Consider the following 288,358-nt stretch of genomic DNA (forward strand, 5'->3'; position numbering starts at 1 on the left):
TGTCTAAATCTAGTTCTTATTTTTTGTTCATCATTAGTATAGTTCTAAGAACTCTTCATCTGCATCAATGTGAATTTACAGTTCTATAATTAAAGATATGTTTCTAGACTTATGGAATTCTAAATTGTTCACAGTCCATTGCATATAAATGAATTGCAAAAATTCTTTTTCTCAGGTGTAGGGACACAATTTTATTTGTTGTGTTTGTTTATTGTAGTTTCCATTTATTAGCTGTCATTTGGCTGTTTTAGGTTCTGTCTATGGATTATTTTATTTCATTTTCATGACAACCCTATTAAAATACACATTTTTTTGGATTAGAAAGCTTAAAATACTGAGGTTATCCTAGGATTTTAATAAGAGTTCAGACTGTTGGAATCTTGAACTTGTCTTCATGTCTTTTATGTTTTATTGTCTCCCTGTATAAGGTGTTTTGATTAATGCAGAAATGGAAAAGCCATGCACTCTAGAACCATTTACATTAAACCCATGACTCTTAGAGTGAGCAGAATGAGAGAAGAATAAAAATTTCAACTCTCATCACTTCTTTTAAAGAGAATTGTCAAGTGTACTCATTTAAGCCCCCATGGTTGACCATTACAATTTGTTATTTATTTTCTTCCTTCTCCCCAAAATTAATCTTCTATATAAGTAACTTCTTCTATTTATGCTATTTCTATTGCTGAAAAAATGTATTAAATGACTTTCTGTCGTTCTTGTCAAAGGAACTGCTAGAAGTCTGTGCTGAAGGGGTTGGGGTATGAGGGTGGGAGGGTAAAAATATTCCTGGCAGTAAAAGAAATATGTTTGCTTTGCAATAAGTTATTTTTTATTCTATTTTGATATCACTTTGTTCTATAACCCACTCTTATCTTTTTCCTGCCAAGAACATATCGATGCCAAATTATTATTATAAACTGAACCACATCCTCATTTAACTTCTTTGAAAAAAAATCATGCTAATATATGCAAAATGAAAGGCTTAAATATATTCGCATCACAAATTTTTTAGAATTCTAACATTCATGAGTAAGGGATATTAATGTCATTGGACAAAATAATTAGGGTATAAATTTATTATAGCCAGTATTACAGTCCATAATTCCAAAAGTATACTGGCTTTGCCATAATGATGTAATAATTAATTTAAGTAGAGTTAGCAAGTGCTATGCACTGACCAAAACTAAATGTTTACAAAGAAAACCTGCATTTCTCTCTTGTTCCTAATTTGTAGATTTACAGTAATTCTCTGGATTAGCTAAAATCATACTTACATATGCAAAAGTTTCCTTGGTTCTAATTATTGTAATAAACTGTATTATACATTTCTGGATAATATATTCACAATCATTCATAGAAGCAATTTACACAGACAAAGAACAATAATTAAGGAAACAAATAAATATCACTTGTAGAAGGAACATATATATTTGAATCTGTAGGGTTATATAGTGTAAAATTTGTACAGTGAAAATTATATATGTGGGTGTGTTTGGTTATGTGTATTTTATTAAATATAATGTTAAAATTATTGCCAAAAAACCCTCTCAAACTGGTTAGCATTTGAAAGATATGAGATAAAGCAATGGAAATATTACTGAAATACTGTACATTAAAACAAATGACATCTCCAGAGTAAAAACCTGTAATGCCTCTGCTGGTTGGCCTTGCTGCAACCTCTGTCTTTCTTTCTGCATGCAGATGAAGCCCCAACTGGTCTGAAACCATAGTCTCTATCCCTGCTCTGCAGAGATCTGTGGGTCCTCAGGAGCTTTAGAAGGGGCCACTTGGGAAAGAGACATTTCAAGGAAGTGAGATTCCGAGTTTTCTATTTTTGTATTTAAGCTATTGTGGAACTGCAGTCAACTCGAACAAAGGATTAGCAGACTATGCTTTTTAAAAGTGATCTTGCTCCTAGGGAAAAATTGTTCAGAAAGCTAAAGTTGAGGTTTTAATGTCATAGTAAATTAATTGGTATATATTAATTATTATGTACCTACAGGTGTCAGATGATAAATACAACTACACTATTTTATAAATATGAAATAATTTCATAAAATTAATAAAATCCAGGATTTGACCTGAGAGTTAAATTCAGTTTCTTTAATATTATTATATGTCATTATAAATATAAATGGCTTTTTATTAAAAAATTATAATTTCTTGGGGCATCTGGGTGGCTAAATCAGTTAAGTGTCTGCCTTCGGCTCAGGTCATGATCCCGGGGACATGGGATCCAGCCCCACATCTGGCTCCCTGCTCTGTGGGGAGTCTGCTTCTCTCTCTCCCTCTCCTGCTCTCAATCTCTCTCTGTCTTCTATTTATGCTATTTCTATTGCTGAAAAAATATATTAAACTTGTGCTCTCTCTCTGTGTCTCACTTTTAGAATCTGACTCTTCTGGATTCCAACTCAGAGTTTTCCCTCTCTGTCAAATATGTGCTCTCTCTCTCTCTGTCAAATGAATAAATAAAATCTTTTAAAAAAATTCTAATTTCTTTTCCATAGGAATGAGCAAAACACTAGAGCTGTGTAGAGCAAAAGAACCTTCTTTTCATTCTCTTGAGATTTTCTTCTTTTTATGTATGTTATCTTAACTAATCTTTGTTTAGGTCAATAAGTACTATATGTCCAATTCATTTCTCCTTTTCCTAGGTACATAATTAGATTATATTTTTCAGCCCCCCCCCCTTGCAGGTAAGTGTGGCTGATCTTATTACTAAGTTCTAGTTAAGTAAAAGCAAGTAAAAGGCGTGCATACTCTTTATAGTCTTTTTTCATAAAATTTTTTTCATATGGTTCTTTTTTTGCCTCTGTAATTCTGTTTTCTATAGTTGACCTACAATCTGATTCTTATTACTCTGATTTTATTAGGTTAATGCATTTAAAAATGATGAATTTGCAAGTTGGATGGTAAAGATGGTGAAGACACAGATGATCCTTGGATCACCATTTGGAGAACTGCCCACCAATCAGGAACATCCATTTTTAAATTCAATGTCTAAATGGGCATATAACCACTGAGATTTGGGGGTCTATCTCATAGGTAGCTAGTGTGTTTTAACCCTTAAGTTAGTAATAAGTTCATTGCATCTAAATGACAAGAAAATAAGGAACACATCCAACTGGTGATTGAGTGCAAACTGATAGTAGATGCTGAACAGATGGAGACCCATATTATACAGCAGTAAAAGTCACATTCTTATCGAGCTTGTGGTTTGGGGGCAAGTGGGTGAAGAGAATTAACATGCATATTGGCATTTATTTGTTGCAATAGGGAAGATATGAAAAAAAAAAAAGAGACGTCTGGGATGTCACTGACTAGTTTGAAAAGGAAAGTGAAAAGAATAGAGAATTCAGAAACAATCTTATGGGTACAGTCAACTATTTCCACACCTCAAAAGTAAGAGATAAAAAAACAGTGACTCTTGGGGCACCTGGGTGGCGCAATTGGTTAAGCATCCAACTCAGTTTTGGCTCAGGTCGAGAGCTCAGGGTCATGAGATGGAGCCTTGTGTGGGTCTCCGTGCTCAACACAGAGTCTACTTGAGATTCTCTCTCCCTTTCCCTCTGCTCCTTCTGCTCGTGCTCTCTCTCTCTCTCAAATAAATAAATAAATCTTAAAAACAAAGAAGCAAATAAACGGTGATTCTTAGGAACAAAAAAAAGGTTTCCTTAAAATTTCTCAGGAAAAATATTCGCTAGTCATGCTCCAAGTGTAAAATTTAGAAGATACCCTTCCCACCTTGATCTTATGGTTTCAGATGACCACAAGAAATCCTCACTTTAGTTCATAGAGAATGTGTAGATGAGGAATAATAATATATTTCATGTGTGAGGATATCAATACCAAAATACAGATTCACTCATATTTTATTATTTTTGAATCAGAATGCATCTAATAATCATTACAAGTTATATGACAATGGCGGTTGATGTCTGCACATGCACATACAAAGTTGAAGGATGGGTTCTGTGGCTTGAATCTCCAGGAGGACTCTTAAGACATACTATGTCACCAACACTTTTGATGGAATGAAGTCTAATACTGTATGAAAAAACAGAGATGGAAAACTCTGAGTTGGAATCCAGAAGAGTCAGATTCTAAAAGTGAGTATTAGGAATAATTTATCTTATTTATTTCATGCATATATTCCCTTTCATTATGCTCTTTCAAGAAATATTTTAAAAATTATAAGTGATAAGAAAGTATTGTCAAGCATTTTTCCCTTAGTGGTACATAAAATAATGGTGTCTTAAAAACAGATGGCATTTTAGATTCCGCAGAATGTGATAAATATTAGAAAGAACTTTGGGTACATTTATTGGCACATGGAATGAAATAGAAAAAAACAGATCAGAAATACACTAAATTTTTAAGGAATAATATTCCCATCAAAACAATTAACCCAACAATGAATATTTTACTCTTTGAGGCTTAAAACATCTCTTGTTCTTTCCAAATTTGCCAAAGCATAAAATAGGATGTAAAAGGTACATTAGCCTAATATAATTCGTCTCTGCAACACTAAACTCAGATGTAAACAAGATTACTGGCCAAAGAGGAATTGCTCAGGGGAATCAGAATATAAGGGACCAGAAAGCATTTTCCAAAGAGAACTAATTAGGGTGAATCACAGGACTTTTTCCCATTTGCAGGGTTGAGAATTCTTTTCACATTGACTTATCAGAATTTCACTGCTTTTAAAGTCAGAGATTACTATATGCCTCCCTCTCTTTCATTTCTTGAACCTAGTTATCATGTTCTTGAATTAACTTTGTGTATTTGTTGAGAGAAGAGAAAATTTGACTTTTGAATTCATAGAACAATAGCCCATTAATATAACATCTTACTAGAGAGAACTGTCCAACACCTAGAGTAAGGGACTTCCAATTTGATAGAATTTGTGGTTATCTGTGATGGAGAAATGTTGAATTGTTCTTTGCATGGAAGGAAGGTTGACATAGATGATTGTAAAGTGGGAGATGTGACAGAGGTTTCTTTGTGTTCATGAAATATCTGCTTGGTCAAAAAAAAAAAAAAATATCTGCTTGGTCATACAGCTACCCTTGACTTTCAGCTCCTTTACAGTTTTTTGTGGCCATGTGACTGAGTTTTCAACAGTAGGATATGTGCAGACAGGTATATGCCAACTCCAGGTATCGATCATAAGAATTTCCATGAAACATTCCCCATGTTCCTTCTTCTACATGATGAATGCAGAAAAGCATGACAAATTTGGAAGCTATAGAGATTGGCAGAAACATAAGACCACTGGAGTCAAGTTCCTTAAATCATAGGTGAGAGGAAAGTTACACATCAATCAGAAACTCTCATTTTCTGTAAATGAGAAATAGATCTTAATATGTGAAGCCAATAACATTTGAGATTTATCTCTTCAAGAAATATTTAACCTTAGGTAATATAACCTTCTTTATAATACTCCAGAATATCTATACTTTTGAAGCAGAGACAATATTCCTGATGGTGAACAAACGAACATCCCTTTTGTCGATGATCAGACAACAAACAATCTAATTAGGAAATGTACAAAAAATTTGAACAGATGCTTCATTAAAAAGACATATGAATGGCAAATAAACATGAAAAGATGCTCAATATTACTAACCATTAGTAAATTCAAACTAAAACCATGATGTAATATCATTACATGCATGTTAGAATGACAAAAATTAAAAATATATATATATATATTGTAGCATGAAACACTGGTAAGGACGTAGAAAAACTATGTATCTCCTACATTGCTGGTCAAAATGTAAAATAGTACAACCATTCAGAAAATCAGTCTCATACTTTCTTAAAATAATTAACTTACACTTCCCCAGCAATTGCAGTCCTGAACATTAATCTTAGAGAAATGAAAACTTACGTTCACACAAAACTTCTACACAAATGCTCATAGCATCTTTATTTTCTACTTTTTAATTTTAATTCCAGTGTAACTAACATACAGTGTTATATTCATTTCAGCTGTATAATAAAGTGATTTAACAATTCCATATATTATTATATGATCAGTGCTCATCATGGTTAAGTGTACTCTTAATCTCCTTCACCTATTTCACCCATCCCACCACCTACATTTTCTCTGGTAGCCATCAGTTTCTTCTCTATAATGAAGTGTCTGTTTTTCAGTTTGTCTCTCTTTTTTTTCTTTTGTTCATTTTTTTTTTCTTAAATTCCACATATGAGTGAAATCATATGGTATTTATCTTTTTCTGTCTTGAGATGGTGTAGGCTTGTAGGCCCCTTGCAGGCCAGGGTCATTTGAGGACTGCAGTGAGGTTAAGGTCGGCCAGGCAGGCCTAGGCCAGGAGGAGAAAATGTTCTTTTCCCCTTATCTCATGTTGCAAGTCCTAAATGCCTGGATCAGCAGGAAGTGGCTCTTGCCTAGCTTAAAGTGTATCTCTCTAAACAGAAGTGTTCTTTCTAAAGACAAAGAACATGTTGTCTCCAAAGGAAGGATGGCTAAGAGAATTCTTTATTCTGCAAGCATAAACAGGATGTATTTTGTTCTTATTGCATTTCGTGTATCTTTCTTCACGGATGTTGGGTTGATACTTTAAGTACACATTGTTATGTTTATCTGATCACTGCGGGTATATAGCTATGTGAGAAATAAACGGCAGTATGCAGTTGCAAGTGCTGCCTTTGCTCTGCATCCCCTGTGTCCTGGTGATTTTGTAGACCCTTACCCAGGGACCCCAACGCACTAGACGTTGACAATTGGCGGCCAAACAGGGACCCTGAAGGACGTACAGGAAGGGTGAGTAACTTAATTAAGTGCAGGGTGATGGGACAAGAAACTTCTACTCCTTATGTTCGAATGCTGAAGCATTCACTTGCTGTCTATGGTATCACTGTCGCTTCTAATGATATTGAGCTGTGTTTGAAGGTGGTTCGAGAATGGAATCCTTGGTTTCCAGAGGAGGGAACTTTAGATTTGGATAATTGGCGGCGAGTTCGACATAATGTCGAGAAGGCAATGAGACAGGGAGAAAAAATTCCCGTGCGGTTTTGGTCTATTTGGTCGATTATTTTTACAGTGCTTAAAGCGATGGAGGACGACTTCCTTAAGGAAGACTTCCATAAGGAGATGGCTCCTTCAATACAAGACCTCCCTTTAGATACGGATGAGAAAAGGGCGGTAGAGAAAGATACCTTTAAGCTTACACCATCCCGTGAGCCTAGCGAGTGTGGTAATGAAGAACCAAAACCGAAAGTAAAATCGGATCCCGAGGTGGAGCGTGTGTGGAAGGTTTTTCAGCAGGTTATGGCTATGACGGAAGAGTCTAAGAAACCCTCTAGGAAGCCCTCTGCTCCGCCTTTGCCGTCTGTACCAGCTCTTTCTTCTAAAAATCCTTTCCTTTCTGCTGCTTTAGCTGAGCTTGATGCGCTAGAGGATAGCGATGATGAGGCTGGCGCAGCTAATTCTGTCTTTGCTTTTCCTGTTATCAGGCCTCCCCGGTCCAGGGAATGGCACAAGCACCATATTATGAAGGAATAGGTATAGAAGATATTGGTCGCTTGAAAAAGGCAGTGTCTTTATATGGACCTCAAACACATTATGTTAAGGAGCTGGTTAATAGTCTAGCTCGACATTATAACAATTTTTCTCCTGAGGACTGGAGGGTCCTCTGTTGGGCTCTTTTAAAGGAGCCTGAGTATCTGCAGTGGCAGATGTGGTTTTCTGAACTTTGTATGTATGTACATGTGGTAATAGATACATATTCCCAATTCATTTGGGCCACAGCACAAAGTGGCGAAACTGCACAACACGTTATCTCCCATCTTCTAGAAACCTTTGCTGTGATGGGTTTACCCTCTATTATTAAAACAGATAATGGACCTGCATATAGCAGTAAAAAATTTCAAACTTTCTGTAAACAATATGGTATAATGCACAAAACAGGCATTGAGTATAATCCTCAAGGGCAAGCTATTGTAGAACGTGCACATAATACCTTAAAGTTACAAATTAAAAAATTAAAAAGGAGGAAAAAGGATCATATCTTAGCATTCACTCAATCAAATGCACGTTCCATTTTGCAACAAGCTCTGTTCACATTAAATTTCTTGAATCTTCCGCAGGGAGATATCCTCTCCCGTGCAGAGAAACAGTTCATAGAGGGAGAGGTCGCTCCCCCTCCATTAAATGAACATATATGGTTTAGGCCAACCGCAGATGCAGAATGGCAACCGGGGCTATTGCTTTGCAGAGGGAAGGGTTATGCTTATGTCTCCACAGAGGATGGACGGACCTGTTCCTGGCTCCCTACGCGATGGATCCGGTCGAGGGCCAATTCGAACGGCACCGTATCCCACCAGACGACGGATGGGGAATCCAGACCAAGATGAACTTCCGTTACAGGCCATGGCACATCTGAATTTGGGAGGACGACGTCGCCATCGGCAGATATTTGCTACTGCTTTGCCGACTTGGGGGCAAATTAAAAAGCTTAGTGGGGAAGGGCAAAAAGTCCTGCAGCGAACAGGGAAGGCTTGTACGCCTGAAAATTTATTTTTGGCTATGTGTGCCTTGCTTACTGTATCAGATGCCGCTGCGTTGGCCAATTTACTTCTTAAGCAACTTAAGGGACTAGATCCAAAAGGTATTATTCAGAGTTTGGGGCATACTGCTGGAGGAATGGGATTTGTACTACTGGTTGTTATCTTATGCTTTATGCTGTTGCATTTTTGCTATCTAAAACCCTCCCAGAATTCTATGGCCATCCTTTGGAGGGCACTTTTATTAAAACAAAAGAAAAAAGAAGGAATTGAGATGGTGTAGGCTTGTAGGCCCCTTGCAGGCCAGGGTCATTTGAGGACTGCAGTGAGGTTAAGGTCGGCCAGGCACGCCTGGGCCAGGAGGAGAAAATGTTCTCTTCCCCTTACCTCATGTTGCAAGGCCTAAATGCCTGGATCAGCAGGAAGTGGCTCTTGCCTCGCTTAAAGTGTATCTTTCTAAACAGAAGTGTTCTTTCTAAAGACAAAGAACATGTTGTCTCCAAAGGAAGGATGGCTAAGAGAATTCTTTATTCTGCAAGCATAAACAGGATGTATTTTGTTCTTATTGCATTTCGTGTATCTTTCTTCACGGATGTTGGGTTGATACTTTAAGTACACATTGTTATGTTTATCTGATCACTGCGGGTATATAGCTATGTGAGAAATAAACGGCAGTATGCAGTTGCAAGTGCTGCCTTTGCTCTGCATCCCCTGTGTCCTGGTGATTTCGTAGACCCTTACCCAGGGACCCCAACGCACTAGACGTTGACACTGTCTGACATTTCACTTAGCATTATACCTTAGATCCATTCAGTTCTTCCAAATAAGAAGATTTCATTCCTTTTTATGGGTGAATAGTAGTCCATTCTATGTATATAGATGACATCTTCTTTATCCATTCGTCTACTGATGGACCCTTGGGTTACTTCCATAACTTGGCTATCGTAAAAATGCTACAATAGACATAAGGGTGCATGTATCCCTTTGAATTAGTATTTTTGTACTCTTTGGGTAAATAACCAGTAGTGCAATTACTGGATCATAGGGTTGTTCTTTTTTTAAATTTTTTGAGGAACGTCCATACTGTTTTCTACAATGGCTGCACCAGTTTGCATTCCCACCAACAGTGCAAGAGGGTTCTTATTTTTCCACATCCTCACCAACAACACCTGCTGTTTCTTGTATTTTTGATTTTAGTCATTCTGACAGGTGTGAGGTGATATCTCATTATGGTTTTGATTTGCATTTTCCTGATGATAAGTGATACTGAGTATCTTTTCGTGGGTCTGTTGGCCATTGGTATGTCTTTTTTGAAGAAATGTCTTTCTTGTCTTCTGACCATTTCTTAATTGGATTATTTATCTTTTTGGTGTTGAGCTGCATAAGTTTTTAATATATTTTGGATACTAGTCATTTATCATATATGTCCTTTGCAAATATCTTCTCCTATTTAGTAGGTTATCTTTTAGTTTTGTTGGTTGTTTCCTTTGCTGTGCAGAAACTTTTTATTTTGATGTAGTCCCAATAGTTTATTTTTGCTTTTCTTTCCCTTGCCTTAGGAGACATAGGTAGAAAAATCTTGTTATGGCCAATATTAGAGAAATTACTGCCTTTGTGTTTAGAGAGAACATACCTTAACATAATAAAGACCTTATATGAAAAACCTTCAGCTAGCATCATAGTCAATGGTGAAAATTGAGACCGTTTCCTCTAAGGTTAAGAACAAGACAAGGATGTTCATTCTCACCATTTTTATTAAATAGTACTGCAAGTCCTAGCCACAGGAATCAGATAAGAGAAAGGAATAAAAAACATCTAAATTGGTAGGGAAGAAGTAAAACTTTCAAAACTTACAAAATCAATGTACAGAAGTTCATTACATTTATATGCATTAATAATGAAGCAGCAGAAAGAGAAATTAAGGAAAACAATCCTATTTGTAATTTCACCAAAAATAATAAAATACCTAGGGATAAACTTAACCAAAGAGGTGAAAGACCTATACTCTGAAAACTATAAAACGTTGATGAAAGAAATTGAAGATGATACAAAGAAATGGAAAAACATTCCCTGCTCATGGATTGGAGGAACAAATATTATTAAAATGTCTATACTACCCAAAGCAATCTACACATTTAATGCAATCCCCATCAAAATACCCACCAACATTTTTCACAGAGCTAGAACAAACAATCCTAAAATTTGTATGGAACTACAAAAGACCTCGGAATAGCCAAAGCAAACTTGAAAAAGAAAAGCCAAGCCAAAGCAATCACAATTCCAGACTTTGAGTCATATTACAAAGCTGTAGTAATCAAAACAGTATGGTACTGGCACAAAAACAGACACATAGACCAATAGAATAGAATAGAAAGTCCATAAATAAACCCACAATTACATGGTCAATTAATCCTCAACAAAGGAGGCAGTAATATGCAATGGGAAAATGTCTCTTCAACAAATGGTGTTGGAAAACTGGACCCCTTTCTTACACCATACATAAAAATAAATTCAACATAACAGCTTTATTTGTAATAGCCCAAACTGAAAAGAACTAAATGTTCAACAGCAAATGAATTAAACATTTTCTGGTACATCATACCATTGAATATTACTTACCAATAAAAAGGAACATTTATGCACACAACTTGAGTAGACTTCAAGGGCATTATTCTTAGAAAAAAATACATTATCAAATAATTATGTACTGTATGATTCCATTATAACAATCTCAAAAGCACACAATTACAGAGATGGAGAACAGATCAGTAGTTAGTAGTTGTCAGAGTTTAAAAGATAGTGAAGAGGGTGTAGTTAGTAAGAGATAGCATGGAAGAACTTCACTGTGGTAAATTCTTTGTCTCGAATGTTGAGATAATTATAAAATCTATACATGTGATAAAAAGTCACAAAATTATACATAAAGTACACCATGCACACACACAAAAGTGAGTGCATGCAAAACCTAGTGAAATTTGACTAGGTCCTGTAGCCTAGTAAATTTTATTGTACCAATTACAATTTCCTGATTTTGATATGGACTATAGTTTTGCAAAATATCACCATTGGGAGAAGCCAGATGAGGGATAGGATCCTTCCATAAGAAAGGATAAGACCTTTTGATTTTATCTTTACAAATTATTATGTATCTTTAGTTCAAAATCTAAGTTAAAAATTTTATCAGCCTATATGTGTTACATGATTCCTTTTTAATTATAGATTATAGTCTGTTGCTTCATTTTGAGGTCCTTAAGCTCACTTCCTTTAAAATCAACTTGACATTATTCTGTTCTTTGCATTTGGTGTCCTGAATTGCCTTACTATTGTTTGAATTTTTGCCTTTTTTGGTTTTCTTTCTAAATGCTACTGTTCTAATGTAGATTTTTTAAAATCATTTACACATTTTCTCTCTCTCTCTGCTTATCTAACTCTACCATTCTGTTTTGTTGTTGCTTTCACTCACACTTGAGTGTCCCAGAGGAGAACCAACTTATTTGCAACCTAACTCTCCTTCTCAGATTGTAATACTGCAGCAGGGTCAAAGTGCTCTTTAGGACATTTTCTGCTTCTTTTCCACTGAAGTAGATACCTAAGATATAAAATCACAATCCTGGACAGGGATCAGAGAAATCTATGGCTTCTTATAAGAAGAGAATACAATCTCAAATCCAGTTTTATTGAAGTGTGCCTGGACCTGTGCCCTGTTAAATTCAGGTTATCTGTAGACCCCAGTGTTCTCTAGGATATCCACTTGTGGAGCAGGCTCATGACTTCAGCCTCTGTTTACCATTGTGATTATATTCCATTTCAAGGCCCAAAAGATCTTTATCTTTTCCCTGAAGGCAACTATTACTTTTTTTATAGTTATCTTTTCAGAGGAGAAATATTTAAAATGCAAATTTACATTACCATCTTGACTGCAATGGGTTTTGCTTTTCTGCTTGTATGCTTGAATAATTCTTTCTGTATCTTTGAAATTTTACATATTAAACGCTCAGTAATGATCCATCTCAGCCTTGCTGTTTCATTTTTCATGGACTGTGGTTTGCTTTCATTTTGCAGATTTTCTACTTTCATTCCAAGGAAATGGTCTGTGTTGTATCTTCAAATGGTTTTCTTTTTCATTTGTTATGTTTTGTACTTGACAAACACTGGTCATCTTCTGTTAGTTAGTCTATGTATCCACCATCTATAATAATCATCTTTGTGACTGTTTAATAGCTTTATAAGGCTTTCCCCCCCTGTATTTACTGATAATCTCAACCAATTTCTCTGTTTTAGCAGTGCAGTTCTAATTGAATATAAACCCTGAAATCTGAGGTGCTAACACACCATTTTTTATTCATGTGAGGCTGGTTTGGGCTCTACTTGACCTGATGATGTCAGAACCTAGGATATGTGCTTCTATTATTTAACACCACACTGTCTGCATATGGCTTCCAAAATCATCACTGCGTGGGCATCCATATCACTTCTAGTCACAATAGACTGGCAAAAACTAATCACATGGTCTCTACCCACCTTCCAGGATGGCTGAGAAATGAAAGAGTAGAATACAGAATAATTGGGGAATGTGTCATTCATTTGGAACAGAGAAGACTAAGATGAGTCTAAGCCACTTTGTTTTTGGTGAAATGGCAAGTGTTCTCCCAAAAATGTGTGCTATGCTAACTTAAAGGAACTTGCATTGGGTAAGTTGTGGCAATTTAATGAATTAAAATAAATTAGGTTTTAATGAGTCAATGTTAAACAATGGAGTCTGACAGAAGAGCCTGGTAACCATTATGACAGCAAAAATAAAAAGGTAATAAAATCTGCTGGAAACATAGTTCTTATGCATGCATAAATATCTACTATCTATGAAGATACTATATACTTATAAAAATTATTAATGGGATAACAATCTTGTAATTTTTTTGATATCTATGTTAAAAAAACAAATGTTTTGTCAAAATAGGGAAAGAGCAAGATTAACAAAGTTCCACCTGTCTATCTAGGAATTACAACGTAAAGTGTTACTGATCATAAGAGGATAGGTAAAAGCATAAAAGTGTGTTTTTATTGGTAAATAAAGAAATTTAGGAAAATATATGTGAAAGTCAGGAAAGTGTCCATTAGTATTGACAATTAATTAGTTTGGGGGAGGGGAATGTAACTAGCCTAGTTATGTTTTAAATCTGTTACATCTATACAATAGAAGATGAGAAAATAAAAATATATTTAGGAAACACAGTGCAACAAGGAAGAGATTAAATAGGGCTGAGCATGATAATTAGTTGAATAAAAAAATCTTAAGTTTATAATGTTGAATTTCACAGAAAGATAACAAGGATACTACTCTGATTTCAAAATAAAGTGATGCCACTACACACCTATTAGAATGGCCCAAATCCAGAACACTGAAAACAGCAAATGCTGGTGAGGATGTAGAGCAACAGGACTCTCATTCATTGCTGGTGGGAATGCAGAGTGGTACAGTCCCTTTGGAAGACAGATTGGAAGTTTCTTATAATACTAATCATATCCATGTAATATAATCCAGTAATCATGCTTTTTGGTATTTACCCAAAGAAGTTGAAAACTTATGTTCACATAAAAACTTGCACATGAATGTTTATAGCAGCTCTATTCATAATTGCCAAAACTTGGAAGGAGCCATGATGTCCTTCAGTAGGTAAGTAGATAAAAACAAAAACAAAAACAAAAACAAAAAACTGTGGCACATCTAGACAATGGAATGTTATTCAACACAAAAGAAGAGCTATCAAACCATGAAAAGAGATGGAGGAAGCTTAAATGCATATTCCTAAGCAAAAGAAGCCAATCTGAAAAGGCTATATCCTATTATGATTCCAACTATATGACATCCTGGAAAAGGCAAAACTATGGAGAAAGTAAAAAGATCAATGGTGTCCACTATCACCACTGCTATTCAACATAGTACCAGAAGTCCTAGCCTCAGCAATCAGAAAACAAAAAGAAATAAAAGGCATCCAAATCAGCAAAGAAGAAGTCAAACTCTCACTCTTTGCAGATGACATGATACTCTATGTGGAAAACCCAAAAAACTCCACCCCAAAACTGCTAGAACTCATACAGGAATTCAGCAACATGGCAACATATAAAATCAATGCACAGAAATCAGTTGCATTTCTATACACCAACAACAAGACAGAAGAAAGAGAAATTATGGAGCCGATCCCATTTACAATTGCACCCAAAATCACAAGATAGCTAGGAATAAATCTAAGCCAAGAGGCAAAGAATCTGTATGCATAAAACTATGGAATACTCATGAAAGAAATTAAGGAAGACACAAAGAAATGGAAAGATGTTCCTTGCTCATGGATTGAAGGAACAAATATTGTTAAAATGTTTATGCTACCTAGAGCCATCTACAAATTCAATGCAATTCCTATCAAAATACTACCCACTTTTTTCACAGAAATGGAACAAATAATCCTAAAATTTGTATGGAAACAGAAAAGACCCCGAATAGCCAGAGGAATGTTGAAAAAGAAAAGCAAAGTGAGTGGCATCACAATTGTAGACTTCAAGCTCTATTGCAAAGCTGTCATCATCAAGACAGTATGGTACTGGCACAAAAACAGACACATAGATCAATGGAACAGAATAGAGAGCCCAGAAATGGACCCTCAACTCTATGGTTAACTAATCTTCGACAAAGCAGAAAAGAATATCCAATGGAAAAAAGACAGTTTCTTCAACAAATGGTGTTGGGAAAACTGGACAGCGACATGCAGAAGAATGAAACTGGACCACATTCTTACACCATACACAAAAATAGACTAAAAATGGTTGAAAGACCTAAATGGGAGACAGGAATCCATCAAAATCCTTGAGGAGACCACAGGCAGCAACCTCTTCGACCTCAGCTGCAACAATTTCTTCCTAGACACATCACCAAAGGCAAGGGAAGCACGGGCAAAAATGAACTCTTTGGGACTTCATCAAGATAAAAAGCTTTTGCACAGCAAAGGAAACAGTCAACAAAACCAAAGGACAATCGACAGAATGGGAGAAGATATTTGCAAATGACATATCAGATAAAGGGCTGGTATCCAAAATCTATAAAGAACTTATCAAACTCAACACCCAAGGAACAAATAATCCAATCAAGAAATGGGCAGAAGTCATGAACAGACATTTTTGCAAAGAAGACATCCAAATGGCCAAAAGACACATGAAAAAGTGCTCAACATTTTATGGCATCAGGGAAATACAAATCAAAACCACAATGAGATACCACCTCACACCAGTCAGAATGGCTAAAACTAACAAGTCAGGAAATGACAGATGTTGGCAAAGATGTAGAGAAAGGGGAATCCTCCTACACTGTGGGTGAGAATGCAAGCTGGTTCAGCCACGCTGGAAACCAGTATGGAGGTTCCTTAAAAAGTTGAAAATAGAGCTACCCTATGACCCAGCAATTGCATTACTGGGTATTTACCCCAAAGATACAAAGGTAGTAATCTGAAGGGGTACCTGCACCCCAATGTTTATAGCAGCAATGTCCACAATAGCCAAAATATAGAAAGAGCCCAGATGTCCATTGACAGATGAATGGATAAAGAAGATGTGGTGTGTGTATATATATATATGTATATATATATATATATATAATGGAATATTATGCAGCCATCAAAAGGAATGAAATCTTGCCATTTGCAATGACGTGGATGGAACTGGAGGGTATTATGCTAAGCAAAACAAGTCAATCAGAGAAAGACAATTATCTTATGATCTCACTGATACGAGGAATTTGAGAAACAAGGCAGAGGATCATAGGGGAAGAGAGGAAAAAAAGAAACAAGATGAAACCAGAGAGGGAGACAAACCATAAGGAATTCTTAATCTCAGGAAACAAACTGAGGGTTGCTGGAGTGGAGGGGGTGGAAGGGAAGGGGTGGCTGGGTGATGGACATTGGGGAGGGTATATACTATGGTGAGCACTGTGAATTGTGTAAGACTGATAAATCACAGACCTGATCCCCTAAAACAAATAATAACATTATATGTTAATAATAAAAACAAATAAATAAAAATTTAAAAAAAGATCAGTGGTTGTTAGGGAGATGAGGGTTGGGGAAGAGATGAATAGGGAGAGCACTGAGGATTTTTAGAGCAGTGCAAATATTCTTTGTGATACATGTGATTATAAACTTGTCAAAACCCAAAGAATGTAGAACACCAAGAGTGAGCCCTAATGTAAACTATGTACTCTGGGTGATGATGTGTCAATGTAGCTTCATCGATTGTACTAAATGTACCACTTTGGTGGGGGATGTTGACAATGGGAAAGGTTATGCTTATGCGGGACCAGAAGGTATATGAGATATCTCTGTACCTTCTATTCAGTTTTGCTGTGAACATAACTAAAACTGCTGTAAAAAAAAAAAAAAAAAAATCTGTGAAAGAGAGAGAGGGAAAGAAAGAGAGAAAGAAAAAAAAGAAGGGAAGAAAGAAAGAAAGAAAGAAAGAAAGAAAGAAAGAAAGAAAGAAAGAAAGAAAGAAAGGGAGGGAGGAAGGAAAAAAGAAGGGAGGAAGGGACGAAAGGAGGAAGGAAGACTATGTGACATAGTTGAGATCATGTGGAATGAAAATACTGCCTCAAAGTGTCGAGAGTCAGCTACCGTATCTGCCTCAGAGGAGCCAATATGGGAATCTTAGAAAACACAATCGTTTAGACTTGGATGTCCCAGCATCTCTCTGTACTAACTTCCAGGCCCCAAGCTGTTGTTCTTTTTGCAGCACCCACATCCACTAGGTCAATTTGCATTTAGACTGACTTTCTATATTTGTTTTTTTCTTTGGCTAGGTTCCAGATGTGTGAACCTTCAGTCTCATTATATCTCTCTGGTTTCTCTTCTGCTATTAACTAAAAATAATTTTGTTCTTCACAAGAATTGTGTCCATCTATTGGCTCTCAGCTATTGCTACTTTGGGTCTCAGCTATTGCTACTTTGGGTCTCAGTCTACTCTTTGGCCTGAACTTGACCTTTGCAGGAGTTGACCTATTGGGGGTAAAATAAAGAATTACCCCCCCCAAAATAAAACTACTGTTGGAAAATTCATCTTGAACAAAATTTAATTAAAAATTAAATTAAATCTCATTAAATTTAAGTTATATTTAATAAAAATAATAAAATTTATGAAAATTAAATTATTTTTGAAAATACTAGTTTGTGTTTATTGATTTTTTAGTTAAATACATGCTATTCTTGTGACTAGACTCATACGGGGTCTATCATCTGGAACTGTAGTCCATGATCTTAACCATTTTCCTCTGCTTCTTCTTTAAATATGCTATACTTTACATATGCTATATATTTATTCTATGTATTCATTATGACCAAATATGAAGAAAAAATGCTTAGGCTCACAAAAAAACTAAGACTAATTATTTTTTTTAATTTTTATTTATTTATTTTTTATTTGAGAGAGAGAGAGAACAAGCAGGGGGAGAAGCAGACTCCCTGCCTAGCAGGGAGCCCAACGCGGGGCTCGATCCCAGGACCCTGAGATCATGACCTGAGCTGAAGGGAGATGCTTAACTGACTGAGCCACCTAGGCTCCCCTAAGACTAATTATTTTGAGTTGCACCAATAAAAATATAGTACCAGGAAGAAAAACTATAATCTAAGAGCATGCTGGTTAAATTCTTCCTGGAATCTTGTCTTTATTTCTAGCCCTCATATATTTATAAGAAATGTGTTAAAAGGTGGGTAACCAGGATTGAGAGGACTTATTTGTCTTTACTGATTCCTCTGCCTGGGATATTTTTTACTCACAGGTAACCCCATGCCTGCTTCTTCCCACCCTTCACTTCTCATCTTAGATGTTCTATCCTGAGCTAAAACACTTCCTAATCTCAAGCAGCCCTCTCCCTGCTCTGGCCCCATTATTCTCTATACAGATTACTGGTTATATGTACCAAAGAACTTAGTGACATTTTCAGTCACAATATTTATCTATATTTTGTACCGAAATAGCTTAAAAGGTAACTTCATTAATTAGAAAGAAGAATGCATTTAACCACAAAATTTCTGAGACTTAGGACACATAGAACCATGGGCAAGGTACCTCATTTCTGAATCTCAAGCTACCACTTGAGAGGTTTGGGACCTTCAGCAAGTCATTTGACATCTGAACCTCAATTTCACATCTATAAAATGGTAATGACACCATTCACATCTCACAAGTTTGTGATTGCTAAAGAGATAGCATTTTAGAAATGCATTATTAATATATCAATATAATTATCACAATATTATTAGGTTTTCAGTCTGAAAAAGTGTTTACACAAGTAATTAGTGGAATAATAAAGAAGACTGGAGAGCTAACCTAGATCTCTATTGAGATCTGGTCCTCACAGATGTAGAATTCTTTAATTTATGCACAAGTTATACACTAATATGCTATGTCTCCAGGTAGATAGATGTTATTTTATCAGGTTATACAAAATGATTAAAAATGACCAGTGCAGCCCATTGTATCTGGAGTGCTTTGCCTATTCTAAATTCAGGATGCTTTGGTGACAGTTCACTGTCCATCTAGGTTTGTGCTGTAAAGGAAGAAAGACACCAGTCCACGCCTCTAACTCAAGAAATATATTCTGTAAGGCCTGAGCTAAAGAAACTCCCACACTAATCTGCCATAACTATTTTGAATCTCCCTATGTGCTTCTTCTGGGAATAATAATTTTAATTACTGTGTTTTCCTAAACAAAAAGCACTGTTCTTACTTTCCAAAATATCTGTAGATAAAAATACATAGAAAGATTGTTTTACATTTCTTACTTAAAAATTAAGGGCTAACACCATATTAAGTTCTAATAATTTCTTAGAATTGTGGTGGCTGTATTAGCTTGTACCTTTTCACGGAAAAATCGTTCTTGAACATTATCTATTTTTACACAGAGAAATGTCATCTAACCTCATTTTGGTTCTAACTACATATGCCTGTAAACATCACGATGCATCATTTCTGCTTTCCAGAAGCTTTCAATATTTTAGAGTGGCAAGAATTATTTCTTTATAATCTAAATACAAAAGCTTAAATGTGGATGAAATTTTCACCCATAAGCTAGAACACAGTCGTTGTGTATAGAGGTGTAAATATGGAAAATAAAGGCGAATGTAGTGCAACGTTTTTTCTTTGGTGTATTATCAAACTGTTAAATAAACATGAAGTTCCAAGGTACCCAGAATAGAATAGAATAGAATAGAATACATGTTTGACTTTTCTGATGGTTGGATGTATCATAAGTTCTCAGTGAAACATTTGGTAAAGACTTGAAATGGATTTTAAACCTATTAAAGAAGCTAAATACAAGCTAAGTATTATAAAAAGCCTTTTTGCAATTTCCTGCAAGTTTACATATTTTTAAAAAGTTGAGTTCCATATTTTTAAGTGTATCACACTTCTATATACAAAAAAATAAGCTAATTGAATATATATAATACATAGACACACATACACACACATATACATCTATATGTGTGCGTATATGTAAAACAACATAATGGAGTAAGAGAAGAAAAGTAGAGTGTGCTCCTAGCTAATCAATATATACACATTGTGCCTTTAATAAGAGGGTTTATGTATAAATCCTTGCCCTTTGAAGGTCTCAGAACACACATTATAAAACATAAATTATCACAAATAGGTAATGTGTGAAAAATGCAGCTTTTACCCAAAGAACCCACACTCTGAGAAATGTATGTTCTCAATTTTTTCATCTCCTGTTTTACACAGATGGAGACTAAGCCCCAGAATCATTCCGAAACATAATTTCATGTTTTTTATATAATCACTACTTTGGAGAATTCAACTTTGGACAGTAAAATTTTCACTTGTAATGTTTATCGACTGTCAAATGTTCTTAAAAAATATTCCAAATGCAAACTGATTTCCTTAGAAATCAGTCTTAACCTTTCAAAATTAAATCCCTAGTGTAACATATATATAGAATATATAATATGTGTATATAAAAATGTATATTTATTTATATAATACATATAATAATATATCTATATTACATTACCTAATAATATAATGTATATATATTACATTAATATACTGTGCGTATATACATAAAATGTGTAATATATATAAGATATTATATATATAAATGTAACTAAAATTTTATCTCTGAACTCCTAATTATAGCTCATTCTTCTACTACCTATTCCTTTAAAAGAGGACTTGGTTTCAAGTTTCCCAAATGCTTTTTTCCTAATAGCAACACTAATCAACATGTTCAATATTTTTCAATCACAACCAAAATATTAATGTTATAGCTACCTTTACTAATAGGACTCGTAATCTTGCAAGATCCTCACTTGATTTACAGAAGATACTTCAACTTTCATTAAATCTTCCTTTTAATGATCTTGAATCCTACCTTTTTTGTAAGAATATCAGAATTCCTAAATAAAGCTAGGTAGAGATGTCTGAAGAGGTCAAGCCATTATTTCATCAGTTAGAGGAAGAGAATTTTTTTTTCTTTGTTTGAATGTACTGCCTTTTGCGGCAGTGATTAATTTGCTCTTTTGGATTCTTTGGCCAGAATGTCAATGTCTGGTGTAGTTTTATTCATGGTAAAGTCTTCAGTTTTTATTTATATTGAAAACAGATAAGAAAGTATGCAAATTTTTAAAATTTACATTTCATGAAAGATTCCTAAATCTTTTATTTTCTTCTTTTTTTTTTTTAATTTCCCCATCAGCTAGTTTATCCATCAGGATCCATAAGCCAGAATACCATTGCTATATTTATTGGAAAGGATATATTTAATTATGTGCCAGGTAGAGGGTTCTAGATCAATTAAAACATAAAACAAGACTTTCACATTTGGTGATATATTCTCTACAGGACTAATAATCATGAACAAATTTTTCATGGAAAATATATATCTTTCACTGAAAGATTCTTTCGTTCAAAGTTACTTCTTTAGATAGAATATGCCTATCAAAATAACGAGCTTATAATACAACTCCCCATTTTAGTAAGTTATAACATAGGTAACAGTTAACAAATAAGTATTTCATTTTTCCAGTGCGTGTGTGTTAGAAAGGGGTTTTGAGACTCTGTCTCATCCTATCCACCTACTTGCTCCTCGAACTTGACAGATTATCTTGAGTTCCACCACAGACCACAATTAAAAAAAAACAATTATTAGTAAAGGTAAATATCTTTTCCCATAGAAAACTAAGTGCCATTTTAATTATATTATTTTTTAAAGATTTTATTTATTTGACAGAGAGAGAGCAAGCATGAGGGGGGAGGGGCAAAGGGAGAGGGAGAAGCCAACTCCCCACTGAGCAGGGAGCCCCATGCAGGGCTCATTCTAGGACCCGAAGATCATGACCTGCCCTAAAGGCAGATACTTAACCTACTGAGCCACCCAGGCACTCCTAACTATATTTTTAAAACAAAACTTAAAAAGCAACTGCCTAGCTGCTAGTAGTGTGTCTGAACTCTTTTACTCTGATTTTTCCAAAACACGTATTTTCTAAAATACTATAGGATTTATTTATTTATAAGAGTTTTATTTATTGTTTGTTTACCTCTCTATAATGTAAGATTTATGAAGAATTTTGTGAATGAATGAATGAATGAATGAGCTGGTTTCTCACTTAGTCCCTGGATCACCTTGTAATTTCAAATATGATTTCCTTTACAATTTCACTTCATTTTAAACAAGTAAATCAAAGTAACCTGGTAACATGTGAATGAACTTCTTGGTGGAAATTTAGAATGAGCAGAAAAATTCTAAATTTAAGTTAACCAAGGAAAAATTTATAAGGAAAGAACTATATTGGGATGAATTATTCAAAAAATTTTAAGTAATGACAGAATATTTATTAAGGAATTAAAATACATATAATAATTTTTATTACAAATTAAAATACAGATACTAACTTAGCGTTTTAGGAACCTTTTGGAATTAATTTTCACAAATTCCTAGAATTCTATACAATACTCTTTATAGATCATTTGGCAATGTACAGCGAGTGCCTACTCTGTACTCTTAACCCTCTATGTACAGTAATTTTCCAAAAGTGTCATAGTAATATTACTATTAGAAAATCATCATTGACTAAACATGAAATATTCCAAACAGAATGTTTTTATACATTTGTTTCAGAAAAGCCAAATTTCATAATTTTGAAAAGTTATGGAAGGCAACAATTTTTCTAGGTGGGTTTCTATAATCTGATTAAACTCCTATCCCAACACATAATTTCATAGGTATGTTTTTCTTATTTAATTCTGTTCCTTACCCTGACTGGACCAAAGGTAGAATTAAAGCCTAGTATCAAAGCCCATCATGGAATCAAACATTCTGCTCTACTCTGAGGCAGTATCTCCCCACTTTAAGGAAGATGAGATGGTATATATTAGAAGTAGGGATGTTCCTCTCTTCCCTGTTAGGTCTTACTAACTGACAATGTGTCTGTGTTTGTGTACCATATTAGAGTTATAAAGCAGTTTATCTAGTCCAATTTGCCCTCACTTTATGTTTGAGGAAAACAGTATCTAAATGATTAAGTGATTTACTGAAACTATAGCTAATTAGTAAAACAACATCAGAAACCGTTCTTGTTGACTCATGGCTCAGTGAGGCTTCATTATAAAATCCTAGATTCTCGGGCACCTGGGTGGCTCAGTCGGTGAAGCATCTGCCTTTGGCTCCAGTCGTGATCCTGGAGTCCCAGGATCAAGCCCTGTGTTGGGCTCCCTGCTCAGCAGGGAGTTTGCTTCTCCCTCTCCCTCTGCCCCTCCACCCGCTTGTGTGCTGTCTCTCTCTTTCTCTCTCAAATAAATAAATAAAATCTTTAAAAAAAATCTTAGATTCTAAAGATTCTCTAAAATTGCATAAAATTAAGCTCTTCTCTGTTGCTATATGCATTTAGTTTACACACCTATTCTTTTTTCTTTTCCTTACCTAAGATAATTTTATGTGTTTCATCATCAGAATCTCTTATGACATTTGGAATTTATTATGAACTTAATAAAACCTAGTGAATAGTATCGAATATTCAGAAGAATAGTTTCCCCACAAATTAAATAGTGCTTCTAATACTACATTAATCAATAAAATTATTTATAAATAAAAGAACCTCACTCTCATGAGAATATGTGAAATAGTCACACATACATTAAGGAATATTATATTAAATTTCTCAAATGATGTGATTTTGTCATATAAGTCCTTAATTAAGAACTTGAAATGGTAAAGATGAATATGTTGATTGTTAACAGAAAAATGTTCACGAATGATGTTCACCTCAGATTTATTATCTTAGGTGGTACTAGAAATGATCATAATTCAAAATACTTAATGATCTTTAGAGCAAAGGCACCAACCAGGGTGGGCAGACACTTGGTACCATACTGCTAATAGGCTGAAGAGTTGAAGTTGTCTGGTAGAATTTTCAATCTAAAACAGCATGTGAAGTGGACTAAGGTAGCGAGGTCCAAAGTGCAAAGGTGACTTGAATTTGCTACAGTGGACTTCAAGAAGTTGTCTCTGGGCGAAAGGAGAGAGTAAGGAATAGATAGGATCTTTGGGAGGCATTACATTGGTAGAATGGTTTCATGCTCTAGCATAATGGGTATGGAGAAGAGGAAGTTGAAAAGATGCTCTTTGGTGGGAGGTGGGCTCTCATGCTTGGAGGAAGCAAGCAGGGTCAAAAGAGAGACTGAAAAGGGGGAAAGAATATGAGATTGTTTTGTGATTATGACAATCCAGGGTCAGATCTAAGATATATGGGGATTCATAAAACCAGAGATGTGCCTCTGATTTACCACATGTATTTCAGATTCAAAATGATTATTAATCATCAAAACAAACAAACAAAATCCCTCAAAAGTCACAAGGTAGTAATAGCATTCGTAGATTAATACAATGCAATATAATATTGCTTGTGAATTAAACTAATTAAAATAATATATGGCAAAGTAAGTTATTTAGTTTTAAATTAAAGTAATAATGTTTAATTTATAAAAGCAGAATTCCAAGATCTTGATGTTTTAAAAAAAGTAATCTGAGAAACCCTTCTATAAACATACAAATCAAATTTCTGAAACATTTATGTGGGGACATGGATATTACATTTATCAATTCCATTCAGTTCCTTGAGTCTTTAGAACAACCATCAGGGTGACATCCATTTGCGAAGATAAAGTGGAGATTGTTAAGGTAAAAAAAATTCTTTGCAGGTCTAAATTCAAACACATGTTAAAATGTAATTAGTTAAAAATATTGCTGGATACATTAGATAATACTTTATATGTTATACCTATATACAGTTTTATAAAACAAATGATTCATAGGTATTCATCTATAACTATTTGAAATCTTTCTATGAAAACATTTTGTATTTGACATTTCCACTCAGATGTCATTACAGAGAACTACTGTAATCATATTAAAGATATAATAAAAAATATTTAAGATCAGTTAATATTATTGCCACAACTTTCTGGGAAATAAAAGTAAAATCACACATTTAGCAAAATTTGATAGAGTAAACATAGTCTACATATTCACATAAAGTACTTCTATATTAAAAATTCAAGGTTACTGCTAGAACAAATATTTACATCATTTTTTTTTCTCCAGTAACCTTATTTGAATTGTGCATTGGCTCTTTTTTTTATTTTCCCCTTTCTTCCCTGTCTCATGAATGATGTTATTTTGAAATAAAGACACTGTGTTTAAAATAGAAGTTAATTAAAAATGAAAACAAGAAATACACATTTTAATAAAACCTCTTATATCACACTTCTGAATGTATGTAGGTGTTAATAATTTCCGCTTCTTTTCCAGTTTGACTTCTCTTCAACTAGGAATAACTAGGTGATTAGGAAGCAATTTCAGGTAGAGAAAACAATTAATTGCCTTCTGTAGTGCTTTTATATTTTAAAAACAAGAACCACTAATTATCTTGCTAAAGGGAAAAATTGATTATGCCTTTACTTATAAAATATTGAGTCTCTCATCATTTACAAAATAATTAAGTTGCACATAGGCTCTGCTAAAAGTTTTTTCTTTGTATATATAATTATTGTAAGCACCCATGTTTTTCTTAAGCTTTTAAGAAAACAATTCTTCCTCAAAACTGTTCAAATAACTTTATTTTTAATTGCCAAGTAAGACTTGTTTACATATCCTCTTCATTCTTAAGGTTTTGTTTGTTTTGTAATGGCAGAGGATTTTTTAAAATAATGAAAATTAATGAAGAAAAGTAAAAATCTGTAAATGATAATCCAGGTATGGTGGCATGTTGACAGATGAATACATTTTTAAATTCTATTTAATGGAAGAGAACAGTAGTACCCATGATTTATTAGAACTTGTAAAGAAAAGTCACTTGTATTTGGCTTTAGATTGCAGTATGATTTCTATCCACTTCTGCCTTTCCACTTGTTTTCCTATGTTAAATGGGAGAAGGGTTTCAATTTCCTGATCGTATACAACCTGGTCGCTGTGTGGACGAGGCCAGAGGAGTGGTGGGGGGGCAGAGTGTAGTCAGCCTGGGTTTCATAATAATCAAAATGAATGGCTAATGTAACGGAGAAATAAATAAATAGAAATGGTTTCATTTGAACTAAAACCAAATATGAAAATCTTGATTTACCAGAAAGTCATTTAGAAAGTAATATTTTCTTTTTCTTATTACATATAGTTTTATCACTGTAGTTTTATAATATCTCTCCCCTTCCATTATGTCAGATGAATTTGTATTAAAAAAACAAATGTAGATATTTTAAACACCCAAAATGTGCTCTCCTCTACTAACATAATTAGAATTGTTTTATTTATTTTATTTTTTTTTATAATTCGGGGCTTGAACTCACAACCCTGAGATTAGACCTGAGCTGAGATCAAGAATTGGACACTTAATCAACTGAGCCACCCTATTTTATTTTTCATATATAAATGTTATTAGTCAAACTTTGTAAGCATACTGGTATAATAAAACCAAAAATATCCACAATAATGTTGGATGAAGGGTTTTAATAAAGCTTGTTTAATTTATGCTTATTAAAGTTTAAAAATCACTGTAATGAAATGAAACAACAACAAAACCAATTTTGTCATTTGCAGAGGAAAACTGTGAAACTTTTGGTGTAATTATTTTCAGTGATGTGTGTATGTGTTGTGGTATTTTATTTCTTTTTATTTGCTCTTAATCAGTGTGGTGGACAGAATTGTAAGATTTCCCCAAAGATTACCACCCTGTGGTGTACACTGACTATATAATCCCTAGAACTTGTGAATATTATGGGCTAATAACACCAAGTGATTAAGTTATGTCATATGGCACAGTGACTTTAAGAAAGAGAAATTATCCTGGGTGAACATGACCTGTCATGTGACCCTTCAAAAGGAACTCTTCCTGAAGAAAAGACTTAAAGCACCAGAGAGATTCTACATTTAGGAGATACTCTGTTGTTAGCTTTGAAGAGGGAGGGGCCGCAAGACAAGGAATGTAGGCAGTCTCTAGGAGCAGGTAACAGCTTCCTGGTGCTGGCCCACAAGTGAATGGATATTTCAATGCTATAACTGCAAGAAACTGAACTTGGCCAACAAGGTGAATGAGCTTGCAAGAGAATGAATATCCAAAAAAAAAAAAAAAAAAAATGAAGCCCAACCTCACTTGATTTCAGCCTTGTAAGACCTCAGCAGGGTCTTATAACCCAACTGTGCTCTGCCCCAGACTTCTGACTTACAGAGCTGTAAGCTAATAAATCCATGCTGTTTAAGCACTAAGTTTGTTGGAATTTGTTACACAGTGATAGAAAACTAATGTGATTAGGAATTTCATGCCCACCTTAGATTTTATTATTTTATTACATGGAAGAAAGGAAGAAAATCATAAAGACAAAAGCATAAATTAATGAAATAAAAAACATACACACAAGAGAGAGAACCATCAAAGACAACAGATTCGTAAAATTGCTAAATTCACAAATTGATGGGAATGACGACTGCATAGTGTTGCATCTTGAAATTTGGGGCTTTCCAAATTGCTGACCAATTTGCTTTTGCCAACTCCCTAACAAATATTTCTTATAGCTCAGTCCTCAACCTATCTTTGCCCATGTGTGGGTTCATTATTATTTGTTGTTTTAATTTTCAATTTTCAATTACTAAGGAGTTAAGACTTATTCCAAATTTATAAATTGACTTTGTTGAAATGCATATTCATAATGTTGGATAATTTTATACAGAGATACATTGTTGTTTTTGCTAGAGATATTTAAATAGTAGGAGGGTCAGCCCTTTGTCTGACATACCTAGTTAATCTGACATTTCAATTTTCTTCTTAGGATTATATATGACTTATATATATTTTTTTCAATATTTTGAAATTCAAAATTCAAAATTTTCAATATTCTTCTTAGGATTATATATGACTTACAGATTTTTTTACTTACAATATTTATTTAAGATTTATTCAATTTCGTATTTACAGAAAATAATATTTCGAACAAAAATTTTTCAAAAAAGAAATTTTCAAAAATTTCAAAAAATGTGCATTTCAGATGTTGTGTTAGGCAATAAACTTGAGATTTCTAGATGCAATATTACGTAATGATCAGTCTCATAAGGTATTTAGCAATTTTAATAATATTTTCAGAGAAAGTCCTCTTGGCTTTAATTATCTTCCCTATGTTTGTTTCTATTTTATCAATTTCTCTTTTTATCTCTATTTTTTCCCTCCATTTTTTTGGAGATTATTTTGCTGATACTTTCCTAATTTTCTAAAAAGATACTTCATTCCTACATTTTCTAAAAAAAATACTTCACTCCTAAGTACTTTATTTCCAATATATGTAAGTATAGCTCTTAATTTACTTACAATTTCTGATTTAGTTGGTTCTTATATATTAAATTATAATATTGGTGTTACATTCAATTAAAATATTTTCTAATTCGGGGCGCCTGGGTGGCTCAGTCGGTTAAGCGACTGCCTTCGGCTCAGGTCATGATCCTGGAGTCCCTGGATAGAGTCCCACATCGGGCTCCCTGCTTGGCAGGGAGTCTGCTTCTCCCTCTGGCCCTCCTCCCTCTCATGTGCTCTCTCTCTCTCATTCTCTCTGTCTCAAATAAATAAAAAAAATCTTTAAAAAAAAATATTTTCTAATTCTATTGCAATTTACTTTTTCACTTGTGGGGTAGCTAGTTTCTTCACTCCCAGCATACAGGAAATTTCTAATTAACTTTATGTGCTTTTTTTTTTTTTAAGATTTATTTATTTGAGGGGCAGAGGGAAGAGGGCAAGAGAGAATCTCCAGCAGACTTCCCACTGAGCAAGGAGCCTGATGCAGGGCTCAATCCCATGACCCTGAGATGATGACCTGAGCTGAAATCAAGAGTCAGACACTTAACTGACTGAGCTACCCAAATGCTCCTACCTTTATGTGCTTAATATCAACTTAATAGCATCCTGATAAGAATTTATTCTGTATAATTTTATTTTTGAGATTTAGACTGCTTCTACAGTTTAGTACATTGCACATTTGTATAAATGTGTCATGCACACTTTAAAAAGATTCATGTTTTTCACTTTCTAGTTATAGAGTTTTAAAAAGTTGTCGCCTTTTTGCATATGCTAAATATCAAGTAGCTCTAGGGCTCCAGGTCAGCATGTCCAAAAGGCTGTTGGATACAAATATCTGTAGCTTAAGCAGTTATCCTCTAGATAGGAACTTATTCAAGAGAATAATATGCTTGGGAATAAAATTAGATGTTCTATATAAGAACTGCCTGTCACCATATTGAAGAAATAGGCATTCAAAATAGAGTCCATAGATGGGCTAATTAGATATTAGGGATGGCACTTGTGATGAGTACTGGGTGTTATATGTAGTAATGAATCACTGAATTCTACTCCTGGAACCAATATTACACTATATGTTAACAACTAGAATTTAAATAAAAACATGAAACAACAACAAAAAAATGCAACCCCTCCCAAAAAAGCCTCTGTATGTGTGTGTGTGTGTGTGTGTAACCTCCAGCTTTGGTTTTCTTTCTCAGGATTGCTTTGGCTACTCGGGGGTCTTTTATGGTTCCATATAAATTTTAGGATTGTTTGTTCTAGCTCTGTGAAAAATGCTGGTGGTAGTTTGATAAGGATTGCATTAGATGTGTAGATTGCTTTGGGTAGGATAGACATTTTAACAATGTTTGTTCTTCCAACCCATGAGCATGGAATGTTTTCCCAATTTTTTGTGTCCTTTTTAATATCTTTCATAAATGTTCCATGGTTTTCAGAGTACAGATCATTTGCCTTTTTAGTTAGGTTTATTCTTAGGTAGCTTATGGTTTTTGGTACAATTGTAAATGGGATTGATTCCTTGATTTCTTTTTCTGTTGCTTCATTATTGATATATAGAATCATTTTATTTTTGATACAATTTATTATCTATATTACTGAACTTTCCTATTAGTTATATTTTGTGTTGAATTCCAATAAGTATTTTTTTTTCTCTAACTATATAGCACCGCATTTGAAAAATACTATTTCATGGTCTAAACTTTTTTATATCACAATATCATAAGATCTATAACAAATATTTTGATTGTATGGCTGGATGTAGAATGAAGACTCCAGCATTTTTATTTTTTCCTAAGTACAAGTCTGCTGTTTGGAGCTGAATCTTCTTTACCTGGAATTAATTTTAAGTTTTATCATATGCTTATCTAGCATTTTAAAAAGATAATCATGTTGCTAAAACCCCTGGTAGAGGGCACCTGGGTGGCTCAGTTGGTTAAGCGTCTGCCTTCGGCTCTGGTCATGATCGGGGGTCCTGCTTCTCCCTCTCCCTCTGCCTCTTTCTCTCTCTCTGTCTCTCATGAATAAATAAATAAAATCTTAAAAAAAAAAAAAAGCCTGATAAATGTCACTAATCTGTTTTCTAGGACTAACTTTTTCAATTATTGAAATTAGATTAGTGAGCTTCTTGTATAAAATTTTAAACACTGCCATTCAGCTGAGTTAGTCCGAAGTAAAGAACTGTTATTTTGATCTTGTGCCTGTAATGTAATGCCTTACGTCAGAAATGGACATCTTGTATTTTAAAGCCTCATAGAGAATTCATGTCACCATTTTTAGGTGACTTAAATGTGATTGTGCTTTTTATTTTTTAAAGATTTTATTTATTTTTTTGACAGAGAGAGACATAGCGAGAGCAGGAACACAAGCAGGGGGAGTGGGAGAGGGAGAAGCAGGCTCCCCGCAGAGCAGGGAGCCCGATGCGGGCCTCGATCCCAGGACTCCGGGATCATGACCTGAGCCGAAGGCAGACGCTTAACGACTGAGCCACCCAGGCGCCCTGATTGTGGCTTTTTAAAAGAAAGGGTACATAAAGTAAGAATAAGAACTATGAAAACTCTTACATATCTACTTACAAGCTACACTAAAGAAATCTTTTGCAATGGATACTTTGCTATTAGGTTAAAATTATAAGATCATGAACACTTTTAGAATTTTACTTTATAAAAATATATTCACTTGTATTTTAATCAAGTATTACTTAAATGATTAGAGCAGAACATATTTGCTGAATAAATTCATATTTTTATAAGCATTAACCATTTTATATTGGAGCAATTTTAGATGACATTCTAAGTGCCTTTGTGAAAATAAAAGGAACAGATTTGTGTAGTCATTTTAAACTATTATTATATTTTAGAGTTGGCCTGTCATGAAGCTTTTAAAATGGCTCTAATTAATGTTTTCTCTTATTCTTTTAAATTTCTATTGTAACTTAAACAGTTATGTCGTACAAGTTCCTCTGAGCTTCTTTATAGAAAAATAGCTTGGTAGGCACTTGTTCAAGTAAGCAGTCATTTTAAACAGTGGCTTTTCAACAGGTTTTTTTTTTTTTTTGGAAATTACTTTTAAAACTTTGGGAACATGGAATACCAATAGTGTGGATAAGGTTACAAGACCCAGTATATTGGAAAGGCTGTCAGATTCTTTGCAAAGTTCCAAACTACAAAAATAATTTATTGGCTGACATGCCTTTACAAGCAGAATGTCTTTTTTTATATTTTTTATTGTGAAAAACAAAGGTAAAACAAAATTTACTTAACAGAAACTCTGATTTTCTCAGCATATATAAAAGCCTATAAGTTTTGTTGCTTGTGAATATCTACAAATGAATTCTCTCCCTTAAAATCATGTATGTAATTGAAAAAGAAGAAGCAAATAAACATTTAGTCAAATCCTAATTATATTTTTCTCTTTATAATTAAGCTATTTAGGATGCTCCAGCTGATGTTTTAATTAAGTGATAAATATCATTTATAAATAATTTTTATATCCATCCATATTTACTGAAACATCTGGTATCTTATTTTCTGGCCATACTAAAATTCAGTAATACTGTTGGAATTCAACTCCAAAAAAATATTGTACCATTTTATAACTACCTTTAAAATGAAATGTCATAGTAGATCCCATGCCAAACAATTCACTTAATCCCACAGCATATTATTTTCTAAAAAAAGAAAAGAAAGAAAGAAAGAAAGAAAGAAAGAAAGAAAGAAAGAAAGAAAAAGAAAAAGAAAGAAAAAAAAAACCTGCCCTGGTGTGCCTGGTGGGTCAGTCAGTTAAGCATCTGACTCTTGATTTCCGCACAGGTCTTGGTCTTCAGGGTCATGAGTTGAAGCCCTACATTGGGCTCCACAATGGGCATGGAGCCTACTTTACAAAAACAAAAACAAAAAAACCCCACCCTAATAATACATATTTACTTTATAGTATGAGTGGTAAATTAAGTAATGTTTGTAAAGTATAGTAATTTACAAATTTTAGGATGTCAGTAGATAGAACTGAATTCCCTCCACCACAGGAGGAGTGGCTTTCTGTGAATTACTGAAGAAAAGTATATTCTCTGCATGAGTAGGTAAAATGACAGAAATCATGATGACTTCAATGAAGGCTTCAAATAGCTTATTAGCTTATTTGATGAAAAAGAAGGATGAATTTGTATTTATAAAATATATATATATGAACATTTAAAAGGTAATTGAAGTCTTCACTTCCAGTTTCTGGTCATGTAAGGATCTTGGAAGTCATTGTTCCCACCTAACAACAAATAAAAAGCTGATCAAACTGAAAAATCAACAACTGTTCTTGGATCCATCAAAGAAATGAAGTCACAGGACAAAGTGCTGCCTTTAAAATTGTAGAGACAGACAGATAGACACATAGAAACAGACTCTTAACTATAGAGTACAAACTGCTAGCTACCAGAGGGGAGGTGGTTGAGAGGGGGGATGGGGAAAATAGGTAATGGGGATTAAGGAGAGCACTTGTGATGAGCACCAAGTGATATAAAGGAAATGTGGAATCACTAATTCTACTCCTGAAACTAAATATTACACTGATGTTAACTAATTGGAATTTAAATGAAAACTTAAACCCCTTAATTCCACAGAGACCCAAGAACAGACATCTCCCTGGGAACCAGTGCTGTGGTAGGAAAATTTGAAATGTAATTGATAAATTGCTGGAGGCTCAGCATGGACCAGTCTGAGAGTTAAAAACAAACAAACAAACCAAAACCAAAACAAAAACAAAAAGACTCTGGGGGAAAGAAACCATTATGGAGGACCCTAACACTTTTATTTTTTACCTCTAAGAGCTTGACCAAATTTTCACAGCAATATCAGAGAAAAATCTGGTAGGGGAGGGGAAAAGTAACTATTTTGAAATACTGTAGAACATTCTCTTCTTCTTAACAAAAGCTATTCCCGAGAGAAACTATGTTACTAGAGCCTAAACTGGTAGGTAATTTTTTAGAGCCTAAATGACAGATGTTTTTCATCATTAAGTATATTAGCTGTATGCTTTTTTGTGGTTGTGGTGGGTTTTGTTTTTCTTTTTGTTTTTTGTGGATATTGTCTATTTTGTTGAGAAAGTTCCTTTCTATTCTAAATTTGCTGACGGTTTTTTGTTTTTTGTTTTTACCATAATGGGTGGTGGATTTTGTCAAGTGCTTTTTCTACTTTATTGATATGGTGATATGATTTTTGCTTTTACCCTGTTGATGGAATTGGTTACCTGAATTCATTCTTAAATGTTGGACTGACCTGGAATAAATCCCACCTGGTCTTAGTGTGTAATTCACAGAGCCTGGGCCTCTAAACTCTGAGCTTCACTACTGTTTCACAGGTCTTTCTCCCCCTCTCCCTCACATAATGTACTGTATGCTGGGCCTCCCGTTCACCTCTGTTACTCTTGGATGTGGCAGTCTTCTTCCATATGTTAGTTAGTACTGAGGAACTTGAGCCTTCAGAGTGATAAATCTACATGATAGAGATAATCCCAGGGAGTACATGCTAGGGATTGGTGAGAAGGTTTGGAGTAGTGTTTAGATTTGTCTGAAGTATCAGATTGAAATACTGTAAAAGTATCAGAAGTCTTCAAGAGTCAATAAAAAGTCTTTGTGATTTAAATTTTTAAACTATAAATAGACTATATGTAGTCTCAGATATTTTTATTTTCCATGGGTTTCTTGTTATTCAATTGAGAATATAATAACGTGGAAGTTTTCTTAAGATTACGTGTTAAGTTTATAACTTTTTGACAATCTCCAAAGGAATATATTTTCTCCCCCCGCCCTTTCTCCCCTTTTCCTTCTCTACTCCTTGGGAAAGAACAGTAGCAAAGTGTACTTGGGTCACAAATTAGTGGAGTCCTAAGTGTCACAAAAATTGCTTACATTGTTTCTCACACATCACTTGAGTAAAGACTTTGTATATTGAATTTATATTAAATTTTTCCCCAGGAATAAATATAGACAAAATTTTTGTTTTAAAAAGTATTCTCAGAACTACTGTGGGAAATATAGGGAAAGAAGAAAGGGTTAGTTCAGTTTAGGAAAACACAAGGACAAGATTATATCTTCCATGCAGCATCTGTTAAGTAGGCAATTCAGTACTCCTGAATGTGCTGGCTGGCTGGTGGTCAAACACTATGCATTGTACAATATATTGGATCAACTATGACATCATACATTTTCACTTAAATTTATTAAATGTATGATATCTGTTGCTCACACTGATTCTCTTTGTTAAAAAAAAAACAGTGAAGTAGAGTCAAAAAATAGATATTTGGGAGATCTGAAGCACAAGCATAAAAATTTGGGGATTTGCAGAGAACGTTAGGAGTATTTTACTTTCCTAGGTCAAGGAACTGGGAGACTTAATTATTTTATGGATAGGAAATCCCTGATATGCAGGGGTTGTGTGAATCCATTGCACTGTAAAATCAATGTTCTATTTAGTTTCTTTCTCAATCTCTTATACTTTAGAAATGTGAAAATTAGTCTTGTAGAATGGGTTATTTCTAAAACTAAAAAACTGAAAATCAGAGCATTAAAAAAAAAAAAAAAGAAAAGAAAGAAAGAAAGAACATATAGGCATTATGAGTTCTCCAGAGAAAATGAACCAAAAAAAGCTTTTTAATAGGAACGGGCTTACATGATTATGGAGGCCAAGAAATCCCATTATCTTCTCATCTCAAGCTGGAGACCCAGGAAAGGCAGTGCTGTAATTCAGTCTGAGTCCAAAGTACTGAAAACCGTGGGGCGCCTGGGTGGCTCAGGTGGTTAAGCATCTGCCTTCGGCTTGGGTCATGATCCCAAGGTCCTGGGATCAAGCCCTGCATCGGGTTTCTTGCTCAGCAAGGAGCCTGCTTCTCTCTCTCCCTCTGCCTGCCGCTCTGCCTATTTGTGCTCTCTCTCTCTCTCTCTGTGTCAAATAAATAAATCTTAAAAACAAACAAACAAACAAACAAACAAACAAACAAACTAAAAAACAAAGTACTGAGAACCAGAGAAGGGAATGTCCAAAGATCTAGCAACCAGTAGTGCCAATATCTGAGGGCTCAAGATAGCTGTTCCAGCTCAGGCAGAGAGCAAATTCATTCTTCCTCCCCTTTTGGTTCTATTCAGGTCCTCAATGAACTGGATGATGCCCAGCTGCATTGGTGAAGGCAATCTTTACTGTGTCTACTGATTCAAATGCTGATCTCTTCCAGAAACATTTTCACAAACACATCCCGAAATAAAGTTTACAGCTATCTGGGCACACCTTAGCCTAGCTTGATATGTAAAAGTAACCATCGCAGGCACGTTTAAGAAAAGGCTGCTTTAGGAAATCCACTATAAATAGCCTTTCAGTTTACCCCTGTACATCACTGTGGGATTTAGAAAACAACACAGAGTACTCAGTTAAATTTGAATTTCAGGTAATATACAAAGAATTTTTAGCATAAATATGTCTTGTGCATTATTTGAGACATACTTTTACCAAAAATGTCTTGTTGTTTGGCTGAAATTCAAATTTAACTGGATGTCCTGTATTTTATCTGGCAATCCTACCTTCTCTGATAGGTTTTTTTTTTTTTTTTTTAAGATTTTATTTATTTGACAGAGAGAGACACAGCGAGAGAGGGAACACAAGCAGGGGGAGTGGGAGAGGGAGAAGCAGGTTTCCCGCTGAGCAGGGAGCCCTATGCGGGGCTCGATCCCAGGACCCTGGGATCAGGACCTGAGCTGAAGGCAGATGCTTAACAACTGAGCCACCCAGGCGCCCCTCTCTGATAGTTTTTATATGTATTATTGCTAGCACATTTCATCTATTCTCCCCCTCATCCGTCTATTGGAAAAAGTGTTCTTTCTGTTTTTCAATAACAATTCAAGATCTGGAAAGGAAATAGAGCTTGGAGAGAAATCACTGACAAAAGCATTATTTAGTAGGGCTTTTAAAGGAAGCAGCTATTAGAGAGAAAAATGTCTCTCCTGTACTTAAGAATTTACTTAAAAACACCCCAATTCTTCTGATTTTCCAAGATTCAACTCGTATTGCTGTAAAACAACTTGAGTTTTTGTTTTTTAGTGTAAATAAATGAGAAATTAAAAAAAACAAGTATGTCTGCAAAATGTAATCATTGAGTGTTTAATTTTTAACAATATCATTTGGAAAAATAAAATGAAAAACCTTCATTATTCCTCTGTTAGCAGTGTTGTTTCTAAAAGTATATATTATCCACCAGAAAATATTGAGTTGCTTGATTTAGGGATTAAATTTGACTTTGGAGCTATCGCAAAGATTATATAATCATATTAAAGTCATTTAAATTGTTAGTTGGTTTTCATAAGTGTTATAATGTTGCTAGTTATTCATCTCTTCCTTAGGTTCTAACCAGTTAAGAATGTCTCTGCTGGAGACACAGGTATTAAGTTTATAAATCACCTATGTGCTTTTATCCCCAGTGAAATGTCTCTGCTAAACAGAATCAGAAGATGTTGTACAGGCCTAAGGTCAAATGAAGTTTTCATTTTCCTCTCTGTTGAACTGAAGGCAGCTGTGCTCACAGTTGACTTAGCACCCTGCAGCAGCTGAGAAGTTAGCCTCTCCATGGACTCTGGAGGGCAGTTCTGAATAATCCGAGAAAGGCGAGCAGTTTTAAATTCCCTCTAAGGGTGAGGGTGCTAGCAGAATTCCATTTTGGATGAATAATCAGAGGCCATGTTGACACATACAGATGCTTTGTCTTTTTAGGAGCTCAACAAATATAATTTCTCTGCAAGGTGTGACACCCATTCTAATCTTCTGAATCTTGGGCTGTGTGATGCCTAAACCAATAGCCTGAGGACATAGCTGTTGAAATGAGGTTGCAAAGAAACAGCTAAATCCTTTTCATAATGTGTTGAAATTACTGGAAGAATTCTAATTACACTGGTGCGTGGAGTCAATGGAAGCTTAAGGGGCTGGAATAGTTTAGGACAAGGACTTCTTGCCCAGTTCTTTGTTCTTTCCCTGTAACTGACCACTCTGATGGGATCAAGCTGTGGACAAATAGTTCTATTTTGTATTTTCTGTGCTTGGTTCACTAATTGTTATAATAAGGCTGAGGTCAGAGGTTTAATTAAAACATCAGCTGGGGGCGCCTGGGTGGCTCAGTCGTTACGCGTCTGCCTTCAGCTCAGGTCACGATCCCAGGGTCCTGGGATCGAGCCCCGCATAGGGCTCCCTGCTCAGCGGGAAGCCTGCTTCTCCCTCTCCCACTCCCCCTGCTTGTGTTCCCTCTCTCGCTGTGTCTCTCTCTGTCAGATAAATAAATAAAATCTTAAAAAAAAAAAAAATCAGCTGAAATCTAATGCTAGGTAATCATTTGTAGATATAAATTTGAGGGAACATTTTAGTTGCATCTCTTTCACTTCCTTCCTTTCTTTTTTTTCACACTTCCTTTTTCAGTGCTAGTGCAGCTTTCCTATCTTCTAGTTGTGGGATGATAAATCCTATATTTCTTGGCTTCCTCATATTTTGATTAATTATCAGACTCATCAGTTGTAAGTCAGTTGTATTTTCACATGTTGCTACATTTGAAAGTACGCTGGGTCTTACAGTCAGGAGTATTGATTGTATTGATTTTAATAGGAAGTGTTATTTTTTTTCTTGTTGGTCATAAATTAATGTGGCATAATGCAATTGATAGCCTCCTAGAAATAAAGAAAAATGGTAGTTTATATGAGGCAGCCTTCATTAGCCATTAATATGTTTTTTGCTGGTCTTATGGGCATCCTCGTTCTTACAAAGTCTTCTCTAATTTTGTGAATCCCTCAATTCTAATCATAACTTCTGATGCATTTTGTGTGTTTATATAGATTTCTCTATTTTTACCTGCATATTAATGTGTATTTGGAGATAAAAGTGTTGAGTAGTTTTAATTGTTCTTCTAATTTTACCCAGTTAAATAAAGTGATGTTTAGTCCATGTCCCTTCCCATTTATTAACATATCTTGGAAAAAAAAAATCCGAGGATTCTACTGATCATCTCTACTTCTGAGGAGTCAGAGAAAGAGCCTGGAAATGTGTTTAGGTGGAATGTATTTTTGAGCAAAGACATGTTAAAATAGTTGTTCGTACATTTCTTGCCACCTTTAATTATTTCTCACACTCTGAAAATAAGTGAATTAGTTGTTCTAAACTTTTAAAGATTGTCTAAGTGTTGGTATACATGATAGGAAACTATTGAGATAAATTCAGATATTTTGTCAAAATTTCACTCTGCCTTTGGAAATCTTCCTAGAACATAGCAACCAAATTAAAAGAAGTTCTAACAAAAATGTTATTATTGACGTGTAAATAAAACTAACACTTTTAAACAAATTTCACAAATCTATAGGAACCAAAATAATTTCTTCTAAGATCCAAAGGAAGATTCCAGATTCTTTTCCATAAAGGCTTGCTTTTAGGGTATTTATAGAATGCATGTTTACACACTAGATATATAGTTGAGGAGATTGTTGTTGTTATTTTTCATTAATTGGCTCTACAACACTTGACTTTTCTTGATTGTGTATAAATTATTACTGTCAAAAATTAAAGTAAATTAAATTTGAAAATCAATTATGACATGGCTAACCAAAAAGTACATTTTGTGCTGCTTATTTGATCTGAAGGTAAACTAAGTATAGGAAGAGAGTGAATGAAAGCAGAGACTTTATGGAAACTATCTCACTTTTCTTTCCTAAAGATGAAATTTTGGAACTCATCAGATGTATTGAGTGCAATTGTGAGAATATCATAGAAATTGGATGACAGAAATAATGGGTGAAATAAACTGTTCTTTCAAATTCATGAACTGAGGCATTAAACCTTTTTATTTACTAAAACTTGAAAATAATTATGAATTTTGCTGTTTTGTACAAGATGTTATCTCCAAGTTCACATCCTACAGTTTATGTATGAATAGACAAAAATTTATCTATATAATCATAGGTAAAATGGAATTAATATACCATCAATGACTATGGCCTTGGAAGATGATGCATTATCTAAGTCCTTATCATTGGTAACTAATGCAAAATCTAAGAAAAGATATATATATATCAAAAGATGTGAAACATATTTTCTAATTAGAATATATTTTAACTGTTTTTCCCCAAGGTGAATACTGTCTTCAGAGGAAAAAAAGAGTGTTTTTAGCAGAATTGGAATAATTTAAATTACATCTAAAAAGTAGTTAGCCATGATGGGGGGCAGGGGAAAGCCCTGCATGCTAGCTATTAGCATCTCAGTATGTCGCCCATTATGCTAACATGTACACCATTCAGCAACCTAAATAAAGGAGAAAATTGCTTTCTATAAATTGGACACCATAGACACACACTGAGCGTGTAATTAATACAAAGATGGAAGAATGTATTCATTAGGCATTTTGGTATTATAATAATACGGGTTATTCTTGATCATAGCGATATTAATGGAAAACTAAGTTTACTGTAACTTTTTATACAAAAATGAAATACTAGCATTTAGAATTAATGAGGACACCACCGTTTTGAAATTGTTATGTATTTAAAAATATAAACTATAAAATATAAACATAATATAAAATATAAAAATATAAATAACTTTTAAAGGATTCCTTTACCCTATCAAATCACTACTGAACTCAAGACAATTACAACAATATAGTCTTTTTCATAAATGTAAGTCATCCTTCTTCATTTTTATATTTCATTCTTACAGGTTTTTTTGTGGCCATGTTAACTTGACATAGCTACTTTGCCCTCATCTAGCTGCTATCTTCAAAAGGTGTCAACATATTTGCTTCAATAACAGAATAGAAAAATCACATATCATTGTGTCCACCTGTCTGTGGATGGACATGGTATGGATATACACTCATCTCTCTCCCAGTTATCCATATTAAAACCTGGTATTGTTTGTGGCAGACATTACTACTCTTTATCTATTTTTCATGGCAGACAAAGGATATGTTTGTGCTCACATTCCATTGGTCAAAGTAAATTACCTGGCCAGACCTCACTTTAAAGCAGGTGCTCTTGGGGCACCTGGGTGGCTCAGTAGGTTATGCATCTGCTTTCGGCTCAGGTCATGATTCCAGGATCCTGGGATCGAGCCCCATATCCAGGTCCCTGTTCAGCAGAGAATCTGCTTCTCCCTCTCCCCCCACCACTCATTTTCTCTCTCTCTTTCTCTCTCTTTCTCTTTCACTCACTCTCGGGTCATTGACATATCATTCCTTCCATCCCTGCCTTAAAAAGTCAGTGTTTGATTTCCCATGTCCCCTAATTTTAGCCCAGTGCATTTACATAAAATCTTAAAATAGTTGTGTTATTACTCCTCCCCTTCCCCCCACACAGTGGCATTTGATTGACATTGCATTGAATCAACACTAGTTTGGAGAAAACTGACAACTATACACAACCTGTACCTCCAATCCCACCCAGTACCTGCCATATTCTTCCATCTCTTTAGGTATTTTACAATATATCTCAATAATGATTTATACACTTCTGTATAGAATTCTTGTACATATTTTAGTTAACTTATTTCTCTGTATGTATTTTTGTAGCTATGGAACTCTTTTTAAAATAGCATCTTCTACATTTCTGTTGCTAATATATAGAAGGAGGATGATTATTGTTGATTGACCTTGTATTGAACAATCTTGTTAATGTACTTGTTAATTCTAACTGTATGACTGCAGACTAGATTTCCTTGACATATAATCATGAGTTCTTCAAATAGTTACTTTTAAATCTCTTTACATAATTATTCCTTGCTTTCTCTTGGCTTGAAAAGAACGGGAAATGGTACTTCTATAATACAGGACTACATCTTAAACAAGAGATAGTACAAGTGGTGAGAAGAGCTTTGGTCTGGAACTTATGATTCAGCTATAGCTCAGGGCAGCTGGATAATATTGGGAAAGTCATTTTAGCTTTATAATTCTTACTTTCTCGATCCCCAAAATGGTGTTAGTTAAGGAGATTTCTTAGTCTTTCTTAATTATAACCTTCTATTATTTTAATCTATGACTTATTCTCATAGGATTTTAAATTTTACTTCTATAAAAAGGTCTCAATAATAAAATAAATCTAACTTGGAAAGGGCTGTACATTCTGAAGTCATTAGGGAAAAAAAAAGCTAAAAAGAGCACATTAACCTAAATCATCCTGAAAGATTTATTTCCAGGCTTGTCAAACCTACCCACATAGGTCATGCAAAATATTTTCATATTGAAATGTTTCAACGGATAATATTTTTTTTTGCTATTGGTAACATTAATCTCCCTTATGAACATTTTTTACACATGTATATATAATAATGTTTTGAATCCATGGAGACAGGCTTTGGAGTCAAGTGCCATTTCCTTGAAATATTGAAACCTAAATGGACAGCACTTACTGAAAATAAGACTGACATCACCACCCTCTTCCACACACCGTATGTCACCGAATAGCCTCCACTCTCTGCCAAGATGTAATTCAAATCAGTGACCTAGAAATAAAAGACTGCATATCCCATTACCAATCAATCCCCTGAGCCATTCAGTCTCCACTCAGTAATATTTTAATAAATCATTTCCGTTTATATTGATGAGCTGTTAATGCAAATTCTAAGTAAAAGGACAGTTGACTTTTATTAGCAAAGACATGAATGTATAATATGTTACACCAAAAATGCCATACTTTCTGCTTGGTATGATACAATATAACTCATTCACCAGAGGAGAAGATGAAATACTAGTAATTTTACAGAACTTCATGAATTCGTGTTTTTACTTCTCATTTAATACTTTATTTTGTTCCTAAACAACTGGTTATGGCAGATAAAATGTATAAAATTTGGGTTTTATTTTACTTTATGTTATTTCATTTATAATTAATTACCAAGAGGTAGTTCTAATGATAGAAAGAGTTTAACAACTTCTCATTACTATTTTAAATGTCAGTTGATTGAACTTTGTTTGGTTGAAGTTCACACCTCTGGTTGTTTAGTTCTATACACATGCATCGATTCTATCTGCTCCTGTCCCTTTACTGCTTTCCTTATACTGATGGTATCATTTATATTATTAGAACAATAGTAACACTAATCAACAACCAGTGTTTTAGAGGGTTTGAGATTATAAATTGTTGTCACATCATTATCTCTTTAAGTCTCTTCTAAACCCTCTAACTCATATATATAGTGACTCAGTCACTCACTATTTTATTCACTGCAGTAAATACTGGGAATACAAAATCTAAGACAAAAAGCCCAATGCCCAGTGAGTAAGTGAGCAAGGCTTATTCCTTTCTGAAAGTTATATTATTGTTCTCATTTCATTAATTCTATTGAGTCAAAAACTAATCATCCTCTTTACATGTGAAGAAAAGAAAATACAAGTTCCAGAAATCTGCTCTACCTGAGTTAAACTTCATGATACTTAAGGGGAAGATGAAGAGACTATGGTAAATACGACCCAGCAATTGCACTACTGGGTATTTACCCCAAAGATACAAATGTAGTGATCTGAAGGGGTACATGCACCCCGATGTTTATATCAGCAATGTCCACAATAGTCAAACTATGGAAAGAGCCAAGATCTCCATCGACAGATGAATGGATAAAGAAGATGTGGTATATATATATATATATATATAAAATGGAATATTAGGCAGCTATCAAAAGGAATGAAATTTTGCCATTTGCAACGACATGGATGGAACTGGAGGGTATTATGCTGAGTGAAATAAGTCAATCAGAGAAAGACATGTATCATATGATCTCACTGTTACGAGGAATTCTTAATCTCAGGAAACAAACTGAGGGTTGCTGGAGTGGTGGGGTGTGGGAGGGATGGAGTGGCTGGGTGATAGACATTGGGGAGGGTATGGGCTATGGTGAGCACTGTGAATTGTGTAAGACTGTTGAATCACATACCTGTACCTCTGAAACAAATAATAGATCATATGTTAAAAAAAAAAAGAAGGAGATAGTAGGAAGGGAAAAATGAAGGGGGGAAATCGGAGGGGGAGATGAACCATGAGAGACTATGGACTCTGAGAAACAAACTGAGGGTTCTAGAGGGGAGGGGGGAGGGGGGATGGGTTAGCCTGGTGATGGGTATTAAAGAGGGCACGTATTGAATGGAGCACTGGGTATTACACGCAAACAATGAATCATGGAACACTACATCAAAAACTAATGATGTAATGTATGGTGATTAACATAACATAAGAAAAAAAAAGAGACTATGGTAAGTTTTCTTGAATTGGATCCCATGTAATTTAGAGTTTAGTGCAATATTATGGGGTTCTAATCAAAAAGTTTTCTTGATGAAAAAAGTTTTATAAATGTTCCACATTACATTTTCCTATAAGACTTTCACAATATGCCTTAAAACTTCTCCAAAATATGGCAATAAATAATTTGATTGTATTGTTATTTCTAAACTTTTTCAAACACAATATCATCTTCTTTATGGAAAACTGACAGTGATGTAATGTGGGTACTGATCTTTTATAGAGTAATAGAAGCATTGAGCTAGACATACTGGAAATAATTTCTAGAACTCTTCTCACCAATGTGATTTAGAGATATTAGATGTTTCAATGACTACATTAAAAATAGAACATTAACACCTGTAAACTATTTTATTTCATTGCACTTGTTGAAAATGCAACTAATCAAGCCATAGTTCAGACTTAGCGGTTAAAATTTTGCATGTTAACAAGCTTCTCATGTGATACAAATCAGTGGTTCTCAAATATGATCCCTAGACTCATCACATCAACATTACCCAGAAACTTGTTAGACATGCAGATTTGTACGCCTTATCACAGACATACTGAGTTATAAATCTAGAGTTGGGACCCAGTGATCTATGCTTTAAAAAGCCCTTCTAGATGATTCTGATGCAAGCTAAAGCTTGAGAACTACTGTTCAACAATAGCTTTACATTAAGTCATCTGGAGGTTTCTTTGTCTTTGTGGAATGTCCAGATCCTATGCTTAAGCCAAGTAAATAAGCACGTGGCTAAGAGAATGGAAAAGGTGCTTGTCACAAGTATGCTTTACAACCTTCCAAGGTGATAGTCATTTGTTGCCAAGATTGACAATCACTGATCTTCATGATAACTTTATCTGCTGTGAAGATGGAAATGCTTGTAGAAATAAGACTCATCTTAAGGACCAGAGCAATGAGGTCATGGCAGACATATCCATCATGTTAGCAGAGTAACTCACACTCCACTGAATAAATGGAATTAGCTGTACGCTTTTGCCATAGCAAATGGGCCTTTGGGGTTAAGTCCCACTAGTATATTAGGAGGGCCAGAAGGAGGGCTCTCACACCACTGTGCTTAGAGTACCTTCCAATCAGGCAGCACATTCTTCCGCTCCCCACCCCCCCACCCTCTTTGCTTTCCTAAGCCTCACAGCCAGCACTGGCCTACTTTTAACATTATGAAACCTAAATACCAAAAACTGTTTCTTAAGGTGTCTGAAACTCATCCTTTCCATGGCCTCCTGTCTCCAAGTCCTCTGTGAAAACAGTGGTGATACCACTCTGTATATTCATACACAAAACTCAAGAATATTTTAGTTCCTAAAAAGACAAACATACATAAAATAGAGGAAAATATCTTCATAAAACTTTCTTGAAAATAAGAAAGTTACCAGTTTTGTTTATGTGGAGGGGGCAGCTAACAGTGAAATTATATAGTGTGACAACACAAAAATCTTAGAAATACATTTGAGAAATGTTTGTTTTCCAATATTGATTTGTGGCCTCCAGCACACCATGATTTTGACTTGGCCTCACCTCTTTACAGACAAGCCCAACAGTGCTGGTTCTTCTCCTCTCTTTTCCTTCCTTTATCTTCCCTTTATCCTGTCTTGAGACAGCTAACTTTGTCTCCATACTTGCATTGAGAATAAAGTACTCTTCCTGAAAGGGAGTAACCAAGTACACCATGGTGATCAGAAGATAGAAGTGACCACTCTGGCATGAACTACTCTTCTTAGAAAGTAATTATATTGGGACATCTGGGTGGCTCAGTTGGTTAGGTGTCCAACTCTTGATTTCGGCTCAGGTCATGATCTTAGCTCAGGTCATGATCTCAGGTCGTGAGATCAAGCCCCACATCAAACCGCACCTTGAGCCCCAAGTCAGGTTCTGAGCTGGGCATGGAGCCTACTTAAAATTCTCTCTCTCCCTCTCCCTACACCCTTCCCCCCCACTTTTTCTTTCTCCCTCTCTCTCTCTTTCACAAAAAAAGTCATTATATTTACATAAGGTGATGTAGATTGGTATTAAACAGTTCCATTATACAATTGTGCAGCCGTTCTGCACTGTTGGATGTTTTCTGGTTTTTTTTTTTAAACTTCTAAAAAATTATTATTAATAATTTCAGGAAAACAGGCCAGTTTTAGTTTTGTGGGACCTTACTTAGTACTTCCATCTTCTGCTTTGTTAACATCTAGTTGTACGTGAGACACTTGTGCAAGTGAATGGACTTCACACCTTAGCTTTTGGTTAAATCTCACAGTCACTCCTTTTTTTTTTTTTTAAGATTTTTTTATTTATTTGAGAGAGAGAGACAGAGCGGCAGGCAGAGGGAGAAGCAGGCTCCTCGCTAAACAAGGAGCGTGATGTTGGACTCGATCCCAGGACCCTGGGATTATGACCTGAGCTGAAGGCAGATGCTTAACCAACTGAGCTGCCCAGGTGTCCCCGACAGTCACTCCTTTGATAACACTTTTGCTACACAAAGTAACGAAACCTCCATTTCAAGGACAGCATGCAGATGTCTACTGATTAAAAAAAAAAAATTGCACTGAAAATCTGACTCAGGGACTGCCGACTACATAATGTTTCCAGTGTTGGTAGGAAAATTACTCTGTGCTGCTGCCTCTGGCCAGTCCATGTGGTGGCCAGAAAAATACAGAGAAGCAGAGAGCCATGTGGCCACTAGTCTGGGGGTCAGTGGGAAACAATGGAAAATTAGAGATGGGGTATATTTCAAAAAATACAGTCAGAAAACAGGCTGAGCAGACCAGCCATAGAGTGTGGATCGTCTGAATGCTGTTGCTATGGTAGGGTGGTCATTGGTATAAATCTATATTGAACCTATTTCATTGATCATTAGTACTTTTTTTTGTTGTTGTTAAAATTGTTTCTTGACTTTCAGTACATAAGATCAACATGCAGACAAAAACAGAAGAATATTTCTTTTTTTAATATATATTTTATTTATTTATTTGACAGAGAGAGACACAGCGAGAGAGGGAACACAAGCAGAGGGAGTGGGAGAGGGAGAAGCAGGCTTCCTGCTGAACAGGGAGCCCGATGCGGGGCTGGATCCCAGGACCCTGGGGTCATGACCCGAGCTGAAGCCAGACGCTTAACGCCTGAGCCACCCAGGTGCCCCAGAAGAATATTTCAATTACAGAAATGAAAGTAAACATTTTCAAGATGGACTTTTTTCGAGTATATGGGAAATGGAAGTACTCTAGAGAGAAGTTGGTTGCTTCCAGTCTTGTGGCACTGTGAGTAAGGCTGCTAGAAATACTTCTGTGTAGACTTTTGTGTATGTGTGGATATAAGCATTCAAATTAACTGGGCAAACACTTAAGACCATAGTATGAGAAGACTATGTTTAGCCTTGTAAAAACTGCCAAACTGTCTTCTAAACTGTACCATTGTGACAAAAGATGGTTATGGTACTACAAATATATGACACAGTCTCATAGAAGAGGGCGAGGGACAATGTACTGACTTGGACAACTTTGGGAATGAGTGGAGTCTGTAAAACTAAAGGCAAAATGAGCTGCACATAGCACTAAACTCTAGTGGGTAATGTTGTTTTCCACAGGGAGACAGGTTAACAATTAGGAAAAGATATCCTTCTTAACTAATATATTCGAGAAGAAAAAAATGAATTTGGATTTGGTATGATACACACATAATTCATCATTGCATCCAAAGAAATTGTGATTGATATTCTACCAATTGAAATACTGTTTGACAAAAGTTTAAAAGGTTATATGTGTGTGTTATATATGTGTGTGTGCTCTTTAAAATATATATATAAACACAGTAAATCATCTTTCTTCTTATTTTTTTGAAGAATTTATTTGTTTGAGAGAGAGCAAGAGAGAGAGTGCAGGGAGGGACAGAGGGAGAAGCAAACTCCCTGCTGAGCAGGGAGTCCAATCTGGGGCCCAGGACCCTGGGATCATGACCTGAGCTGAAGACAGATGCTTAACCAACTGACCACCCAGCTGCTCCTCTTTCTTCTAATTAAACTGGTAATACATGGAAAAATAAGTTCTCCATCGTGATACTCCTGTCTGGGATGATAAACAGTGAGATAGCCCATTTCATTTATTTATTTTTAAAGATTTTATTTATTTATCAGAGAGAGAGAGCTCACAAGCAGGGGAGAGGGGTAGAGGGAGAAGCAGACTCCTTGCTGAGCAGGGAGCCCAATGCAGAACTCAATCCCAGGACTCTGGGATCATGACCTGAGCTGAAGGCAGACACTTAATGGACTAAGCCACCCAGGCACCCAGGATAACCCATTTTAGATAGCAAAGTGTTATTATGAATGTTGGTTTTATTATATTATATATATATATATATTAGTATTGATTGCTGGGATTGGAGCTTGTTTATATTCAACTTTTTCTCCCAGTGGATTAAACTCCAAATATTTAAGCATGCCAGATGTCAGGTTTAGACAATAAACTAAACGTTACTCATGATTTGTTTGGTCTTAAATCCTGCCATTTTGACTAAAATAAATTAATTGCTATCCATAAACTTGATCTTTGACTGACTGACCATGCCACACTCTTCAATTATGAAGCACAGCTCCCATCAACTCCTGCATCCCCAATCCCGTCTTTACCTCAAGTCACTTTGGCAGAGTCTACCTCCAAGTTAGGGAAATTGTCTATTTGAGATTAAGCATCACATAGACATGGTAACATGACTAAAGATGACAGATAAGAAGGGGTATGTGCTAACAGTGATGTGCAAATAGCAGGTTATCAATAATGCTCACAGAATGAGTGAAGGGCTTAATCGGTAGTAGGAACTGGATATTGAGAAAATATTATCCTAAATAATAGGAATGCCAATGTGTTTCAAAACATACAATATCTTTCAACAGCAAATGTTTTCCATGTAGACACATTTTGACTTTGATCTACATAAAATCACTCTAGAACACTTTATGTGGGTTTCTAATACAACATTTTTTATCTTTTCTTATGGTTATTTACTTGGCTTAATTTCTTATCACTTTCTGGGTTAACAAAAGCATAAAATATAGCATTTCTGGTGATCTTCGAATGCTCACTTCTTTTTTACGCTTCATATTTAACGAGGCTCTTAACATACACGATAAAATGCTCATATTTCAAGTATTTCTAATGGAATTATCATAAGTAGCCTATTTTCCCTCTTGAGGATTATAACACTATTTGATTTAATTAAACTGATCAAATTAAAGGAAATGGTGGTGTAACCCATTGAGTAATGTATATTCCAGTTATGGAAACTGCCATTGCTGTGTGATACTGCTTGCATATTACATTTGGAATATTTTCAGATCTCACTTTGTAATAGAATATTCAATTATGCCAAATAAAATAAATGCTGGCAGTTTGAGAAGTTTTAGTTAACTTAAAAATGTATTTCCTTAACACTAAACAATTTCTAATCATTGTTTTATTGCCCTGAGTTATGATTGCATTATATAGATAAATACTTAAATGAATAGATGCATTCAAAAAGTTCAGAAAAATTGTAAAATGTGGAAGGTGATGTATTGACTTCAGTTCCAAATACACTATGAAGGCACATCTCTGCTTAAGAGCTGAAAAATCATTAAATGTAATAGGACAGAATGCGTAGATCTTGCTCTATGATGTATTAAGTAATGATAAAATAATTGATATACTTCAAAAATATTAAACATGTCAGGACTTTGCAACTCCCACTTTATTCTCTCTCCCCAATTCTTAGAAATCTAAATACAGTCCTATGCAGATCTTGTTATCCTGCTTAATATTTATTCTCATTCTTTTCTCGAAGATCACCAGAAATGCTGTATTTTATGCTTTTGTTAACCCAGAAAATGATAAGAAATTAAGCCAAGTAAATAACCATAAGAAAAGATAAAAAATGTTGTATTAGAAACCCACATAAAGTGCTCTAGAGTGATTTTATGTAGATCAAAATCAAAATGTGTCTACATGGAAGACATCTGCTATTGAAAGATATTGTATGTTTTGAAACACATTGACATTCCTATTATTTAGGTTAATATTTTCTCAATATCCAGTTCCATATTTGAGAAAACTCACATGACCTGTCCAGCTGGACAATAATTCTGTCCTCTGTAATAAGTATCTAAATCAGAAGCAGCATCAAGTTTTTCCATAAATGTAAGCCATTTATAGTACACTGGATCTCCATATTATGTAGTATTCTGTCGATATTGTAAATACTATTGAGTATATAAATTAAAAGCAGTATAAATATAATTTCTAATATTTTCATAACTTACGGAGAAATTGTATTAGACTGCAGATATAAAGACTGGATTCTGGGTGCCTGGGTGGCTCAGTCGTTAAGTGTCTGCTTTCGGCTCAGGTCATGATCCCAGGGTCCCACTTCGGGCCCTCTGCTCAGTGGGAAGCCTGCTTCTCCCTCTCCCACTCCCCCTGCTTGTGTTCCTGCTTTCACTATCTGTCAAATAAATAAATAAAATCTTAAAAAAAAATAAAGACTGGTTCTGTAGCTTAACCTCAACCACTAGCTGACTGTATGATGTGGGAAAACTCATGAAACTTCCCACTCCCAGTTGTTTTCATTATTGAAGGATGGGGGAGAAAGACAGGGAGAATGCATGGAGAAACTGTGAGAATTGTGACCACCAAGCATCCTAGAAAATGGCAGGGGAAGAAATAACTAATATTAAACTAAATGTCTACATTTTGACATAGTAATATAATGAATATCTATATTGTTGAAGCAACGGTTATAAAGTTTTTAGATTATTTACAAAATGTTTATATTCATTTCCTACTATGTTCTCATAGATATGTATGATATAACCAAAGTAGAAATTTATTGTCTTCATTTCAGAAAGAAGGCTATGTCAGTTTAGGAAATTTTAAGTGTCACGCTAGAGATGGGAAACCAGATTTCCATACTACAAAGATGGCTTGAACTGCTCTTTCCCATCATCTCATTAATTCACTATAATTGAGGATCTGTCTGGTTTATCCATTAAATCAGAGGGCAGTCTTACTCTGTTTGCATGGCTGAAGCACTTAACCCTGCCTATTATGCAGGTCCCAGGTGATTCTTTTTACACTCTAGTGTGACGAATATGTAAGACACCCTACCTAATAGCAGAGGTAGGAAAAGTTTTCTGAGGCAGTCAGTACCTGTCACTGTAGCACCTCCCAAATTGGATCAATGTTTGAAGTGATGGGCCACATGTTAGACTAGAAAGAAAAGAAATTGATATAAGAAGTAGTAAATAGATCAAAAGTTAAGGGAGAGATAGAAGGCTTGGAAATCCCCGTAAGATTGTAAGGCAGCTATAGTGAATATAGCAAAAAGAGAAAACTGGAAGGATGTGATTGCTCGCAAAAAAAAAAAATGGGTTATTGATCTTTAACTTTCAGAAATAATCACTATATGATTCTGGGCACACCCATTCTATAGAGCATAGTGATCACTTTGCCCCGTGCTATGAGAAAAATTACAGTTGATGTCTTCTTTCTTTTCTTTTGGTTTTGTTTTCGTGTGTGTGTGTGTGTGTGTGTGTTGACTGCAGGTGGTGCATTCTAAGTTATTCGTAAAACTATACGAAAGGAGCATTTACATAGAATTGGTAAATGAGTTTTGGGGTGATTAGATTTATGAGAAACTAAAATTGGTAACTGGCAACACCATCCATTATGCAGTTAGTTAGTCAAGATTAAAATCCCCACCTTCTTTTAATCAATTCCCAAGTCTTCTGAGTTCTAATTTCTACACATTTTTAAATCTGTTTACTTCCTGATATGTCATTTGCAAGTATCTTCTCCCATTCTGTCGGTTGTCTTTTGGTTTTGTTGACTGTTTCCTTTGCTGTGCAAAAGCTTTTTATCTTGATGAAGTCCCAATAGTTAATTTTGCCCTTGCTTCCCTTGCCTTTGGCGATGTTTCTAGGAAGAAGTTGCTGTGGCTGAGGTCCGAGAGGTTGCTGCTGTGTTCTCCTTTAGGATTATGATGGAGTCCTGTCTCACATTGAGGTCTTTCAACCATTTTGAGTCTATTTTTGTGTGTGGTGTAAGGAAATGGTCCAGTTTCATTCTTCTGCATGTGGCTGTCCAATTTTCCCAACACCATTTGTTGAAGAGACTGTCTTTTTTCCATTGGACATTCTTTCCTGCTTTGTCGAAGATTAGTTGACCATAGAGTTGAGGGTCCATTTCTGGGCTCTCTATTCCATTCCATTGATCCATCTGTCTGTTTTTGTCCCAGTACCATACTGTCTTGATGATGACAGCTTTGTAATAGAGCTTGAAGTCTGGAATTGTGATGCCACCAGCTTTGCTTTTCTTTTTCAACATTCCTCTGGCTATTTGGGGTCTTTTCTGGTTCCATACAATTTCAGGATTATTTGTTCCATTTCTTTGAAAAAAGTGGATGGTATTGCATTGAATGTGTAGATTGCTCTAGGTAGCATAAGCATTTTCACAGTATTTGTCCTTCCAACCCATGAGCATGGAATGTTTTTCCATTTCTTTGTGTCTTCCTCAATTTCTTTCATGAGTATTTTATAGTTTTCTGAGTACAGATTCTTTGCCTCTTTGGTTAGATTTATTCCTAGGTATCTTACGGTTTTGGGTGCAATTGTAAATGGGATTGACTCCTTAATTTTTCTTCTGTCTTGTTGTTGGTGTATAGGAATGCCACTGATTTCTGTGCATTGATTTTATATCCTGCCACTTTACTGAATTCCTGTATGAGTTCTAGCAGTTTTGGGGTGGAGTCTTTTGGGTTTTCCACATAAAGTATCCTATCATCTGCAAACAGTGAGAGTTTGACTTCTTTACCGATTTGGATGCCTTTTATTTCTTTTTGTTGTCTGATTGCTGTGGCTAGGCTTCTAATACTATGTTGAATAGCAGTGGTGATAGTGGACATCCCTGCTGTGTTCCTGACCTTAGACGGGAAGCTCTCAGTTTTTCCCCATTGAGAATGATATTCGCTGTAGGTTTTTCATAGATGGCTTTTATGATATTGAGGTATGTACCATCTATACTTATACTCTGAAGAGTTTTGATCAAGAAAGGAGGTTGTACTTTGTCAATACTTTTTCTGCATCTGCATGGAGCACTGGGTGTTATACACAAACACTGAATCATGGAACACTACATCAAAAACTAATGATGTAATGTATGGTGATTAACATAACAATAATAAAAAAATAAAAAAATAAATTTAAAAAATTTGTTTACTTCCCTCCATTCCAGAGCAAATGACTATCATCTCCCACTTAGACAAATCCCTATAATCTGATCTCTCTTTTCCAATCTTGTCTTCCTCCATTCACTCATTCAATATGCAGCAAGTGCTTTTGTCACAAAGAGAGAGAGAGAGCGAGAAGACAAATTTGACATGACACCTTACTGTTTTAAAGCCATTCTTATTTATTGGTAATAACACAATAATAGTAGGGGACTTTAACACCCCACTTACATCAGTGGACAGATCATATAAGCAGAAAATCAATAAGGAAACCATGGCTTTGAATGACCAGATAGACTTAACAGACACATTCAGAACATTCTATCCTAAAATAACAGAATACACATTCTTTTCAATTACACATGGACTGTTTTCCAGAATAGATCATATTTTAGACCACAAAGCAATCCTCAACACATTTAAAAAGATCAAAATCATACCATGCATCTTTTCTGACCAGAACATTATGAAATTAGAAGTAAACCAGAAGAAAAAGTGTGGAGAGACTTCAAATACATAGAGGTTAAATAACATGCTACTAAAGAGTGAATGGGCCAACCAGGAAATAAAAATAAAGAAATAAAAAAGTATATAAAAAAATGAAAACATAATGGTTCAAAACCTTTGGGATGCAGCAAAAGCTATTCCAAAAGGGAAGTTTATAGAAATACAAACCTGCCTCAAGAAACAAGAAAAATCTCAAATGAACAATCTAACCTTACACCTAAAGGAGTTAGAAAAAGAACAACAAATAAAACTCAAAACCAGAGGAAGGAAGGAAATAATAAAGATTAGAGCAGAAATAAAAGATACAGAAACTAAAACAAAAAAACAAAAAAACAAAAAACAATAGAATAGAATAAATCAATGAAACCAGGAGCTGGTTCTTTGAAAAAATCAATAAAATCAATAAACCTCTAGCCAGACTTATCAAGAAAAAAAGACAAAAGACTCAAATAAATAAAATCACAGATGAGAGAGTAGAAATAACAACCAACACCACAGCAATACAAACAATTATAACAGAATGTTATGAAAAACTATATGCCAACAAATTGGACAACCTGGAAGAAATGGATAAATTCATAGAAAAATACAAACTTCCAAAACTGAAATAGAAAACTTGAACAGATTGATAACCAGCAAATAAATTGAATTAGTAATCAAAAAACTCCCAACAAACAAAAGTCCAGGGCCAGATGGCTCAGAGGTGAATTCTACTAAAGATTCAAATAAGGGATAATACTTACTCTTCTCGAACTATTCCAAAAAATAGAAAAGTAAGGAAAACTTGCAAATTCATTCTATGAGACCAGCATTACCCTGATACCAAAACCTTATAGATAAAGACTCCATTAAAAAAGAGAACTATAAGCCAATATCCTTGATGAACATGGATGCAAAAATTCTCAACAAAATACTAGCAAACTGAATCCAATAATACATTAAAAAATCATTCACCAAAATCCAGTGGGATTTATTCCTGGGTTACAACAGTGGTTCAATATTCACGAATCAATCAACATGATACATCACATCAATAAGAGAAAGGGTAGGAACCATATGATCATTTCAATAGATGCAGAAAAAGCATTGGACAAAGTACCATATCCATTTATGATAAAAACCCCCAGCAAAGTAGGTTGAGAGAGAACAGACCTCAACATAATAAAGGCTGTTTATGAAAAATTGACAGCTAACATCAACCTTAAAGTGGAAAACTAAGAACTTCCCCTCTAAGATCAGGAACAAGATGAGGATGTCTGTCTACTCTCATCACTTTTATTCAACATAGTACTAGAAGTCCTAGACACAGCAATCAGACAACAAAAAGAAATAAAAGGCATCCAAATTGGTAGGGAAGTAAAACTCACTATTTGAAGATGACATGATACTCTATATAGAAAACCCAAAAGACTCCACCAAAAAATCGCTAGAACTGATACACAAATTCAGGAAATTCACAGGATACAAAATCAGCATACAGAAATCTGTTGCATTTCTATACACTAATAATGAAACAGCAGAAAGAAAAACTACAGAATCAATTCCATTTACAATTGCACCAAAAATAATAAGACACCTAGGAATAAATCTAACTAAGGAGGTGAGGGATATGTTCTCTGAAAACTATAAAATATTGCTGAAAGAAATTGAAGATGACACAAAGAAATGGAAAGACATTCCATGCTCATGGATGAGAAGAACAAATATTGTTAAAATATCAATACTACTGAAAACAACCTACATATTTAATGCCATTCCTATCAAAATACTAACAGCATTTTTTACAGTACTAGAACAAACAATCCTAAAATTTGTATGGAACCACAAAAGACTCTGAATAGCCAAAGCAACCTTGAAAAAGAAAAGCAAAGCTGGAGACATCACAGTTCCGGACTTTGAGTTATATCACAAAGTATAAAAATAGATACATAAATCAATAGAACAAAATAAGAACCCCAGAAATAAACCCATAATTACATGGGCAATTAATCTCCAGCAAAGCAGGAAGGAATATTCAATGGGAAAAAGACAGTCTCCTCAACAAATGGTGCTGGGAAAACAGGAAAGCTACATGCAAAAGAATGAAACTGGACCAATTTCTTACACCATACACAAAAATAAATTCAAAATGAATTAAAGACTTACATGTGAAACCATAAAGCCATAGAACAGAGCACAGGCAATAACTTCTCTGGCATTGGCCATAGGAACATTTTTCTAGATAGGTCCCCTGAGGCAAGGGAAACAAAAGCAAGAAAAAACCATTGGGACTACATCAAAAGAAAAAGCTTCTGCACAACAAAGGAAGCAACCAACAAAACTAAAAGGCAATCTACAGAATTGGAGAAGATATTTGCAAATGACATCAAATAAATGTTAGTATCCAAAACCTATAGAGAGCATATGAAACACAACACCCAAAAAACAAAAAATACAATTAAAAAATAGGTAGAAGACCTGAACAGATGTTTTTCCAAAGACGTCCAGATGGTTAATAGGCATGTGAAAAGATGCTTAACATCACTCATCATCAGAGAAATACAAATTAAAACTGCAATGAGATACCACCTCACACCAGTCCAAATGGCTAAAATCAACACAAGAAACAGATTTTGGCAAGGATGCGAAGAAAGGGGAAACCTCTTGCACTGTTGGTGGGAATGCAAACTGGTGCAGCCACTTTGGAAAATAGTATGGAGGTTCCTCAAAAAGTAAAAATAGAGCTACCCTATGATCAAGTAATCGCAATATTGGGTATTCACCCAAAGAATACAAAAACTAATTAAAAAGGATACCTGCACCCCAGTGTTTATAGCAGCATTATTTACAATAGCCAAGATATGGAAGCAGCCTGTGTCCATCAACTGATTAATGGATAAAGAAGATGTGGTGTATAGTGGTACATACATACACACATGCAAAATAGGATATTATTCAGCCATTTAAAAAGAATGAAATCTCATCATTTGCAATGACATGGATGGGGCTAGAGAGTATAATACTCAGTGAACTAAGAGAAAAACAAATACCATATGATTTCACTCATATGTGGAATTCAAGAAACAAAACAAATGAGCAAAGGGGAAAAAGAGAGAGAGAGACAGAAACTAAGAAACAGGATCTTACCTACAGAGAACAAACTGATGGTTACCAGAGGAGAAGAAGGTAGAGAAATGGGTGACATAGGTGATGGGGATTAAGGAGCGCACTTGTAAGGAGCACTGCGTGTTGTATAGAAGTGTTGAATCACTATGTAACACTGTGTGTTAACTAACAGAACTAAAATAAAAACTTAAAAATAGTTATCCTTATTTATCCATTGCCCTTAGCATAAAAGCACACATTCATCCTGATAGATATCTAAGTCTCTCTATACCCAACTTGCTTTACCATCTCCTTCCTAACTACTGTCCTCTCACATTCTCCACTACACTAAATCTTTTAGTTTCTTGAATATGCAATACTTTCATTTACCCACTGATGTGTTTGCATGCTGTTTCCTATGCATGGATTTTTTTGATGTTACACTCCCTGTCAACCTTATAATACCTAACCATCTTCAGAGAAATTGTCCCTAGATGCTGGACTAACTTGATTAAATTGGTATATTCTCCTTCTGGGCACTGTATATTCCTTCATAGCTCCCATCAGACATTTTGGTGTTGAAGTAGTATTTAATATCAGACTTCTGCTTAAAGTACTCTAAGGTCTGGGAGGGTTGCCTATATACTGTGCTTAAACAGTGCTAAAATATTTTTTTTTTCCTAATTGTAGATATTTCAGAGTGTGTTGATGATACCATCCATATGGATATTAGATTGTATCAGAAATGCAACTGTAAGATTCTAAGTCACAATAATAATGTCATAGTAATTGAAATGTCAGGCAATCATTATAACAAACCTGTGAAATAGATACAAATAAATATTCACATATATGGGATAAGGAAACTGAAGCAAAAAGAACTTTAAAAACTTGCGTATGATTACAAAACTAGTCTTTAGCAGTAAGGGTTCAAACCCAAACAGTCTGTGATGTACTATGCTGTGTATAAATGTCCTTGAGTAATGCTGAGAATGAAAAAAAAATTAAGTAGTTGCTAGAAAGAGTGGCAGATCTGGAATAATAAGATAGTATGAGACTCTAAAAGGAAGAAAGTTTGTACTGGGTTGGAAAAGCCTCACCCTGGGAGCAGGGAGATGCTACCCAAGTCAGAGATAAAGTCACTGTAGGAAATGTTATGTGGAAAAGTCTTAGAGAATAGGCATGCTTTATTAAAGCAAGAATAAGGAAGCAATATTGTCAGAAGTGTTAAGAATTTTAAAGAAAAGCTTGTAGGTTATATTAAAGACATGTTTGTTGTAGGATCCAAACTAGTAAAAAAAGTCCATGGAATATCCAGTCAAGGGTCAGCTTGAAGAGAGTTAATGAACCTCCAAAAGAATACATCATAAGAGATCAATAAAAACAAATTCATTAAATGAGAATGTCTTAATACCAAAGTGATAGCTTTATTTAAATATAGTTGGTATATATTTAAGACAACTATGTTATTCCCTAGGCAAATCCCAATAGACAAATTCTTGAAAAATCAACTGCTATATACACTTACTTTTAATGCCTTAGGATTCTTACATATTTTAAGATTTTTACATATTTTACATATTTTACAATATCGGATATTCTTACTGCTTCTAGTTAAGTTACTCCATGGATATATCTGCAGTTTTCTTATACTAGTTTTTTCTTCATAGCTTTATAATACATTTGAAATATGTTATGGGTTATTTCTCCTCTGCCTACTATTACTTTTTAATACATGTTCTTATTTTTGTGTTTTAGATTTTTTAGAAGGGTTGAATAATTTTTACATTCTAATAAAATTATATTAAATTATTATTAGAATTATACGAAATCTAAATGAATATAGATAAATGTACTATCTTGGGAAAATCAGACATTATATATTGGTCACATTTCAACTCATGTTTCTTCATTTACTCATTTTCTTTTATATTACTATGTAACCATATTATGGCTACGGGTTTGGTCATTTCTTATTAAGAGGAATAAAAGTTAATAAAACAAAAGAATAAAAACTATTAAAGCAATTCATAAACTGACTTTTATGAATATATATTTATCTTGGTTATTAAAGATATATAGCAAACATTTTTATATACATTTCTATACAACCACTTTACAAAACTCATTAATTCTAATAGGTCCCCATTTTCTTGTTAGGAAATATATACAATTATGATTACAGGCACACTTCCTTTTATTGTGTTTTGCTTTATTGTACTTCACAAATATTGTGCTTTTTTACGAATTGAAGGTTTGTGTCAACCTTGTGCTGAGCAAGTGTCTTGGTTCCATTTTTCTAACAGGAGCTGTTTACTTCATGTCTTTGTGTCACATTTTTGGTAATTCTCACATTTTAAACTTTTTCATTAATATTGTATTTGTTATGTGATCTGTGATTGGTCATGATGATTTGCTGGAATCTCAGGTGATGTCAGCATTTTTTAGCAATACAATATTTTTTAACTAAGATATGTACTTTTTTTCAGACCAAATTCTATCTTGCATTTAATGGGCTACAGTATAGAATAAATATAACTTTTGTATGCCCTGAAAAACAAAAAAAAAATTGACTCACTTTATTGCAATATTTGTTTTATTGAAGTGGTATGGAACCAAAACTACATCTCCAAAAATACACTTGCATTTCTTCTTCAGTTGAATAAGTTTTTTAAAATTATTTAAATAAAATGTTGATAGAATTCATCTTTGACTTAATTCTGATTTTCATTGGCATGTCTCGTGTGTTTCACCATTAAAGAGAATGTTTTCATTCTTCTAAAATAGGTATTTGGTCTCATAAATAATACATTTAGCATATGACATTTTGTCATCTATTGAAGTAATCATGTATGGTTATTTTTTTATTATATATTGAGGTAAAAGAAGTATATTAATACACATATACAAAGAAGAGTTCAAAGTGTATTAAAGACTTGAATATAAGACCTAAAACCATCAAGCTCCCAGCAGAAAACATAGGCAGGAAGTTCTTGACATCGGTCTTAGCAATATTTTTTTTGGACCACTTTTCTCTGGCAAGAGCAAAAAAGTTAAAATAAACTAATGGGATTCCACCAAACTAAAAAGCTTTTGTTCGGTGAAAGAAAAACCATCAACAAAATGAAAAGGCAACATACTGCATAAGAGAGGGTATTTACAAATCATATATCCAATAAGGGGATAATATCCAAAATATATAAGGAACTTACACAACTTAGTATCAGAAAAATAAACAATGTGATTAAAACCTGGGGAGGAGACTTGAATATACAATTTTCCAAAGAAGACATACAGATGGCCAACAGGCACATGAAAAGATGCTCAACATCACTAATCAGCAGGGACATGCAAATAAAACCATAGTGAGATATCACCTTACACCTTACACCTGGCTATTATCAAAAAGGCAAAAAAATAGCAAGTGTTGGCAAGGATATAGAAAGAAAAGGAACCGTTGAACACTGTTGGTAGAAATGTAAATTGGTGCAGTCCCTATAAAAAACAGTATGGAATTCACTCCAATAATTAAAAATAGAATTACCAGATGATCAGCAAATCCACTTTTGAATATTTATCTGAAGTAAATGAAAATACCAATTTGAAGAGATATATGCACCCCTATGTTTATTGCAACATTATTTACAATAGCCAAGATGTGGAAGCAACCTAAGTGCCCACCAATAAATGAATGGATAAAGATGTTGTATATATACAATAGAAGGTTATTCACCAATAAAAAAAAATGAAATCTTGCTAATGGTAACAACATGGATGGACCTAGAGGGTATCATGCTAAGTGAAATCAGTCAGACAGAGAAAGACAAATACTGTATGACTTCACTTACATGTGAAATCTAAAAAAAACAAAACAAAACAGACACAGACTTATAAATACAGGAGACAAACTCTTGGCTAGCAGAGTAGGGAGTTGTTGAGGGGTGAGCAAAATAGGTGAAGGGGACTTAGAGGTACAAACTTACTTATAAGTAAGTTATGCAGATATAATGTACAGCAAAGGGGATACAGTCAATAATACTGTAATAACTTTATATGGTGACAGATGGCAACTAGACTTATTGTGGAGATCATCCCATAATGTATAAAAAAGTTGAATTGCAGTAATGTACACCTGAAACTAAAAGGATATTGTATGTCAATTATACTTCAATAGAAAGTATATTAATAGATATCTTGATATCTTTTGCATCATCTTGATGTATTATTCTTTTAATGTACCGCTTTTTTCAAACACATTGTTAATTTCTTGCATATTTAAATAATAATTTTTTTGTCTTTTTTATTATCTTTGACAGGTTTCATATCAGAATTTCATTACTGTCATAAATATATTGTTTTAAGCTCCAGAAGGTTAAAATTCTAATGGATATTTTTTCACTAAACTACTGAAACAACTGCAATATAAAATTCTTTGGGCTCAAGGAAACTAATACTTATTAATAATTTAATATATGTAAGAACAACAATAGGTCTTTAACATGTTTATTTCATTTGCTTTCACCTTTGATATAAGAAGATACTGAGCTTCAGAGACGCTGCATAATCTCCACAGGATCCATACACCAGTAAACCATGCAGCTGAGATCCATGCTGATGTTTATATGTCTTCATGAGCAATGTTCTTTAAATCATAGCATGTCATTTTTCCAACCCAGAACATTAGGAAAAAAGAGAAAAAATAAATAGGAGCCCCTTATAAACATAGGAATCCTGAAGGGAAATAAAGTCTTGGTCTTCTAAACATTGATGTTTACTTCTAAAGTTCTTGAGGTGAATATAGTTTTATACCCAGTGACAAAACATGTTATATGTCTTCTCATCTAGATTTTGCTCTTTTTATGCTCATTTTTTCAAACGTTTCAAGATGCTTAAATGAAAGCGAAAGTTCTCCAAAATGTCTTAAAGGACAATGTAATTAATGAAGTCTTTAATGAGTTAAGTTTTTAGAACAATGCATTCTGTGACACCATATTGAAACACCCAATTAAGAGATAATTAGGATAAATTATGGTGAGAAAGGAGATAACCTCACATCTCCAAGTACAGACCATCATGCTTCACATAAAACTTTCAAGGTGACTCTTTCAGCATCTTTAGAATAAAGATAAGAATCATTTTCATATTAGCAAATTCAATTTTAATTATACCATTTTAAACTTTATGTATCAGAAACATTTTGCAAGGTTATTTATTAATAAGTTTATCCCAAAATAGAAGAGATCTGTCACTTGTTTTCACTGTCTTTTTGAAGTACTCATAGCTTATTCACTAATTCATTCATTCATCCATTTTTACTTTCAGTTATTCATTCACAGAATATTGAGGGTCAGATGTGCACTATGACAGGATCAAGACTTCTGTGGACAATATATATTTGAGTTTTATCTGTAATTAAAAAATATTTTAAAGTTTTCCTCACATTTTCAAGACTTCAGTGGTAAGAGTCTACTGTAGAAACAAATTACCTACATATAACTGCCTTGAGAGACATAAATTATTTGAAATAGTGTTAGATATAAGTTTCAAAATTCCTAATTGCCTGAACTTCTAAATAAAACCTCAATGTGCATTTCACTTGCTGAAGTTATTACAAGAAAATTTCCAAATCACTAAAAACAAGGACAGAAATTAATCTTTAGATGGCAGATGATATTAGTATCTACAAATTTATGACACATCTTATATTTATTTATAAATAATTCATCAGACAAATCAAAGGAAAAATAATATGCATGAGTAAATCTATATACACATATGTAGTTGTGTGTGTTTATATGCATGTATGTGCACATAAGTGTGTTTTTGTGAGTGTATGTGTTTGTATTCAATATGTAATAATGGAACCAGACTACTGAGATTCCAATATTGGCTCTTCCTCTTATTATCCCTGTGATTTTGTACATGTGCTCCTACTCTTTGGACTCATTTCTTTAATTTTAAAATAGGAAATAATACTGATTCTTACCTGAAAGATTTGTTGTAAGGATTAAATGAATAAATATATAAAAATAATTAGCAAAAATGTCTAGTATGCAATGAGCACTTAATAAACTTTGGTTATTATGTTGTGTGTATTTCACTATGGTCAGACACATGACCATGCCCAAGGGTGGCAGGGACATAAGAAGGGATACTTTTCTTATATCTGAAATTCTGAAAATTGTATTTAAGATATTAAAAGAAAAAGATCCCAAGAGAAAATCACACAGGGATGGCCTTAGTGGGCTTATTTCCCCACTTGCATTTTATGTCAGGATGGATTTGTGGGACTTTATCTAGGTTGACAGTTGGGTGATTCAACATCAAGTCAACCTTGATTTTAGTATGGACTATTGCCTGATCCTTGAAAGCAGATTTCTATCTTCTTTTTCTTTTCCAGAAACACAATCCACTTCCTTACAACCTGCTTATCAACCTCATCTTTAAAAGAATGGACTCTCCCTTGTGCTCCTTAAGCCAAGCAATCAGACTTCAATCATCCCATGAACAGGCACTTAATGACCTTATTATACACAATTCCTGCCCATCTGAGGTTTCTGAATAAATCCTGCTATGACTTGCTCCTCCTCCCCCACTTTCAAGTTCTTTTCTATTGGTTGAAAAACCTTTCTTGTTTCTGAATTTTTAAAACCACCTGTAGGTTGCAATAATTCTCAATCAATTCTTCAATGAAATTCTAAGGGTGGAAACTTCTCTTTGTCTTCTAATAGCTAAATTTATCTTCTTTCATTGCTATGAAATTTCAACTCTGAGGTTGAGAAGCAGAAAATAATTAACTCTGTGATGTGTTTTACTCTATGGAATGAAAAAAAAAATTGCCTAGTCTGGTAAATCACTGTTCTTAGTCAAAAGAAGTTATTATAGCTAAGAAAGTAAAAATAAGTATCAGCTTTCTGACATTTGCCCTGCTTGTCCTCTCTTCTGGAATGATGTTGGTATCTACAATTTCTTTTTCTTCCAGGTATCTTCATGGCTAACAACTTCACTTATTTAAAATTATAACCTGAAACCCTATTCTTTAGTGCTCCCAATTCCATTAATTCTCCCTACTTTCCCTCATTGTATATTTTACTCTCTAACACATGAAATCATCATGTATCATGATTAGTGTACCTAAAGCACTAAGATGTAAGTTGCACAAAGTAAGAGATCTTTATTTCTTTTGTCTCTGATGTGTTCCACATGAGTAGCACAGGGCATGAGACATAAACTTCAATTAATATTTTTGAAGAAAGGAAGGAAAGGTGGTCAATCCACTTTTAGTATCATCAGAAACTAGTAGAAGGAGGTTATAGTTTGGAATATTGGCAAGAGAATAACTGAAATGATAAGCCATGAGATGTACTTCATAAGGAGGAAACAAAGACAAAAGGTATATATCCTTCATTTATCTCAACAAATATATTGGCAATGTAGAGTTCAACAATAAAAGAGTTGACCTCACAGAGTTAAACTTTAGGTATGAAGGAAACAGTATATAAACAGGTCAGAAGTATAGGTTATTATCAGAGAATGGAAGTTACTTTTGTAACTTCCAATTTCAAATGATGGTAATATCTAGGGTTTGACTCTGGAATGGGAAATGCAGCTGAAACAAAGTTGAAGCATTGGAGTGAAGAAAATGCCAGTGGAATAAAAAGTCAAGAAAGTAGGTGATGACTGTGTAGGCTGAATATTTGGGCATTTAAGCAATAAGCACTGTTTTTAAAGGAAATAGGTAACACAAACAATAAGATCCGTTAGATTAAATAAATAGAAAAAAAAAAAGATAGGCCTTATGCAAAGTCTGGGAGATTAATATGAAAAAATATGCAAAACATGTTTGAAAAGAGCAGTTTAAAAAAAAACAGAAAATAGAAATGAAAGCTTATACAACTTTCACATTCTGAAAGAAATTACAAATCACTGAGGTTTATGAAACAAGACATCAATAATAAGCTATTAGAACAAAATAGTGAGAAATAAAGAGAGCTTGTAGAGACCACAGAAACACATTTAGAAAAAATATGCCATACTAAACCAGAACGAGCAAAATTATCAGGAGAGAAAGGTAGTCAGAGACATGAAGAAGATAAATAACTTTTATAATACTTTTATGACGTAGCCATTAAACTGCACTGAGCAGAGGAAGAAACCACGGCCCAAACAAGAAGAGCAATATGCCCTAGACTGAACAACAAATAGCCACAGAGCCTTCCTTCTTACCAGGCTAAGTATCCTTTTTTAAATCTACTTAAGTGGCCATAAGCTTTACTGTTAAAGAACATGGTTTGATGTTCAGACTCCAGCATTCACTGGTGACTTTCATGAGAATCACAGTGGATGATTTAAAATATGTAAAGCAAGGGTGCCTGGATGGCTCAGTCGGTTAAGCATCTGACTACTGATTTCGGCTCAGGTTGTGATCTCAGGGTCATGGGATCAAGCCCCACATGGGGCTCCACGCTCAGCACAGTTTGCTTAAGTTTCTCTCTCTTCCTCTCCCTCTGCCCCTCCACCCACTCCCTCACACTCTCTCTGTCTCTGTCTCTCTTTCTAAAATAAATAAATAAATTGTAATAAATAAACAAATAAATAAATAAAATATGTAAAGTAATCAAAGAGTACCTCACCTAGTAGTGATAAATCATAGCTGATACTATGATAATTACCATTGCCATTATCTTTACCACTCTTATTATTAGTGAGTTTCTGTGCAAATTATTTCACTTCTTTGAAACCCAGTTTCATCCTCAGTAAAATGAGAAATCATATTCATACTTGCAAATGAGGGAATAAGGTCCACCTCTAAAAATCATTGTAAAGATTAGATGGGAATGTTTTGAAAAAGTACTTGACTTGGGATGTTAAAATTGTTCAGTAAAATCTTTTGAATCCTGTGCAGCTGAATGTATGTTTTCCTCCAGAAAAATATTTCTGGATCCTTCACCAGCATAGTTTCCACATTTCTGTTATCCTTGTAAAATACAACTCCAAGATTTGAATACAATATTTCAGAGTCTGCCTGACATTGCTATTGCTCACACTTAACTGTATGCTTTTCCCAGTGTAGTTTCACACCACATTTAGCAGCTACATTGCACCACGGTTTCATACTGAATTAGTGCTCAATTAGAACTACCAAGTCTTTTTCTTTCTTTCTCATGAACTTTTTAAACCTCTACTTTACCTGACATTTGCTTAGGCTATTACAAAGAAAATCTTACAGAAGCTTGTACTGTGATAAAATGGACAAATTATCTTTACCACAGGAAGTTAATTGATTATACGTGAAGTCAGTACTTATGTTTGACCAGAATTAACACCTACTTATGACGTAGACTATCTTTGGCCATTCTCATCCTTAGTGGTCATTATTAATCACTCCATCCACAAAGCTAATTCATCTCGGGGCGCCTGGGTGGCTCAGTTGTTAAGTGTCTGCCTTCGGCTCAGGTCATGATCCCAGGGTCCTGGGATCGAGCCCCGCATCAGGCTCCCTGCTTGGTGGGAAGCCTGCTTCTCCTCTCCCACTCGCCCCTGCTTGTGTTCCCTCTCTCGCTGTGTCTCTCTCTGTCAAATAAATAAATATATATATATATTTTTTTAAAAAGCTAATTCATCTCTTACTGTTAGATGTTAAGGTCATGTGGCACCTATCTGATCCTTTTTTCTGGAGATACCTTACAACTCACTATAAGTAATACCTTATACTAAATAGTGAACTTGAAGACAACTTTTAAAAACGTACATCTAAAAGCACCTTATGAATAAAAAGAATGCATTTTCTTAAAACAGTTTAAAATAAACATTTAGGGTATGATTAAATTAATATTTACAAAATGGAAATATATACTATGGAAACATTATGGTTGGTACTGTTGTAGCTGTATTTAGACTTCCAGGTGTTAATATAAGTTCCAAAATTCACTAGTTTCCCTGTACTTCAATTTACTGATTTGTGATACCAGGATAATATTAGTACCTCCTGCTTAGAATTCTTGTCATGAGTAAATAATACAAAGCACCCAAAGTTTTTATAAGAGTGCTTAGTATGCACTAAATGTTAGTTACCATTACTAAAACATGTATAATTATTATTTCATATTTAAAGTATTATACATCCATTATGTTTTGTATTGCTTTCAAATATTCATTTGCGTTCTTTTCTTCATAATATATCACTATAACTTAAGATTGAAGAAGTTTCAGTAATATTTCCACTGGCAATTTTTTAAAATAAGTCCTTTCGAATGCTCTGTAAAGTTACTGAAACTAGCATTGCATACTCTAAGGAATATTTGTAATTTCTAGGTCAGAAAAAAAATTAAGAAAGGGCTTAGTGCCCATCGTTATTCTTATATAACCTTTCCATCTTTCAACAACTTTGATCTGTCATGCATCAATTTGTTTTGAAGGAAGAGGAAAAGGTTCTGCATTTTACAAGGAGAACATATCATCACTTATATTTAATTTACAAAGTGAAGCTTTAAATACTTTTAAATGGAACCAGGATGCAATCTGACTGAAAACGCATCTTCTGACATTTCACTTTCTTCAAAAGGACATTCATCACGATGATGGGTGGCTTGCTTAAAATGATAATTAATTTGGATTTCAATTGGAGAAAATATATGCTAACTTCACTAAAAGTACCAGGTATATGTTCTCTAGTCCTCTTCCCCAGTTCCTTTATACTTTACCAAGCACATGAAATTTTCTGACCAGAAACTTAGCACTGCATAGACAAAAAGCTCTCATCAACTATGAAATAAGGTGGTGGTGGTTTGGGGTTCACCTCCACAGTCTTCCTGTCCATGTTACCTAAATATACACAGGCCAGATAATAAAATGAATTTAGATTTCCATCATTTTGTGAGAAATTTTCAAAGCTGCCTTGTTATTCTCAACTTTGAAATCTTTTCTCATATTTAAAGTAATAAGAGAATGAGGATTTTCCCCAAGGATAGCAGCGCAAATTTGAATAATCATTGCTGTCCCCAGTATAGGTTCAATAAACATGATTAGAAAGAAAGATAGTTGGGTGCCTGGGTGGCTCAGTTGGTTAAGCGACTGCCTTCAGCTCAGGTCATGATCCCGGAGTCCCTGGATCGAGTCCCTGGATTGAGTCCCACATCGGGCTCCTGCTCGGCAGGGAGTCTGCTTCTCCCTCTGACCCTCCCCCCTCTCATGTGCTCTCTCTCATTCTCTCTCACACAAATAAATAAATAAAATCTTAAAAAAAAAAAAAAAGAAAGATAGTTGAACAGACGAGATCATCTATATGAATATACTTGAATTTATAGTCATGCTAATAGAATCTTATTTCTTTGGTGACAATCTTGCAAGCCTTTGCCCTTTCTTTTTTCTTCCTTCCTTCCTTCCTTCCTTTCTTTTTTTCTTGCCTCTCTTTCATTCTTTTTAAATAGGCAGGGTCTACTGCCTTTTTCCTACTAGTGCTTTGGTTTTGCTAGAAAGTTACTAGGGGAATAAGTGTAATTCTATAATCTTTAGCATGTATAGAATTAGTAATGTGTATTTAGCTGACATCTGGGGTCTACTTACACACAGTTACTCTAGCCGCTGAATATAAGATATTGTCACAATTTGCCCATGGCATTATGCTAAACCCCAGAGATGTAGCACATATACTACATGGCAAGTGTAATGGCTGCTATCGGTCCTCTGTCCCACTCTCCATCTCCTCGCTGCAGTGAGAATTGGCTTATACTAACTCACAGCTTCTCCCTTTTAAGGAAAATCGCCCTTGGCCAAATGGAAGCTGCTTGCCCAGAAAACTATAGTCCTCTCCACTCCATCCCCAACTTTTCTGTAGACTTGCTTTGTACAGAGATACAAGAGACTGGCTCCTGTCCCAGGTAGGAATATATCTGAGGTACTGTTGGGCTCCTGAGATGACATTGTTGCTCTTGTACTTTACTTGTCTAAACCTGGTGTCACTCATAGCCCTTCTGCTGAGGGCACTCCATTGGTAATACACTTGAACAAAAGTCCTTTTCTCAGGTTCTGCTCTAGTAAATCCAACTTGAGATAGGAAGGGTCAAGACTGTTCCTCCATTCTGATTATTGAAATATACCCAGCTTAGGCTCACTATCATTTTGCTCTTTCTACATCTTATTTTTATTTACAGAAGTCCAATCACTTATTCACATTGAATGTTTTGAAATTACCTAATATTCTAAGAGGGTAATTTTTTTTTTTTAAGATTTTATTTATTTATTTGAGACAGAGAGAATGAGAGACAGAGAGCATGAGAGGGAGGAGGGTCAGAGGGAGAAGCAGACTCCCTGCCGAGCAGGGAGCCCGATGCGGGACTCGATCCCGGGACTCCAGGATCATGACCTGAGCCGAAGGCAGTCGCTTAACCAACTGAGCCACCCAGGCGCCCCTCTAAGAGGGTAATTTTAAAACTTCTTTTATATACATATTTCATTTCCTTTGTCTCTGACCACAATCAACACACTCTAAAATGAACAAAACATCATTTAATAATAGGTGAAATTCACTTTTGAAGGACAAATACAAATAACTTACATGTAAATAGAAAGAAATTTTTTTCTAAAAACTTAGGATTCTTTTTTTTTTTTCCCTTAAGGATAGAACATGGAGACTAAAATAATCAAGAGAGCAGGGACTTATCATGATAGATATTGTCTACAATGAAGGCAGTAGGTTTACAACAAATTCCCACTAGTGGCATTTTCCTACTCCAAGTTCCACACAAGAACTCTTGGATCCTGGAATTAAACTTGCTTATTGGAAACTCACTATTGGCATGATTCCCAGAATGGGCCTGGAGTAGATCTGAAGTATGGCTGATGGGGAGAGAAACAATCTTAAGCATGAAGAAGGGACCCAGTAATTTTAGTCTGGCTTTATGGTTCTTTAGTTACATATAGGTCATGGCTCCATATTATACAACTCCAGGATGTATCATTTATAAAGAAGGCAACATGGAGTTTAGTGGAGCTATTATAGATCCTAGCCAGGACTTTTCAGGTCACAGTGGTTTGCAAGAGACAGAGACTAGGAGGTTTGGGCCATAACTTGTGTGCACTGTAAATTAAAATAATTTATACAGTTCTAGTAAACAAATAATTTTTTTAATTGAAAGAACATGTTTTTACCAAAAAAAGCAATTTAACACTATTTGCTTTTTTACAATCATGTGGATACAAAAATAAGTAAAGGAAATTTGTCAGCTAAAAAACAAACAAACAAAAAAACATAGGATAAATGAAATGAAAACCTGATTTCAGCCTAAATTTGTAAGATCTTGAGCAGGTCAAGTTTTATTTCTAATGATTAATTTTCTCATTATAAAATGAAGGACTTATAGTTAAATATATAGGCAGAACACATGCACTTATCTACAATGCCTCCCTAATCTCCATTAAAATATCACTAAAAAAATGAACCCCACCAAATTCTCCAACAAAAATAAGATTCCACAAGGACAAAGAGAATAGGAAAAGATAGTAGTCTACAAGGAATGTCATTAAAACTTTGGTAGCTGGAACACATGAATAAGCAGCAACTAAGCAGACCAGAAAAAATTGTAAATAAAGCCTGAGAGGTAAGGGTATTGGAGTCAAAAAGAAAGCAAGTTGGAAAAGCTCAGGAAATGAGGGTACTAGACATCCTGTTGGCTACAAATACAGTTAAATGTCCTGGTTTCTTCCTCAGCTCTGAGCCCATTCCTATCCCAAGCCTATAGCCTATAGAGATTGCAACTGGCTTTCTCTAGTATTGAGGCATAAATAAATAAATAAATAAATAAATAAATAAATAAATAAATATCCCTGGGGGCAGAGAATAGGTACTATAACTAAAATCTAAGAGAATACATACAAGTACATGTAGTAAATGTTAAGGCCTTTATAATCTCCTGCAATTGTTGTAGAGTACTTGGAGTCCATATTTATACCACCTGGGCAGGAGATTGAATGATTCCTGTGTAGAAATTGACCAACACAAGAGAAAAGATTTAGAGATACTTATATTGCCTTCCTACCCCATCTACTGCCGTGGGACCACTAGGTTTTCCACTGATCCAGTTAAATGGAGTTCAGCAGTAGATAAGCCTGAACATGAGGACAAAGTTTTTAATTAGATTTTCAGTGCTTTGCTGCTGAAAACATCTGAAAATAATGATATCAAAAAGAGGGCAGTCATCGAATCTGTGAAAAAAAAGAGCCTGCATCCTTGAAGAAACCAGTAGACAAAAAAGAAAGAATATTTGTGGGGGAGAAAGAGACTACAATTATTTGGAAATGGGAGAAAAATGTGATGGCAATTTAATATTCAAGAGAATTCCAGGAAACTAATCTAGTAAGTATGAACACTCACGTAAGAAGCAAAATAAGGGAAATGACTATATTATCCGTCTTGAAATTTCAACATCCAAATAATAGGAGTTACAAGAAAAATAAAAGAGAGGGCTTGAAACGAAGGAACATAACTAGAAATTAATAACAAAATTGGACACAAATAGCCACCAAATTGAGGAACTGAGCTGAATAAAAGGAAGACAGAATTAGGAAAGAAAGCTGAATTGAATGGGAATTCTCAAGAATATTAGAAAATTCCCAGGATGACCAGGTGCAGCTGGGTTAGAGAACAACCAGCCCACATTGAAGCAGGATGACAAAGGACTTCTGGAAACGTAATTCCAAACAGAAATACAAATGAAGCTGATGGAATATGTGATGTGTTTGACTTTCCTCAATTTTCTAGTAGAATATGAAGATAAATGAATTATGAAGAATATGATGACAAGTATGAAGGAAATTAAGCATTAAGTACATGAAACAGGGGCACCTAGGTGGCTCAGATGGTTAAGCGTCTGCCTTGGGCTCAGGTCATGATCCCAGGGTCCTGGGATCGAGCCCCACATCGGGCTCCCTGCTCAGTGGGGAGCCTGCTTCTCCCCCTCCCTCTGCTTCTCCCCCTGCTCATGTTCTCTCTCTCTCTATGTATCTCTGTGTCTCGAATGAATAAATAAAAAAATCTTAAAAAAAAAAAAAGTACATGAAAAAGACTATTCTTAATTCCAGGGAAATCAACAGCAAAAAAAAAAAAAAAAAAGACAGTAAATGTAATCATAGCGCAGTACATAGTTCAGCTATACTTACTTTGAGTTTATAACAATATAAACACAATGTTAATTTAACAAACAAACAAACTAAAACTATATTGGGATGATGACATGAAAAAGTGTTACACCTAACCATGCATAAGAGTGGGCAGGGAGGGGCGCCTGGGTGGCTCAGTTGGTTGGGTGACTGCCTTCGGCTCGGGTCATGATCCTGGAGTCCCTGGATCGAGTCCCGCATCGGGCTCCCTGCTCAGCGGGGGGTCTGCTTCTCCCTCTGACCCTCCCCCCTCTCATGCTCTATCTATCTCATTCTCTCTCTCAAGTAAATAAATCTTAAAAGGAAAAAAAAAAAGAGTGGGCAGGGAGATGAGGGAGAAATGTAAGAGAACAGAATGTTCTTTTTCCAAAGAGATAAGTCAATACATAATGTCTAAAACTGAAATATTAAGATATATGAATGTTACTTAAAAATGTGTAGATAAATCACAGAAGAAAGACTTACAATATTCTAAGTTGTTGTCTCTTAGGAGGAATATTGGAAGAAGAGGCTTGGTCTAGGGACTGGAGATGTCATCCCAACTTAATTGTGCAACTTGAATTTTTAAAGTACAGATATTTCTTTGAAAAAATAATAATAACATTAAAATATTAATGTCCTTTACAATGTCAAAAACTTAACTTTTAAAATATAACTTATACTATAAAGAAGACTCGGAAAAATATTGTGGTTTCTGCCTAGATCTTAGCCACTCACTGTGAGTTGTCCTAATTTGCATTCTCACCCTCAGGAAGGAGTAGTTTAACTGCATTTGTATATGTGCTATCAAGTGAAATTCAAATTTCTTGTCTTATAACCAAAGATAGGAGTTCAAATGCAGGTTTGTTAAGTCTAGTGTTAGAAAATAAGCAGAATACAAGTATAGAAACCTTCAATAATACTGCTTAAAAAATAGACACAGTTCTTAGGTGGCAGTGACTAGAAAATATATATGGGGCATTCCTAAAAAAAGTCTTCCTTCTGAGGAGAGCAAAAATAATATTTCTTTATAAAGCAAAGCAATGAATTTTAGAATGTTGGTCAGGACCAAGATGCTATTTCAGTGAGTACATAAGTAGAAAAGCTAGTCAGTTTGCTGAAGGGCAAAATACATAGATGAAGTTAAGGTTCATGAAGGATTTCTTGGGTTTGGTCAGGCTCCTGGACTGAGTTAGGAATTTGCATTATCTGTGATAGAGCACATGTCTTTCACAATGAGATAATGTCAGTGAGCAATGGTCAAACATTACAAAAGTAAAATGACAGTTGCAAGGTTGAGGATTCTTATCTGTAGGCTCAGAGATCTTTAGGGAGATGACATCCAGTATTTTAGATTGCTCTCAAGAAAAGCTACCCTAATAGTGCGTGAAGTGAGATTTAAAATTTGTTATCTTTAGAGCATAGGATCCTTCTACTGGTCCTCCTGTCTCAGCAGAAATCTCAAGAGGTTCAGTGTAACTTGAAACAAGGTAATGAGCCTACTCCCCCTTCCAAGAGTTGTGTTACCATTTGGCAAGTAGATCATGACATGCATTTTGCTTGGGGTCTGCCTTGGCAGTCGACATCCTCCTAAGAGCTGGAAGGCTGACCAAAGGGAATCTGATATAAATGAAGGTCATATTTCAGAATATTATAATTATAAACTAGAAACAAAGGGGAAATTCCAGTTGAAGACTACAGAAAACGCTACAGTCAACTGATAACCATTTACAAATCCTACATTTAAACAAAATTTAAAAAGGTCAATCTTTGGATGTAAGATTTCAGAGGATTGAAATAACAATTGTTTAAGTGCATTATTTAATTTGTCTTTAAAAATATATTATTAATACATTTTAGACAAAAGCAAAAATATATGAGACTAGGGTTTTTTCTCTTCCATCTATGTATGACATGAAATGAATGCATTGATTTTGTATAAATACATGGAGATGCACCAAAGATTTATATAATTTTCTATAGGTACATTATACCTCAATAAAATGTTTTTATTTAAAGGTAAAAGAAATATTGTAAGAGATGAGTTTTTAATAAGACAAATTTGCATCGCACACCTATATTTTGGCTGGAGAAGGGCAAGTCACCTAATTAATTATATTCTACCAGCCAGCCTCCAGTGGGGACGAGGTAATTTGCCCAGGAGGAAACTGCAGTGCTGTCAAAAAGAACATCATTATGTGGCATCAGTGACAAACAAACAAACAAAAGAGCAAATAATCACTATATGGAAAAAAGCCACTTATATTCAGTGTTCACCACTGAAAATGCCACTCATGTTCTTCTTGAAAATGTATTACAATTAAAGAAAGAGTTAATTGAAACTAATAACTCTAAAGAGAACATAAGGCATTCTGAAACCATTCAGAGTAGTTAAATATTTGTTAGGTATGTATGACTAATAATATCTGAGAAAAAATCATTTTAGATGGTCATTAGAGATAGAATACAGATAAAGGAAACGGAAGACGGTACCAAAGCCCAAATAGTCCATAGGTAAGGGTAATAGACATCATGGAATTCCTGATTTAACAAGCAGAACAATAAAGGTGAAAAAATGTTTGCTGAAATACTAATATATTCAAACAAACGTTTTTTAAAGATTCCTTAAAATTTTCCAGAAAAAAGCAAAATGTTGAGACATGGCTAATAGAGGGGAGAGGGAGAAAAGAGAATTATTCTAGCTCTCCAAATCAAACAAATAGGAATTCCAGAAAGAACAAGCAAAAAAAGAGAGGAAAATAAACAATTTTTTTTCAAATTTGAGAACAAAAAGAAGTCATAAGTTTTCAACCACAATGCCCCAATGTGTCCCAAATAGTAGCTGGGTTTGCTGCTCAGAACATCAGCCTTTTGAGATGACTTTCTTAAAATTTCAGTCTACTTCTAGTGCCTGGAAATTGCTGGGCCCTGAGCAGGATGATTCAGCCAGGACTAGGACCCAGATCCATTTGCCTTAGACCCCAAGGAAGATAGTCTCTGACCCCTTTCCCAAGCCCACTTACACATAGGTGATAGACTCAAGCAGCTCTGAGACTTATGTCAGAGTGACCAGTGTAGTCAATAAGGTACTTCTGTGGGCTCACATGACATTGGATCACTGGGATGGCACTATCCTGGTGATTTGGAGTGACTCTCATGCAAGTCAGAAACAAAAGGATATTCAGGATTCTGGACTACTGGTGGTCCACTACTGACTCTTGGACTTGAGCCACACGTGTGAGCTGTGATTCAGCTCTGTTCCATCTGTATTCCAGCCACATTACTTCCTCTGGTCTATAGCACCAGAAAGTTGCAGGGACAGTTGCAGGCATCCTTTATCCTGTGCCTTCCCTAATCTGCCATTGGAACCCAGGGGGAGTCACCCCAACCCCTGCAGCAGGTGTCTTGTCAGTATCAGACTTCCCTCCAGTGAGGGCTGGCTTTATCTATTCTGAAGTCTTTGAGACCCCGTAACACTCAGCAACAATTGATGTCCTCTCTTTCCTTTTGTCCATGCGATAGTGTAGTGACCGCGTGATCTACTGGGTAAATATTAAGCCATGCTGGACAAGGGATGGACAGTCATTGTGAAAATGGGACTGCTTTACTGGATCTGCCAATGGGCCCCTTGCTTTTCCTTTCCAGAGGTGGCTCAGCATTGATGGATTGCACTCTAGGAATGTAATGATCACAAGCTGAGTTCAAGATGACATGGCTAGAAAATGTGCTGTTAAGATTTATGTTGTAAAAATCTATACTGTAAATTTAACATAACAATCTTTCTGTCTTTCCTTCCCTCCCACTCTCCCTCTTTTCATCCCTTTCCATCTTTATTACATTTTACAACAATAAATAAAAGCTTCCTGGGGCGCCTGGGTGGCTCAGTTGGTTAAGCGACTGCCTTCAGCTCAGGTCATGATCCTGGAGTCCCTGGATCGAGTCCCGCATTGGGCTCCCTGCTCAGCGGGGAGTCTGCTTCTCCCTCTGACCCTCCCCCCTCTCATGTGCTCTCTCTCATTCTCTCTCTCGCAAATAAATAAATAAAAAATCTTTTAAAAAATAAATAAAAGCTTCTAGGCATGAGATAACTGTGTAAAATTAATTAACTTTATTAATAAAACTAAACTTACATTTAAAAAAATGAAAGCTTTAAGTGGTGAGAACTTAATGTAGAAAATTGAAAAAGATGAATTTGGAGAGGTGCATAACAATTTGGATACAGGTGGGTCAGCTAGGGATAGGACATTTTTTTGTAGATTAGATTCCTCCCCTCACCAACTCTAAGATGCAGAAATCTCCTATCGAATGGAATTATATATACACACACATATATAAGATGGAAAAGTATTACTTGCTCAAAGGCGAAGGGGAAATATTGCATAGTTTCTGGGAGATTTCTCAGGTATTTCAAGGTATTAAAGATGACAAAAAAGCTTGCTATGAAAAAGGAAAATGTTTAACTATGTTCATATTAATATATTTATGCTTATTTGAACAAATAATATTTCTCCTTTTTACCAAACTCTGAACAACAGTTTTGGAAATATTATGTAAATAATGGGAACAAGTGAAATAAACCATTTGCTACATGTAAGACATTTACTGTAGATAGATTACCCTGGAGGTAGTCTAGATAAGAGGCCAGCATGATGGATAATAGGCGACTATTGCAATAATCTAGGGCAGAGAGAATGAGTTTTCAATCTCTGACATTGGTCATAGGAATGGAAAAAGGAAGAATGGGTTTGAGTAAGGTGTAATTCAGTGGTGCACTGGACGTGAGGTGTGAAGAAGAGTGGGATTTTGGATAAGTCTAAAGTTTCTAGACTGGCTGATTATTCTTGTCATCAAGATAAGGAACAGGAATACTCCTGATTCTCTTTTGCCCACGACACAACTGCTTGTACCAACTCTCAGACTTAGATGAAATTTGAAATGAGTTGTAGATTCGGTCCAGCCAGAACTGGTGGCATTCCAGCTAACAGAAGAAACTAATACGAGTTTGTTCTTTGTAGGTTTAAGGATGGAGCAGGTGGAATGAGAAAGAATGCTTTTTAAAGTCATATTATTTAGTCTCTTTCATATGCAAGTATTACTATGAAAAATTTAATATAAAATAAAAAGAAAATAAAATGAGGATACGACTTTCTATTTTATTCCACTTTTAATTCGTTTACCATTATTCTAACCAAAATGCATATTAATTTGTAAGCAGTAAATAAAGAATGCATTAACTAGAAGTTTTTTTATGCTTGGGAATTATTCTAAACATGGCCAGATTCACATAAAAAACTATAGCCAAATAAATTTTGTAGTACTCACCCTAGGATAGGTTTGAACATGTGTGACCACGTAGGGAAAAAAATACTAGATGAGAACAAGTGAACTTGCTATTTTTTGTCTGGGAAGATGTGTTGGATCCACAGAGAAATATTTATGTGGGAAAAAAATACTTTCAAATTTGTTGACGAATTTTTCAGCTTCCAAGAGTCTGTGCCATTGATGTTCCACATTTCAAAGATTAAATACCAAATGTTTAATGTATGAAAAATTTAACAGCTATAAATTATTTTACATCAACATCTATTCCAAAATGCAGTACTAGATTATCCTAGGTGTAGGGAGGTCCCTTCTGTCTGTTTCTGGTAATAAGGCTTTAATAACAGAGCTTTGGGGATTTTTTATATTGGTGTTCAGAGATCTGGAAATTCTGACGTGTCAATTCAATTCTTTGTAAAAGTGCATCTTTCCAGAAATATGCCTTGTCACAGACACTGTATACACCCATGTGCAAGCCTACACATAGACACACACTGATTAGTTACAATAAACAGAAACTACTCCCTTGAAGGCAAAGATTTTCATGTCATCTCTTAAAACAGCAGTTTTCAGATCAACTTTGGGGTTAGATGACAATCCAGAGTTTTTATTTTTCATACAACTGACTAACAAAAGGGTTTCAAGTTGATTTAATCTGTAACTGATAGTAATTCAGAGACTCCTGGGATAAAACAAACAGAATTGAATGCAAAAGGAAAACAGTGTAGATTATTAGTTTAGAAGTTAAAAAAAAAAAAATCAGGATACATTCCTCTGCACTAAAAAAAAAAAAAGAAAGAAAGAAATGAAAATCAGTTACTTCAATGTCTAATCATGAGGAAAAGATATTGCTAGTTTCCTTAGCAACTATGTCCTGAGTATTCTTCATTCATTTCTTTTCTACCAGAATCTGCCTCATTATGGTGAAAAGAAATTCAGTGTCACATCAATGAAAACTCTAATATTTATAGATCCAAATACATTTTTCTGTCTAGGGTGACTAAGTAAAGATGCTGAAATCCAGCAGAGGCTTGAACAAGAAAACTTAATTTAAATGTGAGAAGAACTGAAGTTTCTCTTGAATTTTACTTATGTATGCAGCATCCATTATTCGAGCATCTGAGAGAGATGTTTTTTTCATCTACTTTGACAGGCTCAGCTCTTTGGAGAGTTTATTTTATCTCCTCTAGTCAGAAGTTGATTTCAGCGGCACTTCTGGCACAAACTTAAAAGTCAAAATACAAAAGAACTAGCGTATTTATTCTTGTCTGGCAAAGATAAGATTTATTCTGTATGGTGTAAAAACACTGACAAACAATCTGCTTGATACTGAACCTTCAAAATACTTGCATAGTATATTTTCTAGTGGGAAAAATATGTGTTAACATAATTGACTATAAGTTGTGTTTCCTGTGATTACTTATAAAAATATAAATTTCAGTTACAGCTCTTTTATATAATTTGGCAACACTGCCATTTTGGTTGCTCCATTGATAGATGTCTTGATCACAAGTTGTGAAGAAGTTATTTTATTTTGAAATCACAGTTTTAATTTCCCCAGCTTTGTCATGTACCGAATCGTATAGTTCAAGTGTGTAATCTTAATACACTTACTTGTGCCTTTCTCACACATGTGAGAATGTGTCTCATATTCTGCATTTATTCCATGTCACTGCATTTATTCCATCCTCTATATTTTCATAGGACCCTCTGCATTTTTCTGCATAATTAACAATTTCTTTTTCTGTATTAATTGATCTAATGTCTTTCATCTTCAGAAGACTCTAGGTTTCATGCAGGGCACACAACTCTTTCATTTTATGCTATATCCCAGTACCCCACATAGGGTCTAACACACAGGAGGGCTCAGTTAATATATAATGAATGGAGGAATGAAAAATGAGCCAACAAAAATTTTACTTTTTATTATCGTTCATTTTTTAACCAAATTCCACTGATTATATTGAAACTATTGTCTTTGTATTCAGACTATATAAGCATTGCAACTTGTATAAAGGCATGAGGAAATGTGTATATACAGCTATATATATTTATTTCCATTGAGTTCATGGCTTGTTATTGTTTAAAGATACAACACAATATGGAACATATCACAGAGCTTGCTGATTGGAAGAAAAAAAATAAACTTATCTTGGAATTGACAACATTTTCAGGAAAGGAGAAATAAAAGAAACAAAAGTAAGCGAGAAAAAAAGTCAAAAGTATCCAGTATATTTTCTTCCTATTTCCTCCCATGAAGGCTAGGAATTTTTTTTTTTTTTTAAGATTTTTATTTATTTATTTATTTAACAGAGATAGAGCACAGGTAGGCAGAGCGACAGGCAGAGGGAGAGGGAGAAGCAGGCTCTCGGCTAAGCAGGGAGCTCAATGTGGGGTTCATTCCCAGGACCCTGGGATCATGACCTGAGCCGAAGCAAATGCTCAACGCCTGAGCCACCCACGCACCCCAAAGGCTAGGAATTTTAAGTAGATTTAATAATAAAGTTTGGAGTCAAGCAATTAGATGAATAAGTACATGGTTCACCTGGTATGTGGAGACTTTATTCATTCATTATAAAGCACCAAATGTGTGACTGGCATTTTCCTAGTTACTCTGTTTATAGCAGCAAGCAAACAAAAAAACTCTTTATTTTCAAGATTATATTCTAGTACAATTACAGACTACATATTTTTTTAAATATATAAAGAAAATACAGAAGAATGAGACCAATAGAGAGTAGCTGAGATTAGAGATTATTTTATAAAAAGTCATCAGAAAACATCACTGATAAAATGTCATTTCAGCAGAGAACTCAAGAGACAAAGAACTGAACAGGCAGATATCTAAGGAAAGATTTCCAGACATAGGGAATAACAAGTAAAATTCTAACTCATTTTCCTTTTCTTGGGGATCACAGGCCTATACTACCTGCTCTCCAATGTCTGAAAACTTAAAAACTATTGTTTTATATATTCGTTCTGGTGCTTTTGTTTGTTTTTCAGTAGATTGAGTTTAAGTTTAGACCCTATTACTCCATTGTGCTTAAAAGCAGAAATTTACCATTTATTTTTAATTTTTCCCAGAATACTTTCTTTAGTGCCCTTCACGCGGATGTACTAACTGAAGACAGACCAACTTCTCCAGAGAAGATTTTCTGAATATCAAGTGAATAAGTATTTTCTGAACAGAGTTTGGGAAAGAGCTAAGTAGGATCAGAATCCTTCAAACAGGAATTAAAAATAGGTAGTTCTAATTTAGTCTGAAGAATGTCTATGAGCCTAACAAATTCAATCAACAAATACTGACTATATGATTTGTGCCAAAAGTACTAAACTAAAGAGTATGAACAAATTACAGGTGAAATACTTTCTGGTTTCATGAAATATATATATATATATATATATATATATATATATATATACACACACACACACACACACACATATATATACATGTGTACATGTACAAATGTACATATATAATATAGATTTATAGATACATAAATCTATAGATACAAATCATAGATATATAAGAATTGGTTTTATTTATTACAAAATATTTCTAAGATTGTAAAAGTTTCAGCCACTGTTTTGAAGATGAATTTGTCTTGTATTTAGAAGCAAGGACTAAGAAAAGAATAAAAAAATGTGGGGGTTGGAGGGAAGGAATTATAAGTGGAAAAGGATGTATTACCAGATCCTTGAGTCAACAGTTCTTTTCTCTGCCTCAGTAGATGTGATCTGAATGGGAAAACAGTTTTCATTTCCTAGTTATTTTCACCATCTAGCTACTGGTATAAATTATTTAACAATTTAGTTGTGTACATGCTGAGCATGACCTATAAGCTGGTATGCTTGAATCATATTTGTGAACAGTATTCCATGCACTTTGGTTTGTTTCAAATGATATTTCAAAAGTCCAATACACACATTAAAAATAAACTCATACTCATTGGGAAAGTGTGCATCTATTTGGTGACATCATTAAAAAATCACTGTAAGAACATAAGAATAAAAAAAAATCACTGTAAGAATAAAACATATTTTATAGTATGTATCATTTTTAATTATAAATAATTATGGTAATCAAAGCAGAAAAGTTATCATTGAAAATTTGAAATATTTTCCTTAGAATTCATAGTCTTTATTTAAAAAAATAATTGAGACAATGTGAAATATTAAAGGCATTCATTTTACCATTATTTATTGGGAGCCTACACGTCTATAGACTTCTCCATGCCAGGACACAAATACGAAGAAGAGAATGATTCTCTGCTCAATGAACACAGTTTGAAGTGCCCGAGATATATATAAATACTACCAAAAAGAATGAAATGAGCAGGATCAGGATAAAGTACAGAGACAGGGCAAATAAACATATCTACAGTTAGTGGAGTAAATATCAACTAAATATAAATAGGCACATACAAATTTTTCAGGAAGAGATGGGAGGAGAATGGATACAAGGAAATGTAGTCCATAGGAAACCCTCCAAGCAAGGCACGGCATGTCAAGGGGTTACTAAAATTGGTTATTTATGGTTGAAACAAAGAAGGAGTTTATAAGATAGTACTAGATAAAAAGGCAGGAAAGATCACATCATAAAGAGCGTTGCCAACTTCTCAAATGTAGAAAAGGTGTTCAAAGCTTTTTGGTAGTCACAAAACATGGCCAAGAGCTTTGTGCTAAGGTCTTCAAATTCTAACCAAATACTTTTAATGGATTGACAATAAGGGATTTTAAGTAATGGAGGATATTGATTACATAAATTTTTAAAATATTGTCACTAGCTCCAGGATGAGAGCTACATCTAGGATGAAGAGAGTGGGGAACTGGGAACTGATAGCCCAGGCTAGAAAGAACAATTAGAAAGAAGGTTGATGTAGTAATCCCAGCAGGAAATCATAAAGTCTTAATTAAAGCAATGGCATTTGGAAGGGAAAAGTGGCAGGATTTCAGAAATATTGAAAGGTAAAATGAAAATTGGGTTGCTACAATAAAGTAAATGAAAGGAAATGAACCAGGGCAGACAAAAGCCATGTGATTTGGCATGTTATAAAATTGATTACCAAATTTCAAGGTTTGCCTAAGGTCAGGTCCAATTTGAATGTATTTTTTTCCTAAAACGTTTTTCTCATTTCTTCATCTAGCAAAATCTGATTCATGACATAGGTTTTAGTTCAAATATTATATCTAATTTGAAGCTTTTCTTGAATACAATAGCCTATATTAGGTATCCTTGTATGCATGTCTCTGTTATTTTTTTCTGAAAATTTAGCATAATAATTATTCCTTTCCAATTTTTTTTCTCCTCCTCACTGGAATATAAGATCCATAAGTGATAGAGCTTCATCTATATCATTTCACCTAGATGCCCTTGCTGCTAACAGCAATTTGAGCATTAATGCTGTTGTAAATATTTGTAAAAGAAATAATTTTTAAAAAAAGAAATGAACAAACATGGATATTATAAGTGTGTAAATATTATGTACTATGCTTTTTAAATTTAAGAAGCAAAATTTACATTTTCTGTGACTTAAATCTCAAGAATAAATTCCTACAATATATACTTCTGGGCAACACTAAAAGGACATTTTGGACTTCTATGCTCATGATATATGTGATTTCTTTAATCGTGTCTTCCCTGTGAGTTATATTACTTGCTCTATAGAGTGTGGGGGCAGCCATTTTGCTTCTCAGAGCAGTGCAAGTGTTAGTTTTGATATGTGGCTTAGTCCTTAGCTATCTTTAAGATCATTTTTCTTCACATATGCAGTTATAACCTTTGAGAATTTCTAAAGCGTTTCTAATCTAATATATCCTGATTTAGAGAGCTGAGAGCTGAATGAAAAGTATTCAAGGAGAAAGATGCTTACCATAATATGATTCTTAGCTCAAAAATTCATTCATCCATAGCTTTAAAAAGACCCAAGACAACCGACCTTCAGGTCAGGGGAGCAAGTCACATATTATAGAGAAGGACAATCTGAGCCTATAAATAATTTCCTGCAGTTTATCATTTCTCTTTAAAGAAATAAGAGCTTTAAAGTGTAGTAACTGTGGACCCAAAGGAAACATTTTTTTGGATCGTTTTACTATAATAGTTTTTAAAAGGCCCAGAGAGTAATGGAAAGTAGATAGCACTCCCCCTCTTGCTTTGGCCCCTATCTGTCTATTGAATTGATAGTTAAGCAAACCTAGCCAGTTTTTTTTGTAACAAATGATTAGAAATCTGAGGAGCTTTCATTGGCATAAGATGTGGTGGGTTTCTTTCTCTGTCACTCTAACCCCACAAAAGAATTTATTTTTTGATCAATTTTAACTATGTTGATAAGATAAAATAAGCAGAATCACAGTTGTTTTTCTTTGGAGTAGTGACTAAAATACCTAGATATTCAGCTATTTAAAAGAGTTTGGATTAAAAAACAAAACCATGTGTGCATAATGTTTACATTTGAAAAACATGGGCTCTAATCCTGATTTTATTCCTTCCTTGCTGTGAAACTTGAAAAAATAAAATCAGTCTCTGAACATTACATTTTTCCAGGTACAATTGATAGGGAAAAATCTGTGTTCTAAGATGGCCGACTGAGCCAGCAAGGGAGTACCAGTCCCGGCCCCGGGGGCTCTCCGGGGTTCTTCTCCCTGCTCCGTTTCCCTCCAGCGCCAAAAGTGCCAAGTATGCAGAAGTAGAAGTGTATAAATTAGGCCCTCTGTCTGTGCTCAGGGCTCAGACCTTTGGAGATCATTCTCCTCGGAGCCTGATGGTGTTAAATAAACCTCCTATCCTCCCAGATCTCTGAGTGCCACTTGGTTCTTCAGTCCAGGTTCCGTAACACAATGAGAATGGTTTATTTGATGACTCCAAGTCGGTTTACTCTCTCCAGTACTTAGTTACAAGAAACAAGATCTGATCTAGTTTAACATAAGAAGAAACATTGAAAGATATTATGTAGTATAGCTTATCTCCAGGAAGAAATGACATTCGACCTCAACCGTGCCCATCCAGGAATACTCCATTGCAACCCCAAAACATTTTTGCTGCAGCTACTGAGAGCAACACTCAGGCGTGGAATCAAACGGCACCAGTTCTGCCTCTGCCACTACTGACTTGAAAGACAGATCTTGGGCCCCACCCTTGTTGGAAGGAACCCCAGTCTTACTTCTGACTCAAAATCCCACCCACCAGCTTGATACAAAGAGCCAGGCAACATGCTTATGATCTAGCAACAAGAGAAGCCTAGGAAGTATTTTCTGGCATCTGTTTCAGAAGGCACGGATGCAGGTCACTCTTTCCACAAATGTAGAATGGATACTTGAAAGTTTTTGGTGATTACAAAACACAAAGTGAAGCTTCACTGGACCCCTTCAGTCCTTAAATGAGGGATATCCAAATGGGAAAAGAAACTTTTATATGTAATTAATTAAATATTTTACTTTACATAGAGCTGAATTTCCATCTTGGAAATGCAGTTTTGACTAACCACATTATCGATAACAAAAGGGTATTGAGATTTCTTTTTACACAAGGCCCTTGGTTAGGAATCAGAGTTTACAAAGAGGTCCTCATGCTTCTCTACACATTTTGCTAACTGAAGACTTGACAGTAACAACACAATCAATTGAAAAGAAAAACAACTAGTCAACAAGGTATTTTATCACATGATTCACCCAGACAATTTGAGCAATAAAAAAGGATAGCTAGTTATCTACTGAATGATAAATATAGAAATTTTAATTATTTTTAAGTCTAGGAGTCAAAACATTTGGTAAACATCTCCTGAAGGTCAAAATGTGAAATTTCTCTAGACTTTGAAAAAAAATGTGTCTAATTTGATTTTACTTTTAACCATTTTTGTATTTGTTAGGTAATCTATAAATATTAAATGTTGTATCTATGACACATCCCTCCTATTAGTACAGTAAGTAAATGAGTAAATGTATAATTATGAAATTATTCTGAAAGTCTAGTTAGGAAAATTAGATTTTTTTTTTCCTTTCCGTGGAGTACTATTTGCAATCATTCTGAAACTACAAAGTGAGTTTTAATCAGGATTCCCTTTGCATATCGTCTGAGTTGTGTTGCTCAGTTGATTATCAATTTCAGTCCTTGTGGGTGACCAGCTGTTCTCTTGTTGTACATCCTGCAGGGTGGATCTGAGCATGCAATTTCTTTGAGGCTAACATGAATTTCATGCTAGGACTAGTTCAAAGGTATATGCATTCCTTTTGCTTGTCTCTGCACCACTCTACTCTTATGCCTATTCATTTTTGATTTTAGAAATATTCCTGGCACAAAAATGAAGCTCATAATGAGTGGAAATGCCTCTTTGTTAATATTTATCAGTTAATATTACAGATTGGTTGAATCTGTTTGCAAATTTATTTTTAAATCATTCGTATATTTATATTGTGGATAGTATTGGCAAGTATTACAGGAATTCTTTTCCTTTAGTGCCCGTGGTTCTTGGTCACACCACTTCAAAGACAAAGAGTGGTGGGTAACAAAACAAAGTTTATTGAGCAATAGTACAAAGCTCCTGAAGAGGGAGGGGATCCAAGAGGGTTGTCACCAGAGTTTCTAAGTCTAGGGGTTTTTATGGGCTTGTTGGAGAGCTGTTTTAATCTGATTAACCCTCCATGAGCCTGTCAGCCAATCAGGTGGTCATCAACCTATCATGTGGGAAAGGGTGGAGGGCTCCTTCCAGGGTGGTGTAAAATCCTTTTAAGGGTGGTTTCCTCTTAGGGCGAGGGCCCCTTGTCCCTGCCTGCTTTTCTTCCAACTATCCTTCATTACAAGGAAGAAAACAATGAGAAGATATTTGAAGAAAAAGTTTGAGGATGATGGGATAGATCTTTAACAAAAAAACAAACAACAACAGATCTATCTATCTACCATCTATCTATCTATCTATCTATCTATCTATCTATCTATCATCTATCTATCTATATCATCTATCTATCTATATATAGATAGATAGATATAACTTTTCTGAATGTTGAAATTTAGAAGCTAATATCTACTATTTCATGCCAGTCAATATTATGAGTGTTTCATATATATTATCTTAATCATTTCATTATTATTTCTTAAGAATATTGTTATTATTCCCATATTATAGTATAGAAACAGGTAGGGGAGTGAGTTAACTTGTCCCAAATGAAAAAGATTCTAAGTCAAGTGGACTTCCCAGGGGAATCAGACATTTTGTTTTGTTTTCTTTTTCCCATAGAGACTACTTAGACAACTACTAGGATGAATTTCCCCCCTCACTTAACTCAAAAGTCTTGTTTCTATATCTGTAGTAAGAGTTAACACCATCTTGAGGACATTAGAAAAGATTTAATAAATATTTGCTGTTTATGAATGTTTTAGTTCCTCTGATTAGGAGACCACATAAATATATGGAAGTTATTAACAGCAAAATATTGATATAAGCATTATAATATCATCAGAGTCACTCACAAGGAACAAAATAATAATGAGACTTCCTGAGTATTTATCCGGAGGTCTAGTGATTCCTTATGTTTATTTATTATGTTTACATTTGTTTTCTCATTATATGATTTAAAATGCAACAATAGCGCTGTTGTAATGTCCCTGTCCAGCCATGCTGCTAGAAACTCTCCCTGCACATCCCATCTCTTTTACTTGCCAAGCAGTAAGCAGTTCATGCAATGCATGGAGGCACCTGGCCTGCAAAATGATTATCATTTACTTCCTGGGTGACCAATTCAAGTACAGTAATTAGAAAAGTAACAAGGTCAAAAGGAAATCCATTTATTGTGGACTTATTTGCACTTAGTAAAACGATTCAAACAATATATATCCTTTGGAATGCATGCATAAACTTAGTCATGCTAAATTGCTTATTTTGTAAGTTATATTTGCAAATGAACATGTATTAAGAAAATAATGAGTGTCCTTAAATCTATGAAATGAGAGACTATATAAGAGAAAAACTTCCTATTACCAAATGTTTTTCTAGTTGACTAGCTCAATTTTAAATTAAAACTTCCATAATTTTATAGATCCAGAAAGTATTATGTTATTTTATCCATAGGATATATAGAGAGGATAGTTAGAATATGTTTGTAGAGTAAGTAATTATAGAACCACTCATCAGTCTTCCAGTGTTTGTCATTGTAAGCCCCTCATGAGTCTGTTTTGTAAACAGAATAATTGAAATACCTTAGGACTAGCTAGAATCCTAAAACAAAGGAAAGATTATTTTAGGAAAACAGAAATTGGGACCATAAACAACATAGAAGTTAAGGACAAAATGCATTTTATAAGATTCTTAGGCTTGATTTAAGTTTAAACTAAATTAAGTTTAAAATGTAATGCAAAGTTGTGGTGTAAGTGACAAAAGAATGTGGTGTTACAGATAACTTTAATTTTAGACACGATAGTGAATATATTCTGTGTCATTAGCTTTAGTTTTATAACATTTTTAAAATTTGCCTCAATATGAGTGGTATACAAAAATGTGTTTTTTATCAAAAAATTATTTGAACATGAAATAATTTTACAATAAATCTTTAATGTGTATATTGAAAAACAACAAAAGTTGCATATCATGTGTAATGGCTAATTTTGTGTGTCAACCTGGCTAGACTGTAGTAATCAGTCACTTATTTAAACAACCACTAATCTAGGTGCTGCTGTGAAAGTTTTTTATAGGTGTGATGTGAGATAAAGGGAAGTATATATTGGTCTCTGCCCCCCAGTTCCTGGCACAGGGCTCTTGAACCTCTTATAATTTCCTAAGTGATAAGAGAAATAGGAACATCTTTTATTCTAATATTTGGTCTTTGACCCGGGTTTTGACCCAGGCCTCCTAAAAGCCTTGTCATTTCCTAGGTGATAGGAGTGTCTTTGTTCTGATGAGGCACATAGTTGGGTTCCAGGATGGCTCCTGATTGAGGGCTGGTCCCTGGAAAGACCAAGACATGATGAGAAATGTGGTATTTTTAGCCCCACCCCTATTGTCTTGAGAAGGGCTAGAAATGGAGGTAATGATCAATTACCCCGACATGATAAAGCCTCCATAAAAATCCAAAAAATGTTTTCCAGGTTGGAAAACACATCCACATATCAGAAGGGTGATATACCACAACTCTACAGGGACAGAAGCTCCTGAGCTTGGAACTGTCCCAGACATTGCCCTATGTATCGCTCCATGGGGCTGTTCAGCTGTATACTTTATTATAAACTGGTAACTTTTAATAAACTGGTAAATATAAGTGTATCCCTAAATTCTGTGAGCTGCTCTAGCAAATAACTTGAAACTGAGGGGTGGCTCTTGAGAACCTCAGATATATAGCCAGTTGTTCAGAAGCACAGGGGATGAACTGGACTTGAGATTGGCATCTAAAATGGGGTGGGAGCAGCCTTGTGGGTCTAATTCCTTAATCTGTGGCTGACACTATCACCAGGTAGAGACTGTCAAAATAGAATTAAATTGTAGGGCACCCAGCTGGTGTTGCAGAGAATAGCTGGGTGAAGGAAATCCCATGCACATCTGGTGTCAAGTGTTGTGAGTGTGACTGTAGTATAAGAATAAAGGAGAAACACAGGAGGAAGACTGTGTTTTTCCCAAAACATATGGTTAGCATCTACAGTCACTTGATTTTAAGTAAGAGAGGTTACCTTCCATAATGTGGGTAGGCTTCCTCAAATCAGTTGAAGGCTTTAAGAATAAGAAGTGTGGTTTCCCATTAATTCCTGCCTGAGTTTCCAGGCTGCTGGTCTGCCCAACAGATTTCAGACTTGCCAGTCCCCACAATTTTTGAGCCAATTCCTTAAAATAAATTTCTTTATATATATCCATATATATACATATATATATATATACACACATATCCAAATCTATATATCTTCTTTATATATATCCATATATATATATATATACACACATATCCAAATCTATATATCTTCTTTATATATATCCATATATATATATATATATATATATATATACACATATCCAAATCTATATATCTATATCTTACTAGTTCTGTTTCTCTGGAAGACACTGACTGGTACAGATCTGAGTGCCAAAAATTGGGGTGCTCCTATAACAAATATCTAGATTGAATAAGTGATTTTGGAATGGGTTAATGAGTAAAGGCTGGGAGAGTTCTGAGATGCATGATAAAAAAGCCTATGTTGCCTTAAAGAGACTATTGGTAGAAATATAGGCATTAAAGGTCATCTTATTGTGAACTCAGAAAAAAAGTGGGGGAGTTGCAGAACAAGCATCCAGTCTTTAAGAATACATATATTATCATGGACAGACTGTTGGTAGAAGCATAAATGTTAAAGGTGCTTCTGGTGATGTCCCACATAGAAATGAGAAGCATATTGATAGACATTGAAGGAAAGTAACTCTTTTTAATAAATAGCAAAAAAAAAAAAAAGGCTAAATTGTGTTTTGGTATTGGGTGGAAAGTAGAACTTAAGAGCAATGAGTTTGGATTTTTAGCTGAGATTTGTAAGCAAAGTATGGAAGATGTGACTTGGTCTCTCCTTGCTGCTTATAGTAAAATGCAAACAGAAAGGGTTACATTAAGGAAGAAACTATTAAAAAGGAACTGGAACTCAATGATTTGGAAAATTCTCAGCCTATCCAAATTGCAAAAGATGTGAAAGTTTGTGCTTCAGGGAATACCTAGAGGGTGGCTAGACAAACTTCTGCTGGGGAGATTAGGTGTGTGACTCATGGATCCAATCAACCATCTCAGTAGAAGCTAGGAATCTAGATGGGGTTGTCCAGGAGGGATCTTAGAGAATGCTTGTGTCTAATGAAGTGAATCCTCATGACACAGACAGATAACCCACAAGTGTTTTCAAGATGTTATATCAAAACAACAGAACAAAACAAAAAACAACCAGTTTGGACTGAAAGGATCAGAGATGGAATAAAATGAAAGAAGGCTGTTGAAATTCTGGAGTTCTGGAGGCAGGAAATGGGATGACAGAGCTACTGGACTATGAACATGTGTTAACCTTCCAGAAAAATGACTGTAGACTTAGAATCAATGCTCGAATAGGTTAAGATTTGGAGGAAAGTTGGGGTAGGCTAAATGCACTTTGCATGTGGGACAGATGTGAATTTGGGGTAGAAGGAAAATTATTCTGGGTTAATTAATGTCTCCATATATCTAATAAGGTTTCCCAAAATTCACATCCACCCAGAACCCTAGAATGTCACCTTTTTTGAAAATAGAGTCCTTACAGTTTTAATTACTTAAGATAAGGTTTTGTTGTTGCTGTTGTTGTTGTTGTTGTTGTTGTTGTTGTTGTTGTTGTTTTGAGAGAGGCAGGGGAGGGGCAGGGGGAGAGGAAGGAGAGAATCCAAACAGACTCCCCACTGAGCACAGAGCTGGACACCACGGGGCTTGATCTTACGACCCTGAGATCATAACCTAAGCCAAAATCAAGAGTCCAATGCTCAACCGACTGAGCCACCCATGTGCCCCAAGATAAGTTTATATTGGTTTAAACTAGGCCCTAAATCCAACTGACCACTGACCTTCTATGGAGAGGGAGCTTTGGAAACACACACACACACACACAGGGAAGAAGGCCATGTGAAAATGAAGGCAGAGACTGGAGTGATCTATGAGCTACAGAATGCCAAGGATTGCTGGAAACCCCCAGAAGCTTGAAGAGAGGCATGGACAGAGTCACCCTCTGAGGCCCAGAGAACCATCACTACAGATACTTTGATTCAGACTTCTGGTCTCCTGACCTGTGAGAGAGGAAATTTCTGTTGTTTTAAGTGACTTAGTTTGAGGTATTTTGTTATGGCAGCACTAGGAAGCTAATAGATCATGTAATAAAGTTTAGTTTAATTTGAGGCCATGATCAATAAATTTATTATTTGATGCTTTCTCAGGTAAAAGAAAGTAAAAATAAATTTTATACTTTCTAAGTCATGTACCTCAGGAAGAATAGAATGCATGAAAAAATAATATTCTTAGTATTTGTACATGCAGTGAAGAAATATATTTAAATAATAAAATACCCATAAGGGCCATGCCAATTTATTGCATTTTGATGAAATATCTGTTTACTTCAAATAGAAATAATTCAACATGATGTCTTTAAATATTATTTGCCTCTAAACTGCTTTTTACTTATAATCAATCTTTTAATATGTGTTTCTTTTATTAAGTCTATAAAATTTGTTTGTATAAATAAAGCTTAAAGCTTAGCAGCTTGCCAGAGGCACAGATGTCAAATGGTATACTTTTTAAATGAATTATTATGAAGAATTTTAGCTACATTTTTTTGAAAAATAAACTAATTGTGAATTAGAGCAGCTATTACACAAGTATTAAAAAAATATTACTGGTATCAGAATGTAATATATTCAATAGGAAATAAGGTAATAGTAATTGGGGAGCTAAAGGAGCATTGAGGCTATATTTTCTATTCAAATGAATTAAACTTATTAAAAATATGATTCATAATATATTGCATTTGTCTCTGGGTAAGAAAAAGGGCACATTTCATTATCAAACTTTCTTTTTATCTTTTCCGATTACCCTGCAGCATTAAGAAAACACATTTTCCCACTTTTAATTAAAGTCACACATGATCAGCTTTAACTGGTAAGCACAAATAAACCTTTATAACTTTTATGTTTAGTGCATCTACACATATCCAAAGCCTCTAAAATATTTTGTTGCTTATAACAGACTATTAAAATAAATTAGAACAATATATAGGGTGATTTTGTTCCTAAATATAGATGTAAGTACTGAATTCAAGTTGCCATAATTTCACCCAATATAATAAATTAATATTTTTAATTTTTGATGTATCATTTTCTAAATAGAAGGGTCTTACTTTGACTTTAAACTTTAATTTTATGTTGTATAACTTTTATTTTTTTCCCTAGGATGCAGAGTTTAACTTCATATTCACTGTTGAGAAAATGTTAACTTATTAATCACATATTATATATTGGGCATTCTGTTACATCCAGATAAATTAATACAAATCATCCTTCAATAAATGAATGTAAAAAATAAGTCATGTCTATGGGCGCCTAGGTGGCTCAGTTGGTTAAGCGACTGCCTTCAGCTCAGGTCATGATCCTGGAGTCCCGGGATCGAGTCCCGCATCGGGCTCCCTGCTCAGCAGGGAGTCTGCTTCTCCCTCTGACCCTCCCCCCTCTCATGCTCTCTCTATCTCATTCTCTCTCCCAAATAAATAAATAAAATCTTTAAAAAAAAAATAAGTCATGTCTATGTTCCATTATAAATGAGATAAATAAAAGCATGACAGAAGTCTCAGAAGTTGAGAAGAGTTAAAATGTACCAGGTGGGTTAGAGATGTTTATATAGGAGGAGACGTTTCAATTAATATATTTGAGGTCAAAAGCATGGAGCTCAGGTGGTGAATACTGCCATAATCTAAACAAGATATGACAATGGCCTGGACCAGATGAAAACTGGTTTGATTATGAGGGCTAAACAAACAGGAAAAACTGATGGAACACATATGAAGTTGAGTGAAAGAGAATCAAGGATGGCTCTTTTTTTTCTTCTTGTCTGTAAAGTATATTGTCTTTTACTGAAATTGGGAAGGCTTTGGTGGGATGTGTTTGGAGGGAATCAAATTCCTTTTGTACATATTAGGCTTGGAGTACTTATTAGGCATCTAAGTTGAGACAGAGAATGGACAGATTTATGAGTCAGAGTACAAAGGAGATTTAAATTTTGGAGGCATCAGCTTTTAAATAGTATTTAAAACCATGAGATTCGATTGAGTGAGATCCCAAGAGAGTGAGTCTAGATCAGGATTTCTCAACTTTAGCAATATTGATATGGCTAGCTGGATAATTCTTTGTTTTGCAAGGGTGTCCTGTTTATCATGGGATTTTAGCAGCATCCCTGGCCTCTACCCACAATATTTTAGTAACAACCCCTAATTGTGGCAATCCAAAATGTTATCAGATATTGCCAATGTCCTATCAAAGAACAATTGTCTCCCATTGAGAATCACTGCTCTAGTTAAAAACAAAACAAAACAAAACAAAAACAATACTCCAGGACTAACTTTTAGGATCCTACAATGTTGATGAGTTAAGGACACCTGGAGAAACCAGCAAAGTATCTGCAAAGAAGCCGGAGAGGAAAAAGAATAATCAATTAGGAACAGTCCTCTGAAAGGCAAGTGAAGAATCTGCCACAAGAAGAAAAGAGAAGGAAACTGTGTCAAAAGCTGTAGTTTGGTTAAGCAATGGCTGGGATAAGACTTGCCAATTGTTTTAGTGACATCCAGATGACTCGAAATCTTATCAAGAACACTTTTGGTGGAGTAGTGTGGGAATCTGGATATTTACACTATGCCAGATTACATCCCACAGATTACATGAAGATCATAGAATCAAAAGTTCAAACTGCAACAGAGATATCAGACTTAACCACTCAAACCCATCAGTTAATCTTGGCATCACTGAAAGTGAAGCTAAAGGATAGCACGTTCCCATGAGTTGCTGTTATCAGTAATGTAGTATATAATATTCTAGCTACAAAGTTGAACCCAAATTTAATCAAGGCTCTACATATAACTGACAGCTTACAGAAATAATGGAACTAAAAAAATAAGTTAAATAACAGCATAATAAAACAATAAGGGAAATTTAAAAAATGGGGCATTCTACAAAACATTTGATATCAGCCATAATTCTATGACATGCATATAAAGGGTAAAAGGACACTCAAGAACAAAATAAGCTTAAGAGTCATAAACATGCAATTTATAGACCTTGTTTGGATCCTGACTTTTTAACAAACCAAGCATGAAAAAAAAATATGAAACAATTGGAAAGATTTCAGTATAGAGTGAATATAGGGTGATAGAAAGAGCTATTTTTTTAAAGCTATATCTGTTGTTAGGATTAACCACGGACTGACTGTGGTACAAAATGTGAAGGATTTAGTCTGACATAAGAAGCCTGTGTCCATTTTGGGCTGTTTGACTACTGACAACTTCTAGGCCTCCCTGCTCCCTCTTCACTTTGGGTCTTACTTCTGGGGATGCTGATAAGAAAGCCCAAGTACTCCCTCTTTGGTGCTGGTGGGAAAGTCAAAACATGCAAGGCCTGAGTACCAGTGGAAACCCTACCCCAGGCCCATACCCCTGATCACAATAAAAATCCCAAACTAGTCTCTTGCCCTTCTTCCCTCAAGCCAGCTTTTCAGACCAGCTCAGAACATGTGTGTTCTCTCCAAAATCCCTTATGATGTGATTAATAAATTTTCATACACTTTTTGTAAAGATTTAATTTATTTATTTGAGAGAGACATAGCACAAGTGGGGGAAGGGACAGAAGGGGAGGGAGAGGGACAAGCAGACTGCACTGAGCGTGGAGCCCAACACAGGGCTCTATCCCAAGACCCTGAGATCATGACCTGAGCCAAAACCAAGAGTCAGATGCCTAACCAACTGAACTATCCAGGTGCCCAAACTTTTCATATGCTTTTGATGTGTGTGCATGTGTGTGTGTGTGTGTGCTGTCATCAGTCTTGATATCTGAACCAAATTTTGAGTTGGGGGAGGCAGGTCCATCCTGCCTCCCAGAGTGTCCACAACAGGATGCAGTGCTATGGCATCTAGAATGTATTGTAATATACTATGAAGAAAAAAAGGAAAGAAGGAAGGAAGGGAGGAAAATAGTAAGAAAAAAAAGTAGGTAATAAAAAGAGATGGACAAACTGTGTTGCTAATATGCTCAAATTTCATGATTTAAGTAGTATCAGAGTGATGGTGAAGGGGGTACCATCTACTTCTCTTCTTGAGTTCAACAGACTTCACAACTATGGTACTATTTACCTGTTCTTTGGGTACTAATATCCGTTCTCATTACATCTACTGGGCATGTCCAAGCATATACAGTCCTGGTCCTGTTATTTTGTGTGCTGAAGTTAGAATGCTCTAAGCTCTAATAAACCACAAATTTATTCCAATTCTCTGTCCTTTAGGCACAGTCTTGTCTTAACCTCTTTCCTAAGGAATGGCTGCATAAGCAGGTTCTACTCTCTCTACCTGTGAAGCCACACAAGGTTACCCTCTCTAAATCAGGTTTCCCAAGTTACAGAGAAAAAAAACTCTGCAAGATCTTCCCTTCCCAGAATTCCATTCAAGGGAGTTGGAATAATCCCACTTGACAGCAGAATATTCGTATCTACCCCATGGTCTCTGTGTCATCACCAGAGCAATGGAGGGTTAAGAGTCACTCACCACTCTCTCAGTTCCTTATTTCCTTTCTCAGTAGGCTTCTTCCCAAGTCTGGAAAGGGTTGTAGAGGCTTTTCCCAGCCTGCTAGGAAGTTGCCTCTTATTCTACTCTTTATGGTAGAACTTTGTGTTCTGAGTTTACCAAACTTTAATTCTTGCCTCCACCAACCCCAGTGAAGTTTTGTAAATAAGAACTTTGGCTTTCACAAATATTCCTGTCAAAGACTATTTTAAAAGACTTAACTAGACATCACTGACTTTATTTTCTGCCAAGGCACCCTCCTTTACCTCTTTTCCAAGACTACAAAGGATGCCTCGATCTATATGGTCCCAGATTGTAAGACAGCAAAAATTGCCACAAATTAAAAATCTTATTTCAATCTTATTTCAAAATCTATTTTTTTCACATATACTTCCAGGCAATCACATTCTCTAACTATATTAAAAATTCTAAATATTCAACAATCTTGACATTATTCATGTAAATAAGTCTGTAAATTAACTACAAATGTGAGTAGCAAAAAGATCCTTCAATTCTTTGCTCATCCACATATTAATTCATTTACTTTATGTAAGAAAAAATTATGTAGAACCCACTATTTAGATATCATTTAAAAATTTTAAAGCTACAAAATTAAATAAAATACATCTTTTTCCTTCAAGGAACTCATAGAGAACAAATGGTTTAATGCATAGATAATTATGAAAAATGAAGAAATAGGTATGTCTTATACACAGGGTTTTGTGGGAACATTGACTATCTGTAAGTAATCTAACCAAGAAGAGTTAAGTGGATCTTGACATCCATTTTAAAGGAAGTTGGCCAGCTGGAAGGAGAATAGGCAGTCTGGGTAAAGGGTTACTATAATTAGTAGTGGGTAAAACCATAGAAGGGTAAAAGTAAGAAACCATGCACAGAATGATGAGGCATAAACTGAGACTTAAGGAACTCCAGCAATTAGAAGATTAGAATAGTAATCTTGCAGGAGATTAAGAGTGTCAGAGAATTTGAACGCAGAATGTGTGGGCTCAGTATATATTTAAAAAATTAAAAAGAGCATTTCAAGCCATGTTCTCTTATTCTTCAGGTCACCAATTAAACACAAATTTCTCTAGGTGTATCACTGACTCCCACAGTAAATTACATCCTTCTCTAATACTATATTTAAAAATTACCACAATTACAGTTTTTTCTTCCTAGGAAATGAATCTTCCTTTTTTAAAAAAGATTTATTTATTTATTTGAGAGAGAGACAGAGAGCGCATGCATGTGAGTGGGGGAAGGGGTAGAGGGAGAGGGAGAGGGAGAGAATCTCAAGCAGACACCCCTCCCCCCCGCGAGCACAGAGCCCCATGTGTGGCTCAATCTCACAACCCTGAGATCATGATCTGAGCTGAAATCAAGAGTCAGACACTTAACTGACTGAGCCACCCAGGCACCCAGAAAATAAATTTTCTGAGGGCAGCAAATAAGGTTTATCTTTACTGGCAGTGATAGTAAAGGCTTTTTCTTGTGATAGATTATCATCTAAGAGCTTCGATTTTCTCTATAAGGCATGAGGCAAGGTAATGATTAAAGTATTTTGGAGAATGGTAAATATTTGGAATATAGTCTTGATGGGAATAAGAGGTTGAGGCATTTAAAAGATAAATCAAAGGAAGTCTTTGTGGTTCTAAAATTCTGGCTGTAGTTGGACCACATATTTGTTTTTTTACAAGTCTGTATAACTGTATATTTTCATCTAATAGTGATTAATCTCCCAGGGCTAGTAGGAGAGAAAATTAGCGCTAGTGTTGCTTCTGAGAAGTCTAGATAAGCCCAATAGATCGTAGGAGAGGGGAAAGGGCAGAAGGTGCTGTAATAATATGAGCAACTTGCCTAGCAGTGCAAGTATTCCATGAGTTTTGAGAATAGTTTTGTGATAGAACTAAACTGGTTGTTTAACTGTCCTTAAATTATCATAGCCATTCAGAGAGATGACAGAAAAATGTTTCTGATTACCTGAGGGATGTCCTGGAATGAAGTCTATTAACTGGATTTGAGAAGACAAAGGGGCTTACAGCCAGATTGCCTGAAACTCACAAGAGCATGTGCACAGAACGGAGATCCAGAAGAAGAAATGACGATGGAGGGAACATCAAAATCCACTCCTTGCTGTGTGGATCATTTTTGATGGCAGTATTTCCACAGTGGAGGACCACAGGAGAATGAGCTCTCAGGGGAGAACAAAGTTTCCACCAAAACAAACAATTGGCAGAGCACTGTGGGAAAGGTGGAGAGTGACTAGGCAAGTTTATTTATAATGGTGCAAGGGTACCTAAGAGCAGAGGGAAAGGGTTGGAGGCAAATCACTACTGGGATCCTCCAAGGTATTCAGTGCCACAAGAAGATGAGAAAATGAGAGTAAAAATTAGTTGAGGATAGAAGGGATATCTCCTCAAAGACTAAAAGAATGCGGGCATGTTTAAATGTGACTAGATTCAAATATAATTCTGGCAGAAGCTATTGTGGGGACAGAGTTGATCTCAAATAATATTTGGCCTGCTGAATGGTACAAATGGGTGACAATAACCGTATTCTTAACCAGGGATGTTCTATTCTAATGGGAGAAACTTAATAAAAGAGTAGACAGACCCCTTTTTAGTGCAAGGGATACTTCAAGTTATTCAAAAGAGTAAAGAGAGTATTGCTTTAAGTGAATGATCCTGTTTAAACTTGAGAGAAGAGGTAGAACTCTGTCCAAAGATTGGGGTTAGGGACCTGTTTTAATTAAGAGCCAAACCTAAGAATGCTGCTTATCTGAGGAAGTGAATATCATTTACCATACATCATAAATAAGGAAATAAAGATTAAGTTGTGAAAGATAATATTGTTTTTAAATAATAACACTTCAACATTATATAATGCAATTCCTATCAGCTTTAGTGTATAATTTTGCAGTGTGTACTAGCCAAGGTTCTCCAGAAAAAACAGGGCAAATAGGAGATAGAGAGAGAGATAGATAAATAGATAGATAGATGATAGATAGATAGATAGATAGATAGATAGATAGATAGACGATAGATAATCTAAAGAGATTTATTTTAATTGTGTGAATTTACAATTCACACAATTATAGAGGCAGGAAAGTCCAAAATCTGCAGGGTGGGCCAGCAGGCTAGAGATCAGGGAGAAGTCCATGCTATTGTTCAAATCTGAGGGTTTTCTGCTGCAGAATTCCTGATTGCTTAGGGGAGATCAGTCTCATGTTCTATTCAGGCCTTCAACTGACTTGCTTGAGGCATACCACATTATAGAGGGCCATTTGCTTTACTCAAATTCCAACAATTTAAATGTTAATCTAATCTCTAAACACTCTCACAGAAACATTCACAGAAATGTTTGACCACATATCTGGGCACTGTGGCCCAACCAATTTGACACATAAAATTAACCATTCGCATTAGTCTACAATCATTGATCATCCCTGAATTTTGTAGTTTATGTATACATCAGAAACATGCCATCTTTTAAAAATTTATATGGCACTAATTATATAGATAACTAAATTTTTTCTTTTAAAACTATACTCTGAAGAGAAAGAAGACTAAAAATTTATAGGACCAATTAAGGAACAGGTAGTAGAAGTATTACCCTTAGAAGGTTTAGAGATAATGAGACCCATCTGGTTTAAGAAAAAAAAAAAAGTGAAAGATAAAATATCCAGTAAATTAGCAGAACTGAGACTTGAAGGTCAGCCTTTGCTTATAAGTCTAAGACATTTACCACATCACCACAGTTGTGCCACAGAGAGAATTTTAAGCATAGCTGCGATCAACTTGAAGAGTCAGAATATTGAGTCCCTTTAAACAGGCAAAACATAGTTCTTCAGTGGAGAGCCAGCATGTGGTAGGAAACGATTAACTTATAGCTGTTTTAAAGGTACCCCCAGGTATTCATATCAGCAATGTGCTATTTACCAGCCACCAATCTAGAGGTGATCTTAATATGGAAATCCTTAATTTGAAAATAAGGATGATTTCATATTACATTCCAAAGAACATAATTGTCTTTTAAATTGCCCTTCTTTTCTCAGAAGATTTGATCTCTGAAGCCTGAAATCTTTAACATTTTCAATTAAATTCAAGCCTTCAAGGTTTGGTTGAAACTAAGAAAATGATTTGTGAAAACTCTTTTTAAACTCCCTCTGAAATAAGCTTCAAGCTAGTAAAGTTCTAATTCTTAACATTTAGACCAGTTATAAAAGAGAAGTTCTTTAATGGTGAACTTCTTTCATAATGTTCAAGCTGTGCAAAAAAAAAAAAAAGAATTTTTTTTCAAATTAATCTTTAAGATTTTATTTCAATATCTGAGATTCTAAAAAAAGTAAATGGCTCGTTGGTTGCATGCATTGTTTAAGAAGTGGAGACAGTAAAAAACAATAAAGAGAATCTTGTTGCCTTTTATTATTTGACATTTGACGATTGAATATACCACAGTTATGAAAGACACTTTGTACTTTTAGTATTGTCCAAATTTTGTCGAGCATTTTGAAATATTTCCACTTCAAACATGTGAAAAAGCATTACTCCATTGCATTTTTAGTTTACTCATTTTCCAAGTGATAACATAGTTTTCTCCCCTTTCAGATATGAAGTGCTATTATGGGATAGGTTTTTCAAGATGCTTAAAATATAAGAATATCATGTAATCATATTCATTACTTCTGTTATTTCCCTGTGGTAACAAGAAATTGGACACTAATATTGATCATGGAATCCCACATTATGTTGCCACCAGTCTGTTTGCTATAATACATAAATCCCTCCCCCTTTTTTTTTTCCCTCTCCAACCCTTTATATCCTGTATTAGAGGGATGACTTGCTGGCTCAGTTGGTGGAGCATGAACTCTTGATCTCGGGGTTGTGAGTTCGAGCCTCATGCTGGGTATAGACATTACTTAAAAAAAAAAGAAAAATCTTAAAAAAAAAAAAAGAAAGTCCTACCATTTCATTTTTACAAAATTTTTATGGAATTGCTGAATGCTACTGAAAAATGACATTCCTGAAGATATTTCTTTTTTTTTTTATTCCTAGTTTACTGGCTTCTTTAATTATCATAGAACTGATAGATATTTAATCAAGAAGATTACAGATTAGAGTATAATTACCTAGGTATAAATTTATGAATTAAATGTAACAGATATCAAAGAAGAATGCACAGAAAGATTATTTTGTCACCATACTTGGACATCTTGCTAGCATTTGCACCTATCCTTCCTAGTGAAGTATTGGGTTTTTATAGGCTTTCTATAATCTTGAATCTACACAACATTTTGAATGAAGAAAGATATAAAAATATCATGAGACCCAATGGATTCATCTTACAATTAAGTCTAAAAGTGATTTATTCTCTTATATAACTCTATAAAACCAAAGTGATGTGGTAACAATTTAAGTAAAGATGACATACAAGCTTTATTTTTTTGGTACAAGGCAGAAAAAATAGTGCACAAAAATTTATGTTAAATAGAAATAGTCAGGGCGCCTGGGTGGCTCAGTTGGTTAAGCGACTGCCTTCGGCTCAGTTCATGATCCTGGAGTCCCTGGATCGAGTCGCGCATCGGGCTCCCTGCTGGGCAGGGAGTCTGCTTCTCCCTCTGACCGTCCCCCCTCTCATGTGCGCTCACTCTCTCTCTCTCTCATTCTCTCTGTCTCAAATAAATAAATAAAATCTTAAAAAAAAAAAAGAAATAGTCAAAGGGGCGCCTGGGTGGCTCAGATGGTTAAGCGTCTGCCTTCGGCTCAGGTCATGATCCCAGGGTCCTGGGATCGAGTCCCGCATCGGTCTTCCCGCTCCTTGGGAGCCTGCTTCTCCCTCTGTTTCGCTCTGTCTCTCATGAATAAATAAATAAAATCTTTAAAAAAAATAGAAATAGTCAATTATTTGTATGTCAACTGAAATAGCTGTAAGAATATTAAGTATGAATTTTCAGATTTATCTTAATGTGTAGACTAGGGTATTATATATTATGAATAATTATGCTGACACAGTTCATTCTTTTATTATTCTAAAAATTTCTTATATTTATCTCCAATAGAAATTTCATAAAGAATTAGATTTAATCTTTTGAAAATAAATGAGCAAATGTGATTGCCTAGATTCTAAGCTCCAGAAACCATCTGCCTATTTGAAAATAAAAATCCTTATGATTATTTACTATAAAATAAAAAGAGTAGCTGTGCAAGATAAGTGTCAACATATTCTAAAGTAACTAGTATCACTAGAATTTTGTTAAATGATCCTTTCTGATAACACTTCTTTTTGTGACTTCGTATTTCATTCCTTTATTTTTTGACTATTGTTTCCTGATGCCAGTTTGTATCATGCTAGCAGAACTTAACTCAGAAAGTCAAAGACTGAAAATTACTGCTCTTATTTAAATTATCAAAGAGAGATGACCTTGTAATTCTTCCGACTAGCTTATAGAAAATCAACCTGATATTGGAGGTATGCTGTTTCTAAATAAGGTGTTTAATATTCAGATATTTCCAGTGACTGGAATAAATCACCTATTTCATATCTTAATCTAGTACTAAATGGATGGCCATGCATATTGTGCTTAATTATAGATCTATTAGAGGACCAATGATTTAACATGTTAGTTAAATATTCTGGTCATGTTAACACTGATTTAAAGAAAGCTTCTACCTCATATTTTTGCCCATTCTGTATATCATGACTTTGAATTGGTGAGGTTTTTTTTTAGTACTCTGAGATTAGCTCAAATTTAAAAACTGGTGAGATTTAAAGTTATAGTAACTCCAGAACATTTTCAAAGTGAGAAAAATCTTGTGATGTGAACTTCTAAGTTTTAACATGTATACTATCTCATATAATTAAAATTATGTATAAATTAATATACATGTATCTTTATTATGCATAATTTATGATCTCTTCAAAATCGACTGGCACAGCTTACCACAATCACACATACACTAGTACCACATTGTTAAGGATAAAGAAGAACATTAAAATTTATTTCTCAACAGGAGAATTAATTGTGACAAGACTGGGAAATGAAAATACACATTCAAAATTGAGTATTTCACCTACCTGTAAGCATTCTAACAAATCAGAAAAGAAGAAAAGAAAAAAGAAAAAAAAGAGAGTAAAAATGGAAGATAATTAGAAAAGAAGGAATGGAGTAAGAAAAGAAAGAAAAAATACAATGGGCTTTATTGTATTCATTTTTAGTTTAAAAACCTATAAAAACTTCAAAGGGAAATCTTTGGCACTAGTATTTTAGGATTCATTGATCCATGTCTTTGTATATATAATCACATTTTCTTATTTTCATTCTATTCTTAGATGTATCCTATTTTCCCAGGAGAGTTGTTTATCTCTATTGTTTCAGTTTAATTATAAATAGCTCCTCTCAAAATAGCAAAAGAACAATAAATTATATGGTCATCCTAAACAAACAGAGGACCAAATAGCTAAGGGTAATGTCTCCAGCATATTTCTTTGAGAAATATATAGATATTCTTTAACTGATGACTACAGAAAAAGCAATAAAAATTTTAAGAACAAAAAGAAAGGTCACCATGTGAAAGTATTTTTAAGTTAATTTAAAATATTTCGGTTTAATTTTACCCTGATTTAGATCTTTTTGATCTCTTATCTGGATTAACAGCATTTATTTAATACTACCCCCAATTCATCTATTACATCCAGTAATACAGATATGATTGCATCAATTTTCTTCTTATTAAAAAGAAAAGAGGAAAGATAGAGGGAAAGAGGAAGAGAGAGAAATACTGAAGCAAACCATTTAAATTGATACATAACTTCCAAATTTTAAAGGTGGAAAGTGTAAGTCTTTCACAAATTCCCTCACCCATCTCATACTCCAGCATACTGTCCACCCTGACCACCATGTACTACTCCTGATTCTCTAAATGTGTTGTGTAATATCTCAACTCCATGTTTTTGGACAGATGGATACTACCAACTAACTAGAGTGTACTTCTCCTATGCCACTCTCAACATCAACTTTTTTATCTATCTTGTATATTTTTCCCTCTTCAAGTAATATCTCAAATGTTAGCTCCCCCAAATACAAATGGATATTTATCTTGTCAAATAGCCTGCATGGCTTAATATGAGCTGCACTGGAAACAGCCCATGTCCTCCCTGGAGTGGGGGATAGAAAACGGGAGAGAACAGGATTTGAAATCCTGTTTATTGAATTAGAAAAACCCTTAATGGATAAAGGGTACTAAAGTAGGGATTTTTTTTTTTAAAGATTTTATTTATTTATTTGAGAGAGAGAATGAGAGAGAGCACATGAGAGGGGGGAGGGTCAGAGGGAGAAGCAGACTCCCTGCTGAGCAGGGAGCCCGATGTGGGACTCGATCCCGGGACTCCAGGGTCATGACCTGAGCCAAAGGCAGTCGCTTAACCAACTGAGCCACCCAGGCACCCCTGAAGTAGGGATCTTAATGCTTTGAGATATTTTAGGGGAAATGACCACACAAAAATAATTTTATTTATGTATTTATTTATTTTTAAAGATTTTATTTATTTATTTGACAGAGAGAGCTACAGCGAGAGAGGGAACACAAGCAGGGGGAGTGGGAGAGGGAGAAGCAGGCTTCCCGCCAAGCAGAGAGCCCAATGAGGGGCTCGATCCCAGGACCCCGGGATCATGACCCGAGCTGAAGGCAGACGCTTAATGACTGAGCCACCCAGGCGCCCCACAAAAATAATTTTAAAGTAAAAAAAAAAAAAAATAACCAACATGTAATGAGTCATTTTCTCCTTTATACATTAACTTTCAAAGAAACACTCATCAATTGTGATTCATTACAAAACTGAAGATTGCTTAAAGAAATTTATTAATAGAAAGTATGTAATTAATAAGTCAATAAAATGATATGATGAAAATATATTTCATAAATAAAACTGGGAAGAATATAATAGTTTTTTAACTTCTTTTTTTTAAATTTTTTAAGATTTTATTTATTTATTTGACAAAGAGAGATCTAGAGAGCGAGACAGCAAGCACAAGCAAGGGGAATAGCAGGCAGGGGAGAAACGGGCTCCTGACTGCGGAGGGCCCTGGGATCATGACCGGAGCCAAAGGCACCCCAAGAATATAATAGTTTTTAAAAGTAAAACTATTAAGACTATTAAAATAGTTTTAAAAAGTAAAATGAGGGGTGTCTGGCTGGCTCAGTCAGTAGAGCATGTGACTCTTGATCTCAAGGTCATGAGTTCAAGCTCCATGTTAGTCATGAAGCCTACTTTTAAAAAAATAGCTAAACTGTAAAATGAATATAAGATATTGGTGGTGTTTTTCTTAAAAAAAATTAATAAATGAAATTCAAAGTAGAAGCTAAGTATGATCACATTAGAAACATTTAAGTATATTTAAGAAGAAAAATAGAAAGTTAAAAATACTCAGCTGACATAAAACAAAAGTTTAAATGTTATTTGTGTCAATCAAGATAGCACCAGTCCTACTTAAAAAAAAGTGTGACTGATAAGGTAATGTACACCTCTCAGGATCTGCCATTATCTTCTTCCCTGTCCACTAGACCAAAAACCGGAGTTAATTTACAACATAACAGTTAAAAGTTTAGTGTGTTAAGAAAATAGAAATTGATGTCCTATTCATGAAAAGTCCAAAATAGCTCCTCTTGACCTGAGAAGAGCCCTACTACAAGAAGTATTTAAAAAACCCAAACTGTATCTATCTTGTACTTCATTATCTTCAGTGCAGGAAGAAAGAACATGGGAAAGTAATGTGTGACTTTTTATTATTAGTCATTTCTAGAAGTAGCATACATCAGTTAGGGGCATTTTCCAGAACTCACTCACATAGCCAATCCACCTATAGGTGCATCTGGAAAATCTAGTTTAACTGAAATGTCAGAAGAAAAAAAAAAAAGTTGAAGAATAACTAACTCATCTTTTCCACATTATACAATTTAATATGTAATAAAATTGAATTATAACTTAAAAATAAAAGATAATTTAAAAAGAATTTTAAAAACATTTATTTATATGTTTTTAGACAAATAAATTCATCTGTAAGAAGTCCTGTAGATTTAGGCTTTAAAACAAAGGTTTTATGCTGCTAAGCTTTAAACCATCTCTTTTATTTTTCACAGTAATTCAGTGAGAGGGCTTGGGCTACAGATTACCAGCGAAGAAAGGATAACTCTCCTGCAAATAGAAAAACTTACGTTTCAACAACTATAGCAGCAATCTGTGATCAAACTGATCGTCTAGGTGACAGTGTGGCACCACAGGAATTGAACAGTTTGGTGCCATGATGTAATGGATGTACTGGATACACATATCCTTTCAAGACTAAACAACTGATTTCTCTGATGGCATATATATGGCTGATAATCCTCAGCTAGCAGCCCTCCGTGAAAATGCCCTCGGCCCAAAAGAGCTACCTTGGCTCTTTCCTTGCTCCTTTACCAAGAGGTAGCCTGTGTTCAAAGATCGGTTGACGCAAGATATAAAGGTTCAAACTCATTGCCTCATCTTGGAACATCTCTGAAGGGCCATTTCAGTTTGACTGACACCTTTCTGATGTTGTATCACATTCCAAATGATCCCTTAGCCTAATATTACTTCTTTTTCTTATTCCACGGGTAAGCACTCCTGGTGCTAATCTTCTTAGGGTCTGCTTTCTGGTAAACCCTTGTGCCACTTGGTACAAGAAGTAGGAGAAAAAAGTAGCATATAAATTGGAATTTTCCAGCTAATTACTTATTGGCCAGATAACAATAGGAAGCCCACCACTGGTAGTAGTGCATTTATTTAAATTTTCACAGGTGAAGGTCTTGTATGGTATACATGCATTAAATTATCATGCATTTGTTATATATATGTAAGGAGTAATAATTATAAGGATAATGGAGTTGAGTAGCCATTGCAGGGCAACTGATGTTTTGGAAAAAGATAGTGAAAGCCTGAGAATGACTGATTATCATCTGAAGACTAGGTGAGAAAACTAGGAGGCTTTTTTGGCAGTATATAAAGAGAGTCCTGCTTCATACAGAGGACAAATAAAGCTGAGGAAGAGATTCAGGACTTAATAATAACAGTAGAGCTAGAGAGAAGGTTGATCTCTCACTATAGGGTATCTGCTATTCCAAGATTAGTGCCCTAGTTATATATCTGAAAATCTTAACATTCCAGATTCTCCTGTACCTGCAGAAATAGCAGAATTCTCTCTGTTCGAGGCTAGAACTCTTCCCTACTTAAAAAAAAAAAAAAAAAAAAAAAAAAAAGTGTGACTGACAAGGTAATGTACACTTCTCAGGATCTGCCATTATCTTCTTCCTTGTCCACTAGACCAAAAACTGGAGTTAATTTACAACATAACTTGTCAAGGTAAGCTGCACTTTCTAAGGAAGACAAGGTACCATGAAGGAGCTGCAGAACCTAGCTAACATATTCTGGTAGGAAATAGTCATGTATATATGTGATGGGATATTAATATCTAGATCAAGAGGGGTTAGAATATGAAGTTAAGTAAGAGAGATTCGTATATATGGGAGCATTCTCCTAGGATTCAGGGGTTAACCCTCTGGTATGTAGCCAGGATATAGTACTTACAAGTGGCTAGCCTGGCTTTTAGAACTTTGGAAAGAGTGAGGACCCAGCATAAGAATTGGCAAAATTGGGCGCCTGGGTGGCTCAGTCGTTGAGCGTCTGCCTTCAGCTTGGGTCATGATCCCAGGGTCCTGGGATCAAGCCCCACATCGGGCTCCCTGCTCTACGTGAAGCCTGCTTCTCCCTCTCCCACTCCCCCTGCTTGTGTTCCCTCTCTTGCTGTCTCTCTCTCTCTCTGTTGAAAAATAAATAAAATCTTAAAAAAAAAAAAAAGAATTGGCAAAATTTCCACAGCAAATGATGGTAGAAGTCAAAAGGTTTAGAGAAATGGGCATGTAAATATACAATGTAGGGCCAGAAAGCCCAGCAAAAGATTATGCTCCCTTAGAGATTCTAAATTTACCAAAACAATAAGGAATGTGCTTAAAGCAGCAACATAAACATCCCCGAGAAACTCAGCATTGGCTCGTCTCTGTAGACCAGCGCTGACTTTAGAAAATGCTGTTGTAAATCTAAACTCACAGATTGTAACTGGGACAATGATAGGATTCCAAAATTGTAGAGGCCTGCTGGCAGTACCTCACTGTTTAAAGCAAGGCAGTAACAATTATTATAATGTGAGTCAAGGTCAGAGTGACAGCCAGAGAGCCTAACCCACAGACAGCTTTGGGAATCTTAGAAGAGCAAAGCATCCTTAAGGGCAAGATGGATGGGCAGCCACCACAGGTATTGTTTACTCTCTACAAACAAAAGATATTGAGGGTGGATAATCAGGAATATGAGAAGAGCCAGTCTAATATTCATAATTATTTTATCAATTTTCAGATCTGAGCCAGTTTTCCAATCTAGAGCCCACCGAGAGAGGAGAGGTTAGGTCTCCAGAAGGAAATAGCGAGCAACACCATGGCAAGTATACAAAGTAATAACTCCCCAGTCCTTCCCTCAGGGAATCTACAGCCATTTATTTAGCCAATTTCATAGTGAGGGAAAAAAAATGCCTTCAAGTTTGGGGACTGTTGACCATAGGATCCAAGCTAACATTTATAACATGAATGAAAAGCATTAACATGGATCCTTTATTAGAATGGTTGCATATATTGGGCGCCTGGGTGGCTCAGTTGGTTAAGCGACTGCCTTCGGCTCAGGTCATGATCCTGGAGTCCCTGGATCGAGTCCCTCATCGGGCTCCCTGCTCAGCAAGGAGCCTGCTTCTCCCTCTGGCCCCCCCCCTCTCATGTACTCTCTCTCTCTCATTCTCGCTCTCTCAAATAAATAAATAAATCTTAAAAAAAAAAAAAGAATGGTTGCATATGAGAGCCAAGTAATAAATGGAGTCCTTGCCTAGGTCCGCGTTACCATGGATATACTTGTTTGAAGGATTCACCTTCAAACATTTTTTGTTGTTGTTGTTGCTAAATATATCACTATACTAGGTATACTTAGGGATTTGTATAATCCACAACCCCTGGTGCCTTAGTCAGTGACATAAGACTCTTATACTAGAGAATGTCAAATGGAAATCTCTGAAACCCCTCCACTCACTGTCTGAGAGAGTAAATCATACATAGCACAACATCCTAAGGGTATGACAGATCAGAGCTACCCTTAAAGAATATGAGAGTGGTGGTCAATTTCTTACCCTTATTTATTTATTTATTTATTCATTCATTCATTTATTTAATGAAATAAATATTTATTTAATGAAATTGTTCAATTTCTTATCCTTATTTATAAGCCAACTTCATTGGCTCATTGGAATGTATCATTGAGGATGACTGTAGACTTTCACAAACTCAACCAAGTAAAAAACTCCATTGCAGTTGCGTGTCTGCTATGGTCTCAGATACATGGTAAATGGCCGCTTGTCCAACAAATGCATTCTTTATACTCATATCAGAAAGGCAATCAGAATTCACTGTTCCTGAGGGTGAATGCATACACTATTCCAGGGAGTGAGGGATAAACCCTATGAAGCCTCAGGGACTGCAATATCAGTGAAGTTTTCAATGGGCTAACGAGCTAGACCATGCTAACACATGCCCTGTGAAGCTACATTTCTCGACTGGGAGAAAGGGAGGTTTTTGTTTCTTGGAAGACATTTGGCAATATCTGGAAACATTTTTAGTTGTTACAAGTGGGGAAGTATAATACTAGGATCTAGTAGGTAGAATCCAGGGATGCTTCTAAGAATCTACGAATGTATGGGGCAGACCTCTAAAACAAAAACTTATCTTGCCTGAAGTCAATAATATCAAAGTTCAGAAGCTCTGCTCTAAAGTAAGAGACAATTTTTATTCCATTTCACACTTCCCACCACTAAGAAATTTGACTTTTGGAAGACCTCATGTTTTCCTAACTCAGAATAATTCTAAAAGGCTACCTTTACTTCAGAACTTCCTGTGTGATTGGCTACACCTTTGTTGACCCTATGTGGCAACCAAGCCTCTCTGTCCACCCACCCTACCTGCCTTCTCCTCTTCAACAGGACTTGATTGCAAGATTAAACTCTAATAAAATTTCTGCTAATTAATCTCCATCTCAGAGCCTCCTTCCAATGAGATCTAACCAGCAAGAATACGTAGACTGAAGATCAATTTGTTGCTTGTCTACTTAGTAGCTGAGTGATTCTATATCATTTAGCTTCTCTGAGCCTTGAGTTTGTCATGAATAAAATGAAAATAATAATGGTTTTATCACAATATTGTTAATGAGATAATATATTATGCAACAGTAAGCTACTAAATAATTGTGTTAGATTTGTATCATCTTTTAACTGAAGTCTTTTGATTGAGAAACATGAGAAAAAACCTTGAATATTTCAAAGTGATAAGGATTTGGTGAGTTTACAATAATACTACATATAGTAAATTTAGATTTAAAAAACACTGTAATTCTTATGAAAAGTCACAATTTTGTTTGTTTCCTTTAAATTAATAAACCAATCAATCAAATTCTTTATAAAGCTCTTTGAATTTCTTTAGCAATTCCTTGTTTTCAACTTTCTGTTTCTATGATGACAAGTGCCCATTTAGTTATTCAATCACAGAACAATGCTTTATTATGTTTTTCAACCACAAAATAAGTCCTTTTTAAAATAGATATTTACGGGCGCCTGGGTGGCTCAGTTGGTTAAGCGACTGCCTTTGGCTCAGGTCATGATCCTGGAGTCCCGGGATCGAGTCCCACATCGGGCTCCCTGTTCAGCAGGGAGTCTGCTTCTCCCTCTGACCCTCCTCCCTCTCGTGCTCTCTCTCATTCTCTCTCTCACAAATAAAATAAATAAATAAATAAATAAATAAATAAATAAATAAATAAATAAATAAATAAAATAAAATAGATATTTACAAAGAGTAATTCAAGTAATAAATTCTCAACTCTAATATGTCAACCGCAGAAGTTACTAGACAGTTTCTAAAGGTTTTGAAATAAACCTGAAACATAAAATTATATTGATATCAAAGCTTATCTAAATCAAATGATCAGACATTTAGGAACTTAATATTTTGCCATTTGTAAGAAGAGTAGATTTCCCAAACATTGCTGTTTACCTTATTTTATTTAACATATGAATGAAAAAATATACAATTAAATTTAATTAAAATAAATGAATGAGGGCGCCTGGGTGGCTCAGTTGTTAAGTGTCTGCCTTCCGCTCAGGTCATGATCCCAGGGTCCTGGGATCGAGCCCTGCATCGGGCTCCCTGCTCAGCAGGAAGCCTGCTTCTCCCTCTCCCACTCCCCCGCTTGTGTTCCCTCTTTCACTATGTCTCTCTCTGTCAAATAAATAAACAAAATCTTTAAATAAATAAATAAATAAATAAATAAATGATACTCAAAACCAATTATATGAAATTATTAAAATACATGAAAAATATAAATAAATCTTATTAAGAATAATTAGTAAATTCAAAAATTGAAAATAATGTAATAATAAAGATCACCATAACTTTTATTTCATGCAGTATTATTACATAACATTTCAGATAAAGATATTAATTGTATGTATTATTATATGTATTATTGATAATATCATAGCCCTTGTATAAATAAATAAAATGAAAACAAAACTTTAATTTGTCCAAAGTTTTTCATCAAAATGATTCATTTTAGTAGAATAAATACATTTGATAGATTTTTAAAGGTGTAATGAAAGCATTAATTGCTAACATTCAGTAGTTGAAAAGTCTAGTCATGAAATACAACAATTTAAGAGCTGTGTTTTAAATTTTGTTAATTATTAATCCTTCAAGGTTTTTATTTTGTTTTGTTTTGCTTTAGTTTTAAGCACACTAATTACATTGGCATATATACCTCTTCACCAAAACAGTTGGATAATACAATTCTCTGGGCAGGGAGGAGATAAGGGCAGAAATGTCAGTAATGTTGACCGAGGAGAAAACAGAACTGTGGTCCAATAATGTTGTGCTCTTTTATACTCTGTCCTTTAAAGAGGAAAAGAACCTAATTATTGAATAATGACATCGGTTGAGAATTCCATTAAAAGTAAGGAGAAAATGAGGTAAGCACTTACTGAGTGGCAAATATTACTTACCAGACACTTATTCTTTTCTCATTTCATACGAACAGGCACCGATAATAATCACATAGGTGTTATTTCCATTTTGGACACGATGAAATTGAGGTTGAGTGAGCTAAGTCAATGTCACCAGATCGACTTTTTTTAGAATTGGGATTCAACAGTCTTAATTAATTCAACAGCCATGCTTTCTCCATTAAACCAAGATTTTTCCATGTTAGTTCTTTCGATTTTTTTTATAAAAATAATAATTTCAAAAGCCAGCTATGGCTGAGTACACTCATAAGGGGAAAAGGTGGAATAGCACAATACAGTATAACACTGCTCCACTACCTGGGGCAAAACAGGAGCCACTTAGAAGGTAACTACATTAATATTACTGTTCTGTTGTGACTTTGACCATTAGCTGGAGCTTGTGCCTTAAATAATTCATAACAGAAGAGGGCCCAGGACACTGTGCTTGGTTAGAGGTCGCTAAATTTTGCTGTTGTACACTTGACGAGCTACTAAAACCTGGTGTTTTCTTCAGCACACCCTCAGGGTGAGACAAATTTGCTGACTGACTGGCATTTCTTCCTTCTCTGAGTTTTCAAGACACTTAGACCTTAAATATCTCACCTTCCCTTTCTGTGCCTCTTCTTACAGCAATCTGTTTCTATGCCATCTTTCACACTGGAATTAAAGCTCTCTGAAGATAGGCAGATATTGAGGTTTCTTCTCTTTCGTATCTCTCACAAAATCTAGCAGTGCCTTGAACCAAATGGGAACCTAACACATTGTTGAGAGCCAGATTAATTGAAATTACATATTTTGTTTGCTCTTAACCACAAATCGTCACAATAACATATAACACCATTTATTCTGTGCAGATGATACATTAGAAAATAACAATGCATAATAATGCAAGGCCTGTTATTCAAGGCTTTGTTGATATAATCTTGATGATGCTAATAAAATGTTGCATTATTATGAAGACAGCTTCTCTTTTCAGGAAAAATAACGCTTTGTCACTTAGCTTATTAAATGTAATTTGAGCTGTCCTCCACATGCACTCACAATCGGTATCGGCTTTTAACATTAAGCTGTATAACAGAAAAATCATAAAAATAAAGCTCAGACATTTTATTCAAAATATTTTTATCAGATTATGACTCCTGGAGAAGATTTTATTTCTTAAAGAATATCTTATTTTTTGGAAATATGGAAGGAAATAAATGTGTCAATTTCTTATTCAAGTTTTGCCTAAATTTTCAAGTAATTGTGACCTTTTTTTTGCCTTCATATTATTTAAATTTAAGTGAAAGAAATGTAAAACAGTAATATGGAATGAATATCAGCCTTTAAATTAGAAGATGTGTTTTAGTTTATTTTCTTCTACTCTGACAATGTATTTAGTTAAATATATATACATAGAGGGCAACTTATACCACTTGCCATACTTAACACATTTCATACAGACTGTGAAAGAAAAAAAAAAATGTTATGTGAACAAGAAAGTGATTTACATTCTGCAAAAAATTTTACATACCAAGTATTTGATTATTGATATCAGATTTTTGGTTATTATGCCTTGGGAAACTAAGCAGAATTTTGTAGTCATCACTGAATATTATATTAATGCTTTACAAAGTGTGCTTAAATTTCTAAGTATATGTTAGTTTTGGGCTATTTGAAAAATCAAGAATTTGATTTGGAAAAAAATAGATGAACGGTATTTGTTTAGCTTAAGGTGATTATCCTTTCATTTATGGTTTTCCCTACTGCTTTGCAAACAAAAAAGTATTTGTCCTTTACCTCTTTGTAGGAACATGGCCTAGTTAACTATGAAGATCAGAAAACTGGGAGCAACCTGTTCCTTTTAAAATTTGATATTTTAGGGTGCCTGGGTGGCTCAGTTGGTTAAGCGACTGCCTTCGGCTCGGTCATGATCCTGGAGTCCTGGGATCGAGTCCCACATCAGGCTCCCTGCTCAGCAGGGAGTCTGCTTCTCCCTCTGACCCTCCTCCCTCTCATGCTCTCTGTCTCTCATTCTCTCTCTTGCAAATAAATAAAATCTTAAAAAAAAAAAAATTAAAAAAAAATTTAAATAAAATTTGATATTTTATAATAGAGTTTGAGACTTATGAGTAATTTTGCTTTGAATTTTCCCTTGGAATTGGAAATATTATCCCTGAGTAATTTCATATTTGTAAGATTATTCGTTCTGTGAAATTAAATCATCACTGATATGTGTACTTGTGCATTATTTTATTTTATTTTATTTTTTATTTATTTATTTGTGTGAGAGAGAATGAGAGAGAGCACATGAGAGGGGGGAGGGTCAGAGGGAGAAGCCGACTCCCTGCCAAGCAGGGAGCCCGATGTGGGACTCCATCCAGGGACTCCGGGATCATGACCTGAGCCGAAGGCAGTCGCTTAACCAACTGAGCCACCCAGGCGCCCTTGTGCATTATTTTTTACTAAGAAGTTTGGAAAGATATTAGCAATGCAAAGCAGTACCTAGTTCTGTCCTTGAGAACAAAAGATATTCATCTTTCTAAACAACAAATGAAATAAATAAGAGTATTGATTAGCCAGAGACTGAGAATTCTTTTGAAGTTGGTCCTACAGAGTACCACTAGGTCAAGACCCCAAAACTCAATAAAATGGTTATTATTATTATTTTTTTTTAATCTGGCCATGACAAGCATCTTCTAAAATTGCTACTTACTTTTGAGATAATTTCAACATTAAATCATTTTCAAGACATCCAGCTTCAACATAACTTAGTTTCTTCTTACAGAAATAGATGTAGGAAGAAGACACAATACTAATTTAAAGATTAGCATCTGAACAGAATAAGATATTATACTTCAAAGGGTATCTGGCTGTTTGTCAATAGAGAACCAAAAAGGAGATCACAGAGATAATGCTTTAGAAAACCCATTTCTAGAGCTCGGAAGGGGAAAAAAAAAATGTTTGGTTTATGTATAACTCAAAAACATTTTGAACAAAAACATCTTACTACTTTCAGTGCCAGACTCAAGTAGACAGTAATGTCCTTTTGCTGTATTGAAGAACTTCCAGAATGGCAGAGAAAAGGCATCCAAAAATCACTCTTCCATAAAAGCAATGAGAACACTGGCAAAACTTAAAACTCACCCTTTTCAGAGCACTTGAAATAAACCAAAAACTTTCCTGCTTATCAAGAAAAATGTCTAAATCTCTGTAAGAATAGTGACTTTGGGGCATTTTAACTTGCTCTATTTAAATATTTTTCTCCTTGGGGAGCCTGGGTGGCTCAGTCAGTTGAGTATTGACTCTTGGTTTCAGCTCAGGTCATGATCTCGTGGGTCTTGGGATCGAGCCCCACATTGGGCTCTGTGCTCGGTGGGGAATCTGCTTAAAGATTCTCTCCCTCTGCCCCTCCCTCTGCTTGCATGCTCCCTTTCTCTTTCTCTTTCTCAAATAGATAAATAAAATCTTAAATATTTTTCTCCTCAATGTCTTTGTGCCTTGAAAACCTATCTACACAACACTATCATGAAAACCAGCAAAATAGTAGCCACTGGAGAGGACAAAATGAGCATGGAACTCCCCCAAAAGTCCCTATTTCCAGAGAATTGTCACTACATGACCTATCTGGCATACATTGCCATAACCCTGAAATGTTCCATTCTCAAAGCTTGTCTTTATTTGACCTAACTTTAAGCTTGTTCAGTACAAACAAACTTATGCTTGTGGCATTTGTCAAAAGAAAAAAAAAATCTGTTGCAATTGTTTAACATCATAGCTGCCTGAGGCAGTGATATCATTTGGGGCAATACAAAATCTAACTAAAAATACTCAGAAAGAAATCAGAGCAGTAAGATGAAAATAAGGGGCTTATAAGTCAGGATATATTCCTGGTGACCTAGAAAGTCATGTACATGGATAGTATTTGAGTATGCCCAGAAAAGTTCTAATAAGACCTTAATTTCTCACCTCACCTCATTTTTTACCTATTGCTCAGGCCAATATTAAGACTCTGAACAAGTAGAAATTTCAGTCTAAGACTTTGTTGTGAACCTCCAGAGGATTAAACACATGCCCCAGAGCTCCTTAGTAAAGTGTGGGAGACTTATTGATTCAGAACTGTTAAGGAAATCTTTAGCTAAGCTAAGAAAATAGAGACTTTAACGTTTGCACATAACAAAAAACACTGACTTTACAGAATTTTCTAGAAAAGTCACTAAAGAAACCACCAGCAAGAGCAACAACAACAAACAGTAGAAATAAATACTGGCTGGCGGAGGGAGATGGCAGATTTGCATATAAGAGTCACCACATTATATTATTTAAGTCTAATTTTCAACAAAGAATTATGACACCGAAGTACCAGGAAGGTATGGGTTCATCAATACAAAAGTTAAAAAAAAAAAAAAAAAGAGGTCAATAAATACTATCCCGAAGGAAGCCCAGACATTGGACTTATTAGACTCCAACTTTAAATCTGTTATTAGAAATATGTTCAAAACCTAAAGAATATCTTGTCAAAATTGTAACAAAAATATCACCAAATACAGAATATCAATAAAGAGATAAAAATCATCTTTTCATCTTTTCAAAAAAGAACCAGATAAAAATTCTGGAGTTGAGAAAATGCAATAACTGAAATGAAAAATTTTAAATAGACACTCAGCAGCAGATTTGTGTTGTCAGAAAAAGAGTCAGGAAAGTTGAATATAAGTCAATTGAGATTATACAGTCTGAGGAACAAAAAAGAAAATGAACATGAACCTCACAGACTTGTGGAACAATATCAAGGATACCAACGTATGCATAATACTCCCAGAAGAAGACAGAGAGAAAGGAGCAGAAAGAATATTTGAAGAAATAGTGAAAAAATACACTCCAAATCTGATGAAAAATTAATCCATTCATCTCACAATTCAACAAACTGAAAGTTAGATAAACTCAAAGAGATCCATAACTAGACACATCATAGTCAAACTATTAAAAGCCAAGATAGAGAAATTTAAAAACAACAAGAGATAAATACTCATCACAAAAAAAGGATCATCAAGAAGATTAACAATGGACTTGTAATCAGAAACTATGAAAACAAGAGGCGAGGGGAATGACATAGTCAATGCTAAAAGAAAAAGAGTGTCAAGAATTCTATATCCAGCAAAACAAATTTTTCAAAAATGAAGAAGAAATGAAGATATTCCCCAGACTATCAAAAACTAAGATAATATGTCACTAGAAGACTTGCATTATAAGAAACACTGAAGAAAATCCTTCAGGTTAAAAAGAAATGACACTACATAGTAATTCAAATACACATACACGCACAAAGATCATCAGAAAGGGACATTACATACATAAACATAAAATCTTTTTGTAACTCTTTTCTTCCCTGACCTGGTTGGGAAAAAAAAACAAAACAAAACAAAACAAAAACCTGCATGAAACAATAATTGTAGAACTGTGTTGATGGACTTATAAGATATAAAGATATAATTTTTATGATTTTAATAGAACAAAAGGATGGGGAATAAAATTATATTGGAGCAAAATTTTTGTGTAATGTTGAAATTAAGATGGTATTAATCCAAACCAGATTGTTTAAATCAAGATGTCAATTGCAAAAAAAAAAAAGGAGGGAAAGAAAGGATAAAGCCATTGTTATTCTGATACCCAAACAAGACAAAGAAATCACATGAAGAGAGAGTTACAGAAAATATCCTTTATGAAGTCAGATGCAAATATTTTCCATAAAATATTAACAAGACAAAATTGGCATCATATAAAAAGATTATACATCATGACCAAATGGGATTTATCTCAGGGATGCAAGATGAATTTAACATCTGAAAGTCAATCAATGTACTACAGCACAAGATAAAATTAATGACAAATATATGATGATTTCAATAGAGGCATAAAACATTTTTGAAAAAAATCCCAACAAAATAGGAAGAGAATGGAACTCCCTAAACCTAATAAGGGTATCTATTAAAAAATTCACAACTAATAACATTCTTATACTGAAAGACTAAATGTTTTCCTCAAGTTGAGGACCAAGACAAGCACAACTGCTCGCATTGCTCCTATTCAACATTGTACTAGAGGTGCTATCCTGGACAATTAGATAAGAAAGAGAAATAAAAAGCATTCAAAGTAGAAAAGAAGAGATAAAACTATCTCTATTGGCAGAAGACTTGATGGTGTATATACAAAATTGTAAAAAATCCACAAAAACTACCAGGATAAGTAATGAAGGATTTCAGCAAGGTTTCAGTATAAAAATGTCCATATACACAAATCAATTGCATTTTTGCAAAACAATAAAAATGCCAAATAAAATTAAAGAAACAATTTTATTATAACATTATAAAGAATATATATTTAGAGAAAATTTATTAAAAGAAGTATAAGAGTCTACATTGAAAAATTTACAACATTGTTGACACAGAACACCTAGATAAAAGGAAAGGCATCCTATATTAATGATTTGGAATACTTATTATTCTTAGGATGGCAATGCTACTGAAAATGATCCATAGATTCAATCTTTGCCAAAATTCTTGCTGCCTTCAGGCAGACATTGACAAGCTGATTCTAGATTTTGTGTGGAAATGCAAGAGACCCAGAATAGACAAAATACTCTTGAGAAAAAAACAAGCTGGAAGACCACATATTCTCTATTTCAAATATTACTACAAAGTCACATTTATCAAGATATTGTCATAGTTACATAACCTTAGATATATACATCAAGATCAATGGAACATAATCGAGAATCTAGAAATAAACCCTTACACTATGGTCAATTGATTTTGACAAGAATGCCAAGACAATTCAACAGCCTAGTATTTTCCATCATTGGTGTTTAGACATCTTGATACCTATATTCAGAACAACGAAGTTGGGATCTTATATCACATCATAGAGAATTATTAACTCAAAATGGAAATAAACTTAAGTATAATATTATAAGTAACTTAGAAATAAGCATAGGAGTAAATTTTGTGATCTTGAGTTAGGAAATAGTTTTTATAGATATGACACCAAAGCACAAATGACAAAAGAAACAAAAAGTTGAATTGGAATTCATAAAAATTTAAACCCTTTATGCTTCAAAAGACATAATTAAGAAAGTGAAAACACAAACCGCAGAATGAGAGAAAATATTCGCAAATCATGTATTTGTTAAGGGATTTATTTCTGAATACACTGAAGACATTTATGACTCAACCCAGTTAAAAAAAAAAAAAAAGGCATTTTCTTTCCACACTTAGCATAACAATTACACTTCTCCCAAACAAACAGTGGTTGCCCTAGAGTTTACAATTTACATTTTTAACTAACCTTAAGTTCATCCTCAAATAACACTATGCTGCTTCATGTAGAGTGTAGGTAGCTAATAATAAAGCATTACCAATTCTTCCTTGCTGCCCCTTGTGTTATTGTTGTAATTAACTCACCTATCCAAATACATTGCTACTATTAGAACATTAAAACATGTGATCTTTTAGATCAATTAAGACTAAAGAAATATAAGGGGAGCCTGGGTGGCTCAGTTAGTTAAGCATCTGCCTTTGGCTCAGGTCAAGATCTCCAGGTCCTGGGATCCAGCCCTGCATCCAGCTCCACATTGGGCTCTCTGCTCATCGGTGAGTCTCCTTCTCCCTCTCCCTCTGTGATCTCCCTGCTTTACTCTCTCTCAAATAAATAAGTAAAATCTTAAAAAAAAAAAAAGAATAAAGAAATATAAGATTTTTATTTTACATTTATTTATTCCTTCCCCAGTGCTCTTTCTTTATGAAGATCCAATTATCTCACTATAAAATTTTCCTTCCATTCGAGGAACTTATTTCAACATCTCTCACACAGCAGATCTGCTGCCCAGAGAATTCCCTCAGTTTTCATTTGTGACATTATTTCTCCTTCACTTTTGAAGGATAATTTTATTCGATATAGAATTTTACATTTCATTCCACTTGCTTCTTGCTTGCATGGCTTCTGTTGAGAAGTCTGGTCTAATTTTTACCCTTGTTATGCTATAGATAAGACTTTCTCACTCTGGTTTTTCTCAAGATTTCTTCTGTGTTTCATTTATTGCAGTTTAAATATGATATACCTACATATAATTTTCTTGATATTTATATTCATTGTTGTTATCTGAGCTTCCTAGATCCATGGTTCAGTGTCTGTCATTAAAAAAAAATATATATTTTTTTTTTTGAAAGTTCTTGACCATTATTATTTCAAATGTTTCTATTTCAGTCTTTCTTTTTTCTCCTTCTGGTATCTCAAATAAGTATATATTACACCTTTAAAAAAATCTCCATCAGTTTTTGGATAGTACTTTTTTTTTCTTTTATTTTCACCATGGGAACTTTCTATTGACCTATCTTCAAGCTCACTGATTCTTCCCTTGACCATATCCTGTCTACTGATGAGACTATTAAGGGTATTTTTTTATTTCTGCTACAGTTTATTTTGATTTTTATTGTTTGCTTTTGATTCTCCTTAGAGTTTTCATGTCTCTGATTGCATTACCCATCTGCTCTTGCATGTTGTCTACTTTTTCTTTTGTGCTTTTTACATATTAATAATAGTTATTTTAAATTCCCTGATTTTAGTTCTTCAGATTTCATATTTCTCTAGTGATCTCATTTTTGTTTCCCCTTTTGATTTGGGGCTCCCCTAAATTCTGTTCTTAGGGAGCCTGTGCCTTGCAGCTATTTAAGCTGTAATCTACTGGAACCCTGATGATGTAGGGATAAATCATGGCACAGAGGAAGGACTATATAATATTATGATTGCATCTCATTCTTTTAATGGGTCTATTTCCCTGTGCTGTGACTTTCACAAGAGTTTCTTAGCTTTTCTTCTTCCTTTAGATGAGACAGAGTCTAGAGGGCTTTAGAGTGGGGTAAATGCCCTTGTCCATGATGGGATAAACTCTTCTTCAGTGTTTCCCCTGTAAAGTAGGCCTTTGATATGGAGAAGGCTCTGGGTGTATGTATTTCAGAACTATTTGTCTTTCCTTCCCCTGCCAGAACCACTAGGAGATCTTTCTTAGATGTTTACTGGGTGATTAGAAAGAAAGCCCATAAAAGTATGCATCCCCCCAAGACTGCAACACCCCCCCCACATGGTTTATTATTCTCAAAGAAGTCCACAGTCAGCTTCCAGCAATTTGTTAATATTACTATGTAAGTATTCCTACCATTTTATGGTTCCTGCTTCTCCTGGTAAGCAGACATCAGCTCTGATTCTCTGTATGTGCTTGTGGCTCTAGATTTTGAGGTAGCATTTTGCTTTGTAATGTTGGTTCTCTGACAAGTGCAAGAAACATCATTGATTTTCAGTTTGTACAACCATTTCTTATTATAGGAGTGATGACTTCTAAGCTCTTTAGATACTGGAACTGAAATTGTAAGTCCATTAATACTCATTGATAAAGCATTAGCTTTATTCTTAAAATTTGTGCCTCTATGCGCTTAATTTTTGTCTCTTATGTGGCATTTCCTCTTTCTGCTATTAACTTATTGGTGATTTGACAAAAGCTCTTCAAATATAATTCATGTCTGTATCCATTTGTTGGTATTTGCAACATCTTTTCATTAAATTCTCATGTTACTCCTCCCCTCTTGCCAAGTGAGAACCTGCTCAGCTTACACTTGTTAGGAGGCTTCCAGTTACTTCCACATCCAACCGTCTATGTTTCTTCTCTTCTTCACCCATTGCCCAGGTGCTCTTCTGCTATTTCCTTCACCCTACATTTACCAGTCCCAGTTAGTGGGGCTCAATAGGGTCTCAGATGATGCTATCATATCTGGCATATAGTACAAGTTAATGTTTAACAGTAATAAAATGAAAAAAAATCAGTAGCTATTCATCAATTTATTAAAATAATATAACTTTGTTAAAACAGGAGTATTTTTCAAAAATTTTGGAAAATCAAGATGACTGGAAAGTACATTTATACTTAAAAATATGTCATTAAAAGTCTATTTTTTTTCTGATGCCACAATGTTACATGTTCATATTGTGACTTTAAACTACAAAACTGAATAAAGTACAAGAAACATCTTACTCAATTCTCTCAATGTTTAGTTCACTCATTTTAGAGATAGGAAAGTGAGCCCCAAAGAAGTAAAGTGAGTAGCACAGATTGTACAATCTACCAATTTACAGATCAGTGCTCTTTCATTATATCACCCTGTCTCTGATACCTTGGAATAATTTGCTAGTTGTAGACAGATAAATGGAGGCTATGGATTGCTACAATTTCAGTCAAGGCAGACTCAACCAATAATGTTATCAGCAATATCCCCCACAGACATATTTATTACAACCATTCCCTGTTTTGTTCTACATCAGCAGGTCCATCTGGCAGTAAAGGATTGACCAGGTGTTCTGGGGAAAAGTTGGCACACAACTGCCTTGAATATTGTGATACTAGCAGAAGGGAGAGATTTAGAAAATGAAAGGAAATTAAATTATTCTTGGTATATATGAGCTTACAAGACATTTTTAGGTGGTAACAATTATGGAACATCTTTTGCTTTATTTGTAGATGTTTTTTGGCTTGGTTTAAAAAATCAGAATGAAGTATAAATATTCAAGAGGAATAGAGTGTCGTATCCATTAGTGCAGTGAGTAAACAAAAGCTTAGGTAAGCAACTTTGAAAATCTATAGTTAAATGTAAAAAGAAAATAAAGTATGGCATATCTCATTAAAACTATTATTCTAAAAAGTAATAATAATAAAACCTGTTTCTTGATTAGTCTTGATTGGGTGGTACCTGACTCAGGTTTTTTCAATCAGATGATCAGACTATGGTTTACAAAGGACCTTTGCCTTACTAAATTGAATTTTGTGGCTGGAATCAGTTAATCCTTTCCCCAAAGTGAAGAATTTCCTGTGTATTTAGCTTATCAAAGACAATGAATGTATTAAGAGAGCAGATCTTACTCTAATACTGCAGAGCTCTGATTGAATAACAAATGTAGTGCTTGTCCACTGAGGCTTCAAACAGCCCCTAAGAAGCTTTCACCAGACAAAAGATGTGTTTTGTGTGGAGCACTGGTACACATTAATGAGAAATTCCTATCACTGGTACCACACTATGCGATGCCCTTGACTTTCATTATGTAAAGATTAATACCATGGCAAAAGTGCTTTTATCAGTCTAGAATGTTCATATGCTATATCATAAAATATACAACCATACAACATTTCTATGGTCTTTTAAGTCAGGAAAAAATGATTAATGTTCTATGATTTAACTTTTATTTAAGATTTTATTTATTTTTGAAAGATTTTATTTATTTGACAGAGAGAGCGAAAGAGCACAAGCAAGGGGAACAGTAGAGGGAGGGGGAGAGCAGGCTCCCTGACAAGCAGGGAGCCCGATGCGGGGCTCGATCCCAGAACTCTGGGATCATGACCGGAGCCGAAGGCAGATGCTCAGCCATCTGAGCCACCCAGGTGCCCCTATTTATATTTTATTTAATCTTTTTACCATAACCTTTACATTTTATTTAAAGTGTTTCAATTGAAAGTATTATTTAGGGCGCCTGGGTGGCCCAGTTGGTCAAGCGACTGCCTTCAGCTCAGGTCATGGTCCTGGAGTCCTGGGATCGAGTCCCATATCGGGCTCAAGGCTCAGCGGGGAGCCTGCCTCTCCCTCTGACCCTCTCTCCTCTCATGTTGTTTCTCTCTCTCTCTCAAATAAATAAATAAATAAAATCTTTAAAAAAAAAGTGTTATTTAGTGATTTTAGAAAAACAGAAAAAGCAAAATTTAAAATCAAAATTGATGGCTACACTATTTAGAAATAACATTTAATATATAGCTTTTTTATATATTAATATATGCATGCGTTCTTTCACATTTTTATAAATATGCATTTTTTCACAGTATTGTTTTCTGACTTTTCTCCAACAAATTTTTTACCATATATTCCCTTTCAACTTTACTGTTTGTGTAAATATTTTATATAGTCATTATTTTAAAAATATATAGATGAAATTAAAATGGCACCCAAATTACATATCTATATAGATATGTAATAATATGTAATATATAGAGAGATGTATAGATATGTAATACATAGAGATATGTAATAGATATGTAATATATGTAGATATGTATATCTATAAATAGATATATGTGTATAGATATGTAAATATAGATATGTATAGATATAAAACAAAATATGTATAGATATGTAATTTTATATATATATAAATTCAAATGTAAAAGAATTTAATGACTCTGGAAGAAAAAGATCAGGAGCTTGCCATTACTGTATTTTTTTTAAGTAGGGTTCACGCTTGGCAAGGAGCCCAACATGGGAGTTGAACTCAAAACCCTGAGATCAAGACCTGAGCTGAAATCAAGATCACCAATAAATTACTGAGATCATCCTTGTTATCATGTTATGTTATCTTTTATGTTGTTTAATTTAATTACCAATGATATATCTCTAGAAGTACTCATTTTCTATTTCCTGGGTCTTTTATACTATAGAATCAGCCAGTTTGCTTTAATTCTTTTATGACTATTGAGATGAGTCTCATTCTTGGATCGTACTTAATTTTCTTTCAGGACTTGGCAATGGCTGCTTTACTTGTCCTCTGGTGAAGAGTGTTTCTGTGGGAAATCTAAGGTAAGTCTGATTTTACTCTTACAGGTAATTTTTTCTTACTACTCATGGAATGAGAAATTACCTTTGAAATTCAGTGGTATTGGTGTATTCACCATGAATCTCAATTTTTATTTTTTGGTGTCATCTTTTCTTGGTATATAGTATATCTTAATAGGTTTTTTATTTCTTTGTATTATTCTATCTAATTATTCTGTGAATTTATTTCCTGTATAATTTAAGATTTTTTTTCTAATGTATCTCTTGTGCCTATTATTTGTATTGTTTACTTCAGGGACACCAATTATCCTATGTTGCATCATCTGTGTCTTTACATAAATAATTTTCTTTGCATTGATTTAATATCTTTTGACTTCTCTTCTATGTTCACTATGACTTTTGAAGCCTTGTTCCCATAACAGCAATTTAGTTTTCAACTGTATTTGTTCTGCTTCCTTCAGTTTGTGATTTATTTAATAGATCCAATATTGTTCTGCATTTCAGTTTATATACTTACTTCTGCCACTTACCTCTACATAATACCCTATCTTTTAGGTATCTGTTTTGTGCTTTCATTTTATTAATGTAATTGAATTGATAATTTTCAATAACTCAATGCTTCTAAGGAAGTTTTTTATCCCTTTGTTTGCTGTTTGTTTTCTAACTGTTACTGCTCTTTTATGTGATACCTTTACTTATATTTTGTGATACTCTTATTTTCTCATAATCATGGATAGAATAGATGGCCTTCTATAGGTTTTTTTTTTTTTTTTCTTAACCACAGGGCAAGTGGATTCTCTTTGACACACTTTCTAACCTAATTGATATTTCCAATAGCTCAAGGACCTGTGGTTAAGAAAGGATAAAAGCTTGGCAAACATTGCTGGAGACTCCTCTGGCATCTGTGGGATCCCATGAGGCATCCTGGTTTTAGGGCCCCTCCATTTTGCCAGGTATCTGTCTTACCCTACCCACAGGAGCTTTCACTCATTCTCCCTTCTCAGCCCACTGACAGATTATGGATTTAAATGACCAATGTACAAATTTGGAACTCTGAAAAAATGGGTAAAGATCTTTTGGAAATTGACATTACAGTGTAACATATGATAACTACAAAAAAAAAAAGACTGAAGAATTAAAGTGTATTAAAAATAAAAGACATATGTTTATCAAAGACACTTTAATAAGTGAAAATTAGCAGAAGTCTCATAATAACTGAGATTAATATAAATTTTATAAAGACTTTATAGAATTCAATGAGAAAAAGGTTAACAACATTAATAAGCTATTCAATAGTAAACCTGGATATATTCTTCACAGAATAGTCAACACATATAAAGAGATATCAAAACTCAGTGATCCCAAGGGAACTGAAAATCAAGACTACAATAAGAATTTTTTATACCCATTCAACTGAGAAATAAGATGCCTGAAAATTCCAAATGTTGCAGCTGATACAGATCAGTGGATTCTCTCACACAATAGAGTACAAAATAGAACAATCACTTTGGATAAAAAATAGGACATTATTCTGTAGAGCTGGTGATTCATATACTCTATAAGACCAGAGATACAGTGCAATGTCCATATTTTGACAATTGTAGGTGCTCAGTCAGGGAACACATATCCCAGCCTTCACTGTAATTAGGTACAACCATGTACATCATTGGAATAAGAACAAAAGTGAGTGTATTGATTTGCTGGAGCTGTCATTACAAAATATCACAGACTGACTGGGTGGCTTAAGCAACAGAAATTTATAACTCACAGTTTTGGAGGTTAGAAGTCCTAGATCAAGGGGTTGGCATGATTAGTTTTTCTTGAGGACTCTCCCGGCTTATAGATGGTCACTTTCTTGCTTTGTCCTTGCATGATCTTTTTTCTCTGCATGTGCATCCCTTCTGCCTCTCTCTCTTCCAATAAGAACACCAATCATATTAGATTAGGGCCCTACCCTGATGACCCCATTTTAATTTATTCACCCCTGTAAAGACCTTATCTCCAAATACAGTTACATTCTGAGATCCTGGGTTTGAGGACTTCAACATATGAATTTTGGGAGTACACAATTCATCCCATAACTATTAAGTACATCGTTTCTCGGCCAAGAATTCTAAGACAGAAGCATGCAGCCTCCACATTCTTGTTATGCTTCTGATAACCATATGCTTACAACCATGTGGTGCAAGATAAAAGAAACTGGATGGAGATTAGCTACCTGCCTTGGACTACTAAATAAGCAAGAAATACAGGTTTAATGTATTTGAAACATTTATGTATTTTGGCCCATTTGTTGAGTGAGATTAATACACAATCATTAATAAAATCCAAGCCCCACTGATATCACCCCTACACAAAAGCAAATTTTGCACTTAGTAACAACAGATATAAAGAAGGTTTATAGAGATATTACACATATGAGGAAAATCTGTTAACAGTCTAAATACTCATTAACTTGAGAATGGATGAATAAATTGTAATTATTAAAACAATGGACAGCAACAATTGGACAGCACTAAAAATGAATATACCAAGGCTACATACTTCAATAATGGTAACCTTCAGAAATATAAAGTTGGGTGAAAAATTCACAGAAGACTGCATGCAGTTTCTACTCTTTTTGTAAGCATAAAACAAGCAAAACAAGATATATTTTAAGTATGTACATATATATATGATATAACTATAAAGAATTATAAACAAAATATCGGTATCATAATCTCCTCTTTAGAGGAAGGAACAGGGACTGTTCAAGAAATTATGCAGTAGGCTTTTGTAACATTCTGTTTTATTCGATTTTGTGTTGGATTCTATTGGTTTTATAATGTTTCTTATGTTACATATGAGATATATATATCCAATATTGTATCTAATTTTACATATTAAGAATTTTCACCTGAATAACTTTAAACATGACATAATTTTAAACATGCAAAGATAATTAATTTTGTAGTAATAAATTATGGTTTACACAGTTATATTTGTTAAACTAATAAAAATTCAAAAAATCAGGTTGTCATTAGGGCCACTCAGTAATATATCATGCTGATTGTCATTTTGACCAAAACAAAGACCCTTACCAAAAATAGCATTTGACATCATCTTTATACATGACAAGAGACTTAAAAGCTAGGATGAGATTCAGAAGTATTAAGTTCCTTAAATTGTTTTAGATCACAAGAATAGCGTTTGATGATTTCAATACCTTACGATTTCATAGACTGACTGTCTTTGTAAAGGATATCAGTTAACCAGCAGATAAACTTAAAGTTCTTATACTTGTGATTTAATGATTTTATGGGTAATGTTTATTGACTAATGGTTTACATATGTTAAATATTTGTCACGCTTAGAGTTCTAATAATTAAATAATCAGTTGTGTATGTTGATTTAAATGAAAAAAAAGCAATAGTGACTAAATGGTTTATCCAATTGACACGGGCATATATCTACTGGAGTCAGGTAAAAGTACCAAAGTATCCAATGATATTTCATGCGCATCAAATAAGAAATACATATCCAAAAGATTAATTCAAATCCTGTATTGAAAGGATCCTGTGATAATTGGGATTTAATTACTAAGAGCATTATAATAGTTTTTATCTTGAAAGACTTTTCTCCACAGTAGTGATATACACTTTGCTAGTTCCATTATATGAAATCTTAAACACATGAATTTTTTAGTTAAAGTTAGTCAACATGTAGGAACTGGATATAATTCATGATTTCTCAATTATTTGTGAGGAAGCATGGAGGATAGTTCAGAAAATAAATATTTATAGAAAAGATTTGGTTTAGGAATGCTAGATATTCGAACACCATTTCCATTATCCTTTTAAGAAATGTGGCCATAGGGGTGCCTAGGTGGCTCAGGTCATGATCCCAGGGTCCTGGGATCAAGTCCCGCATCAGGGTCCCTGCTCGGCGGGAAGCCTGCTTCTCCCTCTCCCACTCCCCTTGCTTGTGTTCCCTCTCTCGCTGTCTCTGTCAAATAAATAAATAAAATCTTAAAAAAAGAGAAGAAAAGAAAAGAAATGTGGCCATATTTCAAGCTTATAGTTATATCCAAATTTAGAATATTTGGGGGCATATATACTAAGGAATTGAGGGAGCAGTTAATTATTTCTTAAAAATTATGTATGCATATACATTACATACTACATATACTTGCATATGTCTGTGGCCTCTAAAAAGTACTCTCCAATACTGATATTTCTTGAACTTTCTGTTCAATATTTTTTATCAATTTTTATTTTTTCTGCTCTTCTTTAGACTTATTTTTACCTTATGCTTTTCATTCTCTTTCTCTAAAATGTTAAAAGGAAAAATAAGAGAGGAACAGCACTGTAGAGGCCATATCTGTTATTTTGTTTTTTACAGAAGGCATTGTATCTTAATAGAAAGAGTGAAGATTTATGATAAAACGGGTATTCACTTATGGAACTGGCTATGTTTTATATATATTTGAACTCCAATTTCTTCATCTGTAAAGTAGGGTCAATAATGTTAAATTAGAGTTATTATAAGAGTAGAAAGAATATATGTAAATCCCCACTACATATTAAGCATTCAATCACTGGTAACTATTACCAATGATAATACTTGGGCTGGTATCACTGAGGGCAGAAATAGAAATATTTGATGTAGCAGTACAATTCAGAAATCTACATGGATGATATTCAGCCTTTAGAGGCTTTTGTAATTCTGTAGAATTTATCAGAAGCAGGGGTTTGAAGATTAGAATCACTTCAAAAAGTAAGAAGAATACCAAAGTCTCCTTCTAGTGAAGTCTTTCACTGAAATGACTTGACCGTGAAGCAAGAAGATAGACTGACGGGCATCTAGGTGGCTCAGTCGGTTAAGTTTCTGACTCTTGGTTTCAGCTCAAGTCACGATCTTAGGGTCGTGAGATCAAGCCCCACTTCAGGCTCCACAATCAGCAAGGAGTCTGCTTAAGATTCTCTCTCCCTCCCCCTCTGTCCCTCCTGCCCCACATGCTGTCCCTCTAAATAAATAAATAAATAACATTAAAAAAAAAAAAAAAGACTGATCTTGTCTGCATGATCAAGTGTAAATCTCAGGGGTTTCTCGGGCACCTAAAGCCTACCATGGTTTGCCATGTCGGGCAGTAGTAAAGTTGGTTGAAGCAACCACAATCAACACTCTGTTTTCAGAAATCTTTTAAGAACTGAGTCAGCTTTCAGAAATCCATTTATTCAAGTTCAGTAAGAAGAGAGGACAAAGTTTAAAAAGAGGACAGGTCTGACATAATAACGCCAAGTCATAACTAAGTCTTTCTTTCAATGAGGATTTCTTAATACAAATTTCTGAATCTGTACCTACCTGAAACTTGAATTCGTTTTTACACTGTCAAAAACAATGTGTACTAAATTTAGTATTATTCCAGACAAGGACAAGTCATTCTAAAAGCATAACTTATTTATAGTGTCATGTTCTAACACTATATCTCCTGATATAGAAGGAGATAGGAGGAGTTAGACATGTTGCACACAGATATATAATCGCTGTTCACATGCTTTTATGTGTATCTGTTGGAGAGTGAGGCCTGTCTTCAAATAGAAATTAGTATATTATTTCCATAATTCTTTTAAAAAATAAAGCTAAACTATAGAATTTTAGAGGATACAAATTGTGAAAGCATTTTCAAATTATAGAAATATAAAATACATATTCAATTCATATAAATTTGAGTCTCAAAACTTAGGTTTACCATGTAAACAGAAAAATCACTAATAGAAACAACACACAAAATAAATAAAAATCTAGAAAATAATGTATAATAATAAGTGAATAAACTTGGAAAGTAGAACAGTGACTTATTTAAACTATTCTGAGTGACAGTTTTTTTTTTCTTATTTTAACACTAATGCATGAACATTGAATAGAGAGAAACACAAAATTTGAAAGATGAAAAGAAATAGAGAACCATACACTCAACAAATGGAATTATATATTACATGCTGGCTTTTTCTTTTCTACTGTTAGTTTTACTTCTGTGTTTATTATTTTTTAAAATAGTTGCAAAATATTCAAAATGCAAGCAAGTTTCAAGAAAAATATTACCATGGCCCACATGGTTGAAGCTGAAGAAATAAAACAACGCATGAATGATTGAAGCCCCTTGTGTTCCTCTCCAGAATAATTTTCATTCTTTCTCCCACTAGACAGAATTTGGTATTCATTGTTTCCATGTATTGCTTTGTACTTTTAATGCAGAGTATTATGTGATTATGCTGTGAGCATTCCTTTGTCATTTATTTATTTATTTATTATATTTAACATTATGTTTGAGATTGATCCACGTTGATACGTGTCATTCTAGGTCATTCATTTCTACTGTTATATCACATTCTATTAGGTGAATATGCTACAATTTTTCCATGCTCCTGTTAATTTTTAATCCTTTTAAAAGTTATTTATTTAAAATCTTATTAGATATTCTTTAGAAAGAGCATAGGAATGATTAACATTTAATAATATGGATATACCATAATATGCCTAAAAATTCTCCGATTGTTAGATATTCAGGGTAGGGTACTCTCTCCAGTTCTCCTCAGAATTTAGAATACTGTTAGTACATAACAGGTGCTGCATCTTTAACAACAATTTTTAATAGAATGACTTTCCATTTACTTGTTCATTGTTATAATTAATGATTCAAATAGATGAATGAATTTTCATCTGACTTCCTGATAATTTTTTATGCTATATCACAGAAATTATTGTAGAAAAAAGGAATTATACAATTAGATCATTTTCTTTCCTATTCTTATACATTAGAGGTAGGATTTGGGGTACAGATGCAGCCCTGCTACAGCATAAAACTTTGGAAAGGAGAAGTTAGCTGCTGACCACTGGGTTACCTTGTCCTTCTGGAAGATGAGGGGTAAGCAACCTTTGGTTCAAATGTGTTGCCCTACTGCTTTGGAAATATGGCATGAGATCACATTTCAGGATGAAAAAGTTGAAAGCTCTTTGTTACTCTTTCAATGTGCTCAAATCTTTATGTTGTAGCAGGGAAAAATACCAAATTATGTTGACTTTCTAAAAATAAATTAAATAATGTTAGAAATCTAATTTATAAGAACACTTTTTCCCCTATGGGGCTTAATAAAACAGTTATTTTCACTTAGGGTTGGGGGATGGGTTGTTGCAAATAAATAATTTTATTTGTCCCAAATTGATTCTATGGGGGGAAAAATGTCACTTTTAAAAGAAATGCTAAAAGCCATTATTGTCCAGCTCAGCCCAACATGTTAGGAAAAGAAAGATTCACGGAAAAATTCCAAGCAGAGATTACCAATGTGAATTGGTTTGGAGCAACCTCCATCTTCTCCTGTTTCCCATTTTATTTTCTATAATAAATGAGAGGTGGTGGGTGTAGCAGCTGTCTTGTCAAGGTTAGAGAACTCTAATGAACACCATTCTTGCTATTGTTTATTGTCAGTGTTCTACTAACCATTTTTACTTACTTTTATCCCAGCACTTACTACATTCTATCTTAGAACCCCATGACCTCATTGGATTTCTCCTCCAATGTCTTTTGGACTTGGTCATCACAATTCCATTTGGCATGTGGACTTGAAGTGGACATCAATGATTCTCCCCTCCTTGTGTTTGCACCCTATAAAATCTTCTCTCATTGAATGTGACTTGGTTCTAGCAAATAGGATATGGCAAATACTTTTTTTTTTTCAGATATAATTAAGGTCTCAAATAAGTTGAATTTGAATTAATCAAGAGATTATCTAGGTGGGCCTGGTTTAATGAGGGGAAAGATCTTAAAAGAGAAAATGGGCTATCTCTGAGGTGAGAGTCTCTTTGTGTTGCTGCTTTTGAAGAAGTAAGCTTCTGTTGTGAGAGGTCATGTGGAGAGAGTCGTGTGACAGGGAACTGTGGGTGATCTTTGTGAGATGAGAAAGGCCCCTGGCCAACAGCCAGCAAGAAAAGAGGGACCTCATGCCAGCCACAAGGAGATGAGTTCTGCTAACAATGTGAGGGTCCTTGCAAGTAGATTCTTCTCCAGTTCAGCCTCTGATGAGACCACAGAGAACATGTGTTTCAACCTGGAGAGAGGCTGAAACAGAAAACCTGTGATTCTGTGCCTAAACCTCTACCTTTCAAAAGGTGTGGGAAAAGAAAAGGTATGCTAGGTTAAGCTGCTGAATTGGTGGTAATTTGCTATGCAGTATAGAAAACTAATATACTATGACTTCTCTTTCTGCAATATTTATCTCCATGAGTCAAGTCACATTTTGAATTAACAGATACTTTGTGAACTTTTATTTTGTACCAGGTCGTATGAAGAATTTATCTCACAATCACATGTCAGTAAATGACAGAGACCAGGTGGGAGTTCAGGCCTTTTTATTCCTGACTCAGTGATCATTCCCCTACAATACGGAGCTATGGATATACCAGTTAAAAAGCCAAGTGTGTAATTGTTTTAAATTTTTAAGTTATATTGGATTAGAATTATCATCCTTTCATATGTGCCTATATATGTGCCAAATTTGTTATGCTGATTTTTATGAAGTGCTACCCTGGGTATAGGAGATTAAGTAAACCATTCTTTTCATGAATTGCCATCAATGTTTATAGAATATATACATTCAATTTTTGATTTGCTTGAAGGTCAAAAAAGAAGTGAGAATCATATGGTAAATATAACTTCTTTTGTAAAAAGACCGTTAATGATTCCATTTACAAAAAATACTAATATCTATGAGCTCTGATTCATAACACTTCTGGATATCATCATTTAAAATTCCCTATAAATTTTCTATTTTATTTTTGTGAGTTTGTGAGATTTGATTATTTCAAGTTTTGATAGAAGCTTCGATAATTGACTTTTTAGTCAAAATTATCTGAACATTTATAGCCAGAAAATAATTTGAACTATATTAATGGAGCTGCAATAAAAATAATTGAAAATTTTATGGACAATAAAAGCATACACAAAAAGTCAAAGTTAGATTTTGTTTTAACATAATAGCTTCTTTAGAAATCTATAATGTTGTAATAAAATACTATAAAATGAATGATTTGGATTCAATTTACTATTTGATAAAATCTAATGATCATGTGGTGTTGAATTTAAAAGTACATTATAGATTTCTTTTAATCTCATTGAGAACTACATTTTAGACTGCAATAAACTAAAGGTCAGATTCAGAGAACAATTACATCTTACTAGTGGTAGCAGCAAAAATATTAACCTGAATTCATCACAGCTTTAAAAGTTTTTATTAATATCAATGATGGTCCTGGAGAAACAATGATACTGATCACATTACTTATTTCACCAATTTAGAGGAAGAAAGCTTTTCCTCTCTTTCCTTCTAGTTTCTTTGGTTGATCTAATAATTTAATTGACACAAGACAAATTAACAGGAGGAAAAAAAAAACACATTTTAATTTTATATGTATGGGAGCTCATTGAAATATGAGACTCAAACAAGTGACCAAAGAAGGCAGCTCTTGTACTTTTTAGACAAAGAAACAATAAATTTGTGAAGAATTAAGAAAACAAAGAAGTTTGGGCTTGGTAGTAAGTTAGTGAGAAAATAATAGGGCTTGTTTATATAGTCTTCTTGGCCCTGAATTCCCTGTCTCTGGTGATAAGAATGTCTCTTTTTATCTCCTGGTACAGAGAGGGTAGCTTTCACATGGGAGATTTATTTCCTGCTTTCAGGGGTACAAAGGAAGTTCAGACTGTCCTTCCTACACTGGGTGTTTCTTTATTAACTTGAATTCAAAATAATCCATATGCCAAAGTGGCATGTTTTGGGGGGAGCCTGCCCTGAACCACATCACCATATATCATGTTTTGGAATAAATGAGATTATTCCCAGCATAAAAGTATCTTTATTTGGCTTATTTGGCCACAGATAATAAAATCTCTTTCACTAATTAATAAATTGGGATACAGGGGTGCCTGGGTGGCTCAGTCGGTTAAGCATCTGCCTTCAGCTCAGGTCATGACCCCAGGGTCCTGAGATCGAGTCCGGCATCAGGCTCCCTGCTAAGGAAGCCTTAGTCCCCCTGATTGTGCTCTCTCTCTCTCTCTTTCAAATAAATAAATAAAATCTTTAAATAAATAAATTGGGATACAGATTCTGTTATTAATGATATTGGAAGCTGAAATATTTTATCAATGGATAAATCTTTTATAATGACTTACTTCTGCAACACAAAACAATGCATCTCTTACATTCTGATCTCTCCATCATGCAGTTTATACTGTAATTTAATTTCAGCATTGCTAGCTATTCAATCCCTTATGATTGACTCAATCATAAGAAGAGAGTCAACTGGGAAAATAATGGTATTTTGACCAGGATGTCGAGGTTGTCCTAATAGAGAGAGGGCAAGAAAAGTTGAAGTCAAGTTGTCAATCACTAAATTTCTTTAGAATGCCTTGTTGTTCCATCAACTTGTAAAATAGAGTAAATTTGGTTGAAGCAACTTTTGTTTCTCTTGACAGCATGTAATTTTTCTCAGTTGATGCTTTCAGGATAAAAAGTTCATATTGTTTTAGAAAAAAACCATTAGGAGCACCTGGGTGGCTCAGTCATTAAGCGTCTGCCTTCGGCTCAGGTCATGATCCCAGGGTCCTGGGATCGAGCCCCGCGTTGGGTTCCCTGCTCAGCGGGAAGCCTGCTTCTCCCTCTCCCACTCCCCCTGCTTGTGTTCCTTATCTCTCTGTCTCTGTTAAATAAATAAAATCTTAAAAAAAAAAAATACCGTTAATCTTAAATCCTGAAAAATTGTTTTGAAGTAGAGATAAAAATTTGGTGACACTCTACCGGTAATAAAAGTGGGCAAAACCAGTGAGTTTATATAAGAAAGATAATTTGCCCACATAATAGACAATTTTAATGTTTCCAGTTACTTGCTATTTTTGCCCCATACTGTAAGTTTTTGGAAATCAGAACTATAGTTATTCTCCTTTGTCTTTTCAGCAGTTTAGACAATATTGGAGTTAAATATTTTTATATTACATATATATGTGTATATATATATGATTAGAATTGAATCAGGTCTTTTTTTTTTAAGATTTATTTATTTATTTGAGAGAGAGCGAGCGCATGAGCGGGGGCAGGGGCAGAGGGAGAGGGAGAAGTAGACTCCCTGCTGAGCAGGGAGCCCAATGTGATGCTGGGCTCTATCCCAGGACCCTGGGATCATGACCTGAGATGCAAGTAGAGGCTTAACCAACTGAGCCACCCAGGCACGCTTGAATCAGGTTCTTAATCAATTCCTGAAATGAGCCAAGTTTCCATCAGGATTACGAGGTAAACAAATCTGTGTAGTCTTTGCAAGATTAAAAATAGCAGGTCTTATGTTGGGGGCTTAGATCATCTGCTTCATAGTACTTAACTGCTCTTTATGCTCATGGCCTCAAGCTATTTGGAAGAAGGGTATTTTTTGTTTGTTCTTGGTTTTTTTGTTTGTCTTTTTCTTTCTTTAAAGATTTTCTTTATTTATTTGAGAGAGAGAGCAAGCATGGCAGGGTGGGGTGGGGGTATAGAGGCAGAGAGGGAGGGAGAGGGAGAAAGAATATCCAGCAGACTCTGGGCTGAGCCTGGAGCCCCACATACGCTTGATCTCATGACCCTGAGATCATGACCAGAGCCCAAACCAAGAGTTGGATCCCCAACTGACAGAGCTACCCAGGTGCCCTAGAAGGGTGTTTTCTTAAATGTAGTAAGTCTTCTGTGGAACATCACAACCTTCATTCAGTCTAAAGTTTTATTTTTCTGAATTCTAAAATTTTCCAGCTCCTAAACAATTAATTAACTATTGCATATTTCCCCAGCTAACGAGATCTGCACTGCCAACTCAGTACTAGCATGTTTCCTAGGTTCTGGTGAATTTCCATTGGAAATGGCTGAGGCATATAAATGCCGGGTTTGAATCAGATGATTTGGTTTGGTAGATTCATATTCATTAACTCTTCAATTAACTGCCACTGTGATGGGCAAAACTATGATCTATGCCAGTCTCCACCATTTCCAAAACGGTATGACAAAACCCTACTTATCCTACAAGAGTTGTATAAAAACTAAAATGAGGCACAGATCATAGCATTACAAGAAATTTAAAATGTAACAATATGTAATTTATTAATATTGTGTTATTATGTTGATTAATACACATAAAAGCAATTAAGAATCAGTTATAAAGCTAACAATTAGGTGATTATAATGTTAGCCTAAATCAATTAAGAACTCCATTTAAAATACATTTGCAGATTATTACATATTTTACTTAACCTTGAAAGTCATGGTTAGAGATCATTCCCCAAAATTAGAAAAGAAAATGATCTACAGGCATTATAATGCTCTCTAATATTTGCTGGAAAAATGCTGCTGAGCCTTGATGGCTCAGTTATGTTATCCTTGCCCTGGATTGCAAGGATATATTTAGTAATATATATAAAATGTTTGATTCTGTTTTATATACAGAGGTATTGATTGGAACACAAAAGCAGGTATGTGAAAATTATGTTAATATTTCTTAATATTGGAGATATTGATTACAATGCCTTATTGCTGTATGATTTTACTCCATTGAACATTACTGGATTGTGAGATAGAGTAAGTTGTCAAAGTGAATTGAGTATAGATCAGGATAATTGTTATGATAAGGCAAAATCTTACTTTTAAAATAATTCAAAAGATGAATCTTTTGGTGGCAAACACTGATAGAAATGTATTTAGTGTTTACATTGTTTCAAGGGGTGATGTTTAGAACCCTTGTTGAGAGACCCAGTCCTCCAAGGTCCCTGAGCATCGCTGAGTGTGTCACAGGGCAAGGTTTATCTCCTTCCTGATACTGAGCAGTTTCTATAGTCAGTCAGAAAGGCAACAAAGTAGTTCAAAGTGACTACAGTATGAATAGTAATTGCTCCTTTCTGGGCCTGTTTGTGGTTTGCTACAGTATTTGCTGCTTGATCGAAAGGTGCTGAGCCCTTGGCCCTGCATTCCTCAGTCTGCATGCACTGTGCGCATCGCATCCGTCCGGGCCTGTGCATCTCCCTGGGAATCAGGGGCTGGAGAGTAAGTCCAACTATGCTGAGCCTTCTGATGTTGGCTGAGCTTTGAGTAATCAACCATCGGGCTATGATCCATTAAGTCTCATTGTCCGTTTTTTTTGACTAACCAGGCCATAGAGCCAACCTTGTGTGTCTAATTATTTGTTTGGTAGTATTGTGCTTGACCATCATCTGTGAGGTTGGGGTTCTTCCTAAGCAATACTTCTGAATTTTTCTCTTTTCTGTGTAAACGTTCTGTTTTATCTTTTAGTTAGTTTGATTTTAATAACTCTTTAATTATTCTTATCTTATATCACATATATTTCACTTCAAAATTACTTTTATAAAAATATTTACAGCAAACAGTGGAAAAGTTTGCATGTGAGCCCTATTAACACTGATTTTAACACTCAGAATAATATTGACAGAGAAGCCACAATTGCCTTGAAGTAAAATATATATATATATATAATATATATATAGTAAAACATATGGCTCAATAAATCAAAGAGTGAAATGTGGAAATCTGGTTTAGCCACTAACTAGTTTTCTGATTCTGTAACCCTTTGCAATCCAAATTGTGTTTTTTTGTTTTGTTTTGTTTTGTTCTCAGTTTCCTCAATAGGTGCATACAGCTAACTGGAACATATGCGAGGGTTACTAAGTTTGGGTCACCTGCTGTATTGTGCTCTGCCCTGTAGGTGGCTGAATGAGTAGGTCTCAATGCACTTCAAAGTTTTATAGTCCCAGACACCTCTAAGAAATGCCAATTCAGTAATTTTAGAACTCTATAAATATCATAACTGTTTTATAAACTACTGCATGTGATGTGTTTACGTTCTGTATTGACATTGATCAAACCCTCATCATGTGCCAGGCACTGTGCAAGGTGCTTGGGATCCAGTCATCATCAATATCAATATATGCTGCTTCCTCTCATGAAGCTTCCAATTCTAATGGAAAGAGACAATTATTAGCCATATTGTAACCAAACTAATGTGAGTTTACTCCTTGGTGAGTCACGGATAGAAACTATACCTGATGGAGTTGTCCCACAAAAGAACTTTATTTGCAGCAAATAAGGATATTACAGGGAATAACTTCCAAACTCATGATTCCCAGAGCAAGGGTGAATGTTTTGTTTTTTTTTTTTTAATTTATTTAGGATTAGGATGAATATTTAGATTAGGGGAGATTGTCATTGTATATAAAGGCGGCATAAGGTGATACATGCACCTTAAGGAAACATGCCTATTCATATATCATATTCTATATAAATGAGGCTTGTGCTCATCCTTGCGTGGAGATTTTGCCGTTGCAATGAGGTAAAGGTAACTGTTGGTCACTCGTGTCACTCCATGGTCCATCTGGACAGGTGTGAGCTAGAAGTTAAATTCAAACTGGTCTGGGTGGTCTGGGCCAGTTGGAACTCTTTGTCCCAGCAGTTTTTATTACATGAGGGGTAGTCTCAGTTTCCATCACGGGATGCTATGCCTCTTGGGTCTTTCGCTTGAGGTAGGAGATAAGCGGGAAAGAAGAGCTTAAGGAAAAATGTGGGACAAAGGTTGGATACGAGCAGGTGAAGAGTGAAGGCCAGGTTGTGGGGTCTAACTGATGACACTCTCACAAAGACAAGTGCCGTATGAAGTAAGAGAGGTACAGACTATTAGAGCAACATATAATGAAGACATCATATATTTCAATTTTTAATTTATTACATGTGTTCCTTGTACATATAGAATATGTTTCTCTTGGGCTCACCTCCTCATGTTTTCACTAGAGTTTTACAATATAATGGTTTGCTACAAGCAGTTTATATTTAGTGGTGTTTTTTTCTTTTAAAGATTACTCTTGCGATTTTGCTTTTCTCTAATAGTATCATTAGAGCATTTTTTTTTTTTTTAAGATTTTATTTATTTATTTGACAGAGAGAGACACAGCGAGAGAGGGAACACAAGCAGGGAGAGTGGGAGAGGGAGAAGCAGGCCCCACACGGAGCAGGGAGCCCACTGCAGGGCTTGATCCCAGGACCCCGGGATCATGACCCGAGCCGAAGGCAGACGCTTAATGACTGAACCACCCAGGTGCCCCCCGTCAAAGCATTTTTAAAAAAATGGTGATGTTATCACTGGGAGGCGATTGTCCATGGGTTTCTTGTGTTTGTGAGTGTCTTGTAAGCAGAGGCACAACTGCTTTTGTTCTTATTTATCTTTTCAAGGAAGTCTGTACAGCAAACAGCCCTGGATGATAAAGACAGTATGCCTCCCCTTCGACCCTAGAAGCAGGAGGAGGTTTGTTTGGAGCTTTGGGGGATAAAGTACGTCTTCTCTGAAGCAAGAGACAGGACTGTCTACTGCTCAATATTAAAAATTCCTTAAGCTCTTCATGCTGCTCTGTCAAGCCCTTGGGGTTTCTTATACATGTTCAAGAACCTGTTGGGAACTGGACTTAGTAGAGAAGTCTACAGAGCTCCTATCCAAACTCCAGCCAGAGTAACTTTGAATTTCTTCACATACCGCATTTTGAGAAACACCAGAAAGAACACTTCAAATAAAAGAAGTTAGCAAATCACTACCTTAACGACTCAAAAACTCACTTTCTTTTTTTTTAATTTTTTTAAAAATTTTATTATGTTATGTTAATCACCATGCATCATTAGTTTTTGATGTAGTGTTCCATGATTCATTGTTTGCGTCTAAGACCCAGTGAAGTGAAACTACCCACCGCTAGTCTGAGGACATTGGTAACCTCCTCTATATGTATTTCTTAAATGTGGAAACTATTCACATAAACTTTTTACCAAGCAGATAACAGGATTATTTCTCTTTAAAAGGCATCTACATTGTGGAAGGGAAGAAATTGTATCCATATATGTTAATTCTATACCTTTATTAGTATTCAAGATGTGACAGTAAAATGCCACTGAATGACAAACATTTTGGCAGAGAGCCAATTTTCAAAAAATATCATTCTATTGAGATTAATCTAAGAGCAGAAGAAAAATGAAATGCATCATTGTCTCACCCATGCTGTTAAGGTTGATCTGTTTTTTGAGAGTTTATCAGCATTTACTTAGTCTTGTCAAAGGCAGTCATGATTAAAATCCAATAATGTATGATTTATAATGTTCATAGCAATTGCTTTTGGTTGTCTTACAGTTATCCTTAGTCCAGATTCATTACAAATATATTTTTCTAATATTCTGTAATTTTATTTAGAATGTAAAAATCCTATACCAGCATTAACTTCTAAAGCTTGATATTTTATTAGGTTTATAATGCTCATTTTGGAATGTTTAGCAGCTATTTCTTTTCCCATCATAATTATTCAACTCTGATTTTCACCTACATGCCAAAAATAGAGGATTACTCTGAGACCTTAATCAACCATAAATGAAAGAAGAGTTCATTTTTCATTACTCACTAGAACCATGGATCTTACTGTATATTAATCATTTTTTCAATCATCAAGTTCTTTTAAAGTTTAATAAATTCAAAATAATATTAAAAACTTTGGCAAAGTATGAAATTTGTCCCAAACCATTAATAATTTTACTAACTTTGACCATTATAAGCAATATATATATATATATATATATATATATATATATTAAACTGAAACATGTTAAAGTGATTTAATGGCTAAAAGGTCAGCATGTGGGGCATCTGGGTGGCTCAGTCAGTTAAGCGTCTGCCTTTGGCTCAGGTCATGATCCCAGTGGGGATCATCAGTGGGGAGCCTGCTTCACCCTCTCCCTCTCCCCCTGCTTGTGTTGTCTCTCTCTGTCAAATAAATAAATAAAACCTTTAAAAAAATTAAAAAAAGGTCAGCATGTGAAACATGGTCACATAAGAGATAAAGTAACTGATAGATGAAATCACAGTTATGCTGATAGCCACTAATCACTATACATAATCACCTACTATTCACAAGAAGGTTCTGAGATGTTCTTTTTTTAGGCAGTATTCTGTGTAAATCTAAATAGATTTAAAATATTTATTGTAACCTTTTAACCTCTGGATTCTTCTTGAACACCTTAAACACTTCTGTTGCTCCTAATGACAATTATACCCACCTCTTCTTTTTAAAATTATGGAAACCTACAGTGATTTGCCTCACTCCATCCAATTACTTAAGAATAGAGTCAGGAATAGAATCCAAACTTTTACATTTATTCCAGTATTTGGGGGTACTTCTCCACCTATATAGTAGTCACGTTAACATAGCAAGTTATTGTCATCCAACCAGCACTGTAACTAAGTTTTCGATAGGCCATCTCCATCTGTGTTAATTCAGCTGCTTCTAGAAATGGAAGTAAATGGAAGACCAATGAGTGTCATGATAGTGAGCCAATTCTCTTGCTTCTTCAGATGTAAATGATTTCCTTATTCAGAAACAGGGTTGTGCGAATACCATGATGTTGAGTGAAGTATTCAGTAAGTCCAATTGAGGGTGGTGCTGAATGAATTTGGGGCAGGCAAAAACATCTTTAACTGAAGCACCATTTTAATGAGGGTGAGTTATTGTCTCTACCCTTCTCCCTTAGGTATTGGAAGGGATTGAATATAATTCAACTACCATCAGGTATCAGGCTCATCCTCTTAGGACATGATATCCTATTAGGAATTTGGCATTGGTCTTTGCATTTGGAAACTGGTCACTCAGCTAGATAGGCCCTTCTTTAGGGAAATCCTTATCGGCTTCATGCATAACATTCATCCCTCTGAATTTTCACGGGACTTACCCCTCACCATTTGGCACATACCACTTACAAATATTTCTAGAGGTTATTTGCTATATCTTGACCACCATATCCAAATTCTACAATATTATCAGGATGGTAAGGTGGTACTATGTTCAGAGGGATGGTGAAACAATCAAGGTTCCTGTGTACTACGTAATGACATAAGAGAACTGACATACTCCTAAAAGCAAAGATGTGTTGCCTTTCATGCCATGTGAAAGCAAATTCTTTGGAGGTCCTTCCTAACTGATACACAAATGCAAGCATTTGCAGTAGTAATAGAATTATACCAGCTACCAACCTTCATGTTATTTGTGCCAATACATAGATCACACCTAAAATAACAGCTGCTTTTGGAGGTAATTTCTAATTATGTTTCCAATAATTCACTTTCATTCTCTAGCACTGACATTTCTTCACAAAGTGGCATTTTAAATGGAGATGAGGTAGGAATCTTGTATTTTTTAAGCCTTTGATGGTGGCATAATTCTTTGGGATTGCATCACAGGTGATGTGCTCCCCCCTCCCGCTTTCTGCATATAATGGGATCAGAGATCTCCACTTTTCCTTTGTAACATACCAGCCTTTACCCCATGGGCCAGGTAACCAATGTGGGGATTCTGTCAGCTATGGAGTACAGATCTTTCAACTATGCCTTTGGAATTTGGAGAGATAATTACAGAGTATTTTTGAAGATTTACCAAGCCCACTAAGAGATGGATTCAGGCCAATGTTTTATTTCTCAGCTGACCTTCATAAGCACTCCAAATAGAGGAGTGCAGTGGCCTTTTGGATGATCAAAAATTCATGTCAGTTCAGAGCTGTGCATTGAGTAATACTTAAAAGGTCTGGATATTTCTCTTTGTCCAAAGCAAGTTACCCTGAAAATGTTCACAAGTCCCTTTTGGGAAAACTGGAAAGACTAATTCCATTGCATATTTGCATTTTTGTTACTAGGATCCACTCTTAAGGGAACCTGATTTCTGCTTTATTCCAGGAGCTCTAGAGTCTGTATATTGGTAATATACAATCTGGGAATTAGGTTAGAGGTCCTTGATTCTCCAGCTTGATGGTTCACCTCAGCTGTCTTCACTTAGATTTGTATGTATTTATTTTCTCTATCCTATATATTAGATTTGTATGTATTTATTTATTTTCTCTATCCTATATATTAAGGAAAAAATCACTAGATTTCCCTTTGTTTTAGTGAGGGTTCAATCGGAGGAGCAGCATATGCAAGTATGGGAGTTCACTAAATATGCTTTTCAAAGGCTTTTCTGCTTCTAATGCTAGAGGCTGAAGTCTACGGGCAGGGAGAGAGCATAACAAGAAGGCTAGAACCACAGGAGAACAGAATGAAAATCATGCCTTTTCTTGTTGCTTCTGACCTTGGTGATGAGGGTATTCTACAGAAACCAGAGCCCTTTGTCATAGTGTTGAACATACATACCATGCATATAGCTCAGGAGTCAGAGAAAATGAAGGAGAACCCAGGACAAAGAGAAAGCAATTAAAGTGCCCCTCTTGGGAATATGATTAATTTGGATGAGTGAATAACCCATGAAGAATCCCCTGTAGATAGCTTTTCTCTCTAAGCACTATCATTTCCCCCTGCATGATGTACCAATTAAGTTCCAATATCTCAACTTCATTTAATATAAGCCAACACTGAACCCAGATTTCAGTTATCCACCAAGTAACTTGTGAGAGACACTTATTGTTGCTCAAGCTACCAGCCATATAAATAATTTGACCTCATCTAATGTTAGTATTTTTTCTTTCTAATATAACACATAAATAATTCTTTTAATTCTTTTTTAAGTGAACTCTCAGGTTTTGTTTGGCATAAATAGAAAAAAAAAACACAAATGATTTGCCAGATTTTTTGGGGGGTATATATATTTTTTATTTTATTTTATTTTATTTTATTATGTATGTAAATCACCATATATTACATCATTAGTTTTTGATATAGTGTTCCATGATTCATTGTTTGCATATAACACCCAGTGCTCCATTCAATACGTGCCCTCTTTAATACCCATCACCAGGCTAACCCATCCTCCCACCCCCCCTCCCCTCTAGAACCCTCAGTTTGTTTCTCAGAGTCCATAGTCTCTCATGGTTTGTGTCCCCCTCCGATTTCCCCCCTTCATTTTTCCCTTCCTACTATCCTCTTTTTTTTTTTAACACATAATGTACTATTTGTTTCAGAGGTACAGGTATGTGATTCAACAGTCTTACACAATTCACAGTGCTCACCATAGCACATACCCTCCCAATGTCTATCACCCAGCCGCCCCATGCCTCCCAGACCCCACCACTCCAGCAACCCTCAGTTTGTTTCCTGAGATTAAGAATTCCTCCTATCAGTGAGATCATATGATACATATCTTTCTCTGATTGACTTATTTCGCTCAGCATAATACCTTCCAGTTCCATCCACATCATTGCAAATGGCAAGATTTCATTCTTTTTGATGGCTGCATAATATTCCATTGTATATAGACACCACATCTTCTTTAACCATTCATCTGTCGATGGAGATCTTAGCTCTTTCCAAAGTTTGGCTATTGTGGACATTGCTGCTATAAACATTGGGGTGCACGTACCCCTTCGGATCCCTACATTTGTATCTTTGGGGGAAATAACCAGTAGTGCAATTGCTGGGTCATAGGGCAGCTCTATTTTCAACTTTTTGAGGAACCTCCATACTGTTTTCCAGAGTGGCTGCACCAGCTTGAATTCCCACCAACAGTGTAGGAGGGTTCCCCTTTCTCCACATCCCTGCCAACATCTGTCATTTCCTGACTTGTTAATTTTAACCATGCTGACTGGAGTGAGATGGTATCTCATTGAGGTTTGATTTGGATTTCCCTGATGCCATAAAACGTTGAGCACTTTTTCATGTGTCTGTTGGCCATTTGGATGTCTTCTTTGCAAAAATATCTGTTCATGTCTTCTGCCCATTTCCAGATTGGATTATTTGTTCTTTGGGTGTTGAGTTTGATAAATTCTTTATAGATTTTGGATACTAGCCCTTTATTTGATATATAATTTGCAAATATCTTCTCCCATTCTGTCAGTTGTCTTTTAGTTTTGTTGGCTGTTTCCTTTGCTGTGCAAAAGTTTTTATCTTGATGAAGTCCCAACAGTTCATTTTTGTCCTTGCTTCCCTTGCCTTTGGCGATGTGTCTAGGAAGAAGTTGCTGCAGCTAGGTTGAAGAAGGTGCTGCCTGTATTCTCCTTTAGGATTTTGATGGACTCCTGTCTCATATTTAGGTCTTTCAACAATTTTGAGTCTATTTTTGTGTGTGGTGTAAGGAAATGGTCCAGTTTCATTCTTCTGCATGTTGCTGTCCAATTTTCCCAACATCATTTGTTGAAGAGAATGTCTTTTTTTCCATTGGACATTCTTTCCTGCTTTGTCAAAGATCAGTTGACCATAGAGTGAGGGTCCATTTCTGGGCTCTCTATTCTGTTCCATTGATCTATGTGTCTGTTTTTGTGCCAGTACCATACTGTCTTTATGATGACAGCTTTGTAATAGAGCTTGAAGTCCGGAATTGTGATGCCATCAGCTTTGCTTTTCTTTTTCAACATTCCTCTGTCTATTTGGGGTCTTTTCTGGTTCCATACAAATTTTAGGATTATTTGTTCCAGCTCTGTGAAAAAAGTTGATGATATTTTGATAGGGATTGCATCAAATGTGTAGATTGCTTTAGGTAACGTTGACATCTTCACAATATTTGTTTTTCCAATCCATGAGCATGGAACATTTTTCCATTTCTTTGTGTCTTCCTCAATTTCTTTCATGAGTATTTTCTAGTTTTCTGAGTACAGATCCTTTGCCTCTTTGGTTAGATTTATTCCTAGGTATCTTATGGTTTGGGGTGCAATTGTAAATGGAATCGACTCCTTAATTTCTTTTTTCTGTCTTGTTGTTGGTGTTTAGGGATGCCACTGATTTCTGTGCATTCATTTTGTATCCTATCACTTTACTGAATTCCTGTATGAGTTCTAGCAGTTTTGGGGTGGAGTCTTTTGGGTTTTCCACATAAAGTATCATATCATCTGCAAAGAGTGAGAGTTTGACTTCTTCTTTACCGATGTGGATGCCTTTTATTTCTTTTTGTTGTCTCATTGCTGAGGCTAGGACTTCTAATACTATGTTGAATAGCAGTGGTGATAGTGGACATCCCTGCTGTGTTCCTGACCTTAGAGGGGAAGCTCTTAGTTTATCCCCATTGAGAATGATATTTGCTGTGGGTTTTTCAGAGATGGCTTTTATGATATTGAGGTATGTACCCTCTATCCCTATACTCTGAAGAGTTTTGATCAAGAAAGGATGCTGTACTTGGTCAAATGCTTTTTCTACATCTATTGAGAGGATCATATGGTTCTTGTTCTTTCTTTTATTAATATATTGTATCACATTGGTTGACTTGCGGATGTTGAACTAACCTTGAAGCCCAAGAATAAATCCCACTTGGTCGTGGTGAATAATCCTTTTAATATACTGTTGGATCCTATTGGCTAGTATTTTGGTGAGAATTTTTGCATCCATGTTCATAAGGGATAATGGTCTGTAATTCTCCTTTTTGATGGGGTTTTTGTCTGGTTTTGGGATCAAGGTAATGCTGGCCTCATAAAACGAGTTTGGAAGTTTTCCTTCCATTTCTATTTTTGCAACAGTTTCAGAAGAATAGGTATTAATTTTCTTTAAATGTTTGGGTAGAATTCCTCTGGGAAGCCATCTGGCCCTGGGTTTTTGTTTGTTGGGAGATTTTTGTTGACTGCTTCAATTTCCTTACTGGTTATAGGTCTGTTCAGGTTTTCTATTTCTTCCTGGTTCAGTTTTGGTAGTTTATACATCTCTAAGAGTGCATCCATTTCTTCCAGATTATCCAATTTGCTGGCATATAGTTGCTCATAATATGTTCTTTAATTGTTTGTGTTTCTTTCATGTTGGTTGTGATCTCTCCTCTTTCATTCATGATTTTATTTATTTGGGTCCATTCTCTTTTCTTTTTGATAAGTCTGGTCAGGGGTTTATCAATCTTATTAATTCTTTCAAAGAACCAGCTCCTAGTTTCGTTGATCTGTTCTACTGTTCTTTTGGTGTCTATTTCATTGATATCTGCTCTGATCTTTATTAGTTCTCTTCTCCTACTGGGTTTAGGCTTTATTTGCTGTTCTTTCTCCAGCTCCTTTAGGTGTAGGGTTAGGTTGTGTACTTGAGACCTTTCTTGTTTCTTGAGAAAGGCTTGTATTGCTATATACTTTCCTCTTAGGACCTCCTTTGCTACAACCCAAAGATTTTGAACAGTTGTGTTTTCATTTTCATTGGTTTCCATGAATTTTTTTAATTCTTCTTTAATTTCCTGGTTGACCCATTCATTCTTTAGTAGGATGCTCTTTAGCCTCCATGTATTTGAGTTCTTTCTGACTTTCCTCTTGTGATTGAGTTCTAGTTTCAAAACATTGTGTTCCGAAAATATGCAGGGAATGTTCCCAATCTTTTGGTACCGGTTGACATCTGATTTGTGACCTAAGATGTGATCTATTCTGGAGAATGTCCCATGGGCACTAGAGAAGAATGTGTATTCTGTTGCTTTGGGATGAATATTCTGAATATATCTGTGAAGTCCATTTGGTCCAGTGTGTCATTTAAATTCTTTATTTCCTTGTTGATCTTTTGCATAGATGATCTGTCTATTTCAGTGAGGGGGGTGTTAAAATCTCCTAATATTATTGTATTGTTGTCAATGTGTTTCTTTGCTTTTGTTATTAATTGCCTTATATAATTGTCTGCCCCCATGTTAGGGGCATAGATATTTACAACTGTTAGATCTTCTTGTTGGATAGACCCTTTAAATAGGATATAGTGTCCTTCCTTATCTCTTATTATAGTCTTTGGTTTAAAATCTAATTTGTGTGATATAGGGATTGCCACCCCAGCTTTCTTTTGGTGTCCATTTTCATGGTAAATTGTTCTCTACCTCCTCATTTTCAATCTGGAGGTGTCTCTGGGTTTAAAATGAGTCTCTTGCAGACAGCATATTGATGTGTCTTGTTTTTTTATCCAATCTGATAGCCTGTGTCTTTTGATTGGGGCATTTAGCCCATTTACATTCAGGGTAACTATTGAAAGATATGAATTTAGTGCCATTGTATTGCCTGTAAGGTGACTGTTACCGTATATTGTCTGTGTTCCTTTCGGGTTATGTTACTTTTAGGCTGTCTCTTTGCTTAGAGGACCCCTTTCAATATTTCTTGAAGGGCTGGTTTCATGTTTGCAAATTCCTTTAGTTTTTGTTTGTCCTGGAAGCTTTTTATCTCTCCTTCTATTTTCAATGACAGCCTAGCTGGATATAGTATTCTTGGCTGCATATTTTTCTCATTTAGTGCTCTGAATATATCATGCCAGTCCTTTCTGGCCTGCCAGGTCTCTGTGGATAGGTCTGCTGCCATTGTAGGTTACAGACCTCTTGTTCTAAGCTGCTTTCAGGATTTTCTCTTTGTCTCTGAGACTTGTGAGTTTTACTATTGGATGTCAGGGTGTTGACCTGTTTTTATTGATTTTGAGGGGAGTTCTCTGTGCCTCCTGGATTTTGATGCCTGTTTCCTTCCCCAAATTAGGCAAGTTCTCTGCTATAATTTGCTCCAATATACCTTCTGCCCCTCTCTTTCTTCTCTTCTGGGATCCCAATTATTCTAATATTGTTTCATCTTATGGTATCACTTATCTCTTGAATTCTGCCCTCGTGATCCAGTAGTTGTTTATCTCTCTTTTTCTCAGCTTCTTTATTCTCCATCATTTGGCCTTCTATATCATGAATTCTCTCTTCTGCCTCATTTATCCGAGCAGTTAGAGCCTCCATTTTTTATTGCACCTCATTAATAGCCTTTTTGATTTTGACTTTGTTAGATTTTAGTTCTTTTATTTCTTCAGAAAGGGTTTCTCTAATATCTTTCATGCTTTTTTCAAGCACAGCTACTATCTTTATAATCGTCATTCTGAACTTTAATTCTGACATCTTACTAATGTCTGTATTGATTAGGTCCCTGGCAATTGGTACTGTCTCTTGTTCTTTTTTGTGAGGTGATTTTTTTCTGTCTTGTTATTTTGTCCAGAGGAGAATGGATGAGTGAGAGAACAAAATGCAAACAGGGTAACAATGACCCCAGAAAAATATACGCTAAACAAATCAGAAGAGACTTGAAACCAGGGGAAAAGAAAGGGAAAGAAAGAAAAAAGAAAAAAGAAGGAAAAGAAAATGATTAAAAAAAAAGAATATGATCAAATATGATCAGGCTGGTGAATAGATCAGTACCACACACTAGATTTTGGGCATATTTTGGTCTGTTAGAAGAAACTGCCTCCCAAAGTTTTAAAGAAAGAAAAGCTTATATATGTACAAAAATAAGGGTAAATACAGTGAAGGGTTGGAATACGACTGTAAAGATGAAAATTATAAAAAAATTATAAAAGGAATTGATAAGATAAGAAGTTGGTTAAAACAAAAAAGAAGAGAAAAAAGAAAAAGAAAAAAAAAGAAAAAAATTAACTTTGAAAGACTAAAGAATCAGGGGGAATTAAGCCATGAATTCTATGTGCTCTATTCCCCTAGTGCTGGTGTTCTGCCATTCTCATTGATCGGTAAACTTGGTCTTGGCAGGCTGTCCTTGCTGATCTTCTGGGGCAGGGGCCTGTTGCCATGGTTCTCAAATGTTTTTGCCAGAGGTGGAATTGCCCCATCCTTGCTGGGGTCAGGCTAAGTAATCTGCTCAGGTTTGCTCTCGGGAGCTTTTGTTCCCTGCAAGCTTTCCATACAGCTTTGGAAGACGAGAGTGAAAATGGCAGCCTCCCAATCTCTGCTAGTGAGCCCCCAGAGAAAAGCAGTCAATCACTCCCATCTCCCCAATCTCGGGCCGCACTCCGTGCTCACCCAGCCTGTGACTGAGCATTTCTATCTCTGGCACATGACCCCATGTGGAGTCTCCAAACCCAGCAGATCCCTGCAGTGGCTCCGTGCCACTCCTCCTCAGGGAGGAAGGGAGTCTCCCCAGCTCTTCTGCTTGTTGGGTCCCGGCTAGAAGAGCAGTGGCCCGACTGTGCCTCGGATCACTGTTTATGGCAACCCTGAGCTGAGAGGCCACTCCTCAGCTCTGTCTCTGAAGTCGGCTTCCCTGCTCTGATACCTGGGAGCTCTGCCGTACTTAGGCACCCCTGGTCTTTCTGTGACCCCAAGGGTCTTGAGACCACACTGTCCCAGCAAGTGTTACACCCCCTGCTTAGCCACTGGAGTGATGCCCCTCAGCAGAGCCAACTTCTAAAATTTCCGATTTTGTGCTCTGGTGCTCTATCACTTGCCAGTAGCGGCTGACGGAGGCTCCCTCCCCCACCGTCTTCCCAAATATCTCCTCAGATTCACTTCTCTGCACATCCTACCTTCCAGAAAGTGTTTGGTTTTCTGTTCAGAGTGCTGCTATTTTTTTCTTTGATCTCCTGTTGAGTTCATAGGTGTTCAGAATGGTTTGATCCCTATCTAGCTGAATTCCTGGGACCAGATGAAATTTAGGTCTCCTACTCCTCCGCCATCTTGCTCCTCCCCCTGATTTGCCAGATTTTTGTCAATCTCCTCTCAGGTCATAATTCATCTTAATTATTCTGAGGGTATGCTGGCCATTTAATTCTAGGTCAGGAAGACATGAGAGATGGTAACTTGTGGATCTTAAATATATTCATCATCCCTTTGAAAGGTATCTGCCTCAAGTGAGGTTATTAAAGGGCTTGAAGCCTAGGAACACTATGAATCTCAGTTGGAACAGGTATTTTTGTTTGTTTGTTTTTGTTTTTTCTTAAAAGAGGTAGTTTGGAGGTAGTTTACCAAAATTAAAGAGGATTGGAGGTGGTGGTATAAGTAATAAATCTATCATAACTCATATAAATTCTGCCATTCCAATTTTTAGGATTCTACATTTTCCTAATCATCATTCTCACTGTCAAAGTTCTGGATTTCATTTGCATTGTAATCTTTTACTTACAAAATCAAAATTTGTTCTGCTTTTTCTTTATATCAGCCCCATGGCTGCAGGAGATTTAAAAATATTCTTTTAGGCCTCTTGTAGGAGCTCATAGAATCATTCTTTTCATTTATGTAAAAAATACATTCTCTTGTCTTTATTCTCCCATGCATGCCTTTGTGCTCTCATGCTCTTTCTTCCACATCAGTTTCCAAAATGATTCTTATGGATTTCAAGGTGTGGTGTGTTAATTCATTGTTGGAGAAAATGTGAAAGAAAAGTTATCAGGGAGGTGATAATATTAGAAAATACAACAGGGTAGGGATAGGGATGCCATATTTTAATATTTTTCAACTACATTCAATAATTTATATATTAAGTATATTGATTATCTGGGGTTTTTTGGCATAATTATAATTCCAAGTTGACTCCCAAGATTTCCATTCTTTGGTTTGCAGGTACCTGTGTAATTCCCTCATCTTCATTAAGAACCTGTGACTTTGATGGAATATCACTCTCACAGTTTGCTATGTTAGATGACAAAGGAGATTTTACAGATGTAAATATAATTAAGGTTACTAATCAGTTGACCTTGAGTGAATCAAAAGGGAGATTATATGGATAGGCCTGACTTACATGAGCTTTTTAAATCTGGGTCTCGAAGTCAGAGTGATAGCAAGACATTTCAAAGCTTTAAAGGAGCAACCACCATATTGTAGAGAGGGCAGGGAATAGCAGGCAGCTTCTCAATGCTAAGAATGACCCCTGACCAATAGCCAGCAAGAAAATTAGAACCTCAGTTCTATGATCCAAAGAAATTGAGTTTTAATTACTTATAAGAATGAGCTTGGAAGAGGACTTTGGGCTCCAGATGAGATAACAGCCCCAACCAGCACCTTGATTTCAGAACAGGAGCAAAGAACTCAGCCAGATAATGCCAGGCCCCTGACCAAAGAAACTGTGAGATAATAAATTTGGGTTGTTTTAAGCCACTTAGTTGCAGTTATTTGGTACATAGCAATAGAGAAATGAATGCAATTAGTTAAGCTATAAACTAGAATATGGCGAAGAAAATTACCCACAGATACTGCTCATGCACTTGTTTAAAATAGTTATTGTTTTAGTTTATTCTACAATTGAATAATTGTACTACTATGATTTCAGAAAATTCACATGGTCAACATGTTTTGGTCAAATAATATTGTTTAATGCATATGGCAGAGTCACTAACACCAGGGCAACTATTACTTAGGATACTAAGTAGTTTTATCACTAAAATGACTTTAGACAAAGTTAAAAGATGTGAAAAGTTCTCTTATGTCTATCATCAGTTTGAAAATGGAAGAGTCCCTTTCTGACAGTTTTCCTCTAATTATTTCTTAACTTATTTGAACCTCTGTTCTCCTCTCTTTTTTCTTATTGCCCCATCTCCAAAATTTATACTGTATCCTCTGAAAACATAATTTCATACCAAAAAACCATTCAGTATCTCATTTAACACAGAGAGATAGCACCTTCATGATTAGGTTTTGTTAGTTTACAATAACCAAATCCTGGATCTTTCCTTAATTCCTTTCTCTCTATCCCCCATAACTCCCTATTCAGGCTATCTTTCTGTCTAAAACCTTTCTCTGCACTTTACCCATCCAAAATCCTTCTCCCTGTTTGTTTTTTTTTAGGCCATTCTCTCCTGGCTCTTATAGAAAATAGCTTCATTGATCACTCCTTTTCTTTTGTGTGTGTGTGGTGTTTTTTGTTTGTTTTTTTCTTATTTTAACTGGCTCCCTTCCCTCGATGTCTACATACCTGAATCTTTTCCATTCATTCACCCCAGCTAACCTGGACCCTACCTTTATAGTTCCCTGGATATACTCTCCCGTTTCTCTCCTGCCCTTCCAAAGTTCATAGAGCAGCAAATGACACATATTATGTTCACCATATCACACTTGTTAAATTCCTAGATGCATTGAAGTTTGACTTCTCTCACTAGTTCACAAAACTATCCTGCTAAGATCAAGATGAATTTTCTAATGAATAATGACACTTCTTTAATGAGCCAAGATTTGCTGTAGGACTAAAAATTCCGTGAAAACAATAATATTCACTCAGCTATAAATAATAGACAATACCCCAGGCTTTTGAGACTTTATCTCAACAAATACTTCTGTAAGTAGCATACCAAAGTTGGCGGGTGAAGTGAGTTGGAAAAAAACTGGCTTTCACTTGGAAGTGACAAATGTCTCTATTATTTTTTTTCCTTTTTTTAAATTTAAATTCAATTAATTAACATATAAGGTATTATTAGTTTAAGAGGTAGAGGTAAGTGATTCATCAGTATTATATAATACCCAGTGCTCATTACATCATGTGCCCTCCTTAATGTCCATCACCCAGTTACCCCAACCCTCCTCCCTCCTTCCCTCCAGCAATCCTCAGTTTGTTTCCTATGATTAAGAGTCTCTTATGGTTTGTCTCCCTTTATGATTTCATCTTGTTTTATTTTTCCCTCTCTTCCCTTATGATCCTCTGTTTTGTTTTTTAAATTCCACATATGAGTGAGATCATATGATAATTGTCTTTCTTTAATTGATTTATTTTGCTTAACATAATACCCTCTAGTTCCATCTGTGTTGTAGCAAATGACAAGATTTCATTTTTGATGGCCGAGTAGTATTCCAATGTGTGTGTGTGTGTGTGTGTGTATCACATCTTCTTTATCCATTCATCTGTCATTGGACATATGGGCTCTTTCCATAGTTTGGCTATTGTGGACATTGCTGCTATAAACGTTAGGGTGCAGGAGCCCCTTCAGATCACTACATTTGTATCTTTGGGGTAAATACCTAGTAGTGCAATTGCTGGGTCATAGTATAGCTCTATTTTCAACTTTTTGAGGAACCTCAATACTGTTTTCCAGACTGGCTGCACCAGCTTGCATTCCCACCAACAGTGTAGGAGGGTTCACCTTTCTCCACATCCTTGCCAACGTCTGTCATTTCTTGACTTGATAATTTTAGCCATTCGGACTAGTGTGAGGTGGTATCTCATTGTGTGTTTTTTTTTTTTTTTTTAAGATTTTTATTTATTTATTTGACAGAGAGAGAGATAGTGAGAGCAGGAACACAAGCAGGGGGAGTGGGAGAGGGAGAAGCAGGCTTCCTGCCGAGCAGGGAGCCCGATGTGGGACTCGATCCCAGGACCCTGGGATCATGACGCTTAACGACTGAGCCACCCAGAGGCCCTCTCATTGTGGTTTTGATTTGTATTTCCCTGATGCCAAGTGATGTTGAGCATTTTTTTCATGTGTCTATTGGCCATTTGGATGTCTTCTTCGGAAAAGTGTCTGTTCATGTCTTCTGACCATTTCTTGATTGGAATATTTGTTCTTCGGGTGTTGAGTTTGATAAGTTCTTTACAGATTTTGGATACTAGCCCTTTATTTGATATGTCATTTGCAAATATCTTCTCCCATTCTGTTGTTTGTCTTTTGGTTTTGTCTACTGTTTCCTTTGCTGTGCAAAAGTTTTTATCTTGATGAAGTCCCAATAATTCATTTTTGCCTTTGTTTCCCTTCCTTGTGGTGTTGTGTCTAAGAAGAAGTTGCTGTGGCCAAGGTCAAAGAGGTTGCTGCCTATGTTATTCTCCAGGATTTTAATGGATTCCTGACTCACATTTAGGTCTTTCATCCATTTTGAGCCTATTTTTGTGTGCAGTGTAAGGAAATGGTCCAGTTTCATTCTTCTGCATGTGGCTGTCCAATTTTCCCAACACCATTTATTGAAGAGACTGTCTTTTTTCCATTAGACATTCTTTCTTGCTTTGTCAAATATTAGTTGACCATAGAGTTGAGGGTCTATTTTTGGGCTCTCTATTCCATTCCATTGATCTATCTGTCTGTTTTTGTGCCAGTACTATACTTTCTTGATGATTATAGCTTTGTAATAGAGCTTGAAGTCTGGAATTGTGATGTCACCAGCTTTGGTTTTCTTTTTCAACATTCCTTTGGATATTCAGGGTCTTTTCTGGTACCATACAAATTTTAGGATATTTGTTCCAGCTCTGTGAAAAAAGTGGATGGTATTTTGATAAGGATTGCATTGAATGTGTAGATTGATCTAGGTAGCATAAACATTTTAACAATATTTGTTCTTTGAGCATGGAACATTTTTCCATTTCCTGGTGTCTTCCTCAATTTCTTTCATGAGTGTTGTATAGTTTTCTCAGTACAGATCCTTTGCCTCTTTTGTTAGGTTTATTCCTAGGTATCTTATGGTTTTTGGTGCAATTATAAATGGGATTGATTCCTTAATTTTTCTTTCTTTAATCTCATTGTTAGTGTGTAGAAATGCAACTGCGTTCTGTGCATTGATTTTATATCCTGCCACTTTGCTGAATTCCTGTATGAGTTCTAGCAATTTTGGCCTGGAGTTTTTCAGGTTTTCCACATAAAGTATCATGTCATCTGTGAAGAGTGAGAGTTTGACTTCTTTGTTGCCAATTCGGATGCCTTTTATTTCTTTTTGTTGTCTAATTGCTGAGGCTAGGACTTCTAGTACTATGTAAACAGCAGTGGTGAAAGTGGACATTCCTGCCATGTTCCTGACCTTAGGGGAAAAGCTCTCAGTTTTTCTCCATTGAGAATGATATTTGCTGTGGGCTTTTCGTCTATGGCTTTTATGATATTGAGGTATGTTCTCTCTGTCTCTACACTGTGTAGGTTTTATTTTTTTATTTTTTTAATTTTTTTAAAAGATTTTATTTATTTGACAGAGAGAGATACAGCGAGAGAGGGAACACAAGCAGCGGGAGTAGGAGAGGGAGAAGCAGGCTTCCCGTGGAGCAGGGAGCCCGATGGGGGGCTCGATCCCAGGACCCTGGGACCATGACCTGAGCTGAAGGCAGACACTTAACGACTGAGCCACCCAGGCGCCCCCACTGTGTAGGTTTTAGTCAAGAAACAATGCTGTACTTTTTCAAATGCTTTTTCTGCATCTATTGAGAGGATCATATGGTTTTGTACTTCCTTTTATTAATGTACTGTATCACATTGATTGATTTGTGGTTGTTGATCCAACCTTGCAGCCCAGGAATAAATCCCACTTGGTCATAGCGAATAATCCTTAATGTACTGTTTGATCCTATTGGTTAGTATCTTGGTGAGAATTTTTGCAACCATGTTCATCTGGGATATTGATCTGTAATTCTCCTTTTTGGTGGGGTCTTTGGTTTGGGGATCACGTGTTTCTATTATTCATATTTCACTGATCAAACCAAGTTTGTTGACTATGCTTGGCTCATTGGGAACAAGGAGTACAATCATCTGTGTGCTCAGCAGAAGAGGGAATTGGGTATTAATAATATCATAAACAAGTTCCAACATTATTAGATATCTCTATATATTCTTAAAAACTATTTTCTTCATGATAATAATTTTCTTTGTCCACCCTTTAGGCTTGCTTGCCACCATTATTCCTAGCATGGATCTCTACCACTTCACTCTGTATACTTTCCCTCAGAAATTTTCTCCATTCTCATGGGTCCACATAAATGTATGTATGATTGTATGATTCAAAGCCTGTATTTCCAACCCTGCTATCTCTTTCCAGCCTTACATGTGATTACCCACCTCTCAGCTGGGAATCAACTGGGAATGTTCACCACATGCTCAAATTGACCAGCCCATAAAATCAAGTTACCTAAAACTTGACTTCATTCTTATTTAAATGACATAATTTCAATATTATGATTTCTTTCTTAAGCAAATACAATAACCTCCCAAATCTTTGTTGTTTCCAGTCTTATCCTCCTTGGGTCCATTTACACCATATCTGAGAGAATGAACGATCTTGGGAAAAAAAAAAAAAGTGACCATGTTGCTATCATGAAAAAAAATTCTGTATATATTTCATAGTTCCTTACTATGTGTAGGTTGGTTCATTCTCCAACTTCCTAAGAAATTTATTCTTGACTTGGCACCTCCTACTCCATCCAGATTCTTTCTTTTTCAATGGATGAGCTAATTCTTCATTACTGGGGAGTTTGGAAGTAAACTAATACCAGAGAGGAGAAGCAACTTTTCCTTATATCTCAGTAGAGTGTTGACAATTTGTTTTTAACTCCCAGATCCCCCAAAAAGGAGCCCCATTTGCCTCTGAGACCTTGGGGATTCTGGATGTGGAAGATATTCAAACGTTAAAATCTAAGTTTCAACTCATTGGCAGAGTAAAATTGCAACTTATCTGACAGGCCTCAGGAGGCAGAGAGAAAGATAAGATGGAAAATTTGAAACACATGGTGAGAGAAAAAGAACTGCTGGAAGAGACAGATGGACACCTGATTTGTTTTAAGTATTTAGGAAGACACAGTCAGAAATTGGATTAAATGAGAAGAAATTGAGACTGAAATTAGTGCTGTTACAAGTTCAGGAATATTAGCAGGGAAAGAATAGGCATCTCAAAGGGAGGAAAAGGGACAGATGGAGGATCAGGAATAACAAAACAATTGATTGAAGAAAATTCTCTGAGTTGAATGAAGAACTGTGTCTTCATATTGAGAGAGCTCACTGAGTTCCAGGCTTTACTGATGAGAAACAACACCTATCTTGATAAAATGCATGATCTCAAATGATAAAGCCATAACTTTACAATTCTCCATATGTAAAGATAAGTTACCAGCAAAGGAAAATAAACCTGACTGACATCTTTGTGTTATCAGCATTAAACACAGAATACCACTTATAAATTACAGAAAGGGAAGGATTTCAGCCCAGAAATTCTAAATTTACTCAAGGTACTATTTGCATCTCACATGCAGAAAGGTGTTTGAATACAGACAAGAATTCAAGTGTATTCTTCAAGTATCATGCCTAAGAAAAATATTTGAAAATGAAAAGACTGCCATCAAACAGAAAAAGTAACCAAAATTGAGTCCTCAAAATGTACAAGTGAAGATAGAATAATAGAATAATACTATGTATGAACCTTGATATAAATAAATGATAGATGGAGGCACATATATATCATGTGTCTGCATAAATAAATATGTATAATAGATATTATATATTTTGTTTACATTTACTTATATTTTACTTTTAAATTATATATATTATAATTATATGTAAATAAATATAAATTTATCTCTTAATGGATAAATGTATACTTTCTGGTATTGAGTAATAACTTAGACTCCTGAAAGGATAGTTCTAATAAGAACTACATTATCTCAGCCAAAATCTAAGTTAAGCATGAAGCATGAGAGAAGAGAAGTTCAAGTTTTTCCATAGGTATCATTGTGTGAAAGGGCAAAAGAAGAGCTTCAAAGTACAGACTTGGCTTATGATGGTTTGACTTCTGATTTCAATTTTTCAATGGTGTGAAAATGATATACATTCAGTAGAAGCCATACTTTGAATTTTGATTTTAGACCTTTTCCTAGGTTACTGATAAGTGGCATGATCCTCTCCTGTAACACGGGGCAGTCACAGTACTCTGCAGCCCCCAGTCAGCCATGTGATCACATGGGTCATCAACCAATACACTGGCAACCATTCTGTACTCAAACAACCATTCTGTTTTTCACTTTCAGTGTAGTATTCAATAAATTTCACAAGACACTCTTTAGTATGTACTTTATTATAAAATAAATACATTATTATAAAATAGGTTTTGTGTTAGATGATTTTGCCCAACTGTATGCTAATGTAAATGTTCTGAGTATTTTTAAGGTAGACTGGGCTAGACTGGGGAGGTTAGATGTATTAAATGCATTTTTGATTTATGATATATTCAAATCACAGTGGGTTTATTGAGATATAACCCCATCATAAATTGGGTTAGACCTGCATTGTAAATGTGTAAAGGAGTAAGAGAATTAGAGCATGAGCTGGTACATTGCCTCTCAATGAGAGAAACAACTGTTACCTTTTAACAAATAAAGGTAAAATGAACAGATAAAGAAAGAGGAATGGTAAACATTAATTAAGTGGGAAAGAAATACAGTAAAAAAAAATTGAAATTAACACAAGTTGGAAATGGAATGTTTAGGAACTGAGAAAGGACAGATAAAGGAAGCTCCAATCTAAAATAAGAAATAACTTGAAGAAAATCAAGTACATCAATACCTAAACTAAAAATGAAAGAACTGAATTAACGGGTTGATAATCTTTATTTATGATGGTTTCAGCATCCTCTTTAATAAATAAATACATTTCAGTTAAAAGAAAAATAATTCCATATTAAAGCAGGTAGGACATATAATGATTCCAGTAAGGTATTTCAGGTATTGAATGAAAAGAAACAGATACATGCCATAAAATATGTGTATCTACAAGAAGCAGATGAGCAAACAAGTTAAGAGTTATGGACATGCTGTAGCTTATTTGAATAAATTACAACAATACAGTGATAATATCACCTGACTTTAGGATGACAAAATCAGAGACCAGTACGACTGTATGGTAATGGGGTGTGTAAACACTGATCTTAAAAGTTGTCTTCAAAAGAAAAAAAAATAATCCAGCAATCATGGGAATGGTAGAGTTACTAAAAAAATACGTTGGGGCACTTCACACAGTTCATCAGCATGGCATTGTTTACAGTGATCTGAAACCTGTCAACTTTCAGGTAATTGATGGAATGCTAAAGTGAACTGATTTTTTTTTTTTTTTTGTATTGCAAAACATATGCAACCAATCAGATACAAGTATCATTAAAGATTCTAAAGCTGGCACAGTTAATTAGAGGCTACCAGAAGCAATAGAAGATATATCTTCCTCAAGAAAAAATGGAATCAAAATCAAAAATAAGCCCCCCAAAATAATGTTAGGCTTTTAGGATGCATTCTCTCTTAATAACTTATGGGAAAATGCATATAAATATAATATAATTTATAACATAAGTACAAATAACATTTGTAATATAAATATTTATGATATAAATGTATTAGCATACAATCAAATTTCTAACCCATATGCCACAATTTGTTCTTATCATACTCAAATTTCTTGATATGTTAGACGATTTTCTTTAAGAGATTTTGAAGTGTGATTTAATAAGGGACTCCAGAGTTTACCCATTTCTAAGCTCCTTGTGTAGTGTACATTCAATTTCAAATTCACCAGTCTAATGAGATAGAAAAGGGAACTACTAAAGAAATATAATATATTCCAGATCAACTTGTTGGTCCCAGTTCTCCTAATTCCATTTTGAAAGCTTAGAAATTTATGTTAGTATAGTAGTGGTAAAAGTCATGATTTGCCTTCATCATCCAAGCCTTTTGAAAAAAATATCTATGAACATGGTGTGTAATCACTCAAAGTCACTCATAGTCTATCAAAAAACACTATGAAATTATTGGACTGTTATACTCTTGATTCTCTTCAAAGGTCTACTCTTGAAGTCACTGTGAAATGTGACTTTTAATAGGTAATCTCCATTAAAAAAAACTCTAAAAACAGCAAACAATATATTTAACATATATTAAATTCTAGAATTGTTTTTCACTGCTTTATACTTTGCTGTGAATCTAATGCATTTAATTTGATTTCACATTGGAATAAACATTGGAAAATTAAAAAACTGGGGAAAATTATGTAAATTAGGTTTTACAGCATAAAATGAAACTAAAATTTCAAAGAAAAATGTGAAAAAGAGGGAAAAAAAGGGAGAGGAAGGAAGGAAGGAAGCAATAGACCCATCAGAAGACAAAGACTGTCATACTGGATTAAGACTCAACACCTAGATATGTTATATTAAGAAAAAAAACCCCTCAAAACAAAGTGATTTTTTAAAAGTTGGAAGGAAAGGAATCAGCAAAGAAGTGAGAAGCATATTTAGGGGCTCCTGGGTGACTCAGTCAGTTAAGCATCCAACTCTTGGTTTTGGCTCCGGTCATGATGTCAGGGTTGTGGGATCAAGCCCCGCATCAAGCTCTGTGCTCAGTGAGGAGTCCGCTTGAGATTTTCTCTCTCCAGCTCCCTCTGCTCCTCCCCCGGCTCACACACACACACACTCTCTCTCTAAAATAAATAAATAAAATTTTAAAACAAAAACAAAAACAAAAACGAGGAACGTAAAAAAGAAGTCATGTGGGGTAGAAATACTGACAAGGTAACATTTAAGATTATAAACCGATAAAAATGATAGAGACATTATATATTAATAAAATGCAGTAGACGTAGATTTTGTATTTATAAATCTATTTTTATTAATCACAATAGCATGCAGATGCATTGAAAACAACTAGTAGAATTAAAGAAAGAGCTCAAAATAACTTTTGATAATTAGATCATATAAGAAAAAATGACAAATATCTATTGAATAATGCAATCAATAAACTTGATCTAGAGGCGCCTGGGTGGCTCAGTCGTTAGGTGTCTGCCTTCGGTCCAGTCGTGATCCCAGGGTCCTGGGATTGAGTCCCGGGTCGGGCTTCCTGTTGGGTGGGAAGCTTGCTTCTCTCTCTCTCCCACTCCCCCTGCTTGTGTTCCTCTCTCACTGTGTCTCTCTCTGTCAAATAAATAAATAAAATCTTTAAAAATAAATAAATAAATAAACTTGATCTAATAGTTCTATAAAGAACCTTAAGTTTTTCAATTGCAAGGATATAGATACTGTTTCTTTTGTCCAAATAATTTTACACCCCTCAATTATCATTCTTTCAAACAAAGCAGCATTTCTAAAACAGATTTTTTAAAAAGTGTTCATAAGAGTTTATATTAGGGGAAGAAAGTTTTTATGCTTAAATTAGTTTCAAGAAAGTTCATACATATTTTGTATCCCCTCTTGGAAATGTTATATATGTGTGCATACACATATTTATATATGTACTTTATATGATTTAATAGATTCAATTTATGTGTGTATGAAAGTATGTTCTTTCTTTTTATCCTTTGATTATGATGGTGAAGGCATCCAATTTCTTATCTCAGTCTATTTAGTCTCTTTCCTTATGTCTATCCTCTTTCTCAGAATCTTCAATTTCTATCTTTTACTACAACTCACCGGCCTTAAGATCTAAGAGCTAATAACTGAATGTGAATCAGTAGAAATCTGTCATCCATTCCAGAAAACCAATTATGGTTCAGCAGTGTGAATTTGTTGTACTGTAGATAGAAAATTTATATAATTTTACTATTTAAATGTAGTATGTCCTAGATTTCAGGTTATTTTTAAGAAAGTAGATCATTTTAAACAATGGATGAATCCAACATTATATTCAACATTCTCCTTTTTCACTTAACTATATTAAATGATAAGAATTTGCAAATATGTTGAGAAGTACCCCTTATTTAATACTTACTGGTATTTTTCTTCACTGTTTTCATTATTGCTCTATGACAGTTGTGATTTTCCTGACAGGTGTATGGGGAAGGTGATAAGTATTGCCAAAGAGCCAGTGAATTTATGTTCAAATTGTGTTTTGCTTAATAATGCTACTGAAAGGCAGTCCAAAGGACAGGTGTAGAAATCATGCCACAAAAAAATAAGGGCTAAATTCTAAAAATAAAAGCAAAAAATATTGATGGAGTATATAAATAAGAAAAATTCTTTTTATTTTTAACTGACTTCAGTCCATAATAAAACGATAGATAATACCAAGTGCTTAGTATTCGCCAACCAAGGTTAATAAGAGTTTTACATACATTATTGCCTTTGAGACTGTCAACAGTCCTTCAGGGTACTTACTATCATTATCACCATTCACAGGTAAAGGAACTGAGTTTAGGGCAAGAGATCACATTGGTGACGTCTTTTTTTTTTTTTAAAGATTTTATTTATTTATTTGAGAGAGAGAGAATGAGAGAAAGCACATGAGAGGGGGGAGGGTTAGAGGGAGAAGCAGACTCCCTGCCGAGCAGGGAGCCCGATGCAGGACTCGATCCCGGGACTCCAGGATCATGACCTGAGCCGAAGGCAGTCACTTAACCAACTGAGCCACCCAGGCGCCCAACATTGATGATGTCTTAAGGGCAGATGGGTCTGAGATCAGGGATTTATTTTTTCCTGAATGAATGTTCAGGCTGTCTTTAACTGCTATTCCCTCTCTGTGGGCCTCTGAGACTGGACCAGCTGAAGAGATTCCTCTAGAATTTCAGCTCCAGAAATAACTTTGTTGCTTTTCAGCAGTTGATTTTTTTTTTTTTTTTTACTTTACGGACATTCTGAACCACATAATTCATGGTATTTTCCAGTTTATATCAGGGGCCGGAGGATGTAGAGAAAAACCGGTGGCCAATTTATAGCAAGAGTATTGAAATTCTCATCTTGCTACTTCCTTTTTTTATTATTTGTTTTAGTTTTTCTGAAGCTCCTATGTCTTTGTTTACATATAACCTATTTGCAAAGTTTATATCCATTTGAAATTTTCCTACTTTCTGGAATTAGCTGGTATACAATTAAAAAACATACAAATGAACCACTGCTCTATGGGACCCTTCTCCCCATTAATCATTATTAAAGACTTCTATCACATCCTGCCAGGTGCTTCACCTTTCTTACAAAAGGATTCTAAAAAATTGTTAATTTTTTATTTTTTTTTATTGGGCCTTTCTTTATTACAATTACTCCCATGGTAGTGAATGCTGAAGGTGTCCTTCTTTCCTGTAGTTCTTGCATTCTTTAGAAATTGATAAATAGCATTTAAATCATTTACCTGCTTCAATGTCAGAAGCATAAAGAAGGCTGCATTACAGTTTTCTACACCCTTCATGGGCTTATGGGAACACATGATTGATACTTAGCCTTGCAAGTTTCCTTTGAAAAGATTTTAGCATCATGACCCTCTTTAGATTATGATACTGACCAGCTCAATGGTGAGTACCATGACCAAACAATGTGAAGAGCTATGATTTAAATGTTGAGCTACAGGGCTTTTTCCCACAATAGTCCACCTCTAATAGGAAGCTATTCATATTCTGAACACTACCATTTGATGACACAAGAAATGGCTTGATAAAAATCACCCAGTGATTCAGAGAATTTTGAAAACAAACCTAAAGAACTCATCAAAACTTTGAAATTCACAAAACAGTAATTTGTGATTATTTTTGCCATTGCTCCTACATTACATAGAAACTCTGCAAGTTGTAGAGAGCTAGCCAGAATGCAATCTTCTGAAATGTGTTCAATTTTTTTTTAAACAAGATTTCAGAATAGTGAATAATGTTATATTTCCAGTGTTTACTGAAACCTTACTCAAATTTGTAGGAGTGACATCTGAGTCAAACACTCACATAGGCTATTTTTTTTACTCACTAGGAAAAAAGTCTTAAAAATACATCAGTGAAATCCAGTATCACTATTATCATCATTTTTAAGAAAAGGTGTGACATCTAATTGTAACGAATATGCTAAAAATGTATTTAGTATCTTCTCTTTGTGGACTGAGAAAAAAATACAATTTAGCATTTATTGAACTCGGTTTCTCAAATGGTTATATATAAAACCCCATTTTTCTATAATATCTTGATTGTCCTAAGTAATAAAAATTTCAACATAACTTTTACTGCCAAGAGGCTTTTCCCTAGAAATTAATGTTCTACATATTTTGGTAAGAGGGGAAATATCAATAACTCTATATAGTATTCATTATATTTATGTCAGTAAACAACATTTGATATGCTTTACTGCTTCTTTGCAAGTTTGGCTTCCAACTCTTTCACCTTGACCCTAGGTAATCATTATATAATTAAGGTAAAGCTGACATTCCTCCAGGTCTATATTTATTCTCAAATAAAAGATGGTTTATAAAAAGATGGTTTATAAGCCAAAATTAATTTATTCTTTCAATAAATGTTTACTTAGTGTCTGCTAAATTCTTTGTAAAACAAATGAATAAATGAATGACTAAGTGGATGTGAGAATGAATAAATAATAAATAGTTAAATACAAGGAGGTTCCCTTGCCAGTGAGTAATATAAACAAGTTTATAGATAATTATCTTAGTGTTTTTTGGCTGCTATATGATGGCTATCTTCTTTCTGTGCCCTCATGTGGTGAAAGGGACAAGGGAGCTCTCTGAGTCCTTTTATAAGGGCACTAATCCCAGTCCTGAGGGCTCGACCTAATCAATTCCCGAAGGCCTCACTTCCTTTACGCCATCACACTGAGGTTTAGGTTTCAATATATGGATTTTAGGGACACAGATTTTTAATGTAGAGCAATAGTACCTTTCTATCACTTAAAAATATTTTCAAGAACTTATTAAACATATCTTTTGACATCCAAAATGGATATTTTATTAACATTTTTCCTCACAAAAAAACAATAGGGAGATTTCTTAGGATAGCCATCATTAGTCATACCTCTTAATCAGAGGTCCCAGGATGGGCTCTGCATGTATGTACATGTGTGTTCACAGAGGCATGGCATGAGTCACAGAGCTGTGCATCATCCACACGAATATGCATGTGTCCATTTTTTCTGGGGAGAGAGTTCCAGTTTAATTGGAACAGGGTTTTTGTGCACCTATTGTCTTGGCAAATTATTATTAACATTCCCTTTCACTTCCTTAGGAGTCCTGATTTGGAAGATAAATTATAGTATCACCCTACAAAGGAGAAACAAAGCATAAGACCGTTTATAAAGTGCCCCAGAATTCCTAGCAATCTCTGACGTGACCAGTTGAAATATCATTATATTACTGCTAAGAATGACAAAATACCGTCAATTAAATTCAAAGACCTCATCAATTTTAATATGAAACCCAATTTTTAGGGATATTCAATAATGGAAAAAATAATTGATTCTTAGAATCAATTACATATAATTTAGTTTAGAATGAATATATTTTTGAGATGGTTGAAAATTTATCTTTTAATAGAAGCATATATCAAAGGTCCTCCTTAATAACTATTAAGGGCCTTGCCCCACAGCTGAAGTTCTAGATTGCAATACCAAAAAATATTTCCAAATATACAGTTTGTAAGCTTGTAAATAACCACCCCCCCCTTATTTTCAATACCTTGAGTCATTACACATTTTCTTTTTTTCTCTAAATCACTGTTTTTTTGTTTTGTTTTGCTTTGTTTTGGATTCAAGAAATCTAAAGACTTTCACAGTGGGATTTCTTTGAATAATTAAAGAGAAATTGGGCCATTCCTGGACAGAGTGCTGTGCCCTCTGAATGCAGCATTTCATTCTGTCCCTCCTTCACTTGTCAGGAGGTCAAAGGATGGCTCTTCAGTGCACTAAGTGCAGTCAAATGGCCTTACAAGTAAACACCCTTTACAAGTGGAACCTCGAGGGAGACCATAACTTTTCTACGTTGAACTTCCCTGACGGGACAAGAAATACTGTGCCCAAGAGCTGGAGCCAGCAACGCTGAACATTCACCGCCAGACCTCCACTCCGTTTCCCAGAAATAATCAGATGCTGTCAGTACCTTCCCTTTCTCAGGTCTCATTTGTTCTGAACTGTAAGAACACAGTAAAATGGATATTTTATAAACAGGCATGTTTATCATTGTATAGTGATAAGAAAGAGATAGCTAGTAACATTAGGAAGTAGTTGCACTCTGAATAACAGTACCCAAAATGATACTTCAGCTGATCTAAAAGACGACCTAAGCTGAAATAAAAGAAATTAGAAACAGTGAGACTGTTTTTTTTTCCCTTTACACAGTATTTAAAATTTTAAAGGCATGAAATAATCTTAAAATTTATTAATTCTAATAATGGATTTTTAAATAAAAATACTGATTTTAGGGGTGCTTGGGTGGCTCAGTCGGTTAAGCATCTGCCTTTGGCTCAGGTCATGATCCCAGCGTCCTGGTATTGAGCCCTGCTCCCTGCGCAGCAAGGAGTCTGCTTCTCCCTCTGCCTCTGCTGCTCCCCCTGCTTATGCTTTCTCTCTCTCTCTCCCTCTCAAATAAATAAATAACATCTTTAAAAAGATACTAATTTTAATTATTAAATTTTAATTCTTTAAAATTATTATTAATTTATGCAGTCACTCTTCTTTTAAACTTTATTTTGTCAAAGCATAATTTTCAAAATTTAAAAACATGATCCTCAAATAGATATAGACTGAGGGGCACCTGGGTGGCTCAGTCATTAAGTGTCAGCCTTCGGCTCAGGTCATGATTCCAGGGTCCTGGGATCGAGCCCCACATCAGGCTCCCCGCTCGTCGGGAAGCCTGCTTCTCCCTCTCCCACTCCCCCTGCTTGTGTTCCCTCTCTCGCTGTGTCTCTCTCTGTCAAATAAATAAATAAAATCTTAAAAATATATATATATAGAATAAATACGTGTCAAATGTCAATATGTGATTATATTTAACTCATTAACTAATGAGATGTCAGTAAGATGGAAAGGCTGATTTCAAGAACGTTTGAGGAATCAGTGTTTGCATTGTGTATTAGAAAAGGCATTTAAGTAGAATATTAGAATAAGATTACTAGGTTAGCTATCACACTGGTTCATATCCTAAAGGACATTAAAACCATAATCTTTGGTGATATCTTTTCTGTTGGACAGATCTTTACAAGAAAGCCTATAACTTTCTAGAATCTAGGCACAGTTAATTAGCATGTAAAGACAGAACAAAGATGCATTTTTCTAGAAAATCAAATAATCCTTGGGTGGGCCTGTTAACAGGGCAGTGAGACACCCAAAGGACATAGAGATCTTTTTGCTTCATTTTCTAGCTTTAGGACATATTTTTCTTAATAGGTCCTTCTATTGGCAGGTGGATCATCTGAATGCCACTAAAAAAATCTACTTTGTCTTAATGATGAAAGTTGTCAAGACATTTGAAAATGATATGTAAAACGAAAGGAGTTTACTTAATAAAGGCCAGGAAGTTACTGTATCTACAAAGATACAAAAAAAAAAAAAAAAAGCTATAGATGACATCTGACAATTATTTTGAAATTTCTAAAACACTGTTTTATATATTTCAGGTGATACAATTGAAATCTCAAGAGAAAAAAGAAAACACACTTAAGTCATTATAAGAATATCTTGCACAAATCTTGCATATGTCCCAATACAGTGGAAGAAGGGAAAAATAACTTCATGGATTCAGACTGACTGGTGAGGTTAATGGGTTATGAAATGTGTAAGAACTTGTAAGATCAAGAAAATATACTTTGATAAGCTGAAAACTTGCTTTTCATATATTATATTGCCCTGGGAGTAGTTCTATCCTTATTAACAAATTAGTTTTCCTTATGATATGTGTTTTACACTTATAAAATTTCACAAAAATATGTGCAGGCAATAAAAAACATTGTAATGGGCTTCCTTCTGTACCTCCAGAAGTTAATACTCTAATTAATATGCTTTTTTGGCAAATTACAATGACAATGACTTTGTAATAATGCTATCATACTTATTTACATAGATGAGAGGTGCTTTCTAAGTTTAAAGTGATACATAAGCATAACTTATTATTAATTGATTAAAATTATTTCCCCACATAAAAATATATTTATAATAAAATATGTTTTCAAGCTTTATTTTTAAACATTATCATAAGCCCTGGTAACTTCCAAAATATTATTTTCTTTTGAAAATCTGACCATAGTGCCTTTATTCAAGTGTGTGTATGCATCTAGCAGTTGATCATTCTAGAACAAGAAACAGAAAATAAGACTGAAAAAATGTGGCATTAATGAATAAAATGATTGAATATAACTCATTTTCCACCATTTCACTTTCTTTTTACTTTTGCTTCCATATACTTTCAAATGGTGGACAAAAGAAACAAGCAATTGACTTAAGGCAGTTCACAAAGAGGGATGTATTAGTGTGAACCCCTGAGTTTATTTTCCTCAAGCTGGGTTAGAAGGATCAAAAAAATGTTACATTTAAGTCATCAACATACACTGACCTGTATTTTCTCTATATTTTAGCTATGTTTACGAATTAATTGAATTTGCTAGGTCACTTGAATTAACCGAAGTTGCTAGGATATGGTTTAAAAACATTAGTAATAATTTGCTTAATTGGTCAAAATTCATTTCAGGTTAGAAAATCAAAGTCGCTTTGATTTTAATGAATTATTGTTGCTTAAGAGTCAAGATTTTTGAAGTATGAAACTACTTGCTAGAGAGAAATCTATCTCTTCTTCCCAGTCCTATCCTTGATTTCTTTAAACATAAGGAAGTTATCAAACATTTTGTATAACTGTTTCTTTTTTATGTAAGGATTACATGTAATAATAATATTTCATGTTGAGATATTATTTGAGCTACTTTCTCAGTAATATAAACAATAAAATAATAACCATAATAATGACAGCAGTAAGAGGCACCTGGCTGACTCAGTCAGTGGAACGTGTGACTCTTGATCCCAGGATTGTAAATTGGAGCCTCACGTTGGGTATAGGGGTTACTTAAAAATAAAATCTTTAAAAAAAAATAGCAGCAATAAAAACACATATTCTATGCCTGAGATTAAGCTGGATGTATTGTATAAATTGTTTCATGCCTCACAATAATCTCTCAAAGTAGTATTAGCATCCAAATATTCAGATGAAGGAATAGAACATTAGGGAGATTAAATAATTTACAAAGTGCCCAGTTGGTAAATGATTCATCCAAAAACAAAACCTAGCTTTGTCTAACTATAAAGCCTCTGTTTTTTCATAAATCATAAACACAAATTAAAACAAATAATCTTTTTCATAAATCATAAACACAAATTAAAACAAATAATCTGTACTCACAAAGAAAATTACTTTTTCTATCACAACAGTCTATGCTATGTCCAAGTTATTCTGACCTCTTAGACGGCCAATTCAGTCTTTGATAAGTGATAATTCCATATATATTTGTTATAGAGGTGAACTGAATCTCTTGTAATTTTCTAGAGGGAGGAACTTTGCAAAGTATTGCTTAATCAAGTTTTTATCATTCTAGGATACTGTTCTTTGGCATACTCTTTAACTCATTAATGATAAATGTAAGAATTTGGGATTTGGGTCAGAGTCATCAATGTTTTAGTCATTTACGTGAGTTTGAGTGATCTTTTATTTTTTTCCCTCAAAAAGTAGCTCTAGATGAAAGATTTTCCTAGTTAGAAAATCTATAAAAATAATAAAAACTAATTTGACTTGTCTTGTTTACCATCCAGTCTTCCCAAATTCTATTTCAGATATGCCAGATAAGAGTATGATCCTTCCCTTTATTCAGAACACCAATGAACATAAATCAAAGACCGCTTTCAGTAAACTGTTATGCAGGGCAGAGAGAGTATTTTCACATTAAAAAAAAAAAGGCACAGATATTTCTAGATGGGCTTTTATTTTTCACACATTTCCAATATTAACAACTACTACTAACAAGCTAAGGGGTAAGTTGTTCCAAAGATAGGGAAATTAGCTGAGGGCTTCCTGTCAAAATGTGGCTGAGTTAGTGTTTTGAATTGAGATTTACACTTTAGATGTAAGGTGACCCTGCAGTATATATTCATACTCTAATTACTCCTGCCTCTACCTTGTCAGTTAATATGATTGTTGAACTCGAAGGGGCCTGCTTTAAAATATACATATAATGGAGCCTGGACTGATAGGAGTGAGATTTGCAATATAACTTTGAAAAGTTTAACAGTAAAATGAATGTGACATCTTTCTAAAACAGAAAAGCAAACTAGATGTGAATTCAAAAGAAACAAGGAAGAGAAATATGCAAAGGGAAAATTGATTGAAATTTAAATTGACAGTACTTAGTAGAATGAGTGGCACATATGGGACTTTAATGAATGTTTGAGTAATGAACGAATAAATTCAACGTAATAATTAATAGGACTCATCTATACTCTGAAGGGAAGTTACCCAGTGTAGTAAGAGCAATAAGCATGCAATTAGCTAGCTCTGAGTTTCTTCTCCTAGAAGATTCCCTCTCCACTCATCACTTTTTCACTTCTTTTGAAGACATTCTTGATAAAAGCTGTACTATAAACGGAGTGAAGACATACAACTTTCAAACACCAAAGCTCATTTTCTTTATGTTAAGAAATAAAGTATAGGCTGGCTTGCCATTTGGTTCTTCAGTTGAGTGTGTCAGAGGTGTTCTAAGACTTCAAGAGGCCTTTTGCACTCTGCTTTCTCTTGCTTCTTTGTGATCTACTGAAACCAAGAGCAGGTGACAGCCAGCCAACCTCAAACATGTGAGAGAGCCCAGCACGATCAGTAGAGCCACCTTCCCAGCCCACAAGTAATCACAGATATAATCCTGAGCCAGCCAAGACCCTTGTTGAAGTCTATCCAAATGATCTATAGACTTGTGAAGAATAAAGATAGTATTATTTCTCTGATTTGGGTCTCCAGGGAGCAAAACCTGCGCTATGGATTCCTGATCAAGTGATTATTAGGAAAATGTTATTAGGTAAAGAGGATTAGAGGAGGGAATATAAGGTTAGGGAATAAAGGCAAATAGGGGGGCGCCTGGGTGGCTCAGTTGGTTGGGCGACTGCATTCAGCTCAGGTCATGATCCTGGAGTCCCGGGATCAAGTCCCGCATCGGGCTCCCTGCTCAGCAGGGAGTCTGCTTCTTCCTCTGACCCTCATGATCTCTCTATCTCATTCTCTCTCTCAAATAAATAAATAAAATCTTAAAAAAAAAAAAGGCAAATAGGAATATCAGGTGGAAACTATCTTCACTCTGATCCAAAGGGGAAGCCTAAAGCACAAAAAACACCACAGAGTTAATCCACATAGAAGAAAGTGGTGGTCATTTCTTGCTCCAGTATAAGTCAATCATTGGTAGAGACCTTTCTCCAAGGGAGATAGGACTGGGAGAGAGTGGTTCCCACTTGGCCAGGGGATGTTCACCATAGAAGGGACAACTGAATGATCAGCCAAAACTACAGCAGCAGGGGATTGAGCACACCTGCCATAGAAGAAAATTGTGTTGGAACACCAGCAGCATCTGCTACATTGTTTTAAGCAACTAAGCAGGAATAACTAATACGATAACCATAATGCTTGAATCATCTCCTAGGCACTGATAAAGCTAATATTTTAACCATTCCATGATCACTCAGAGTAATATATTGTTTTCACTATAGGTAACAGGAAGCTAACAGAATTTTTTTTTTTTTTTTTTCCAGGAGAATCCTGTGACTTAAAAGAAGGTCTCCTTTAGGGACATTTTGATAAACTGTAATGGGAAAATTCAAATAACAGAGAGACCAGTGAGAAGGACATAGTGATATTCTAATTGGAGACTCAGAGAACTGAACTAATCTGCCTTAAAAGGATTGCTAAGGAATAAAGGAAAAAGACATGGTGCCTTAGTCTGTTTAGGCTGCTATAACAAAACACCATATATGGTGTGGTTTAAACAACAGATACTTGGAGATGGACAAGTCCATGGTCAAGGTGCCAGCCAATTAGCTTCCTAGTCAGAGTCCTCTTCCTGGGTTGTTGCCTTCTGGCTGCGTCTACTTATATGACAGAGAGCGATACCTCTCTTTCTCTTCTTAGAAAGCTACTAATCCCATTATGAAGGTCCTACCCTCATGACCTCATCTACCCCTAATTGCCCGCCAAAAGCCTCATCTCCAATTGATTTTGTTACATTAAGGATTAAGGCTTCAACCTATGATTTAGGTAGGGTGGGGGAATGTATTCCAGTCCATAGTACATGGCAACCAAGTTGATCTGGAAGGCTAGGAAGAGGAATCTGTCGAAAAGAAATTAAAGCCGACTATCCCTTTATTCTTCCTAGTTGGCAATATAGTAATGAATAGAAAGACTTCAGAAGTGAGAATTGATTTTCAGGGGAAGATTGTGAGGCTACTTGGGGTGCTTGGGTGGCTCAGTTAAGCATCTGCCTTTGACTGGGTTCATGATCCCAGGATCCTGGGATCGAGTCCCACAAAAGGCTCCCTGCTCAGTGGGGAGTCTGCTTCTCCCTGTACCTCTGCCTGTCTCTCTCTCTCTCTCTGTCAAATAAATAAATTTTTAAAAAATCTTTATAAGAAAACAGATTACAAGGATACATTTGGAATTTCTGAACTGAGCTGTTTGTAGGTAATATGCCCAGGTATCAATATCTGGATAACAATATAGTACAAGCATTTGAAACATGATTATAGAGCTTGGATGAGATTATGTTGCTGAAGATTTAGAAATAATTATTAAAGTTTTAAAAATGAATCTTTTCAATTTAAATTTAGGATGATCATTTTGAAAAGATAGGTGCCAAGGGTGGAGTTCTAAAAATTCTGAGATGTAAGGATCATGCAGCAACTGTAAAATGAAAAATAACACGTTTCATTATGATAAGTCTTTGATATGTGCTAAAGTCTATGTGAATATTTCAAGTTGATGATCTTTTTAATCCTCACAAAAGCTTGTTGGGTAAGGTCTAATATTTCTACTTTACATAGGAAAAAAACAATTGGAGGGGTTAATTATTTGTCCAGGTTCACAGAGTTATTAATTGGATGAGTTAGGATTTGAACACAAGCCATTTGGCCCCAGAGCCTGTGTTATTGATATAGGAAAAAAATCATCAATATATGTTTCATCATGACAGCTATACATCTACAATGTTATCACTTATGTCTGTCATTCTCTCATTACAAGATTATATGAGAGTTTATTTAGTCACTGTTTTGGACTTTAACCTTTTCCCATTTTTAGAAAATATAAACACGGTTTGATTAGCATTTTGTTGGCCATTCTTTGGTAAATATATCTTTTTAATTTTCTCACTTATCTATTTCTTAAAATATATTCTAGAGGATAGAGCTGCAGGTACAAAAGTTTACAAACTTCTAAAAGGCCTTTACTATGTAATATTAAGTTATACTAAAGAAAGATTGTATACATTTTTTAGTTTTTTTATACAAAATCAGTAATTTTATGGAAGTAATTTCATTAGCATAATGGTACAGAACTTGTATTGAAACAGTTTTAGGTACAAACGTCAGTTCGAGTGAAAATGCTGAGGCTGGCTTCATATATTAAAGATGTTGGTAATCTGAATAAGAATAGCAAATATTACTATAATGTCAGGCATAATTCAAGGTGCTTTTTTATTGTTTTTTTTTTTTCACCTAATCTTCAAACCCTGTAATGGAGATACTGTTATTTTCATCATTTTACAGATGAGGTTACTGAAAAACAGAGAAGCTAAGTAATCAGTCCACAATCACACATCTAGAAAACGTCAGAGCCAGGGTTCAGACCCAAAAATTCTTTTCTGCAGGGCTCACACACTTAACCTCTATCATTAAATACTTTGGGAGAGAAAGATGACAGGGAAAATTCAGAAAGCTGTTGGGGACTCAGATAGTCAAGAAAATGTGTTGGCTAAGATGGGCATAAAAAAGAGTAGAGATTAAACATGTAGACAATAAAAGAACAAAGTTCTGGAGATGGTCCCTGAATGCACAAAGAACTAGGAGATCAAAAGGATAATGAGATAATTAGCTTTAGAGAAAATACCTGAGGAGGGAGGATGATAGTTTTAGAAATAGAATGAGGAGGGTTGAGGGATTTATATGAATTCATAAATAACTATTATCAATGATATTTCACCTTTTTATAACCTGGCAAATAGGCAATTGAATGTTTTCTTCATAAACTATCTTTGTAATAAATCATTCATTAACCAGGGTGCTTTCACTTTCAATACTGGTCAGGATCACTAAGTTAGTTGAACTAATGCAAAATTAATGAAATATGTACAATTTAAGCAGTGCATTAGATAGATATTGATTATCAAGGCATTCATTTATGGGTTTAAATTAAATAGCTCCACAGACAGTACAACCTCTGTAAGTACTCATACACTTAACCTTAAGACCAATAAAATAAATCAGAAGTTATCAAGTTAAAGTATTTTATTTCTCTGAGCATAAGTGGACTAACAAAAAATTGCATAAAGGTTGTTTTTTAACTACTAAAAGAGAATAAGACTCACTGGTAAGAGATATGTGAAAGTGTATATTTAGTATTATACACTAAAATGTAAAAGTCTAATCCTCTTTTATAAATTAATTTCTAGATACAGGCTATTCTGTTTCAAATTATTTTCTTCTTTCCAAACTACTGTCTTTATAACACTTAGAATTTAAAAGATTAAGACACTTAGAATTTAAAAGATTAAAAAACAAAACCAAAAATATGATTATCAGGCTCATTCTATTTAACTAATGTATTTGTTCATTTCTACTTTATTTAAAAAGCACATTTTTTCTTTTTTTTTTGTAATCTACAAAAGACAGCATATATCTTTGATTTCTAAAAATTGTATTAAATATTGACATAAGCTTTCGTGCTTGCTGTAAACATGACTTGACTTGTATGCATTAACTGTGTACCATTAAAGGGTATCAAAGGCAAGTTAGTTGTGGACCATTGTGTCTATCTTTTCAATTACAAATATTCCTGGGCATGCCTTTTCACATTACCATCTTTTAAGAAAATTTGAATTACTTTAGTTATGCCATGTGTAGTTACAAGTTTTTTTTATTGCAATTTACCTCCTAAAAGAATAATAATATGATACTGTAAGCTATAAAATATAATGTATGTGGGGTATGTGTGTAATGATTTTTAAGTGGCATATTTGACTGTGGAATTTACTTGTGCCAGCTAAGAAATATTCAAGTTCTTCATTTTAGTTGAAAGTTTTGCCTGTATGAGCTTAAAAACAAACAAACAAACAAAAATTGCCACGACCGTATTGGAGACAACCATTTTCTACTTGAAGTAAGATCCCAGGGGAGTTCTTGACATGAAATAATAATATCTAAGTAAGCCTCCTGTTACTGAGAGACAGGGATGATGCTTTATTGACTTCTACCAGTTTAAACTGATCTTCTCATTCATCTTAAGTGAACTGAAAGTAAATCTTCATTTTAAAGTAATGACAGATTTCGTTTTGTTTTTTTTTATAACATGGGTAGATTCATTCTCATCTTTTTTTTTTTTTTTAAGATTTTTATTTATTTACTTGACAGAGAGAGACACAGGGAGAGAGGGAACACAAGCAGGGGGAGTGGGAGCGGGAGAAACAGGCTCCCCACTGAGCAGGGAGCCCGATGCGGGCTCGATCCCAGGACCCTGGGATCATGACCTGAGCCGAAGGCAGACGCTTAACGACTGAGCCATCCAGGCATCCCAGTAATGCCAGATTTCAAAGAAATTAATTGCCCCAACTTGATATACTGTCTCTAAATATATATTTTATTTTCATTTTGGTATTGTTTCACTCCATGAAGTTCTGCAGTGTTCTTCACTGAAGTTCTTTTATGGCCAAAACTTCATATGCAGTAGGATTCTTTGTCCTGCTCTCATTTTCTTCCAACTCATGGATCACCAACCTTGCTGAAAAATCCCTATTATTTAAGCTGATGTTACATGTCTATATCACTTTTTAATTTTTATGTACTTCACTTCCATTTTCAGGTCAAGTTCCCACATTACCAAGAATTTCAGAAGCTGTTCTATTATCACCTTGTCCAACTTATCCACCAAATATAAACTTTAGAGATTCACATGGCTGTTCTCTTTATCAGCATCTCACTCCAAAGATTTTATTTAACATGTATTTATTGAGTGTTTAGTTTCAGCTTGTTGCTATGTTAAATATAAAAAGAGAAGAGTTGAATCAAGTGAAATTTGTTTGTTTGTTTTTTTAATTAAGAACATAGATGAAGAAATGAATGAAACAAAGTGTTACGTATCATAAAGCAGACACAATTCCAAACTAGAGGACAAAAAGGAGAGAGTGGTTAAGTGTACAATGCCTCTTGGAAAATGCCTATTAACAAGATAGTTTAGACCAATTACTTTTAATGTGATTGTTGACATGTTTGAGTTTAAATTGATCACTTTGACATTTTTCTTCTCTTTGTCCCAACTGTTCTTTGTTTCTTTTCCCTTTTTTCTGCCTCCTTTTGGATTAATTGAGTATTTTATATGATTCCATTTTATGTGCTTCATTGGCTTTTTAAGTATAACATCTTACTTTGGTGCTTACGGTTAACATCTTTAATCTATCTATAATATATACACATATATATGTATGTACATATATATACATATATGTACTTATATATACATATATCATTTTACATGTTTAAGTTTAAATTGATCACATATATATTATCTATATATATTATAATTATATATATTATATATAGGTGAGGTCATAGGTTATATATCACTTCATCTATAACATAAAAACCTGAGAACAGTATACTTCTATTTCTCTCTTCCTAGCACTGATACTATTGCTTGTTTGCAATTTCTTTCTTTCTAACCATTTTATAAAACTCATAGTTTGTTTCTGTTGTTTTTGCTTTAAATTTGCAATTATCTTTCAGGACAATTTAAGTAGTGAAAAAAGCTATTTTATATTTACTCACATGCTTATGATATTTGCATGCTCTTCCTTCCTTTCTATAGCTTCAGATTTCTAACTGGAATCATTTTCTTTCTGCCTTTAACATCTTTTCACATATTGTGGTCATACATTCACTGTTTTATTGTATGTCTCAAAAAGACATTATTTTGCTTTCAATATTGAAAATGTTTTCATTGGGTATGCAATCCAGAGATGACTATTCTTTTATCTAATTACTTAAAAGATATTACCCAACAATTTTCTGGTCTGTATTATTCTAGTGAGAAACCTATTATTTTGACCTCTATTCCTCACAAGTAATATATCTCTTCCTTCTCTGTTTGTTTCTCTATTTATCATGGTTCTTAGCAATTTGCTTACAATGTGGTTTATCTCATGTTTCTTGAGTTTTAGATTCATTGAACTTTTTATATATGTGAATGTATAATTTCCATTGAATTTAGAAATTTGGACATTAATTATTTTTATTTATTTTTTTTTTTTGCTCCCTCCTCTTCTATCTTTCAGGGATTCCAATTATTTGTGGATTAGGCCACTTAAAGTTCTCTACAGTTTGGGGTGCCTGGGTGGTTCAGTCATTAAGCGTCTGCCTTTGGCTCAGGTCATGATCCCAGAGTCCTGGGATTGAGCCCTGCATCGGGCTCCTGCTCCGTGGGAAGACTGCTTCTCCCTCTCCCACTCCCCCTGCTTGTATTCCCCCTTTTGCTGTCTCTCTCTCTGTCAAATAAATAAATAAAATCTTAAAAAAATAAAATAAAATAAAGTTCCCTACAGTTCACCATTGCTATATACAGTTTCTGAGGACTTTTTCTTTTTTACTTCTGATAATTCGTGTTAATATTTTTTCAAGTTCTTTATTCTTTTATTATGCAATGTCTAATCTGTTGTTAATCTCATCTAATCTAAGGTTTTCATTACAGATATTGTAATTTTTTATCTCTGAAATTTTTGTTTATCTTTTATGTCCCTATATGTCTACTTAATATGAACAATCTATCATGTTCTTGAATATATAGCATATAGTTATAATAATTCTTATAAGATACTTGCCAATATTTTTAACATAAGTAACATTTTTTTTTAAGCAGGGGGAAGGGCAGAGGGAGAGAGAGAATCTTAAGCAGGCTCCACGCCCAGAGCCGAGCCTGATTTCACAACCCTAAGATCATGACCTGAGCCGAAATCAAAAGTCAGATGCTTAACCAACTGAGCCACTCAGGCACCCTTAACATCAGTAACATTTCTGAGTTTGTTTCCACTAACTGATTTTCTCCTCATTGTGGCTCATATTTTCCGGTCTCTTGCATGGCTGGCAACTTTTGATTGATGCCAAATACCGATTTTTATTTTGTGGAGTGATGGATATTTTTTATTTTGAAACTAGTCAATTCAATGATTTTTTTTTAAGTCCCAGAAAATAAATTAGTATAGTGTGCTTTAGAAGCTAAACACATGGCTTCAATTATGTTTTGAAACAAAGCACTTTTGTTTTAAAATTGTCCAGTTCTTTATTAAATGACTCAGGTTTTAATACTGTTAAAATACTAAGTAACATTATTAATGTGGTTATGATCTTCCTGTGTATTGCAATCTCTAAATTCTGCTAGGTGATGGGACTTTGGGCTTCCTAGGAAGTGATCCTAGTTTAATATTCTGAATTGCTGCATATTAACCCCCAGCTAATGTAGCCTCATTGTTTCTTGTTCTTAACAGACATATGGATGAATTTCCCATTTTCAGGAAACCTTCCTCACTCCAGACAGTGGTTGAGAGGTTGTAACTTAAGCCTGTTAAAATAATGGCTGCTTTCAGAAGATGTCATCAGCAGCTTTCCATCTCTGGAAGAACTTGGTTAATCCAGGAGATAGCTCCTCGAAATGGAAGTGTGTTGTGATATCTCTTGCTTTGTGCAGTGTGTCTGTGCAGATAAGTTTCTGTATATTTTTTCTACCAAAATTAATATATTTTAATAATGTATATACTTTATGTAGATTATCATCTTTTTTGACACACTTTTCACAATTAATAATGTCACATTTGTAAAATTTGTAGAGAAATTAAAAGATATAATTTTTAGTACTAATAGTTTAAATGTAACAGTCAAAAGGAACAGTCTTCTTCCAGAATTTGTGAAATTTCACAATTCCAGAAATTTTGAAAGAGATAATTTCATAGAGAAGAAATCTATAAGAGTGCCTCAGAAGAGCAAATAATTTACACACCTCAGATTTGGAGGAATTTGAGATAAATATGGTGCAAATAAGTCTCGATAGAAGAAAAGCAATAAGGGGGGAGCCCACAGTTAATTTTACTTTAAGTAGAGCAGATGCTAGCAGAAATATAGCAATAACCACTATTTTGATGAGCTACAACCTGCACATGAGGTTACATGGTTGAGCAGGGGAAAAAAGTTCATAGCTTAATGACTTCCCTCAATGCTGAGGAAGAAAATATAGAAGCAATGATGGTTAGAAATCTAATGATAATACTACGAAGAGCTAACACTTACATGGACTAATGATATCCCAGAAACTGTTCAAAATCCCTTATGCATATAATCCCATTTGATCCTCAAATAACTATGGAACAGATGTTATTTTTACTGTTATTAGAGTCAGACTCAATCAACAGTTTGATTACAGTGGATCTTATCAGAAAATGGGCCCTTCTTCGTGGGAATCTACATGAGTTAGCCAGATAGTTCAGTTACCAACTGTAACGTTTCCACAGTTGATGACCCCAAAGAGGAGTGACTTTTAATCTAGTAGTCTGTAGTTCTCCACATGACAAACCAAATATCTAGGACATTGGCAAAAGAATAAGAGTCAGAGTTCTGCCTTCGGAACAGAACAAACTCACCCAATTTTGATTCTACGGAGCCGAAACTGAGGTTAAACAGCTCTAGCATCTCATAGACATCTGAACCATCAGTCAACCAGACCCAGGCAGTTAGGGGAAGTTTTGTCAATCATGGATTGTAGTGAGTGAGTAGCTTTGCTTTAAGAGGTAGAGTGAGACATAAAGTCCCTATAAAACCAAGAGATAGCCGCCAGTTTTTTCATATAAAACCAAGATTCAGCTGGGGCCAGGCAGCTGGATTTTTAAATATGCCATATCTATCTTAGGGCCTTTCATATTCTATTCAGTTAATTATTGAGTCCCTATAGACCCATGTTAAGGTTAGGTCTCCTTTTGGTGGCAGGGGTCTGATGAGACAGCAATTTTTCCTTGACTGCTAGATGAATAATCATGAAGTTACCCATATAGTCCCCCAAAACCTTGGTACTTATCAAGTGTTCAGTTTTATCAGCTACCCCTGATGACAGAGGTGTGATGACATTACTGTTTGGACAGTTGCTATTGCTTTTGACTTGCCAACCAACAAGACATCATCTGTATGAGGAAAGCATTGGGCATCAAATGATAAAGACTCTCATGATGAATCCTGATCCATTCAAGGCTGATAAATGACAGGAAAGTTTGTCTCACTGGTCTTTCTCTGTCTGAAGTTCTTCCTTGATCAGGTTGATAGCCTGGCACTTGTGGGATGAAGTTCAAGCAACCCATCAATTCCTACTGTACATGCAGACATAGAAGCAATAAAAATGGTACAGTGAATTGGTACAAAAGCCTCACATTAAGGTCATATTAGCTTCTTCTTCCTACTGTGAACCATGACAAATCCCATCAGTAGAACCCAGTGTCCGCCTTCTCACAAAAGTCTGGGTAAGATGGAGATTTGGCCATTTGCATTTAATAGAGCCAAAGTTTGAATCCCTCTTTCTCCCAAAGTATTTCACAAAATACTCTTCTAGAATATTCAGCTTTTTTTCTTACAGCAGCCGAGAGGGGGAACAAGAAATCAGGGGGCATGGAGAGGAAGTATGTCCCTTTTACTTTCCATTTCAAGTGGACAGATGACTCAATCACACTTCCACAGTTTACAGATTACCAGAACTCTGTGTACCAGTGTTGGGACTCCTTGGCTTATCTAACTTCTGCCCCTAGGGGTAAACATCAAGCAAAAGACCCATTTGAGTGACTTCTTTCTTTTTTTTTTTTTTAAAGATTTTATTTATTTATTTGACAGAGAAAGAGAGAGAGCACAAGCAGGGGGAGTGGCAGGCAGAGGCAGAGGGAGAAGCAGGCTCCCCGCAGAGCAGGGGGAGCCCAGTGTGGGACTCGATCCCAGGACCCTGGGATCATGACCTGAGCTGAAGGCAGTTGCTTAACCAACTGAGCCACCCAGGTGCCCTTGGGTGACTTATTTCAAGCTTACTTCCCACCCCTCACCATCATTAAAAGTTAGGACATTGTGGGTGGAGGGTACCTGGTTGGCTCTGTTGGTTAAGCATCTGACTCTTGGTTTTAGCTCAGGTCATGATCTCAGGGTCCTGGGATCAAGCCCTGTGTTGGGCTCTGTGCTCAGCTCAGAGTCTACTTGTCCTTCTCCCTCTATGCCTACCCCCGCTCATGCTTTCTTTCTCTCTCTCAAATAAATAAATAAAATCTAAAAAAAAAAAAAAAAAAAAGTTAAGAAAATGGGGAATGGCCTTAACCACCCCCACTGATTCCTGCCCACAACTTGAGAGCATTAGAGACCTGAGGATTGATCTTATATCCCTCATTCAGGCCACATAGCACCCTTTTACTTTCCTCTTAGAAAACCATGTCTCTGTCAGCATCATATCATCCAATCATCTCCAAAATTGTCAAGAAGGGTCTGAGATTTATCCTACTTGTAAACTAACAAGTTAGGCTATCACAATTTTATAGATACTGGCAGAAGACATGGGACTCCTCAGTCAGCAACAAAGAACATTATAAATCATAGGATAGCGGCTGTATTAGCTTCAGGTTTGCTTTAGCTCCTCTTGCCCCACAAATCCCATGGGGAAGGTGCAGAGGTGGGCACAGGTAGATGCAGCACTCAGTGGGTTTGTGTCATAGCTAAAGGCTCCTGAGCTTAGGAAACCCCTAGTTTTATAAAGGCGACTTCAAGCAAACCTACCAAACTTTGACCCTGTGGCAGCTGTCTTTATCATCTTGGTTAGGAAATAATTCTGCCCTCTACCCCCACTATCTTACAAAGATTTTTACTTTACAAACCAAATCTTTCTCTTCCAAGGCTTTTGCTTTACAAATATCCTTGAAAAGATAATCTTGAACAAACCTGTCCTATGCAGAAACACCACTTCAAATGGAGAAGCCATACTTTTTTCTATGCTGAAGCTTTAAGAGATAATTATTGGTTTGCACCAAATATTTTGATAGCAATAATAACACTATAAAATTATTGCTTTTAGAAAATAAGGAAATAATTTTTGGTATATGCATACAATGTAGTCTTTGCAAAGATCTGTATTTAATTTTATGCATTTGCTTAGATATTTGTGTTTCTCTTGTTCCAAGGCAGCCTGTGTGTTAGCACAACTAAAAAATAGAAATGAATGACACCAGAGGACTTAATGAGTATCTGATTATGACAAATTATAGGTAAATTTTAATGGAGATATAAAACATCAGTGTGAAAGTAAAAGAAATATCTGATTTTTTCATGACCATCACAATATTATGGGAATAAAAGAAAGAAAAGGGAAATGAAAAAGGAATACTGAAGACTTACTGACAGGGTATTGAATGGTAAAATACAACATTGAAAATGTGAATTGGCTTCTCCTTCATTGTGAAAACTGGATTCACTGGGGCCATAGCTCTCAGGGCTGCAAGCACTGAGGAAAACCCCACTGCCTCTGATGCCTGAGATGTAACAAAGGTCTTTTAACTTTTGACAACTCCAGTGCTTGCTTTACTAAAAAATTTCAAAGGAAATAGGACATAGGAAACAAAAGTATACTTCAACTTTGTAGTTGACAAGCACCTGAATGGGAAAATATGTCTGTACTCTGCCTATGATTGCCTGATAGACTTCACAGCAAACTCACCCCTTCCCCCATTAGTCCCCAGCACCAATCAACACCATCAGCACAGTTCATCTGGGCGCCAAAAACATGTCCTCAAATGGAGGCTATATCTCCCCTTCCTTTTCCCACTAAATAATGAGCCTGACTTTGTTTTTGTACTCTCTCTTTTCCTATATCCTAACAGAATAAGAAAGATGGAAGTGCTGGAAACAAGAGAGACCAGTAACTTTTCTTTTCCTGGAGTGGGAGCTTGGGCTTTTGCTTGTGGATTTTACTGACATATTTCTGAATGTAGATGTTAACTCTTGCATCTGATCTTTTTGAAACCCTATTTCAAACACTATTTAATTTTAATGAAACTTTATTTGAATACAATTTAAGTGAATTCTAAATGTGACTTAAACCTGAAAATGCCTAGGAAAAATAAAAATATAGTCATTTATACAGTTGTTCTAGAAAAGTAATAGAGATACCTGGTATAAGGAATAAAATATCAGTCATTAAATAGTTATATACATTTATTTGGCATTCCTATACACCAACAACAAGACAGAAAAGAGAAATTAAGGAGTCGATCCCATTTACAATTGCTTCCAAAACCATAAGATACCTAGGAATAAATCTAACCAAAGAGGCAAAGAATCTGTACTCAGAAAACTAGAAAATACTCATGAAAGAAATTGAAGAAGACACAAAGAAATGGAAAAATGTTCCATGCTCATGGATTGGGAGAACAAATATTGTGAAGATGTCAATGTTACCTAGAGCAATTTACACATTTAATGCAATCCCTGTCAAAATACCATCCACTTTTTTCACAGAGCTGGAACAAATAATCCTAAAATTTGTATGAAACCAGAAAAGACCCTATATAGCCAGAAGAATGTTGAAAAAGAAAAGCAAAGCTGGTGGCATCACAATTCTGGAATTCAGCTCTATTACAAAGCTGTAATTATCAAGACAGTATTGTACTGGCACAAAAATAGACACAAAGATCAATGGAACAGAATAGAGAGCCCAGAAATGGACCCTCAACTCTATGGTCAACTAATCTTTGACAAAGCAGGAACAAACGTCCAATGGAAAAAAGACAATCTCTTTAACAAAGGGTGCTGGGAAAATTGGACAGCCACATGCAGAAGAATGAAACCGGACCATTTCCTTATACCACACACAAAAATAGACTCAAAATGGATGAAAGACCTAAATGGGAGACAGGAATCCATCAAAGTCCTTGAGAAGAACACAGGCAGCAACTTCTTCCTAGACACATTGCCAAAGGCAAGGGAAGCAAGGGCAAAAATGAACTATTGGGACTTCATCAAGATTAAAAAGCTTTTGCATAGCAAAGGAAACAGTCAGCAAAACCAAAAGACAATCGACAGAATGGGAGAAGATGTTTGCAAATGGCATATCAGATAAAGGGCTAGTATCTAAAATCTATAAAGAACTTATCAAACTCAACACCCAAAAGACAAATAATCCAATCAAGAAATGGTCAGAAGACATGAACAGACATTTCTGCAAAGAAGACATCCAAATGGCCAACCTGAAAAAGTGCTCAACATCGCTCGGCATCAGGGAAATACAAATCAAAACCACAATGAGATACCACCTCACACCAGTCAGAAGGGCTAAAATTAACAAGTCAGGAAACAACAGATGTTGGTGAGGATTGGGAAAAAGGGGAACCCTTCTACACTGTTGGTGGGAATGCAAGCTCATGCAGCTACTCTGAAAAACAGTATGGAGGTTCCTCAAAAAGTTGAAAATAGAGCTACCCTATGACCCAGCAATTGCACTACTGGGTATTTGCCCCAAAGATACAAATGTAGGGATCCGAAGGGGTACGTGCACCCCGATGTTTATAGCAGCAATGTCCACAATAGCTAAACTATGGAAAGAGCCTAGATGTCCATCAACAGATGAATGGATAAAGAAGAAGTGGTATATATATATACAATGGAATATTATGCAGCCATGAAAAAAAAAAGAAATCTTGCCATTTGCAATGATGTGGATGAAACTAGAGGGTATTATGCTAAATGAAATAAGTCAATCAGAGAAAGATAATTTTATATGATCTCACTGTTATGAAGAATTTTAGCAACAAGACAGAGGATCATAATCATAGGGGGAGGGAGGGAGAAATGAAACAAGATAAAACCAGAGAGGGAGACAAACCATAGGAGACTCTTAATCTCAGGAAGCAACCTGAGGGTTGCTGGAGTGGTGGGGGGTGGGAGGGATGGGGTGTCTGGTCAATGTACATTGGGGAGGGTATGTACTATGGTGAGTGCTGTGAATTGTGTAAGACCAAAGAATCACAGACATGTACCCCTGAAACAAATAATACATTATATGTTAATTTTAAAAATTAAACAAAAACAAAGTTGCTTGAAGCCTTTCACTTCCCTTTTGTTATAACTTCCGTTTCTCTCAACCTCATTTTTTCCAAAAGGCCCAGATGAATGCAGCATTAAGCACAGTTAAGGAAACAAAATATAAATGAAGTACAAATATTTTAATTTATCTAAATTGCCTATAGTGTTACTTCATTCATTTTTTCTGTGAAAACTCCAGCAATACTCTGGAGTATTGAAGTAGCATACTCTGATTAACTAATTTAATTTTTAGTTTATAAATTGAATGTAGACTTAATCTTCCCAATCATCTTTATAATCAGTAGGAATTTTTTAAAAAGGGTGATTTGGTAAATAGATGGAGAAGACAGTATTTATTCAACAAATAGTTATCATATACTATGTGCCAAATATTTGCTCAACACAGGTTGTGTTGGTGGACAAGATGATTGTATTATCCTCTTAGAAATTTTGTAATCAAGAAAAATGGAACACTGAACAGGGGCTATAAATAGCTTGAGATAATATCATAGTAGAGTAAATAAGGGGTGTTATGTGTGTAAATAAATTAGTCTGATAGGAATGTGAAAAGTTTCCAAAATATTTCTCTAAAACTGTATAATGTGAAGGAGTTTACCTTTTAAGAAAATTTTCTGAAAACAGATTTATTTCCCTATCTGGGAGATAGTAACAATCACAGAGCATCTCTTCTCTTTCTTTTTTAGTTTAAATTCCAGTTAGTTAACATACAGTGTAATATTAGTTTCAGATGCAGAATTTAGTGGTTCAACAGTTCTATACAACACCCAGTGCTCATCACAAGTACACTCCTTAATCCCCATCTCCTATTTAACCCATTCCCCCACCACCTCCCCTCTGGGGACCATCAGTTTGTTCTCTATAATTAAGAGTCTGTTTCTTGGTTTTCCTCTTTTTTACCCCTATGTTCATTTGTTTTGTTTCTTAAATTCCACATATGAGTGAAATCATATGGTATTTGTCTTTCTCTGACTTAGTTCACTTTGCATAATACTCTGGAGCTCTATCCACGTCATTGCAAATGGCAAGATTTCATCCTTTTTGATGGTTCAGTAATATTCCATTACGTATATATATCACCTCTTCTTTATCCATTCATCAGTTGATGGACGTTTGGGCTCTTTCCATAATTTGGCTATTGCAGATAATGCTGCTCTAAACATCAGGATGCATGTATCCCTTTGAATTAGTATTTTTGTATTCTTTGGATAAATACCTACTAGTACAATTGCTGGATCATAGTGTAGCTCTATTTTCAACTTTTTGAGGAACCTCCATACTGTTTTCCAGAGTGCCTGCACCAGTTTGCATTCCGGCCAACAGTGTAGGAGGGTTCCCCTTTCTCCACATCCTTGCCAACACATGTTGTTTCTTGTGCTGTTAATTTTAGCTATTCTGACAGGTGTTAAGTGATATCTCATTTTGGTTTTGATTTGTAGTTCCCTGATGGTAAGTGATGTTGAGCATCTTTTCATGTGTCTGTTGGCCATCTGTATAAATGACAGAGCACTTTTTTTTTATTTAAAGATTTTTATTTCTTTATCTGACAGAGAGGGAGAGAGAGAACACAAGCAGGGGGATTGGCAGACTCCCCGCTGAGCAGGGAGCCCAATGTGGGGCTCGATCCCATGACCCTGGGATCATGATCTGAGCCGAAGGCAGACACTTAAGCAGCTGAGCCACCCAGGCACCCCATGACAACATTTTTAAACCTTCTACTGCTTAGAGATTTTTTTTCTGTTATGTGAGTAAATGGTTATATAAAAGCTACAAATCATCTTATTTTATTCGATAGCCACCATAATTGATTTTAGAAGTGTTTGTTAATAAGCAAAGGAAAGTTTGAGTAAATTTGGAAGCGTGGACCAATGTGTTCTTTTAAGAAAATAAATTTTGAAAAGTTAAAAAGTGATATAAAAGTGAGAGAAGGCAATAACAGACTTACAAGTGTCCATTTAGAAACTAGAAAGAAGTCAGTTTCCTGGTAATTCAATTAGCCCAGTTGAAAGAAACAAAGTTAATTTCTTAAGTGAGGGGGCCCAATAAGAAGCAAGCAGATTGTCACCTTGGAACTTAAAGACTCAGGATGGGAGGCAACAGGGAGTGCTGAAGACAAGTGCAGTAGGTGGGGCCACAGGCATTAAATCAGAAGTGACTGAAAATATGAGTAAGGAAGAGTTAGATTCTTCCCTTCACCCATTTTGCCTTACTTATACATTTCCTGCACTGGGAGAGGACTGGAGTGATGACTCATTTCTGAGAGAATGAATCCTAGGAGCTGTGAAATTGTGGAAAACAGACCCAGTGGAGGGCACAGGTTAGGCACTATTCATGCTTATGAATGAATGTCTGTATATTAAATGGTAAAACATATTCCATCTCAGTTAAGCTCCCATGAGGCAGCATTTAGGTTTATAAACCCAAAGGAAGAGTTTAGAGTACTGGCATTTGCAGAAAATGATTGACCCAAGACGAGAGATCTGTACAGATAGGCATCTTAGACTCTCCATCAATAGACTTGATTATCTACCCAATACCATATAGTGGAGCTCTCAAGTATTAAAGTAGCATCCATCTTTCCAATCAGTTTTTAGTGACTTGTTCTTAGACATCAGCAGAGAACTAAAATCTATTTATATGCATTTCAGAAAAAAAACTCTATCATAAAAGGCAGCAACTAAAATAAATAAAATGGGGGGAAAATCAGAAGAGAAAGCGAAAATGCTTCAAGACAAAGAAAAGGTAAAAGCTCTACTATGTTGAAATAAAAAGTGCATTATGTTGTTGAAACAAAAGTGGAAGGCTGTAAATAGAATAATCTTCATAAATCAAAGAGCACTAGAAAAAAAAGCACTAAAAATACTAAAACACAATGGCTTTATTTAATTTTAATGATTAAAAGACTTTGGAGGTTCGAGTGGGCCCCCTTGAGATTCTGAACCAATTGAAAAATTGATAGAAGAGAGCAACACAAATAGAAAAAGAACTATTACCTTTACTACTGATAATGCTAATCTTGAAGAATGTGACATATGGGTGGGCAAGTCGAGTTTGTAAAGCTAGCGTCAGACTGAGACAGAATTATTCACCTCATCACTGGTATCACTGGAAAAGGTAGACTTCAGAAGGTAGGTTTTATCTAAAACCCTTTTTGCTACAAAGAAACGAAACATAACAAAATCTACACTCCTGTAGGGAAACTGACAAGAGGAAGAGGGGGGAAGTCCTGGAGAGTTGGGCTCAGTTTATTCTTCCAAATCAGATAAAAGGACCCATGCTGCCTTAGACAAAAGATTGTAGTGGGACATTAGTGCCCAGGAACAAGATGCTAGTAGGATGTCTACATGAAAGCAAACCTGCAAACTGGTGCTTTATGTATCTAACAGGCCCCTCAGGTGGACTGTGTATTTTTGGCAGCAGATGGCTCTGACATTCAACAGAGGGTGCATCCATTACATCAATATCAAGCCCAAAGTTTATTCCATGTCACATTTCCCACTACAAATTAGGTCCAGGCATACGGACCAACATGTCAATTCAGAAGTTATGCAAAAAGATCAAATGACAACATAAAGACATGGCAAGAAGAAACTGCTATCAACATAGAGGTGCCACACATTTGAACATAAGCCTCCTCTCCTTATAAATCTCTATGGAAACATTATGAAGTCCAAAGATTTAATGCCCTGGCAAGTGATCATCCAAAGGTAAATAGAAAAATAAAACAACCCCAAGGTATTAAACATCCAAATGTAATTCTTGCCTTACTAATTTGGAAGGATGATGAAATTAAAAGCCCAGATTAGCCCCCTCCCCAGTCGCTGCTCAGTCCCATCTGGAGTGTGCTCATGGGCGCTTGTTCCTTCAGCAGCTGTGTGTCGTCCACAAATGTGGGAACCGTTCCTTTGAGGCTACAGGATTTAAATTGTCTCATGTTGTTCATTTTTTGGAATCCAAATAGTGAATCAGAGGGAATAAATGATCACAGCATTAGCCCTACTTACACACACCAAATGGAGAAAACAAACCAGGAGCTGGGAGTGAAAGCAGTCATTTTCTGCACCGCCACCACCTCCTCCCTCACCCCTGGCCAAAAAACAAAACAAAACAAAACAAAAAACATAACAGCAACAACAACAAAACCCAACTATTTCCAAAATCAGTACTTCCTGTTATTGTAAAAGACCAAAGCAGAGATTCAATTGTATTCGAGCAACAGCAGTTTATGAAGAAATTGCCGGTGTTTTGCTTGCCATAAGGCCAGTCTATGCCAGATGACCTACTTAACTGAAACTCAGTTTCTCATCAAGAAGTCAATTTGGGGGGCATCTGGGTGGCTCAGTCAGTTAAGCGTCTGCCTTCGGGTCAGGTCATGATCCCGGGGTCCTGGGATGGAGCCCTGCGTCAGGCTTCCTGCTCAGTGGGGAGTCTGCTTCTCCCTCTCCCTCTACTGGTCCCCCCGCTTGTGCTCTCTCATTCTCTCTTTCTCACTCTCTCTGTTAAATAAATAAATGAAATCTTTAAAAAAAAAAAAAAAGAAATGAGTTTTTTCATGAATGTAATTCCTATCGGTGAGGATGGGGTGGGGGCAAGTGGCATATCCTTTCATACTGCATCATCTCTCAAAGTGGTATTTGCAACATTTCCGCTTTCAGCAAAATTTCAAAATGTATACTATATAGGCAGCTCCAAGAAGAGATAATCCTGTAGGAGCTTTTGTTCTCCATCCAGCATGCTCAGAATCTCTTAATTTCCTTTCCCCTTCGGGCTTATATTTATGGCCACCTCATTTCTGTGTTGATGCTGGGTTCTGCCTAGTGACAGAGCTTCCCTTTTCTATTTTGATCTAGAGCTTCCAGTTCTGGACACAGTGATGGTTTTTTGCTAGAAAGTTGATTAGCATCTTTAAAAACCACTCCTAAAGAAAGGTTTCTCCTTTCTGACCTTTCTTTCAGCTGCAGAATTAACTGTAGAAACTTCTTGGATGAAAGCTGCCACTGATGATTCAAAACCTAACAACCTCAGGAGAACCAGTCGCTTTGCTGTGTGCTCCTCAAGATCACATCTTTATTTGGCTTCTGGATAAAATACATATTCTGAGGAAAATATCTTCTAATTTTTACATTTAAATTTTCAGGCACGATATTTAAATTCTGAAAAATGGTTCTTAAATTGGAATTCCTTGTTTTCCATATATTCCCATTTCTTATAGTTCCATATCATTTTTTTTCTAATGTATTTCTGTATTGCTCTTGAGCTGCTCAAACAAATGCTCATTTGCTCATTTTGCTCATTCAAAATTCACTGTTCAAACAAATCCTCTCCACCACTACCTTCCTGAGTTGGATAATTCAATCCCAAAGCTATGCTCCAATGAATATCAATAAAAGATGGTAATTACTATATTTCTTCTTTTATGATGCCCCTTGAAAATGCCTCCTATTTGCCTTAGACTAAAAATTCCATGGCTTAGGGGGCACCTGGATAGTGCAGTCGGTTAAGTGTCTGATTCTTGGTTTTGGTTCAGGTCATGATCGCAGGGTGGTGAGATCAAGCCCTGTGCGCTCAGTGGGGAGTCTTCTTGAGATTCTCTTTCTCTCCATCTCCCTCTGCCCCTCCCCTTAGTGTTCTCTCTCTCTATCTTTCTCAAGTAAATAAATACATCTCTAAAACAAAAATCCATTGGTGTGGGAAACAGAACGCCACAACGACCACTGGTGCATGTTTGCTCAGACTCCGAGATCTCTGAGAAAACTCGAGATTGCAGGGTTAAAAAGAACCTGAAAGGATCAGAGTGAAATGCCCTCGGGACGTGTGTGGTCAGTTCTAAAGTACGCAGCAGAAGATGTTTTGTAGATAGGAAGCCAGCTGTAAATAGCACACTGGGCACTCCCCTCTGTTCCTTTATTCTGTTTTAAAGATTCTTACGTGCTTGACTAATCCTGGGTACGTGAAGGAATGTGCCTTACTACGCCCCTGCTGTACATCATTATAGATCTATATCGTTGTAGAAGGTATATAAGAGTATGGAATATAAACCTCGGCACCTCGGACTGATTGTTCGGGGTCCCCTGTGCCTCGCTCTACTGTCGTTTCTTTTTCTCAGTTCCTTCGCCCTCCCAGGTCCCCGACTCTCTGAGGTCGACACATTGGGGCGCCTGGGTGGCTCAGATGGTTAAGTGTCTGCCTTTGGCTCAGATCATGATCCCAGGGTCCTGGGATCGAGCCCCGCATCAGGCTACCTGCTCCGCAGGAAGCCTGCTTCTCCCTCTCGCACTCCCCTTGCTTGTGTTCCCTCTCTCGCTGTGTCTCTCTGTCAAATAAATAAATAAAATCTTTAAAAAAAAATAAATAAAAAAATTTAAAAATCCATTGCTTAGAAATTCCAAAAAATTCTGAAGCTTAGACTCTAAATCCCCCAAATTTCTCAAGCATCTATCCCTCAAGACACAGCCTCTTCCTGTGTATACTCATCCATAAGAGTTGAATAACTTTTAAACTTGCCATTAACTAAATATTTTCCAGTTTTGGAACATGTAATGAATTCAAAGTTTCCCAACATTTTATTCTTTGAGGAAGGGAAATCACCCTAAGATAAAGTCTGAGATAGTTGACCATAACAAGGACTTTTAGTCTTTTGTAAGAGACTTTGGTGATAAATTAAGATGGGGACATCAAAAAAAAAGGAAATGGGAAATAAAGGAATTGCTAACTTTAGGGAATTTCAGACTTGTTCAAGAAAGTAAACAGCTATACTTTGCTTCATAATTTAGCCATACAAAATTATAGCCTATGAAAATTCACTTTTTTTCTCTACTTTACTTCAATCATTCTTACCCTTGATCAACATGATTCTTTCTGAGATGTATCTTATCTGAAATCTGAAATGCAAGTCTCTTGCAACTCCAGTCCCTTGACCTCTACACTTTCTCTCAATTAATTAGTCCTCTCATATCTTTTCATTTTTTTTCCTCTCTTCATAATTGACCTGGAATCCATAATTTAACCACTTCTTAAAAATCCTTATGTGAGAGGTGCCTTGGTTGTTCAGTTGGTTAAGTGTCTGCCTTTGGCTCAAGTCATGATCTCAGGGTCCTGGGATTGAGCCCTGTGTGGGGCTCCCTGCTCAGCGGGAAGTCTGCTTTTCCCTCTCCCTCTCTCTCTGCTCTTAACCCACACTTGTGCTCTCTCTCACATAAATAAATAAAATCAAAATAAAAAACTCATTATGTGAATAGCCATTTTTATATATTGTCATTCTCCCACACTATCTTAAAACAATAGCATCCACAAAGAATGCTAACTGCCCAGTATTTCTATTCCTACCCTAGGCTTCTGGGTAGTGCTGGAAAATAAAACAAAACAAAACAAAACCATACATCTGTGCAGAAAGGTGACAATAAAAATCCATGTTCTGTGACCATGTATGTCAAGGTTGCCCAGTATTACTATGAATTTCCAGTAATTTTCTTATCCATTTGCCACTATAACTATTTCAAACCTTTAATATTCTGTCAACCATCCACTTCCAAGCGGCCAAGTACAACTCAGTCATTCATCACAATCTTTCCATCTACAGGTTGTATTAACTTCCATATTTAGCCATTTATGTATTGTCTCAGGAAAAAACAGCCATTTTCTTTTCTTTCATCTACTTATTGCCAAAATTGTTAACTCACCTGCTGGTTTTCTACAATCTCTCCCTTGCTTTCTGTGACAAAATAAAGTGTCCCTGAAACTTTCAAAGATTAACTCCTTTATTTGTGATTGGGATCCCTTCATATCTTGCCTTCTATATATTTCATTCTTGCACTTATCTCTCTATTTTACAATATTGATTTCTCCCCCTCCACTGGCTGGCTTTCCTAAGACCACAAACTTGATCTATTAGCTCCCATATTAAAACAAGCCCTCTTTAGCCCTATCCTCTTGTGATGTTTTAGCTTTTCCATTTCTCTGCTCCACTACATTGTCCATTTCTATGCTACCTGTTATAGAAACACCATAAAATGGACATTTACAGTCTCTGCCTTTTCTTCTTCACCTCACTCATTCCAAATCTATTACTCTAACCAGGGCTGGCTGAATAATTTTCAAGTCCATGTACAAAATGAAAATTCCAGGGACACCTGGGTGGCTCATTTGTTAAGCATCTGCCTTTGGCCCAGGTCATGATCCCAAGGTCCTGGGATACAGTCCTACATCAGGCTCCTTGCTCAGCGGGGAGCCTGCTTCTCCCTCTGCCTGCTTGTGCTTGCTCTCTCGCGCTCTCTCTTTCTGACAAATAAATAAAATCTTAAAAAAAGAAAAAAAAGAAAATTCCACTAAAGCTACGGAAGTATTAAGTTTTTCCTTAAATAATATACCATTATTTATAAAGCATAATAGGAGTAACAGTGATACATGAGTGCCAACATATACTTACCATACCTGAGTTGTTGGTTATGTATAATTGAAAATTATAATAATTTTGGTGTTAGACTTTTGTATAGTATAATATTTTATTAATATGATATCTTGACTGATCATAAGATTTTTCTAGCTCGCTATTCTGCAAATTCATTTATCATATCATCAAAATTTATACAGTTAGCATTTTATTTCCAAATGATATAATTCAGAGTGACATCAGTTATTCTTGGCAAATGGAAGATTGAACACAATATTTGATAATTTTTTGTCTTGAGAAAGATCTTCCTGCTGATGCAATTGTTACTAGAGATATTTAAAAGTATTTTACAGGTGGTGACAGCATTCAAATAAATTCTGATAAATTATTTTGAAATATACATTTTAGTACATCTAAAGCTGATGATTCTCTAAGAACAATTCTTCTAAAAATAATTAATTCTTCATACATACCAGTTTCACGTCAGTCTGAATTTAATTTTAGATGTAAATTTACACAATGGCATTTTAATGTTTCCTCTGACATTTCCTCTAACCTCTGCAGGTTGTACAAGAAACCATAAATGACTTCCTGACTTGAGTATAATGCAGAACGCTGGCTAATGTATTTTATCACCGTATTTTCAATCACAAAGAAAAATTAATTTTACAATTTTCTTCTTTTTAGATATTTGTTCAGCCAGAGCATCTTGTGAAAAGAGTGTTCTTTTCTATTAAACTTGATTATCTTTAAACTTAATTTCTATCTCTATCTCTTGCAATGTTGCAACAGTTTTCAAAACCAAAGTTTCTAAATTTATTGAAGAAATCTAGTGACTACTGATATAATTTTTGGCATTGTCCCATGAATATTTTTATGTTGTAAGGATTTCCTGACAGTATTTACTGTTTGAACACAGCAGTCTCTGTTTTCCTACTCACGCTGGAGTTCATATTTGTGAAGACACTGTATAGATGGGTTCAGAAAACAGAGGGTCCCAGCACTGCCCACCTGTAGCTGTCTTCTCTCCAGCAGCCCCTGCCACCCATCTGGGTACCAGTGTTGTCCCAGAAGCCATAGAGAGAGCTCTGGGTACCTGAAGGCTGCACAGAGGCATTTGCCTGAACACCAGGCTTCTGGGCCAATTGCTCTGGACTCCTGTAGCCTCCTGGTCTATCAGCCTGAGACACTCTCATCATATCTCAGCTGCTCACAGACATTTTCCATTTTCTCATACTTCATATTATAGACCCAATTGTGTTCCCCCCAAATTCCTATGTTGAAATCCCACCCCTCAGCACTTTAGATGTAACCGTATCATGGTAGAGGCTTTAAAGAGGTAATTAAGGTAAAATGAGGTCAAATGGGTGGGCCTTAATCCAATCTGACTGGTGTCCTTATAAGAAAAGGAAACCCGGATACACAAGTGAATTCCAGAAGCTTACATGCACAGAGAGACCATATGAGGACACAGCAAGGTGATGGCCATCTGCAAGTCAAGGAGAGAGGAATCAAGAGAAACTAAACCTGCCAACATCTTGTTTTGGACTCTCAGTCTCCAGAACTATGAGAAATAAATTTCTGTTGTAAACAATGTTTTGATATCTGGTATTTGTTTGCCCTAGCAAACTAATATATGTCACTTCCAAAACACATGTTCAAAGATAAAATTATGAAGAATTTTAAGACTTGGATAGCACAATAAACCAAGTGAGCATTAGACTAAGCTGTCCATGATTGGAGCCTCATGAGACAGCCCAGGTTGCATGCCCATGAAGTCAGTTCTGATTCCCCCAAAGCTATTTTTAGCAAATGGTAATACCACTGCTATGCCCCAACCCCAATGGACATATTTATTCCTTATTTTAAATATTGGTGTTCTGAGGGTGGATTCCTTGGCTCTATCACCTAATTTTACATCTTCCTGCAAGTTTTAAACCAGTCTTCTTGTTTCGATTACCATTATTAAAGCTATCTCTTCAAACTGGTATGCATAATAGACCTCCTAATTATATCTCAACACACTTTGCCCTCAGATCTCGAAAATGAACTTATTATTTAAAACATTGGCATTTGCCTCTGCACAAAATAACTAAATTCTAAATATATTTATTACTACATATTGAACAGATTATTTTTATTCTGCCTTCTTGGCACTCGATGGAGCAAAACTGTTTCTCTTCCCATGAGATAGGTTTTCTTTCCTTTGGAGACTGCTATCATGATTTCCATCAGCCTTCTTTTGTCCTAGCTAAGTAACCTCACCTGATAGGATGAAAATAGTATTTGGGAAGGATTCCAAGGACAGTGGTGAGTGGAGTAGTTTGGGGGTAGGTAAGACTAGAGGTAGAGGACAACAAGGACTGACCTCTATGGTAATCCCAGCTTAAAGAGATGGGCTGAGACGAGGCTGTCAACATGGAAAGAAAAAGTCTGAGAGACATTTCCCCCAGGAAATTGCTTTACATGCTTTATTCCATACAAGCCTCCCAACAACTCTATACGTAAATTGCTAATAATACCCCATTTTAAAGAACATGTAACTATACAACAGAGATATTCGAAACTAGTCCAGGGTCACACAGCTAATAAAAACTCAAAATCTGGATCCAGAATTAATATATGTTCAATATCCAAGGTCTTTGTCACTGTATCTTCCATTTTCCATAAATAATGAAAAGGGGACATGGTACGCACAACTGCTCAAGCCACTCCTGCTTCATTCTTCCACATTCAACCAGACCCCAAGTCCTACTTTCTAACTTCTGTATGTCTTACACCCAACTCATCACCATTTCCACTTCTACTGCCTATTGCACCTCATCTTTTCTTGTCTCAATTACTGCAAAAAACCAACGACTTGTCTTCTTCAGTTACAAGACCATTCCTAGATTTATATTAATAAAAAACAAATGCATTATCAGATCCAAGTAAACCAAACTTTCAGCACAGTATCAAGGCAGGTTGTGATCCAGTTTCTGCTGACCTGTCCAGCTCATCCTTAGCATCACTTCCCCACACTTCAACCTGGCTTTATGCTTCTTTGCCACCTTTGTGTCTCTATCTCTGCAGAAGTGGCTTCTTTTCTCAATGGTCCCCATTCCTGCCACATCTCTCCATGTCTGGCTAGCTTATGTTACCCTCAAAACAATTTTCCTTAATTCTCCTCCTTCCCTGGTCTGAGTTGGTGTCTGCGCTTTATCATGTATAACATTTAGAGGGTATCAGGATGCTAATAGAAATCTCTCTCTCTTTCTCTCTCTCGGTTTAGTTGTTTCTGACACTTTTAGGGAAGGGACTTTTTGTTTGGTTGGTTACTTAGCTTTAAAAATAAGATATCCAAATGATGATGTTACCAGCTTTGGAACCAAAATGTGTGTGTTTAAATCTTAACTATGACACTTAATACCTATGTATCGACACTGCACAAGTCATTTTAATGTGTCTGTACCTCAGTCCTGATAGATACCATAGGGAAACACATTTCACAGGGTTATCATGAGGAGGTCCATAATGGACCCATAAAGGACTATAATGGATCTTGAAAAATCTAGGCTCCCAATAAATGTTACCTTTATTTATATATATCTCCAGTGCACGGCATAGTGCATATAGTGTACAGAAGGAGCTAGATACTCCATAAACGCTTGTTGATTAAATGAACATGTGAAAACACTTAAAGAAAATGACCTGTTTATCTTATCCCTTTAGGTAAAGCAACATAAAATGGGTTGTTGGCATAGTTAGACTGCTGGCAAAATACTCAAGAGTTGAACAGATATACCAGAGCAATTAAGATTATTCATTTGGCTCTGGGCAGTAGAAACCAAAATGTGGAGATACTGGTGCTCAATGATGGGAAAATATCATTAACAAGCAAAAGAAACTATCTGCCCCCTGGGGAGATGTCAGTGGAACAAAACATTTTGGAGTGAGTTCTTGATTACAATATTTTTTCCCCTCTCTCCTAGATTATTTTCTTGTCATGTCTTTGCAAAATTAGAAGCCTCAAGTAACCTCAAACAGCCTTAAGTTTTTTAAGGTCATATAATAAATATTACATTCAAATTTAATTTTCATTATTTAAAAAAACATACGGTTTACTACTTCGGCATCAGTGTATACTTATTGTAATTATACTAGTATCAGATAGGAGGATTGATATCAGCTATCTACCACCTCAATAGTAATAATAATAGTAATAATAATGACTCCAAGTTTAGTGTTGTAAAAGAATGGCTAACAGAAGGCAATTTATGTTTCTTAGCTAGGACATCTTGTCCCTACTCAGGTTGTCTTCAAACCCTCTCAAGTAAGCAAAACTGAGCTTGTTCTCTGGGTAACAGGGCACTTTTCTAAGAACTGAGTAGTAGTGTGAAAGGCCTTCTTTTAAAAAAAAAAAAAATATATATATATATATTTATTTGAGAGAAAGAGAAAGAGAGCCTGCAAGCGTGGGGGAGGGGGGGCAGAGGGAGAGGGAGACGATCTTAAGCAGACTCTGTGCTGAGTTTGGAGCCTGACCTGGGGCTCAAGCCCATGATCCTGGGATCAGGACATGAGCCAAATCAAGAGTCAGAGGCTTAACCAACTGAGCCACCCAGACACCCCGCACAAGGCTTTCTGACATCCAGACATGGGAATTGGCACATCACCACTTCCATTGACTTCTATCAGTTAAAGCAAGTGACAATGCTGGTGCAGAGTTAAGAAGTGGGAAAAATTCCACCTTTTACTAGAAGTGCTTCAAAGTCATATTCAAGAGCCATCAGAGTGATGAAAAGCTGGGGACATTTTTGCAATCAATCTACCTTGTCAGACAATATTAGCCTAGAATGTAACAGTGGAAGATTCAGCTTGCAAATCTGCTTATCTTTTGGGAGCTGAACAAGACAAGTTGAATGCCTTATGATATTTCAATTATTCAGGATTTCAATGACTTGGATATTTTCTGTATCCTCATGTTTAAAAAATACATGATGTCTACGGTTCTTTAAGTTAGAAGGAAGTTTTTTTGGGGGGATACAATTTCAAATTCAATTTAAATCTATATGTTTTAACAGGCAGTAAGAAATGTGACCATAAAAATGAAATGTTATAGTACATGCATTTGCATCTGTCCTAGACTGATTAGCATTACTTTGTTACTAAACTATTAATTTTGTTTCTACATACCTGCTTTCTAAGATGAAATGAAATGTTTTTATGTACATTAAAATACTATGTTTTAATCTGCACTCAATTTGATCACTAGGTAGAAATTTGTTTAAAAATCATGATTCACTTTTTTAGAATCAGTCTACGGATAGTGCTTCCACATCGTAGACGACATTTCTTACACCCTCCCATGTAAACATTTTTGTTTAGCCTTTGCTTGTCTACGTACAAAAGTTTATTATTTAAACTTTAGAAAGTTATGTCATGGACTTAACATCTCCTTAAAATAGCATTCCTGTAATCAGTGAGCAGAACTTCTTTACACCAATCTCTACAGGCTCTGCAATGATGTATTTGGAAATACATGTTATTAAGAAAATATGATACTGTCTATATATACAGTCAAGGTTGGAGTTCCTCAGCTTAGAAACTTTTCATTTAATCATTAACAAGATCTAGTTTTCTATGATCCGATTTATTAAGGAATAAATGAAATACATGAAGAAATCCACTAAGTCTTTTCCTTAAGTCAGTAGGTAACAAGTGGCTGCCATTTTGACATTAGCTAAGATGTTACATGTGTTTTCCCCTGGGAAGAGAGCTGGCAAACTCATCCATGCTAAATTGCTGTTGTGTGGAAAAGCCAGACACAGAAAGAAAACTAGAAAATTGGTTAAAGAAAGGCAACAAAACAGAATTCAGTTTTAATTAGCAACACTATATTAGCCTCTACTTCCCTGGGCATCCTCCAATATGACAGTGGTCCGATAAGCCCGTATGGACACTTTACCCATTTCCAGCACTGGACTATGTAAGAAAAATATTCAAAGTGGGACGCCTTTAAGTAAGGATGTGCCATCAATCGGTTCTAAAAACTGCACAATACGCAACTAACGAATCATTGAACACTACATCAAAAACTAATGATATACCATATGTTGAATTTAAATTAAAAAAAATTAAAAACTGCCCTATACTGCATTTTCTTTTAAAATCATGAGAATATTTACCCAGAAAACATGTTTTAATAATTTCTAGTTCTAATACACATGTCCCATGACACACAAAGTAGGTTCTCAGTAAATATTTGCTAAATGAATGAATATATATATGAGAAGCAAATCCCCTGTATGAAAATGTATTCATCTTCCTAACAAAAGCACATAAAGAAAAATATTAAACAGTAGTATTTGAACTCTCTGAGGTTTTTTTTTTTTTTTTTCCTTATCCATATTCTCCCCAGGTAGAAATAATCACTCTCTCTTTTCTAAAGAGATCTCAGTGTACTCAGTTCATATCATCCTGCTAGTAATATTTCTTATTTGTTTACAAGTCTGACTTCACCTTTTGGGTCATAAATTCCTTGAGGACAGGAATCTTTTTGGCTTCTTCAGTATCTTCTACACCTGCCAGGTGCAGATTGAATGTTTAATAAACCTGAGTGGATGGGAAATGAGACTTTTCTACTGATGTTGCCTAAAGTCTTACTCATCTATTCAAACCTGGAAGAAGTCACTGATTTTGGAAATCTTTGATACCTGAGATTTGAATTGGTAGGTTTCAGACATCTACACTTTAGAATCCTCTTTGACTTATTTTGGCAAAATTACATCTTATCCAAGTGTGTGTCCCATATATTTTAAGCCAGTTGTCAGTTGCTTAGAGGCCTGTTCCCCAAAGTAAGACACAGGCACTGTTCACTTAATTATTTTACTACTAGTCACTGACCAAAAATACCAGAGGATAAGACAGCTGATGAACATAGGTTTTATGCAGCCTTGAGACTTGCAAAGTTTTATAGTCCCTCTGACCACCCACCGCTGAATAAGAAAAGCATTTTATAATCTGACACAGTAAAACATTCATCAGCCAGGATGTAATTTGAAAATCGCTTTCTTTCTGATTCAAGGTTTTCCTATTGGGATTCTTCATTTTCAGATGCCATCATCTATTTTCCTTTCCCACTAAAGTTTCGACTTTTGTAAAATCCTCTGTTGTTGTTTCTTCTAAGACTATAGTCTAGGACTATAGTCTTCCAGAGTAGAATCCAAGGGTATGACATTTATAAGAGTTTGTGTCTGCTTCTCAAGGGTAAATTTTCCAGAATACTGCACTGTACTTTGCACTGTGTTGCCTAAGAGGTTAGATGTTTGCAGAGCGAATGAAAGGTTCAAATGCATCATGCCTTACAGATCTTCATCCCTAGTACCCAAACCTATTTCAATTGAAATGGAAACCTGCTCTGGAGTTTCTGAAAATGGAAGCAAAACAGAGCCATACATGGGACCTCTGGTCTGAGGTCCATTATTATACTTCCTTGTTATAAAACTTTTCATTACTTCTATTTTTATATTAGAATTGTTTTGAGTCAATCATCTTTATATTAATATATTGTTTGAGATAATCAAATACAAAGCCAGGAAAGAATTAAAGTTATGATAAATGAAGGAAAATATTAACTGAATTACTCAAAATTTCAGGAAGATCATTTTTTTTAATTGTTACATAGATGAAGAACACAAATAAAACAACAAAGACACACACACACACAAGTCTATAAAAAGTTCTCTTCCTTGGTAAAAAAAAAAAAAAAAAAAAAAACTATTGTTTTACTGTCAGAAGAGAAATAGGGAAAGGCATTTTGTGTACATTGAAAAAAAAAAAAAAAAAACGTTTACCAAGAATCACTGAACGTGTTTTCTATTGAACTTATAAAACTTTCTTCCTGGCTACCGGTTAATATTAAATTGGATAAAATCTTTAAGAGTTCTTTGTGGATTCATTATTGGACAAAAAGGAGCAAATGCATAGTTTTCAAATGTTCATACCAAGTTGCTTTATGAATGGTGTAATATAATTTTAAGCCTCTTTCGCAAGAACAGTGTTCTCAGCAGATGTTTTATTTGAAGTACAATGAATCAGTGTGAAGTTACTTGAGAAGTAGTCATTATCTAATAACCACTTGTCAAAAACTCAGATTGAAATTTTCTTTGTACAGAAATGAAAAATATAGCAATGTTTACGGTCTAGATTTTAATTTTATTTTTTAAATTTTTTTTTAAGATTTTATTTATTTATTTGACAGAGAGAGAAAGTTAGTGAGAGCAGGAACACAAGCAGGGGGAGTGGGAGAGGGAGAAGCAGGCTTCCCGCGGAGCAGGGAGCCCGATGCGGGGCTCGATCCCAGGACCCTGGGATCATGACCCGAGTCGAAGGCAGACGCTTAATGACTGAGCCACCCAGGAGCCCCTACTGTCTAGTTTTTAAACCTTAAGAAAATTACTGCCTGGATGATAATAAAATATCCTGTAATTAAGAATAAATTACTTGAAGAACCTATGTAAGTTATGGGAAAGGGGAAAAAAGTTAAGTTATTTTAAATATTTGACATAATTCCATTTTAAGTCTAATTATTAAAGAAGATTCTAATGGGAACACTAAAAGCGAAAAGCATACACATTTATTCTTTTTAAGAAACAAAATATACTTTCCTAAGTGCCATCAAAAAAAGTGATAACAGAAGGACTGGTTACTTTAAAAATGTTATTGAAGGTGGGGCGCCTGGGTGGCTCACTTAAGTGACCGACTCTTGATTTCAGCTCAGGTCATGATCTCAGTGTCATGAAATTGAGCCCCACACTGGGCTCTGTGCTGGGTATAGAGCCTGCTTGGGATTCTCTCTCTCCCTTTCCCTCTGATAACACAATTAAATATGAGGCCTTGAATCAGGGCAAATTGAGTTTTCTGAGTTTGGAAACTCTTAACACTTTCACTTATACATTTAAAGCCTAAGAAAATTAAAATATACTGTGATGAGAATAAAGGACTTGAATAGATAGATAGTCATAGTTATATCTTCAAATATAACTTAATAGTCAGCATGATAAATGATAAAAAATATTTCAGGTACTTATTCTCATTGTACAATGAGGCCAAGAGAGGCTAGATATGCATCAATCCCATTTCTTCTGCTTAGTGTTACAGGACAGTGTCTCAGGTAAGGTCGAAGCCTACAGTTCCCAGCCTTCCTTGAAGTGAAGTTGGAGACTTATTAGTTCCAGCCATTTGGATGTACCTAAATTCTCCCTAGAGATCATGGGCTTTCACCTTCTTCCTCCTCTTTGTGCTTAAAGGAAGGATCAGAGCCCGGCACAGCTACCCAGTTAAAGAAGGAGGTATCCCTGAGCCACCGCTTGGCAGGGACCTCTCCCAGAGAGATGTCTGAAATGATCTGACTGTCTACTGATCAGGGCATGGCAAGCTGTTTATGCTTCTGAGATTTTTATATTATTTGCTTAAGCAGCAGGCATGTGTTACCCTAACAGACAAGCATTATCCCCACTATTCAGCAATAGCGATTACATTTTATGTGCCCTAGCACTCATGAAATTAGATTACAAAAATTCTGGTATGGTCTCTAGATCTTTTCTATTCCACAGTAACCATCAGACTATTTTCATATTTCTCTTTTCCAATGTTAATTTGATTTTTCCTGAGAGTGTGTGTTAGGAAATGATTGATTCTGTGGTCATAGTTAGAGAATCAGTTTTTAATCACAATTTCATTGTCAAGGTGAAAGAGAAGGGCTTTCTTTTTTCTCCCTTTTATCCAAATTATTAAAAACCATCCATATCATAAGCTTCTGGAAGTAACAGAGTCAGGAGAACATACCCTGAGAGTACATCCATTTCAGTGTCATATTTCTATCATTTTAAGTTATGACTGAAAAGTCATTAGAAAATTCATATTGTGCTTCCAACTGATAATTATGTGAACTTAATAAAGACTTCATTAGGCAATTCTGTTTCAAGGAGTATTGCAGGTTTTGGGATACATATTCCTCAGTAGACCTAACTGTGTAAGTAGTTGTTAAATACAAACATTTAAGTCCAAGTCAATTACAACATATCCAATAGCAATAATTGAATGCATTTACAATGATTAATCAGGGGAGGCATTATCTATATAAATGACTTGGTTCTGGGAAATCTTTGTAAATAGTGTGATATTGTTTGAAGCATCAAGAGTATTGCACTTAAAAATAAAGAAAAGAATAAACATGTCTTTGATTATTTCTGCTTCAAAAAAGATCTGGTTATATTCTTAATGTTTCTGTCCTAGCATAAATCAAAGTTACTATTCCCTGGCGATATGATATATGTATATACAGAGACACAAACACACAAACATACATATGTACATAAATATATGTATACACACAAATATACGTATAAACGCAAATATATATTTTACATACACACACACTTCGCAGATATAAGCTAGGTATGATTACATGTTCTACAAATGAGAAAACAGAAACTCAAGAAGACAAAGATCTCACACAAAAGTCTACCAGAACAAGTTTTCAATCCAAGATGTCTGAGTCCTGAGCTCTTCATCACTATGTTAATGTTTTATTTACCCTAGGATATAATACTATATTTCCATCAGGAAACCCAAATCCTATTAGCTGTTCCACTAACTATATGACATCAAACAACATATATATTTTCTTTCTGGCTCAATTTTCTCAAAGAAAGCATTTCAATACTTATACAAAGGAAGTGTTATCAATCAAATACATTTGTCTATTTAAATAATGCATCCTTTTATTTTCAAGGTGAAACATTTGGATCTCAACAGAGAAAATAGGCTGAAGCAAAGGTTTTATCTATGTATAAAATTACATATGTATATATATATTATATATCAGATACATATTTTGGCATGTTATATAATGCATAGTAATGTATACATATTATATACATATAGGTATGTGTATGTATACTTATACTGTGTGTGTATATACATACTTTTTTTTTTTTTTTTTTTGGTAATAGACATGGAGTTGTACCTAGTTGGTCTCTCTTTAGCACCCTGGTCCTACACTGGGGCTTAAGGGGCCCAATGAACACTAATACCAAATATTTATATAATGCTATCCATGTGCTAGATTCTGTCCTATGTGCTGAATGCATGGGTAGATAGATAGATAGACATTTATTCCAAACAAAATTCTATAAAGGACAATTATCACACTTTAAAAATAAAAAAAATCAAAATTATGTGATTTGCTTTGGGTCACGTACCCAATAAGAGGTAGAGTTAGCATAGAAACCGGAAATGGGGATGCCTGGGTGTCTCAGTCGGTTAAGCATCTGCCTTCGATTCAAGTAATGATCCCAGGGTCCTGGAATTGAGTCCCGCATCCGGCTCCTTGCTCAGCGAGGAGCCTGCTTCTCCCTCTGTCTGCTGCTCCCCCTGCTTGTGCTCTTTCTCTCTTTCTCTCTCTTTCTCTGACAAATAAATTAATAAATTAACAAACAAACAAAAAAGAAACTGGGAAATACAGCTTCAGAGTCCACTCTCTTAGCTATTATGCTATATTGGATCTTAAGGTAATTTTATTTTTTCTTAGCATGAATTTGCAATCAGCTGAGAATTAAAGGAATAGCAATAGAAATCAAATGATTATGTTTATTATTGAAAGCATTATTAGTGGAGAAACTGACTTCAGTACATGGTGAAAATGGGCTCTTATATTATGCTGGTTTGAACCTCATACTAGACATCTTACTTTCTTTGCCACAGAAGCACCAGATCACCCTAACCCTCTCCATATGGGGAATGCCATGTCAATCTTACAGCATGGAGAAGCAGTGTAGGGGCATTCTTTTTTTTTAAAGATTTTATTTATTTATTTGACAGAGACACAGCGAGAGAGGGAACACAAGCAGGGACAATGGGAGAGGGAGAAGCAGGCTTCCCACGGAGCAGGGAGCCCAATGCAGGGCTCAATCCCAGGATCCTGGGGTTGTGACCTGAGCAGAAGGCAGAGGCTTAACGACTGAGCCACCCAGGTGCCCCAGTGTAGGGGCATTCTTACTAAGGACAACTTGGAACCCAAAGATAAAAAGAGAAGGGAAGGGCTGAGATATTCATGCTTAGTTTGTGCCCCAAATATGTCAAATGGAGGGAGACATATCAGGATTGCAGTTCTAATAGAGAACACATCACATAGAAAGTAGAGAACAGAGGACAGAAAAGACTGATGCTCCCCGAATTCCTTTATGAAACACAAGGAATTAGAGAAATAAAGGTTGGAAATTACTGACCAAGAGGATAATAAAATCCCCACTATTTTTCATTATATATAAATATAAATATATAATGTGTGTGTAGATAGATGATAGATTTTTTTTTTTTTTTTTTTTAAATTTGAGACCAGTTGAGACTTACAGAGCATTGCAAAACTAGTGAAGAGAATTCTGGAGATTCTACAACCAGTTTACCTTAATGTTCAAATCTTAAATAACCATAGCTCAACTGTTCCAGCTGAGGAATTAGCACTGTTACAATGTTATATTATTAACCAGACTACAGACTGCATCTGTGCTCCCTATTTTTTTCCACTAAAATTCTTTTACTGTTCCAAGATCCAATTCAGGATCCCACTTAGTATTTAATCATCATAGCATCTTAGTTTCCTCCAATCTGTTACAGTTCCTCAGTCTTTCCTTGCTTTCCATAATCTTGACATTGGGTACTTGGGTAATAGACAATAGGGTATAACAGATATGCCTTACAAATACCATGTACCAGGGGGATTACACTAGATAGTACATTCAGTACAACTGGTATAGAATGAATAGTGTTTGGCATAATGCTCAAATAATGGCTAATACCAGTAATATTACTTAAAAGATAAATACAAACTAAATTTGCTAAAATCTTATATGCTTTTCTTCAACCTTTTTTTGTCTCAACTATAAGGCATTTCATCATGGATGTTTGTTTTTTTGAAATCATCCTGATGCCTTCTTGTCTTTCCATGCTCTTTACTTCCCAACTTTCTCATTATTTCTGAAGGCATGTCTTCTGGATATCATTAGACACAGCATACATTTTCCTGAATTCTTAAATTCCTATTCTTTGGTTACTTATTTTCAAAGGTGTTATTTTTTCACTATGTAACTGTAAAAGCAATGAACAACAATAAATAAGATTTGTAGGAGAATATTGTGGGAAACAAAAATTAATCTTAAAAGGCTAACACATCAACAAACATTAAAGAAAATGAGCAAAGATTCTTATAAATTAAGTTTATCTTAAATTATTTGTATGGAATATTAAATGTTAGATGACAAAAATCATTGACTAAAATATTTTATAGAGAACTATAGCTTAAAGCTTTATAGACAGACTGTTTTTCTTGTCAAAGAAAAGGTAACAGAAAAATATGCTTAGGGGCACCTAGGTGGCTCAGTTGGTTAAGAGTGTGCATTTGGCTCAGGTCATGATCTCAGGGTCCTAGGATAGATCCCCACATCCGGCTCCCTGCTCAACGAGGTGTTTGCTTCTCCCTCTCCCTCTGCCTGCCACTCCCCTTGCTTGTACTCTCTCTCTGTCAAATAAATAAATAAAATATTTTTAAAAATTAAAAAAAAGAAAAGTATGCTTAAATATGTAATGTCCCACATTTCCTTCATGAAAATCTACTTAAAGATTTAAATAAATGAGAGAGAGGTGATTCAAAACCAAGAATTCAAAGATTAAATAGTTTGTGAGCTCTGCAATCCATTTACTAGATGGAATTATTATGGAATGATTTGTGGAAAAATTTAAAATTTAATACCGATTCACGTCAAAATATTGTTGAAAGTATTTATTTGGGGTAACAAAATTGTTATGATTGCATAGTAGATCTATAACCAAGATTTAATTACAATATCTAGAAAAATATAAGATCAGAGACAGAGAAAAAATAAGAAGACCTATTTTCTACTAAACAAGAAGTCAAAATATTTGTTTATGCAGCATGTCTTTGTTAACTTTAATATAACTGGTAGATAATTTAAATTAATAAAATTGATAAGGAAAATAAAGTAATAAGAGTTTTTATAAATTGAATATATTGGAAGCATGGAAATGACAGAGAAAAATGAAAATATATAATAAGTTTAATTATTCAATAAATCAATTATACATAGTTACAAATATTAGTATATATGTATGGTATATATACTCATGCCACTATAATTAACTTATTTAAAATGTTTATTTTACACTAACTTATGTAATATGTGTATAATGTGTGTGTTTGTGTGTGTGTGTGTACATGTGTGTCATAGTATATTTGCTTAGGTGGTTGTGGTAATCTAAGCACTTTGGTATGAGTAGGAGTAAAAGCAGCCCTCGAGTTATATCTTTCCCCATCCTCCCTCTCTCTTCCCTATGCCAAAATTTACAGAAAGAGAAAGACAGGGACAGGGGCAAGGGAGAGAGAAGCACAGTTTTCATCAGTATTCAAGAATCAAAGCAATTTTTCTTGAAATAGACACAAAATCAGGGATAATGCCCGCTCAGAATTATATATCAATATATTTTTTCCGATATTATAAAAGATTCCCACCCTAAATAAATATTGAATTAGAGTACCCATAATTTACCTAATCTCAAAGTCCAGTTGCCCTGGTCTATGGTAATAGTCCCAGGAAATGGAGCAAGAAAAATTGGCCAGCCTCTGCTAAAAGATGGAAAAAAGGACCAAAGTAAGATTCTCGAACCCCAGTGCCATAGTTTACATAGTTTACATTGTGCTGCTCCTCATGGTGGTTTTTGACCAGCGTGTCTTGCTTGAGAAGAGCATAAAAGCCATATCCTTTGCCAGCCACATCCATTTTGAGGAAGATAGCAACATCATGAGATTCTTCTAACTTGGGATGAGAGATAGATCAAAATGAAAGCAAGTACATGCTTATTTATTCTTACTTCCCCACCTTCCCTCAGCTTAATTAATGAGCTTTATTCTCTTTACTTCTTGTTCAGCATGTAGCATTAAAAGGCATTTATTTCATATGGACTGACCTCACAGTTTGGCAAGAAGTACTTTGTAATACATACGTTACTCTACCAACAAAACTACCTTGTTATAGTATAAAAATGTGAAATCACATAAGGAGTGTTTTTTTTAATTCTTATGTTATTATATTTATGAAGAAATAAAACTTAAAATTTTACAAAGACTGACAAGAACTCATTTTTTGTCTGTCCATTAGAGATATACCAGACACAGCAAAAGTAAATAATATAATAATAATTAATAAAGATGACAATACATGCAGACAAAACATATATGTTTTAAACATGAAACATACTGTCTTCAAGCACTACTGAAAAATTCACACACACACACACACACACTATCACACAAACACAAAATAACACTTAACACCAGCAGTAAATTAAGTTATAAAATAATCTCAGAAATAAAGTCATAAAACAAAATCAGAAATAACCAAATGTAAAAATTTTGATATTCATCTATTAAAAAGATGCTAGTGATTTAAAGTAGATATTTTTTATATCAACATTAACAATTCAATATTATCTTAGTGTATCTGTATTGAGAACTATCACAAATTGCACTCCTTACATATTTACATGCACACGTAAACATATACATATATATTTTTATGTATTTCTAAATCTATAAATTCAGAACTGGTTAATAATACTATACATCAGAAAGTTAAGAGTTTTCTTTTCTCAGTCCCTCTAAGTAACTCATTACAATTTGATCAAACTCTCCGGAAACAACAATGTTTATTATCTATGCCTTTAAGGACTGTATTTCTACAACCTATAAGAATCCTTTCAACCACATTGACAAATGTGAATAGATTTTCCTATATATTTTCTCCTACTCAAAACTTCTTTATAGTTCAAAACCAAGAGAAATTTTTTTTTACATTAATAAAAACAATAAAAAACAAGGACTAGTTATAATGATTGAATACAATCACGATGTGTTCAGTATCTCTATGTGGGAACACATAAAATGTGTTTCATCAAGAAAAAAATGTTCAAATGTATGTGACTTATTTTTTAAAGTTCTAGCATTTTTTTATTTCTAATAGTGTCAAACTCAAAGGCAGAGAAAAGAACTAGAGAAACAGGTAATTTTTTCTATTTTACCAGATTGTTCTCCAAATTAAAACAAAAAGCAAAGCATGCTTATTGTAATCAAAATATAGATAGATAACAAGTGAATATCTTATTACACAATTCCACTCTGATTATATAATCATTGATAGAAAATCCATGTGTAGCCTATCAATTCTTTTTTATGTTTACAGAAACTTATAAACATAGGGTTTTCTTTAGTGATTTTTGTTGTGTACACAACAATGTTGATGTTTCTTTTCTTTTTTTTTTAATTTTATTTATTTATTCATGAAAGACAGAGAGAGAGAGAGGCAGAGGGAGAAGCAGGCTCCCAAGGAGCAGGGAGCCCGATGCGGGACTCGATCCCAGGACCCTGAGATCATGACCTGAGCCAAAGGCAGATGCTTAACCATCTGGGCCACCCAGGCACCCTTGATGTTTATTTTCAAACCAATTTATCTTATATAATTGAACTGCAATTTTAATTTTTCACTGCACATAGATATAATTCATAATAGCACAGTATAAACATACCATAATTAATTAACTTGACTACTATGGATGGACATTAAGGTTGTTTCTATCACTTTGTTATAGCAAATACTCCAGTAGTAAACATTCCTATATCCTTATTACTGATTTTTATTTCTGTGGGTTAGTTCTCTAGGTAAAATTTTCAAGACAAAGGAAAACATCCTAATGAAATAGGATATTTCATTAGGATATGAACATATGGAAAAAAAGAAAAAAAACCTAGAGAAATAGTGTTAAGAAATGAAGTTGAAAGGGTTGGCAGGTCCAAATCTTACAGGACTTTGTATTTAATGTAGGGAATTTGCTTTAGTCTATGTACATCAGAAATCTCAAGGGGTTTTAGGCAATGAGGAGACATGAATGAATATCTTTTTTAAATATCACTATGGTGAATGAAAATTTAAAAAGACTAATAATGCTTTCATCTTTATGGGGGAAGATTTTCTCTATCGAATTGAAAACTTGTTTTATTGTTTGTTGTTTTGTTGTGTGTGTTTGTGTGTGTTTGTGTGTGTGTGTGTGTGTGTGTTTGTATGTTTCCCTGCACTGATTGCAGCATATCTCTTGCATCAACAGTAATATTTTATTCCTTATATTTATTTATCTGACTGTTCTACTTGATAGATTTTGAGGTTCTGGAGTTACTGAAACTTTGCATAGAGTAGCATGTGGTGTGGGTTACATATCTGAATATTGGTGAATGTGGAACTAAGGACACCTAGAAAATAATCAAACAGAACAGTGATATCAAAGAAAGGGATATTTGAACTTCAGTATTAACTAGGTGAGATTTGGTAGAAAGAAAGACCGTCCTTTCCAAGAAACTGGAAATTTTATGACCAGAGGACACAGACCTGGGAAAATGGGGAATGAGGTTTCTAGACTTAGAGAAGAACCTAGTACAACAAATTTAAGGAGGCAACAAGCATGGCACAGAAGGGATAAGCACATTTGTAATACCCATCGACATTGCCGGATGATATAACAAAAGCAGAATTATTTATCTTTCTCCCCAAATCTCTTCTCTCAATCCCAGTAAACAGCACCACAATATACTAAAGTGTTCAAACTGAAATTATAGGATTTATCCTTTCTTCTTTTCATTCTTTCAGGTCCCATACAAATAAATAGGTAATGTTAACTCATTCATTTTTCCATGACCCTATGTTGACCAAAGTAGCACAAACTATTTTTTATTGGGTAAAAACCAAAGAGAATTATTAGGTCACTTGGTAAATTTGTTTAACTACTTTAGAAACTTCCAACTTTTTCCCAAAGGTCTGTATCACTTTCCATGTCTTCTCTCAGAGTATGAGCATTCCCATTTCTCCACATCATTGCTTATACCTGTTATTTTCCTTCTTTTTGATTAAAGCCATTCTAGTAGGTTTGAGGTAATATCTCACTGTGGTTTTATATTCCATTTCCCAAATGACTGATGACTTTGACTTTCTTTTCTTTTTTTCATGTGTAAAAAGAAATTTTATTTAAAATTTTTTTTTTTCAATTCTAGTTAGTTAACATACAGAGCAATATTAGCTTCAGGAGTAGAATTCAGTGATTCATCACTTAACATATAACACCCAGTGCTCATCACAAGTGCCTTCCTTAATACCATCCCCTATCTAACCCATCCGCCACCTACCTCCCTCCATCAACTCTCAGTTCATTCACTATCATTAAGTCTCTTACGGTTTGTTTCCCTCTCTCTCTCTTTTTTTTCTTTTTTTCCATATGTTCATCTGTTTTGTTTCTTAAGTTCCGTATATGAGTGAAATCATATGGTATTTGTCTTTCTCTTAGTTCACTTAGCATTATACACTCTAGCTATATTCATGTCATTGTAAATGGCAAGATTTCATTCTTTTTGATGGCTGAGCAATATTCTAGTGTGTGTGTGTGTGTGTGTGTGTGTGTGTGTGTGTGTATACCACCTCTTCTCTTCTCCATCCATTCATCAGTCAATGGACATTTGGGCTCTTCCTATAGTTTGGCTATTGTTTATAATGCTGCTATAAACATCAGTGTGCATGTACCCCTTCAAATCTGTATTTTTTTATCCTTTGGGTAATACCTACTAGTGCAGTTGCTGGATCATAAGGTAGTTCTGTTTTTATCTTTTTGAAGAACCTCCATACTGTTCTCCAGAGTGGCTACACCAGTTTGCATTCCCACCAACATTGCAAGAGGGTTCCTCTTTCTAACACATCCTCACCAACATCTGTTGTTTCTTGTGCTGTTAATTTTAGACATTCTGACTGGTGTGAGGTGGTATCTCATCATGGTTTTGATTTGTATTCCCCCGATGATAAGTGATGCTGAGCATCTTTTCATGTGTCTGTTAGCCATCTGGATGCCTTCTTTGGGAAAATGTCTATTCATGTCTTCTGCCCATTTCTTAACTGGGTTATTTGTTTTTGGGGTGTTGAGTTTGATAAGTTCTTTATAGATTTTGGATACTAACCCTTTATCAGATATGTTAATTGCATATATCTTGTCCCATTCCACAGACTGCCTTTTAGTTTTGTTGATTGTTTCCTTCACTGTACAGCAGCTTTTTATTTTGATGAAGTCCTAATAGTTCATTTTTGCTTTTGTTTCCTTTGCCTCTGGAGACGTGTCTGCTAAGAGGTTGCTATGGCCGAGGTCGAAGAGGCAGCTGCCTATGTTATCTTCTAGGATTTTTATGGTTTCAGGCCTCACATTAAGGTCTTTCATCCATTTTGAAGCTAGTTTTGTGTATGGTGTAAGAAAGTGGTCCAGTTTCATTCTTCTGCATGTTGCTGTCCAGTTTTCCCAACACCATTTGTGGAAGAGACTGTCTTTTTTTTCCATTGGATATTCTTTCCTGCTTTGTCAAAGATTAGTTGACATATAGTTGTGGATCCATTTCTGGGTTTTCTATTCTGTTCCATTGATCTATGTATCTGTTTTTGTGTCAGTACCACACTGCCTTTATGACTACAGCTTTGTAATATAGTTGAAATCTGAAATCGTGATGCCTCCAGCTTTGTTTTTCTTTTTCAGGATTGCTTTGGCTATTTGGGGTCTTTTGTGGTTGCATACAAATTTTTCATATGCTTATTAGCTATTCTTATAAATTATTTAGAGAAATGCCTACTCAAATATTTCACCCATTTTTTATGGGATATTTGTTTTATTATTGAATTGTAAGAGTTCATTGTTTATATTCTGAATTTTAGCCCTTTCTTAGTTATATAATCTATAAGTATCTTCTCCCACTCTGACTTATCTTTTAATTTTATTATTTATATCTTTTGAAACACAAAGGTTTTAATATTGATGACATCCAATTTATCCAATTGTTGTGGTTATTTTATAGATCCTGTGTTGATACCATATCTAAGAACTCTTTGCCTAACACAATGTCTTAAATATTTTCTTTTGTGTTTTCTTCTAGAAGTTTTATAGTTTAAGCTCTTACATTTAGCTCTACTTCCATTTTGAATATATTTTAACAGTATAATGTAAGGTGAGGGTATAAATGTACTCTTCTGCATGTGGATATTCAGTTGTCCAAGCACTATTTGATAAACAACTGTCCTTTCTCCATTGATTTGTCTTGACGTTTATGTCAAAAATCAATTGATCTTTGGGGTAAATGTTTACCCCAAAGATACAAATGTAGTGATCTGAAGGGGCACTTGCACCCCAATGTTTATAGCAACAATGTCCACAACAGCCAAACTATGGAAAGAGCCCAGATGTCCATCAACAGATGAATGGATAAAGAAATATGGTATATATTTTTATATATGCCACAAAAGAAATGAAATCTTGCCATCAAAAGAAAAGAAATCTTGCCATTTGCGATGACATGGATAGAACTAGAGGAAATTATGCTAAGCAAAGTAAATCAATCAGAAAAAGACAATTATCATATGATCTCACTCATATGTGGAATTTAAGAAACAAAACAGAGGATCATAGGGGAAGGGAGGGAAAAATAAACAAGACGGAATCAGAGAGGGAGACAAACCATAAGAGACTCTTAATCATAAGAAACAAACAGGGTAGCTGGAGGAGAGGAGGGGGGGATGGGGTAACTGGGTAATGGACATTAAGGAGGGCACAGATGTAATGAGCAGTGGGTATTGTATAAGACTGATGAATTGCTGAACGCTACCTTTGAAACTAATAATACATTATCTGTTAATTAATTGAATTTAAATTAAAAAATCAATTGATCATACACATAAGGATTTGTTTCTGAACTATCAATTCTGTTGTAATGATCTGAATTTATAACCTTACCCCAGTAACATATTGTCTTGATATGACAATAGATTCGTAGTGGATTTTGAAATTGAGAAGTAGAAGTTCTATTTTATTTTCTTTTTCAAAATATCATGGTACATATTAGGTCCTCTGCATTTACATGTAAATATTAAGATAAGATTATTAATTACTACAAAATCTTATACTGGAAATTTGATAGAGATCGAGCTGGATTTTTAGATCAATTTAAGGAAAACCGACAACAGTTCTGAGTCTTCCATACATACGCAGGATATATCTCTCCATTTATTTAGACTTTATTTAATATTTTTTAGCAGTATTTTGTAATTTTCAGTATAAGAGATCTGTACCTTTTGATAAGTATAGTCCTAGGTGGTTTCATTTGTAAGATATTTTGAATGGAATTTTTTCTTACTTTTGAGTTCATTCCTTGTACACAGCAAAACAAAATTCCTTTTTTAAGCTCAGTATATCTTTTTTTCATATAAATATTTATATGGAAGGCAGTATGTGATAGGAAAAAAAAGATTTTTTAAAAAAATGTTATTTATTTGAGAAAGAGAGCACAAGGAGGGGGAGGGGCAAAGGGGGAAACAGCAGACTCCCCACTGAGCAAAGAGGTCCAATGCATGCCCTATGTGAGACTCAATCCAAGACCCTGAGATCATGACCTGAGCTGTAGTCAGATGTTTATCTGACAGAGCCACCCAGGCGCCCTGGTGAAAACAGATTTTCTAATCATACAAATATATTCTGTCGTAATTATCTATGAGATAAAATTAAGTTACAGTATTTGGGCTATTTATAGTATTTCCATTAGAGTATAAGAAAAATCCCTACCCAAAAAAGATTTAGTAATTACTATTTTTTTAAAAGATTTTATTTATTTATTTATTTGACAGAAAGAAAGAGAGATAGTGAGAGATAGTGAGAGCAGGAACACAAGCAGGGGGAGTGGGAGAGGAGTGCCAGGCTTCCCGCCGAGGAGGGAGCCTGATGTGGGACTCGATCCCAGGACCCTGGGATCATGACCTGAGCCGTAGGCAGACACTTAATGACTGAGCCACCCAGGCACCCCTAGTAATTACAAACTTCGTAAAGCATCTAGCCTCCTTTCTAATAGGCAGTTAATTAAATGCTTTTAAAATTATTTACTATGTATTTCTGATATGAGGTAAATTCTTAATTATTTTAAATAATTAGAATGAATATTCGTATCTTGGGGTATGTATCTCATTCCAATTTTAGATGTGACAAATTCTTTATTTTATAATAAATTGTATAGGTATAAATATAAAATTAATATATTTATGTAATATTAAATTATGTATCTATATGTAAATTGTGTGTATGTATAGGACAGGAGCTGAGAAATTGAGGGTGGATATGAATTCTGTTGAACAACTAGCTCTCTGCTGAACTGGACACAGAGGCAAGGATTTATGCAGGAAAAGGACAAGACAAAGTAAAAATGGCAGTGTTACCACAGATGGTAAAATAGTCTTAGTTTCACTTAACCCCTCAAGAGAAAAGAATCACTTTTGTATGGAATTGCATTCACTTATCAAATATTCCTAAATTCAGTTTTGCCTTTATAAGATTTTGTCTTATTTATGTTTACCTTTATTTTTCTTGTACATTAATGTGAATAAATTAAGTAATTTTTGGATTTCAAATAACTTAATTACTCCTTGGCATAAAGTTAACTCACTATGTAGATTTCTGTGGCTTTCCATCATGTTTTCTTGTTTTAATGCAGAGATTAGCCATAAATAAATTAGTCATGAGGGTTGAAATAAAAGATCAGTGGATTATAACTTCCTAGTATTTTTACCTTAAATTGACCCTTGCACTCTTTTTTTTTTTTAAGATTTTATTTATTTGACAGAGAGAGACACAGCGAGAGAGGGAACACAAGCAGGGGCAGAGGGAGAGGGAGAAGCAGGCTTCCCGCAGAGCCTGGAGCCCGATGCGGGGCTCAGGATCATGACCTGAGCGGAAGGCAGACGCTTAATGACTGAGCCACCCAGGCGCCCTTGACCCTTGCACTCCTTAGATTTAACTATCTATTTTAGCTAGACAGAGAATCAAAACAAAATTGACATATCATTTGAAAGCAAATAAGGTGGTATTTCTTAATTTTACATTTGTAGACATCATGGGTAGAAAAAATAATGATTACTATTTTTACTTAAAGGGGAAATATTCCATAGCCTTACTTACGAATATTTTATGCACCTCTGCAATTTTATGTTAGTTAACTTTACTTAGATATAATTAGCTGCTTTGGGTAAAAATTCTCAGTAAAACCATGTATATCATTAATACATTTTTTCAAAAATTTTGTCAGAAATAATTTGTTGAAAAAACAGTAGCCTTCTTGATACAGTTTTGTTCATTCCAGTCTGAGGCATGACATAACATTTTGACCTATTGCTGTTATAATGCCTTTGAGAATCTGTCAGCAAAAGAGAATCAAGCGCTCTTATTCCCAGGAATTGGAGCTTGGTGGAGTTCATGCATCTATACTTACTCTCTTGTGCTAGGGAAGTAATTACAAGTGTTCAAGCCAAATCCATAAATCATGATGTGGCGAGAACTCTGGTTTCCTTTGATGTCCTCCTTAAGTGAATGCAATCTCAATGGCAGTTGATATCCCCTAAACTACTCTTGCAAATGGTTATTACACTTGAACTTTGAAGATTTTAGAAGCAATTTGTATTCTCTGATGGGCTTTTGTCTTTGAGATGCCCTTCCCCTTGTGATGCAAATGGATGTCAGTGTTGAACCTTTGGTTCAGTCACATTCATGAAAGTTGCAAAAATAATCATATATTGTAAAGCTCCACAACAGTGTGTTTCAAAAATATCTGTGCACACACACACATACCCCACATATGCTTGTGTACAAACACATAGGACACAAATCAGTTTTAGAAATTTTTTTTTCAATCTCTCCTTTTGCTTATTTTGCTGTCCAATATTAACTTTCCTTCTTTCTTGTCCTTTACTGATGGCTACTTAGTCTTCCTAATTCTTTTTCCTTCACATCCCTAAGAGGAAAATTCTGAACAAAGACAGGACAATCAGCAGAACTAAGTTTATGAGAGATAGTATAGTTTTGTTAGTGGCATTATGGTTTATATGAACTATGAAGTAAACAGACTTGTGCTCAAAAACCAGTTTCAGTACTAATTAGATGCGTGGGCTTATCTTTCAAAATCTCAACACATGTTAACTATTATAGCTTGTGTATTAAATGAATTCCTAAATGTCTTTAAGTCCTAGACAACAATATAAAGTTTTATTAATTAGGAGAGGCAAATAACCACATGTCTGAGGTCATTTGCATGTGTCATTTACCACTCCCCTCCCCCAAAATAATCACCTGGTAGGAATAGTTTCATAAGAAAAACAATTATTTCTCTCCTTTTGCAAAAACGTTAATTATGTATTTCTCAATGATAACTGACTTGAACTTTTAAATTATGTTTATAAATCACAAAAATAATCTGCTCTTTTTAAGCACAAATACTCATATTTGAGGTAAAATTGTAGATAGAAATAGATAGAATTCTACAGTGTCTCAATGATTCCCATGGTGTGATGATGAAAAAATATGTTGTGGACCTCACAATACAAATTAAAACGGGATTATAAATTACATTTTTCTTAAATTGTACTTCTTTTCCGTAAGCTGGGGGAGTTTGTGCCCAGTCATCAAGGCTAAAGAAAAAGACTTTTATTAATAACTTTTCTGAGGTATTCATATTTTAAATAGAGAGATTAAATTAAGAGATGAAATTGTCTTCAAGACTAAAAGAAGTAAAACAATAATGACAGATTCATAATTATAGAACCCCCTTTTTATTACTAATATTTTATGGGCACCATGCTATTTATATATTGTCTTATTTAAGCAAATAGCCAATAAGCTATCTAGTCATCATATTACAGATTCAAAAAGGACAATCAGTTATGGTAAAAAATTTGCTGGGGATCTTGTAGGAAATAAATCGTGAAACTGGGATGTGAATTCAGGTTTGCTTTATTATCATGTTGTTAGTTGATACTTTATATGGCTCTTAATCCTTAAAATATATTAACTTCTGCTCCTCCAACTGCAATAATACAAAATGGGAGCCCACAATACAAATGCTTAATCTGTTACTAATATAATTAGGAGGTTGTTACATAAGTAAACATTCAAGTAGGGCAAGGCAACCTAGATATTGAAGATAGGAGATGAAGATGGGAAAAAATGAAGAAAGTGAAGAGCAAGCAAGTAGGACATGAGTAAAGATGTTAAGGTGCTGGTAAAGTGGGAAGAAGCAAATAGGTTTCAAATTCAATATATATAAATTCATAAACATCACACAATGGACTAACTTGCTATTCTGTCATATTTTATATGGATGAACAAATTCCAAAACTACAAAGACTTTATCAACCTGCAAGTGGATAATATATTAAAATCAAGGGTTTTTTTTGTTGTTGTTGTTGTTGTTGTTGTTTTGAGTTTTGAGTTTTGAGTTGGCAGGAAGTAGAAACCCAGCTCCCGAAATTTAGGGTTTTTTTAGGGTTACTTTATTATCACTCCATGTTTACTAAAAAGGAAATAACACTGTAAAAATCAAGGTCATGAAATTAGAGTAAAGAAGTTATGATAAAAATGTTCTTTACATAAGTGAAAAATGTAGATACCAGTTATCATATATTTTAGGACATATTTGTCATGTTATGAAATATGCTGGTAAAGTCTATTAAATTAGAAAAGCAATAAGAATAATTATAAAAATAAAACTGCACAATAAACATTCAAAATTCTTTTACTTGCACAAAAAAATGGTGATTAATTTCACATCAGCAATTTTATTTACTAGGCAATGATTACCTCCATCTTTATAAAAGTTAATTCTTCTCAAAAGCACTTAAGTTCTTCCCAGGGAGTAAATTATCATCAGCAAATTCAAAATATTTTCTAAATTAGAAGTTGTCTAGTAATTTTCAGGTCTTTTTCATTGTTTGTCACTAACAAGTTTTTAAAGGCATTAGAATGGAAAAGGGGGCAAGCAAGTCACATAGCCAAGGGATCTTATCCATCTTCTTTCCACTTTTCTGGCCAGGTCATTTTGCTCACAATAATATGAGATCGACTGGTTATATGGAATACATAAAGCACGCTAAAACTCTAGTTCCCTAAAAGAGTTGACTTATTTTACTGTTTTATTTGTTCTACAAATAAAATTGTTAAGCACCTGCAATCTGGCATTTGGCCTAAGAGTTTGTAATTATTTGTGTATTAGAAATACAAATTTTAATTCCCAAGTGGATGTTATTTAAGTATCTTCCATGCTTTAGAAGGATTTTCAAAAATATGTATTTTTAGTGTTTGCTTACTCCAGGCACTTAGGAGAGAAAATTCATTCACAACTTTACATGCATTTTGCCTCAATCAATATTAAAATTAAACCAAATGGGCTGCTGAAGTGAAAGCAGTGGTACTCTACCAGGAACCATGGGTATCTTGAGAAAGGGTTCAAGATTGGATGTACTCTTAGAAGTATAATTAAGGAATACTAACACAAATTAAGGGGAAAAAATGAAAGCCAAGAGATAATTTCTACCCTTAACTTTGCAACTTCCTACTACATTACAGTGAGTAAATGATGTAATTATTCAGAAATTTAGTTTGTATCTTATCAGCTGTGGATTATAATATCTATTTAGCTTAATTCATAGCTTACTGTGCCTGATACACAGAATTTCTACTTAGGCTATTTATGGGAAAGGATGAATTTATTTATTAAATATTGTACAACATGCTGGAGAAATAAAAATTAATAAAACCCAAATCCTCCCCTTAAAAGACCACTTAAAGTTCTCCTTAATTAATAAAACACAAGTCCTTCCTTTCAAAGTTCCCTAAATGTTCTGGTAGAGTACCATTGCTTTAATGGGGACAAACAAAAAACAAAAAACCCAAAAAACAGTTAATTTAACATGTGCTCAATTTCTTGTCTAATTTTCCAGCTGCTTTCAAAGCCAATCTTTCACTTTCCAAACTCCAGCCACACTGAACCTTTTCTAGTCCTGTAACCTACTCCCCCTCACCCCTTCTTATTCTCATGCTGCTCCCTCTTTGGGGAAGGATTTCATTTACTATGACATGTACTGTAGCAGCATCAGAATTGGAAGGGATTTAACAAAGACAAAGTAGAAGATGTCAATGATGGAGAGAGGTTGAAAGTACTCCTTAAAGAAAGGAAGGTCTGTGTTTAGAAAGATTAATAGAAGAATACTGTGGAAATTTGAGATGGAGCATAAGAATTAGAGCACTTCACATCTTCTTACTCTTCACATTTAAATCAGTCAAAAGTCGAGAGTCTATTTCCTTAATGTTTCCATATTAGTTCTTTTTATGTTACTCTCAGAGTAGATATCATGGTTCAGATCTTACCATGTACACTTGCCCCACTTAAAGAAAGGGTTGCTCTACACATGTATTTAAACACTTCCCTACTTTTGGTTTCTACAAGATATTCTAGGCTGCTTTGTATACATCCTTCCCCAGTCTTAGAGTCAGCCATCTCTCCATGGAACACTTTCTTTTGTTGCTGTTGCTGAGATTAGAGAATGGTACTAGAGATCAACATTTGGTGTGCTAGGTTATTTATTGCTACTGGGGTGACATTGCTTCTAGGTCCTGTCAGCTGGCATCAATAAATATATATGTGTATATTGGACCATATATACAACTGAAACTGTAACTGTGTTTATATGTGACCATCTGCATCTACATTAATGTAAGCATGAGTTAATAATAATATATCCAATTCTGATTCATTGCTACAAGTCTTTTTCTAGCCTTGTCCCCTTATCTGTCTTATCTGTCACCTCCCTCCCAACTATGAGAAACATTGTTCCCACCACCTATCATGCATTTAACTAACTGTTAAATTCCTCTGTAAATATATAGTGAGTCTCAATCCGTTCAGGCTGCTATAACAAAATAACATAGACTGGGTAGCTTATAAATAATGGAAATTTATTTCTCACTGTTCTAGAAGCTGAAAAGACCAAGATCAAAGTGCCAGCATTGAAGGTGCTAGGGATCTCTCTGGAGACTCTTTTTAGGGCACTAATCTCATTCATGAGGGTTCTACCCTCATAATCTAATCAATTTCTAAAGGCCCTACCTCCAAGTACCATCTTCTGAGTGGGTTAAAATTTCAACAAGAATTTTGAGGGGGTAAAAAATTTCAGAATATAGTAATCTGTATCTGAATTGTTAACCAGTATGTCTATGAAAAACCCCTTTATCAAACTGAATGTAGTACTTGTATATAGATTCTTTAACTTTTAATCTTCCAGATTACCAAAAGTCAGCGAACTCGTGTTTTTTTTTAAGATTTTATTTATTTATTTATTTATTTATTTATTTTTAAAGATTTTATTTATTTATTTGAGAGAGAGAATGAGCTAGAGAGAGAGAGCATGAGACAGGGGAGGGTCAGAGGGAGAAGCAGGCTCCTTGCCGAGCAGGGAGCCCGATGCGGGACTCGATCCTGGGACTCCAAGATCATGACCTGAGCTGAAGGCAGTCGCTTAACCAACTGAGCCACCCAGGCGCCCCACGAACTCGTGTTTTTGTTTTTGTTTTTGTTTTTTCATATATTGATATAGTTATTTGCACATTCTCCATTTCAGTTTGGGATCTTTTGACCTCCTAATTTTTTTTTTTTAATTTTTGTACATTTAGGTTTTCTATCTTTTTTTTTTTTAAGTAAGCTCCACAGCCAATATGGGATTTTAACTCATGACACTGAGATTAATAGTCCCATGCTCTACTAAGCCAGCCAGGAGCCCCTGTACATTCAGGTTTATTCTTTGTGCTGTAAAGGTTTAAGAATTTTAAAAATACATTATTTCATATTTCCACAATTATAGTATTATAAGGAATAGTTTTACCATCCCCAAAAATCCCCTGTGACTTACCTTTCCAACTCTTCCCTTCTTTCCCCAAACCCTTGGGAACCAATGATCTTTTCACTATCTCTATAGTGTTGCCTTTTCCAGAATGTCCTATGATTGTAATCACAAAGTAGCCTTTTCAGATTGGCTTCTTTGACTTAGCAATATGCATTTGAGATTCACCCATGTCTTTTCATGGCTTCATAACTCATTATGCATGTACCAGAGTTTGTTTATCCATTCATCATATGAAAGATAATTTGGTTGCTTCCAGTTTGGGGTAAGTATGAATGAAGTGTTATAATCAGTGTTATACAGGTGTTTTATGAACATAAGTTTTCAATCAGTTGGGTGCACACTTAGGCACCCAATTGCTCGGTTATATTATGAGATTATGTTTAAAAACTTTGTAAGAAACCGCCAAACTGTCTTCTAAGTGGCTGTACCATTTTGCATTCACAACAGCAATAAATGAATATTCCTGTTTCTCTACAGCCTAGCCAGCATTTCCTATTGTTAGTTTTTTTTTTTTTAATTTTAACCATTTTAATAGGTTTGCAATGCTATCTCATTTTTGTTTTAATTTTCAATTCCTTGGAGGCAAATTATGTTGAGCATCATTTTATGTGTTTATTTTCAATTTATATCTTCTTTAGTGAGGTGTCAGTTCAGAAATTTTGCCAATTTTTTAGTTATGCTGTTTTCTTATTATTAAGTTTTAAGAGTTCTTTGTATGTCTTGGATATAAATCCTTTATAAGATCTGTATTTTGCAAGTATTTTTTTCCCATTCTGTGGTTTATTCTTTTTTTTTTTAAAGATTTTATTTATTTATTTGACACAGAGAGAGAGAGACAGTGAGAGAGGGAACACAAGCAGGGGGAGTGGGAGTGGGAAAGGGAGAAGCAGGTTTCCCGCCGAGTAGGGAACCCAATGCAGGGCTCAATCCCAGGACCCTGGGATCATGACCTGAGCTGAAGGCAGACACTTAACCGACTGAGCCACCCAGGTTTATTCTTATTTTAAGAGTGACCCATCCAAGAATGTGGGTCCCTATGAGTTTCTTGCTTTCATGACAACCCACACTCAACCTCCAGCAATTCATCAAAATTATTATTTCAGTGTTTCTACCAGTTTATGGTTGCAAAATCTTCTGCTCTGGGCAACTGGCCTTGTATATCATAAATTTACCTGTGTTCAGCCTGATGTTAATTCTTTTTTTCTCTATAGACCTTAACCTATACATAGGCTTTCATTAACTAAATATTGAATATCTCTTAATGGACCATACTCAAGAGATTCTCATCTCTGCACATTTAGTAATATTAACAAATGTATTTTTACTACCTAAAGATATAATAAGTAGTATTGAATATAAATCAAACTACAAAATATTCATGAGTCCATATGGGTATATATGATCCCCATCTAATTATCAGAAAGTTATCAGACAAATTCGAATTAAGAGGCATTCCATAGCATATCTGACCAGTACTTCCCAAACCGTTAATTTCATTAAAAGCAAAGGAAGTCTGATAAACTGTGACAGCCAAGAGGAGTCTAAGGACACATGATAACTAAATGTAATGTAACATCATAGCTGGATCTTGGAATACTAAAGGGACTTTAGTGGAAAATGTAAAAAAAGAAAATCTTAGTAAAGAATAAACTTTAGATAAAAATGTACTAATTTGGGATTCAGTTATTTGACAAATCCTCCATACTTTTAGTAAGATGTTAATAATTAAGTAAACTGAATCTAATATATATACAGGGAATCTTCTGTACACTATATTTCCCATTTTTCGGCAGATCGAAAACTGTTGTAAAATAGAAAAGTTTATTTTAAAAAAGCAATAACACATAAGTTAAAGCTGAGGGGAAAGGAAAACAAGGACAGGCAATGAGATGGAGCCAAGTCTGTGTCTTGACAGATAACTCATGTCGTACGGTTGAATATACCTGCTACAGTTGGGAAACAATATTTAGTCGATTATGTCTGGGCAATGAGAAATATGTGATCAGTTACAAAATTGAGTGCCCAAAGAAAAACTAAACAGGAAAAAAAAATCCAAAATTCTTCCAAAAAAGAATAAAAATACCCTCTATTAAAAACTTACTGAAGGTAGTCAATTTCTTACAGAGAAAAAATAAAATAATGTAATAAATATTATAATCATCACATCTTTATAATAAATAAACACATTTCTTTGTATTATCATGTGGCTTTTTAAAAATTAGCATTAGCATATTCATTTAACAAATGACTATTAAAAATATTTCTTTCACTTTCCAGCTGGAAATATCTCGATATTATTTTCTGATTATAAATATAAAACATCATATGATACAAAACACTGTAACAAATAAATGTCTGCCTAACACTCAGACCCAGACCACCACCCTATCTGATCCTTAAGAGATAGCAAATTTAAAAAGTATGACTTGCAGAATTTATATCTTATATTTGAAGCAAAAATAACATGTCAGAATGCAATTATTTTGCACGTACTCTTGCATCTTAATTTTTACCTTATATCAAATGAGCTTCCTTCCCTGTCAGCGCATAGGTACTTCTCTCATCTGTTATTCTAATATTTTTTAATCAGTTAATCTTTTAATTGCATGAATATACTATAATTTATTTAAGTAACTTCCTCAAAATAAATATTTAGATTGTTTTCAGTACATCATTAGTTATATTCCATTGGAATAAATATGCATTAACATACATTTTGCACCTTGTGAGCATTTCTGGGGGAAAACAGACCCAACACTATAATTTCTTATTTGAAAAGGAAGTACTTTGTATATGCTGGCAAATTTCCTTCTAAAAACTGCCTGTTACCCCATTCCTGGCACACACTCTATCCTCTCTATTTAATTAATGTTGCTAATCTTTTCCAGTGAAAATGGTGAAAAATGACACATTCATGTGATTATGTAATTTTTCTCAATTAAACTTAAGAATAACCATGTTCCGGGGCGCCTGGGTGGCTCAGTTGGTTGAGCGGCTGCCTTCGGCTCGGGTCATGATCCTGGAGTCCCGGGATCGAGTCCCACATCGGGCTCCCTGCTCGGCGGGGAGTCTGCTTCTCCCTCTGACCCTCCTCCCTCTCATGCTCTCTGTCTCTCATTCTCTCTCTCTCAAATAAATAAATAAAATCTTTAAAAAAAAAACCAAAAAACATGTTCCTCTAGAATCTTCGCTAACAATGTATTAAAAGCTTTTCCTTGGATAGAGGCTAGAAATAACTAGTAGATATCAAATCTTTGAAGAGAAAAATATGAAAATATTAGTAACATATTATTATTCTAATTAATTAAAATAACTGGAGAAATAGGCTGTGGTGTTAGTGGCAGAAGTATAACTTTAAAAGTGTTGCATTGCATTACTATAAATTTTTTTGTTTAGGTACAAGCAGATCTGAAGGGCATGAAAGCTTTATGGATTGTAAACACAAATCACAGGTTCTGGCCAAGGGTACAAATAGTAAAATCTGTAACGGGAGATGCATTGATTCTGCCCACTGGGGTGGAAATCAATTCTTTGTAAGTGAACGTGGCTCTGAATTTATATAGGAGACCGAAGCAGGCAATGAGTAGATGGACTCACTGTGCTGCTAAGGTCTATCTGAGGATAATATTATCTGGTTGGCAAGTTTGTGAATATGGTTAAAAAAAAGGGAAAAAAAAAAGGTAACATATTAGTTAATTCATTCGGCCTCTACTTTTTTCTCAAAATAAAGTTTTCAAATTATCTGCAAAACAAGAAAAGAATCTCAGCCAAAGAAACCATGGAACTGAATGGAACATCCAAATATGTGTAATCTGAAATGTGTAAAGTACTTCCAGAAACTACAAAGTGGCACTAACTTTAAGTCAAGTGGAAAAGTACACCAGAAATGCCAACTAGGGTTTACATATTACCTAATACATTAATAAAAGGCCACAACTAAAAACCAAACCCAAACAAGCAAGTAAACAAACACAACTAAGTTCCTAATTTAGGAGAGGAAGAAAGAAGTAACAGAATTATTTTTACGTCATTTATTTTCATATTCTTCATTTTATAACTGATTCATCTTTGTACTATTTTTGGATATCCAACGTATTTAAAAGAAAAAAACACCCCAAATTTTTAAAGATAGAAATTTATGGTACATATTTACTCCATATTCATATATTATATATTGTAATATAGCTTACATTTATAAATTTAAGATAGAACATTTTTCCTAAAAATGATCTTAATGCAGATAATATTGCATTATGGCTTTTTAAATAAGGTTATATTTTTTACTAAATTTGACCAGTCACCTTTATGTTTTATAGACTAAAATATGAGGATTAAATCACTTTGTTATATAATTTAAACCATTCAGCTTGGAACAATCATGTTGCTTCCTTCCCACATTCACATTAATATTTATATTTTTCTTGCTAATCAACCATCTCTCAAATATGATGCATCTCCCAATTTGCTTCTACTAATACTGCCTCATTCATCTCAAATTAGGCTTGTGTGTCTCAGCCCTCCAAGGAAAGGAAAAAGTTCTTAGCAGGGTAGAAAACTACTTATTTGGCTGTGCACCATGTGCCAAAAACGTGCTGTGTGATTGATCCATGTCAACTTGTGTGTAGCTGTTCCAGAGAACTCTTGAGCAATGCTACCTCAACCTGCTTTTTTGCTATAAAACAGCTGGGCTTCAACATTTTTCCTTATTATGTCCTGGTATACCGAAGATTGGACTATTCTCTTCCTAACACTATATAAGTTTCAAACAGAGGAAAAACTGAACATAAGAGCTATCCTTTAGATTTATAACTTGGACAATGTCGTGCTTTTGGATATCATCAATGTCACTCTTATCAGAAATAAAGGAAGGTCATCATACTAAGAGAGGCAATGTCCTGTCCCACCTAGAGGACACAGTTATTTATAAATGGGCCTTTTTATTTTCCTCTAACATCAAATGAGGAATGTTAGGAGTAGATCCTTTATTTGTTTGATATATGAAAATATTTGAGAAAAGGTATCAGATACATAGAAAAAGGTAGAAACCAATGGCCTTGCTATCTGGTTAGTGCTCTTAAGAATATACAAGGATAGGTTTTAATCATGAAGCTTTCACATAAAGCAATATAAAAAGAACTTACTAACTTTGTTCTTGACATGAGATTTTTCATAAAAGAGGATCACATGTAAATAAAAATAAAACAGTATCAGTAAAATGATGAATCCCTCCACCACACCACAAAAAAGCATCTTGTATTTATATGTTTAAAATACATATTTTATAGGTAAAAAATATGTTTTCTTTACAAATTATTCCTTGCTTCTTCTTACCCCCCAACTTTTTTTTCTTCATTGTATTTTAACCTTTATTATTGCTTTTCATTAGAACTAAAAGATCTGAATTTTATTTTATTTTTTTTTAAAGATTTTATTTATTTATTTAAGAGAGAGAGAATGAGAGAGAGCACATGAGAGGGGGGAGAGTCAGAGGGAGAAGCAGACTCCCTGCCGAGCAGGGAGCCCAATGTGGGACTCGATCCAGGGACTTCAGGATCATGACCTGAGCCAAAGGCAGTCGCTTAAGCAACTGAGCCACCCAGGTGCCCAAAAGATCTGAATTTTAAAAGAGGTTTTAAAAAGATATTTCATGTCCAAAATATTATAGCATTTTATTGAATTCCTAATTGCATCTTTTTTAGTATTCAATCTTAATATTATCATAAAATTAAATTAAATGAAGATTGTCTAACTTTATTAACATCAGTATAATTATGAAAAAGATAAAATTTTCGGAGGTCATCTGATTCCTGTTCGGGATCATTTCTTATTTATTGACCTGGAAATGGAACAGTTTTGGCAGTCCTCTAATTATTTAAAACCATCTCACTTATCTTATTAGATATTTAGAATGTTTCAAATTAATGAGATGGGTATATTTTCATAAATATTACTAAATATTTCCCAAATAAAACGGCTGTTTTTTTTTGAAAATATTAAAACAGTGAAAATAAAACAAAGCCACCAATTTGGAAAACTTAAAATATGAAGTCATCCATGGATAATTTTAATACAAAATAAAAATAGTTTAGGGCAACTTGTTTATTTAAACCCATACTTCCATAATCTCTGTATAGTGTTTAATTTGGTTAATTTTGTGCATTTAAAACATGCTATAAAAGATAAAGATGTTACTCTTATACAAATGTAATATTAAAGCCTTTATTCAAGGAGTTTACAATTCTCGTAGTTTCAAGTGTACCAACATATTTGCATTTTTAAGTCTGTTTAGAGAATTGCAAAAATCACTTTAAAGAAGTGATGTGCAATAAATTTTTACATGCAGTTGGACTTTTTGCAAATAAAATTTTATGAAAGTACAAAATTAAAACACTACAGAAGAAAATGGAACTGTTCTTTTTTAAGTGGGGAAAGCAATAGTCAGTCTACTCTGGTGGCTCCTAATTTGGAATGCAGGTTTAAAGATCATTTAGATGAAATTACAAATGCAAATATATGTGAAAGTATTTTTCTTAATTGTAAAGCATTACAGAGTGTTTGTTAAAGTATTGTTAAAAGAAATCTATTTCTGAACAGCAACCAAAAAAACTTAGTAAAATTGAAGAATACTCATGTATACTTCCTGGTTTTTTCCCCTATATTCTATTCCAATGCATTCAGAGATTGTATTTTAAGTAGAACTCATGTAAAACTTTGTACCTTACTTAAATATTTGGAGGCCAATTTTAAATGTACTTTTTTAGCCACATAGTACTTTTTCCATGTGATTCTGTTATTAACTATTGTTCTGAAATTGTCAGAAAGGGAAGGTGCTATGGGTAAAAATGTAACTTCTATGACCACAAAATGAATTTTTGTTTTATGACAGTTTTTATTTAATATGACTAAAGTTAATGAAGTATTCATAAAATTACAGGTTTGGGAAAGACCTTGAGAGTGCAATTAGTCTATCTCCTTTCCTGAACACTTTCAGACACTTTATTATTCTACTTCATTCTCAGAACTCAAGGGAAGACAATTTTATAATTTCTTTCAGTGGTAATGTATTTCAGGTCTTTTAAAGCAATGTGACATTTCTTTTTTTTCAGAGGTTTGCTGTTTCAAAGTATGTTTTTCCTCTTAAAAGTGGTTTAAAATAATGTTTATACTTAGTGTGGCATTTTCTCCTTTCCTCTCAGAATTTACTCTTTACTTTCCTGATTTGTGGCTAATTACTCATTCAGAATGTGATTTCTTAAATATGTTTCTCTTTGTGTCTTAATACCAATGATATCATCTCTTGAGTGATTCTCCCACTGCTAAATAGGTAACTTCATGATGTTCCTAATGTCAGACTCTCCTTCAAAACTCTATGATGGCTTCTACTTGGAGTAGGACCTGAATTCTAATTATTTTTTAAAATTTTTTTTAAAGATTCTATTTATTCATTTGGCAGAGAGAGACACAGCGAGAGAGGGAACACAAGCAGGAGGAGTGGGAGAGGGAGAAACAGGCTTCATGTTGAGCAGGGAGCCTGATGCGGGGCTCGATCCCAGGACCCTGTGATCATGACACTTAATGACTGAGCTACCCAGGTGCCCCATGAGTTCTAATTATTACTAAAAGTTTCAAAGCATTTCCAAAAATTGATCTGTTAAGGGTAAATTCACAAGTTAAAATGATAGGATACAAAAGTTGATGCAGAAGAACAGTTACATAAGCCAGACTGCTGAGAGAATCCCGAGTGTCATCTAATGACCTATAGACAGTCTATAATCGTTACTACTAGTAGCTCAAATTCTAATACAGAGCTTGAAGAATGATGTGTATGTCTATAATTTTTGGTAAAACTGAGTCCAGAGATACAATGACTATACTCAAAAAAGCTACAACAAAAATCGTTCTCTCCTTATGCAAAAGAAACTCTTTCTGACTTCTGTATCATTATTAAAAGTGGAATTTCCAGCATACACTTACTTGATACCTCCAGAACCCTGTTTGATTCCCAAACCACCCTACTCCTATATTTAGCCAATCACTATGTGCTGGCAATGTTTTCATGTCAGGTTTTATGACTTTGAAGACATGTGGGTTATACAAGCTCTTTCTTTAATTTTATTCTCTTGATTGAATCAAAGAATAAGTTGTTGAGAGCATGTTGTTTTGCTGAGTCATTAATTCAACAATAATGTGAGGGTTTTTGAAATTGCTGAAAGATAAGAACAATTGTGTTTCCTGACCAGAGATAAAGAATAAAGTTGGAATCATATGGCTTTTTCCAGAGAGGCTGGTTGATTCAAAAGAACTAAACAGAAGAGGTACTCTTAAAAGAAAGAAGAGCTCTTCAAAGGAAACTTAGCTCCCTGCAAAGCAAGCAAGAAAGGCCAAATCTTTTGTAGAATGATAGAATAGGAAAGAAAGAATTAGGACAAGAAAATACAGAAGTATTACTTAACTGAGTGAAGAGCAATGTACTAACAACACAATATTCCAACATGAGAATTTCTTCAGAGGTCTGTATTAATGCATGAAGCTTGGAATTCTTAGATCACTCAATATATTTTTCTTTTCCCTCTTATAAAAATAAATATAAAACTTGTATACCAGCTGAACAGAGAAAGTGGGAAAGGAGAAAGAAGCTGATGGACTTCATGTCCAAAGAGAAAATGATAATTATCTAATTTGACTTTAGAAAAATCTTGACTGCATCATATTTAAAAATAATAGATCGAATCATGGGAGGGTCTTATTTGGTAGAATATTTACTGTAATTTATATATATATATATATTTTTTTAAAGATTTTTTATTTATTTATCTGAGAGAGAAATAGGAGACAGAGAGCATGAGAGGGGGAGGATCAGAGGAAGAAGCAGACTCCCTGCCGAGCAGGGAGCCCGATGCAGAACTCGATCCCGGGACTCCAGGATCATGACCTGAGCTAAAGGCAGTTGCCTAACCAACTGAGCCACCCAGGCGCCCTTGTAATTTATATTTTAATAAAATAAATGCTTTTGGCAATTTGAGATGTATAGATTTGCTGATTGCCATTATTAACTCTACTTCTAATTCTATTATCTTTCTCAAATTAATTCAGAGCATGAAAATTATGTTACTGTCCATGCAGTTACCTTTCATTCTATTCTCCAAACTCTACTTTGGGTACATAAAAGAAAATAATACCAAGGGTCTTGATTTCTTATTGTGTTGCTTTATTAGAAATTCTGGAGCTTAATATCGTTATAAATTTTAACAGCTTGCCCTTACAGACATAAGCTGTATTTGTACTGTCATCATTAGAAGGGCAAATGGTCTAAATTTTTTTCATGACTATTCATACCTGAGAAGAAATCCTATATTTTAAAAGGTTATGAAGTAAAGACAAGGACACTCTTCTCAAGCCTTATATTTGTCTTCATTGATAAATTACTATTATGATTTGACTTTCAATTTATACTTGAGAGATGTTAATCCCTCTTTAACGTTTTTACTCTACCCTGCTTAACAGCAATTACATTCCCACAAAGGGACTCGTCCAAACCTGGTAAAATACCACCCAAAATAAGTATTAGTACCTATCTAAATAACTCACTACTATTTATTTGTTTGGGTTTTTCTAAGGAAGGGCAAAATGATAGAAGCACAGACAGATCTTTTCTTCCTTCTTTTGTATTGTTTTCAGGCATGTTTCAAAAACCTTTCTATGTACTTCAAGTTCAAAAACTTAACTTATCCAAATCATTATATTCCTGTTAACTACAACATACAGTGGGTAGGTTAGTTTCCCCATCCAGTGAACACTGAGGTCTACTAGCTTTACACAAAGTGGAGAAGGGGCCATGAAGAAATTAAATATAATCCATGTTCTCATGGAAATTACAATTTAGCCAAGAATGGAGATATTGCACATATGATTAAGCATTACAGAATGAAGCAAGATATTAGGGAAGGGTATAACCAAGATACTTAGCTAGACTGGGGAATCAAGAAAGTCTTTCCAAATAAGCATGAAAGCTCTGACCTTACATTTAATAGGTTTAAGGGAGATAGTGTATGTGTATGGAGCAGGAGCTGTGGGGGTTGTTGGGCAAATGAATGTGGAAAGGAAGTATGTTCCAAAAGGAACATACATCTCCTGATGTATGCATCAGGAGAAAAACAGGATATTTGAGGAACTGAAAGAAAGCCACACCTGGAGCATAGGAAACACGGAAGAAGCAATGAGGTATAAAATTGGAAAGAGAGGAAGACATGGAGTTTCCAGACAACATGTTAAGATTGCACTTCATACAAAGAAAAGAAGACAACCTCTAAGAGTTCTAAACAAGGATGTTTCCTAATTATATTTGAGTTTTAAAGTTCATTCACATTGCATTAAAGAGCAAGTACATGGGTTTTTGAGCAAGAGTGGATCTTGTGAGACAGGTGAGCAGTGATGATGGAGACTTCAATACATGGCTTGGCATTTTGGAGAAGGGGAGCTATGGAGGATTTGTGATACGTAAGTCTAAAATTGTCCTAACTTAGTGAGTGGGGCAGGGAGTTAAAGCTAAGTCCTAACTATCTGGCTTGAGTAATTCAGGAGAGGATGGTGCCCTTTTATGAGGTAGGAAACCATTGAAGAGAAAGTAGTGTGATGTGAAAAATGCTGTTTGCCTAGTTGAGGTCTAAGAGTATCCAAATACATATATTAAATACACAGATATGTATCTGGAGGAAATCAAAAAACAATTTTGAAAAGAGATGTACTTAATAGATAACTTAGAAGGGGAATGTTCAGTGAGAGGGGAGCCTAAAGCAGAACATTCAAAATCCCCACCCCCTGAAGAGTTGGTTCGATGAGAAGAAACTGAAAAATAAGTAAAAAATGAAAGTCACATAGAGATAAATGAAAAATCATGCATAGAATGCGATGGAAGCAAAGACAGGCAAAGGAAGAAGGAAATCATATCTAATGCTGCCAACTTATCAAGTAAGATGAAAATTATAAAATATACATGAAATTTGGAATATAATAGAAAAAAAATCTTTTTGTTTATGAAATTTGCTATATTACAATAGTTTATTCGAACATTTTTTTCCTAATGCAATATTAAGAGACTGCATTTCTGAGCTTTGCTGGGGATTTTTTTTTTTAAGATTTTATTCATTTATTTGAGAGAGAAAGAGAGAGCATAAGCAGGGGGAGCAGCAGAGGGAAAGGGAGAAGCAGACTCCCCTGCTGAGCAGGGAACCTGATGTGGGGCTCCATCCCAGGACCCTGGGATCATGACCTGAGCCAAAGGCAGATGCTTAACCAACTGAGCCACCCAGGTGCCTGCTGGGGATATTTGAAGTAGGGAAAAGTAATTCATTCCCACCATGAGTTAAATTTATTATAGATATTTGGAGCTTTTTTTTTTTTTCTTTCAGGGTCGACATTGGGTTTTAATCAGAAATAAATAAATGTAAACTCAGTGTCTCTAGGACTCAGTTCTATTGATGCAGATGGGTGTCACTTTAACAATTACAGAAATACAACGAAATAAATGACAATCATAGATAGCATGGTATGATGACAGATGGTAGCTATGCTTGTAGTGAGTATAGCATAACATATCGACTTTTCAAATCACTGAAACTAATGTAACATGTGTCAACTATATTGCAATAAAAAATCTTTTAAAAAAGATATGTTGAGCTTTAAATCAGAGAACACATTTGACCTTGAATATTCCCAGAAAATCTCAGTATTACAAAATTTTCATCTGAAGAATTTATTTTCATTTCTTTTCCCTTGAAAAACCTGAGTTACATGGACTTGCATATTCAGCCATCCAGCCACACATTACCTTATTTTAAATATGTTGAATATCGGATGTACACTGTAATTATCATTTACTTTCATTCTTGAAAAGTGAGCAAACTATTATGAACCAAGGCTTAAGAGCTGGACAACAAAGGGATGAAATTTTGGTTCATTTTTATGAACTTTACTTAACTCCCTCTTAGAAAACTCCTAGATATGTTGCAAAGAGTAACAGATAAATCCTAGAAAAGCTTCTCACTGAATGGGAAAATCAGTGTTTAGTAAAGAGTCTAGCTATCAAGATTACCATAATCACATCACCATCATGGTTTTCTCCACATGGATTTTATTAGCTGGTTACAATTGCCTATATGATTCTTTTATTTGTTACTGACAGAACTGTACATCCTACTCTCCAGTGTAGACACAAGAAGAAGATAAAATTAAAATCCCTGTTCCTCTCTTCCCATGGTGTTATCACATTTTATTAATAAATTACTTTCTTCATCTAATGAGAATAGTAGGAAATTATCCATACCTTAGTCTTCTGACACTCTGGTTCCTGGAAGTTTGGGGCCAAGTAAAGAATGTAAAATAGGGGTAAATATCTGTAACACATAAGATTTCTTAAGAAAAGAAATGGATAAAAAGCTGTAGAAATTCACCAAAAGTGGTTACATTTAAACTTAGAGATTTGAAGAAACCTAAGTGGAAAAGGATCATTCGTTTCATCTAAAAAGATGCTTGGGAATGTGAAAGAATGTGGGGTTGGGAGCTATTTCATTTTGATAAAAGTATGTTTTCAGAGGCATGAAATCTGAAGATAACCCAATTTCATGGAGAACATAATAGCTCAATTTAATTGGAGAACAGGAGGCAAGCAGTGGACTAGTCAAAAATAGACTGGGTCAACTCCCCCAAAATCTTAAACCTCAGGAATTATTTCTAATTTATTCTATGGGCAATGCAGTATATTTATATTTTTATTACATATCTACAATAAAAAAATAAGAAAAATAAATATGGTGCAATACTCATGAGGGTTTTCAGTGTGAACCATAGTCCGGACTCGGGGAGTGTGAGGGAATAGGGAAGGGAGGAGAGCTATGGAAATTGGTATCTCTCGAATCCCTTTGTTCTAACAAGCAGAAGCTACTGTGCCTATCTCAGTGGAGGTCTTTTTATCCTTGCTGGGCATAGGTGTCCAAATATGTCTAAAGTAACATTTATAAAGACAAATCTTTGGAAGAAGTAGTATCAAAAAGGCAGATAAACTGTATAAAACAGTTATCATTTGTAAAGTAAGCTCATAAGTTCGTAAGTTCTTCTAGATTTTTCTTCTCCACTAGAATGTTCCAATGTATCTATCCCATATATCTAGTAGTTGAACAGTTGTTCAAAATACTCTTAAATAAGTATTTAGGGACAATAGAAAGATAAAATGTAGATATGAAGCAAATGGGTATAAACTGGAAAGACAAAAGCAAAATGAGAAAGTTCAAACTGGAGGGTGTGAGATGAAAAATGAAGTTATCTGCATTAAATATAAGTGTTTTTTCAGCTGAGCTTATAGAATGTAATCTTTGGCAAGAATAATGAAGGAAACCAGTAAGTAGGACAATAAGCCATCCAATGAACCACGGATATAGACAGCTATATTTTAACTGTTGAATTTCTGTGCGGAATGAACCATATGTCCCGTGGGCATTTCTGGGATTTTAAGTTAAAAACTAATTCACAGCAAATGCATAAACTGGGGACGAGTTTTGAGGCTTAACTGCTGCGCTTGTGGTCAGATGATCTCATCTGTTCAACTCTGCATGCCATCAGTATCAAATCGGAGCACTCTTCATACTTAACAATCAGATTGACAAGTTAGTATATAGCATCTACACCCAAGTGAAACAGATTAGGGCTTGAAGTTGATTGAGCTAGTAGGTCAATAGGCAACTGCTGGAAATTTAAGATAGCTTTCACAGAGCTAAATAATGAAAAATAGAGTCAACCTTAAATTAAGGTAAATCTAAGAGTGCTGGTTCTTTGAGCTCTTGTGTATGAAATAAAGTAAATTTAGCTACTCTACGATAAACTTCAAACCTTCCAAGCAATTATATTTAGAGGATTTTACTGGATACTTGAGGATACTCAAAGATGTAAATGTCCATATTTTTACCACGAAAAATATTCATATTTTCTCAGAGGCAAAGAACATATCTCAGTATTTTCAATATTCCATAATGAGATGGTGCTAAAATTATTCAATGGTTTAAGAATCTTAAAATATTTAAATATAAAATCTCCATAAATATCAACAAGATATCTAAATAAACACTTAAGAAAAAGACGGAGCCTATAAATCCTGCCTTCTTTGATTATTTCCCTATTATCTGACTTTGGGGAACTTTAGAAAAATGTGGCATTAGTCTTCTTAGTAGCATTAGTAATGCTACATTAGTAAAAATGCTGCATTAGTATTTCAAAATATTGATGTTTTGAAAATACTGAGAGCTGCATGAATTGGATCCACAGGGACAAAGATCCAAATTTTCATGAGATTTAACAGCTTTTGTAATAACCCACTGAAAGTTTGTCCTCTGGCTGTTCTTCATATGCCTATTTTATTTTTTTATCCTTCTTTTTCTGTTTTTCTTTTTTTTTTCAATGTTTATTTGAAGTGACCCCAAGGAAATCTAGTTCACAGAACAAAATTAGTGAAGAATTTGGCTTTTGTATTAAATGACCATTCTATGAACATACACATCCATGAGAGCCAGCCAAATCCCTTGTACTGCTGACAGTGACCTTTCGCTGCCCAATTCAGAGGGCAGGGTCCTGTGGGTTGTACGCTCCTGAGAAGTGATTACTGAAGCAAATTTGGTTACTCAGATAAGAAAAAAGGTGAAATGTACGGTATTTGCGATAGCACAGTGCATCCCCCTGCTCCAAAATTCTTCGATATTAAAAATAAATTAGATTAGAAATAATACATTTGATAGTAGATATCAACTCACAGTAATACCTTAAAATGACGTAATGTTACAGTTCAGTTCATCTTTGGAAGGGCCATAAGGTCTTACATACACACACACACATAGACACACATATACATATACTCCCACATATATACACACACAAAAAATACTCCAAATAAATATAGATCATATAATCAGAAAAAGCAATGTAAGTTTTCAAACTTCCCTAGGGGAAATATCTCCCCAAAATTTTTACAACGTTTTCAGTATATTTCTATACATCCAAATAAATACTTATTTAGTATTCTCTCATAAATCATTTTTTTTTTTTACATTACCTAATAGCCTTTAAGCAGCAAATGGAAATTTTAGCTTCTAATGTAAATAATATTGGTTACGGCTCTTCTCTCACTCTCTGATTTTTAGAAGTTTTCTTCTATAAAGTCTGAAAATTCCAGATACTCAACTTCTCACTTTTCCTTGCTGTGAGAAATATGTATATAACCTGGTTCCATGGGACCTGAAGATTATCTTGGGGACATACCTCTGAACAGTGTTCCTCTCAGAGATAAGGAAGAGAAGCCATGGGTGAAAAGTCCTCTCTGTTATTGATATGGGAGAATTTGTTGCTGGTTCTCGCTTTAGCCAACCAACTACCAAGAAGGGACCAATGGTATCAGAGTGAACTGACCTAGGTCTTGTGTATAATTGAGCTGATGTACCAACACTGAAACCTTGACTTTCACATGTTTTATTAGTAAAGTCAGAGACTCTCTTTCTTGGGACTGATAGGAGTCTTTTAAAATTCTCCACTCCCAACAGTTTTATAGCCCCATTTAAAATTTAATTCCATATTCAGTGCTTTAATTATCAGGACTTTGTACATATTAACAGCTGTGTCATGCGACTTACCTCCCTTATCCCTTATACACCGTTTTTGTTTTCCTGTTAATGTTTCATGCACTCAACATTTTCACTTATCTCTCTTAGAACAGCAACATTTTCTTTAAACTATTATCCTCTGAATTCTTATCCTCTTGCTTCGCTATTTTAGAATCTGTCCCTCAGAGTACTGACCCAAATATCTGAGGACTTGTTATTCCTATTTTTTTCAGGAATCATTTTTTATTACACAATTTATAATAGGAAATTTCAAACATACACAAAGTAAATATAAATACAACATTATGAATAATATAATAATCACTATGTGTTCAGTACTTTTATCAATTTTTTTTCAGGTAGCCTCCTATATATTTTTTATTTTGTTATATTTTTAAAGTTAACCGTAGAAGTTGTAACAATTCACCCATTACTAATGGGGATGTTTTGATTGTACATTACCACCATGTCACTAATAACCCCAAAATATTATGTCATTATAAATATAAAATACCCAGCCAAATTCAAGTTAAAATCTTTTCCACATTTTTGATTGGGTTGTTGGTATTTGTTGTTGTTGAATTTTAAGAGTTCTTTGTATATTTTGGCATCTCCAAACCCAAGGTCATCTAGATTTTCTCTTATTATATTCCAGGAGTTTTAAAGGATTTCATTTTACCTTTAGGTCTATGATCAATTTTAAGTAAATTTTTTGTGAAAATTGTAAGGTTTGAGTTTAGATTCATATATTTTTTTTGCATGTGTCTGCCCACATCTTCCTGAAATACTTGTTGAAAACACTATTTTTCTTTATGAAATTGCATTTGTTCTTTTACCAAAGATCAGTTGTTTTCATTTGTGTTGGTTTATGTTTGGGTTCTCTATTCTGTTCCATTGAACTATTTGTCTACTCTTTTATCAATACCATACTGTTTTGGTTACTATAGTTTTACAACAAGTCCTGAAGTTGAGTATTGTCGGTCATCCAATTTTGTTTTTTTCCCTCAATATTATTGTGTTGGTTATTCTAGGTCTTTGCCTTTTCATTGCATAACCTTTGTTTTTTCTTTTTTTGTAAATATTTTTATTTCTTTTGTAACATTATTTTAATTCTCCTAGTTCTTACTCATCATCCATGGGATATTGTAAATGACAAGATGTGTCCAAAACTCACAGGTACAGGAATACCTCACTTTATTTCGCTTTCCTTTATTGTGCCTCATGGATATTGTGGGCTTTGTCAACTGAAAGTTTGTGGCAATCCTGCATCAAGCAAATCTTTCGGCACCATTTGTCCAGTAGCATTTGCTCACTTCATGTCTCAGTGTCATGTTTTGGTAATTACCGTAATATTTCAAACTTTTTTGTTATTATTATATTTGTTATGGTGATCAGTGATATCTGATCTTGTAATTGTTTTGAGACACCATGAACCACACCCATATGAGATGCTGAACTTAATAAATGTTGCATGTATTCTGACTGCTCAATAAATGGGCTGTTCCTCCATCTCTCTCCCTCTCCTCAGGCCTCTCTATTTCCTTATACACAACAATATTGAAATTAGGTCAGTAACCTTACAATAGCCTCTAAGGGTTCAAGTGAAAGGAGGAGTCAGTGGATGTGGGAAACTTCACTGTTATCTTATTTTAAGAAGTAGCCACAGCCACCCAGCCTTCAGCAACTGCCACCCTGATCAGTCAACAGCCTTCAACACTGAGGCAAGACCCTCCACCAGCAAAAAGATTATGACTCCCTGAAAGCTCAGATGATGGTTAGCATTTTTCACAATACAGTATTTTTAAATTAGGTTATATACATTTTTTAGATATAATGTTGCTGCACACCCTATAGACTACAATATAGTGTAAACGTGACTTTTATATGCACTGGGAAACCAAAAAAAAATATTTGACCTGCTTTATTATGATATCCACTTAATTGTGATGGTCTGGGGCTGACTCCACAATATCTCCAAGGTATGCCTGTATAATGTGGTCTGTGTAGACTAAAGAAGACTCATTATATCATGCTGTCTATACATTAATTAGTAGAGTGAAAGATGCACTCATTTTTGTATTTTCTGTAAAATCCTTTATACCATTTACTTGTGAACTTGTCTAGAACATACATTTTTTTCTCACATAAATCAGTGATGGTTATTAAGTAGATATTAAAATTTAGTTACTGTAAACTCTTCTCAGTAAAATTCAGGACACCATCTTCAATATCCATCTCAAAGCTAATCATCTTATTAATGGTAAAACAACAACAACAACAGCAAAACAGTCTTTATGAAGGTGAAATAGGTTTCAACCAGCTGAAGACCACAATCAATTCCAAACTACTCTTCCTCATTTAGCACAAATACTAGGACTGCAGGACTATATGGAAGGAAGGAAGGAAGGAAGGAAGGAAGGAAGGAAGGAAGGAAGGAAGGAAGGAAGGGAGGGAGGGAGGGAGGGAGGGAGGGAGGGAGGGAGGGAGGGAAGAAAGAAAGAAAGAAAGAAAGAAAGAAAGAAAGAAAGAAAGAAAGAAAGAAAGAAAGAAAGAAAGGAAGGAAGGAAGGAAGGAAGGACGAACGAACGAAAAAGAAAGAGGAAGGAAGGCAAGGGGGAGAGGAAGAAGGGAGGGAGAAAAAGAAGAGAAAGAAAAAATGATGATGTTGGATGGTGATGGATACGTTAATCAGCCTCCTTGTAATGAAAATTTCACAATGTATATATCTAAGAGAAGAGCACCATGCCCCTGTCCCTATCTTAGTAAATGGTAGTAAGTGGATCCACAGACCTATTCCCACTTCTTCACATTCTTCCCATTTGTTTTTCGAAGACTCAGAGAAGATGGAGACTTTTCCACTTAGACAATTGTGAAATAGCATACAAGTGATAACTCAGTGATAATTTAATGGTTGCTTTATCACTCTTACAGCTTAAAAGGTAGTATCTGCTTTGCAAAATTAATAGAGCAAGCAACCAATATTATATAAAAATCCATTTAATCCTACACTAAATAAAAGCAGCTAAATAAATATGAATATTGAGTGTTATCTTTTCTTTGAAGCCCTATTATCTGTCACTATGATAGTTGTTATCTTCTGTGACCTCAGCTTTTTGTTCATGCATTTTTTTGTTACCTGTTTTGCTTGTACCATAAGTTGTCTTCATACATGTCTTTCTTTTTCACTAGACATTTAGTTCCTCTAGGATACAAATATATTACTATCTAGTGCATAAGAGGTAACCAGTACAAAATTATCTGTTTTCAGAGAATGAGTAAATGTGTGTGCTAAAGGGAACATCTCCAGTTCTATTCATTAACATTATCATTTTTCTTCTACTTGTGGTTCATTACACGCATCAATGTGGCCAACTTCTTGATTATATAAGTCCAATTATATTGTGGATAAATGCATTCTGTGTCATAATTTCACATATTTGGACCTCCAAGGGAAGAATTAATTGCATCAATTCTATATCATGTTATAAATAACTAAGGTTCAATGTTATATTTCTAGAAGAGAGTTTTAAGAAAGGAAGTATATACTCATATATGCTTTTGAAATCACTTAATCGAGTGAGAAGGAATCCATATGGGAATTTCGCAAAACTAACATTGGTGAACGATAAGAATAAGAGTATGCACATATACTACAAATATTTGCTGTGGCCTATGATTTTCACTTTCTTAATATCAGCTTTTTATCCCAAAGTAGGCTCAATGTATAAACATATTTTTGTATCTTCTTGAAATTTTCATTTGTCTTTTTTATATAAGGTACAAAAACAGTCTCTGTGGTTTCTGTGCGTGGCTATATTTTCTAATGTTTTGTACTTGTCTGTGACAGGCTCTCAATAGTAAAAGTGTTTACTGTAAAACTGCCAGTACCTAAAAAAAATAAAAATAAATAAAAATAAGATAGAGAAGCAATTCATGTGATTTGGGAGTAGAGACAGAAATGAATTGACACCAAATAGTTCATATGCTGTAACATTAAGGGAGGTTGGGACTTCAATCTAAGCAAATATAGTGCATATCACTGCTCTTGGAAGCAGAGAAACAGAATATTATCTAATTCTACTGCTTGCCATATGCCACATTTCCCTTGTTTCTTCAATAGTAAGTTAAATCTAATGAGAAAAGCACAAAGAGGTAAGTGATAAAGGCAAGCTAAAACATTTGGCAACATCTAAGCAACATATTACCAGCTGCACATACATTAGCCTTTGTAAGGATGAAAAGAGATCTTACAGGAAAACATATTCCCATTTTAATAACTGTCTATACAATATCACATGCAAATATTTTGCAAAAAGCAAATTGATCCACGTTGCTTTAGGGGAAACTGCCTTAAGAAAGCAATTCCCTCTTTTGCCTTTACATTACCTTTAGAATCTTAATTGCTACATTTTTATGTGGAGTTTGGCACATCACAGTCTCCTGATTAGCCCTCATTCTATTTTATTCTTCTCTCTGGATACATCAAAATTTACCATTAAAGGGTAGACAACATGTAGCTTAAGAATCTTTAGAATGTATGCCTTCATGCAGGTATTTTTACAAGTCGATTTTCTAATCAAATAATAACTACATATACTTTATAGTTTATAAATAAATTCGTGTGGCCATTACACTTCTCCACGCAGACTAAAGGGGGACTTGGATATTACTTCATCATTTATAACATATAATACAAATCCAGGAAAGGGTGATACACTGAAATCATAAAGCAGTCTTTTAGTATAAAAAAGACAGGCATTGGATACCCTTCTCAGCAAACATTTTCAGTTATTGCTATTCCCAATATCAATGGTTTAGAATTTAAACATTTCTCAAAGTAGTCTGCAGAGTTGGATATACTTTCTGTTTCCGGATAATTTTGTTCATCTTTGAGCTTCAAAATTCCATATATATGTACACATACATACCTGCATATATACTCTATAATGTATAATTTAACAATAATATAATTATTCAACTTGAAATAAGAAGAAGCTAATATGTATTAAAATAAATAAAAACATTGGTAGATATGCCTACAGATACTCACTTAAATAACCAAAATATTTTTGGTAACTATTCCAAGTAAGTGATTACATCTGTAAAACATGAATGTAAAATTGTGAACAAAACAGAAGGAATTAACTATAATATTGGATACATGTTTGTTTCACCATGGGGATAAGAATTGTATTCTACACTTGCTGATATTTAGTATACTGCAGCAATTACATAATTGTATAGCCTAAGCTTTATTCATTTGATTCCACCCTCAAATCCATAACTGGTCCGTGATTGGCCCAAGCCAATCAGAAATTCTGTTGTCTCTATTGCCATGTAATGATTTCAGATGAAATAAGTTTGTTAAACAAGAATGAAGTTCTGAACCTTCAATAATATTTGTGAAAAATCTGCTCTCTCTCCTTTATTTTATTATTATTTTTTTTAATATTTCATTTATTTATTTGCAAGAGAGAGAGCATGAGCAGGGGAGAAACAGAGGGAAAGGGAGATAATTTCCAGCAGACTCGGCCAAGAGCAGAGGCTGACTCAGGACCCAATCCCAGGACCCCGAGATCATGACCTGAGTAGAAACCAAGAGTCAGACACTTAAAAACTGAGCCACCCAGGTCTCCCTCAGCTCTCTCTCCTTCAAAAGTTGTGGTATAATAATATGGAGTGTGGGCCACTGGTAGCTGTATCACTAACTTGAAGGAAACCTGCCTAAGAAATAAAGTGGCCAGAAGACCAAGAGGTAGCCAGAAAGATTGCATATAAATCTTGATACAATGTAACTTATAACCCATACTCCCTCTGCTATCGTAATGTCTTACTTGTATGTATTGGTCCACGTCTGTGCTTGTTAGGATGACTAAATCAGTGACTACCCCAAGACTTTTATTTTTTTGTTTGGGGAAGACATCTTTTGGTTCTGTTTGATAGTGGGTACATATGTGAGCCCAGGACAGTTACAAAAGTTGTGCTAAAACAAGGGATAAAAGTTGAAGAATGGGGGGCTGAGAGAACCACAGAGAAAAGGCTCTAATTTCTAATTTCGAACTAAATTTAACTAATTTTTTTTTTTTTTTTTTTTGACAGAGAGAGAGCACCATGCACTCGCATGAGCCTGGGCAGAGTTAGAGGGAGAGAGAGAGAGAATCTCAAGCAGACTGCCTGCTGAGGCTGAAATGGGACTCAATTTCGTTACCTGAGCTGAAATCAAAGTCAGAGCTTAACCAACTGAGCCATCCAGGCGCCCCAGTCTAGGCAATGTATTTACTTTTTATTTACTTAACCGAACAAATTTCCTTTGTATATATAGTCAGTTTGGGATTTTTTAAAACAATCTTCACAGTCTGTGAGGACTGATTCATGTTATAACATATGCCATGTCTCATAACGTAAAAAAGCATCTATCCTCCAAACAACTCCATTACTGTTACAATTCTCATTTTTTATGTGAGAAAACTTAGACTTTGAGTAGTTAAATGAATTTCCTCAAAGACAAACAATTAATAATTGATAACCATTGGATACAGAATTTAACCCAAAACTTTCTCATTTTGATCCTTCATAAGTCCAATTTTTATAAAATGGGCAATGTTATTAAAAAAAAAAAAACACACAAATCTGCTCCATCCTCATTGTGACACTGAAGTGGTTCTGACCTTTTAGGTCTCAGTAATTTCCTTCACTTATTAATTTGCCTATTTCTTGGCCAATTTTAAGCAGGATTGTTACTTCATAAAATGATTTAATATCAGATCTCCTCCTCATTTCTGCAAAATGTTTTTATTTATATTTTATTTGTCCAGCTATATAAAATTTTCCATTCAAAAATACACTTAGTTGAATTTTAACAAAATGCCATCAATTTTATTTATTATGTGTTTATTTTCAACTTTATTGATAATGATTTATTTCTTTATCATATAAACAGATGCTGGGCACATGGGTGTTCACTGCTCTAATCTTCATGTTTTTCATATCTTTTAATATTTCATAATAAATTTTGAAAATGATACTGTAGTAAACAACTTATATAGCAATATATATGTATATCCTAAATATATATATTTGATTATTTCTTTCAAATGATTTGCTAAAAATAGAATTACTAGGTAGAAATGGGAAAATATATTTAAAACTTTTGATATAGATTGCTAATATTACCCTCCAGAAGCCTGAAACAATTTCTATTCTGACTAGAAGCATAAAAGGGCTTGCTTCATCTCACCCTTACCAACGATGCCATTATCATTTTTTTAAATCTTTGCAAAATTAAGTAAAAAATGCTATCTCCCTATTATATTAATTTGAATTGTTTTGATTAGTAATGAGGAAAACATTTTTTTTTTAAGATTTTATTTATTCACTTGAGACACAGAGATACAGAGAGGGAGAGAGAGAGCATGAGCAGGGAGAGAGGCAGAGGGAGGAGAAGCAGGCTCCCCGCTGAGCCAGGAGCCTGATGTGGGGCTCGATCCTAGGACCCTGGGATCATGACCTGAGCCGAAGGCAGATGCTTAACCATCTGAGCCACCCAGGCACCCCGAGGAAAACATTTTTATCTTTATCGGTCACCCATCTTTCTTTTTCCTTTATTGCTTTGCCAAATTTTTGCCCAGTTTTCTAATGGTTAGGTATCTATTTATTATTACTCCTTATATATTAAGAAATTTTCCACAGCTGATAATCTGCCTTATATTTGTGTTAATGGTGTTTTGATGTTGGGAAGTTTTGCTTTATACATAATGCAACATATGAAAATTTTCTTTTGTGATTTTTTTTTACCTCAATGTTTTAAAAGGCTGTATCTTATGCAAAACAAAATACACACTAGTTTATAATTTTTTTCTAGTTTGTTGCTGTTTTGCATTTTACATTTAACTCTCTAAACTATCTGTGAGTATGGAATCTAAGTATATTTTTAGCAAAATAACTGGATCATAATATTCAAGTCCCCCCTCTCTTTTTTGCTTTTTTAAAATTTTATTTTATTTTATTTTTTCATCATGATAAGTGTATTATTTAATCCCCATCACTTATTTCAGCCATCCCCCCACCTTTCTTACCTCTGGTAACCATCAGTTTGTTCTCTATAGTTAAGAGTCTGTTTCTTGATGTGTCTCTCTCATTTTTTTTCTCTTTTGCTCATTTGTTTTGTTTCTTAAATTCCCCATACGGGTGAGATCATATGGTATTTGTCTTTCTCTGACTGACTTTTTTCACTTAGCATTATACTCTCTGGCTCTACCCATGTTGTTACAAATGAAATGCCATCAATTTTAAAGATTAATTTGGCAAAAATTAGTCTCTTACAAAAATTGCCTCAAGCTCCGGAGTCAGAGCTGGATCAGGAGTTAGAGTCTTAACCAAAGACACTGCCAGAGAGGAGATGGGGTGAATGGGCACTGAGACCTGTGGCCAGGACTCAAAGCACACTGTTCTTGCAATACAGCCAGAGGGATATTGACAAGCGTGACAAGAACAAGTGCATGGACAAAGACAGAAGGTGGCTGCTGCAACAATAAAGCTCTTGGGTTATTATTAGGCTGCCAGTTGTTAAACTATTTTCTTTCAACTCTAAACCCAATGATCTATGTCCTACTTTATGATGGTGGGGATGGGAATCTGCAAACTACATTTCTTATTTGTCAGCTGGCTTCTTATTACATTACACTAATAGAGAACAATAGAGGGAGATTGGAAATCAGGAAGAGTGACAAGGACTTGCTCCTTCTTTGCCTGCTTTTTCTGTCAGTGACCCCCCCAGTAGCACTTTTCATTGGCAGTAGCAGCTTGTTTTCATCTCTAGCTAAATTTGGTCCTTCCAATAACAGCCTCACCACATCCCTTTAGAAATTTGGACAGCACCCAGCTCAGGAGTATGAGCCCCAGGGCTGTGGGACCACTCTCCATGGTGCTGAGGTCTAGCAAAATGCTGGACAAATGTAGATGTGTTTTGCTGATAAGGAAGTTTATTCCTTGACCTCTTCCATCAAGTCTTAATCTTATATTCTAATTGAATATATATGTAAATGTGTATGTACATATCTATCATACTTATGCTAAGTTTGAGTCAGTGTTTTACTTTGTGACCATACCATATTTGATATTTGCACACAATAATCTTGAACCATAAAAGAACTTGTGTTTTCAGAAACTTCCATGGTATAAGGCAGAAACATGACAGGTAACAGATATAGATTTAGTAAGTGATGCCAAAAGAAAGTCCCTTAAATATCATATTCCAAAGCATGAAAAATATAGTTTTTTAAAATAACATAGGTTATCAAGAGAGTGACTAGAGGGGCACCTGGGTGGCTCATATGGTTAAGTGTCTGCCTTCGGCTCAGGTCATGATCTCCAGGTCCTGGGATCGAACCCCATGTTGGGCTCCCTGCTCAGCAGGGAGTCTGCTTCTCCCTCTTCTTCTGCCTCTCCCCACTGCTCCTGCTCTCTCTCTCTCTCTCTCTCTCTGAATCTCTCTGTCTCAAATGAATAAATAAATAAAAAATTCTTAAAAAAAAAAGAGTTACTAGAATAAGGTTCAACCTATCTGAGTAACATCCATTTACTAACCTTCTATTCTGGAGATCATAACGTTATGTAAACCAGTATGAAGTAAAATGGAATTACATGTATTTTATTAGGTTTTATATAGACTTTCTAATATAATGGGGATGCATGCAATGATTTTATAATTTATAGTCTTTTTTCAACCTAAGGAATAATACAATTAAAATGATAAATACAATGAAACTTCTCAAGGGGTGAAATCATTTTATGAATTGAATTTATTTGTAGCATTATAGACACATAAGCTAAGCTAATGAAAAAGCATTAGGCTGTTGAGAATTACATGAAAGAATTAAGACAAAGAATTAACACTCAAAGATGCTTTGTACTTAAAATGTCTTGAAAGTAGGATTTGTGTCCTCTTTATACTCTTCACAACAGTCTTATATGTATAAAAGAAAATAATAATGTCTTCTTTTCCATATCATATGTCCCCATTACATTACAAAGGAGATTGGCTTACCATCCAAGATCTTATCCTGACTCATAGAAGAGGAAAAGAAAGTGAGCAAATTATTGAAAAAGTGGAAGAGTGGCTTAAGGTAAAAATAAAATTTTATTCAGGGTAAAGCAAATAATTTGATCCATTGGAGTAAAGTATCAATCATTTCCCCCAGTATATTGGGTACTATATTCAGAACCAGATAAATTTCTGATCAGGTGATGTGCAACCATCAGGTGATGGTTTTACCTTTGATAGTTATTATCTTCAGAAGACACATGGATATGGCAGAGATAAATATGAATTCATATACACAAGCAGGGATCAAACTCCAGAGTTTATTAAACATAATATTTCAGCAACACAATTCTGTCAACAATTACACCCAACAAAGACACGGGTAATTTTGTTGGAGCCATCAAGAATTGAAGAGACTGTAAGATAGAAACACACACACACACACACACACACAGAAATTTCTAACCACAAAAACGGTTCTAACGTCAAAAGCCTTCAAGCAAAACTAGGCAGTGATTTCCTGATTAATGGGCTGTGTAATGAAAAAGATGCTTGAGCATGACCTTTTCAATCTATATAACATGAGTAGTAGTCATTTAGGTGCCCCCACAGAAGTGTTTTCAGGGCAAAATCTCTTGAGAAGAAAACATATCCTCTATGAGAGACCTAGACTATAGTTTCTGCATTTTATAAAAGCTAACATAGTAATTCATGGTAAAAAAAAAAAATAAAATAAAATGAGTACTAAAATTATGCTATGTTATTTGATCTTAAAAATAATATTATCCTTGTTTGATGAAGTTTCATTATGAAAAAGATATACAAAAGGAATCATATTTTTTCAGAATGTTATCTTTTAATTGGAGTTTATTTGCTTTTCTTTTAAGTAGAGACGTAATTAAGTTTTAGCTTTCAGCAGATGTAGAAAGGAGTCTTGACTGACAATGAAAAGTAATCAGAAACACCTAAAACATCTTAAGAGTGACAAGATTTTTTTTTTTTTAATTAAGCTCTATGTCCAACATGGAGCCCAATGCAGGGCTTGAACTCATGATCTTCAGATCAAGACCTGAGCTGAGATCAAGAGTCAGACACTCAACCAACAGAGCCATCCAGACACCCCAAGAGTGACAAGAATTTTCAACAATAAGATTATTTTCTGAAAAAACTAATAACTGTACTTTGACATGTATAAATAATTTTTAAAATCATTTCTCATCAATTATCTTTGCTGTTCCTAAAGTCATGGCTTTCTCACTGCTCCCCAATGCTACTTCTAGGGTACAGGAAATAGGCTTACAATAATATTAAAAATTTATATCAGTAGGAATGATTTTTATTACAAAGTTTTTGTTTTCTTGATGATTTTATTTAAAAATCAAGTCTTTGTCATTAGTTGGTTAAAACTTCTACATTTTATAAACAAAAACAATTCCAAGGATGCTAGGAGAGAAAGTGACTTTGAATCTATATAATAAATGAAGTGCCATAGCCTACTTTCTGGAGATGTGTTATGGATTGAAATGTGTCCTCTCAAAATTCATAAGTTGAAGTCCAAACTCCGAGTACCTCTGAATGTGACGTTATTTGAAAATAGGATCATGCTCATGCAATTAGTTAAGAATAGATTGTTAGTGTGGGCCTTCGTCCAATACAACTGGTATCATAAACAAAATGCACACAAGGAGAACACCACATGAACACAAAAGTAGCAATTAGGGTCATGTTTTTACAAGCTAAGAAATGCCAAAAATTGTCTGCAAACCACTAGAAGCTAGGAGAGATCTCTCTCCTACCTTTAGAAGGAGCATGTTCCAGGATGCCTGGGTGGCTCAGTCGGTTGGGTGTCTGCCTTCAGCCCAGGTCATGATCCCGGGGTCCTGGGATGGAGTCCTGCATCGGGCTCCCTGCTCAGTGGTGAGCCCGTTTCTCCCTCTGACCCTCTCCCTGCTTGTGTTCACTCTCTGTTTCTCTCTCTCTCTCTCTCTCTCTCTGACAAATTAAAAAAAAAAAAAGATCATGTTCCTACTAACACCTTGATCTGTGAGACAATAAATATTTAAGCCACTTAGTTTGTGGCACTTTTTATAGCAATCCTAGAAAACTAATACAATGTATATTCCTGAGAAGGTGATCTGCCTCCGGCAGATATAGGCAAAGGGGTTCCTCTTTTGATAATACTGATAAACAATTTTCATGCCACTCATCTACAGTACCCTGTGGGACTGAAAACTAAATGTTTTTGTTGATGTTAACTAAACTTAACATAGTAAGACTGAATTCAATATTCCATATCATTACATTTTATTAAGAACAATGTGAAAATAATTGAATATAAAGAGCAAATGCAGAGCATAAATATGAATTGAATTAATAAGATTAAATTAATGAATTCACTTATGGGGAAGAAAACACAGATGTAATGCATAAATGAAGCACAAAACATTAACATTTTGGGCCTAACATTATATTATTAACTAAAGAGGTTGTATTTCTCTTTAATTTTAAATGTGTGATGTTTAGTAGCAATTAAAAAAACAATAAAATAAATAGGAATACTATTTATATTCCAAATCTAGCCAAACACCCCACCCCAAAACCAACTCCTTCCTGGTAAATTGTGTTTAGACCCTGGCATCCAAACAGTTTACTAAAAAGTAAATTGAAGGGTTTTTGTAATTAATTTTAAGTGAATTCAGGCTTTTAAAAGGTCTTTATTAACGTGGCAAAGGAAAGAAAAATTGAAAAGAAAGGGTATAAAAGATAACATAGCAAATATAGGAAAGGTCTTGCTCTTTTTGAATAAAGATCTCAGGCAAAGCACCTTGCAAAACTAAAATAGTGAATAACTTCCTGCACTGTAAGTGTATTACAGTAAGTGAAGAAACCATATTTAATCTGCAGTGGTATGGAAAACCCTGCAAATCACAGTTGGGGATTTTTATTTATGTGTATGTCAGTATTGACAATCAATGCTGCCATCTTTTAACATGATTATGAATACCATATAAGTATTCTATCATTCACTCATCAACCTTAATAGAATGGATTATTAGCCAAATTGGTATTTTCTTGCTTTTTTTTAAAGGATTTTTTTTTTTTTTAGATTTTATGTATTATATTTGAGAGAGAGTAAGCAAGAGAGAGAGAGCACAAGCCAGGGGGGAGAGACAGATGGAGAAGCAGACTTCCTGCTGAGCAGGGAGCCCAATGAGGGACCATGACCTGAGCTGAAGGCAGACACTTAACTGACTGAGACATCCAGGTGCCCCTATTTTCTTGCTTTTTAAGATAGGAAGAAGACCCATTGACATAATAACAGATATTATACACTCATTGATCTACAGTATACTGATTTCAGAAATGTTAAATGTGAAAAAATGTGCATTGTAGAATTAAGAAGCTACGGCAGTAAAAAAAAAGTATCTTTTCATTACAGTTTAAATTTCATTATAGATTAAGAGAAATCAAATAGCAAAAACTTGAAAATCATCAAGAATAAGTATTTGGATAACTATTTTCTTTTTCTTGGTACCCAACACATATACTTGGACTTGTTTTTTTCTCCAACTTCCCACTATGAGGCAACAAATAAACTGTGGGAATTTGAAATAAGCAAGCCAAACTGCATTAAAGAATCAACAGTGAAGTATTCAGAGTTTTAACACTAAACTGTGGAATGGTCCACTCTGCTTCTTTTGAGATGTTGGATCACTTTTATCATTGAAGGTGGGGCATCTGCAACTCCACCTAGTTTCACTCAGACCTCCAATTCTGAGATATTTTCTGTTATAATTAGGGTAGGTATAAGGAATCCAAAGCTAGATTCAAATGCTCAGAAATGAGTTGATATCATTGTTAGTTTCATTCTGATCTTATCAACCTATTCTCACCCCAACATATTTTTATCTGTTCTTTTTGGAAGGAAAGATAAAAATATTTTCCTAAAGTATGTATTTATATTAAATAGCCTCATATTTTCTCAGTCTATATTTTTTAAGAAATACAATTGCATTTACCTAGTTTTATTCAAAAATCAATTAAGAGATATTAAGTAGTTTATAGAATTTTTAGAAGGCGCAAGCCACAGGCCTTGGAGGACTGTCTGCGTGTACTTTCTTTCTCATTGTGGATTCACTATGGACATGAAATATGGTGCTCTGTGTCTAGGGCTCTGCCACTACCAGTCTTGAGGATCTACCTCTCCCCACCTAAGATTAAACTGCAAGCAGCAATGAGTTCTTCAACTTTTTCTCTGCTGAGTTGGAGTTTTTAGTGGGTGCCTCTGAATGAAGCACTTAGATTACATGCCTGAAATCTAAATGCAAGGTGGGAGGGGACTCAGTAGGTTACTCTCATCTACCTCAGGAAGTGAGGCCACTAATATGGGGATGATATTCAAATGAAAATAGGCTTCCACAAATAGCCCTGAGCCATGACCTTATACAAGCGTAAAGAGCCATGTCTTCCATCCAAATCAAAACCTCAATGAGATACCACCTCACACCAGTGAGAATGGCTAAAATTAACAAGTCAGGAAATGATAGACGTTGGTGAGGATGTGGAGAAAGGGGAACCCTCCTACACTGTTGGTGGGGATGCAAGCTGGTGCAGCCAGTCTGGAAAACAGTATGGAGGTTCCTCAAAAAGTTGAAAATAGAGCTACCGTATGACCCAGCAATTGCACTACTGGGTATTTGCCCCAAAGATACAAATGTAGTGATCCAAAGGGGTACGTGCACCCCAATGTTTATAGCAGCAATGTCCACAATAGCCAAATTATAGAAAGAGCCAAGATGTCCATCTACAGCAATGGATAAAGAAGATGTGGTCTTTACATACAATGGAATATTATGCAGCCATCAAAAAAAAAACAAAATCTTGCCATTTGCAACGACATGGATGGAACTAGAGGGTATTATGCTAAGTGAAATAAGTCAATCAGAGAAAGACATGTATCATATGATCTCACTGATATGAGGAATTCTTAATCTCAGGAAACAAACTGAGGGTTGCTGGAGTGCTGGGGGTGGGAGGGATGGGGTGGCTGGGTGAGAGACATTGGGGAGGGTATGTGCTATGGTGAGTGCTGTGAATTGTGAAAGACTGTTGAATCACAGACCTGTATTTCTGAAACAAATAATACATTATATGTTTTAAAAAAAAAAGTAGGAAGGGAAAAATGAAGGGGGGGAAATCGGAGGGGGAGACAAACCATGAGAGACTATGGACTCTGAGAAACAAATTGAGGGTTCCGGAGGGGAGGGGTGGTGGGTGGATGGTGATGGGTATTAAAGAGGGCATGTATTGAATGGAGCACTGGGTGTTATACGCAAACAATGAATCATGGAACACTACATCAAAAACTAATGATGTAATGTATGGTGATTAACATAACATAATAAAATTTAAAAAAATTTAAAAAAAGAGCCATGTCGTCCATCCAATGACCAGCGTTTTTAGTTGTTGATTCCAAACTATGCAGATCTCTACTTTCTCGAATATTATGTATGTTTGATCTGCTTTCTGACTCTGCTTCCTTAGATGTGCCTTGTGTCTCAGTCTTTGCCTTCATTGAGAGATCTTACAAAAGACCATGCAATGGTTATATCAACTCTCCCCCAGCTCTGTAGGACTCCTCAAAAACAGTGACTTTAAGGAAAGACTGACATGAAACCATGTAAGGAAAAATCACTCTCCTTAGAGTACCGGGAAAATGATTCAGTGGGTTTTATTTTATAAGACTACAGACCATGTAATCCTATCTTAGAATAGTCTAACTCTAAGAGAAACAACAGAATAAGATTAGATTGATAAAAATGATCATAAACTATATAAAATGATCATAACTCTTTTGGTAAAACACTCTGTAGAATCTAATGAATGGTAGTCTAATGAATAGTTTATAATTTTTAATCTTGTTGGTAATACAGTTTTATCATCTGTATTTCCCCTCCTTTAACAAGTAATACAGATTTAGCATCACTAAACATCCAATATGTTCAAAGGTCTCTTGCAGAAGATTCTTTACAAGTAAGTACATTCTGGAGGTCTCCAAAGCTACTACATGTCATTATATTGCTAACTTCAAATGGTTCCTTAGCAGTTCTACTATAAAATATAAGTTAAAAGAAAAACAATATTATAGCTTTTTAAATATTATTTCTATAATTTTATGATATATTTTAAAAAGTTTTAGTCCTTGTAACTCATAGAAGGCATATGTTTTAAATAGCTATCCAGAAATGATTTATGCTTTCTGTATTTGTTGACCACTTGCCTTTAACTAGATATCCTAAAAATACTTTTATTGATTTTTTAAAGTAATTCATCATGATCTGTTGTTCATAAATTTGATTATACAGGGAGCATTAGTCTCAGCAATTGAAGTTTAACATTTTGATGTTTAAATCTGCACAGTTTGTAACAGGTTGTTTTGAAACCCAAACGTTCAAAAGGTTCATTTTGAATGCATTGCTCCCTGAGGATTGCATGGTTTTGCATAGGGATGGATTTATATAGGATCATGGAGTAACTAAAGCCTTTAAACAACTCCTTATTTTCCTTTACTGACTTCTGGCACTGAAGACACTCAATACATTTAAAAGACTCTTTGGCACTTCAGATAATCTTGTAGCATCTCTCTGTATTCAAGATTTTAGGGAATCCTTTCTAACAAAATATAGCCGACTATATATTTTAGTGACTTTTAATGGATAATCATTGATTAATGTAATGCCTTTCCTGTGATGCTTATCAAGACTATAAAAATGATTTAAATGTGAGGAATTGAGACCAGGGAGTAGTAAAAATATTATAAATATTTAATAATAATAAACATAAATAAAATAAAATAAAATAAAATAAAATAAAAAATATTATTTTACAATTAAAGCAGCACTGATAAAATCCGTCTTCCAGTTGTTTGCAAGTATCTCAAAAATAGATACAGGTATGTATTTGCTTACACTTATACTCTACTCATACTCCCAACACACCTATATGCACACATACCACTCACATTAGTTGAAAACTATGTGTAAAATGAAGTAAACCAGTCATAATTAATCCTGATTAAGTTAATATATCAGATGGAAACAATTGCTGGGTAAGCTTATGACATGCTTTGTAGTTCCTCATACTGTATATAAAACAGGAATATTTGACTGTCCACTGATAATTAATATAGCATGAACCTATATGTATACACATTACCTAATTCTTTTATGCCATCATACCAACCTTCTACTCATTTGGTATGTGTATTATGCTATGTAGAAATAAAAAAAACACACACACACACACATTTTGTTTTTCATTGAGCATTTCACAAAGTTATGGTACATATTAGCAATTTTATGAATTTGCTAGACCAAATTCTGTCAATTTAATGCTCATCTATGAATTTTATGTCCATCACTTGTTGTGACCTAAAATATATTTTTGCATAAAACATATTTGACAAATTTCCTCCACTGGAAAACCTGAGAATCCTAGTCATCACAATACTATAGAAAGATTGCTTTATAGGGTACACCCCGTACTAGAAAATATTTAACCAAAAAGAACATTTAATGTCTCAAGTAGATTTTTTAAAAGGTATCTATAAATCAAGAAGTAATAAGGTGAATAAACAAGTGTTTTGTCTTTATAGTAGCAAAGAAATTGTGGTATTGAGAAAAATCACCAATAAAACTATGGGAGTTGTAACAATCTACACTTAATATTAAAAGTACATTTTCACCATTTAACATATTGACGTAGTAAAAAATATTTTTGTATCTCTATTCCTTCCTTAACACAAATAAAATATTGCATATCATTTATAAGTACCTTAAATATAGTACACTTTTAAAAGCAAAAATGATGCCTATATCCTGTTAATGATTAGACTTTTTTAACTTATTTCTGTTCAGATATGATGAAGGGAAATATTTTATTTCTCCTAATATATTGGTCTATTTGCATTCTGTTCTGTGAATCCTATGGCTGAAAGTAGTCATTTTCTTATTCAGTTGTTTCGGGTAATCATTTTTCATAAAAACTCAAAGATATATATTTCACATGAATTAATATTGCTGGCTTAATAATCCTGGTAGTTATGTAAACTCCAGTGATTCGGCCTGCATTAAAACAAGGAAACCGAAAGTTCAGGTGCAAAGGAAGAAGCCGTTGGCTGTCTTACTTGACTGTTGTTTTATTTCTCTGGGCCACTAAATGATTACCGTTCTTACAGCATTCTCTATTTCATTACTCAAGTCCTGTTCTTTAGTCTTCCTATTCCAGTACCTGGATAAGAGAGAATACTATGCTGGAAAAAATAGCACTGCTCTTAGTCTAAATACTCTATTGAACCGTGGCTGGTAGAATATTTTGAAGAAGCACAAGCTATAATAAATCATGGCATCTACCAATGACAGTTTCAAATGAACATGTTTATTGGGCCAGACAAGTACATCACTAAGAGTGTTATTTACCTCAGGTGCTGACATATAGTGCCAGATGTTGGATTTAAACCCTGACTCAGTGATTGCAGCTGAAAACTGCATTGGCATTTTAAAAAGCATCTGTTATAAACACTGATCTGAGTAAAACACGAAATGCAGGGCTTAATGTAAGCAGTAGCGAATGAGAGTTAAGAGTAATTACCTGGACAAATTGAGGGCTGAGACTCAGAGTACCGATCATGCTTCTGTTAAAGGGAACATGTGAGGGGTCACTTTTCTAAATATTGCACATGAAAGTAAACTGTAAACTGTGTGAACAACTTCTGACATAGCATAAAAAAAGACCAAACTGATTAAATGGATGTGTGCTCATAAGTGGCTAGTTATCATATTGTTATTTTCTTTTTCTTCGGGGATTGGTTCAAGGATGCCCAAGCGACCCAATCAGAGCTAAAGAGATGCAGTGAGATTTGGTTAGGACTTTGAGGGAGTGGTGGTCCTCTTCTTCCAGGTGTGACAATAGAACTGGAGCTAAAGAAAGCAGCTAGTGGAAATGCTATAAGGAACCTACAAGAGCAGCCAACAGGAAAAGAAAATGCAGAGTTAAGAGACAGAGAAACTGAGTCCTTTTGTTATTAATATGATACCTCTTGTGATGTTGAGTCTGAAGTTAATTCTATCCCTGTACTTGTCAGTCATCTTAGGCCACATACTCTGTCTTGTTTTTTCATGTCTGCATTAGGTTTTCCAAACAGTCCTAATTAATACAATCTCTGGGAGAGACTCTGGGAGAAACTTTTACAATGTATCTCCAATCCCTTACTCACACATTCCTCCCCCCCAGGCATGCTAGTGATTGTCCAAGCAGATATTTGGGTAAAGGTCACTGCTGATGCTCAGCAGAATCACATAGGTCTGGCTCCCTCTCTCTCTTTCTATGTTGGGCATTCAGATTTGTAGGAAAGACTGGACATCAGAAAGTAAGAATATAAATCTTGGCTTGATGCACTGGCCCTATGGTTTTCCAGCAGCTGCATCTGCAAGTAAGTGGACAAATCAGTCTACAACGCAGAGAGTCAATGAAAAGCCCAATTTCAGTATTGGACACAAGCTATAGTTTTTTGTACCTCTTTATTTGTAGTTCTTTATCCATTAATCCATTCCAGGTTTCTTATCAATCAGCATTTGTGGTTTAATACTATGACATTATGAAGATGTGTTAAATTAGTAGTGAACATGCAGATATGATGTTGATTTTATGAAGCTCAGTCAATAAATAAAACACATTTTATTTATTGTATCAATGAAGTCTATAATAAATAATAAAATAAATAATTTGAGAGAATGATAAGTGATAAGAAAACTAATCAAGTAGTTTAAAGGAATTTAAAATAACTGAAGGGTCCTTTCGAAAAAGTGGTGGTGGAGGGGATCTTTGGGTTAACGCTGAATTAAGCCCCATCTGGTCAAAATCAGTAGCCATAAAACAACAACAACAACAACAACAACAAAAATCAGTGATGGGTCAAAGTACTCCAGGCAGGAGAAATAGTGCCCAAATTCTGAGGTTGAAGTAAACTTGGCATGCTGGAAGAAGGGATAGAATGTCACCATGGCTCAAATAGTGGATGAGGGGAGTGATAGATGAGGAGTTTAGAAAAAATGATTGAGCACAAATATGTTTTTTTTCATTGCCCTTCAGTTCCACATGGGCCAAACTTGTCAGCGAATAGCCTGGAGGAGGAAAGGATGAGGGGCATTCTGAACTGAACCTACAATAGGAATATTTCTTATCAATGTATATCAAAAGGAAAGCACTACTTGGCAGTCAGTGGGGGTCCCAAATAATAATATATGCTTGGTTGCATGAGCTTATAAAAATGTTACAGGAAGGGGGATGCTCACATAAGAAAGACCATAGTACCCATGATTCTTATTGATGATGGAAGCAAATGTTTTGTGGTAAGCACTCCATTTATAAAGTTTCTTTTCTGCCCAAGACGGTGTAATATAACACTTTCCAAAGCTATATAGCATTCCAGGGAACAAAGAAGCATAACAGAAAATGTATCCAACACAGGACAGTCAAAATATTGGATGAGAACAGGGCACAGATGTTAAGCAACATTGGACACTTACCTGCTGAAACAGAGAATCTACAAAATCTCAATGGTTTAACTCAATAGAGGTTTAGTTCTTTTTCTCACGAAATCTAAATGGGTGTTCCTGATAGGTAGGAACTTCCCCAAGTGCTTCGCCAAGCAGTAATTCAGGCACCCTGAGCTCTTCTCATTTTTTTTCTACCGCCTTTTAATCTGTGCTTATCCACATCAAGCCAGCCGGGAAAGAACCAGGTTTGTTGGTGGGAAGATTCTCTGTCTCAGACCTCGCAGCCTCACCATTACCTCTGGGCATGTCCCATGTCCATTCGTTACTGAGAGAGGCCGGGAATGATAATGACTTTGCTTCTTGACGGTACTGAATTTAGGGAGAACAAATTGCAGTCCACCACCACGTAGTTTTTTGGTCATCAGGTATCCTTCCTTATAAAAGGTGCAGAACCGAAGAACTGCTGCTAATTCACTCCTCTTAAATTCAAATTGAGCAACTAAGGTCTCCTGAAACTGCAGCCCCAGTCTTGCAGCTACTGAATCCTGCCCCGTGACTAATGCAACCCAAGTGCTTCACACCTGCCAAGAATTTGAACACTGAGATATTCTAGAAATAAAAATGACTATGTCTGATCTTCTCCGATCTAACTTGTAAATTCTTTAGGCTACTCACTCCCTGCAGAACAGTCTTCTCGGACGGCTTTCACATTGCAACGTTTTAATAAAAGCTTAGTGGCTTCTTTCCACTCACAGATCTTATTTTTCTGTCCATTTCCGTCTGTGGCTGCACCGATGCTGGCTATTTGGGAGCCTAAGGCCAAATGCATTTAGAGTTTAAGTTTGTGTACTTTCTGAACACGTACTTCTTTTATTAGTAGTAAGATTCTGATATTGCTTCCAAGTTCTGCATGCCAGTAATATACCTATAATTTTTCTTAGATATCATTGTCAAGTCTGCCTTCTTTCTTAAACCACATCTCATGGTCTCTCATTTTAATGGCTGCTAACTTAAGACTACCTGTGATACTAGCTTTGGGCTAGGCACCCTGTTAATCTGATTTTTGCCGAAGAGCTATGTCTTAATAGTCTTTTCTCTCAAGTTCTCCTTCAGCATTATCTCACTGTTTGGTATTTTAAAACATTCTTTTTTTCTTTCCCCTCAAGACTTTCTTGCTAAAAATCTTGGGATACTTTTCATGCCCTTCTCATTTATTTCAGTAAACCAGACAATTATTTTTTGAACTCATCTCTCCTGCCTAACACCTTCCTAAAATAAATACAACTTAAAAAGCAACCCTATCACTCTTTCCTCAACCACTTCCCTGAAAGCTAAAGGATCCAGTGTTTCCTCTCTGTCTTAATGCTAAGCAATGTCCCGTATTTTAAGAATTTATTGCAACATGGCTACAATCTTGGAACAAATTTTCATATTAAGTGCATAAAAGTTATAGCTAAAAAGGTAAATCATAAAAAAAAAACCCTCAACGGCTTATTCATATACAGTTCAAATAGGAATTCTTTTTTTATTTTTAAGATTTTATTTATTTGTTCATGAGAGACAGAATGGCAGGCAGAGGCAGAGGGAGAAGCAGACTCCCTACTGAGCAGGGAGCTCGATGCAGGACTCGATCCCAGGACTCTGGGATCATGACCTGAGCCGAAGGCAGACACTTAAACAACTGAGCCACCCAGGTGTCCCCAAATGGGAATTCTTCATCCACAGTTTAGGAATCCAGATCCCGCTATTTTGTGTCAGTGCCATCTTAAGCCCCAAGTGTATCCATATCAAATTGGAAATAGGGTAAAGGAGGGGGCAGGTAACCCTGCTAGGTAATCAGGCATGGACATAGGTCTCTATTAAATAATCTGGGAAGCCTGTTTGTATCCATGAGTCCAAAAAGTGCAGATAGGTTTTAGTGGCCATGTGCCAGTGGCTGTACCTTAATTAAATGGGAATCGTAGCCTAAGAAGTTCCTAAAAATAGTCCTAAATGCTCCCCAACAGTGAACCAACATTCCAGAGCAGGCTGTTATTAGAGAAGTACTGCATCTACACAGAATAGATGTACTTGAACTTAAAATACTAGTTATAGAGATCGGGGAGTAGTCTAGAACAATGACTCTTTGCTCCATATTTGGAGAAGTCCAGAAGTCCAGAAGTTCCATGAGATGAATAGGAAGGATATGCTCACGCTGTCGTGCAAAATGTATACTGATGTTTTTTTGGTTACTATCAACTAAGCCTGCATTTGTCTTCTTAAAGTTCCAAGTTAAAGAACGGGCATACCATCATTGCAGAAATCATTATAGTAAAAACATAAAGACTAGTTACATCTTGTCTATTGTTTTCAAGACTCTTTTGCCTGTTTTCCCTTTAAAATACTTGAAAGTGGTTTATTTTTATCTGGGTGAGCAGCACACATTCCAAATATATTTAATGGCATAGAGTATAAGAAAGGCAAATATAGGGCTTTGCACTTGGCAGAGGATTTTGCTCACAAAAGCCCCATGAGTTGCAAAAGCATTAACATTTCCATTTAATATATTTCGAATGTAAAAGTGCAAGAAGGTTCAGGTTCAGGCAGCAAAGCTCTGAAGAAGCTGCAAGTGGTCAAGTGGTCAGGCTTAACAATGGAAGCCAGTGTGTTAGAAATATAATGTGATAGTACGACATGGGAACTTACCATACAAAAAGGGTTTTAAGTAATGAGGAAAAAAATATTTCAGATAGCACTCAGTATCACATCGTTCTCACATTATATAATCAAGGAAGACTTTTATATTAGCTACATCAGAAATTCAGTAGGACCCACAATGGTATACTGACAAGTCGAACCACTCAAACTCCATGGTTATCTGGATGTGTGTAGAGGGAAATGTGAGCGAGATGTTCTTTTTTTTTTTTTTTTTAAGATTTTTGTTTATTTTTTAACAGCGAGGGAGGGAACACAAGCAGGGAGAATGGGAGAGGGAGAAGCAGGCTTCCCACCAAGCAGGGAGCCCGATGTGGGACTCGATCCCAGGACCCTGGGATCATGACCTGAGCCGAAGGCAGACGCTTAACGACTGAGCCACCCAGGCGCCCAGAGATGTTAGAGTTCTGAAAGGATCATTTATAAGCAGAAGGTTGAGCAACTTAGAGACCCAGAAAGACAAAGCTCCTTCTAACTGCAGCTAGAATAGCCTACCTGCAGCCATGAGGTAGGAGAGATATGAAGTATAGAGACAGATCAATTAGAAGCAGCACAAAGGAAAAAGCAGGGGGTAACAGATCAGAAGTAAGACACACATTTTTTTTTAAGGCAAAGGATTGATAGAGATAATCAACATTGCATTGTAGGGAATCCTGCTATCACTTCAAGTTTATACATATAATTCATGCTTTGGTTTCTGTCATTTCAGTTAGAGAAAGCTGCCTTTTGATTGCAAAGCAAAAATAATCACTGCACGTATTTTAAACAGAACAGAAATCCCCAATGATGCTTGCTGCTAAAATGTCAGGACCCAAAATAGGACCGGCCAAGTGCAACACCCTTATTTAATGGAGCCTCAATAGGGCTTGCTTCCTTTTGGTGATGGCATATTTTCCACTCTCACCCTCCCTGAATCACAGAGATCACAAAAGCTCACTTCTTTTGCTTCCTTATTAAGAAATAACTACTCTTTCCAACCACTGAGAATATTTTAACATTATTTTTTGAATCAGCAAAGAGACATCAAATATTAATAAGCATATTGCATAAAAAAGTGAACTAATGAGCTACTTTAAGTCAGTATATTTTAAATCTATAAAAACCATTGAGTATCGTAAATGATTATGCCAAGGATCGTGCCCATTAATCAACGCTGGTGTGTAACCTCAAGTAAGAAAGACAAAATTAGAGAACAGGAATATTAAAAATGATTATGTGTCTTTCTTGAAGTAGAAAGCAAGCTCTCATTAAATATTCATGGTCTTCTAGTGTTTATTGACAATATTATTTGTTATTGTTGCAGAAAACTTCAGAAATAAACATGCTCTATTTTCTTTGCAATAGTAAAACCTATCCATTGAGAATGCAATAGATTTTTCATTTTTTCCTCAAGTGGCTCCATCTCAACACAATTTAAGTGTCACGTGAATATAACAGTGATGTGCCTCTCCCTCAAACACAGCTTCTTCCTTATCTCTGTAATCAACTCCTATACACTTCTTAAGTTTTCACTCTAACATGATTAAGGGTAAAGTGATATTAAGTGCTTCTTGGCAACAATCGTATCACTTTCCCTGACCTTCAAATTACATATAACATTTGTCTTGGACAAAGCTATCTGATTGCTCAATGTTTTGGACAGCAAGATTCATCTGGTATTGTTAATATGATCAGCAGTGAAATAAAAAGTTAACTGATCTTACCCTTTTTATAACCCCAGCAGAAGTTTTAAAACCATATTTGGAGCTTTCAGATAGTTGATGATAGAAAATCTGTGCCCCAGCATAAATGATATGGCCAGTCAAACAAAACATCCCATTGAGAAGACTATATCAACTGTAATATTTTTATTGTATTTGGAATACATGTTGTACCAAAAGATAAATAAACTGGAACCACAAGACATAGTGACAAAGGTTTGAAAAGCTCAAGTCAAAATGTGTTACTTATGAAATATAGTCTGAATACTTTCTTTTTTTTTCTTTTTAAAGATTTTATTTATTTATTTGACAGAGAGAGACACAGCGAGAGAGGGAACGCAAGCAGGGGGAGTGGGAGAGGGAGAAGCAGGCTTCCCACTGAGCAGGGAGCCCGATGTGGGGCTCGATCCCAGGACCCCGGAATCATGACCTGAGCCGAAGGCAGACTCTTAACGACTGAGCCACCCAGGCGCCCCTTGAATACTTTCTATTAACAGCATTTATTCAACAATAACGATATTTTCCAGCCAAGCTATAATTGGCATTGTCCCAAGTACAGATAGATTGGTAAAATGGCCAATGTCCTTTGAAAATCCTTAGAATAAGTTTGCAGTGTCTCTGGGGCAAGGTCACTTAATTTCAGAAAAAAGCAGTCAAGGAGGAAATAGCCTAATTTAACAAAATAAAATAATAAGCTCAATATATGGAGATGCAGATTTAGGGTTATTGTATTTCTTATAAGACACAGATAATACATTTTTTTAATTAAGAATGTTGTATATGATAATTTTGTTGTTAAATATATCCTAGAGAAGACCAGTATTATTTCTATATGGAGAATATGGGTGATTAAAATGGATCATCCACTCTAAATATTAAATTGCATATACAAATTATGGCAATTATTATTTATTTTACCAAAGCTAACAATCTTAATTACATGAGTTTACAAAATATTCATCTTTGTTTACTAAATTTTAACTTTTTTTTATATGTAAATGCCTGCTTGCTTTTCAGATTCATGGTTCTTTATTCTACAGAAGTGATTTTTTTACATATTTTTAAAAAATGAGACTAAAAATGAAAAAAATTTAAACATAATGTAAAAGTAATCTAGAGAAAGTTCAAAGAATAAACTTCCAGTTTTATTTCCTTCAAATAAATTTTTGGTTTTCAAGATTATTTTATGTCACAAACCTATTTCAGAAAGTGTTATTATTTTTAAACAGTAATATTTAAATGTATGCTAACACATTCGTAGGACTTAAAATTATTAGGCATATATGGAAATATGTAAAATAATTAGAAATACTCAAATAAAAACTAACATGTTCTTTAAAAATTATATTTTAATTCTTATGTACAGTTATTTCCTTCTTCAGCTTTTTTTGAGAAGAAATTTCTTAATATTGCTTTTCTGCATAATTTTTGGCAAAACTCTTTTTCTTCTCTGTGATAGCAAACATTGCTATAGGAGTGAAATTTAGCACTAATTAGTTTCACAACTGCAGGCAGAGAAATTTCCTCAAGGAATCAGTTTCCAATAAAGGGAAATAAGTTTTGTACCTGGCAGGATATTCACAGAAATAAAATATTTAATGGCCATCTACTGTAAGACAGTGAACGAACAGTAACTTACTAAAGCATAAAATAACATGTCAAGTAAATATTTCTTTTACCTATATAATATAAAAATTATAAAAGTATAAAAATATATAAATAAAAAATTATATTCCTTCCTGTAGAGTCTTGTCATATCATTTAAAATAATAGATTTTCTTCCCAACAGGTTTGTGAATATTGCCTATTAAATGCAAAAACTGTCAAAAATTAAAGACAACTATCATATGTCAATTAAGTTTTATCAACCCAAAGGTGATTCTGTATTTTCTGTCCAAATATCTCATTAATAATGTTTGGGCCTCTTTTCTAAAATGGATATTTTCTTGCACACACGCAATATATCATAATTACCCCTTGTAAAATGTACTATGCAAAGTTAAAAATTTTTTTCAGGGTTTTATACATAGAGACCTTTGATTTGGACAATAAAAATCCATTAAAAAAATTTCTCATACAATTTCACCACATTTTGGTTCTGTGAAGGTATTTTGGGGGAGATTTTTAATTTTAGCATGAATAAGGTAAAATGGGATAGGAAATATTTTCATGTGCTATCTTTTCCATGTTTTATTTAGTGTTTCCATCCCACAGATGGTTTCACACTTATCCCCTTGGATATCTATGAGCTCATACCTTGATATCTACCACCACCAGAAGTACTTAATTATCAGTATGAACTCTAAACAAATATCTAAACATCATTTATCTGAAAGCAGTTCTATATAACCTTTTATCTACTAATGTTGTCTAATTAAGAAAGAAAAATATATTTTTGGTAAATATAAATAAGAAATAGTATAGAAAAATACATAACAGTAAACAATTTTTATAAAGATTTTGGATTCAGTTTTATCAAGTAGTTACATAGATAAGACAATGTTGTATATAATATTATATTCATGTTACTTTATCTTATTTTGAATCAAAAATAGCTTCCCTTGGGGCACCTGGGTGGCTCAGTCGTTAAACGTCTGCCTTCAGCTCAGGTCATGATCCCAGGGTCCTGGGATCGAGCCCCACATCGGGCTCCCTGCTCCGCGTGAAGCCTGCTTCTCCCTCTCCCACTCCCCCTGCTTGTGTTCCCTCTCTCGCTGTATCTTTCTCTGTCAAATAAATAAATAAAATCTTAAAAAAAAAAATAGCTTCCCTTAGTAATAAAGTTAAATTACTTTCAAACAGTTTATGATACCTATTCAGTAATTTTCACCTATGGTTGAGCATTTTGTTTCATTCAAAATTTTATGCAAAAACTTAATGCTACAATGAATATACTGGTATATTAATCTGTGTTCACATTTCCTCCAGTGTGGTAGGATTGGTTTCTCCAGAGGGTAATGACTAAATTAATTTGTTTAAATAATTTAAAAGATCTTAATATATCTTGCCAAGTCACTTCCTGGAATATTATATCAATTTACTTTCACAGCAATGTGTGAGAATTTATAATATCTTTACTAGAATCGGGTATTTTTATTAAAAATACAAAATGCATGTTAAAATTTTTATTTCTGACACAAGGGTGTTATAGCTAATTTGAAATGACAGTATGTTATATCTACATTATATTATATATCTGTCTATATCAAACCTCATTATTTGTAGATTCCATAGCCACAAATTGTGGATTTGCCTACTTGCTAAAATGATTTGTAATTCCCAATCAATACACCCTGGTGGTTTTTCTGGTTATTTGTGAAAATTTGATTTTCCCAACTTGCATGTGCCCAGTTGAGGTCTCACAGGGTGACACACTGGCTTCTTCTTTTTTTTTTTTTTTAATTTTTATTTAAATTCAATTAGCCAACATATAGTAAGCACATCATTAGTTTCGGATGTAGTGTTCAGTAACTTATCAGTTGCATATAACACCCAGTGCTCATCACATTACACGCCTTCCTTAATGCCCATCACCCAGTTACCCCTTCCCCTCACCCCCCTCCCCTCCAGTACCCCTCAGTTTGTTTCCTATAGTTAACAGTCTCTGGTGATTTGTCTCCCTCTCTGATGACTTCCCATTCAGTTTTCCCTCCCTTCCCCTACGATCCTCTGTGCTGTTTCTTATATTCCACGTATGAGTCTTCTTACTTCAGCTTTCACAGTGTAAACAAGTGTCTTTTTCTGCAGTCTGTTTAGTACCACATTTTTCACACTTTGTGTTTTTTGTTGGTGATTTCCCTGTTTAAAATGGCCCCAGCATGGTGTGGTAATGTTGTCCACTGTGCCTAAACGCAACAAGGCTGTGACGTGCCTTACAGAGAAAATGCCTGTGTTAGAGCAGTTTAGTTCAGGCATGAGTTGTGCTGTTGGCCAAGAGTTCAATGTTAATGAATCAGCAACATAAGAAACACAAGGGGCGCCCGGGTGGCTCAGTTGGTTAAGCATCTGCCTTCGGCTCAGGTCATGGCTCGGGGTCTTGGGATCGAGCCACATGTCGGGCTCTCTGCTCAGCAGGGAGTGTGCTTCTCCCTCTCCCTCTGTGTGCTCTTTCTCTCTCAAATAAATAAATAAATTTTAAAAAAGGAAAGAAAAGAAACACACATAAAACAAGGTTACTTTTTGTCTGGTTCATAAAAATATTGTGACCAAAGATCATGGTAGCCCTACTCTGTATTTCCCCTAGAAGCAATAGTTCAATATTTACTAATTCAGGGTTTGTGGGGGACTTTACAGAACATGGAACTATTACAAATAATGAGAATTGACTATGTCTATCTATTCATATATAAACCCAGTTTTCACAAGTAAAGGAGATATTACTCAGGGACTTACAAGGAAGAGAAACCTGAAAACCAGAATGGTGAGCAGATAATGAAGCTTTACCCACCATGGATTTACTAGAAAAAAAGAGTCTGTGTTTTAGCAGCTGTATGATAGGAGGTGAGACCGTGGACTCTATGTGACACATGGATATAAATAAGACTTCTGGATAAAAGCAGAATTCTATTTTACACAGAAAAGAGTGGCTAGAATGATTCCATGTTCTAGCAAGTATAGAGTATAGAGAAATGTGTCTCTTGCAAACTTGTTTTAAAATTATATACTACTACTATTACTATGTCTGTCTTAGACAATTTGGGCTACTATAACAAAAAGACTATAGACGGGGTGTGTTTAATCAACATTGATTCCTGGGGCACCTGGGTTGTTAAGGGTCTGCCTTCAGCTCAGTTCATGATTCCAGGGTCCTGGGATCAAGCCTCGAGTCAGGTTTCCTGCTCAGTGGGAAGCCAGCTTCTCCCTCTCCCACTCCCCCTGCTTGTGTTCCCCCTCTCGCTGTGTCTCTCTGTCAAATAAATAAAATCTTTAAAAAAAAATCAATATTGATTTTTTACTGTTCTTGAGTCTGGGAAGTCTAAGATCAAGGTACTGGCAGATATGGTGTTTGTTGAGAGACCTCTTCCTGCTTTGCTGTGTCCTTATATGACTCCAAAGGCAAGGGAGGTCTTTGGGGTCTCTTTCATAGGGGCACTAATTCCATTCATGAGAGCTCTATGTTTATGACCTAATCACCTCCCAAAGACATCACTTCCAAATACCACCCCTTGGAGATCAAGTGTTAACATAAATTTTAGGGGAGACCAACATTCAATCAATAGCAGGCCTATAACAATTCATTAATTTAGGAATACCATAAATTAGGATTGAAGTTCAAATTCACATTGCCTTTACTGATGGTGTAACTCAAGTTTAGACATTTATGTTACTATGTCCCCAATAAAGTAACTCTCCTGAAGCATCTGGTGGTATAAAGACAAAACCACTTTGGTGAAAGACACCCACAATACAGGCTTCAAAACATTTCCATAAGCAAAGCCACATAAACTCCAATTTTCAACATATTAAAAAGAACTTATAGCAACAATTCACTATGAACAATAATAAACATACTTTGATTTTTAATCTAGTATACTTTCTAACACTAAAAGCCAAAATTTATCAAAGTAAGAATAAAGGATGACTTCTGGAATGGATAAAATATATACACCAAATTCTAGACAATCTAATTCGTAATGTTGAAACACTAGAAGAATTCCCTTTAAAATAGGAACAAAATGCTTACCTTCAGTGATATACTGTTGGCCTTATTCAAAAGAAATAAAGGTGTGAGGATTAGAAAGGAGGAAGCAAAATTGTCATTATTCATGGATAATTAAATTCTCTACTTAAATAATTCAATGTAAACTACACATAAAATGATAAAATCAATGAGCTTATTAATTTTTCTCCATATTAAATCAATACCTAAAAGTCAATTACATTTTCATATACCAGAAGCAATTAGAAAATAAAAATTTTAAAGAGACCATTTGTAATAGCAACCCAAACTACAAGATATCCAATACATCTAACTAAAGTATGTAAGACTACTCAGAAGAGAATTACAATTGTTTATATATGTATATTATAAAGACTATAGCAATTGAAATTAATATGTTCATGGGGAGGAGAAAATACTTAAATTATCCCCAAATTAAGTTTTAATATAAAATTTCACTTAACACTCAACCTGGTGAAACTTGCCAAGTTAATTCTAAAACCTCCAGGGGAAAACAAAAGTCTTGTAATGGCCAAGAATATTTTCTGTTCAAAAAATTGGGTGGGAGAATTTATTTTATTGCAGATCTCGAGTAAGGCTGTTGTAGTTTAAAAAGTATAACATTAGTGCAAAATAAACAGTAGGTCTATTACAACAGAAAACAGCCCAGAGACTTAAGCATAAAAAGTAGATACATGACACAGGCGATATTGCAAAGTAAGTGAGAAAATTATAGACTTTGTGCAGAGACAACTAGTTATTCATTTAGGAAAAGATAAAACAATACGTGCATACACTGTGCACAAAAAGCAATTTCGGTTAGCGTAAAGCTTCCGTTTGTTGACTTGCCATTCCAATTGGAACAGTTTTGAGAATGATAAGGTGTGATCACTAGATAGGACTCCAAAACAAGAGATGTAAGCTATGTCTCACTTGGGCAAATGGGGCCATAAATGCTCACTTAGTCTTGATTGTGAAAACTGTGAACAGCTTATGAATCTAAAAGTAAAACTTGTTGGAAGTCTGTGTGTTTATTTCTTCACTGAATCCCTATGATCTAGATATCATTACAGGCATACTTAAAGATATTGCAGGTTTTGGGCGCCTGGGTGGCTCAGTTGGTTAAGCGACTGCCTTCGGCTCAGGTCATGATCCTGGAGTCCCTGGATCTAGTCCCGCATCGGGCTCCCTGCTCAGCACGGAGTCTGCTTCTCCCTCTGACCCTCCTCCCTCTCATGTGCTCTCTCTCTCTCATTCTCTCTGTCTCAAGTAAATAAATAAAATCTTAAAAAAAAAAAAAAAATATTGCAGGTTTGGTTCCAGACAATCACAATCAAGCAAGTATCAAGATAAAGGGAGTCAAATGAATTTCTTTGTTTCCCAGTATATATAAAGTTATATTTATATGGTACTGTAGTCTATTAAGTATGCAATAGCTTTATGTCTAAAGAAATGCACATACCTTGATTTAAAAAATACTTTATTGCTAAAAACTGCTAACCATCTTCTGAGCTTTCAGCAAGTCTTAATCTTTTTGCTGGTGGAGGGTCTTGCCTCTATGTTGATGACTGTTGACAGCTCAGAGTGGTGCTAAAGTTTGGGGTAACTGTGGCAACTTCTTAAAATAAGACAATGAAGTTTGCTATATCCATTGACTCTTCCTTTCGCAAACTATTTCTCTGTAGCATGCAATGTTGTGTGATATAAGTTTACCCACAGAACTTCTTTCAAAACTAGAGTCAATCCTCTCAAACCCTGCCACTGCTTTATCAGATCAGTTCATGTAATAATTCTAAATCCTTTGTTGTCATTTCAACAATCTTCATAGCATCTTCACCAGGAGTAGATTACCTCTCAAGAAACCACTTTCTTTGCTCATCTATAAAAAGCAACTCTTTACCCATTAAATTTTATCATAAGTTGCAGCAATTCAAATAGAATAATAATGAAAAAGTTTGAAATATCATGAGAATTACCAAAATGTGGTACAGACTCAGAGAGCAAATGTTGTTTGGAAAATGGTGCCAATAGACTTGCACAATATAGAGTTGCCACGCATCTTCAATTTGTAAAAAAACACAATTATCTGTGAAGCACAATAAAATGAGGTATGCTTGTATATTATCTTTATATAGTCAAATATCAAGGATGTATTTTTATCTGAGCTATAAAAGGAAGAAAGAACACATAGATCCATAAACATTTTAGAGAAGAATAAAACTGATAGCCCTAAGATTTCTTTGGCCTTGATCTTCCTTACAAATTAGGAGGTAAATGTTTCCACAAAGTATAAAAATGACTACTTCAACAGAATGGAAAAGACAAAGAATAGTCCTATAAAAGAGGTAATCATGAGTAAATTGAGAATGGGAAAAAAAATTTTGAGCAAAACCAAAAACTGAGTTTGACCCATTTACATATTTTTAAAGCAATGTCAACAATTATCAGTTGAGATAGTTTTTAAGTAAGCCTGAAAAAAAATTGCTGTAACTTTGTTTTTGTTCATTTTTGGAAATATATTGAAGATAGCTGAAAAAGACATATAGTTTAGCTTTCTATTATGTTTTTATATCTAATCAGAAAACTAGTCGAAAATTAGAAGTAAATCTACCGTTGTTAAATAAAAATGCCCAGTTTCTAGACACATCAATTTCTAGATAAAATATCAGTTTCTACAACTTGTATGTTAGTATATGTGCATGGGGACAAATTCTTAATTTTTGATATGACAAATTGTTATTCTGATATTATTTTAATATTTAGGCTAGATTGGACCTTTCTAATTAAATGAATAAATATTTAGCAGGAGTCTAGTATCTCTAGGTACTTTATGGGCACTTACATAAGGCTGTGAACTAAATAGACAAAAACCCTCACCTTTATCAAATGTTGGATAGAAAATATCTAGTTAGGAAAAACAGATTATCTTCTCGGTGACTGATAGAATAAAGTTTGTGGAAGAATTTCAATCTAAAATAGAACCAGAGGATATAAAATGGAGAATCTCATGCATTTGCCTGCAGGAATGCAAAATTTAAGGTCTAAGGGACCGATTTTCCATAAATGCCCGATTTACAGAAAACTGATAATGCTGGACTTTTCTTTTTAAAGTTATTTGTTTATTTATTTGTTTGTTTTAGAGAGAGAGAGTGCGGGAGGAAGAGGGAGAGAGAATCTGAAGCAGACTCTGCACTGAGCACAGAGCCCCATACAGGGCTCGATCTCACAACTGGGAGATCATGACCTGAGCCAAAACCAAGAGTCCAATGCTGAACTGAGTGAGCCACCCAGGCACCCCTAGAGTATTCTTGAATGATGGGAGATTGATCAGGGGTTGTTTCATATCAACCTTGGGAAGTTTTGTCAGAGGCAAAAACGGTCAAGACGACCCAAGGTAGATTGGTCCCACAAAGCGCGCTGAAGTGAGTTTTGTTTGCATGACTAGATTGATTGTGTCTACTCAGGAGATTTTCAAGGTTGGTCTCCATTTGTTTTTTATTTTAACTGACTCTATCTAAACCCTTTTTTCTTCACATTCTCTGCCCATAAATACAACCTACCTCAAGCCCTCAATGGACTCACCAGTAGCTTGTCCTGGATTGCAATTCTTCTGCTATCCCAAGTAAACTTATTATTTGGGGTTTGTCTCAAACGTACCTCTTCACTTAGGCAACTAGTCCAAATTATTTACATAAAACTAAACTTAATGCTTTATGGAAAGTGTACAAGGTGCCTAAAAAAATGATGTTAACTAAGCTCTGCTTCAGTTCTTTGGAGAGAATAAAATGGTTAGTTTACTTATGGTTTTAATATACCATAAAATTATAAGTATGATGTTTCTCCTATCTATACATATATTAACTGATGATGTTATAATAAACTAAGGAAGGTAGCTTCTTAAAAGCATGTGATCCAGATGGAGGCAGAATACCAAGAGACTTCTTGGGACCAATTAAAACCACTGGTAAATACTGTGCATATTTTATGCTAACTGTTAGAGAATGTAAATGGAGAACTGATTATCATTTCAACTGAGAACATTACATAATGGCTCCGTTGACTGTATTTACTTTCAGGATGTTCATGTTCAATTTAAGACACGCATTATCTTCACATAAAGTTCTTTGTGGCTTCCATCCTGTCATTGTAATGGACTTTCTCTCACAAATGATTAAATTGCTCAGATTTTTCAGTGAGCATTTAAGGTCACTAGAGTGCACTTGAGAAATATCCTAATTCAAATAGACCAGTGACTCACTTCTAAAAAGGAACAATTAATTCATTTATGGCTATCAACCTGGATCCAATGCACTGATATTTTAAAGCAGACCAAGCTTAATTATTAAAGAGTATATTCCATATTAATCAACAATTCCTTAATATGCCTTTAGAAACCGGTTATAATTAAGCCCAGTTCTGATTAAGATCATGTGTACATTTCCCCTGTCTTATAGTGTAGAATAACTGACTTAGTTATGTATTTAAATCAGAATAAATCAAACATATGAGAAAATAACCTGGAAAAATAATGTTTTGGGTTTTTTTCAAATGGGTTTTGACCTTACAAAGGATGTTGTCGCTTCTGGAATTAGAAAAGGAAACTGAAGAAGCAGATATTATGAAAATATAAATTGTTAACTGTTGATATTTTAAAATTTATGTGAAAAAGGATCACTTTTATCAACTTATTTTAATTATATGTATGCCACATTCTGCATTCTCTTCCCCCGTTATTATACTGAAATCTCTTAAAATTTTATGTAAGGGGCACAGAAAACGCACACAACTCTTAGGCTAAAGATAGAGATTGACAGCAGAGGAACATTCTTGAGCTCTGTGGTGTCTATTTCAACCCTGTAGAGACAGTACTCCAAGACTAGAAATGTTCCTTCTTCTTTTTTTTTTTAATCTTCTTTTAAAGTTTATTTATTTATTTTAGAGAAAGAAAGAGCACGCATGCAAGCATGGGGAGGAGGATCTTAAGCAGACTCCCTGCTGAGTGTGCAGCCAGGGGACACAGGGCTCCATCTCACAACCCTGAGATCATGAGCCGAAACCAAGAATCTGATGCTTAACTGACTGAGCCACACCGGTGCCCACAGAAATGCTCATTCTTCATATGGGACTTTAGGAAAATCCTTCTCAAGTATAAGAAAACAAAACCTGCAGGTGCAAAATGTGTACTGAAAAGACTGCTTTAATAACACTGGCATAAGTAAATGAGATTTAAATGTAAGGGATTAATTTTTAAAATTCACATTTAATTCTGTATTAAACTTCATAGAAATGCATATTTCTGCTAGTTAGTATTTTTATGATTTCTTTAGGATTATGAGGAATATTTTCCCTTTTAAAGAAGGGCAAGATGATTCAGAAATTTTAAGGCAACTATCATGGCTCCTGTAGCTATTCATAGATGCTTTCCAGGGAGTGGGTCAATAAAAATTAAACACCCCCCTGGTTGGAGTGGTATCAAAAAGTTGCCAAGAGCTGTATTCAAGATATGAAAAGATGATACAATAAGAATAAATAGAGGAAGTGAGATGGGAGAAAGGCTAGGAAAAATTGCATCATGGCATTTGTTAGTGAACTTAAGACAAAACACCAGAACATACTCGATATGTCTGATTGTTCCAATGCTGAATGCATATGTATAAGTAATAACAACAGCACAAAACCCAAAGGAAGCACCAGGTATTCTCAGCTGGTTTTTGGAATTATTCTTTTTGTTTTAGACTTCCCCTTCTTTTTCCTCCTCCTTTTTCTCCTTTTCCTTTTCCTTCTCCTTCTTCTACCTTCACATTAATCTCACATGTAATTGGTGCTGTTATTTGCTCTTTGAAATTAAGTTTAACCCATGCATTTATAGCTTTCAATTTGGAGATAAAATAAAAAATAGAAAATAGGTGTTCGAATATTATCCGGTCTGTCTGATGCATTCCCAATGTCTAAAATAGTGCCTGGCTCATAGCCACTGCTCAATAAATATTTTCTGAATGAGTGAACTGTTCTGCCTTCTTTTACTCTTGCCCTTCTAAAATCTGCCCATCAGCAAGTTACAAAATTATTTCTGAAACACATCTTAAATCAGAACATACAGTATTTTCTCCATAAAAAAATTGTCAAAAATAAGTACTGAAAAATAACCATGTCACTTTTTTATTGAAAAGTCATAAATAGCTTCTCATTGCTTCGTGGCATGCAAGCCCACAAATGCCCTCGAAAGTCTCGCTCTGGTCCACCTGCCCAGCCTCATCACCTTGCTCATTGCTTGAATGATGGAGCCCACATAATCCTTCTGCTTGTCTCAGATCTATCCGTTTGTGTTCTGTCCCCAGGGCTTGCAAGTTTCACGGCTCTCAATGTCCCCTCCCCATGCTCAATGGTCTTCACTCATACATTAGCTCAGCTATTTCCTTGGTGTCACTCAAGCTTTTCTTCTCATCTCTACCTCAGGGAAGATGTCACTGGCCATCCTAAGATTGACCTCTTCATAAACACTATTTCTTATGAATTCGTATTATTTATCTGTTTACCTTTCTTCTCCATAGATGTAAACTTCACATGTGTAGGTAACTTATCACTGAGACCCCGGCCTGGCCTGTAGGTGCTTAATAAGATGTTGTTGATTTGCATAATTAATCCATCTTCATTGTTGTTACAAATGGATACATAGGTCTTCTCAAATCCAGTCTTTTACCTTGCCACCTGAGGATCTTACACATTGCCTTCTCAAGGACCTCACACTTTCTGGTAGCTATTCTTTCTCTTACACCTCATTGTCACCTTAAATCATTGTCTTCATTATATAGACCTGCTCCAGAACTGCACTGTCCAACAAGGCAGACACTAGCCACATGCAGCTATTTAACATAAATACAATAAAAAATTCAATTCCTCAGTCACACTAACCACATTATGAATATTTAGAAGCCACGTGCAGCTAGGGCCTGCTATATTAAACAGTTCAGTTCTGAAGTGTGTTGTAGCTTATAATATATTTCCATCATTACAGAAAGTTCTTTTGAGCAGGGCAGGTCCAGAATCTCTCCTGAGTCTACAAAGTTTTACAGCTGACTCCCCAACTCTCCAACATTTTTTACAGAAACGTTTCTCCAAAAAATTGCCTACTCCTCTTTTACAATACCTTAGTTATATCTCCCATTTGATCTTTTAATGACTATAAAAATGAGATACTTAAAAAGATTTAAAAATAGCATATTCTAAAGGAGGCTCATGTACCTACCTTCAGATTTTTGTGCGTTTTTGTATCAGATTTGATTCATATCAGAAACACACGGTTATATTATACCCCTTTCTTTGGAGGAAAATCACTATACTTAAATTAGTGTATGTATTGTTCTGATTCATCAGATGTGCCTTACAATAAACACTATACAAAAGGTGTTTTAAAACGCGTAATTTTTCTATTTCCTGTTCTTTTTCTTTGCTGTTATTTTACTCTTTGACACTTTCTTTTGAAATGATCAAGATTTTGTTACTGTATTTTTCTTTCTTTGCTAATTTGGATGGTAAACATTTATTTCTAATCTATGTAATATGCATTTTATATTTATAAAGCTACTCCTCCATGAGAAAAATAAAAGAACATAATACTTAAACTGTGTTGTTACCCCCTCACATATTTGATATTAGTTTTTAAATATATTAATTAAAGATCATTTTCAAACTGCTTGCAAACTAGGAATTATTTCTTTTGCTTTCTAAGGATATTCTTAGTTAGGTTTTTCCATGTGGGTGGGGACACCTGGGTGGCTCAGTCGGTGAAGCATCTGCCTTCGGCTCAGGTCATGATTCCAGGGTCCTGGGATCAAGCCCCATGTCGAGCTCCCTGCTCAGCGGGGAGCCTGCTTCTCCCTCTCCTTCTGCCTGCCACTCCCCCTGCTTATGCTCTCTCTCTCTGTCAAATAAATAAATAAAATCTTAAAAAAGGAAAGGATTTATCCATGTGGCTACCAAGGTCTTTGCTCATTGCTGCTCCCTACTTCCCATTTCTTCCTTTAAGATGTACCCTTTTCCTGTAGTTGATTTCGAGGTAGTTCTTTTGCCAACGATACTTAGTGGTACCCTTAGTGGCAAATTCTTGACTGTAATTGGTCTGAACTATTTTTCAGTCTATTGTTGTTAAGATTATTCCCTTTGAATTTACCAACATGGCTTTAACCTTCCCCTCTGTTTGACAAAACTTTCAAGAAGTTTCTTCCAGACTTTAGATTCCTAGCCTCTTTTTTTTCTTACTTATTTAAGAAAACTTGGAACAATAAATTCTTTCTCTCCCTCTTTGAGATGTAAATATTCCCCTAGCCTCTTGCCAGTTTGTTCTTCTTTAAAATATTTTATTGAGATAAAATTGACATATAACATTGTAAAAGTTTAAGACACAAAATGTGTTGAGTCGATTGCAATATAATTACTACTGTAGCATTAGCTAATACCTCTATCATGTCACATAATTATCACTACTTTCTTGTGGTGAGAACATTTCAGATCTAGTGTCTTAGCAACTTTGAAGTTTAGATATAGTTTGTTGACTATAACCATTATGCTGTGCATTAGATCTCCAGAACTTAGTCATCTCCTAGTAGCCTCTTGCTAGTTTGACAACCAAGGAATGTCTTTCTCTAGGATATGGGAACCAGCCTTTTCAAACTTAATCATCCAAAAGATAATGCCCCATCTTCCAGTCCCTCTGAGGGCCTAGGAGCCTAACTTCAATAAACTGTAATTAGCAAACACAGATAGCCTAACCACATTAACTGACTTCACCTCTAAATTCACCACTACCTCACCTCCATGCTTAAAAACTCTCCTGCCTTTTGTTTCAACAGAGTTGAGTTTAATCTCTCTCACATATTGTAATTGTCTGAATCTCTATCAGAACAGTCTTGAATAAAGTCTCCTTTGCCAGTCTAACTTATCCAGTGCAATTTTTCTTTGGCAGAATTTGTTGCACTGCAGTTTCCCATGCTTATATTTGTTCATTTAATTTTATAAAGAGTGTTTTTCCAATATGAGAAGCTATGTTTTTTATTAATTCTGGAAAACTATCAGCAATATTTCTCTCAACTATTGTCCTTGACCCACTCTTTCCATTTTTCTTCTTTTCCTTCCCATTAACACACATTGTCCTTCCCAGACCAACTTTTAGGTAGCTTTACTTATCTTTCAAACACAGTTATGATTTACCATATCATTAATTCAATAACCTTATCATACCTCAAAATAAATTTCATTTGAAATGAATTCACACCTCAATTGTACGTTGCATTGGCTTTCCTTTTTTTTATTTCATTCATTCATTCATTCATTCATTCATTCATTTCTTGTTTGTGTCTTTGTGTGTATGTTAGATTTTTTTTTTTTTCATATCCAAGCTAGATGATATGGCTAAATTCTTACTTAAAACATTGTAGAGTGAAGTCTCCATTTCTTCATCTTCATGGAATTTAACAGCTCTCTTTTTCTTCAGCCACCTTTTAAGATTAGAATGTCTGGCTTCAGTTGATAATATAGGCAAAGGCCCTTTATCTCTTTGCATCCATTTTTTTTTAAAGATTTTATTTATTTGAGAGAGAGAGAATGAGAGAGAGCACATGAGATGGGGGAGGGTCAGAGGGAGAAGCAGACTCCCTGCCGAGCAGAGAGCCCGATGCGGGACTCGATCCAGGGACTCCAGGATCATGACCTGAGCTGAAGGCAGTCGCTTAACCAACTGAGCCACCCAGGCGCCCTCTTTGCATCCATTTTTAGTCTCCTTTTCCCACTTCTTGCTTTAGGAAGCATAGTCCAACACAAATAGTCTTTATCTTCCCACATCCCCACCAATGTGTACCTCTATTCTATGTCTGGAACACAGAGAAATTTATGTTGTTTTAGGGCTGAGGAGGAGCAGAACATGCCACCCCAGAATGTGTTACTTTGGCAGGTGGATTGTTTTGAGCGAGGACAATCAGGGCTCAGTGGACTTGGAAAGAGCTTTATACCTCCTCTCACTGGCTTTAAAGAATTGAGAAAGAGGGCCTATAACAGAAAGAGAATTATTACTACCAGAGATAACTTTTTATATACCAAAGACTCATCTGCAAGACATGGCATTTGTTTAACAAACATTTGTTCTTCTCTATTTCCTGTGAATTGCCTTCCTCCTCTTTAAAGCTCCAGAGCTCTATCCCCTTTTCCTTAGCTCAAGATGATATATAAACCCCCCTCTCCTGACTGCCAGGGAGATTCATATGTTTATGGGGCTCCTGTATGTAAAAAAATGTTTTTCTCCAGTTAATCTGTCTTATGTCAACTTAATTATTAAACCAGCCAAAGAAACTAGAAAGGAAAAATGGAGAGTTTTCCATCCCTACAGGGCTAATCAACATGTATTTATTTGTTGTTTTCTCTCTTCCTATTTATCTAACAAGAATGCATCAAAATGTGAATTCTCTGTATCATGGTAACAGGAAGTCCATGAATTGAGTTTACAATTTATATTTCTATGTTGGCTGAAGATTTACACTTTCATACTTTCAGTGAGTCTGAACTCTAAATTTACTGCCAACTGCCTTCTTGGTAACTCATCTGAATGTTTAATGGGCATGTTCAAGTTACAAATATCCAAATCAGAACTCCTCCCCGTTTTTTCTATTTCAGTAAATAAAATGGTGTTATATTCCTGCAAACCCACATGACAAAGAATGATCCTAGATTTTCTTTTTCTACATCAACTATATCAAATCAAATACCTAGCCCTGATCTGTCCACCCTTTTCCATCTCATCTGCTACCTTTGAAACTGAGTGACCACTATTTACTTATTCTTTATTCTGTCTCCCTATTTATGTCCTTCATAACACTTACCTCTCTCTAAAAATGTCTTCTCTTGCATTTATTTATGCATTATCACTTGTCTATTAAAATGTAAGTTCCTTAAATTTAGGTCATTGCCCATCTTACACATTGTTTACTTCCTGTGTGCAGAGCTATGCCTGGAGCACTGTACAAACTCAACAAGTCTTGGGTAAATAAATGAAAAATATCCACAAGGATCAGAGAGCTCAATTAGACTTTGAACTCTGGTTTCCTGGTGCCAGAGCCTACTTTTGTTTCTCTGTAATATATAGTATGAAGAAGACTCAACTGTTTTACTTTCAAATTTTATAAATGCTTGGTTTTATATTTGAAGAGAAATCAATTAAATTTTTTTCCATTGCTATAAAAGTTTAATTTCTTAATAATCCTGTTTATTCCTTGCAATATATTATGATATTTAACTGTGTAGGTTTGCACCAGATGCCATCTTCAAACAACATGACTTTCAAAGTTAGTTGATCTCAAACTTTGATATAAATAAAAAGTGTTTATGGAGCTAACTAAAATTTTATATGACCTGGCAACTCCTCCAGGTCTTTTGAATTAAATTCTCGATAGGTTCTGATCTACTGAATATTTCTGTTTCTTCACCTGTAAAATGGAAAAATACTTAGCAGCTGGAATTCATTAGAGTATTAAATAAGATGATATATGCAAATCCTTTGTCCAGTGTGTGGTGTATATATGTGCTTGAAACTCTGCTATGATTACAAATTTCTTTAGAAGTTTTCAGTTTATCATATATTACTCATTTGGTGCCTAATATCTAGGAACTGGTGCAAGCAATAAATATTGAACTGTGAATTCAAGGTTAGCTATTAATCAGAATTTTTTTTAAACCCTTTAGGTTATACATGGGTCCCATTTGGATAATAGATTGTATTTCACTTTTGAACTTGACTGATATAAATCCTGAAAGGTGATTGTGAGTTGTTTATGAAGTACAGTGTAAGTCAAAAAATGATTTACAGCATTTTTTAGGTTTATTGATATTTAAATGTGGATGCAAAATGTGTCTTTACTTCATAAATTTTTAAATAGCAGTCACACTGGAAAATGCTGATAAAAATTTACAACTTAAAATCCATCCATCATCTCATTTTCATTCTCCAAATCTTTGATGACAAATGTGTGTGTGTGTGTTATTGTAACTTTTCTCTTTGTACTGAATGAGCAAAGAGCAAGTACACACAATGGCCAGAACTTAGCTTCTAAGTATTATTTTTTACATAAAAGAAACCAAGGTTACTTGGAGAAGTGGCTGATTCTATTCTGGGGCGTGAAGTTCTTGTTGTGCCAAGGAAGAGAGAAATGTTATCTACCAATATGGTCACATCATATGACATAAGAATCAGCTTAAAGAAAGAAAGAAATTTTAACTTTAACAAATTTTTCATTATTCTTAATATTGTAATTCTGGAAAAGCCCCATTTCATCTGTAATCTAATATTTCTATTTTTATAAAGCTGTTTCATAAAATTATTTTTCAAAAACCTTAATAATAACTCAATATTATTTGTGTTTATAATTAATGTATAAAAATGAATTTCACATTCAATAAATCTTACTTTTTTTATAGTCCTATATCTCCATAACATAAAAAAAGAAATTGGAAAAAAAAAGGAAACTGGGATTAACTTCTAAAATGTACCAAATATTTCAAATAAATATTATAAACTTTATTTGATTCATTTTTAAAAAAAAATATTTATTTATTTGACAGAGAGAGACACAGCAAGAGAGGGAACACAAGCAAGGGGAAGTCAGAGAAGGAGAAGCAGGCTTCCCGCTGAGCAGGGAGCCCAACGTGGGGCTCTATCCCAGGACCCCGGGATCATGACCTGAGCTGAAGGCAAACACTTACCGACGGAGTCCCCAGGTGCCCTAAACTTTATTTTATTCTTAAACATATTTTATGCTGCCACTTTCCTCTTTTCTACAATTTGGTTTTAAAAAAAGTCAATTAAAAAAAATATATATATTTGCTGCAGAAAATTACCAATGTCAAATACATATCTCGATATACATAAGCCTTTATGATAACTTTCACCTTTTATGTATCTTCCAAATGCCTGATATAATGAAAAATTAGGGCTTTTCTTATACAGTATTACATAAGTAATGCTAATATTTTTCTATTTTTTAAGATAATGCTGACCATTCAAATCTTTTAGTGTTTTTAATTATGAATAAATTCATATTATTTCCAGAAATTTTTGTCAGCTCTTAGGACAGACATGTGTAATGCTTTATTCAAAAATTTTTATTAGCTTGAGTGTAAATGCAATCTTTATATTCTGGGTCAGCTAAATTCTACAGGTCAGAGATTTATTTAAATGCGAGATAATTGCTCACATCTGAGACTATTCTATGTTGTGATTTAGCGCAAATTTTGGATTAACATTAGAAACTAGAGCTCTCCTCAGAGATCTCTAATTATGGCTACTGCACTTTCAACCTTTAATTCGCAATATTCTAGTAGGTAACTTCTGAAGGTCTTGGTACGTGTAACAAAATTTATTTTGCTAGTGTCAGTGGTCTTGGGAGTTGGATTGGAAAAAAAAAATGAAAAAGGAAAAATAAAGAGCTGCCATGAGTTAGGGGATGTTTGGATATTATAAATAAAACCAAGTCTCTTTTTGCCTTCTCCAGGGAACAATAGTAAATAAATTTGTTTCCTCTTAGGTATTAATACAAGAGAAGAGAATCAAGGCCCTTAAGCTCAGTTAAATGACAAGTTAAATGTGAAATATTGTTTAAGAAGATAGAAAAAACTATAGGACATTCATACTTGAAGGAAATAAAAACCACATAAAACAGATTTTGAAGAAAGAAACATTTTATCAAGGTATTCACTGTCTGTGAATAGACTATACTTTTTACTTAATTGTACTCTGCAATTCTTTCTTTAGACAGTTCATGGTATTTTTATTTACATATGAAAGAGAAATGCCTTATATTATTTAAAATACATTCAAGAGATGAAAAAAGTCAAGCTTTCATGAACAATTCTTTGCATTTTTATTTAATTTCATTGATAAATTCTTAGGATTACATTTGGTCAAGTTATAAACTAAAGTATGTTTTTCTAAAGAATCACTATTTTATTTTTTGATGAATGCCAGTTAGGAAAGCAATGGATACACACTGATCTCTTTAGGGTTGAATTGCTATTCCACATATTTTATATGTAAACGTTTATGAAATAGTATATAATACCTTAAAATTAAAATTTTGCAAGTAGCTAAGTAGAGATTTTTTTTAATGAAATACAAAGTGTTCTCTTTTACCGTATGTTCTAAAATATTAATGACCTGAACCAGAATCTGCATTAAAAGAGAGGTCGTGATTTGTGTTCTCTGCAGTTTCCAAAAATAGAAATAAATAATTTCACTAATTCATGCTAACAGAGACATACAAATTCACTTAATTCCCCTGATACACTTGCTTACTTTCTAAGTGTGCTCTTTTATTAGCACCTGAATCATTAAGTAGGTTCAAAGTGCAGGATTTAATTAATGTATGGTCTTTAAAATGACGAACCGTTGAACATCAGTGGTTACATAAACTACCATGTGGAACTTCTAAAGAGGTAAATGTCTTCATTATGTGAAAGAACATTACTTTTTTTTTTCTTTTTCAGAGAATTGTAACTCGTTTGATAAGGTTAGAGGATAAAAAAGAAAATTAGTAAGAGCAATGAGAGGAAGTGAGGCTGGAAAAAAATTCAACTCTTTTTCAGGGAGCCTTTCTATGCTATGTTATAGAATTAAAGCCAGTTTTTCCTTTTATCATAGGAATTCAATAGTACTTTCGATTTAAGGTTCTTAAAAATAAATTGTGTTTAATACTTAACATTTGTGTGTAAAGACAAAATGCTGGTACATTATGTACATAATTCTAGATTGTTTTTTATTGCTAGTATGCAGAAAATTTACTTGTTCAAGAGATAGAGAGTAATTTCTTAAAAAGTCAAATTAAATTAATAAATAAAAAACTGTAACTTAAGGAAATAAAGCATAAATTCTATTCATAACATTAGCCACCACAAGAAATATAACTGTTACAATGAAAGGAGTAGAAGAGAGAAAAATGTATATTTTAAGAATTTAATTAGTAAACATCATCCTGAATATACTTTATCTTTTTTTTGGCCTTAGAAGAAACTATTGGAAAATACAGACTTAATGAGTTACTGTCTAAGTTCTTCTACTACTTAATGCTTTCCAGGATAAATTTCTGAAGCTAACTATAAACAAAACCCAAGTCAGGACGTTAAGCTTTATAACCTGCATAGAAAGAATGCTTCTTTAGGAATTTCAGTTAGGAATAGATGTCAAGAGACCGAATTGTAATCAACTCCTTTAAAAGACACAGCATTCAAAGTTTAATGTAAATCAAGACCAAAGTTATCACAGAAGTGCTGTAAAGGGCTGTGTTTTGTTTTGTTGTTTTCCAAAGGTTGTTACTGGTTTCTCATTTCTCACAGCTTTAATGCAGTGCATGTCTTTGTCTCTGCGCTCTGTAGATTCTCATCACACGGAGTTCATCTGTGCGCTTCTGCTTCCTCAAGGCCGGTATCCATTACGTCTGTCTCTGTTCTGCTAATGCTCTGGCCATGGTTCTCTTGGCATTGAACATTGCTGCCACTCTCATTTGGTCTTTTCAACCTGAAACAAACTGAAGCTCAAAAAGAAGTGTAGAGGGCAAATGTTGTGAAAAACTTAGTTTAAGTAGGAATGATTATCTTTCCCATGAAGTTTTTTATTCGTAATCCTTCAATTCTCAACAAACATGAATTAGTTATTTACCGTATACTAGCCACAATCTTGCCTCAGAAAATAAGGATACACCAAAAATAATCTTTATCCTTGACTTCATTTGATATGCACCCTAGTGTGCATTTGTGTGGGAGGGATACAGATAAAATATTAATAATATGAAAAATCATATGATCATTAAGCAGTATGTACTGTGTGAGCCCAAAGAACTACAAGTACTGACAGTGGATATGCACCTGCCTAATACCATTAACTTCATGAGGGAAGAGGTATTTTGTTTGTTTCCTTCACTTTCCTACACCAAGTCCCCCCAAACGACCCAGCATTCAATAAATACCAGTTGAATTAATGAATGAATCACCTTGAAGTTTTTGAACAAAAATCACATTCTCAGTAAACTCAACTTCCTTATTAGATAGCTTTTAAAGAAAGCAAACAGAACTAAGACCACTTATATAATGGTCAGCAATACCTCTCAAACCCTTGCTCTTCTTAATAAAAACATATGTAAAGAAAACACTTGAAAAATGAAAAAAAAGGTACTTTTAATGTAAACTAATTTTGAAACCAATGAACTCCTTATTTAATGGGATTTTTACCCAAGGATTGCCCAGTTTTCATAAGGCTTTTTTTTTTTTTTTTTTTGGCCTCAGCTCTTTCATTTACAACAAACTTCTGAAGAAAATCCTGACAGAATACTATCCAGCTGGTGTTTTTGCTTTGATAAGCATAGTTGGAGTTTCATGTTCAAAAAGTTTGAAGTGGAATGGAATAAATTAATAGCTGATCAGAAAATTCAGATGACCAGTAGCTTCAACTTCTGAGAGGGGAGGGAAGCAAGAGGAGGAGGCCAGACTGCCTTTCTCCTGCATTTTCTATTAGTTGTTCAGCAGGTGAAGTGTGAGCCACACCCACACCTTGGCATCCATAGAGGGAAATAGACTATATGTATTCTGTCTTTGAGAAAGGGAAGACAAGCATACCTGAAACTAACAATTTCAATTTCAACTGAACATGAATCTTAAGGACATCCAATTCTCCCCTTAAGATATCCCTAGACATATATCAAAATACTTCCAACTTCCCAAAGATTTCTACAGGAAAAGCTAGGAGGAAGGGAAGAGGTTGAAAAATTCCCCCACCTCCCAGGTGCCTGATTGTCCAAGCAACTCAGGGGCATCCTGAGTTTGCTTTTCCACATGCTCCTTGTGCTACAGAAACCAACATAGAAAAAACACAAAGAGAAACACACTGAAGAGAGTTCTGGATACTAAAATAAGTCAATAAGCAAATTAATTCATTCATTAAATACTAGGAAAGAAGCTATTACATAAGATTAACCAGAATGTTGAGGGTGACTATCAAAACTATGAATTAAATAGACATGAACAAAGCCATATAAAAGAGAAGACAGAAGGTTGGTTTGTTAGGAAATGGTTAATTTTGCTAGGTTTTATAAAGAATCTGGCTCTTTGTAAAACTTATGCATTTATTTGGGGTTTTGCTTGTTTGATTACTTGTTTAAATTATTAGCATTATCTATGTACTACTTTCTTTGTATAACCAGGTGGAAAAAAAATCCCAGTTCTTAGAGAAAACTATGGATCCTGGATTATTATATTGTTACATATGAATTGAAGCATTTTCTACATGTGCACAACTAAAAATAGCCAGCATATTTTTTTCCAATTAGTTGTTTCATTATAATGGCCATACACATGCATTATACAATAAAAATGGGGAAAAAAAAACCCTCTCATATCTCATTTCCCAAAGGAAAAAAGATTAATGTTTTTAAATTTACATACAGCCTATATATAATACATATGTATACCAACTTTCATATGGTTATACTATATTTTGACTTTTTTTTTAAGATTTTATTTATTTATTTGACAGAGGAGAGACAGTGAGAGAGGGAACGCAAGCAGGGGGAGCGGGAGAGGGAGAAGCAGGTTTCCCGCCGAGCAGGGAGCCCAATGCAGGGCTCGATCCCAGGACCCCAGGACCACGACCTGAGCCGAAGGCAGACACCTAACCAACTGAGCCTCCCAAGCGCCCCTATTTTGACTTTTCTTATCCTTAATATTATATTATGAACATTTTCTAAGTCATTAATATTCTTTGAAAATCTGATGTTTCAAAAAAAAAAAAAAACCCTGATGTTTCATGCCTGCATTATAACTTACCCAATGAATGTACCATAATTTTTAAAATAATATTTTGGCTCCTAATTCCTAATTAATCAACTTTATATTTAACAATCTGATAGAGACCACAATTTAATACTGATTATACCATTTATATAGGTATCCCCTGGTTTTCAAAAGTTTACATTACACACTTTACTTTTACAAAAGACCTATATTAGTACCACACTTTATTGTGCTTTCCTCTATTGTGTATCACAGATATTGCATTTTTTATAATTGAAGGTATGAGGTAACATGGCATTGAGCAAGTCTATCAGTACCGTTTTTTCCAACAGCAATTATTCACTTCAGCCTCTGTCACATTTTGGTAATTCTTATAATATTTCAAGCTTTTTCATCATTATATCTGTTATGGTGATCTGTGATAAGTGATTTTTTTTAAAATTTTTTATTTGCGAGAGAGAGAATGAGAGACAGAGAGCATGAGAGGGAGGAGGGTCAGAGGGAGAAGCAGACTCCCTGCCGAGCAGGGAACCCGATGCAGGACTCGATCCCGGACTCCAGGATCATGACCTGAGCCGAAGGCAGTCGCCTAACCAACTGAGCCACCCAGGCGCCCCTGTGATAAGTGATTTTTGAAGTTACTCTTCTAATTATTTCTGGGCATCAGGAATTGCACCATAAGAGACAGGGAGCTTAATCAATAAATGATATGTGTTCTGACTGCCCCATTGATGGGCTGTTCTCCTATCTCTCTCTCTCTTCCAACTTCTCTATTCCCTGAGACACACAATATTGAAATTAGGTCAATTAACAACCCTACAATGGCCTATAATGATTCAAGTGAAAGAAAGAGTTGCACATCTCTCAGGCTAGAAATGATTAAGCTTGCTGAGGAAGGCATGTCAAAAGTGGAGATAGGCCAAAAGCTAGGTCTCTTGCACCAAACAGCCAAGGAATGAATGCAAAAAAAAAAAAAAAAAAAAAAAGAATAAAAAAGTTTTTGAAGAAAATCAGAATGCTACTCCAGTGAATACATGAATGATAAGACAAACAGCCTTATTGCTGATATCCAAAGTTTTACTGGCTTGCATAGAAGATCAATCCAGCATAAAATTCCCTTAATATGAAGCCTAATCCAGAGCAAGACCTTAACTCTCTTCAGGTCCATGAAGACTGAGAGGGAAGGAGGCTGCAGAATGAAAGTTGGAAGCTAGCAGAGGTTGGTTCGTGAGTTTTTTCTTTTCTTTTTTTTGGGGGGGGGGATTTATTTATTTGAGAGAGAGTGAGAGAGAGATTGGGGGAAGGAGCAGAGGGAGAGGGAGGAAGAGAATCTCAAGCAGACTCCCTACTGAGCACAGAGCCCAGTGTGAGACTTGATCTCACAACCCTGAGATCACAACCTGAGCCAAAATCAAGAGTTGGATACTTAGCTGAATGAGTGACCCAGGTGTCCCTGGTTC

Source organism: Mirounga leonina, unplaced genomic scaffold, assembly GCF_011800145.1.
Source record: "Mirounga leonina isolate KUSES-001 unplaced genomic scaffold, KU_Mleo_1.0 Mir_172, whole genome shotgun sequence".
In the NCBI taxonomy this organism is placed as follows: Eukaryota; Metazoa; Chordata; class Mammalia; order Carnivora; family Phocidae; genus Mirounga; species Mirounga leonina.